The 288,358-nt window shown below is 39.3% G+C and overlaps 3 protein-coding genes and 5 pseudogenes across 3 annotated transcripts; 2 read left to right on the top strand and 6 right to left on the bottom strand.

Annotated features, from left to right (window-relative positions):
- Positions 1-15,347: 15,347 nt before the first annotated feature.
- Positions 15,348-16,154, bottom strand: LOC149192334 (uncharacterized; annotated as a pseudogene).
- Positions 16,155-21,753: 5,599 nt separating this feature from the next.
- On the bottom strand, positions 21,754-22,560 carry LOC149192333 (uncharacterized; annotated as a pseudogene).
- A 6,418-nt stretch (positions 22,561-28,978) lies between these two features.
- LOC149192332 (uncharacterized) lies at positions 28,979-29,899 on the bottom strand (annotated as a pseudogene).
- Positions 29,900-40,372: 10,473 nt separating this feature from the next.
- Positions 40,373-41,125, bottom strand: LOC149192331 (uncharacterized; annotated as a pseudogene).
- Positions 41,126-102,048: 60,923 nt separating this feature from the next.
- Positions 102,049-103,428, bottom strand: LOC149192330 (uncharacterized). Its single transcript, XM_089406905.1, has 2 exons — positions 103,185-103,428; positions 102,049-102,650 (listed from the first exon to the last, which is right to left on the bottom strand). Exons 1-2 carry the CDS (start codon positions 103,426-103,428, stop codon positions 102,049-102,051), a joined length of 846 nt encoding a protein of 281 aa, XP_089263031.1.
- A 13,216-nt stretch (positions 103,429-116,644) lies between these two features.
- On the top strand, positions 116,645-198,664 carry LOC149192328 (uncharacterized). The gene is made up of 2 exons (XM_089404551.1): positions 116,645-116,778; positions 194,993-198,664. Exon 2 carries the CDS (start codon positions 195,016-195,018, stop codon positions 198,091-198,093), a length of 3,078 nt encoding a protein of 1,025 aa, XP_089260677.1. The 5' UTR covers positions 116,645-116,778; positions 194,993-195,015; the 3' UTR covers positions 198,094-198,664.
- Positions 152,177-154,468, bottom strand: LOC149192329 (uncharacterized). Its single transcript, XM_089406904.1, has 5 exons — positions 154,117-154,468; positions 153,763-153,911; positions 153,444-153,543; positions 152,553-153,326; positions 152,177-152,211 (listed from the first exon to the last, which is right to left on the bottom strand). Exons 1-5 carry the CDS (start codon positions 154,466-154,468, stop codon positions 152,177-152,179), a joined length of 1,410 nt encoding a protein of 469 aa, XP_089263030.1.
- Positions 198,665-200,254: 1,590 nt separating the features above from the next.
- LOC149192327 (uncharacterized) lies at positions 200,255-201,193 on the top strand (annotated as a pseudogene).
- Positions 201,194-288,358: the final 87,165 nt, after the last annotated feature.

Below are 288,358 nucleotides of genomic sequence, written 5' to 3'. Positions count from 1 at the left end.
TCCTTCCAAAGCCCATCAAACACTACAAGAACTACTTGAAGGATTTTGTGGCGAACACTTTGCCCCAATGGTAATTACTTATAGAATAATTAGGGATGGATTTTATTGGCCAACCATATTCAAAAAATCTTATGCCCTTATTAGAAAGTGTGTTCCTTGCCAAAAAAAATCAAGGAATATGAAAAGAGATGTCATGCCATTAAATCATGTTTCACTAGAGAATCCATTTGCATAATGGGTTTTAAATGTAATTGGCCCCATAAACCTAAAATCAAGCAAATAGTTATCATATATAACAATAGCTACTAATTATTTCACAAATCAAAGAGATTGGCATAAAAAAATTGGTCAATTCTTTATGGGAAAATAGAATCACCCCTTCCCTGATGAGAGTGGACGCACATCTTGAAAATAAGATTGGGTGGGGAGGGAGGGCGCTTGCCACCCCACTAAGTCTCAATGTAATTAAGAGGGGGATGGTGTGGCCTCCCCCACCCCCTCCCCACCCCCATGCACGAAGTGTCCGATGGTTAATTTCCTCGAACTCGTGGCTTTGTGTTTTGGAGTGTTCTATTACAATTCCTTTGTAGCAAGGCGTATTTTTATGCCCTAAGAGTATAATTCCCCTAATGTTGGTGGTATTTTTGTACCCCCTTAAGATTTTGGCTATATTAGGAGGGATTTTGAGTAGGTAAAGAAATGGGAGGTGTGTTGGGAGTTTCTAGAATTGAAATGGCATGCTAGAATTCAAGTTATGCTTGTGTTGCACAGTGGTTGCAATTCCCTATTTTTATGGGCAGAAATAGGCAGTGGCTATCTTACTGGAGACGATGGTGATGGCTTAGTTGTTGGTTTGAATACTAGATTTGGTAATTATCTTGATCCTTTGGACACTTGGTGGAGCTATAAATAGAACTCAAGTTATGGCTCTCTGATTTGTTCAGCTTTGGTTAGTCCTCATTGTTATAATTGGGTAATATATTTCCCCTAACTTTGTGCATATATTTTCTCGGATTTTGTTTGCTACTAGCATGATCTGAGTTTTGCAATTTAATCTTTGTTGGGGATTGTGGTGGTTTTCCATCTGTTAAGACTAGGGGTCTTATTGCTTTGAGAGTTGGCCTCTTCCCCTGGTCCAATTGGACCTCAGAAAAGCGTCTGACTTGCTAGGAAAACTTTGTTCAGATTGTTTGGTTACTGCGTTCCCTGACATTTGTTTGGTCTGATTTGCTATATATTTTAGGAGCTAGTTGAAATTTGGTATGTGGAAAGCACAGGGGAAGTAGAATTTCCCATTTCTCATGTAATATTGCTTTCTTTTGAGGGGTTACTTCATGTTGGGTGTTTGTGGAGTTGATGGTTTATTGATTATTGGTATTTTGTTTCTTTATTGTTTGTTGGGGTCAGTATGTCGTGTTAGCACATGCATGGTCATCGTGGGGCCACTCGAAATCATTGAAATATGTTAGTGATAGTGCATTGAATATGAATATGTCTCCAAATAGGCATATATATTTTGTGACTAATGTAGAGAATTTATGTGTGTTTTAACCATCCATGTTAGAAAAGGAAGAAGGAGAACAATTGCTTTCTATAACTAAAGACTTAGCACCAACCTCATTGGAAGAGATATATGAAGATGTAGCATTCTAGAAGAATGCATGGTATACTTTAGGAGGGAAAACTTAATTATGGAAGATTTGATTGAAAGGATAAGCACTAAAGGGAGAAAAAATGACATGATAGAAAAAGTCACTGGATTGTTTCTTTATCTCCTATTAGTAGGCTATGGGGGGCAAAATCCTCTAATTGGAGATGTTTGATTTGAAAATATCATCAACCAAAGATATATCTTGGTTTGATAAAGAATAAATGCTCATAACAAGACTAACTATGGTAGGATACAAACACAACAAATCCATGCGATTTTACTAGCCAAGGAAATAAGTTGATAGGGTCACTTGGGAATGACCAAAGGAATGGATAACTTGGTAAAAGGAAGACTAATAAAATAGTAGGATTGCATTTGACTAACATAGGAAATTGACCAGTGCTATAATATTAAGGTTGTGTGTGTTGAAACAAACTCTTTGTAATATTTATTATGGTTGTGCATTTTGTATACATTCTTCAATGATTATAAAATTGGTATTAAAGAATCATTTTATTCACAATTATAGATTTTCATGCGGACTTGTTCTCAAGCAAAGTGGGTATAAATTTAATTATAAATCTAAATTAAGAAGTTTTTGGAAGGGTTTTTCAACCTTGATGGAAAAATTACAAATGTGAACAACTAAATGATTCACTACTCACTCAAATGTTGTGGACTTTGTATCATCACAACACTACAAATATGTATTCATTAGAGAAGCCATAGGAATACGTGGGGAATACTTCCATTATGACCTTTATAAGACTTCCAATAATCATCTACTTTTGAGCTCAATATCTTCTTTCCAAGTGGAGTCCACAGTAAAAAATATGCCTAACCTAATGATGGTTAGATGGATACTTTGCAACTTGACAATTGGTTGAGACATTTCAATTTGAGGTGCAAAAATATACATATGAAGACATGATTACTTTTACAATGCTAAGAACACAAGGATATGATTCACTTTGGCGGGAGAACATATGTGAATGTAGAGAAAGATTTGATGCCAGGTAGGCCTTAATGTGGTACAAGTTTAAAATTTCCAACCATGACAAGTTTTATTATGTTAACTATCAGAAGGAGAAACAATAGCAACAAAAATACCTATGGTAGAAGTTGAACTAAATGATATGTTATTTTTTCAAGAATTCAACCATTATATTATTTAAACTAGAGTGATGCATGAAGAAATAAAGTTACTCATTTAATTCACTAATAGGGTGTTTTTCCCTATTCACGAGAAGCATGAGATGTCTAACTTCTACATTTTGGATGCGGCTTGCTACAAAGAAAAACTAATAACAAAAGGAATTTGGAGGAAGTCAAATAACATGAGCACTACTACTAAGGACGAAGTGCATAAGAAATCATTTAATATGACGATATAATGGAATATTGAATATAATTTGACAAAGAAAGGACAACCCATCATATTGAAAATAAATTACCTCCTATAATCAATATAAGTTTAGAGGGCACTCAAAAGGGGATTGGTGGAAGCTTCATCTAGAAAAGATCTTGAAGTTCTAACATTTAGATCAAGAGAGAATGAGTTTCCAGAATTTTACATAGTGAATTGATTTTTCATTCTATATTATCAATACATAATCGTTCCTATAATGATGTAAGGGTGCATACATTCTTGTATGGTGAACTCACAACTAATGAATACTCTGCCTTTGAGTACCCCTACTATGGTCTACATAAGATGATTTTTCAGTATCTAAACGAGTCTTAGGGTTTCATTTGATCAGTTTTGGGTCATAGGTGGGCTTCATTTATCTACCACACATTTTTTAACCTTGACTACAAAAATTAATTGAGCAAAATTTGTGCCTAAATGTGTAACAGATTTACAGAGAGATAAGCCATCTTCTAGTCAAAGGAAATTCCATCATTACTATAGGTTGAATTAGAGTCATGTGTTTGAAATAAAATCTAAACAAAGATAAATCCATACAGGGGAATCTGATAATGTACACCCTTGTTGTAATAAATTTTCTAGATACATCCCATCCATGTTGACTTGAAGATCGACATTTCGAACCTGCAACTAAGGTTCATAATCGGGATAAAATTGTGTGAGGAAAATTGATCTGATATGTACACCCTAAAAAAATCCCCAAAAATTAAACGAAATTTGACTTGCATACAAAGTTAACTTGAAGAGAGGTCCTTGAGATGATTAAAAGCAACATTTGGCTCCGGAGGTTTGGAATCCATATTCAAGTCTAGAAGGAGAGACATAAGGTTTAATAGAATTGACCGAGGGTAAGGAATATAAAGAGCACCTAAAACTAGCATGTTGAAGTTCCTTAATTTGGTTTTGAGGTTGCATATTTCATCTTATTCTCTTTTAATTTGGAGACACATGTCTATTAGAATTTTCATCGTGGATGTCAATTGTGTTGCTAACTACTCAAAGTGAATTCGGAGCTGACATATTCAATACTGCAAATCCACAACCTTTGTGGATAGTTCTAGGGATTCCTTTTTCCAACAAGAAGCCATTCCAAATTACCCTTTGAAAGATAAACTGAAAATCATTCATTACACTAAAAATAGCACGTAGAATGGAAAACACTCAAAATCCATAAAGGGGGGATGCCCCATGTGACAAATCCTTGGAATCAAAGCCATAAAAATTCCCCATAACTTCACATTAACAATGGGATACAAAGGCATATCCTCCGCACAAGTTATGTAGGACAATCCATAAATTTTCGTGATTGAATTAGCTAATAATACCTTGTGACAACTAGGATGACGATGCGACACCCAGAGCCACCAAGTGACACATATGAAAAATACCATTTATCTCCATAATCTTATCAGAGCATATATGGAGGAGCCATATGTTCTACTTCAAATCTTCAATTTTGGTGTGTAGCATTAGAGACTCCATCCATTGGTAAGAAGCCATTATAGATAACACTACATTAGTTAAACTAATGTCCAAAACCAGCTCTAATGAAAACTTACAAAGACTGTAACTCTTGAGAGCTATAAGAGGGGAACGCTTCTTGCACGCTATCCCTATAAACATATCCATATGTGTTTCCCTTAATTTCGCATTAACATTGGCATACACATCCATAACCTCCAGACTAGGTGCATATGACAAACATTGCCTTATTAATGGGCCTTTTCATACCTCATGGTATCTAGGATGATTATGCAACACCCAAGTCCGCTAGGTTATGCATAGATGATATCCCATATGTCTCTATGAGTTGCTACAGGATCAGTTGAAAATATGACTTAGAGTTTATCCACATGGTTCTAACGGGCCTCCCCATAGTTTGGGAAGCAAGAGAATATTCTAATTAAATATTGGCTCTTAAGAAATGTAATGAATGCACGTACATGAGAGAATCCAACTTTGTTTGAATTCTTTGAAATATTGCTTAGAGTTTTGGATCCAATGGGGAGGAGCTTAGTTGTAAGTGCCTTATGGTGTTTTTTGAATCCCTGATTATAATTAATTTACACGGGTGTGTGGATTTAGCTAAGTTGATTCCTTGGAGAAAAGCATAAGTCTTTGGATGGTTATTGGTGTCTCTACCTAAAATCCAAGAGAATGAGATTTTGATTATTCTTCTTATGTGAATGAGCACCCCCCTAACACCTGCCACCCCTAAGTTTTGTTTAGAAGCCATCAAAACATAAAACTTGTGCCTCTTGTGAATTAATCCATTTGTTGAAATTATTTTTAGGAAAATAAAAGTTGACATATTTCCTTGTGAGAAGAGGGTCTAACTTGGAGGGGATGTAAGTTGAACCAAGGACACCATCGTTCTTCATTTGGATCTAGAACCTTTAGAATGTACAACTTAAGCTAGTGATAGCGTAGATATTTATCTAACAATTATTTGGCTCTTTCAACTACTAGAACGGGCTATGGTTTTATATCCCAAAAGATTGCTCTATTACGAGCCAACCATACCTTCTAGAAAACAAACTCAGGAACTGTTATCCAGATCCTTTTAAATAAAGGTTTACCTTTGAAATTGAGCAAAGAATCAAAGAACTGGGGAAGAACATTTGACCACTGAAAGTAAGCACCCGATATTTGAAGAACATAAACCCGCACTCTTTTAGTAAACTTTCAATCAATAAAATTATGAATGATAGATTCATTACTTAAGGAACATAAGTCACAACTAAAAGGACCTTGGATGCCTTGTTTAGCAAAGTTCTCCACTGTAAGCAACTTCTTATGACCTAGGATCGAACAAAATATGTTGACTTTAGGGAGTCCATTCAAATTCCAAACTTCATTCCATGCACTAGATTTGGGAGGGATCCCATCCATAAATAACTAAGCCTTATATCCATGCTTAAATGGGTACCATATAAACACCTAACCCCAAGATTCCTCATCATTCAAGTGACCATAAGTTTAGCTATAAATTCCCAATATCAAGAGGAATTAAAGAGCCCTAAGAGAGGATGGAACATGACCTAAATTACACCCCAACTAATCCCCAAGGGCATGCCACAAGAAATTTCAAACAAGGAGTATATAAATCTATTTTTACCCCATCACAAAGGGGAGAAGAGCTTGCCTTTACACGAGTGAAGGCATCCCCATGATGTTGTCGTCACATGTGTTGATTTACGTTTCATTTCCTATAATCTAGGTCTGGTGGGTTTTAATGAGGGGAAGGGTTGTAGTAAAAAGGTTCAAAATTTGAGAACACCACCCACTCCCCCTCCCCCTCCCCCAAGATAAAACAAGATGATCCAAGAACTCTTCCTTTCACCTACTATATTTTTTGTGTATAACCTATTTCCACCAATAATATTTCTATGTGGGGAGCCTCTGGAGAAGCTTGCCCCCAAATTAATTGAAGAGGATTAATTCACCCTCACGCCCCCATGGCTCTTATGGGTCCTTACCATTTCCCAATTCGCTAGGTGAAACCTTTTGGAGTTGGACTTGTTGCCCTACCATAAACAATTCTGAAATTCCTAGGAAATGGCCTATCTAACACTAGATAGAGCTAACAAGGTGGAGAATTAGAAGAGTCGTAGAAGTGAAAGCACTGCATTGAGAAGCACTAGGTGACCTATCAGATTTAACCATTAAGAAACCCATTAAGTAAATTTTTTTACTAAACTTTCATGATAATGGGATGCCATGACAGGACGAGGGAATGGTTGAGGTGGATAGGGATGTCCAAATACCTAAAAGAGGACTAGCCATCCTAAAGCAAAATATGGAAAACTTGAAAGAGGGTAGTAGAGTATTATGATTGACATTCCACCCATAGAGAGAACTTTTCTCATCATTGATTAGACCGCCATAAGCTTTAATGTATTACTTAATCACAAATTTGAATCAAAATGCAATAATAAAATAAACTCCCTCCAAATGGAAAGTATCATATACAAATTGAACATGATTTATACTTTTAACCCCTCTCGCTAAGATGATCCATTTTGCTTTCATAATCAATCTTTCTACTAACAAAATCTGCCATAAGAATATAGAAAACATGAGACAATGAGCATAATTGGTGAAGACCTCTTGATGCTCTGAAAAAAACTTGTAGATCTGCCACTACCAAGAGGAAAAATCAAGGGTTTGCTAATACATGTAGAGATTCAACTTTAAAACCCCAAGATGAAACCAAAGTGATGAAGAACAATAGAGAGGAAGTTATGGTGAACATGATAAAAGGTGTTGGCCATGTCTAATATCAATATCATACCTGTTTCCCCTCTAAATTTACTGGAAAAGAATAATATTTTCCACCATTTGCCTTTTCATGATAAATCCTCCATATTTTTAAAAAATTAGCTTGGAGAGAAGAGGTTTAAGGTGATTGGCTATAATCTTAGTTATTATTTTATAGGACACATTACATAAACAATTTGGATGAAATTTAACAAATGTGGAAGGTTTTATGTCTTTCAAAACCAAGGAAATAAATGTATAATTGGTTCCTCCTACCATGCATGATGGGTGATAGCTGTATTTTAAAATATTGATTAAGTCAAATTTGGTAATGTGCCAACATTTTCTGTAAAAATAAGCAGTAAGGCCATCAGATTCTAGAGCCTTGTTAGGTCCAAAGGATAGGCTCACTACCCATATTTCTTCCTCCATTATTTGTTGCATGAGATTGTCATTCTGTATGATGGAAATCATGAAATGGATGTGATCTAACAAGGCATCTACATCCTTGGAATTTCCAATCTCTTGCTTTGAAGAGAGGGTGGAGAAGTGAAGGTGAGTTTCCTTGTTGATCTTGTCATAAGAATTGAGTGTTTCTCCATTAATAATAGCAATGGATTTAACATTGTTACACCACAAACACATTTGGGTTTGTTTGTGGAAATAATGGGTGTTTCTATCACCTACCCTCAAGCAAAGACTCCTAGACTTGAGATGCCATATTTCCTCTTCAACTCTCAATGTATCTTGTAGATGAAGGAGTACCTATTTTTCTTCCATTAATAATTCAATTGAAATGGGTTCTTGTTTGAGATAGGTTTATATTTCCCTCAATTGCAAGTTGAGGGCATTCATTTCTATGTCTTGGGCTTAGAAATTCCCTTTAGCCTCAGTCTTGAGAGTAGTTTTTCTTATTTTTATCCCCCGATCCTAAATGTGGATCAATTAACCTTCTATCCACTAGCACCAAGCATGTGAAACTATACTAAAAAACATAAGGTCATTGATCCAAAGAGGATTAATACAGAAAGGGAGAGGGTCATAATTCTCTTAGGGAACCAAGGAAAGGGAAATGGGGTAATGATTTGATCCCCTCCAAGCAAGGGTGAAAGAGGAATTTCTTTTATAAAGGAAATATAAACTAGAAATAGGTTAAGGTGCACAACAATATGCCTTGGACCCAATCTGCATTTTGACCATGTGAACTTGCCTTTGAGTAGCTTTAGGTCTATTAGATCCATGGACGAAGAAAAATCTTCGAGACTTTCATGCAAAGGATCTCTAACTAGGTTCCCTCCTTTCTTTTCCCAAGAATGAATGGTAGTATTGAAATCTCTTGTGAAGGTAAAATTAGAGCCCCAGTGTGATTCCTTGAGATTGCAGATAGAGTTCTAGTAGGCTACATTTTTCTGATATGTTATTGACATATACACATTGATTGTATTGCAATATTTATGAAAAGGGATGTGCATAAGACTAATGGTTAATTAATGTAAAGTGAAGTGTACTTGAACAAGCTTGATTAAGGAGGAGGACCAAAGAGTGTAGAGCCCCCCGATGCCCCCAAGAATTTACTCATTATGTAGAGAAACCTCACCAAATGGACTTGCATTTTCAAAGGCCCTCTATTTCTTCTGTTTTGTCTCCTAGATTAGGAGAATTTAGGGCTTTTCTTCTTTTTTCAAATGTCCAACTGTTATGGTTTTTCTTCACTTCCTAAACCCTTGCAATTCCAAGACAAAATGTTCATTATTTATTGGTGCTTTTGAGGATTAATCCCTAAATAAGAATATGACTACTTCAGTTTCTTGTAGTTCTAATATCCCTACTATACATTCCTTCTATTGTTGGCCAGGTCCCAAGATCTTTATCTTTATTTTCTTTATTTTCTCATTTATCACAGTTTGGTTTCAGACCCATTTTCTTGCTCGACCTACTAACTATAAATTCTTAATCCATTTCATCATTATATATTTTGTATGATGAACTTGGGCTAGGAAAGGGAAGGCTCAATGAATAAAGAGGCTTGGTGGGTGAATGCACATCATTGTCCTCTTGTCGTGATCCTCCTAGAGCCTGTAATTGAACTAGAGCATGTTCCAAAGGGGGCATATCTTTTGATTTGTATCCTTCCTCTATTTGAATTTCAGAATTCAGGATATATTTTGTGTTATCCAAATGATCTAGTATTTCGTACCTATTTCCTTGTGGTTTCTTCTCATTTCCCTTGTTGCTAGAGTGTGAATGTGATCTCAAAATGTGCCTATAGGTAAAGGGATATAAAGGAGTTGAAGACAATATATGATCAGTATAACAAGGGGCTTCTAGCATAGGGTTGTATTTTTTCATTTTAGGTTAATGCCATTTCCCCCACTAAGCTACCCTTCCTTATGTAGTTTTGACTTTTGGGAAATATCTGGCATAGTGGCCATACTCATGACACATTTTGGACTTAAATGGGATTTGATAATAGTCCATAGGATGTATGAAAGAGAAACTACCCAATGATATTTGTATGGCTTTAGATAGACCCTTCTCAAGATCCACTTCTGCAAAAGTCTAGGCACAAGCAAGCATTCCATCTCGTGGTTCAACGTGGTCAATGTACTTTCCTAGAGTATTTCCTATGTTTTTATTGTTTTCTTGTTCCAATAGTGGAGGGAAGGTGGTGGAGTTTAACCCATACTGGATTTGGCAACAAAATGACATTCTTAAGGTTGAAGTTTGTATTCCATTGATTTAAGTATAAACCTTGAGCTTCCAGGAAGTAAGTACTGCTTTTGAAGATCATATTGTGGTCTTCCTTTTCTTCAAACAAAATGGCATAGAATCCACTACCATGAAACAAAAGTGATAAGTTCCATTTTATCAAATGCCATCAATTTTTTTTCACCCATGAAGTAAGTGTCTGCACAAAAGGCCCAACGCTAATGAACTGGTATATTAAGCCACAATTTGCAAGCCTGGGGGCCATATCCCTCGATTTTGTTGCATGAAAAAGCACCTTTGGAATCCCATCAAGGTGTTTGTCAAAGCAGAAGTGTTGGGACTTCACATATTTGAAATGGAAGAGACTAGAGCATTGAATGTATCAATGTCTAAAGGAGGGGAGGGAGATATAACTCCTCCTATGGTCGAAGCCATGAATAAAAGCATGCAGAGGGGAATATAAATTATGGTTAATGTAGAGCTCCCTCATTGGCACCACGAGAGAAGGAATCCCTCAAGAACTTATTTTATGCCAATCCCCTTGATCTATCCCACCTTATTACCCAATAGTTGTGTTATCACCAAAATAAGAGTTTACATTATTCCTAGTCATGGTCTTAGATAAGTGTCAAGTCACCCTATGTTTTAATGGGTAGGTGATAGGTTAGGAGTCTCAAAGGTCTCATTTTTCATATCCAAATAAAGTCTAACAACCTTATTCCATGTTTCATGAGTCTTACATTCTTTTTAGAAACTCATAGCTTAAACCATTTTGAAAATTTTTGGAATTAGCCCCAAAACCACATTTTTGTAGCACAGACAGTGTAAAATGTATGTTTTGCGCTACGAAAACGTTGCGCTTTTCGTAGCACTTTTCCCTGCGTGCTACGAAAGCGCAGATTCGTAGAACAGTCTTGTCAACACATCAATCCGTTAAAATTCTGTTAAATTTTCATTATTAGGTGTCAGCTAACAGTCAGTTCTTAAGCATGCCGCCATCCAAAACTCATCATTTTGAATTTAGGGCTCATCATGATAGGTAATTTCAAATTCGAAAGGGTTGGTTAGTCTCTCACTGTAGTTTGCATGTAAACCCTCAAACAGAATCGTTTTTCAAACAGTAAGATTTTGGTAATTTCTTACCAAGGTTTCTTTCATCCATAAGCAAGTGAGGCCGGTTTGTTATAGGAATTCAGAAGCAAAGATGACAGAAGAGAAGAAAAGTCACAGGTCTGGTCATTCTTTAAGAACAGAGTCTGAAAGCACCGAGGTCTTAGTCAGAGATAAATCAGTTGTAGAAGCCTTCAACAAAGTAGGATGTTGGAAGTTTTGTAAAAAATTGCAGGGAGGACATACTCAGGTGACAAAGGAGTTTGCATTACATTTCACTGGCTCAAGCACAAAGGTTGGAATCCTAAACTTGCAAATTTCTCCAGAGATCAGAGCTTTGGTGACAAAGATTCCTAGGGGCCAAGATGTATGGTTCAAAAACTTCAGATTTGACATGGAACCATGTAAAATGTTTCTAAAGCCAGAGTTTGCAGAAACAGACTTAACCAAGGCAGTTCCCAGGAATTACATCAAGGACAGCTATGCAAACTTGCTCTTCAACATTCAACGTTATTTCACCCGTGAAGGCAGATATCAAAAGGTTTATTCATATCATTTTAAACTTCAGTTGCATTTTTACTAGTATGATTTCTTTAGATTTGCCTTACTCCCTGTATCGAAGTGTAGCTAAGATGGCAGATAAAGTGCAGTTGAAATCTCAAGGATATGAAACTTCCCTTTTTCATCATGGTCTAATTAAACTGATAGTTTTACATGAACTCAAAAGGATCAAGAAAGAATGGTCTTCATTTCTGTTTTTATGTGATTTTGGAGTGTAAAATCAAGATTCAGGCATTAGCCCTAAGGTTAAAGAAACTCCATCAGCAGAAACCAGCAAGTCTGTAATGTCCAGGGCAAAAAGATTTGTTAAGTTGAAACCTAGGAAGCAGGTGAAAGAGAAAGTAAGCAAAACACTAGTAGTTATTCTTGAAACTCCTAAATCTACAAAGGAAAAGATAGTTGAGGTTAAAGGAATGACACAAGAACAGTCAACTACCAAACCAGTTCAAAGGAGATTGACTAGAAGTCAAATTGCTAAGGAGAAGGGTAAATCAGTGATCTCGGGAGAAATTCCAAGCTTGAAGGGTAATTTAAATGATATTTTAAAAGCCATTGATATTGCAGAATCCCCTTTGGTGCAGGCAGATGTCATAGAGTTTGATAAAGGAAAGTTGAAGAAGATGAAATCCTCTAAGAAACTGGAATTTGAGGATGATGTTATAGCATTTGTGTTCAAGCCCAGAAAGCCCTTAACCAGGCAATCCAAAAAGATGCAAGAGTCCAATATTGAGTTAGGGAAAACAGAAGAAGCCTTCGTTGTTCAGGAAGAGTTGATAGACTTTTCATCACCAAGACCTAAAGGTGACAAAAACAGATTTTTTTCCACTCAAACAGAAAAATCCAGTTACAAAGAAATGGAAGAAAGATTAAGAGAAACTAATAATGAAATTGTTAGACTAAGGGTGAGAGCAAGAAGGCATGCTGCTGAGAAGACAGATTTCAAAAGGATAAAGGCTCTCTGGGAAGTTGAAAAAGTTTCTAAACCAGAAATAGTCAACAGTGAAAATCAGTGCTTTACCTGGACTGTTCCGGCAATCAAAGAAGCCAGATTTGTAAGGAGGATTAATACTCAACTGAGAGCTACTAACAGGAGATTGAAGAGGCAGATTGAAGACCTAGAAATAAAGTTAACAAAATCTGGAAAAAAGGCTACAGCAATAATGAAACAGGGTGATGAAAAGGGGCACTGAAGGATATATCTTAAAACAGTTTTGGCATAAAAAAGAAGAACATCTTATAAGGGTAAGTTTTTTTTACTTTTGGTGATCATATCAGTCTTTATGAAATTTTGAAAATTCCCAAATTGCATATTTTTTAAGGCTGTGTTGAAAAAAGAGCACAACAGTTTCGTAGCACACTACGAAACTACTGAAGGTGACCATTTAGCACCTTAAAGATGTATTTCGAAGTTAAGGTCTGATAAATTCCAAGTTTGATGATTGTTGGTAGACATATGAGGATCATTGATGAAGTTTCAGATGGCAGTGATGCAGAATGGTTCAAAGAAGTATTCCATAAGTGATATAAAAGTTGTGCTACGAAAACAAGTTATTTTCGTAGCACAGTCATGTTTCATTCTCTTTTTCATCTATTTGAGATTCCCTTTCTTACACAGGTGGAAAAATGAAGTTTAAATGGATTACTAAGACATGCCACTTATATGAAACTGCTAGAAGATAAGCATAAAGGATTTAGGGTTTTAAAGGGAGAAACTATGTCTCCTTGTTTTTAGGACAGTTAGGTCATGACTCAGCAGGGTTTGCAAAAATACTGGAGACATCATAAAGCTCGAAGACATGGACTAGTAGCTGATTAAAGAATGTATTTAAGTCATAGATAAGGTTGTTGAAAGCATGTTCTAGGAGTTTCACTCCTATTTGTATTAGGACTCTTAAAGACAGTTAGTTGTCAAGTTGTAATTAAGTAGTTTGTTTTATGAACAGACAGGTGTCAATGTTAGGAATTCGAATTCCCCTAAAGATGGATAATAGTATCCAAGGTTGTAAAAACTCTATATAAAGCATGAGAATCGAATTCCTCGGGGTTGGTAATTTCATTAGCAAAAGAAAGTTGTGTTATTTTAAGAAACTGTGGTTTTTTCAAACTTAATACAGAGATCAGTTTGACTACTCAAGATTCACAAGGAGTTTATGTGTTTTATGTTCTTATGGCCTTTTTCAATTACTTATTTGCAGTGGTATGAGCTTGTGATACTTAGAATTCATTGGAAAATTCTCTAACTTCCTTCACATGCTTGTAAACTATGTTGATTCACTATGTTACTATTTTATTTATAAACCTAAACTCTAAGTGCCTTGACTTCCATGTTTTGTTGAAGACTATATTGACTCCATAGCCCAATAGATGTTTGTTAATCTTTGATTCAACATGTTAGAGCCTAAATCTGCCTTAGGCTGAAGGAAGGCAAAATTCAGGGTAACCACAAACCATGCTCAGTCTGGTAGCTAGCCCTACCAAAACAGGAGAGGGCTCTCTCCGGGTCACACTCAGTGAGGAATAAACAATATAGTCTGAGATGACTTAAACTGAATACTGATTTTATGCTAGTAAATAGATATGGAAAAAGGGGATTTTTGAATGACTGAATTTTCTGGGCTGTGTGGGACCAAAGGACCGCATGAGCTGGGAAATTAAATCAAAGACACAAGATATTTCGTGAGGCAAGATAGGCGGGAGGTTTAGCAATCAGATTTAAATAAAATGGAGTGGAAAGACTATTGAGAAAAACTAAAAAGGGCATACGCATGAATCCTTTTCAAACAGAAGAAAATACAAAAAATATGAATGCTTTACAAGGCAGAGCATAAACTGAATTCTACCTATTCTACTTAAGAGCATTCAGCCAGAAATGATTATGAATGGATGGTAAACATAACAGAATACATATGAAACATAGAAAGAAAAACACATTTGCTAAACTCACACCACAGGGATCTCATGAATCAGAGTTGCATCATTCTGTCAATCTCCAAGCCAAAACTGTACAATGAAAGTGTTGGGTTTTTCTCCACGCTATTCCCATAAACTCCAACCCTTTACAAATGATTTTAAATACCATAAATAGACTCAATATGTGGGAAAATGGATCGACACAAATGGGGAGTTGTTTAATCATTAACTAATAGAAGTTGGAAAGCCAACCACCTATTCTGAAAAGAGTAGTGTTACATCTTGTTTTTCTCTGGTGACTAACTAAAAGGCAAAAAATGTAACGTGGATCCCATGAAATCATGACTGAAGACAAAAGTAGGCGATCTGTTCCTATCTCTCTGCTGAAGATATTCCTCGTTTTAAATTTAGGCGTTTCGGTCTTTGACTACTGGCTTTCCTTTTTTGATGTTTGAATAAAACTAATTTTTAATAAAACTGGCTTTTAAATAAGATTTCACCTTTAATGATGGGAAAAATGAACAATCCCAGCTGCAATTTGCTAAGCTCAACACGTGTTTTCAGTTTGAAGAAATTACTTGTGTCACCATTTTTTGATTACCAGCACATTTTTTCTCAATCATCAGATTAGTCACTGATACAAATAATGAAGGGGCCTCCTGCTCAACTACTCCCTCTTGGTGTTTTCTCACAGCTTCAAAAGAATATGTGTACCACTCAGAACTTACAATCCGTGCAGACATAATGGCAAGTGCAATCTTGATGCTCTGAAAGTGGTAGGGATGGGCTTTCTTCTCCATTTTCAGAACAGAGGAATATGATTTCCCAAGTCCGTTCAGTGCAATAGCCTCGTTCAAGAGGTCCATAAAAGTCATGCATTGCGTTCAAACATTTCTTGTAACCATCCCTGTCAGATAATCCTGTATTCGTCAGGGATTCAATGCCCCGTCGAAATATGAAATGTGCATGGATTTTATAAATAATAACGCCCATTCTTCTCCTCCCTGCCCACTCTGTTTTAGAGCTAGCCACGGTCTCGCAGAGAACTCTGAGGAGGGGGCTCAAAACTTGTGCAGTGATCACCGTAAAGCTGATCAGAAGACTACTGAACGATTTTGGAAATTGTGTCTTCAATCTGAGTTCTTTCATTGCCAGGCTTCCATAATCTAAAGCATTGAAATAAAACTCAAGGCATCTGTTCATCCCGGATTTTGCAGCACATAATGCAAAACCTAGTCCTTGTTTCTATTTCCCTGCAATTTCTTCTTGATGATATTTCCATTCGGTTTTCCCCCACAACCAATTTAAGGCACCCAAGTTTTTATAACATGAAACTTTGTCATCCTCAGTGCCACCGACACCGAGGGATTTTTCTTAGAATTCATGAGCTCTCTATAGCTTGTGGCGTGCCAAAGAATGCCCAAGGTTTCCTTTTGATATCTCATATACGGTACAAAAAATCAGGGGCGTTTTTCCCAACAGTCGCGGGAAAATTAACGCCTTTGAATTTTCTTGTAATGGCATTGCGAAAAGATGATCCTATAACAAGTTTACTTATGCCATTACTTGAGATTTACTGGATAATTGCAGATGCCACATCATTTTCTTCTACAACCGCAAGCACCGGTTCCACCTGTTTTGCATTGCACAACCGCCGGTAATGTAAGAGCATTATATTCGTTTGTGTGTCCACTTGTTCCCTGTAAGCAGCAACTGCATCCTCATTTACCTGTGAAATTGGTAAATGGCTTCCCACCATGGTGTGCCTGATTTACGACTGTTAGCAATTCTATCATCAACCATCACATCAATCCCATCAGGCTGATGATGATCATCAATTGGAAGACTGACAATTCATGAGTAGTTGTGTTCTGAAAAAATATCGGGCTAATATATAACAGCTAAGCTTTCCTGGCTACACATCAGAATACCTGCAGAACTACATTCTTTGACAGTCCTATCCGTCCTACACATTTCTTTCTCCCATGGAATCACAGCCATCGTCCATTTATACCCATGCTTAGCATTTATTTCATCATTCTCAGGTAAGCAAAGCCTTTTGGGAATCTCAAGAACAATGCATCTCTGAGGGGCATTCCCAGACAAGTAACTCAAAATGAAAACTTGCCTTCCACCAACTTCCAGCATAGCCCTATCGCCCTTTTGTTGTAAATTCATTAGCTTAAGACCATACAGCTAGAGCAAACTCTTTGTTTGTAAGTCGTCTCCTCTCTTTGATGGTAATTCTTTAAGCTCAGACAGATGATGTGTCAAATTACTTTTGAAGCGAGCTTCTTTTGTTTTCCTCAATGCTGCACCTGACATGAAATGCATCCGCTGCTTTGCATCTTTAGTCTTTACAAGAAGTATATGACCATTATGTAAAGAAGTTGTTTCAGTTCCATTTGCCTCAGGATCAGCGTTGCAACACTGGTTTTCGAGATGGGTACCATTTTCTTCCAATTTGAAATCATGTGGATCCTCGGCAAGCGGTCCGGCAGGAGGAGCATGATAGAAAGCGGTGACATCGTCAAGCAACTGCTGGGAAGGGGAAGGCTTTCGCGAAATGAGACTGATGGCGGAGACAAGAGCCTTAATCGTTTGAATCTATTCGCCGGAAAATTCCCCTCTTCCTCCTCCTTCTTGTTATTTTTATTGTCGCCATTTTCGTGGTTAATATAGTACGAGGAGGAGTCCATCATGTTGTGATGATGTTGTGCCAACTGCGCCCTGCCCTCTCCTTCTCCTTCATTGGAGCAAAAGGAATGGCTTTGTTTGATTTTTGGTGACAGTAGAGATGTTAATTTGGCCTGTCGGCTATGTGCGCCATGCGCACACCCAGTGCACCGCGCGGGCTGAATGCGCTGCACCCGACCAAATTTGCACTGTGGTATGCGGCTCTATGCGTTGCGTCGCGCCTATACGCCGCGCCTGCTCCCAATGCACTGCGCATAATTTTTTCAAGACACGGTCCAGTCTTAGCACACTATTTCGGCTCCTCACCACTGAACTTCGACCTTCAATGAATCTCTTGGATGCAAATGGCTATTCAAACAATGAACATATCTTATATAATGGTGAATTTAATGTTTGTTTCTCACAAACCCATTATGCAATGTTTGGCATCGGGACTTTTTCATATTAATACAACTCTATCTTTTATTCATTATCTGATTTTCTCAGCTTCAATGATGGCTTCTTGGTTGATTTTCTGCAGAGATGATGGTGTTAGACTTCGGCGAAAGATAACCAGAGGCTGCATTCGAAGTACTCCATGATGGAAGACCTTAAAATACAAATTTATTACAAAAACAAATTTGACGATTTCTTCTCCAAAACAGAGTTTTGGAGAAGAATCATCTTCGAGCATTACTGATGATGAAACTCTTGAAATAAGAAACTTATTGAACCTTCATCTGGCCTGCAAGTATTATTGAAGCACTTTGAGAACAACAATTTGCAAACCCTAGACCTAATGACCAAGTTGACTCTTTGCTTATCAAGCGATAAAAACAAGACTGTAAATGATTTCAAGAATGTCTTAATGAACTTTAATAAACAGAGCTGAGCCAGTAGGACATGGCATAAGGGGTAAATGAGTGACCAGTTCCTTCCGTCAGTAAATGGCATGCCCCTAGCGGAATGCAATTGAGTGAATCGAGCGAGACGCCTAAAAATGAAATGCAAAAAGACTGTTGATCTCTGACGGAGGACTGACAAGACCGACTCTAACATTGGCTCCAATGGGGATGGTAGCTCCTTGGAGGTGCCAAGAATGGCAGATCTCTGGGAGAGATAGACAGTGCCTTCCATTGGGCTATGGAGTCCATTATTTCGACAGACCAACATAACTCATTTTATTGACTGGAAATTAGACTAACTTAATTATGAAACCAACATGACTGAAAAACTGACTCAATGCAAAAGGAAATGACTCATGACTGACTTAACTAAAACAGGAACTCACAAAAATTATTCAATGGCAGCAGTCCATCAAGATTCGAGGGTTTCAAATTATGATGACAGCCACCTGCATACTAATGTAATATGTACAATCATGTATAGTGTGTCTTCCAATGTAACCAATCAAGTAGATGCCTCCTTAATTGATTCTCTTGATCAGATCTCCTGGTCAACAACAGATACTGGTAGATGGGCATCCAAAAAAATAATTGACCATGATCTTCTTCATCACTGGATACTGCAATAATCACCTCCACTACTGACTGCAACAGATTTTCCATTGGATCCTGAAAAACATGAAGTCTTTCCTCCTGCTGAAAGATTAAGGTGTCTTTCTCCTTTGATTCTGATCTTCCTTCATAATGTACTTCAATAAGAGTATGTTCCTGGTCCTCAAAAAATTCTGAACAAGTAGATGAGCAGATTTCCTCTTCAAAGAACATTTCAAAACATGAGACATATGAGGAAGAGTGCGAAAGGGAATCCTGAATGGTCTGGTCTGACGAAGTCTGAACATAGTTTTGATCATCTTCATATGATATGACAGCCAGATTCTCATTACATTCATCACATTCATCAATCATGAGAAAGGCAACTTCAGATGATTCTTGAAACCTAACACTAACATTTCTATCATCTACCATAAATTCGTCCAGAGGAACCTTTTCACTTACTTGAGCAAAGATCTCATCTTGCTGTTCATGGGCTGACTGGATTACCTCTTCATGAAGACTATGTTCTGATGACATGAGAACATATGGATCCAAAACTCTGTTTTCATCATTCCAGATGTTTTCAGCAGCAGAATTCTCTTTCATGGGACTTAGTACAAGGTTTTCTTGGTCATCACAATCTGAATCTCTATCTGAAATAGTTTTCTTGACATTATCACATTCTGGAATTAGAACTGGACTTCCTTGCATGTTGTCTTCTTCTATGGACAGATCTGAAACGACATGTTTTCTTTCACCATTTTCAACCTGCTGATCTATAAAGCTGCTTATAGGACTGTCATCCTTTTCAAAAGAGGAAGAAGTTCTACCATCACCTTCTTTACCATGTGCACACTGCAGATCTGCGTTAACTTGAGCTGGAACATGACCGTTCAAGAGTTGATCTATATCGTCTTCAGATAATACTTTTTGTTTTCTCTTGCTCAAACAGTGATTGTCTTCATTAATTTCAAGTGAAGGAGTGTACAACTTTTCCTCATACTGCTGATCAATTTCATGTAATTCCTGTCGACTGTCAAGATGCGAAACTCCTTCATCTTCCACAGTACTGAAATCTTGATCCTGCTGCAAATTTTCCTGATCATCTTTATGTTGCTGAAATGCGTTTTCATACAGGGCTTCCATGATCTCTTCATCCATGAAATTATCATCCTCATAATATTTTTCAAGGCTTTCAATAAAACCATAAGCATGATTGCAATAGTTCTGAACTAAATTTAATGATGGATAAGAGTCTTTATACCTCTCAAAGAACATGGCATGAAAATCCCTTAAACAGTAAATACAAGCAGGCGGAAAACTTTCATATCAAGATTGGGCTTCACCTTCCAGAGTGGCCAGGAATATCTTCATCAAGCAATCTTCAGGAAAATCAACCTTCGACTTGCGAATGTGCATGTGAAATCGAACTAAATGAAACCTGGGATGTGATTTCGGCTCATGGGAGTGTATCTTCTTGCAAACCGTTCCATCTTGAAAATCTCAAAGCTACTGATCTCTCTGCAGTGGAGTCACCATGAAGCACCGGTTGCTCGATTCTTCAGTGAATGGAGTCACCAGGTGAATGATCTCAGCCTTCTTATGTCTGATCGTTGTCCACCATCAACCATTAGATTTGAACTTGATACATGTACTGCGGCAAGACAATCTACAAGCAAACCATTTTCTTCCCCAGTAGAGTCGCCACTATGTTAGAGCCTAAATCTGCCTTAGGTTGAAGGAAGGCAAAATTCAGGGTAACCACAAACCACGCTCAGTCTGGTAGCTAGCCCTACCAGAACAGGAGAGGGCTCTCTACGGGTCACGCTCAGTGAGGAATAAACAATATGGTCTGAGATGACTTAAACTGAATACTGATTTTAGGCTAGTAAATAGATATGGAAAAAGGCGATTTTTGAATGACTAAATTTTCTGGGCTGTGTGGGACCAAAGGACCGCATGAGCTGGGAAATTAAATCAAAGACACAGGATATTTCGTGAGGCAAGATAGGCGGGAGGTTTAGCAATCAGATTTAAATAAAATGGAGTGGAAAGACTGTTGAGAAAAGCTAAAAAGGGCATACGCATGAATCCTTTTCAGACAGAAGAAAATACACAAAATATGAATGCTTTACAAGGCAGAGCATAAACTGAATTCTACCTATTCTACTTAAGAGCATTCAACCAAAAATGATTATGAATGGATGGTAAACATAACAGAATACATATGAAACATAGAAAGAAAAACACATTTGCTAAACTCACACCACAGGGATCTCATGAATCAGAGCTGCATCATTCTATTAATCTCCAAGCCAAAACTGTACAATGAAAGTGTTGGGTTTTTCTCCACGCTATTCCCAGAAACTCCAACCCTTTACAAATGATTTTCAATACCATAAATAGACTCAATCTGTGGGAAAACAGATCGACACAAATGGGGAGATGTTTAATCATTAACTAATAGAAGCTGGAAAGCCAACCACCTATTCTGAAAAGAGCAGTGTTACATCTTGTTTTTCTCTGGTGACCAATTAAAAGGCAAAAAATGTAACGTGGATCCCATGAAATCATGACTAAAGACAAAAGTAGGCGATCTGTTCCTATCTCTCTGCTGAAGATATTCCTCATTTTAAATTTAGGCGTTTCGGTCTTTGATTGTTGGCTTTCCTTTTTTGTTGTTTGAATAAAACTAATTTTTAATAAAATTGGCTTTTAAATAAGATTCATCCTTTAATGACGGGAAAAATGAACAATCCTAGCTGCAATTTGCTAAGCTCAACACGTGTTTTCAGTTTGAAGAAATTACTTGTGTCACCATTGTTTGATTACCAGCGCATTTTTTCTCAATCATCTAATTAGTCACTGATACAAATAATGAAGGGGCCTCCTGCTCAAATACTCCCTCTTGGTGTTTTCTCGCAGCTTCAAAAGAATATATGTACCACTCAGAACTTACAATCCGTGCAGACATAATGGCAAGTGCAATCTTGATGCTCTGAAAGTGGTAGGGATGGGCTTTCTTCTTCATTTTCAGAACAGAGGAATATGATTTCCCAAGTCCGTTCAGTGCAATAGCCTCGTTCAAGAGGTCCATAACAGTCACGCATTGCGTTCAAACATTTCTTGTAACCATCCCTGTCAGATAATTCTATATTCGCCAGGGATTCAACGCCCCATCGAAATATGAACTGTGCATGGATTTTATAAAGCATAGCACCCATTCTTCTCCTCCCTGACCACTCTGTTTTAGAGCTTGCCACTGTCTCGCAGAGAACTCTGAGGAGGGGACTGAAAACATGTGCAGTGATCACCGTAAAGATGATTAGAAGACTACATAATGATTTTGGAAACTGTGTCTTCAATATGATTTCTTTCATTTCCAGGCTTCCATAATCTAAAGCATTGAAATAAAACTCTAGGCATCTGGTCATCCCGAATTTTGCAGCACATAATGCAGAACCTGGTCCTTGTTTTTGTTTCCCTGCAATTTCTTCTTGATGATATATCCATTCGGTTTTCCCCCACAACCAATTTAAGGCACCCAAGTTTTTATAACATGAAGCTTTGTCATCCTCAGTGCCATCGACACCGAGGGCTTTTTCTTAGAATTTGTGAGCTTTCTGTAGCTTGTGGCATGCCACAGAACACCCAAGGTTGCCTTTTGATATCTCATATACGATACAAAAAATCAGGGGCATTTTTCCCAAAAGTTGCGGGCAAATTAACGCCTTCGAATTTTTTTGTAATGGCATTGCGAAAAGATGATCCTATAACAAGTTTACTTATGCCATTACTTGAGATTTGTTGGATAATTGCAGATGCCACATAATTTTCTTCTACAACCGCAAGCACCGGTTCCACCTGTTTTGCATTGCACAACCGCCAGTAATGTAAGAGCATTATATTCGTTTGTGTGTCCACTTCTTCCCTGTAAGAAGCAACTGCATCCTCATTTACCTGTGAAACTGGTAAATCGCTTCCCACCATGGTGTGCCTGATTTACAACTGTTAGCAATTCTATCATCAACCAACACATCAATCCCATCAGGCTGATGATGATCATCAATTGGAAGACTAACAATTTGTGAGTAGTTGTGTTCTGAAAATATATCGGGCTAATATATAACAGCTAAGCTTTCCTGGCTGCACATCAGAATACCTGCAGAACTGCATTCTTTGACAGTCCTATCCGTCCTACACATTTCTTTCTCCCATGGAATCACAGCCACCGTCCATTTATACCCATGCTTAGCGTTTATTTCATCATTCTTAGGTAAGCAAAGCCTTTTGGGAATCTCAAGAACAATGCATCTCTGAGGGGCATTCCCAGACAAGTAACTCAAAATGAAAACTTGCCTTTCGCCAACTTCCAGCATAGCCCTGTCGCCCTTTTGTTGTAAATCTGTCAGCTTAAGACCATACAGCTAGAGCAAACTCTTTGTTTGTAAGTCGTCTCCTCTCTTTGATGGTAATTCTTTAATCTTAGACAAATGATGTGTCAAATTACTTTTGAAGCGAGCTTCTTTTGTTTTCCTCAATGTTGCACCTGACATAAAATGCATCTGCTGCTTTGCATCTTTAGTCTTTACAAGAAATATATGACCATTATGTAAAGAAGTTGTTTTAGTTCCATTTGCCTCAGGATCAGCGTTGCAACTCTGGTTTCCGAGATGGGTACCATTTTCTTCCAATTTGAAATCATGTGGATCCTCGGCAAGCGGTCCGGCAGGAGGAGCATGATAGAAAGCGGTGACATTGTCAAGCAACTGCTGGGAAGGGGAAGGCTTTCGCGAAATGAGACTGATGGCGAAGACAAGAGCCTTAATCGTTTGAATCTATTCGCCGGAAAATTCCCCTCTTCCTCCTCCTTGTTGTTATTTTTATTGTCGCCATTGTCGTGGTTAATATAGTACGAGGAGGAGTCCATCATGTTGTGATGATGTTGTGCCAACTGCGCCCTGCCCTCTCCTTCTCCTTCGTTAGAGCAAAAGGAATGGCTTTGTTTGATTTTCAGTGACAGCAGAGATGTTAATTTGGCCTATCGGCAATGTGCGTCGCACGCACACCTAGTGCGCCGCGCGGGCTGAATGCCTCGCGCCCGACCAATTTTGCACTGTGGTATGCGGCTCTATGCGCCGCGCCTGCTCCCAATGTGCCACGCATAATTTTTTCAAGACACGGTCCAGTCTTAGCACACTATTTCGGTTCCTCGCCACTGAAATTCGACCTTCAATGAATCTCTTGGATGCAAATGGCTATTCAAACAATGAACATATCTTATATAATGGTGAATTTAATGTTTGTTTCTCACAAACCCATTATGCAATGTTTGGCATCGGGACTTTTTCATATTAATACAACTCTATCTTTTATTCATTATCTGATTTTCTGAGCTTCAATGATGGCTTCTTGGTTGATTTTCTACGGAGATGATGGCGTTAGACTTCGGCGAAAGATAACGAGAGGCTTCATTCGAAGTACTCCATGATGGAAGACCTTAAAATACAAATTTATTACAAAAACAAATTTGACAATTTCTTCTAAAAACAGAGTTTTGGAGAAGAATCATCTTCGAGCATTACTGATGATGAAACTCTTGAAATAAGAAACTTATTGAACCTTCCTCTGGCCTGCAAGTATTATTGAAGCACTTTGAGAACAATAATTTGCAAACCCTAGACCTAATGACCAAGTTGACTCTTTGCTTATCAAGCGATAAAAACAAGATTGTAAATGATTTCAAGACTGTCTTAATGAACTTTAATAAACAGAGTTGAGCCAGTAGGACATGGCATAAGGGGTAAATGAGTGACCAGGTCCTTCCGTCAGTAAATGGCATGCCCCTAGCGGAATGCAATTGAGTGAATCGAGCGAGACGCCTAAAAATGAAATGCAAAAAGAGTGTTGATCTCTGACAGAGGACTGACAAGACCGAATCTAACATTGGATCCAATGGGGATGGTAGCTCCTTGGAGGTGCCAAGAATGGCAGATCTCTGGGAGAGCTAGACAGTGCCTTCGTCCATTGGGCTATGGAGTCCATTATTTCGACAAACCAACATAACTCATTTTATTGACTGGAAATTAGACTAACTTAATTCTGAAACCAACATGACTGAAAAAACTAACTCAATGCAAAAGGAAATGACTCATGGCTGACTTAACTAAAACAAGAACTCAAAAAACTTATTCAATGGCAGCAGTCCATCAAGATTCGAGGGTTTCAAATTATGATGGCAGCCACCTGCATACTAATGTAATATGTAAAATCATGTATAGTGTGTCTTCCAATGTAACCAGTCAAGTAGATGCCTCCTTGATTGATTCTCCTGATCATATCTCCTCGTCAACAACAGATACTGGTAGCTAGGCATCCAAAAACATAATTGACCATGATCTTTTCATCACTGAATACTGCAATAATCACCTTCACTGCTGACTACAACAGATTTGCCATTGGATCCTGAAAAACATGAAGTCTTTCCTCCTGCTGAAAGATCAAGTTGTCTTTCTCCTTTGATTCTGATCTTCCTTCATAATGTACTTCAATAAGAGTATGTTCCTGATCCTCAAAAAATTCTGAACAAGTAGATGAGCAGATTTCCTCTTCAAAGAACATTTCAAAAATGAGACATATGAGGAAGAGTGCGTAAGGGAATCCTGAATGGTCTGGTCTGACGAAGTCTGAATATAGTTTTGATCATCTTCATATGATATGACAGCCAGATTCTCATTACATTCATCACATTCATCAATCATGAGAAAAGCAACTTCAGATGATTCTTGAAACCCAACACTAACATTTCTATCATCTACCATAAATTCATCCAGAGGAACCTTTTCACTTACTTGAGCAAAGATCTCATCTTGCTATTCATGGGTTGACTGGATTACCTCTTCATGAAGACTGTGTTCTGATGACATGAGAACATATGGATCCAAAACTCTGTTTTCGTCATTCCAGATGTTTGCAGCAGTAGAATTCTCTATCATGGGACTTAGTACAAGGTTTTCTTGGTCATCACAATCTGAATCTGTATCTGAAATAGTTGTCTTGACATTATCACATTCTGGAATTAGAATTGGACTTCCTTGCATGTTGTCTTCTTCTATGGACAAATCTGAAACGACGCGTTTTCTTTCACCATTTTCAAACTGGTGATCTATAAAGTTGCTTACAGGACTATCATCCTTTTCAAAAGAGGAGGAAGTTCTACCGTCACCTTCTTGACCATGTGCACACTGCAGATCTGCGTTAACTTGAGCTGGAACATGACCATTCAAGAGTTGATCTAGCTCGTCTTCAGATAATACTTTTTGTTTTCTCTTGCTCAAACAGTGATTGTCTTCATTAATTTCAAGTGAAGGAGTGATCCAGACTTAAACAGGAACACAATAAAATACAGAGATAATCATAAAGACAGATATGCAGCGGAAATAATACTTCATTTCGTTACTGTAAAATACTGAAATATGCTACAAACAGAAATGGAAATAAACCAGCTAGGGCGATGGTAGCTTATCTCTGAGAAGAGATGTGGCGGCTACATGCCTCTGAACTATTGTGAACTGTGTTACAATGAGGCTCGAAGGCCTATTTATTGTTGAGAAACAATGGAAAACCCTTCACATTCCAAAACCTAACCCTAGAAGATGAAACGCCAAATTGTGGGCCCCGTTTTTTGGGTAAGTTGTACATCAATTTCCCGGGGTCGCGAATTGGTCGTATTATCTCCATTTGACGCGCATGATAGCCCGTTGGAAAGATTTCTCCAAGGACTACGACAGAAAAGACGATTTTTAGGCAAAAAAATCATTGTCGATAGATTTCCAAAAAAACGTCGTTTAGGGCCTCAAAACGGCTCCGGAAGTTTAGGACACGAAAAACTGCTAAAAATAGTAAACTGCGCTATAATTAAGGAAACTGAAAAACTGAAAGGGACAGTTGTGGGGGTCCAGATGGGATAGGTGGGTGGCCACCAACATCCACCTGGATCAAGGAGTGTACAACTTTTCCTCATACTGCTGATCCATTTCATGTAATTCCTGTCAACTGTCAAGATGCAAAACTCCTTCATCTTCCACCGTACTGAAATCTTGATCCTGTTGCAAATTTTCCTGATCATCTTTATGCTGCTGAAATGGGTTTTCATACAGGGCTTCCATGATCTCTTCATCCATGAAATTATCATCCTCATAATATTTTTCAAGGCTTTCAATAAAACCATAAGCATGATTGCAACAGTTCTGAACTAAATTTAATGATGGATAAGAGTCTTTATACCTCTCAAAGAACATGGCATGAAAATCCCTTAAACAGTAAATACAAGCAGGCGGAAAAATTTCATACCAAGATTGGGCTTCACCTTCCAGAGTGGCCAGGAATATCTTCATCAAGCAATCTTCAGGAAAATCAACCTTCAACTTGTGAATGTGCATGTGAAATCGAACTAGATGTAGAGCAGTGTCCTTCCTACCATCGTCTTTAAACGTAGGCAAATTCTTTGACCAATCTATCTTCGGAATTTTATTCGGAAAACCTGGGATGTGATTTCGGCTCATGGGAGCGTATCTTCTTGCAAACCGTTCCATCTTGAAAATCTCAAAGCTACTGATCTCTCTACAGTGGAGTCACCATGAAGCACCGATTGCTGGATTCTTCAGTGAATGGAGTCGCCAGGTGAATGATTTCAGCCTTCTTATGTCTGATCGTTGTCCACCATCAACCATCAGATTTGAACTTGATACATGTACTGGGGCAAGACAATCTACAAGCAAACCATTTTCTTCCCCAGTAGAGTTGCCACTATGTTAGAGCCTAAATCTACCTTAGGCTGAAGGAAGGAAAAATTCAGGGTAACCACAAACCACGCTCAATCTGGTAGCTAGCCCTACTGGAACAGGAGAGGGCTCTCTCCGGGTCACCCTCAGTGAGGAATAAACAATATGGTCTGAGATGACTTAAACTGAATACTGATTTTAGGCTAGTAAATAGATATGGAAAAAGGCGATTTTTGAATGACTAAATTTTCTGGGCTGTGTGGGACCAAAGGACCGCATGAGCTGGGAAATTAGATCAAAGACACAGGATATTTCGTGAGGCAAGATAGGCGGGAGGTTTAGCAATTAGATTTAAATAAAATGGAGTGGAAAGACTGTTGAGAAAAGTTAAAAAGGGCATACGCATGAATCCTTTTCAGACAGGAGAAAATACACAAAATATGAATGCTTTACAAGGCAGATCATAAACTGAATTCTACCTATTCTACTAAAGAGAATTCAACCAGAAATGATTATGAGTGGATGGTAAACATAATAGAATACATACGAAACATAGAAATAAAAACGCATTTGCTAAACTCACACCACAGGGATCTCATGAATCAGAGCTGCATCATTCTATTAATCTCCCAGCCAAAACTATACAATGAAAGTGTTGGGTTTTTCTCCACGCTATTCCCAGAAACTCCAACCCTTTACAAATGATTTTCAGTACCATAAATAGACTCAATATGTGGGAAAACAGATCGACACAAATGGGGAGATGTTTAATCATTAACTAATAGATGTTGGAAAGCCAACCACCTATTCTGAAAGGAGCAGCGTTACATCTTGTTTTTCTCTAGTGACCAATTAAAAGGAAAAAAATGTAACGTGGAAATCATGACTGAAGACAAAAGTAGGCGATTCGTTCCTATCTCTCTGCTGAAGATATTCCTCGTTTTAACTTTAGGCATTTCGGTCTTTGACTGCTGGCTTTCCTTTTTTGCTGTTTGAACAAAACTAATTTTTAATAAAACTGGCTTTTAAATAATATTTCACCTTTGATGACGGGAAAAATGAACAATCCCAGCTGCAATTTGCTAAGCTCAACACGTGTTTTCAGTTTGAAGAAATTACTTGTGTCAACATTGTTTGATTACCAGCGCATTTTTTCTCAATCATCTAATTAGTCACTGATAAAAATAATGAAGGTGCCTCCTGCTCAACTACTCCCTCTTGGTGTTTTCTCACAGCTTCAAAAGAATATATGTACCACTCAGAACTTACAATCCGTGCAGACATAATGGCAAGTGCAATCTTGATGCTCTGAAAGTGGTAGGGATGGTCTTTCTTCTCCATTTTCAGAACAGAGGAATAAGATTTCCCAAGTCCGTTCAGTGCAATAGCCTCATTCAAGAGGTCCATAACAGTCACGCATTGCGTTCAAACATTTCTTGTAACCATCCCTGTCAGATAATTCTGTATTCGTCAGGGATTCAACGCCCCGTCGAAATATGAACTGTGCATGGATTTTATAAAGCATAGCGCCCATTCTTCTCCTCCCTGCCCACTCTGTTTTAGAGCTTTCCACGGTCTCGCAGAGAACTCTGAGGACGGGCTCAAAACTTGTGCAGTGATCACCGTAAAGCTGATCAGAAGACCACTGAACGATTTTGGAAATTGTGTCTTCAATCTGAGTTAACCACTGCTGTTCTTTCATTGCCAGGCTTCCATAATCTAAAGCATTGAAATAAAACTCTAGGCATCTGGTCATCCCGGATTTTGCAGCAGATAATGCAGAACCTGGTCCTTGTTTCTGTTTCCCTGCAATTTCTTCTTGATGATATATCCATTCGGTTTTTCCCCACAACCAATTTAAGGCACCCAAGTTTTTATAACATGAAGCTTTGTCATCCTCAGTGCCACCGACACCGAGGGCTTTTTCTAGAATTCGTGAGCTTTCTGTAGCTTGTGGCGTGCCACAGAAGGCCCTAGGTTTCCTTTTGATATCTCATATACAGTACAAAAAATCAGGGGCGTTTTTCCCAACAATTGCGGGCAAATTAACGCCTTTGAATTTTCTTGTAATGGAATTGCGAAAAGATGATCCTATAACAAGTTTACTTATTCCATTACTTGATATTTGTTGGATAATTGCAGATGCCACATCATTTTCTTCTACAACCGCAAGCACCGGTTCCACCTGTTTTGCATTGCACAACCGTCGGTAATGTAAGAGCATTATATTCGTTTGTGTGTCCACTTGTTCCCTGTAAGCAGCAACTGCATCCTCATTTACTTGTGAAATTGGTAAATGGCTTCCCACCATGGTGTGCCTGATTTACGACTGTTAGCAATTCTATCATCAACCAACACATCAATCCCATCAGGCTGATGATGATCATCAATTGGAAGACTAACAATTGGTGAGTAGTTGTGTTCTGAAAATATATCGGGCTAATATAAAACAGCTAAGCTTTCCTGGCTACACATCAGAATACCTGCAGAACTGCATTCTTTGACAGTCTTATCCATGCTACACATTTCTTTCTCCCATGGAATCACAGCCACCGTCCATTTATACCCATGCTTAGCATTTATTTCATCATTCTCAAGTAAGCAAAGCCTTTTGGGAATCTCAAGAACAATGCATCTCTGAGGGGCATTCCCAGACAAGTAACTCAAAATGAAAACTTGCCTTCCGCCAACTTCCAGCATAGCCCTATCGCCCTTTTGTTGTAAATCCGTTAGCTTAATACCATACAGCTAGAGCAAACTCTTTGTTTGTAAGTCGTCTCCTCTCTTTGATGGTAATTCTTTAAGCTCAGACAGATGATGTGTCAAATTACTTTTGAAGCGAGCTTCTTTTGTTTTCCTCAATGCTGCACCTGACATGAAATGCATCCGCTGCTTTGCATCTTTAGTCTTTACAAGAAGTATATGACCATTATGTAAAGAAGTTGTTTCAGTTCCATTTGCCTCAGGATCAGCGTTGCAACTCTGGTTTTCGAGATGGGTACCATTTTCTTCCAATTTGAAATCATGTGGATCCTCGGCAAGCGGTCCGGTAGGAGGAGCATGATAGAAAGCGGTGACATCGTCAAGCAACTACTGGGAAGGGGAAGGCTTTCGCGAAATGAGACTGATGGCAGAGACAAGAGCCTTAATCGTTTGAATCTATTCGCCGGAAAATTCCCCTCTTCCTCCTCCTTGTTGTTATTTTTATTGTCGCCATTTTCGTGGTTAATATAGTACGAGGAGGAGTCCATCATGTTGTGATGATGTTGTGCCAACTGCGCCCTGCCCTCTCCTTCTCCTTCATTGGAGCAAAAGGAATGGCTTTGTTTGATTTTCGGTGACAGTAGAGATGTTAATTTGGCCTGTCGGCTATGTGCACCACGCGCACACCCAGTGCACCGCGTGGGCTAAATGCGTCGCGCCCGACCAAATTTGCACTGTGGTATGTGGCTCTATGCGCCGCGTCGCGCCTATGCGTCGCGCCTGCTCCCAATGCACCGCGCATAATTTTTTCAAGACACGGTCCAGTCTTAGCACACTATTTCGGCTCCTCACCACTGAACTTCGAACTTCAATGAATCTCTTGGATGAAAATGGCTATTCAAACAATGAACATATCTTATATAATGGTGAATTTAACGTTTGTTTCTCACAAACCCATTATGCAATGTTTGGCATCGGGACTTTTTCATATTAATACAACTCTATCTTTTATTCATTATCTGATTTTCTGAGCTTCAATGATGGCTTCTTGGTTGATTTTCTGCAGAGATGATGGCGTTAGACTTCGGCGAAAGATAACCAGAGGCTGCATTCGAAGTACTCCATGATGGAAGACCTTAAAATACAAATTTATTACAAAAACAAATTTGACGATTTCTTCTCCAAAACAGAGTTTTGGAGAAGAATCATCTTCGAGCATTACTGATGATGAAACTCTTGAAATAAGAAACTTATTGAACCTTCATCTGGCCTGCAAGTATTATTGAAGCACTTTGAGAACAACAATTTGCAAACCCTAGACCTAATGACCAAGTTGACTCTTTGCTTATCAAGCAATAAAAACAAGACTGTAAATGATTTCAAGACTGTCTTAATGAACTTTAATAAACAGAGCTGAGCCAGTAGGACATGGCATAAGGGGTAAATGAGTGACCAGGCCCTTCCGTCAGTAAATGGCATGCCCCTAGCGAAATGCAATTGAGTGAATCGAGCGAGACGCCTAAAAATGAAATGCAAAAAGAGTGTTGATCTCTGACGGAGGACTGACAAGACCGACTCTAACATTGGCTCCAATGGGGATGGTAGCTCCTTGGAGGTGCCAAGAATGGCAGATCTCTGGGAGAGATAGACAGTGCCTTCGTCCATTGGGCTATGGAGTCCATTATTTTGACAGACCAACATAACTCATTTTATTGACTGGAAATTAGACTAACTTAATTATGAAACCAACGTGACCGAAAAACTGACTCAATGCAAAAGGAAATGACTCATGACTGACTTAACTAAAACAGGAACTCACAAAACTTATTCAATGGCAGCAGTCCATCAAGATTCGAGGGTTTCAAATTATGATGACAGCCACCTGCATACTAATGTAATATGTACAATCATGTATAGTGTGTCTTCCAATGTAACCAATCAAGTAGATGCCTCCTTGATTGATTCTCTTGATCATATCTCCTGGTCAACAACAGATACTAGTAGCTGGGCATCCAAAAAAATAATTGACCATGATCTTCTTCATCACTGAATACTGCAATAATCACCTCCACTGCTGACTGCAACAGATTTGCCATTGGATCCTGAAAAACATGAAGTCTTTCCTCCTGCTGAAAGATTAAGGTGTCTTTCTCCTTTGATTCTGATCTTCCTTCATAATGTACTTCAATAAGAGTATGTTCCTTGTCCTCAAAAAATTCTGAACAAGTAGATGAGCAGATTTCCTCTTCAAAGAACATTTCAAAACATGAGACATATGAGGAAGAGTGCGAAAGGGAATCCTGAATGGTCTGGTCTGACGAAGTCTGAATATAGTTTTGATCATCTTCATATGATATGACAGCCAGATTCTCATTACATTCATCACATTCATCAATCATGAGAAAGGCAACTTCAGATGATTCTTGAAACCCAACACTAACATTTCTATCATCTACCATAAATTCGTCCAGAGGAACCTTTTCACTTACTTGAGCAAAGATCTCATCTTGCTGTTCATGGGCTTACTGGATTACCTCTTCATGAAGACTATGTTCTGATGACATGAGAACATATGGATCCAAAACTCTGTTTTCATCATTCCAGATGTTTTCAGCAGCAGAATTCTCTTTCATGGGACTTAGTACAAGGTTTTCTTGGTCATCACAATCTGAATCTCTATCTGAAATAGTTGTCTTGACATTATCACATTCTGGAATTAGAACTGGACTTCCTTGCATGCTGTCTTCTTCTATGGACAGATCTGAGACGACATGTTTTCTTTCACCATTTTCAACCTGCTGATCTATAAAGCTGCTTATAGGACTGTCATCCTTTTCAAAAGAGGAGAAGTTCTACCGTCACCTTCTTGACCATGTGCACACTGCAGATCTGCGTTAACTTGTGCTGGAACATGACCGTTCAAGAGTTGATCTATATCGTCTTCAGATAATACTTTTTGTTTTCTCTTGCTCAAACAATGATTGTCTTCATTAATTTTAAGTGAAGGAGTGTACAACTTTTCCTCATATTGCTGATCAGTTTCATGTAATTCCTGTCGATTGTCAAGATGCAAAACTCCTTCATCTTCCACAGTACTGAAATCTTGATCCTGCTCCAAATTTTCCTGATCATCTTTATGTTGCTGAAATGCATTTTCATACAGGGCTTCCATGATCTCTTCATCCATGAAATTATCATCCTCATAATAGTTTTCAAGGCTTTCAATAAAACCATAAGCATGATTGCAATAGTTCTGAACTAAATTTAATGATGGATAAGAGTCTTTATACCTCTCAAAGAACAAGGCATGAAAATCCCTTAAACAGTAAATACAAGCAGGCGGCAAAATTTCATATCAAGATTGGGCTTCACCTTCCAGAGTGGCCAGGAATATCTTCATCAAGCAATCTTCAGGAAAATCAACCTTCAACTTGTGAATTGCATGTGAAATCGAACTAGATGTAGAGCAGCGTCCTTCCTAATATCGTCTTTAAACGTAGGCAAATTCTTTGACCAATCTACCTTCGGAATTTTATTCGAAAAACCTGGGATGTGATTTCGGCTCATGGGAGTGTATCTTCTTGCAAACTGTTCCATCTTGAAAATCTCAAAGCTACTGATCTCTCTACAGTGGAGTCACCATGAAGCACCAATTGCTGGATTCTTCAGTGAATGGAGTCACCAGGTGAATGATTTCAGCCTTCTTATGTCTGATCGTTGTCCACCATCAACCATTAGATTTGAACTTGATACATGTACTGGGGCAAGACAATCTACAAGCAAACCATTTTCTTCCCCAGTAGAGTCGCCACTATGTTAGAGCCTAAATCTGCCTTAGGTTGAAGGAAGGCAAAATTCTTGGTAACCACAAACCACGCTCAGTCTGGTAGCTAGCCCTACCAGAATAGGAGAGGGCTCTCTACGGGTCACGCTTAGTGAGGAATAAACAATATGGTCTGAGATGACTTAAACTGAATACTAATTTTAGGCTAGTAATAGATATGGAAAAAGGCGATTTTTGAATGACTAAATTTTCTGCGCTGTGTGGGACCAAAGGACCCACATGAGCTGGGAAATTAAATCAAAGACACAGGATATTTCGTGAGGCAAGATAGGCGAGAGGTTTAGCAATCAGATTTAAATAAAATGGAGTGGAAAGACTATTGAGAAAAGCTAAAAAGGGCATATGCATGAATCCTTTTCAGACAGAAGAAAATACACAAAATATGAATGCTTTACAAGGCAGAGCATAAACTGAATTCTACCTATTCTACTTAAGAGCATTCAACCAGAAATGATTATGAATGGATGGTAAACATAACAGAATACATATGAAACATAGAAAGAAAAACGCATTTTCTAAACTCACACCACAGGGATCTCATGAATCAGAGCTGCAACATTTTATTAATCTCCAAGCCAAAACTGTACAATGAAAGTGCTGGGTTTTTCTCCACGCTATTCTCAGAAACTCCAACCCTTTACAAATGATTTTCAATACCATAAATAGACTCAATCTGTGGGAAAACAGATCGACACAAATGGGGAGCTGTTTAATCATTAACTAATAGAAGCTGGAAAGCCAACCACCTATTCTGAAAAGAGCAGTGTTACATCTTGTTTTTCTCTGGTGACCAATTAAAAGGAAAAAATGTAACGTGGATCCCATGAAATCATGACTGAAGACAAAAGTAGGCGATCTGTTCCTATCTCTCTGCTGAAGATATTCCTCATTTTAAATTTAGGCGTTTCGGTCTTTGATTGCTGGCTTTCCTTTTTTGTTGTTTGAATAAAACTAATTTTTAATAAAACTGGCTTTTAAATAAGATTTCACCTTTAATAATGGGAAAAATGAACAATCCCAGCTGCAATTTGCTAAGCTCAACACGTGTTTTCAGTTTGAAGAAATTACTTGTGTCACCATTGTTTGATTACCAGCGCATTTTTTCTCAATCATCTGATTAGTCACTGATACAAATAATGAAGGGGCCTCCTGCTCAAATACTCCCTCTTGGTGTTTTCTCGCAGCTTCAAAAGAATATATGTACCACTCAGAACTTACAATCCGTGCAGACATAATGGCAAGTGCAATCTTGATGCTCTGAAAGTGGTAGGGATGGGCTTTCTTCTTCATTTTCAGAACAGAGGAATATGATTTCCCAAGTCCGTTCAGTGTAATAGCCTCGTTCAAGAGGTCCATAACAGTCACGCATTGCGTTCAAACATTTCTTGTAACCATCCTTGTCAGATAATTCTGTATTCATCAGGGATTCAACGCCCCATCGAAATATGAACTGTGCATGGATTTTATAAAGCATAGCACCCATTCTTCTCCTCCCTGACCACTCTGTTTTAGAGCTTGCCACGGTCTCGCAGAGAACTCTGAGGAGGGGACTCAAAACATGTGCAGTGATCACCGTAAAGCTGATTAGAAGACTACATAATGATTTTGGAAATTGTGTCTTCAATCTGATTTCTTTGATTTCCAGGCTTCCATAATCTAAAGCATTGAAATAAAACTCTAGGCATCTGGTCATCCCGAATTTTGCAGCACATAATGCAGAACCTGGTCCTTGTTTCTGTTTCCCTGCAATTTCTTCTTGATGATATATCCATTCGGTTTTCCCCACAACCAATTTAAGGCACCCAAGTTTTTATAACATGAAGCTTTGTCATCCTCAGTGCCATCGACACCGAGGGCTTTTTCTTAGAATTCGTGAGCTTTCTGTAGCTTGTGGCATGCCACAGAACGCCCAAGGTTGCCTTTTGATCTCTCATATACGGTACAAAAAATCAGGGGCATTTTTCCCAACAGTTGCGGGCAAATTAACGCCTTCGAATTTTTTTGTAATGGCATTGCGAAAAGATGATTCTATAACAAGTTTACTTATGCCATTACTTGAGATTTGTTGGATAATTACATATGCCACATCATTTTCTTCTACAACCGCAAGCACCGGTTCCACCTGTTTTGCATTGCACAACCGCCGGTAATGTAAGAGCATTATATTCGTTTGTGTGTCCACTTCTTCCCTGTAAGAAGCAACTGCATCCTCATTTACCTGTGAAATTGGTAAATCACTTCCCACCATGGTGTGCCTGATTTACAACTGTTAGCAATTCTATCATCAACCAACACATCAATCCCATCAGGCTGATGATGATCATCAATTGGAAGACTAACAATTTGTGAGTAGTTGTGTTCTGAAAATATATCTGGCTAATATATAACAGCTAAGCTTTCCTGGCTGCACATCAGAATACCTGCAGAACTGCATTCTTTGACAGTCCTATCCGTCCTACACATTTCTTTCTCCCATGGAATCACAGCCACCGTCCATTTATACCCATGCTTAGCGTTTATTTCATCATTCTTAGGTAAGCAAAGCCTTTGGCAATCTCAAGAACAATGCATCTCTGAGGGGCATTCCCAAACAAGTAACTCAAAATGAAAACTTGCCTTTCGCCAACTTCCAGCATAGCCCTATCACCCTTTTGTTGTAAATCCGTCAGCTTAAGACCATACAGCTGGAGCAAACTCTTTGTTTGTAAGTCGTCTCCTCTCTTTGATGGTAATTCTTTAAGCTCAGACAAATGACGTGTCAAATTACTTTTGAAGCGAGCTTCTTTTGTTTTCCTCAATGCTGCACCTGACATAAAATGCATCTGCTGCTTTGCATCTTTAGTCTTTACAAGAAATATATGACCATTATTTCGACAGACCAACATAACTCATTTTATTGACTGGAAATTAGACTAACTTAATTATGAAACCAACATGACTGAAAAAACTGACTCAATGCAAAAGGAAATGACTCATGAATGACTTAACTAAAACAAGAACTCACAAAACTTATTCAATGGCAGCAGTCCATCAAGATTCAAGGGTTTCAAATTATGATGACAGCCACCTGCATACTAATGTAATATGTACAATCTTGTATAGTGTGTCTTCCAATGTAACCAATCAAGTAGATGCCTCCTTGATTGATTCTCTTGATCAGAACTCCTGGTCAACAACAGATACTGGTATTTGGGCATCCAAAAACATAATTGACCATGATCTTCTTCATCACTAAATACTGCAATAATCACCTTCGCTGCTGACTGCAACAGATTTGCCATTGGATCCTGAAAAACATGAAGTCTTTCCTCCTGCTGAAAGAGCAAGGTGTCTTTCTCCTTTGATTCTGATCTTCCTTCATAATGTACTTCAATAACAGTATGTTCCTGGTCCTCAAAAAATTCTGAACAAGTAAATGAGCAGATTTCCTCTTCAAAGAACATTTCAAAACATGAGACATATGAGGAAGAGTGCGAAAGGGAATCCTGAATGGTCTGGTCTAACGAAGTCTGAATATAGTTTTGATCATCTTCATATGATATGACAGCCAGATTCTCATTACATTCATCACATTCATCAATCATGAGAAAAGCAACTTCAGATGATTCTTGAAACCCAACACTAACATTTCTATCATCTACCATAAATTTATCCAGAGGAACCTTTTCATTTACTTGAGCAAAGATCTCATCTTGTTGTTCATGAGTTGACTGGATTACCTCTTCATGAAGACTGTGTTCTGATGACATGAGAACATATGGATCCAAAACTCTGTTTTCATCATTCCAGATGTTTTCAGCAGCAGAATTCTCTTTCATGGGACTTAGTACAAGGTTTTCTTGGTCATCACAATCTGAATTTCTATCTGAAATAGTTGTCTTGACATTATCACATTCTGGAATTAGAATTGGACTTCCTTGCATGCTGTCTTCTTCTATGGACAGATCTGAAACGACACGTTTTCTTTCACCATTTTCAACCTGCTGATCTATAAAGCTGCTTACAGGACTGTCATCCTTTTCAAAAGAGGAAGAAGTTCTACAGTCACCTTCTTGACCATGTGCACACCGCAGATCTGCGTTAACTTGAGCTGGAACATGACCGTTCAAGAGTTGATCTATATCGTCTTCAGATAATACTTTTTGTTTTCTCTTGCTCAAACAGTGATTGTCTTCATTAATTTCAAGTGAAGGAGTGTACAACTTTTCCTCATACTACTGATCCATTTCATGTAATCGTGTCGATTGTCAAGATGCAAAACTCCTTCATCTTCCACCGTATTGAAATCTTGATGCTGCTGCAAATTTTCCTGATCATATTTATGCTGCTGAAATGGGTTTTCATACAGGGCTTCCATGATCTCTTCATCCATGAAATTATCATCCTCATAATAGTTTTCAAGGCTTTCAATAAAACCATAAGCATGATTGCAACAGCTCTGAACTAAATTTAATGATGGATAGGAGTCTTTATACCTCTCAAAGAACATGGCATGAAAATCCCTTAAATAGTAAATACAAGCAGGCGGCAAACTTTCATACCAAGATTGGGCTTCACCTTCCAGAGTAGCCAGGAATATCCTCATCAAGAAATATTCAGGAAAATCAACCTTCAACTTGCGAATGTGCATGTGAAATCGAACTAGATGTAGAGCAGTGTCCTTCCTACCATCGTCTTTAAAAGTAGGCAAATTCTTTGAACAATCTACCTTCGGAATTTTATTCGGAAAACCTGGGATGCGATTTCGGCTCATGGGAGCATATCTTCTTGCAAACCATTCCATCTTGAAAATCTCAAAGCTACTGATCTCTCTGCAGTGGAGTCACCATGAAGCACCAATTGCTGGATTCTTCAGTGAATGGAGTCGCCAGGTGAATGATTTCAGCCTTCTTATGTCTGATCGTTGTCCACCATCAACCATCAGATCTGAACTTAATACATGTATTGGGGCAAGACAATCTACAAGAAAAACATTTTCTTCCCCAGTAGAGTCGCCAATATGTTAGAGCCTAAATCTGTCTTAGGCTGAAGGAAGGCAAAATTCAGGGTAACCACAAACCACGCTCAGTCTGGTAGCTAGCCCTACCAGAATAGGAGAGGGCTCTCTCTGGGTCACACTCAGTGCGGAATAAACAATATGTTTTCAGATGACTTAAACTGAATATTGATTTTAGGCTAGTAAATAGATATGGAAAAAGGCAATTTTTGAATGACTGAATTTTCTGGGCTGTGTGGGACCAAAGGACCGCATGAGTTGGGAAATTAAATCAAAGACACAGGATATTTCGTGAGGCAAGATAGGCGGGAGGTTTAGCAATCAGATTTAAATAAAATGGAGTGGAAAGACTGTTGAGAAAAGCTAAAAAGGGCATACGCATGAATCCTTTTCAGACAGAAGAAAATACACAAAATATGAATGCTTTACAAGGCAGAGCATAAACTGAATTCTACCTATTCTACTTAAGAGCATTAAACCAGAAATGATTATGAATGGATGGTAAACATAACAGAATACATATGAAACATAGAAAGAAAAACACATTTGCTAAACTCACACTACAGGGATCTCATGAATCAAAGATGCATCATTCTATTAATCTCCAAGCCAAAACTGTACAATGAAAGTGCTGGGTTTTTCTCCACGCTATTCCCAGAAACTCCAACCCTTTACAAATGATTTTCAATACCATAAATAGACTCAATCTGTGGGAAAACAGATGTACACAAATGGGGAGTTGTTTAATCATTAACTAATAGAAGCTGGAAATCCAACCACCTATTCTGAAAAGAGCAGCGTTACATCTTGTTTTCTCTGGTGACCAATTAAAAGGCAAAAAATGTAACGTGGATCCCATGAAATCATGACTAAAGACAAAAGTGGGTGATCCGCTCCTATCTCTCTGCTGAAGATATTCCACGTTTTAAATTTAGGCGTTTCGGTCTTTGACTGCTGGCTTTCCTTTTATGTTGTTTGAATAAAACTAATTTTTAATAAAACTGGATTTTAAATAAGATTTCACCTTTAATGACGGGAAAAATGAACAATCCCAGCTGCAATTTGCTAAGCTCAACACGTGTTTTCAGTTTGAAGAAATTACTTGTGTCACCATTGTTTGATTACCAGCGCATTTTTTCTCAATCATCTGATTAGTCACTGATACAAATAATGAAGGGGCCTCCTGCTCAACTACTCCCTCTTGGTGTTTTCTCACAGCTTCAAAAGAATATATGTACCACTCAGAACTTACAATCCGTGCAGACATAATGACAAGTGCAATCTTGATGCTCTGAAAGTGGTAGGGATGGGCTTTCTTCTCCATTTTCAGAACAGAGGAATATGATTTCCCAAGTCCGTTCAGTGCAATAGCCTCGTTCAAGAGGTCCATAATAGTCACGCATTGCATTCAAACATTTCTTGTAACCATCCCTGTCACATAATTCTGTATTCGTCAGGGATTCAATGCCCCGTCGAAATATGAACTGTGTATGGATTTTATAAAGCATAGCACCCATTCTTTTCCTCCCTGCCCACTCTGTTTTAGAGCTTGCCACGGTCTCGCGGAGAACTCTGAGGAGGGGGCTCAAAACTTGTGCAGTGATCACCGTAAAGATGATCAGGAGACTACTGAACGATTTTGGAAATTGTGTCTTCAATCTGAGTTCTTTCATTGCCAGGCTTCCATAATCTAAAGCATTTAAATAAAACTCTAGGCATCTCGTCATCCCGAATTTTGCAGCACATAATGCAGAACCTGGTCCTTGTTTCTGTTTCCCTGCAATTTCTTCTTGATGATATATCCATTCGGTTTTCCCCCACAACCAATTTAAGGCACCCAAGTTTTTATAACATGAAGCTTTGTCATCCTCAGTGCCACCAACACCGAGGGCTTTTTCTTAGAATTCGTGAGCTTTCTGTAGCTTGTGGCATGCCACAAAAGGCCCAAGGTTTCATTTTGATATCTCATATACGGTACAAAAAATCAGGGGCATTTTTCCCAACAGTTGCGGGAAAATTAACGCCTTTGAATTTTCTTGTAATGGCATTGCGAAAAGATGATCCTATAACAAGTTTACTTATGCCATTACTTGAGATTTACTGGATAATTGCAGATGCCACATCATTTTCTTCTACAACCGCAAGCACCGGTTCCACCTGTTTTGCATTGCACAACCGCCGGTAATGTAAGAGCATTATATTTGTTTGTATGTCCACTTCTTCCCTGTAAGCAGCCTGCATCCTCATTTACCTGTGAAATTGGTAAATGGCTTCCCACCATGGTGTGTCTGATTTACGACTGCTAGCAATTCTATCATCAACCAGCACATCAATCCCATCAAGCTGATGATGATCATCAATTGGAAGACTGACAATTGGTGAGTAGCTGTGTTCTGAAAATATATCAGGCTAATATATAATAGCTAAGCTTTCCTGGCTGCACATCAGAATACCTACAGAACTGCATTCTTTGACAGTCCTACCCATCCTACACATTTCTTTCTCCCATGGAATCACAGCCACCATCCATTTATACCCATGCTTAGCATTTTTTTCATCATTCTTAGGTAAGCAAATCCTTTTGGGAATCTCAAGAACAATGCATCTCTGAGGGGCATTCCCAGACAAGTAACTCAAAATGAAAACTTGCCTTCCGCCAACTTCCAGCATAGCCCTGTCGCCCTTTTGTTGTAAATCAGTCAGCTTAAGACCATACAGCTAGAGCAAACTCTTTGTTTGTAAGTCGTCTCCTCTCTTTGATGGTAATTCTTTAAGCTCACACAGATGATGTGTCAAATTACTTTTGAAGCGAGCTTCTTTTGTTTTCCTCAATGCTGCAGCTGACATGAAATGCATCTGCTACTTTTCATCTTTAGTCTTTACAAGAAATATATGACCATTATGTAAAGAAGTTGTTTCAGTTCCATTTGCCTCAAGATCAGCGTTGCAACTCTGGTTTCCGAGATGGGTACCATTTTCTTCCAATTTGAAATCATGTGGATCCTCGGCAAGTGGTTCGGCAGGAGCATCATGATAGAAAGCGGTGACATCGTCAAGCAACTGCTAGGAAGGGGAAGGCTTTCGCGAAATGAGACTAATGGCGGAGACAAGAGCCTTAATCGTTTGAATCTGTTCGCCAAAAAATTCCCCTCTTCCTCCTCCTTGTTGTTATTTTTATTGTCGCCATTGTCGTGGTTAATATAGTACGAGGAGGAGTCCATCATGTTGTGATGATGTTGTGCCAACTGCGCCCTACCCTCTCCTTCTCCTTCATTGGAGCAAAAGGAATGGCTTTGTTTGATTTTCGACGACAGTAGAGATGTTAATTTGGCCTGTCGGCTATGTGCGCGGCACGGGCTGAATGCGCCACGCCTGATCAAATTTGCACTGTGGTATGCGGCTCTATGCGCCGCGTCGCGCCTATGCGCCGCACCTGCTCCCAATGCGTCGTGCATAATTTTTTCAAGACACGGTCCAGTCTTAGCACACTATTTCGGCTCCTCACCACTGAACTTCGACCTTCAATGAATCTCTTGGATGCAAATTGCTATTCAAACAATGAACATATCTTATATAATGGTGAATTTAATGTTTGTTTCTCACAAACCCATTATGCAATGTTTGGCATCGAGACTTTTTCATATTAATACAACTCTGTCTTTTATTCATTCTCTGATTTTCTGAGCTTGAATGATGGCTTCTTGGTTGATTTTCTGCAGAGATGATGGCGTTAGACTTCGGCAAAAGATAACCAGAGGCTGCATTCGAAGTACTCCATGATGGAAGACCTTAAAATACAAATTTATTACAAAAACAAATTTGACGATTTCTTCTCCAAAACAGAGTTTTGGAGAAGAATCATCTTCGAGCATTACTGATGATGAAACTCTTGAAATAAGAGACCTATTGAACCTTCCTCTGGCCTGCAAGTATTATTGAAGCACTTTGAGAATAACAATTTGCAAACCCTAGACCTAATGACCAAGTTGACTCTTTGCTTATCAAGCGATAAAAACAAGACTGTAAATGATTTCAAGACTGTCTTAATGAACTTTAATAAACAGAGCTGAGCCAGTAGGACATGGGATAAGGGGTAAATGAGTGACCAGGTCCTTCCGTCAGTAAATGGCATGCCCCTAGCGGAATGAAATTGAGTGAATCGAGCGAGACGCCTAAAAATGAAATGCAAAAAGAGTGTTGATCTCTGACGGAGGACTGACAAGACTGACTCTAACACAACCAGTCAACCAGTTATACATTTTTCCATGTTAGTTCCTAGAGTTAGCCATCTAATCATTAATCAAAAATCTTAAACCTATTGAGAGAGCCCTCTCAGGTTGAGGAGGCTAAGCCTCAACCAAAATATTGGTTTGAAAGAGTTACTCGGAGTCTACTTGATCAGTAGCCTATCAGGGTCAAATTTTGTGATAACAAGTTGATTACTTTTTGTCTCATGTTCGCTCCACATGGGTCCTCCTCTTGCTAACTTGATCATTGTTGGTAAAAAAAAATTCTATTAATCTAGATGATTAGATACCCACTTTGGAACCATGGGCACCCTGAATATTTAGTTTGTGTGCTTATATTTATTGGTCAAACTATGCCTCTTTTAAACACCCTATTGGCATTTTCATATAGGGAAACATATTTAGTAAATGGCCTCAAAACGAGAACTATAACCCAAAAAAGCTTGTATTGTTGTGTACAAAGCACCCAAATCACCCCCCAAATAAAAAAGTAGCGCTACTGCTATATATCCATATATGTATATAATTACATCCATATATGCCAAAGGCACTTTTTCTTGGCTTCAAAAACCCCCAAAAAATAGTTGTCCAAATAGTCCAACTACATCACTATGATACCAAAAATGAAAATACAACCTGATAACCTGAAAAATAACATTATACATTGCTATAAAAAAAACTTTTAACTCCCAAAAAAGGACAATATAAGTCGCACATAATTGTTGATAAAATATGAGATTTTAACTAGGCCCAAGAGTCATGAAGAGATTTTGTTATTTTTCCTTGTTTGTTGTAACCTTTCATATGCCAGGGTCTAAGTCCAAGCCAACTTTTGAGAGATGATTTGATTCTTGATTTTTCATTCTATATACATGATCAAAACTAATATGAGTAGAGGATGAGATAATCTATTTAAAGTTTTGGAAGAGAGATGAGAGGGAGTAACTTTATCAACTTGATAATCATTTCATCCAATTTATGACAATCAATGAGTCTCCATAGATATAAAGATGAGTTAACCCTTATTTATGTGTAATAAGAAGTAGTAATTTTAGAGCTAATAATTCTGCAAAATTATTTGTCATTGAACTAATGCCAATAGAAAGTTTGATAGTGTGGAGTTGAGAGAGGAAAAGGTTTCCGCCAACACCACCTTGGGGGGGGGGGGGTGTTCCTTATGTTGCTCCATCAAAGAAAATATAGAGGGATGTTGGTTTGGGTAATTGATAGAGGAATAATAGGTAGTGACTGAGTGTTTTGATCTCATTGAAAGGAGTAAAAAATGTCCAAGCTCTAAATAATGATTTTGAGGGAAGAAGAACCTGAATTTTAGAAAATGATATCAGTCATATCCAACAAGACCCCCCACGCAAGTATGTTGTTTTTTGTGATGTGTAGAAAAGTATTTTTTTAAGACTTCTTCATTAGTAAGTCCTACCTGAACATTTGAGTGATCTTCCATATTACGAATTTTGTCCCACACAACCTATATGAAAGGACATTATAGTAAGAGATGTGCAATAGTCTCAACATCTTGTGAACACAAAGCACATTTATTGGGACCATGAAAGGAATGCTTCTAGAGGTTATTCCAAGTAGGGCCTTTTTGTGTAGAAGAGACCACATAAAGAGTTTTTCTTTTGGAAGGACATTTCAATTTCCATAGTTTCCTCCCCCAACAAGGGTCAAAAGGATGTGAATTTTCCTCAACAAGATAGACATAACCACATTTTGAAGAGTATCCCCCAGAGGAGTTAGGGGCTCTAATAAGTTGATCTCACTAGTCTATGAGGGAAACAAACGAAGTTTTTAGGGCACATATATTATTTTCCCAACCATAATGTGATCCCCTTTCAACTAAAAGTTTATAAAAGAAAATTAATGTTGTTGACCTTGTATGTAATCCATGTTGGAGATTTGGTTGACAAAGATGAATTATTCCCTATTTAGCTTTTGAGATAATTGATCAAGTAGAATGTCATTATATTGGTTTTATATTCAAGTATCCTTCTCAATAAGGTCCTTTGAACGATCTCTAACCTTCCATCATAAACCTTGACCAATGAGAAGGAAAGCGTAAATAATGGCCATTGGAAAAGTTTTGTTACTAGTAACACCCCTTTTATTTTTTGAATTAAAATTACAACTTAATTGAAATTGTGGTCTTCATCACTATATCATTGCAAATAATATTTATTAGTTATTATTATTTTTAAAATTTACAATAAAAAATAGATTGAGAAAACAAACAAAATTTGTCTAGAAAAAACTACCTTTTTAGGAAAAAAACATTGTTTTTGGGGAAAAATGCACAAAGTAATAAAACAATAAAAAGAAAAAGAAAAAATAAATAGAAAAATAGGGATAGGGTGCAACGCACGAAATTGTCCCTTCCCCCTTTTCCACCCTTGCACCCAACCAATTCCCCTTCCCCGACCTTGTGAAATGTATTGCTCCTTAGATTAAGAGGTTCTTTGCTACTTGTGGTGGTCCATGAATTGGGTGGGTAGGGAGGGAGGTCTAGCGATGGTGAGTTGGGTGAGTGTGGTGGGTGCGAGAGGGGGAGGAGCAATCTTGGGAATTGGCCCCCACCTCATTTGAATTTTTTTTAATATGTTTTCATTTTCTTTTTAGTTTGTAATGTTTTATTTTATTTTATATGCTATTAATTATTGTAAATATTTTATTTTAATTAAATTTTTGAATTATTTAAAATCAATTTTGCTTTTAATTTTTTATTTTCTAAAATTTCTTATTCAATATTAAAGAGTAAAAGGTGTTTTTTTTCCCAAAATGAGGTTTTTGTTTTTCTTCTTTTAGATTAAAAAAAATATAGTAAAATGTGTTGTTGTTATTGTTTTTTATTTTATTTATTTATTTTTAAGTTTTTTCTAAATAAATTTGTTTCCGATTTTTTAATTCACAATCAAATTTGGAATTTTGTATTTGTAACAATACTAATGATTAAGGTTGTGGTTTCACTTAAGTTGTATTTTTAGCTTGTAGCATACAGAGGGGACATAATATGAAGTACCTAGGGGGTAATGGATGTAATGTAGCCATAAAAATGGAAGAATTCTACTATGTAATTAAAATGAAATAATATAACAAGAAGGGGTGGTTGGCATAAGACCGTTAGGAATACTCATGAGATAGTATAATAAACATATATATCATTGTATTGGATATGTGATGGATTGTATTATCATTTAGAAAGTGTGGCTTACGCAATAATTCATTCCACAATGAGTATTTGATGGTCTTACCATACCTCAAGGGTTGTGCTCTCTATATTCTCATGTTGTTCATGGTGAATTTTTTTATCCTATTGGTGTTCAAGGGTTTGTCTTGGAAGTTTTCTGGTTTATTCTCTCTTTTATATACTAAGGTTTATACAAGTGGTGTTAGAGCTATTTTTTTTCCTGTCATATCTATATATATATATATATATATATATATAGCTTGAATTTCCCAAAAAGGACTAAATCCCAAGATATTCTTGATACTAACAAGCTGATACAAAAAACAAACAATAAAAAAATTACTACAACAAGCATGACCACATAGAAACTCCTTGAAGATTCAAGATTTCAAGCGAGGGAATTCATCTAATATTTCCATGATTTTCCCTAAGTTAACTAATCGTTCACCATCTTCATGGGTAAGTGTCATATTGCTCTTGCAGCCTCATTTTTTCAGGCTTCTTTGTCTTACCTAGAGCCCATCTTGAAATCCTTCATTTGAACCCCAAGACTAGACTGTGAAGAACTCGAACCCCATTGGTTTCTCTCCTTGCTTTGAAGATAAGCATTATATAAAATCCTAACTTTATAATTTGGCATGTCCTTCACATATTTTCCATGACATTCTTCTGCAAGGGAAATCATTTATGGGTCATCCAAATACATATCTTCTAGTAGCACTTCTACTTTAGATTCTTCTAAAGGGGAACTAATCATTTGTCGAAGTATTAATTTTGTTGGTGCTCTTCAAAATACTTTTACATGGGCTCTATAGGATTTGATAAATGTTTATGGGATCTCCTTTTGCTAATTACATGCTTGATTGAAAATGGTCTTGCTTTGGAGACTCTATTGGATAAGAGAGACACCCGAACCTATTTCCAAATATGGGGATCTGGTCATGATTTGAGGTACCCTGAGGACTCAAATCTCTTCTTCTTTGGGGGCCTTTTCCCAAATCATATTACCCTTTTTGAGAAGGGTGTGATTTATACAATTCCTTGGTATTCATTGGACAATACCTAATAAGATTCCCATATTCCTGGCAATGCCATCATCTAAAAGGGACATGTTCATAATCTAGAGACTGCTTCCAAACACTATCTTGATCGTAAATATCTATTGAGGTTGGAAAAGGTTGGAAGATATTCATGTAAACATAAATTCAAGAATATGATGTGTACCTCCCTCTCTTAGTAGCCCCTAATACTTCGACAAGTTTTCCAGTGGCATTGCCAACACCTTCAAGAGTTTACTCCCTCCAAGATTCCTTGGGAAGAGAAAAGAGAAGGACCCTCTAGGTTATATTGCTCCTTCCAAAATCACAATAATAGCCCTACATTAGTGAAAAAACATGGCCCTCCTTCAAAAACTCTCCATTTGTCTTCCAAAGTGGAGAAAATGACTATGAAAAATCTATTTCCACTAACTCCAATTATATTTGACCTTAGAGGTTACATTTGTTTCAAATCCACCCAATCAGAGATTTTTCATAGGGCCATAATCCAATACATTTGCATATTAGATCATGATCCTGGATATATTGGGTGTATTCTTTAATCTTGCTAGATTTAACCTCATATTTTGGATCTTACACCAATTTTGGCAAGCAACACCATGGATTTCAAGTTTTCCATGATGCATCTAGTGGAGGGTTTGCTACGAAACCAAAAATCCCATGTTGATAAGTGTAGCAAGAAAATCTCAAATTGACTTTGCCTTGGTCAAACTAGAGATAATTTGAATTTCCACATCATCAAAAAACTTGGAGGTACTTAACTGAGGTGACATGGAACTTGTCACTCAGTTAACTCGGTTAATTCTAGTTGGAGAGCTTGAGTTTAGTTAAGCATGAGTGATTGCTAATTTGTAGCAACATAATTCAGTTATATTAATTTGTATTCAGTTAAACTAGTACCAACTGTTGGAGGAACTAGTGGAAGGTCAGCTGAGTAGTGTGACTTCAGTCTAACTCGATGATCATCCATTCAACTGATCAATCAACCAAAATTAGTTAATGCATGCAGAGAATTTGAGTTACCCAATTGAGGTGGAGATTCCAAGGCAATGTAACATCAGTTGTAGACTATTCTTGAGTGTACAGGTGTTCAATACAATCACATATCAATCCTTGTGGATTGTGCAGTCAATTGGAGGTAAATTCCTAAATAATAAGGGCCTAATTCCTTGGGATTTGTGTAAGGAAATATGAGGTTGTATGAGGCATAAAGAGGCTAAGTGTTGGCTAGAGGTATTCAGTCATGCAGAGATATAGGTTATTCACTTGCAGATTGAGCTCATACCGAGCTAGCAATTGTAATACATCTCTATCGATCTGATTAATGCAATACATGATGAAGGGGTTTTGACCAGTTGGTTTCCCCTAGATAAATTTGTGTATCTGTGTACGTGATTGATGCATGTTTGTGAATGTTATTCTAAATTATGAATTGAATTTCGACCAGTAGAGTAGGATTGTGTCTCAAGATTTAGATTACAATTATTGAGCAGTTGGAATTTTATAACCATAATTCTACATGGTATCAGAGTAGGATTCACAATATAACAAGAAATTTGAAGTTGTTTCTCAGAACGTTCGAAGTTTCAGCTTTAGTGTAGCAGGATCTCTTAAGAGTTGGGAGAATGACATCTATTGGATTGAGATTAGAGTATGCTTTGGAAGGCATCTCGAATTTTATTGCATGGAAGAATCACATGGAGGTAGTGTTTGATGACAATATATTGTCGGATTATGTCAATACATACATTCCCAAACCAGGATCAGCCGATGCCCAAAATCTAGCCCAATGGAAGAAAGATGTAGCCAAGGCGAGGAGAATAATCTTGGAGGAAGTACAAGACCACATTGTCTCAAATATTCACGGAAAATAAACTCCTTTCGCAGTGTGGAAGGCACTAACAAAGTTATTCAAGAATAGCAATGAGCATAGGAAACTAGCCCTCAAAGATAAACTTTGGAAAATTAAGATGCAAAAGAATGATTCTATTTCACAGTTTCTCACCATATTTACACAAGTTTAGGATGAGCTTGAAGGGGTTGGTGTGATTGTTGTAGAGGATCATCTAGTGAGCCTAGCTCTTCTAGGCCTTCCAAAGTCCTGGCATAGCTACCCAAACTCGATGAATGGAAGGGAAAATTTACCAAATTGGTAAAGGTTGTGGTCAGATTAAGTACAAGAAGGGATCAGGTGAAATACCATAGGTGGAACTTCATCCAAAGAAGAGGAAGAATAATTTTCTCCAGTGGGAAAAGGAATGAAGGCCAAGGGAAAGAAGTCCTAGGGTGAGGCTGAATACATCCAAGAGGGTAAGAAGAAAGACTTGTCCAAAATAAAATGCTTCAATTATAAAAAAATTCGGGAACTATGCTACAAAGTGTCCACACAAAAATTATAGCAAGAAGGAGTCTGCAATAGGAGTAGCAGGTGAAGCATTGGCTTCAAAGTTTGAGCTAGAGTTCACCCTTATCGCATGCATGATCAACACAATGATGGGGAGTGTGTGGTACTTGGACTCAGGTGCCTCGTTCCACATGACAGGGTGTAGAGAGTTTTGTAATGACGTGGAGGAGAAAGATCTTCATATGCATATTGAATTTGGGGACGACAAAAGGTACAGTGCTACCAAGATTGTACAGTAATCTTTAAGAGGGAGTCAAGATCCCCTCTTCGCCTAAAATATGTTATGTTTATGTTAGGTCTGAAGAAGAACCTCATCTCTGTAGCAGTTTTGGAAGACCGTGGCTATGATGTACTCTTCAGTGAAGGTAAAGCCTTTCTAAGGCACATAACTATTAGGTAGGTGAAGCAGATCGGGGTTTGTGTCAAGAACCTGTATAAACTTGAGGTGGGAGAATGTGTAGCCTTGAGGAGCAAGGCAAGGATCAGAGATGTGATGGTTGATAAGGATCATGATTTAGCTCTCAAGATGGAGCCTCAACCAGTTGGAAGTTGGCCTAACCATGATGATGATGAGGATCAACCAAAGACCTCTAGTAGAGGACGAGTTCGAGCCAAGTGGGTAGAGGGAGTGCATGTAGTCATACCTCCAAGAGTGAGGTGGGGGAATGTAGATCCTTAGTCCTATAGTTGCAGAAATTTGGGTAAGTTCCATTGAGGTGTACTCCTCATGGATCATTACCTTGCTACAGGGGCCCACAATATTCTGTACGAGAAGGATCAGTGTCAGTTGATGCAGTCAAATGCTGAGGAGCACAGAGGAGGGTTGATAGCAATGTAGGAGGCACAATGTGGAATCAACACCAGTGAGGTGTTCCCAATAGATAGTTGCAGAGACACAGTTGATTCAATGTTTTTTTGTTTTGTATTTTTAATTCTTCTCAGTTGCAGTTGTTGTTGTTGCAACAACAACAATGAGAGGTAGTGCTACAATACAATTCCATAGGAATAGGATCAGGGTGGTTGAGAATCCATTTCTTGCTAAGAGGGAGTGTTGAGAAGTGTAGCAAACAAATCTCAGTTTGACTTTTCCTTGGTCAAACTAGAGATAATTCGAATTTCCACATCTGCATAAAACTTGGAGGTAGTTAATTGAGATGACATAGCACTTATAACTCAATTAACTTAGTTAATTCAAGTTGGAGATCTTGAGTTCAGTAAGCATGATTGGTTACTAATTTGTAGCAATATAATTAAGTTATATTAATTTGTGTTCAGTTAAACTAGTTCCAAATGTTGGAGGAACTAGTGGAAGGTTAGTTGAGTAGTGTGACTTTATAAGTCTAAATCAGTGATCATCCAGTCAACTAATCAATAATCCCAAATTAACTAATTCATGCAAATAATTCGATTTCCTAGTTGAGGTGGAGATTCCAAGGCAGTGTAACATCAGTTGTATACTATTCTTGAGTGTACAAGTGTTGCATGTAATCAGGGATCAATCTTGTGGATTGCACAGTCAATTGGAGATAAATTCCTAAACAATATGGGCCTAATTCCTTATGATTTGCACAAGGAAATAGGAGGTTGGTTGAGGCATAAAGTGGCTAAGTGTTGGCCAGAGGTCTTCAGTCATGCAGAGAGAGAGGTTATTCACTCGTAGGTTGAGCTTAGACCAAGCTAGAAATTTTAATACATCTCTATTGATATGATTAATGTAATACATGATGAAGGGGTTTTGACGAGTTCATAACCTATATAAATATGTGTATATGTGTATGTGATTGATGCATGTTTGCGAATGTTGTTCTAAATGTGAATTGAATTCCGAAAAGTGTAGAGTAGGATTGTGTCTCATGATTTAGATTAAAATTATTTAGTAGTTTTAATTCTATAACCATAATTCTACATCCCAATTTTCCCATCTATTTTATGAAAGGATGTCGAAGATGAGGAGATTGAAGGGGAATACTTGTAGTTCTAGAATCATTATGAACTCTTGAAACAATCTAGCTAAAGGAGGGGAAAAATACCCCTCTTGTGGAGCTGAGCATAAAAGGCTATGTAGAATAAACCCTAGAATTTGCATAGCATAACAGAGAAAAAAACACTGATACATTGAAATATTTTTAGTGGTGTCAGAGCTCTTTCTTGGGCATGAAGTGGGAATTTTTTCAGGTACAAAGTGGAAGATTTTTCTTTGGTTGATTTTTTAGGCAAAATAGGTCAATTTTTGAAACTCTCTTTGCAAACTATGGAGAAACTAGTCTTATATCTTAATTCCCCATGAAAAATAAATTGTTTCAAAAGAAAGAATCATATGAAATACAACTTGGGAAGTGGAGATACCATTTAGTAAATAGATATATATATATATATATATATATATACATACATATATATGTATGTGTATACATATATACATACATACATATATATATATATATCTATATATATATATATATATATATATATATATATATATATATATATATATATATATATATATGTATGTATGTATATATGTATACACACACACACACACACACACATATATATATATATATATATATGATAGATTAGATATCTTTCAATAGATTGCATAAATTCTAGTTAAGTTGGTGCGATTGGATCTAGAGAAGTTGTGGCAATTCCTAATTGGGGACATAAAGGCCAATTTGAGAAGTACAGTAGAAGTTGTTATGATTTTAACTTGTTGGCCTCAAACCCTAACTACATAAAGTATTTCCATTGAAAAATAAGTTTTTTTCTTTAAAATCCTAGTTTTGCTTTAGGGTTATAACAAGGAAGATGTTTTTAAGAAGAAAATGTGATAGCACAATGGTTAGAAAACTCATAAAGTATTGTTAGCTCTACTACACGCTTGGACATTTTGAGGGTCAAATGCAGGCCCGGCCGTGCTACTGTTGTTCAAAGAAAACCTGTATCAGTCATCCTTCTCACTCCGCTTACACCCTCATAACTCTCGCCTTCTCTGGTCTTCCTCCAAATCTCTACTTAAGCCCTTGTTTCCTCAAGCCCAAGCGCTAAAACCTAAGCCCCATGCAACTGTGATCACATGACCGAGCGCTTTCACAAACCCTTTTTCACGTCACATCCGACAAAAACATGTGCATTTAAACCCCACCGTACGATCTTCTACCGTGCGATCCAACAGTTCTCGCTTTCCCCGCACCCGCAAGCTGCCCGCGTGTTAACTCGCAATCACAGCGGTTTTCCTCCCGTCACATCCGCCACGCATCGCCCGATGAATCGTACCACGAGCCCGCGTACATTTACCGCTCCCCTCCCAAAAGCGATGCGATACATACCGCTTACCACCCATTTGCCCGTCCCCACGCATTATCTCCCGTGTAGCTTATTCCCCCAATGGCCGTCGGATTTGTCTGTTGGAGATCTGATGGCTCACGTTTGTTCACTCCCATTTCCTCCTGATATCTCCCGTTGAGACATATTCGTCGTTCATCTGCACGATCCATCGGCTGATATTTGTTCACTTCATACTCACGCCTCCGCCATACCGTCTACATCCATAGCCTGTCTCATGCACCCGAAGGAAGAAGGTGGCCAGTGTCCAACACTCGGCGTAATAAATCCTCAACAACCGCATTTAGCATGAAGAATGGCCGAGAAGGAAAGGACCAGCCTCAAGCATATCAGCGCATTTATCAGTTATGGAAATTCAACCATATTACACTCCACCTGCTCGAGAAGTACAGCAGAGCATCCGGGAAGATCAATTTTGTACACTGAAGCAACAGACTGCACCAGAGACTCCATCAGAGAGTTAAGGTGGTTTGTGGTCAATTATGACCCCTCCACACATAGAACAGCAGCATATCTTTGTAATCAAACTCTATATATGCCCAAAACACAGATGTAATCAGGGTTGATGGTTGTTGTTTATATGTAAGGTTCAACTTCTGGAGACTGTAACTACTTTGATACTTGCAGCGTCTGGTCTTCATTTTCAGCTAATACAAGCTTCTTTTGCTGTTAATTGCTCACTTTCCATTTCTACTTTGTTCTAGGCTATCCCTGTTATGCATTTTTTCATGTGCTCTTGATATTTAGCATTAGAGGGGTTGTCATCCCACCTCTGTGTTGAAGTCTAGTATGTATCATTGAATATGTTATGCAGGTTTCTATTTACTTAGTGCCAGAGAGCTGTCATCCTGTATGTGCATTAGGAAATAGATTTGCAGACCTCTTTACTGGTTGCAGCCGGCCATCACATGGTCTTCTGCATCTACTGGTGTGGTCAGTATTCTCCATGTACACCTAATCCTCAAACTATGAGTAATTGGTGGTCTAAAGTCTTGTAGGTTGGGGGTGTTCACCCATGTTTGGAGTTAAGCATAGTAGAAGTGGTTATCTGGCTTGGACAAGCATCATTCCTTCCATTCATCCATTTCCAACATTTTGTTGAGTTTGTAATGTTCCTGAGCATCTCCGAGATACAACCTATGAGAGTTTCTTGGGGTGATAACATTAATTGGCGCCGTTACCGGGGAGAGGAGATTGAAGCTCAGCTTCCCTGCGAGAATGACACAGTTCAAGATTTTGATGATAGACAAAGTCTGTGCACATTTCTAGTTGTAATCATCTATCTGGCGACTCCATTGGAGGAAGACCAACCTTTGGCGGCTCCACATTTCAGTCCTGGCTCAGTTCGTGAGACACACTCGAAGAAATCCTCAGAAATCACCAGCTGTTCCAGTGCCTGACCCTAAGAATATTGTTAACCCGAAGAAAACATCACAGAAAGGAGCATCAGGATTAGGTAAGCCCAAGAAATTTTATTTGTCTCTGCATGAGAAGTTTTTAGTTGAAGATACATAGTTTGAGGATCTAGAGCCTAGTATTGCTAATGAAAAATCACCTACAGAGATTCATAAAGCTCCTTGTCCATTTAGTTCCCCTTTGGACCCCAGTCCAAAGAAAGTCTCCCATATAGTCCATCATATTCCCTTGTCCCTGTCATCCATTTCATTGTTCCCCACTATTCAATATACCAGTATCCTACCACCTACACCAGTCATGGCAGGCCAGCAAGCACCTACAAAGATAGAAAGAATCGTTGCTGCTAGGTATGGACCCTTGGTCTTGCCTATTCCTTTAAATCCCATGCCTGCGGGAGAATATCATAATACATGCCTAAGTTCACTGGTACAGAGGGAGTAATAGTTGAAGAACACCTTGAGTCTTTTTATAGTTATGCTGATAACTTAGACATCAGTGAAAATGACGTGTGGATGAGAGTTTTTGTCCAGAGCCTTGATGGAGAGGCTAGAAAGTGGTTCAGAGAATTGCCCCCTGGATCTATTGCTGATATTGAAGCCTTAGATGAAGCATTCTTGAAGCACTGGGGAGATAAAAAAGACTTGTTGTATTACCATACTGAGTTTGGTAACCTGAAGAGGGAGAAGGGGGAATCACTGCCTGATTTTAATAAAAGGTTCAATCGTATGTATAATAAGATACCAGCTGAAGTAAAGCCTACCCCCACCTCTGCCAAACTTACCTATGCCAGTGCCTTTAACTTTGATTTATGTTTGTTGTTGAGAGAAATAAGATGTGCTACTCTGGCTAACATGCAGGATGCAGCACTAGAAGTAGAGTCTAATGTTATGGCTACAGAAAAGCTCACGAGTCATGCTGATAGAAGAATGCAGAGAAGTGAGGCTTCTTCTTCCTCTGCTTCATCTTCAGAGCCTAAATTAGACAAAATTACTAGAATGATAGAGTCATTGGCTGCTGAGATAGCTAAGCTGAAGGTTGAACAGAACTCAGGAAAGACAAAGCTCCCAAATACATTTGCTCCAAGAAATCCGAAACCACTCAGAAGAGAAAATGAATAGTTAAAAATAATTCAGAGGGGTAAAGAAGCTAACGAAGATCAGAAGGTTAAAGCTCCTTTTCAAAATGTGGTCATGGAGGAGGAGCAGATTGAAGATGAGGATGAAACTCATTGTATGGAAGATAAAGGAAGTGCTGCCTTTTTGACATTGGCTGCATACGAAGAATCTTTGCTGCAGGAACAAGACAGTCAAAGGTGGGACAGAGAGGCAGTGCTACAAGTTGAGGAGCAGCAAACATATAATCTGAGGTCAAATGAAAAAAATGTCAAGGAGAATTCTGCCCAAAGAGTTGTTGTCCAAACAGAGTCACAGAATATTAGACAGAGAAGACCAGCAGTTGATCCAGTCATCCTCAAAGCACCAGTTCAAGAGGTAAGAGGTTCTAACAAGATACCTTCCTCTTTTAGCTTTGAGTCAGAAGTTCAGAAGTTAAAAATATCTGTGCTGGTAAATAGTGAAGTGTTTAGAAAGCCTATCCTTGATGCTCTTGAGCTGAAAACCACACAAACCTCCACTGACTCTGTCAATTTGCAAGGTGATAGGCCTGCAGTTGTGCTCAGCCCAATGACCAAACATGCTGATGATAATTCTCCATCATTTTATTCTCCTTGACCATCCATGACAAAATCCTCCACAATTGCCTGCTAGACACAGGAGCCAGCCACAATCTGATGCCTAAAGTTGTCATGGAAGAGTTAGGCCTTGATATCACTAGACCATATCATGATTTATTCTCATTTGATTCAAGAAAGGTGAAATGTCTGGGGTTGATTAAAGATTTAGCCATTACCCTCACTCAGCTGCCCATGAAGACTATGATGATGGATATTGTGGTAGAAGATGCCCCTCCCAAGTTTGGTATGCTGTTGTCTAGAGGGTGGATTAAGAAACTAGGTGGAACATTGCATAATGATTTGTCTTATGCCACTGTCCCAGTTTTCGGAGGAGAAAGCAGGAGATTGTACAGAGAATCACAGCTGCATACATCATCAGTGATGAGAAGAATCCTTCTAATCATCCCATTTATGCTGTGGACACCGATTTTGGAGCATGTATTCTCCAAATGGAAGAATCTCAGAAGGCCTCAATGCAGATCAGGAAACCAATAGTTCAGGCCGAAGAAGAGCAAGGAAGTCAAGTTTGAGAGATGTTTTTTGATGGAGCATGTTCCAAGGAGACTTCAGGAGCAGGGGTGGTGCTGATATCTCCAGAACAAAAAAGCACCCATCTGTCTTTCAATCTGGCTTTCCAAGTCACCAACAATATAGCAGAATATGAAGGCCTGCTATTGGGCCTTAATGCAGCTAAATACAGAGGAATCAGAAGCATAAAGGTGTTCGGAGATGTTGATTTGATCATTCAGCAAGTAAACAGAACATTTCAAGCAAAGCACCCAAGGCTAAAAGCATACAGAGATGAGGTATGGAGACTCAAAGATTCCTTTGATAATTTTTGTATTTCATATATCCCTAGAGCCAAAAATCAGCTTTCTGATTCCCTTGCCGTGTCTGCTAACATGTTTATCCCTCCCATGCCTCCCAGACTAGTTTATGAAGTACAAACCATCCTTGCCTGATAATGTTCAGCATTGGAAAGTTTTTGAAGATGATGATGAAATAAATAGGTTTTTGCAAGTCATTGATGAATTTTCCAAAATGCAAATTAACCAAGAAAATGAAGCCTTGGAAGAAAGCCCCAAATCCCAGCTTAGAAGCAAAATTGGTAACGATAGCATTGTCCAATTGCCCAGCAATCACATACCTAAGGGCCTAGTTCCATTAGAAAAGTTGTTTGACCAAAATGATGTGCCTTACAAGGTTGCCCAAAAAGAATACCATTCTACAGTCTGTAAGCATAATATAGGGAGTCCCGGTCAACCAAGATACATAAATCTATCCACTCACCTTTCTACTGACCAGAGTGTTGAATACTGCAATTTAATGAAGCAATTTGCTGATGTCTTTGCCTGGGAATATAGTGACCTGAAAACATATGACAAAAATATCATCCAGCATAAAATCCCCTTAGAGAAAGACACCATCCCTTTTAAGCAGAAGCTGAGACCAATAAATCCTTTGCTCCTTCCTCTGATTGAAAAGGAAATCAAAAAGCTGTTGGCTGCCAAAATCATAGTCCCTCTCAGATATTCAAAATGGGTAGCCAATTTGGTCGTGGTGAGGAAGAAAAGTGGAGAAATTAGACTGTATGTTGATTTCAGAAACTTAAACAAGTGCTCAAAGAAAGAAATTATCCCCTGCCCAAGATGGAGCATTTGCTACAAAAGGTCTCAGGAGCCAAAGTGATGTCTTTCCTGGATGGATTTTTAGGGTATAATCAAGTGGTTGTACATCCAGATGATCAAGAAAAGACTGCATTCACCACTCCTTGGGGTACTTTTATGTATTCCAAGATTCCTTTTGGATTAATGAATGCTGGAGCCACCTTTCAGAGAGCTATGGATATAGCATTTGTGGGAGAGAAGGATAAATTTGTCCTTATCTACCTTGATGACATAACAGTATACTCCAGTAGCCATCAATACCATTTACAACGTTTAAGGAAAGTGTTCCTAAAGTGCAGGAGGTTTGGGATTTCAGTCAATCCTAAAAAGTCACAGTTTGCTTTAGAAGAAGGTAAGCTGTTGGGACATATTGTTTCTGTTGCAGGTGTCTGAATTGACCCAGAAAGGGTAAAAGCAATACAGACCTTGTCTGTCCCAAGATCAAAGAAGGACATCCAGTCTTTTCTGGGCAAGATTAATTTTGTGAGGAGGTTTATACCAAATTTTGCAGAACTGGTGAAGCATATTACCTCCATGTTGAAGAAGGGGTCAGAAATCAAATGGACTAATGCAGCTAGAAAATCCTTTGATTCCATTAAAAAAGCTATTATGGAGGCTCCCACTTTAATCAGTCCAGATTACAGCAAGGAGTTCCATATATTTTCTTTTGCCTCTAATGACACTCTTGCAACAGTTTTATTGCAAGCAGATGAAGAAGGCTCAGAGCATCCAGTGGCATTCTTCAGCAAAACCTTAAGGGATGCTGAGCTGAGGTATGATATTATTGAGAAACAAGCATATGCTCTTATCAAGTCTTTGAAAGCTTTCAAAGTTTATATTCTACATTCCAAGATAATTGCATATGTACCCTCTGCCGCAATAAAAGATGTCTTAACACAGCCTGATGCTGATGGAAGAAGGGCTAAATGGATTGCAAAGTTGATTGAATTTAATATAGAATTGAAGCCCACTAAGCTTGTCAGAGGTCAGGGCCTCGCCAGATTATTAGTTGAAGAAAATTGCAGAACATTAGACATAAACCTCATGTGCTCAAATTCAGAAAATGGTCAAGCAGAAGAAGAGGAAGCAGCTGAACCAGAGAGAAAGTAGTCGGTGGTAGAAAATCTAGCTTCTTGTGATTGGTACTCTGCAATAGTCTGATTCTTGCTAGAGCTAGAAGTTCCTCCAGGCTTAAGCACAAGCCAAGATAGAACTGTTAAGCTCAGGGCAGCTGAATATTGCATTTATGAAAATCTACTCTACTGGAGGGACCCTTCCGGAATTCTTCTGAGGTGTCTGGACAAAGAACAATCAATGGAGGTTATGCAGCAGTTTCATTCCAGCATGTGTGGAGGACATCACTATTGGAAAACCACTGCCCATAAGATTTTCAAAGCCGGGTACTACTGGCCCACCTTATTTTCTGATGTGTTTTCATTTGTTAAATCCTGTGACAGGTGCCAGAGATTTGAAGGAAAGCAACAATTGAAGTCCCTCCCCTTGAAACCAATACATGTTAATGGACCTTTTCAGTAGTGGGGCTTGGATTTCATCGGAGAAATCAATCCACATTCTAGTGGCCAGCACAGGTGGATATTAGTAGCCACAGATTATTTCACCAAGTGGATTGAAGCAATCCCTACCAGAAAGGTTGATCACCATGTGGTCATGAAGTTTTTGACAGAGAATATCTTCACCAGATTTGGTTGTCCACATAAAATAATCACAGATAATGCAGCAGCCTTCAGAGCAAAGGAGTTGGTGGACATGTGTGATTCAATGGGCATTAAGATGGTTCATTCCACCTCATATTATCCTCAAGGCAATGGTTTAGCAGAATCTTCCAACAAAAGCCTGATAAGGATAATTAAAAAGTTGTTGGAGGACAACAAAAAGAATTGGGATTCTAAGCTCAAATATGCATTGTGGGCTAATAGAGTGACCACCAAGAGATCCACAGGGAATTCTCCTTTCAAGCTAGTATATGGCACTAAGGTTGTGTTCCCAATTCAGTTAACTCTCCCTGTGGCAAAATTCCTGCAAGAAGAACAAAATGAGGAAGAAGATATGGCAAAGAGGATCATTGATTTAGCAGATGTACATCAAATCAAAGAACAACTGGTTGAAAAGTCTGTAGCACATCAGAAGAAGATCAAGGATGCTTTTGACAGAAGGACAAAAATAGATAATTTTCAGGTTGGAGACATGGTCCTTAAATGGGATGCATTGAAAGAAAAGAAAGGCAACCACGGGAAGTTTGATCCTTTCTGGACAAGGCCTTTTATCATTTCTCAGATTCAAGGGAACAATACCTTCATACTGCAAAGTATGGGAGGAGAAGCAGTTTCTGATGGCCCAGTTAATGGGCGTTTTCTGAAAATTTATGTTATTTAAGGCCTTTTGGCCTTAAAGTTGTAAATATTTTATTTTATCAGTTTTAGTGTAGGATCAGTCAGACTCCATGCCCAATGGAACACTAGGAATTTTGCTAATTTGTTTTCATCAGAAAGGCATTGATCTGCAGGTTCTTGAGACCTCACAGGGAGGATCTCATCCCCAGAAGGAGCCAGTGTTAGCTCTGCTACACGCTTGGACATTTTGAGGGTCAAATGCAGGTCCAGTCGTGCTACTGCTATTCAAAGAAAACATGTATCAGTCATCCTTCTCACTCCGCTCACACCCTCATAACTCCCACCTTCTCTGTTCTTCCTCCAAAGCTCTACTTAAGCCCTTGTTTCCTCAGGCCCAAGCGCTAAAACCTAAGCCCCATGCAACTGTGATCACATGACCGAGCTCTTTCACAAGCCCTTTTTCACGTCACATCAGATGAAAACATGTGCATTTAAACCCCGCCGTCCGATATTCTACCGTGCGATCCAACAGTTCTCGCTTTCCCTGCACCCGCAAGCTGCCCGCGTGTTAACTCGCGATCACAGCGGTTTTCCTCCCGTCACATCCGCCACACATCGCCCGATGACTTGTATCACGAGCCCGTGTACGTTTACCACTCCCCTCCCAAAAGCAGTGCGATACATACCGCTTACCACCCATTTGCCCGTCCTCCCGCGTTATCTCCCATGTAGCTTATTCCCCCGATGGTCGTCGGATCTGTCCGTTGGAGATCTGACGGCTCACGTTTGTTTACTCCCATTTCCTCCTGATATCTACCGCCGAGTCATATCTGTCGTTCATCTGCGCGATCCAACGGCTGATATTTGTTCCCGTCATACTCACGCCTCTGTCATACCGTCCGCGTCCATAGCCTGTCTCGTGCATCCGAAGGAAGAAGGTGGCCAGTGTCCAGCACTCGGCGTAATAAATCCTCAACAACCACATTTAACATGAAGAATGGCCGAGAAGGAAAGGACCAGCCTCGAGCAGATCAGCGCATTTATCAGTTATGGAATTTCATCCATATTACACTCCACCTGCTCGAGAAGTACAGCAGAGCATCCGAGAAGATCAATTTTGTGCACTGAAGCAACAGACTGCACCAAAGACTCCATCAGAGAGTTAAGGTGGTTGGTGGTCAATTATGACCCCTCCACGCATAGAACAACAACATATCTTTGTAATCAAACTCTATATATGCCCAGAACACAGATGTAATCAAGGTTGATGGTTGTTGTTTTGATGTAAGGTTCAACTTCTGGAGACTGTAACTACTTTGATACTTGCAACGTCTGGTCTTCATTTTCAGCTAATACAAGCTTCTTTTGCTGTTAATTGCTCACTTTCCATTTCTACTCTGTTCTAGGCTATGCCTATTATGCATTTGTTCATGTGCTCTTGATATTTAGCATTAGAGGGGTTGTCATCCCACCTATGTGTTGAAATCTAGTATGTATCATTGAATGTGTTATGCAGGTTTCTATTTACTTAGTGCCAGAGGGTTGTCATCCTGTCTGTGCATTAGGAAATAGATTTGCAGACCTCTTTACTAGTTGCAGCTGGCCATCACATGGTCTTATGCATCTGCTGGTGTGGTCAGTATTCTCCATGTACACCTAATCCTCAAACTGTGAGTAATTGGTGGTCTAAAGCCTTGTAGTCTGGGGGTGTTCACCCATGTCTGGAGTTAAGCATAGTAGAAGTGGTTATCTGGCTTGGACAAGCATCATTCCTTCCATTCATCCATTTCCAACATTTTGTTGAGTTTGTAATGTTCCCGAGCATCTCCGAGATACAACCTAGGAGAGTTTCTTGGGGTAATAACAAGTACAAAAAGTTAGTATCAATAGAGAAGTGGAAAGTTTTTCTACACTGTTGTTGGGTGTGGAGCCTGATTATATTCTGTATTCAAATGTCTCAGCCGGATGTATACCCCAGGAAGACTGTACACCCCTCCATGCGGGGGGGTGCGGGGGGGACTTGTCCGGGGGCCAATGGTCCCCCAACAAGGGTTCGAGGGCAGCGCCCTCGAAGCTAAAAATAGATGCAAAATTGCCTTGTAAAAGTCTAGTAATTTCTAGTCAATCTGAGCCATTCATTAGGCGGATGATCTGACGATAGAAGTTATGTTTAATTTAGGGTTTTTTGCCCTAGAAGGCAACCCCTCACTATATATGAGGGAATTGTATTGCGTCTATGCATATCTATATTCTGTGTGAGGAAGAGAGAGGAGATTGGGAGCGAAGAGGGTGTTACAGCAAATCTGTTGTAGGTTGTATCTCTTCAGTTTGTTGGATAATATAATAAAGAAGGACTGGCTGTTTCTCCATGGATGTAGCCCAAACTGGGTGAACCACTAATATCTGTGTCTCTCTTGTTTTATGTGTTTTCTGTGTTTATATTTCTACAATATTTTATGTGTTCCATTGCTCTGTAATATATAATTTTCTAACAACTGGTATCAGAGCCGAAGATCTATTTGGCTGATAAACTCACAGGAGAGAAGGGTTCCTAGTTCGAGTAGGAGCAATGGAGGAAGATGGTAGCTTTAGGGTCAAAAAATTCAACGGCCAAAACTACCAGCTGAGGAAGATGCAGATGGAAGATTATCTATATCAGAGAGATCTGTACCTACCATTAAGCAAAAAGACAAAGAAGCCGACGAGTATGACAGACACAGAATGGGATATTCTCGGCAGAAAGGCACTTGGAACAATGCGGTTGTGCCTAGCGGCGTCGGTAGCGTTCAATTTTTCAAAGGAAACGACAACACAGGGTTTAATGTCAGCATTAGCCAAACTATATGAAAAACCCTCGACATCAAATAAGGTATTTCTTATGAAGCATTTATTTAATATGAAGATGTCAGAGGGTGGATCTGTTGTTGATCATTTAAATGATTTTAATACAGTTACAAGTCAGTTAAGTTCTATAGGGGTAAACTTTGATGATGAAGTTAGGGCTCTATTATTTCTGTGCTCATTTCCAGAAAGTTGGAATGGTTTATTTATGGCCATTAGTAACTCTGTCTCTGGATCTAGTACTTTAAAGTTTGATGATGTTTTCGATGCAATCCTTAGTGAGGAAATGTGACGGAAAAGCTCTGGGGAGACATCAGGTAATGCTTTGACTGCAGAGACTAGGGGAAGAGAAATGGAAAGAGGAAAGAGCCCAGGATATCGCAGTAAGTCAAGAAAAGGCAGATCCAAGTCCAGAGCGGGGATAGTGTGCTGGAAATGCGAGAAGAAAGGACACCTAAAGAAAGACTGCAAGTCTCAGAAGGGAAAAGAAGGAGACGCGCAACAAGAAACTAATCATGAAGCAAATGTGACAGGTGATGTGTTGCAAGATGCTTTGATTCTTTCATTAGAAAATATTATTGATGCCTGGGTGGTAGATTCAGGGGCCTCATTCCAAGCCACACCTGATAGGAAACATTTTCATGATTATGTTCAAGGAGATTTTGGACAGGTTCAATTAGGTAATGATAAACCCTGTAAAATTGTTGGAATGGGTACAGTTTTCATAAAACAACAGAATGGAAATCAATGGCTATTGAAGGAGGTAAGGCATGTTCCAGATCTGAAGAAAAATCTGATTTCAACAGGGCAGTTGGGAGGTGAAGGTTGCGTAAGTACTTTCACAGATAAAACCTGGAAGGTCACTAAAGGATCCTTGGTAATAGTGAAAGGATGAAAGGTTGGTACATTGTATTTATGCAATGGTATTTCTAATTCTGTTAATGCTTTAACCTCTACAACAGAAGATACGGCATTGTGGCATCATAGGCTCGAGCACATGAGTGAGAAGGGGATGCAGATTCTTCACTCAAAAAATTTGTTGCCAGGTTTGAAGCATGTTGATTTAAAATTCTGTGAGAATTGTGTTTATGGAAAACATAAGAGAGTCAGATTCCTTAGAGTTGGGAAAGAAAAGAAGAGTGAAAAATTATAGCTTGTGCATACTGATGTATGGGGACCTGCTCAGGTATCATCTCTTGGTGGCTCTCATTATTATGTTACTTTTATTGATGATGCAACCAGAAAAACCTGGATTTATTGTATTCGAAATAAATCTGATGTATTTGATACTTTCAAGAAATGGAAACCTTTGGTTGAAAATGAGACAGGGAAAAGGTTGAAGTGTCTCAGATCAGATAATGGAGGTGAATATTGCAGCAAAGAGTTTGATAGGTACTATTCAGAGAATGGAATTCGCAGAGAGAAGACAGTTCCAGGAACACCACAAGAAAATGGTGTGTCAGAAAGGATGAACATGACAATCACAAAGTGTGCAAGGTGCATGAGATTGCATGCAGGATTTCCTTTACAATTTTGGGCAGATGCTGTAGATACTGTTGTTTATCTAATAAACAGAGGGCCTTCAAGTTCCTTGGATGGTGGTATTCCAGAGGAGGCATGGACAGGTAAAAAGGTAAACTACTCATTTTTAAAGACTTTTGGTTGTGAAGCCTTTGTCCACATTAATAAAGAAAATAGAACAAAGCTTGAGGCAAAATCAAAGAAATGTACCTTTATTGGATATGGTGTTAATGATTTTGGTTATCGCTTATATGATTATGAAAATCACAAAATCATTAGGAGTAGAGATGTAATATTCAATGAAAAGGTCTTGTATAAGAATCAGTTGCAGGAAAAGAAACAAGAAAAAGAAAACAGAGAATACACAATGCTTGATGATATCATAGGAAAAGTGATGGTGCCTGAAAATCATAATGATCAACAACTAGAACAACAACCACAACAGCAACAAGCACCTCAAACACCGGAAAGTGGTGTTAGAAGATCTACCAGGATAAGTAGACCCCCTGAACGATACTCTCCTTCATTATATTATGTATTGTTCACTGATTCTGGTGAACCAGAATGCTATGAAGAAGCAGTGCAGGTAGAAACCAGGAAGAAGTGGGAGCAATCCATGAAAGAAGAGATGGACTCCTTAGCACATAACCAGACTGGGACTTAGTCAGGTTGCCTGCAGGTAAAACAGCATTGCAAAATAAATGGGTTTACAGGTTGAAGGAAGAAGATGGAGGAAAACAGAGGTATAAAGCTAGACTTGCGGTGAAGGGGTTTGCACAGAAGAAAGGTATTGATTTTGATGAAATATTTTCTCCTGTTGTTAAAATGACTTCAATCAGAACTATTTTAAGTCTAGTAGCAATTGAAGATTTTCATCTTGAGCAGTTAGATGTAAAGACAGCCTTTCTCCATGGGGATTTGGAGGAAGAGATATATATGCAGCAACCACAAGGATATGCGGTAAAAGGGAAGGAGAAACTAGTCTGCAGGTTGAAGAAGAGCTTGTATGGCTTAAAACAGGCTCCAAGGTAGTGGTATCTAAAATTTGACAGGTTTATGTCTGAACAAGGTTATACTAGATGTCACTATGATCATTGTATTTATCTTAAAAGGCAATATGATGGTAGCTATATTATATTGTTATTGTATGCAGATGACATGCTTGTTGCAGGTTCTAACATGCAGGAAATAAATGTGCTCAAAAGGAAATTGGCAAACACATTTGCAATGAAGGATTTAGGTGCTGCAAAACAAATCCTTGGTATGAGAATAACTAGAGACAGGAAGGATCGCAAATTAACATTATCTCAAAGTGAGTACATAGAAAAGTTGTTAAAAAGGTTTAATATACATAATGCAAAACCAGTTAGCATACCTTTGGCTAGTCATTTCAAATTAAGTAAGGAGGCATGTCCCAAGACTCAGGAAGAAATGGCTCATATGTCTAAAGTTCCATATGCATCAGCAGTTGGAAGCTTAATGTATGCAATGGTCTGCACAAAGCCTGATATTGCACATGCAGGGGGAGTTGTAAGCAGGTACATGAACAATCCAGGAAAAGAACATTGGATGGCAGTGAAGTGGATTCTCAGGTATTTGAGAGGTACCACAAATCAAGCATTATGCTTTGGTAGTTCAAACATTGCTCTACAGGGATATGTTGATGCAGATATGGCCGGTGACAGAGATAACAGGAGCAACACTACAAGATATGTATTTACTATAGGTGGAACAACTGTCAGTTGGGTTCCAAAAATCCAAAGTATTGTTGCACTTTCAACAACAAAAGCAGAGTATGTTGCTGCTCAGTTTCAATTGGTCTTCAAGTATGATGAAGAAGGTGAGAAACAACCAGGTCCAAAGTGGAGTCATTTTCTAGCAAATGAAGCAGCTGTGGAGTTGCTATAATCAGTCTCCAAGTGGGAGATTGTTGGGTGTGGAGCCTGATTATCTTTTGTATTCAAATGTCTCAGCCGGATGTATACCCTAGGAAGACTGTACACCCTTCCACGTGGGGGGGTGCGGGGGGGACCTGTCTGGGGGCCAGCGGTCCCCTGGCGGGGGTTCGGGGGTAGCGCCCCTGAAGCTAAAAATAGATGTAAAATTGCCTTGTAAAAGTCTAGTAATTTCTAGTCAATCTGGGCCGTTCATTAGGCGGATGATCTGACGGTAGAAGTTATGTTTAATTTAGGGTTTTTTTCCCTAGAAGACAACCCCTCACTATATATCAGAGAATTGTATTGCGTCTATGCATATCTGTATTCTGAGTGAGGAAGAGAGCGGAGATTGCGAGCGAAGAGGGTGTTACAGCGGATCTGCTATAGGTTATATCTCTTCAGTTTGCTGGATAATATAATAAAGAAGGATTGGCTGTTTCTCCTTGGATGTAGCCCAAACTGGGTGAACCACGTATATTTGTGTCTCTCTTGTTTTATGTGGTTTCTGTGTTTATATTTCTGCAATATTTTATGTGTTCCATTGCTCTGTAATATATAATTTTCTAACAACCGTGGACTCAAATAAAATGTTTTCATACAGTGGCGATCATTTTACTTTGACAAGATGGTAACACTTTTTGGTGAAGCATATGGAAAATTACTTTTAGACAAATGGTTTAATCTCAAAAGAAAGATAAATAAAGCACCAACCATTTGTTTTCATGCACAAACTTCATATTACAAGTTCATGGAGGTATTCAAGGAAAGAAAGTCATTATTTCTATTCACTCTAGTTGCAAACATAATTCATCGATGTCAATATGGCTAAAAGATTGCAATTTTTGAAAGAATGAAAAATATCAGAAGCACATGGGTTGAGGGTGAAATGTTAATATTTTTTAAGATTTGAAGATTATTATGGATAAATATGTGTTGCAGTCAGATTTTCATGCTTTAGATATGGATTTTGTTTCCCTTCTTTGCTTATTTTCAATGCTTAATTAGAAGAACAATGGTTAGATTGAATGATAACGAGATAAAATTATCCATCTGTTCATCCAATTGTACCTAATATATTAAATGTTATTTCTCTTCTTCTTGGGAACGTATTGCCTCTCAACCTAATACACAAATGGACGATATTCTCTTCCATCTCCTCAACCTTTACCCAAAATACTTTTTGAAGTACTTGTGACCTTAGGGTTTAAACTATCCACCATGGAAGCTCCATTTGTTAATGTCTATGTCAATGTGTTTCAATACCTATTGGGTCATATCAACTCTATCATTGAATTAAAGGTGTCAATACTCAATTCTCATAATACCTTGATTTTTCTAGAGGTACACGTGCTCAAACTCAATTTCACCCTTGATATCAAATGCAAGCTTAGGATCAAATTTAAGGACAGCCTATAATTGACATGTAATACTCATTATGGCTTCACTCTCAAACATAATGTCATTGCCATGAAGGTACCTCTTTCTAAATCAATGGACTTAACTCAGAGTCTCATGTTCCATAACCAAACTTATCATATCCAATTGTGTCCCAATACATAATAACTCAAGGGATTATATCCAAACCTATTTCAACCTAGATGTTTGCAACTCAAACTAATGAATATGGGGCTTCTACTATTGAAGTCCCTCAAGTTATGCATATTGACCAAGGTTTAATTGAATCTTGAACCCAAACTTCTACCACTCTTTTTTTTAACAAAAAATAGGCGGTCCTCTTGTTATTCATAAGGTGAATCAAAGAGAACTAATGCATATGTTGATAGATCGAAATAGCTTTTAATTTATTCATAGGCAATCTAACTGAATTATATTAGTTCCAAATAAAAGAATTGGGCCTACTGTAGTTGTAAAAAATAATTACAACCTTCAGACTCTAAAAATTTTACACCAAAAAGTAATGTTCACTGAGACACTATTCCACTTACATATCAATACAACAACTTGTAAAAAGTTAAACTCCTATAGAAAACAGTTCTTTTTTAAAACCAAATAGTTTAGAAATCCAATAAGAAGCCTCTATCTATGACACATTGTCCTTTACTTCTTCAAACTTGATTAAACCTTCTTGCTTATTTAATGTTAGCTTGGACAACCTATCAACTTCTAAACTATGTTGGCAAAAATACATCTCAAAGAGATGGCCTAAAACTTTACTTTTAGCTCTTGAACTATGTCTTGCAAAAAATATAGTGAAATCACTTGGAGCTTAGCATGTCCATTTACCCAATCAATAATTACCTTGGAATCATTGAGGACGTGTAATAAAGAAAATACTTTTTTTAGAGAAAAATACATTAAACCCCATAAAACAACTAGTTTATCTCTAGTGTTTGTACGAGAGCCTCCTCTCATTGAAAGTAAGTATCTATGATTGTTACCCACAACTATCTACATGCTTGCTCCACATGAATCCAACCGAGTTGCATCATCAAAAAACCAACAAGAACTTGGTATGCAAGTTTAGGAGAGAGAGTATCCAAATACATTGTGCTTATATTCTCTATGAAATTCCTTCAAGTAACCAACAATTTTCAAGCTAAAAGCTGATGCAAATATGTGTGAGTTTTCAAACTAAGAAAAATGCCTTTGTCTCCAGATGCTCCATATCACAAAAATAGGAAGAACTCTGAAATATTTAACTGACAATTACCACTATAGCAAACTCCCTTAAAAGGTGGAAGCATCCTAGATAGAGGATTGTTTTAAGATATGGAATATATCCTTCCACACAAGTTTGGAGAACTCATAGGAAACAAATAAGTGGTCAATAGACTTAACTTGTTTACTACAAAGGACATAAAAGCTAGGACCACAACCTCCCCTCTTGATGTAGTTGTCCCAAGTCAATATCTTGTTTTCAAGGACTAGCCAACCAAAGCACTTGAGCTTTAAGGGGGTAAGCCATTTCCAAATACACTTATGCCACCATTTTTCCTGAACAGTCATAGAGGAATAAGAAATTTCTTCATATGCTTCTTTAGCTATTACCTTACCAGTGGATACATTCCAACTCCATACTATTTCACCTTTTCTTTCTTTAAAATAAATACCATGATGTGGCAACCCATTTATATATCTTTTATATTCCTCTACAAAGATTCCTTGAAGTCCCAAATCACTACTTTGTAACCAACCACTAATTGTTCTGTCCGTTGTAAGTTTTTTTTATTTGAGATAAAAATCTAAAACCAACTTCGTTGAAAAAAAGAACAAGATCGAGGGGTAGCCTATAGAATTCCTCTCCTCCAGTAATAGGATCTAAATCCAGAAGGATTATTTTTCCATCTCCAACCTTCCACGCTAACCATTCTCCAATCAAAGGAAAAGAATTCGCTAAAGCTCTCTAGTTGTTTGAAGGACATGAATTAAGTCTACAAGGTTTCCTTATCCAATCAATAAGGGATAACTTCTTAAAGTATTTGGATATCATGAAATGACTCCAAAGACCAACCCCATTTATCACTCTTCACAAAATATTCATACATAGAGCTTTCCCAAACCAAAAGATATTTTTAAAGCCTTAGCCTCCTAGCATTTTTCGAAGTGATAGACTTTCCCAACTGGCTAAATGGACTCCTTCCTTAGCTTTCTTACTAGACCATAAGAAGATGAGAATTATTTACATAATTTAGTTTAATATGTACTTGGGAATCTTGAACAAAGAAAGCCAATAAATAAGTATATTTTCCAAGATAGGTTTAATGAGTGTCATCATGCCACCAAGAGATGGCCATCTAAAACATCATTTTTCCACTTTCTTTTCCACCTTTTTAAAAGCCAAACCAATCTTCCTTCAAAAAATTATTTAGCTTCATAAAGTAACCCAAATACTAAAAGCCCAAATCAATAGGGCCATGTTGGAAAGGTAGCAAGGATATTGTTTGTTCTTCTACTAATTGAGTTAAGAAGCAGGATTTTTGACCAATGAACTCCATTCCATATGTCTCGTAGAAAAATTGAAGAATTTATTTAAAGTCTGACCATTCTTTGACAAATGTTCTCCCAAATAGCAACACATCATCCAAAAAAAAACAGATGAAATATAAAAATCCTTGCAGCCACCCTTACCCTTTTGATCTTGTCATCCCTCCAAGCCTTCCTAATCAATCTGCTCAAGTCTTTCACAACTAACGAAAACAAATAAGGTTATAGAGGACACCCTTGTTTTAAACCCCTATAGCTTCTAAAAAACTTGAAGGAGATCCATTGACAAGAACAACAAAATTAACTGAAGATATACACCCCATTATCTAGTCAGTTACCTCAAGGCCCAGGCCAATTTGTAAAAGTACAAGTCTCAAGAATCCCTAATCCACCCTTGTCATAGGATTCAACTAGGTCCACTTTAAGAATTAAAGCTTCCATATTATTAACTTTGACTGAATGTAGACATTCTTGTGCAACTCCCACAAAATCCAAAATTTAATGATTTGCCACGAAACCAAATTGTTCATTCGTCATGCTCTTAACTAGCTTACATTTGATTTGATTAGCAATCACTTTGGCAATGATTTTGTAGATCAGGTTACACAAAATAAGTGGTATAAAATATTGAAAGATGGTGGAATGAAATATTTGGGTATTAGTGCAACAAGTTGCACTGATAGCACCAGACACTTTCCCAAGAACTCTAGCCTCCTCCAAAACAACCAACAACTTTGGACCCAAGATATCACAAAACCTCATAAATAATTCTACAATCCATCCATCTGAACCTAGATTCTTAGATCTAGCAATTTTCTTAAAGATGTCCACAATTTCTATCAAGGGGCAAGCCTTCCAATAATCCGGGAGTCTTTTGTTGAGAAGAAATGAGGATAGTTTTGTATAACCTTCAATTGTGCCCCAATATTGTTTGAACCAGACACCTTAAAAAGGCCAAAGAAGTGGTCCACCATAACCTTCTCCAAATCCTTTTGGGAAGAGATAACACCACTCAGACCATATTTTATCTCTCAAATAGAATTAATATTCCATCTACATGTTGAAAACTTATGGGAAAATGAGGTATCATTATCTCCCTAAGCAATCCAGATAGGCCGACTTTTTATCCTCCAAGTTTCTTCTTCTAGTTTTAAGATTTTTTCTTTCCTTTCCTCCAAACATTTTACCTCAACTTTCTCTTCTTTTGATAAAACCCCTGATAAACAATCATAAATTTTCTATTGATCAACTCTTTAATAGGTACCAAGTCATATTTCAGGGTCAACTTTTTGTTTTTCTCCCACATAATCACTCCTCCTTTAATCTTTTTTAGCTTAACTACCAATTTGTCCATGTATGATATTCCCTCTAATTGACTCAAATTTGGTCATGTTTCTCTAATCAATACTAAGAAGTCTTCTTCTTCTAGCCAAGAGTGGTTAAGCTTAAACATGAACTTTTGCTTAGTTCCATCTATATTTATTTAGAGGCATATATGCATATGATTAGAGATACCCACATTTACCACCCAAGATTTGCATCTACTCACAGACATATCAAGACCTTCAACAACCAGAAACCTATCGTCTTTTTACCATTCCCACCACTCTAGTCCTACCATTCCTCCATGTAGGAACTAAGGGGAAGGGTACTACATCAATTAGTCCAACCTCTTGGAAAATATGTGAGAAATAACCTACTAAAGGGCCCAACCTAGGGCATGTCCCCCAAACCTCACAGACAAACAAAGTAAGATTTATATCCCCTCCTAAATCAAATACTTCTCCTTTAAGAGCCTCGACTCAGGAAAATCCTACCAGAATTGTTGTCTTATAGTATATGACCCATAATAGTTAAGAGTGATATTGAGTGTCTGGTTTAAGAAATGTTAGAGGCGAGCATCGTTTAACCTAGCTAGAGTGCTTTCTCATCACCAATGGTGATATTTATAACAAAAAATGGTTCGTGGCATATTTGTCCAGACTACAGACATCTCAATAAAATGACAATCCAAGATAAGTTTCCTCTTTTTGTCATTGATGAATCGCATGGCACGATTTTATTTATTAAGTTGGATCTTTGTTCTAGATATCATCAAATCAGAATGACGTAAGAAGACATTTCCAAAACAACCTTTAGAACACATGAAGGTAATTATGATTTTTTGGTTATGCCATTAGGACTTGCAAATGTACCTTCAACATTTCAAAGCTTGGAGAATTCTATTTTCAAGACCTTCCTTAGAAAAGTTGTGCTAGTATTTTTTATGACATACTAATTTATAACATATCTTAGGAATAGAATGTACAACATGTTGACATGGTCTTGACAGCATTAGAAGAGAAACAACTATATGCAAAACCTTCTAAATGTGCCTTTGGGGTTCAAGAAGTGGAATATTTGGATCATATTGCAGTATGCAATGGTGTCAAAGTGGATCCTAACGAACCCAAAGCTATGAGGGAATAGCCAATTCCAAATACCTTGAAAAAATCAAATGATTCTTAGGATTGACAATATATTACCGTAAATTTCTTAGGAATTATGGTCAAATAATAACACTTCTAACAAAATTATTAAAGAAGGAATCATTTTCTTGGACTAAATAAGAAACCAAAGTGTTTGAAGAACTTAAAGAGGCTATGTGTACAACTCTCACATTAGTGATACCTTACCTCACAAAAATATTCATTGTGGAGTGTGATGCCTCAGGCCATGGCATTGGTACAGTTTTGATGCAAGAAGGAAGGCCCATTTCCATTGAAAGTAGTGAACTTAAAGTAAATGATTTACTTAGACCCATCTATGAAAAAGAAATGTTGACCATACTACATGAAATTAAGAAATGACATCCATACCTAATAGGAAGGAACTTAAAAGTAAAAGTAGATAATGATAGTCTCAAGTACTTCTTGAAGCAAAGACTATCTTTAGAAGAGCAACAAAAATGGGTCACAAAGATATCGGATTATGACTTTGAAATTATCTATAAAAAGGGAAAACAAAATATTGTGGAAGATGCACTCTCAAGAAAAGAGCAACACACAAATGGTTTACTATGTGCTATTTCCATTCCACAATCTTACTTGGTGGAAGAAGCAAGGATAGAATGGTAGAAAGATGAAAAGATATGCAAGATCATTCAATAGCTATAAGAGGACCCTGATGTAGTAGAAATTTACATGGAAAAATGATTTATTATGGTATCAACATCTCTTATGTAAGGATTCTCAACTCAAACAAAAGGTCCTATTGGAATTACACACTTCTCCTACATGAGGACATTTAGGGTTCTTGAAGACATACAATAGGATCAAGATTTTTTTTTTTTTGGGGGGGGGGGGGGGGGGTATTAAAACAAACATGCACAAATATATTGTGAAATACGTGGCATGCCAACAAAATAAAAGAGGGATATGAAGAATATAGGGATCCTTTAGCCATTACATGTACCAAACCAGCGTTGGGAAGAAGTTTCAATGAATTTTATTGCAGGTTTACCCAAATCCAAAGGAAAGAGATTCATTATGGTAGTGGTATATCGAATGATAATATGCCCACTTTTTCTCTCTTTCTCATCCCTTTAAAGCAAGTGTTGTGGCAGAAGCATTCATGGAAATAATTCAAAAGATACATGGAATACTAAAGATTAGTGTAAGTGATAGAGATCAAATTTTCAATAGAAATTTTTTGGACTAGATTATTTTCTTGTTTGGGTGCTCAATTGGCTCACAACACATCTTACCATCCTCAATCTAATGGAAAAATTGATCTTGCGAATAAATATTTAGAAGGATAGCTATGTTGCTTTGCATATGATAAAGCAACACAATGGGTCAAATGGTTTCCCTTGGTAGAATGGTGGGACAACACATCCTTCCATACTTCATAAAAAATGTCACCATTTATGGCACTTTATGGATATCATCCTCCATAATCACATCACCCTTGAAAGGGAATATAAAGGCTCAAGTAGTAGAGGACCACATCCAACACAAACAAGAGGTTCTCAAAATATTGAATGACAACTTGGTTATGACCCAAAATAGGATGAAGCAATAATCAAATCAACATCACAGTGAAAGGGAATTTGGAGTGGGTGGTTAGGAATTTGTGAGACTACAACCATATAAACATATGTCCCTCAAGAAACAAAAGAAGGAGAATAAATCAACTCTCAGGTATTATGGCCCCTATAAGGTGTTGTGGAGGATTGGAAGTATGGCCTATAAATTGGAGTTGCCTCCATCTTTGCACGCACATTCAGGCTTTCATGTTTCATGCTTAAAGAAGGTAATGGGTGATAAGATCTTGATCCAAGCTCTTCTACTAGATATTAATGGTAGAAGGGAAAATAATAGTATAACCAAAAACAATTTTAGAAACAAGGACTAAGCAGTTGATAAATCGAGCAATTACTAAGTACCTCATCAAATGGAAGAACCTATCAATTGAAGAAGTGACATGGGAGGATGGGTTTTTCATTCAAAACACCCACATATAGTTAAGTGTTGATGACAGCACTTCTTTGAAGGGGAGGTGAACGTTAAGCCCTATATAAGCCCCATGTTAACCCTAAAACCCATTATTAAGTCCTAGATATTGAGTGATCACATTTCTATTGTTATATTGTTATGTAAGCTAGAACCCCTTAAGGTCCAATTTTATTATAATTGTATCCTCTGTCCCTATATTTATACTAAAGAGACCTAGTCTTGGGATCATCAAATATTGTCTTATTCATTATATTTATTGTAAAAGGAGGTTCCCCCCTCAAAGTGGATTGTAATTATTGGGTTCTTATCATTTTAAGGCATAGGTATCATAACAAAGTCCCAAAGTAACTATCTAACATACAACTCCTCACTTCTACAACTCTGAGTTATCAAACTTTTAACTTTTGTGAGATTAGGAACTTCTCCTACAATTCCTCAAACCACACATGTGAACATTCCTTTGCAATGTCCATTTCATTAACCTCATCCCACTCCAAACTAGATCCTCAATGAAATCACATCTAATAAAACAACCCCAACTAGAAAAAAAACAAATGGGTCGTTAAAGTAAAAGAAACCTTGAAAAGATGTAAATTAAATTTCAGCCATTATACTCACGATGTATTGCTCATTCAATATATTAAACCATTACAAAGAAGTGTGAAGACAATCAAAATAAGAAACCTACAAAATATAAGAAAATAATCCACACATAATTTATGGCAATATTTTTTTTCTATATATACTAGTGCAACCATATAAATTAAATGGCTAGTAAACACACATAGTCATCAAAACACAAACCTCATGATGCATCTCGCATTGGCAATATTTAAAAAAAAACCATAAAAATGAACTAATTATAATTGTATTTATTATTATTATTATTATTATTAAAAAAAAAACTAATATATGAGTTAAACATATATACATTTAACAAACTAGAGGCAACTGAATGGAAAACATATGTTGGTTTGTTGGTTTTAGCCATGATTAAGTTGAAAGATGATTCTAAGGATACTCTAATATGGTCCAAAAGCTAGATGTTGGGAGTCTTCATGACAAAGTTGGGTTATCAATCAGTAATTGAGGCCACATATAACATTCAGGAAGAATGACCCGGATGCGGGTGTATAAGGTGGAATGCAGCTCGACGGCGGCGAGGAAGGACAGCGCGTGGCTCTTCATTTACGCCAACCAGCCTCGCATGAGCATTGTTTTAATGATGCAGGACCTCAAAGTAAATGCCGCATTAACGCAGCTTCCCTCGATCCTTCAGCCCATCAGTTTATTTGTAATGGCGCTCGGTTGGCTCTCCATTCTAGCTCCTCCCCTGTGCTTAAGCGGTTCCAGCGAGACTCATGCTCCTGGCACTCGTAACAGGGTATTAATCTGTCATGCTTGGGTTCCCTACGCCGCCCTTCATCATAGCTTCCATCCTCCTGTGATTCAATCCAGCTCCATCTCCGGTTATTCCCTCTCTGTCTCCTCTGCCACTGTCTGTTCCGCCCCTCCTGCGCTTCTTATCATGCCCAGAGTTCGCCCCAAGATGAGCAGTAGGAGAGGCAGCTCTCGTGGCCAAGTCTCCCGCCAGCCATCCTCCACGACTTCAGATCCCTTGTCTGATGCTTCAGATTTTAGCTTTAACAGATACCCTGTCACCAGAAGTGGTCGTGGCAGAGGAAGAGGGCAAACTATCCCCGAAGCTTGCTCTTCCCACTCCCATTCCCATACGGCTCGCTTCCGCTTCCCCTGCTCCCTAGGCAACTCCTCCTTTATAGCGTCAGTCACAGTTGAGTTATGTGAAGACATTGCTAGTTCGGGAGCTGTTGGTTTGGGGGATGTTGTTCCTGACTCTCCCTTGGAGCCGAAGACAGCAGACAAGATAGCTTCCATGCAGACTGAAGATTCTCAGCGAAAAGATCCAGGCGACGCAGCAATTCCGAAGTCCACCACTCTTGCAGAACCCACGCTCCAGTAAGGGGTGGTTCATCAGGTAAAGAAGATCTTCCCTCAGATTCAGATGGTTCTGACCATTTTGGCTGCCGCATCATGGAGGAATCGCCTCCAACCTCGCCTGATGTTTGAACAGGTCTGCTCTTTATGTTTTGCTCTGCAGTGGCCAGAAAACGTTTTACATTCTCAAAATCCAAAATCATTTCTGGCCTCACAATCCTCAGTATCAGATCTTTTGTCAACATTGTCTTGTCGGTTTCCCCTGCGTGGGAGGTATTCAACGATTTTTTTGGTTACTATCATAAACACTGTCTTAAGGTCTCTGTCCTCTTGGATTTTGTTCTGGGTTAAAATGTTTCTGGGTCATCCTCCAGTCATGGAGAGGCCGCATGGTTTTGAGTTTTTGATTGGGACCAAACACTCTGTCCCAGCTTTCGGTTTCAGTCTACAGACACATCATGTTTCAAAGCAGGTCACCATGAAGGTTTTCTGGACTGGTTTTCAAGGGATTTTTGTAAGCATGCCCTCTCTGAGGCTAGAACTCTAGAGGCTTCAGCCTCCATGTAATTATATTTTGTATCAATATAGAAGTAGCTAAATTTAAAAAAAAAAAAAAAACAAACAAACAAACAAACAAACAAACAAAAACAAAAACAAAAAAAACAAAAACAAAAAAACAAAAACAAAAACAAAAAAAACAAAAACAAAACAAAACAAAACAAAAAAAACCAAGGTCCCCTAAAACATAATCTAGCACTCTAGTTAACTATTTTGAATAAACTCCTCACATGGGAAGTTGGAATCAAACATGAATATATTTGACCAAGTCAGTGTGTGCTATGTAAATAGGCTAAATATACTATCTCCCACATTTTCATTGGCTATGCCTTGTCCTAACAAGTCTGGTCCTTGGGTATTCAACCTTTCAGTGTTGGAATGTGTACAAGAATGGGCAAGTGACAAGTCAATTAAGACATTCCCATCTTTCCTTGCTTGCTTGGTTCACTCCATTTGGTGGGCACGAAACTATGTTATCTTTCATGAAAATATTGTTCCAAACGAAGTGGTTACTAGGGTTATTGAATCATCAGTTAAGCACTTTAAGATAAATCTGAAGGGAAAAAAACAAAGGATCCCTAGTATGCCTCCACTGCCATTTGATGTGCCTCGTTTTTTCTATGGAGCCAATCATGACCAACGAACCATATGTGGAGATGGAGTTGCGCTTTATGCAAATCATCATCATTTCTATCATATTCGATTCACTCTAGGAAGAGGAACAAATTCAAGGGCAGAATTTGTTGCTCTATGGGCCCATTTTATATAACATTAAGAAATTACAAGTATTTGGAGACTCAAAACTAGTTATTAACTGGATAAATGAGAATCAAAGGTGGCAACCCCACACCTTGAAGTTATCATTGATGAAACCAAGAATGAATATGCAAAATTGGAATGGTTTGAAGTGAAACACATTTTTATGAAGCTGAATAACCTAACAAATCGATTATCAAAAGAGGCATTGAGACTTTAGATTGGCATACTCCACATTACAGAGTTTTTAAATGATCAAGCCTGAGGATGTAGTCATCCACTTTTATGATATGAGTTGATTTTAAAGAAATCTTTCTGTAATAATCACATAACATTTCTCATGTGATTAATACCAAAAGATTTCTTAATATTCAAGATATGGATCACAAAAGCATAAATTCAAATATGAGTTGATTTTGTTTAATGTGCGGAGAGGCGCTCTCCAACCCAGTATGCAAGAGATGTTGTAATGTATTGTCTTGTAAACATTTTAACTAGGTTAAAATAATATAAAATAAAAATAACACTATATTAAAATAAAAATTCTACGTTATTATTTTTTTAATCAATTTTTCTTGAGTAGTTAAGGTAAACTTGAAATAAAAATAAAAATAACCCTATGTTAAAATAAAAATTATACGTTATTATTAATTTTATTAATTTTTGTTCGGTAGTTAAGGTAAACTTGACTGGTCAAGTTATTGGTGGTTTTTGAGCTCTAGGTTTATGCCAAACTTATGGTATTTCCCATCGTTTAAAGGGGGGATTAAACCATCCTATATTCATCTTAACTCCATATCTACAAAGCGCAAGAGGGATCAAATGACCAGAGGAAGAGGTAGACCATGGTAAAGGCTTAAATAGAGAGCAATGTAGAGACCATAAATTCAAGTAACTACTATATTTAAACAATGATATTTAAATTATGATATTAATTTATTAATATATTAAAAACAAATATTATTAAGTAACGGCTAGTTTTTGAAAAATAATATTTAAACTAATTTATTAAAATCAAATATTATTAAAAAATTCTATTACAAGGGAAAAAAAAACAAAAACAAAACAAAACAAACAAACAAAAACTAACTAGAATAAAAAAAAAAAAATCAAAGTCAAACTCCAAACAAGGAGGGAAGTCAAAAATTATAAAAAGGAATCAAGACCCTAATCGAGACAAGATCATTTAATAAATAAAATTAATTAATGGAAAATAAATAAAATAAAACAAAAATATACACAAGTCAAAAAGATATATATATATATATATATATATATATATATTCTCAAAAAAGTAATCAATAAATAAAACATGGTCGACAATAAAATATCAGGCTGAGGCCAATTAAACAAATAACAAAAATACTACAAGGAGTTAAGAATGAATAGGATGATAAATACTTAAGAAAACATGAAGGATCAAGAATATAAACTCTAATGACTAATAAATCAACAAAAAATACTATGAAAATGACACCAATACCTACATAGATAAATAAACAAACAAAATAAATTCCAAAAAGAAACCTAAAAAACTAGGAGGACAGGACAGGGACCTAACTTCTACTAATAATCTAACCATCGTCTCTATTCAATTTATTGGGATTTTTTCAATTTCTAGGGCCTCCCTCAATTTACGATGATGGAAATGACTAACCCTAGCAACGACTCGGGCCTCCTCAATGCAGATGTGATGCTTAGATTTATCTGCATGCTCTGCCAAAGCAGAGGAGCAGGTCCTTCCATGCTTGATGTCAGTGACATGCTCACGAATCCTTTGATTAGTTGAGCGACTAAGAATAATTGTGTCAAGAGGAGTATGTTGTTCTATCTAGGTATGTTATGTGGACATTTTATGTGATCAAATAACATAAAATAATACAACTAATAATTATATTTATTAATAAAAATAAAAATAACCCTACCTTAAACATTTTCGAGTTGTCTTTAGTGAGACTTTTTGGAAGTTTTTTTGGTGGGTTTTTCTAGTCTAATTTCTCTAAAATCTGGGAGGAATTTATTGAAATCACAAGTTTGATGGGTAATCCTTGCACCGGAAAGTCCAAAAGGTCTTACTAAAGACAACTCCAAACCTTTTTACTTGGTAAAAAATAAAATAAAGAAAATTAAAAATAACTCTAAGTTAAAATAAAAATAACTTTATCCCTGATCGGGGTGCAAAATAGTTGGAGTTTCACCTCGGGATTGAGGTAATGATTAATGAGTTCAGATTTGGGGTGTGTGGGGCAACCCTCCCTAAGCCCACACACACTGCCTGTAATCAAAGACTGGCAGGGTAGTATCCTCGCGGCAGTTCAGGACTTGAGTGGTGGCAAGGTAATGTTCTAGGTGGTGAGCGTGGTTATATGCATGCCAACGACAGTAAGGTACCTCATTTGGTATTCCAGGAACGAGAGTAGTATAGCTTACCCGTCTGAGGTGCTGGTAAAGAGGGTGCAAGCGACTGCAAAGGGTAATTGCAGCAAGGATCTCATGACAGGCATCTGGTATGTTTCTCAGGCTTACCTTATCTGTGAAGTGAGGGCTTCGATTCCGAACTTGTATTGTGAATGGATGCTGCATTGGATTGTTGTGATGTTAGATAATAATGAATTCTCTGAGTTTGTTATGTCAATTTCAATTTTCTATGGAACGCTGCTTGCTAGAATGGGAATGTATCAAAAATTCTGGGTAGTCATGAAATCGTTAAATGTGAAACTTTCTTGGGGAGTCTGTTCTCTTTGGATTTCATTGTCAAGCTTAGCCCGGGGAAGCTTAATGGCGGAGGGCATTGATTATGGCCTCTCTGGAAAAGTAGAGGTCTTAGATTATAATGGGTTGGATGTGGTCTTAATGGTGGTACTCGATGATATTCACGGTCTCTGTTTTGGGAAAAAGCAAAGGAATGCATGGTGGGCAAAGGAAGGAAATAAGCGGAGGTTGGTAACTTCACTAGCATTATTTCGTTGGGAAACTACATTTAATGGTTTGTTTGTCTGCATGCAATCTCCAAGTTTTCCTAAACTGCCTCTCCCTCTGACTCCTGCACAGTGGGTCTTACCTTCAGTGTGGGGACGAGCAGTCTCGCAATTTGTGGGTGGTCCTACAAATGACAATGCCAACATGGTGAAGGTTGCGTCAAGGAGTGGAGTGACTGGGCGTGGAGGCCGCGGTAAGAGGATACCAAGAGGAAAAGGGAAGGAACCATGACCATCGACGAGCAAGCCAATGTAGCCATGAGGCAGGAAATCTGATGCAAAAAATTTGCAAAACACTCTACATGCTTACAGTGTCAGGGCCTTGACACAGATAAAGAAAATGATCATGACTTGGGAGAATGAATTGAATTCCAAGGCCGAGACAGGGGTCCAGGCCGAGGAATGGACGGACATGATTCCTGACCCTGGTCATACCAGAGGTCGACTTACCCTTTTCAAGCAGTTAGTGCACCTCTATTGGCTCATGAAATGCCTCATGGCGAGAGAAATCACAACCATGCTTAATACAACTGGAACTCTGAAGCCAGAACCGAGCCTTGCTGACATCCAGAAGGAAATTCACGCAGTGTAGATACATCTATACCATCATAATGTCCACCTAGGGCATTTGGAGAAACAGTTGCAGAGTTTGGCTCAAATTGAGATGTCAGGGTCAAGTGCTAAAGACCCCGCTCCAATAGAGTCGTCTGATGACTAACTGTTGGAATGATTTCATTTGATAATTTTGGTTTTGTTGTTAAACATGTCGGATAACATTTACATTTACAGTCTTTTGTTTAAGTGGTCTACAGACTATAAGGCCTATAAAGCCTGGCTGGACAAATTAAAACTTTTTATGTTTTGGATGGCATACAATGCAGTCCAGTGACCAACAGACCTGGTTTCCTTCGGGCAGGTTGAGGCCACCAAGCATATCTCATGGATGTAACTTGTCTATTTTATGAATGAATGAATGGAAAGGTACTGCCAAGCTTACAAAAAAAAAAACTTTAAACTAAAACAATCGAGTTGTCTTTAGTGAGACTTTTTGGAATCTTTTCTGGTGGGTTTTTCCGGTCTAATTTCTCTAAAATCCAGCAGGAATTTATTGAAATCACAAGTTTGAGGGTAACCCCTGCACAATCAAAGTGTCCTAGGGGTTTTTCAGGGTGCTGAATCCATATATATAGTAAAAAAAACCAGTTTAAATAACACAAATTATGATTTCGCCTCGATTTTTTCCGTCAAATTCCGGCACTCGAAAGTCCAAAAAGTTGGACTAAATACAACTCCCTAAAACAATAAGGTAAACTTGACTTGGTCAAGTTATTCGTGGTTTTTGAGCTCTAGCTTTATGAGAACCCATGGTATTCATGTGGAATATAGTCTATTTAAAGGAGGAAATTAAACCAACATAGATCCATCTACAAAGTGTCGAGAGGGATCAAACCTCTTGAGATTTAAACCTTTTTTAAGAGTGAAAAGAGTTTTGATCCCTCTCATCACTTGGTAGATCTGGAGTTATGAAAATAGAACTCTCCAACCCAATATGTAAGAGATGTTGTCCTGTCTTGTTATGTTATGTAAACATTTTGAATAAGTCAAAATATAATAAAATAAAAATAACCCTACATTAAAATACAAATTCTACGCTATTATTTTTTTTAATCATTTTTTGTTGGGTAGTTATGGTAAACTTGACTTGGTCAAGTTACCATTGGTTTTTGAGCTCCAAGTTTATGGGAACCCATGCTATTGCCCATGGTATTCATCTCGAATATAACCTATTTAAAGGGGGGGAATTAAATCAACCTAGATCCATCTTAAATCTGGATCTACCAAGCGCCGAGAGGGATCAAATCTCTTGAGATACAAATATCTTAAGATTCAAAAATATTTTGTCCATCTCAGCGCTTGATAGATCTTGAGTTAAGATGGATTTAGTTTAGGTAATCTTATGATTATTTTAATTTTAGCATGCGGAATTTATAATGAAGTGTTTTGATGCTTATTCATAATTGATTTGTTTTGATGCTTATTATGGATTGATGCCTATCCACATTTACCAACCATTTAATTTATATGGTTGTGTTAATTAAATAAAAATTTTGAAAACCATATTCCAAAATAAACATGTCTATCAACATATTTATTGGATGTATTTAATAATTAATTTACTAAAAACATACATATCGGGGCAAAGAGAGTGGGAGGCGTGATATATTTCCCTGAAAAATATGAAGGGACCTGCTATGCATGGGGACTAGGCACAACAACAAACAATAGGGCTGAATTTCTAATGTTGTGGAAAGGCTTAGATCTCGCCAAGAACCAAGGTATGCAAAAGCTCAAAATTCTTGGGGACTCTATGATAGTAATTAGAATGCTATCTAAGTCTATTACATCAATTAATTCTACACTGCCCCCTGTAGTGAGAAGAATAATCCTTCTTTTGATTTTTTTTAAGAATTCTCCTTTTATCATGTCCTGAGATATCTTAATGCAGTAGGCGATGGTTTTGCCAATCGAGGAGTGGAATTAAGCATAAGTGTATAGAATTAAATGATATCAACAAATTCCATATCCTCATGCCATAATATATGATCATGCATCAAAGCTTATTAAAGGTAAGCGGTAGCCTAGAACAACACCTTCAGGAATTTAATTCTTGCATGCATAGTGGGATGGAACTAAGAATTAATGCAAGTACACTTGGATTCCTCAAGAAAATATGTGGTAAGCCTTGATGTTCCACCCTCTTTCCCAAGCACGTCTTGTCCAGATCGTCAGATAGTTGGAACGAATCGAGCCACAATGATGCGAGTTCCCACATGTCGGTATTAATGTTGAAGGGACAATAATTATTCTTTCCACAGATTTCTATTAATGTTAGGCAGGGAATGTTGGTTTGGATCCTTGCGAGGACAGGTCTGAGATTGTCATGGAGATTAGAGGAGATCCATGTTTAATGGTGTTAGTGGAGAGTGATGGAGGGAGTCCAGTTGGCAGGGGTCATATATGGCAATCCATCCCTGTATTTGGTCAACCATTCTTAGTTTCCCTCAATGTTTCTCATCTTCTGGTTTGTTGTTAAGCCGTGTAGTGATGGCAGCAGTGTAGGTTTTAACTCTGTATAAAAATTACCTGTAAAAAAATTCTTTCAAGCATAAAAATATACAATGGTGAGAACATAAAACAAATATACACAAATATTTTCCTCTAGATCCCAAAACTGGGAATACCAGATTGATTTTTGAATATATTCCTTTCAATGTTACAATATATATATATATATATATATATGTCGAAGCATTCATAAAGCCCAATCCATTAACCCTCAATTAGAACATAATCGTTGTTCCCTCGACAAGATCTACAAAATACCATGGGAAGAAAACCATCATGCCCAAAACCATGCGCAAAGCATGGGTAGGTCATCCCACCATACTTAGGTCCACATAATTTTTTTTCCCCTGTGTAGGGGGGCTATCGCCCCCTGCAACCCCCCATGTTGCGCCCCGCGCAACATAACAACCCCTAAGATTAGTCATGGAAAGAATATAACACATACCCAAGAGACAGAAAGAGTTCAATTCCTAGAGGATGAAGCGACAAGGTGGAAGAGGGTGACATAGTTTATCTTCAAACTGTTAATGGGTCACCTTGATCACCTATCTCGTAGGCTAGATCTGATGTAGAGTGATAGGGAGGAAAAGACGACTCTGATGGAAGCTAAGTTTGAGAGCTTGTAGGCGAGTGTTGAAAGGAAGTGCATTGGCCTTGAGGCCGATTTAATATCCTGCAGTGCAAAACTTGTTAGTGATGGTCTATTTGTTGAGGTCAACAATCTTTTGGTAGGAAAATCGGTCCTCGGCACTAAGGAGTCACAAAATCCGTTTGGAGAGGGCGCAACAGTCGGAGGAACGGGCAAAAGAAAGTTTGTCTTCAGGGTGAACAAGGACGAAGCTGAATCTTTTATGTACTACAAGTTTATTTTGTTATTGAATTTTGTGGGTAATATGGAAGATATTAGTGCATAATCTTAGTCCAAAGAGTTTGTAGAGGCAGCAAGACCCTTCTCTGGATCTATTGGAACATGGAAGCTGCAGAGATGACAAAGTTATGTTTTGTATTATCTGATGTAAATGGTTCTCGCCATTTAATCCAAACTTTATGAAATAAAAATAATCGTTATGTTAAAATTTTTTGTTTTTAAAAACACACACATTACAAAAAACAATGTAAACTTTGAAACCAAAATTGTACTGAGTACTCTTTTTTTTGAAGTAGCAAAAAACATCCGATTTGGAAAAGTGTTGATTCAGAATACACCTTTTTTTAAACATATTTTTGACACTTTAAATTTTCTTATATATCAAGTATGAACATTTTTTTTAATGTTAGTGATTTTTATGCAGATTTTGAAAAGCGTTGATGCAACATCAACCCCTTTTTTTAGAGGGCTTATTTTTTACACTTTAAATTTTCTAATGTATTAAGTGTGACTAATTTTTTTAAATGTTGGTGATTTTCATGTGGATTTTGAAAAGCATCAACAATTTTTTTTAAAGACATATTTTTTACACTTTAAATTTTCCTATGTCCTAAGTACACACATTTTTTTAAAATGTTGACTATTTAACCATTTTTCAAGTTGTGTAATTCTTCTTCTTGTTGTTCATGTTTGTTTTTTAAAGGCTTTCCAAACATGTGTTTTGTTTTTCTTTGCAATGTGTTTTTATGATGATTTATTTATTTATTTATTTTTGCAAAAAAAAATTAAAAATAATAACACTAATATTGATATATAAAATGTTTACGGAAGAAATCACATTGAAGATTTTGGTCGATGTGTTTTGAACCAACCAGTGTGGTTCATCTTCAAGACAAGATGAAGAAACAAATCTAGGTAGTAGGTTAAATAGGAAGACAAACCATCCTAACGGCTATAAGAAAACGACTATATTTGACTAGGGGAAGAAAAGGGAAATATTTTATATTGTTTAATTTTTTTATTACTTGATAGTATTTATTTATTTATTTATCTAAACGACTATATTTGACTAGGGGAGGGAAATATTTTATATTGTTTAAATAATTTTTTATTACTTAATAATATTTATTTATTATTATTATTATTAACTATGGATTTGACTTGGAAAAAGGAATAAATAACAAGGATTATAACAAATTTTTAATTTGGGTTAAAGTAGGAATGGAATAACTCATTATAGATTAATAATAATAATAATAATAATAATAATAAATAATAATAATACTAACAAAAATTAATAAATAAAATAAATAAATGAGGGTATTCCTCTCTACCTAATGAAAATAAAAGGGGATTAGTAAATAAAACAAACAAGAAACGAGACAAAAAGCCCAGACAATGATGGAGAAAAACTAAGAAGAGAGGGCGGGAATCCAACAGCTACTAATTTTCCAGTCGTCATCCCTATTAATATTATTGGAAGACCTCTCAATTTCAATGGCTTCCCTAAACTTACGGTGATGAAAATGAGAAATCTTTGCGATAACCCTAGCCTCGTCAATGCATATATGATGCTTGGTCTTCTCTGCATGTTCCGCCAAAGCTAAAGATCTCGTCCTCCCGTGCTTGATATCAGTAGCGTGTTCCTTAATCCTCTGGTTAATAGATCGACCTGTTTCGCCAATGTATGAGGTTCCACAAGAACATGGGATGATATAAACACCTTTCATATCCATAGGGTTCACATGCTATTTAACAGATTTTAGGGAACTTCTATTGGTGCCGAGGGGTCTAAAGGTTGAGGGAACATTATGCTTCTTCAGGACTCTCGCAATATTGTATGTCGTTCCTTGGATGAAGGGGAGGTGAACTCTTGAACTATGATCAATGGTGTCTTTCTTAACCTTAGGACCCTTACTCGCTTTGAGGAAAGCTTTAACACCCTACTGCCTACTATAACCATTCTAGACAAAAACATTAAGGAGATAGGACTTTTCTTTAGAAAGGTAGTCTTCATCAGAAATTATTAGAGCATGAGTGGCTAACGTGCCGAGAACACCTATCTTCTAAGCAAGGGAATGGTGGGAATTTGCATGAAGATACTACTCAATATGAGTCTTTTTTCGATACACCTGATGGGAGAAAGATCCACCAGCTTTCCTTGAAATGAGGACATCAAGGAAAGGAAGGCAATCTTCAGCTTCTCACTCCATGGTAATCTTTATGGAGTTAGACTAATTATTCAGATGTTGGAAAAAGATATCTAACTTATTAGGCCCGTGCTGCCATATGGAGCAGGTGTCATCAACAAATCTTTTCCAAAGCTTGGGTTTAAATATAATTGAGGATAAAGCCTTGGATTCAAAATCTTCCATGAACAAGTTAGCAACAATAGGGGACACGGGACAACCCATGGCCACCCCACAGGTTTGTTCATAGAACTCATTTTCAAAACAAAAAAAAAAGTAGAAGTGAGGCAGATCTCAACTAATTTAGCAATGTTTGGATCAGTAAGGTGAAAGATGACATCAAAGGCTTCCTTAATGGGGATGTTAGTGTACAAGGAAACAACATCAAAACTGACAAGATTGTCACCCGGATCAAATTTCATATCCTTTAACCCGTTAAAAAATGATGAGTCTTTGACAAAGGATTTCGTCCGCCCCACCAAGGGCTTAAGCTTCGTGGCCAAATATTTAGCTAAAAGATAGGTTGGTCCACCTATGGTGTTGATAATGGGTCTAAGGGGGACTCCCTCTTTGTGGATTTTAGGAAGCCCATAGATCCCAAGAGTGATAGGGTTACTCTCAATAAGCTTATGGCTAAAGGAGCCAACAGTGCTACTGGATTTAATAGCAAGAGCGACCATCCTAGATATCTTTTTCAAGGGATTCTTGTCAAGCTTTCTGTAGCTTTCGCTGTTGATCAGGTGATCCAACATCTTCTTCCGATAATATTCCTTATCAAGGATTACAATAGCCCCCACCTTTGTTAGCTTTTAAAACGACTATGTCTTGGTTCCTATTCAAGGATTTGAGGGCTTTGAACTCATCCTTGTTGATGTTATTCTTAGGGGGCTTTGCTTTCCTAAGAATAACAACGCAGTCTTGCCGAATAATATCTTTAATATTATCCGATAAGACTTTTATCCCAAATTCGACGTCACACATAATATCTACCACCGAAATTTTCTTGGGAGCAAGGGAAAAATTTAATCCCCTCTCCAAAAGTTTAAAGACTAGAGGAGGAAAAGAAAAACACGATGAATTAACTACCTTATTATTAGGATGATTAATAATATTAGTAATATTGGGTTCAACATCATTATTATTATTATTATTATTGTTTTTGTCATCTTTATTATTATTTATATAACTAAGACCTCTCTTATAATAATAATAATAATGGCGTATGTAATAATAATAATAATAACTTCTTTAGCTTTATGGATAATAGTAAGGAAGGTAATATAAATAATGATAATAATAATATTAGATCTAGTTATATAAATAATAGTAAAGAAATTATTAAATCTAGCTATAATAACAATAATAAGAGAGGTCTTAGTTATATAAATAATAATAAAGATGACGAAAACAATAACAATAATAATAATAATAATAATGTTGATCCCAATGTTAATAATATTATTAATCATCCTAATAATAAGGTAGTTAATTTATCGAGTTTTTCTTTTCCTCCTCCGGTCTTTAAACTTTTGGAGAGGGGATTAAATTTTTCCCTTGCTCCTAAGAAAATTCCGGTGGCAGATATTATGTGCGACGTCGAATTTGGGACAAAAGGCTTACCGGATAATATTAAATATATTATTCGACAAGATTGTGTTGTTATTCTTAGGAAAGCAAAGCCCACTAAGAATAACATCAACAAGGATGAGTTCGAAGCCCTCAAATCCTTAAATAGGAACCAAGACATCGTCGTTTTAAAAGCTGACAAAGGTGGGGTTGTTGTAATCCTTGATAAGGAAGATTATTAGAAGAAGATGTTGGATCACCTGATCAACAGCGGAAGCTACAGAAAGCTTGACAAGAATCCCTTGAAAAAGATATCTAGGACAATCGCTCTTGCTATTAAATCTAGTAGCATTGTTGGTTCCTTTAGCCATAAGCTTATTGAGAGTAACCCTATCACTCCCAGGATCTATAGGCTTCCTAAAATCCACAAAGAGGGAGTCCCCCTTAGACCCATTGTCAACACCATAGGTGGGCCAACCTATCTTTTAGCTAAATATTTAGCCATGAAGCTTAAGCCCCTGGTGGGGCAAACAAAGTCCTTTGTCAAAGACTCCTCATCATTTGTTAACGAGTTAAAGGATATGAAATTTGATCCGGGTGATAGTCTTGTCAGTTTTGATGTTGTTTCCTTGTACACTAACATCCCCATTAAGGAAGCCCTTGATGTCATCTTTCACCTTACTGATCCCAACACTGCTAAATTAGTTGAGATCTGCCTCACTTCTACTTTTTTCTATTTTGAAGGTGAGTTCTATGAACAAACCTGTGGGGTGGCCATGGGTTCCCCCCTGTCCCCTATTGTTGCTAACCTGTTCATGGAAGATTTTGAATCCAAGGCTTTATCCTCAGTTGTATTTAAACCTAAGCTTTGGAAAAGATTTGTTGATGACACCTGCGCCATATGGCAGCATGAGCCTGATAAGTTAGATCTATTTTTCCAACATCTTAATAATCAGTCTAACTCCATAAAGTTTACCATGGAGCGAGAAGTTGAGGGTTGCCTACCTTTCCTTGATGTCCTCATTTCAAGGAAAGCTGATGGATCTTTCTGCCATAAGGTGTATCGAAAAAAGACTCATACTGAGCAGTATCTTCATGCCAATTCCCATCATTTTCCTGCTTAGGAGATAAGTGTTCTCAGCACATTAGCCACTCGTGCTCTAAGAATTTCTGATGAAGGCTACCTTTCTAAAGAAAAGTCCCATCTCCTTAATGTTTTTGTCCAGAATGGTTATAGTAGGTAGCAGGGTGTTAAAGCTTTCCTCAAAACGAGTAAGGGTCCTAAGGTTAAGAAAGACACCATTGATTGTAGTTCAGGAGTTCACTTCCCCTTCATCAAAGGGACGATAGACAAGATTGCGAGAATAATGAAGAAGCATAATGTTCCCTCAACCTTTAGGTCCCTCAGCACCATTAGAAGTTCCCTAAAATCTGTTAAAGACCATGTGAACCCTATGGATATGAAAGGTGTTTATATCATCCAATGTTCTTGTGGAACCTTATACATTGGCGAAACAACTTGATCTATTAACCAGAGGATTAAGGAACATGTTGCTGATATCAAGCATAGGAGGACCAAATCTTCAACTTTGGCGGAACGTGCAGAGAAGATCAAGCATCATATATGCATTAAGGAGGCTAGGGTTTTCACAAAGATTTCTCATTTTCATCACCATAAATTTAGGGAAGCCATTGAAATTGAGAGGTCTTCTAGTAATATTAATAGGGATGACGGCTGGAAATTTAGTAGCTATTGGATTCCCGCCCTCTCTTCTTAGTTTTTCTCCATCATTATCTGGGCTTTTTGTCCAGTTTCTTGTTTGTTTTATTTACTAATCCCCTTTTTTTCATTAGGTAGAGAGGAATACCCTCATTTATTTATTAATTTTTATTAATATTATTATTTATCTATTTATTATTATTATTATTATTATTTTAAAATCTATAATGAATTATTTTATTCCTACTTTACCCCCAAATTAAAAATTTGTTATAATCCTTGTTATTTATTCCTTTTTCCAAGTCGGATCCATAGTTATAAAAAATAAAAATATAAAATAAAAAAAATAAATAAATATTATTAAGTAATCAAAAATATTTAAACAATATAAAATGTTTCCCTCCCCTAGTCAAATATAGCCGTTTAGATAAATAAATAAATAAATATTATTAAGTAATAAAAAATATTATTTAAACAATATAAAATATTTCCCTTTTCCTCTCCTAGTCAAATATAACCGTTTTCTTCTAGCCGTTAGGACGGCTTGTGATTTCTTCAAAGAATATTTTATATATCAAGACATGGATCACAAAAGCTTGAATTCGAATAACACTCATATTTTGATGTTAAGATTTTATATATATATTTATATATGATTAACTAATACTTTAATACACATATTTATTTTTCACTAAAAACAATAATTTTAAATACTCGACAAAAAATATACATTTTACATATAGATATAATTTATTTTCACTAAAAAATAACATGTTAAATAAAAAAATTGAATAAAAAATGACCAAGTTTATGAAATAATTATGAATTTTATATGGAAAGAAGTTGATATTTGAATTTTTTTTTTTTTTTTTTTGCCAAAAAAAATAATTCACATAAAATTTTAAGTAAAAATAATATAAAAAATTGTTAAAAAAACATACCATTTAAAAAAACAAAAACAAAAACAAAATCCTCGAAAATAAAAATTAAAAACAAAACAAATAGAGTTAAAATTATATATATATATATATTAAAAAATTAAGTTGTAATTTTTAAAAAATAAAAATAAAAAGATAAACTACACTTGTCCTGACGATGAACCACACTTGTTGGTTCGAAATGCGTTGACAAATGTATTATCGTGTGATTTACGCCAAAAAAACTTTTTCTCATAAACAAGATAAAAAACATTTAAAAAATAATTAAATAAAAATTTAAAAGAAAAACACACATTTAAAAAAATTAAAACTAAAATTAAGAAAATAATAATATTAAAATTAAATTAAAAATGATACAAATATTTAAAAGAATTAAAAAAAAAATTATTAAAAAAAAAGGTTCATGAAAAAAATACATTTAAAAAAAAAAAAAAATCATTCCCCGCCTAGGGTTGTGGGGTGGCAAGGCTGGCCGAGGATTGGAGCTGCACGCAGCTCCCATTCTCACCCAGCCCAATTGCCCCATGGCCCTAGGTGGGGGTGGGAGATGCATGCAATTCTCACCCCCATCGTCCCATGACTTTTTGTGGGGGAGTCATCAAACTCCCCCACCCAGGTCGTGGAGCGACGAAGTTGCTGCCACCCCCACGCAACCCCCCCGTCCCACGACCATTGGCAGGGGGAGTCTGATTCCCGAATCAAACTCCCATCGCCCCAAGTCGTGGGCGAAGGGAGTTTGATTCCTAAATCAAACTCCCCACACCCAGGGTTGTGGGGCGAGGGGGGGTAGTTGGCTGGGTAGTCTGATTCTCAAAATCACACCCCTGTCGCCCCATGACCCACGGATTCCGGGAATCAGATTTCCCTGTCCAGGCTAGTGGGGCCATGATTTTTTTTGTTTTTTAAATTTTAAATGTTCTTTTAAAATATTTTGAAAAAAAAATTGATCTTTTTTATTATTATTATTTTTTTAATGTCCTGATGATGAACCACACTTGGTTCGAAACGCGTTGGCCTAAAAATTCTCTTAGGTGATTTCTACTGAAAGACTTTGCTTAACTTATTATTTTTTTAATAATTTTTTTTGTTTTGTTTTACAGTTTTTTTTTTAATGTGGGCTCCCCATCTAGCTCCATGACCACATGGGTCTTAGTGGGGAAATCTAATTATCATATTGGAATCGGATTTCCTCGCCGAGGGTCCGTGGGGCCATGTTTAATTTTTTATTTTGATTTTTTTAATTTGTTTTTAAAAATGTTTTTGATTTTTTTAAATGTTTCCTTTTTAATTTTTATTTATTTTATTTTTTTTAATGTTTAATTTTTATTATTTTTATTTTAATGTTTTTGTTCCATTTTTTTTTTTTTTAAAGAAATGTTCTAATGTTTTTATCATTTTTTATGTTTTTAATTTTCAATGTTATTTTTGCTAATTCAATTGTATTTTGTTTTTATTTTTATTTTTCAAGAACTTTTTTCTTTCCATTTGTATGTTTTTTTTTCACATTTTCTTTGTTAAAAGTGTTGAAAATTTACCTCGGAAAATAGAGACGTTATTCCAGCATCAACATTTTTTGTTTTCGCGATGTATTTTGTACAAAAAAAAATTGATTTTACTGTCATTTTTAAAAAATGTTGAAAATTTACAGGACAAAAAAACAAAACAAAAACATCAACATTTTTTTGTTTTGAGGGTGTTTTTTGCACAAAAAGAATTGGTTTTTATTGGCTTTTACTATCATTTTTAAAAAATGTTGAAAATTACCCCGAAAAAAAAAAACGATATTCTAGCATCAACATTTTTCGTTTTCAGGTTGTTTTTCATGCTTTGGGTTTTTTGGCTAGAGTTCTCTTTTTGAGTTTACAGTTCCTGTTTCAAAGTTTACATTGTTAAAAATAGATTTTCAACATAAATAAGAATAACGACTTTTTAAGATGTAAACTTCTTTTTACACGTGACAACTACCACTATAACCCCTAGGTGAACCACACCAAACTATGCCACCTTGAACAGGTAAGCACAGAGGATTTGAACTTGGAATCTTGTAATACATAACATTTCTTTTTTTCCCCTGGGAAAAAGTCGTAATTTCTATTAAGATTAAGAAATTACATTTTGTATATGCCGAAGCATTCATATATAGGCAGCGTTGCCTAACATGATCAGTCTGTAGTACTGTATAAACAAAAAAATAAAAACAGGTTGTCTCCTCGCAGGGAGCAGTCCAAAAACTGTACACTGTCAGTGTTCAATAAAAGAGTCCATTGCTCTACGCAGAGAGCCATATATAGCTGTTATATCAAAGAAAAAGTGTTGTATTGTACTAAACATAGTGTAAAATCTACAGCTATAGTCAACAAAAAAACAAAATGTAGATCTGTAAATGGGCTTTATAGCCCATTATCCATCTGATCATCAAAGGGTCGATGATAATGCTGATAGAATGACCCTTCGATTTCCTCCTGTATCAGCCAATTGTCTCCTTGCCTGTGCGCTGCCTCTTTGGAGAGTTGATCTGCGATGGTGTTCTGTTCCCTGTAGATGTGACGACAAGCAAATGATTCAAAGGAAGCAATCAGACGCTTTGCCTCATCTAATATGTGTCTTAATGAAAAAGTATGACAATGAGATGTATCAGACAGCCAATTGCAAACTATTTTGGAGTCTCCAAACAGCTGGAGATGTCTACATTGTTTTTGTATGGCAAAGTGTATGAGATGCTTGGCAGTGCATAGTTCAGCGTAGTTATTAGTTCCTCTGCCTAAGAAAATTTGAATTTTGTAGCTGTGTGTGTCGTTGATATATAATACAGCTCCTCCCCCACAACCCTCATCTTGTGCAGACCCATCAAAAAAAGCCCATGGTTTGGACTTGTCAATGTCCAATGGTTTTAGGATACGTACAAGTCCTGATTTATCATCATCAGGTATCATGTTATAATCCGCAATGGTATGAAGAAGGATAGTAGGCCAATGGGGAGCTCTAAGATTGAAGATAGCCTGATTCCGGGCAATCCAGATTGCCCAGCATGCAAGAAGAGGGATATTGATGGCCTTTCCCGAGTGATCATGAATCCAATTCTCCCACGCTTCCATTAAGCAGTGTCCGTGCCAATTTTTCAGTTGCGGGAGATGGGATGTGATTCCTTGCCAAAGTTGTAAAGCGGTGCAGCAGTTCAAAAATAAGTGAGTAGTGCTTTCTTCCTCCTGGTGACAGAGATGGCAGCGGAAGGGACTGTGAAAGGAACGCTTCATAAGATTGGTGCCCGTAGGTACTTTATCAAATAGGACATTCCACATAAGCAGTCGAGTTCGCGGGGGAGATTTGAGTTTCCATAATGCCTTCCATGCGGGATGGATAATTTGGGGCTTATGAGACTCCATGAGCTTTATATAGCCGAGCTTCGGGGTGTATACTCCATGTTTTGCATAAGCCCAAATGATCTCGTCAGGTCCTTCAGTAAGCCTGATATGTGCTTGAGTGAGCGCATCCGTGTACTCAGCCCATTCATTGTGCCACTGTACCGGGATATCTAGAGCTTGTGCACTGTTCCAGGCTTGTTGAAGAAAGGAGGAGTTAGCTTGATCGCCAATATGCATTATGTAGATGATTCCTCTGTTATTAAGATGTTCAATGAGACCTTCAGGGAGTCTGTGAGTGTTCCCACATCCAACCCATGGGTCCCATCCTATTCGGACCGCATTACCAGCCTTGATGCGCCATGTTAATCCTTCTCTTAATAAGGGCAGAGTACCAATAACAGCTTTCCATATGATGGATATGTTGTGTAATGTTCCCTGTTGACTGCATATCCAATCCAACACATTTATGGGTCTGATATACTTTGCATATGCTACCTTGGTCCATAGTCCATCCGTAGTGAGGAGTTTCCATCCAAGCTTGGCCGCCAGAGCCTTGGAGAAAAGGTCGAGCCTTTTAATACCCCAGCCCCCCCATCGCTTTGGTTTAGCAATGGTGTCCCATTTCACCCAGGCAAAAATTTTGCCTGGTTGATGGCCTTTCCAAAGAAATCTACTGCATATATGCTGTAACCTGTTGAGTATGCCTTTGGGGATCCATGTGAGAGCCATCCAATAGACTGGTGTGGCTTCAATCACTGCTTTAATAAGTATCAATCTGCCAGCTCGAGAGAGGTATCGGTGGTACCATACCTGAAGTCTCTTTTCCACCTTGGCTATAAGCCATAACCAATCAGCAATTCTGTATCCATTAGGTTTCAGTCTGAAACCAAGATATTTGATACCTTCTGACAAGGTCAAGTTGTTAAATGGGAAACGCTGATTTGCATAAGTTATTTCATTGATAGAACAACCAAAAGTAGTGATGGTGGATTTGTTGTTGTTGATCTTCATACCAGTAGCTTGCTGAAAGAGTAGAAATGAGTTGTGGAGTATTGAGGAGTCTCCAATACTGCCATTCAAGAATATTAGTATGTCATCAACAAATAATAGGTGAGTAAGGAACAGGTTATCTGCAAGTTTAATACCAGCTAATTGTTGTCTATCCCGTGCAGATAAGATAACTCTACTCAAGCCTTCCATAATGAGCAAGAACAACAGAGGGGAGAGTGGACATCCCTGTCTGAGTCCCCTCTCTGAAGTGAAAAAAGAGGTAGCTTCGCCATTTAGTAAGACACTGTAAGATACATTAGTGATACAGCTCATGGTCCATTTGATAAAGACATGAGGGAATCCCAGGTGAGTGAGCAGCAGCCGTAAATAAAGCCAGTTTGTTCTGTCAAAGGCCTTGGACAGATCCACCTTAAGGATCATTCCTTTTTGTTTCTTAATCTGCATGGTGTGCATGAGCTCTTGGGCAGTTGCAATGGCCTCGTGGATCTGTCTGTGGTGCAGGAATGCGAATTGTTCGGCAGATATGTGTTGCGATAGAATGGGCTTAAGTCGATTAGCAATTGTCTTTGCAATAATCTTGTAGAGGCAGTTGCAGAGTGATATTGGACGGAAGTCATCAAAGGATTTAGGGGCATTCGATTTAGGGATGAGAGCTATGAAAGTGGATTTAATGGCTGATGATATTCGACCTCTTCTTCTGCTGTCTTCAACAATATTCAGGAGGTCATTACCCAAGAGATCAAAGAATGCTAGATAAAATTCAATGGTCCATCCATCAGGACCAGGGCTCTTATCTTTTTTGAACCATTTCAGAGTAGCCTCCAGTTCTGCCATTGTCACTTCCTTCTGTAGTTCCTCAGCGTCTTCTTGCTCAATGTATCTGGGGAAGAGTTCAGCCACTCTCATGATTTCCAAGATGTTGGCTTCGACAGGGGCCTTGTATATACCTTTAAAATGTTCTGTAGCCAGTCTGGCCAGATTCCGCTGTGAAGAGACAGTGACCCCTTGTTCATTCTTTAATTCCCAGATAGTGTTTATTGCTTTGCGGCCATTTGCGAACTTGTGGTAAAATTTTGTATTTGCATCTCCTTCGGATAGCCATATAGCTCTGCTCCTAAGACGCCAGCTTTCTTCCCTTTCCTTCAGGATTTGAGTGCGCTTTGCAATAAGGGAGGTATAATTCTCCTTACATTCAGGGGATAGGTAAGTCCCATTAGATGAGTCTTCAAATTCAACAATGACCCTTTCAGCCTCCTTTAATGTCAGGTTATCCTGGATGCGTTTTCGGTGAGCCCAGTTCTTGGTGATCTGTTTGAGTTCTGTGAGCTTCCTTACAAAGCCCTCTGAGATGTCCTCTCCTTCTCTAATGGCATTGGATTGCCAATAATTATGCACCAATTGAATGTAAGAGGGATCTTGCAACCAAGAGGCGTTAAATTTGTAGGGGCTCTTGATTTTATGGGTTAGGTCATCGACCTCCAAGAAGATTGGCCTATGATCTGAAATGCCTCCTGATCCCACCCATTGCCGAACTCTGGGGAGTTCGCTTACCAGGGGTTCCTTGATAAGGAATCTGTCCAGTCTTCTTGCTAGGCTTTGGTCTCCACATCTGTTGTTAGTCCATGTATATTGGAGTTTAGCAGACGGTATGTCTACCCAGTGATGGTCCTCTAGTAGGCTGGATATAGTGTCAGTGAGGGTGTCGACCTGGGCTGAGTGCCCCCATGATTCACTATATCCGAGCGAGAAATTGAAGTCTCCTCCAAGTATAATATTGTCTGCTTGGAAGAGTTCTGATTCGAGTAAAGTCCTCCAATAATTGGCCCGGTCTGAACATGGGCCATATACATTTATGATCCGGATGTCTCTTACTGCTGAATGAGCACTGATGTCGAGACCTATAAACCCTCTACCCCCAAAGGTGTTCTTTATCTCCGCCACTCTGTTATTTACCCCAATGGCCAATCCCCCAGATCGACCGGACGCATCCAATGCCTGGAAGGTCCAGGAAGGGAACCAGGCTGAGAGGGTATGTATGAGGGTTTCGGCCTGACAGAGGGTCTCTTGTAGAAATATGAAGTCCATCTGAGATGATAAGAGCAATCTCCTAAGTGCTAGTTTTTTGGCTGAACTAGCAAAGCCCCGGCAATTGAAAGAGAGAAATTTCATGAGGGAAAGGGGGATGGGCCATTCCTCGCTCTAAGGGCCCTGAGAATAGTCTGTTGTCGCCCGAGGGCGATTTCTTCATCAGCTGTGTGCCTTGCTTTAGAAATACGAGAGGGTCTACCACGGGAATTTTTGAGTGACATGGACATACGGGTTAGGTCTAGTCCAACAGCATCCGGTCCCCTGTCCTTCAGACGGGGGCGGAGGGAGTAACGGGGGGGGGGATGGTGATGAATTTAATGATAAGGTGGCCAGCGTCGATGTGATTATAGAGGGAGGAGCCACCGGAGATGGGAGAGGAAGGGAGCATGTAAGTGAAGTGTGCATGCGATTATTCAGTGAAGGGGGTGCCATGGTAACAGAGGATAAAGTAGAATGAATAGATGCAGAGGCGGTGTGATGTGATGATATGCCCAATGTCATGCAAGTAGAAGGAGTAGACGGAGAGTGGATAGAGAACTTACCCGATTGCTCCAGGTCCTCTTGATCAGTAGGTGGCTGCACCGGTGCTGACGAGGATGGAGGCGGATCGGAGGGCTCCCCAGCAGTGTCAGTAGGCTCAGTGCTCCGAGGTTCCTCCGCGGGCTGAGGGTGATCCTGTTCACCGGAGGCATTTGTTGGATGCGCCTCAGAGGGGTTGTCCTGTGGCTGTGGTGCTGCTTCCTCCGAGCCATTCGGTACTGATTTCTTGAGGAGTGGGCAATCTCTGTATAAGTGGCCTACTTGGTGACATCTGCGGCATCTATAAGGGACGCCTTCATAGTCAATGATTTGCTTGCGCTCCGTATCCCTCCACTGTATGGTAATATATTCCAGCAATCCGCCTCTCGTGTCCAAATTGATGAGAATCCTGGCATAGGCCATCATACCCGTCTGCTGATAAGATTTGTCATAGCCCATGTATCCTCCAATGGCATTACCAATCCTTTTGAAAATGTCTTCTGACCAGTACTGGAGTGGAAGCCCTGGGAGTCGGATCCATACTGGTCCAATGCCGATTTGCTCCGTCTCAGGGTCAAATAACGGAGTCCATCTCTTCAGTAACACCGGGGCATGGTCAAAATGCCAATATGATGATAGAACCCAGTTGGTATGGTCGGCACGCGCGAAGCGGAGTGCGAACCAGCCCCGCACGAAGGTCTGCACAAATGGGATATCCACCAAATGGTGGCCCCAAACTTCCGCTGCCCATTGCTTCAAGCGTGCTGCCGAGTAATTGCGGCCCCTGATGCGACCGACCAAAACACGATCCGCAAAATCCATGGCCTCCCCCCAGCGGATGTCTTCTTCCAATCTGAGAAATACGTCCTCCTCTCTTGATTTGAAGCACTTATATTTCCTCTTGGGTCCCCGAGGAGGGTTTCTATGGGGACGTTCAGATATGGGGGTATATGCTTGCTGCGGTGCCGGGATATTGGGGGTAACCGAGGGACCGAGAAAGCCTGAGGACGATGGGAGTCCAGTGAGCGGAGGTACGTCGGTAAAGCTGCCAGATGAGTGACCGATGGAGACAGGGATGCCGATAGCTGGTCCGGAGATGGAAGGGTTTTGATAATGGAGGGTTTGGGTGCCCGTGACCGGAGGATGTGAACCAGGGTTAGGGTTGATACAACTTGACACAAACCCTAGGGTAGCCGGAGAGTGCGGGGGTGTGGAAAGAGCAGGCCAAGTCGGCGGGTCGTCCGGGAGGACAACCGATAATACATAACATTTCATTTTCACGACCATTAACAATTGAGCTACTATTGAGGGCTATTATAAATATAAAACATTATATATATATATATATATATATATATATATATACACAATTCTATATTCAGATTTTTTTTTATTTTTAATTAATTTTATTAAGATTTTATATGTTTATTAATTATATGTTATAGGGGAGGTAGGAGCGGGAGGGGTCCTCTATAGCCTCGAGGAATATTTGGAGACCAAATATGCATGGGGATTGGGAGTGACCACTCATAACAAGGTATATCTATTTGCCTTATGGAAAGGTCTGGATCTCGCTATCGCTCTAGGAATAAAGAGAATAAACATACTAGGGGACTCAATGTTGGTCATAAAAATGTTCTCAAATGGACATTCTATGGACAAGAACTCGCCCGTCGTTAAAAGAATAAACCGCCAATTAGCAACTTTAGGCAACATTTCATTTTTTATGTTCTCCAATGATTGAATTCAGCTGCCGATGAAATGGAAAATTGAGGTGTTATATTGGGAGTCGGGAGATATGAGTTGGACGGGAGAACCAACAACTACCTCCCTATCCCCTGAATTAATGCAGGATTGAATGATAATAACTCAAGGCAGGAGTCCCGATGCTGGTGGGACAACTTAGAGGCGAGGTTATAGACAGATGAACAAGTGGAGAATGGGCAGGATACATGGTGATTGTCCAGACCTCTAGGACAACACAATGTATGGCTTCAAGAGGATTCCAAAGTGGAGTTGGGAGGGTGTGAGGATCCCGTCATTTCAGAGAATTTGTAGGATCACGAACAACATGAGAGAATTAATGACAAGGAGGAATTTTGTTGCAAATTGCTTGAGGACATGGTTCGCCACATCTATAGGACAAAATGTGTATTTAATGGTACTTCAGATCAAAGACCTCCATGGGTTAATCACACGAGCAACGAAGTTTGGGGTACAGGAGAGCGGGTATTATATAAGTCACCATCACCCTCAAATGTGTTGTCCACAGTTAAAGGCTCGTGTGTAGTGGCGATTATAGTGAGAGTTGGCTAAGCGTTAAAATGAGTACGTCGGGAGGCCCTGGTGGGAACCCTTATAAGGAGGAGTTGGCGCGTTAGAAGCAGGACGTTGAATTCCTATTCAAGCTAACCATGGGGAGGCTAGACCTCATCACTCATCGAGCATAATTCTTGAAAAAAGGCCAGGCTGCTAATGCCGAGAGAATCAATGCAAAATTTGAGGCTTTAGAGGCGACCTTAGAGCGAAAAATTGTAAAGATGGAGACATAACTCCTCACGGCCAATATAGAGTTGTTTAGTGACAACATATGTGTTGAGGTCAAAGAGATAATTGCAGGACTCCCGAAGGAGGTTGTAGCAAAACTTTAGAGCGACAAAGGAGTTGGCGATTCTGGTGCAGGACCGAGCAACTGAGGCAATTCTGTCCGCGAGGATGAGGGGATGCTCAACCTTGGATAATTTTTTGGTATGCTTTGTAGATGTATTTTAGGACTATACTTTCAGATCTATGGTCAATTTCAATATTTTTTAATAGTATATAAGGCTACTAGGAGAAAGAAAATTTCTTCAAGGCTCTATTGGGACATGGAAGCATATGCTAAGTTTGAAGCAAGTTCTGTTAACCTGATGTAAAACGGTTTTGACCATGAAATCCATTTTTTTTAAGCTTGGTAGGACTACGTCTTCATCATGTCCAACTTCTCACCCCGATTGGGGGGTGAAATCCAATTTTTTTTTTTTTTAACTGAAACGGTTGTGTTTTATTGAAAATTCCAGGTTGGGCAAAGCCTAATCAACCAAATTACAATTCATGGGTTTACATGAGCACCTCTCCCAGTTAAGGGATGATTGCCATTTCCAAAGCTCCTGCGTTTATGCTGATCATTCCACTTTGCTGAGTGCAGCCTGTGTTTGCCAATCTGTCCGCCTCCTTGTTTAAATCTCTGAGGATATGAAATGTTTGCACCGAGGAGAAGTCCTTCAGAATTCTGTTCACTCTTGAGAGTTGTTTATTTAACAGAGGATCCTTTAACCATTCCTTGCTTCTTAATGCCTTTATCAGCAATTCTGAGTCCCCAAAAATGATGATTTCTCTTTGGTTTTCTTTTCTGGCTAATTGGCAGGCTTTTAAGAGACCAAGAATTTCTGCCTGGTTGTTGGTTTTCGTTCCTAGTCCCCAACTGAAATCTTCTTTTTCTCCACTCGGATAGTAAATTACCCCTCCTGCTCCTGATGTGCCTGGATTGCCTTTTGAAGCGCCGTCAAAGAAGATAGTGCACTTGCCCTGGGATTTCCACCACTGCTGAAATCTATCCTCGGGTTCTCGGATCTGCCATCTTTCCTTGTGGGTTGGCCGAGTGATTGTTGATGGTCTGGTAATGAATGAGAAACCGTCCAGCCAGGCCTTTTCCTCTGTTCGAAGGGAATTGTCATCTTTGACTGAAGAATAGTTCAGGGTTTCAAGAAGGAGTTTCTTTGCCTATTCTGCCACTTTTTCTGCTGATATTTCATTTTGGTTGAAGATAATTTCGTTCTGGGCAAGCCAGAGCTTCCATCATACGTATTTTGGAGTAGCAATCCATATCTTGTACCATAGAGATTTGCCAGCAATATTATGTGGGTAACTAGCTTTCCAAGTGGTGAACATTTCTACTATCGTACAGTGAGCTGAGGGTCTCACATTTAATCCAGTCAGAAAAATATTCCAGGCCTTCTTGGCATACTCACAATTAATAAACAAGTGATCTGTAGTTTCCAGAGCATTTTTGCATAGAACACATCGGTGGGGACCTGCTATGTTTCTCTTGCATAGGTTTTCTCCGGTCAAGATTTTGTTATGGAACAGAGTCCAAAAGAAAAATTTGATCTTAGGAATGCTAAAACTGTCCCATACCTGCTTCCATACTTCTTTCGGATGAGGCGAGTTCTTTTTGCTTTGCATTTGTAGATATCCTTGCCTTGTTGTGTACACACCCGTCTTCCCCCATCCCCAGGTGTCTTCTTCATCTCTATGAACTGGAGCGAAGTCTATAATCGCCTTTTTAAGGGCGTGTAGCTGTGTGGTGAGTTGCGCTGGTGCCTTGGGGAAATTCCAGCGTTGCCACTCTCCTCTGTTATCCCATCCAGCGATGTCTTCAATCTTGCGGATTCCTTTTGACTGTAGCCATAATCTTATCTCTGCAATTTCACTGTTTTCTTTGAGGGGAGGGTGTCCCATGACTCTGTCTTTCCATAACAGAGTGTTCTTGTCGTTCCCAGGAATTTTGTACAGGTGAGTTTTGAAGAATTCGATACCTTTGCTGCATAACTTCCAGGCTTGCGTTCCTTTAGGGGCTTTCTTCGGAATGAAGGTTTTGATTGACTGTTGTTTGAAATATTTGTGTTTTAATATTAGGTTGACAAGGTGACTAGGCTCATTGAGCAGCTGCCACAGTAATTTGCATCCCAACACTACATTTGCAAGAAGAGGGTCTCGTATTTGGAGTCCTCCTTCCTCCATAGGTCCTTTCGTTGTTTCCCATTTTATCAGATGAAATCTATTGTCATTTCCTCGCCCTCCATTCCACAGGAAATTTCACATATAACTGGAGATCTGATCTGAGATTTGCTTTGGAGCTAGCATTAAGGAGGCCTGGAACGTTGGTAGTGCCGAGAGCACAGCTCTAATGAGTGTGAGTTTACCTCCTGTGGTGAGCCAATAACCCCCCCATCCTGCGATCTTTTTCTTAAATTTGGAAATCACCTCTTCCCACAGTTGATTCCTGTTGGATCCCTTTGTTATTGGAAGACCCAAGTATTTGAATTTGTCCCAATCTGTGTATCCATTGAAGCCCAGGTCACTGGCAATTCTGTTGATGGTCTGCTGATCTGTGTTCCACCCATAGACAACACTTTTCCTTTCGTTGATTAACGCTCCAGAGATGCTACAGAACTTTTTGAGAATGATCTTGAAGGAGTTCGCAATTCGTGGTGATGCGCCCCCAAGCAACAGTGAGTCATCAGCAAACAACGCGTGGTTCATTGGGTCGATTTCCTTCACAATCCTGATTCCAGGGAGGTTACCATTTTGTTTTTCCAAAGTTAATTTTCTGCTCAGAGAGTCCGCCATCAGTATGTAAAGAAATGGTGACAAAGGGCAGCCCTGCCTCAGTCCCCTGGTGGCTAAGAAGAAATCTGCTGGTCTGCCGTTTACCATTGGGGCTATCCAGATCTTTTCTAGACATGCTTTGATTAGATTTATAAACTCTTGATTGAAACCGAAGGCTGTAAGGACCCTGTACAAAAAGGAGCGATTAACTCTATCAAAAGCATTACACATGTCCAGTTTTATAAGCATACCTTGTTCTTTGCGTGAATGGCTCGAGTGCAAAGCTTCTTGGACTTGGATAACATTATCCAGAATGTGTCTTCCTTTCACAAATCCCCCCTGAGCTGGAGAAATGAGCTTTTGCAAGAGAGGCTTGATTCTGCTCGCCAGAAGTTTGGACACTATCTTGTAGGACGCATTGCATAGAGATATCGGCCTGTACCTGTCAAAAGATCTTGGATTTGTCTCCTTAGGAATTAAGGCAAGAAAGGTTGAGTTGATTCCGCCCCCAATCCTTGCCTTTCTCATAAATCCACGTATCATTCTGAGGAGGTCTGGTTTGACTAATGCCCAGCAGATTCTATAGAAATGGATTGTAAAACCATCGGGTCCTGGCGCTTTGTCAGGCTCCATAGACCACACAATATTGGATACTTCTTCTTCCGTTACTGAGCTCATGAGGTTTTCATTATCCTCCGTACTAATTAGCTTTGGAATGTTAGCGAGGAACTCTAGTGTGTCTTCCTCACTCCCCTCTTTTTCTGCTGTAAGTAGAGTTTGGAAGTGATTTACATCAGCTTCCTTGATTTGGGCGAATCCTTTGCAAACCAGTCCATTATATAAGATGATTTCTGCTATATGGTTTCGGCTGAGTCGAGCCCTAACTGTTTATGGAAGTATGAGGTATTTCTGTCCCCAGCTTTAAGCCACAGGCTGCGAGACTTTAGACGCCAGTGCTCTTCCTCGTTTCTAAAAGAACAATATGTTTTCCTTTGTGTAGTTTTTTCTTGGTCTAGGTCCAAGGAATGGATGTTTTCTCTTCCAAATCAAATTGAATTTCTTCCAGCTGTGTGACAACCTCTTTCCTCTGACTGATGGGAGTTTTCATAGGTTTCTTTATCCACTCTTTAAGAGCCTTCTTTGTATTTTTTATTTTTTGCTCCCAAACATAGCTTGGGGAACTGAGACTTCTGTGCTCCAAGCTGCTTGGACTGTTTCCATGAATCCTTCTATTTCCACCCAAAGAGGACTGAAGCGAAAGGGGAGGGGTCCTAGATCCTCTTCATCTTTCAGGCAGAGGAGGGCAGGTTTGTGATTCAAGTTGAGCTTTGGGAGGATCTTAATGATGACTATTCTTTTTCCCATCATTATTGAGCTACTGATGAGGAATCTATCCAACTTGCTACAATATGATTTTCTCCTGTTCTGTTGTTGGTCCATGTGTATTTTCCTTTAACTAGCTTGAAATCTACTAAATCCCTCTGTAATATTATGTTCTCCACTATGGTAAGAAAAGGGTCTCTTGAATAAGTCCCTTCTCTCTTCTCTTTAGGATCAAGAATTATATTCAGGTTGCCTCCTATAATTATGTTCCTGGGATTGTTGTGATCTAAAAACTCTGATAGTGTCTTCCAGCACTCTCTCTTTTCCTCGTAGTGAACAGGAACATACATATTAAACAAGGCTATGCTGAGATTGCTTGCTATATGCCATAGTTCTGTATATATCCAATGTTGGGTCTTGAATGATCTTTCTACAAAGAAAGAGTTTTTTGCCCAGAATGTTCCTATTCCTCCAGTCGTGCCTCTTGCACTCACAACCTTTTAAGAGTCGAATTTCCATTTGGTGTTACAGGTACTTAGAAGGATCTCCCCTTCTACTTTTGTTTCTTGGAGCATGAGGATGTTTGTGGGTTCCATTTTCAAAAGATCTTTTACGGTTTCTGCTTTTGTGGGATTCCCCAAACCCCTGCAGTTCCAAGAGATCAGCTGCATCATTTACCACTTATAGGGGTAGGCCCTCCTCCTTTGGGGGCCCTAGGCCTGGTATTCCTCCCAAGTGTCATTTCTATGGTGGCTTGACTGCCGAGGGTTTTTTGTCTTTCTGACTCCTCTTCTCTGTTTTCCTTGTTTGTTCTCCGTCCAGCCTTTTTTGTTGGCCTTTCAAATGTTTCATCATCTGATGAGCCCATGTTCTCTGTGGTTTTCTTCTTTTGTTTGATAATATCTGCATAGGAAGGGGAGGAAATATTGCTTGGGTTAGGGATTAAGTTATTACCTGGATCTATGGTGTCGTTATTCTCCAGCTGAGGTGGATCTTCTTTCTCTGCCTCTGGAGGATCTAAAGGCGGCGTGAGGATTTCAAAGGGGTTTTTGTCCCCCTCATTGCTGTTTGTGTCTCTGCTTCCGGTATTTTGATTGCTTGTACTTCCATTACCTACTTCATTCTCTGTCTCTTTGGCCTTATTTTTGTTGCTCTGTCTGCTGCTTGTTGGTTTCTTTGCCTGTTTCCATTGTTCTCCCTTTTCCTTCTCTGTTGTCTCCTCGTTTCTCTTTTTGCAGTATCTTGCGAAATGCCCGTACTCATGACAGTGTCGGCACTTGAAAGGCAGCTGTTCGTAGTCGAGTTCTTGGATATGTGTCCAGTCTGCCACCGATAGCTGTATTGCTTCGGGTAATCCTATTTCCAGGTCAACCTCTATGCAGATCTGAGCGCAGGAGAATTGATCCTTCCTTGGGGCCTGATCTATGTATCTCCCTAGTGCATTGCCGATGGATTGCAGTGAGTTTTGACTCCAGCAATGAAGGGGAAGATGCGGGAGGCACACCCAGACAGAACAACCATGGGCACATCTTGTGCTGGGTCGAAATCTGGAGACCATTTGTTCAAGTAGAGGCCTTGAGGGCCCATGAAGTATGGCCCATTTCTGAAGATCAGGCTTTTGTCCTCTGCATTTGCAAACAAGAAGATGAAGAACCCTTTGCCTACGAAGTGACTCTTTATTTCTTCGTTAACCAGTGGTAACCAATTTCTTTTAACCCATTCTTCGACTGCTCTCGGGGATGGCCACAGTCCGGTAAACTGGCCAATGAGGCCTCTTTCTGCGAGATTCAATGCTGATCTACAGGTTTCCTCCACTGGCAAGGTCACCTTGGGGATACTGTCCAGTTTTTTAACAAACTTTTGCTGCGGACCCGAGGGTTGGCGTTTCCCTGCAGCAGCTACCAGAGTTTTGAAAGCTTCGAGCTCTAGAGGTAAGGGTGGAGGGGCCGCAGGGCCACCTCCAGGCTCCATGGAGGAGATCGCGTGAGGGAGAGTTGCTTCAGACGGCGCGGCTAGGGTTGCAGCAGCGCAGCAAGCTCTTAAAAGGTGAGCGGGCTTGGCCCAGGAAACGAGTAACACCCGCGACTAGTCAACGCCCTCGCTCAGGTTTGAGCACAAGACCTGACCGTCTTTACGAGTCCGACTTTACCAACTAGCTGCCTCCGCCGACCTTAGGGGGTGAAATCCAAATTTTGAATACAAAGCATCCGTTCTATTTAAAAACAAATTATATGTTATGAAATACCATGGGTACTAATATAAATCATTATTATTTAAATTTATTTTAATATGATATGTATATTATGATTTAAAAAAAATAAATATGGTTTCTTATTTTTTATTACCTTTTTAATTGAATAAACATTATATTTATTATTATTATTATTTGATATAGTATTTCATTTCACAATATTACAATTATTTATGTGTGGATACTACAACCTCTCCTCCCTTCTTAATTATTAAAAAAATGCCTATAGATAATAAACACATACACACCTACATTGTTTTAAATATATATACGTAAGGGTGCCCCAAACATTTCAATACATATGGTACTTTCGAAAACCCATAGTTGTGTCAATAGTTTGCCAAGGCTAACCGTCTTGTTACACCAAAGGTGTTCCTATGATGGGTTTTGCTGCGCGGATTCAGCCAATCAAAGAGGCTCATTTTTGTCCTCCTTCCTTCAACAATATTTTAACACATGGCAAAAGCATCGATTAAATTTTGATTTTTTGACACTCCACTGCCTTAGTCTCGACTTCATCGCCTGAGTCTCGAAGAATTACTACTATTGAAATTAGTATTTCTAATTTTGCGTTAAGAGATAAACATAAAGACTTGGCAATTGTAAAAAATTATCCCAAAGTTTCGCAGCAGAAGTGGGCTCTAAAATTGGATAACAACCAAGAATAATTGTTAATTGGCTCAAAAATCAGTTAATTGTTCCAACATTTAAACCATGAATGATACAACTTTGGTTGATGAACAATGTTTTGAACATGCTCTAAAATCGGATAACAACAAAGAATAATTGTTAATTGGCTCGAAAAACAATTAATTGTTCCAGCTTTTTGTTGAAAATGCAACAAGATGATGGAGCTTAGTGGAAAGGAGTCGCCTTCACTAAGTGGGCCCGCAGGCTATTTTTGGCGCAAAGTCTATTTTTAGACATATGGATCATGGTCTATGAGTTGCAGGATGCTATTTGTGGATGATTGGTCATGTTGGTAAAAATAGATGGACTTCTATTTTTAGACATATGGGCGGAGTCTATTTTTAGACTGCCAAGCTAAAAATAGAACAGTGGAATATTATTAGCTCTTAATAATATTTGGACTATAAACATTATCTTATCCTCTTGGAGCTCTTCAGTTCGAGCTATGGATGTGGTTGTCAGAAGGAAATACGCTTCTCTTATGGGTCAGTTGAGCTATTGCATGATGGACTTCAGTTAGAACTCAAGTGATTGAGTTTGGTGGAGTTGATTGAGGAGTTGATGGAGTTGTGTTCAGTTTGACTTGGTTGAACTAGTTGTATTTAGTCTAACTGCAAATACACTAGTGATGAGTGATGTGAATTAATTGTTAATTAATTCACTAATTATTAACTCATAAAGCAACTAAAGAATACATCAGTTAACTCAGTCCATGGACAGTTCAATGGAGACAGGTGTTAGAGGTTGAGACTGCTATCAGTTGTGACTATAGTTGTGCATGAGATTTGCACATGCATTGATGGAGATTGCCAATGAGGATTGCACAGTACAAGCCAAGGAAAATGAGCTTGGATCATTCACTATTCTTACTTTGGATTGCGCAGTAGAGGCAGGCAGACAGCGGAGGAGATTTGAACCTGTGACTTGATTCAGATCTGAGCTAGTTTGTGTGTAGCAGGTGGAGATAGTACTGAGTACTTGTGAGGAGTATTGTACTATGTATTGTTACATGTTCTCTATCATTATAATATACAGATAGTTGGGGGTTTTCAGTTGTATGCTTTCCCCGATTACATACTGTGTTGATATGTGTTATTGATGTGTTTCAATGTGCGCATGCAAATGTTTTGATTCTGCAAATTGATGATTAACATAGAGGAGGTTATGTATTATGCATGCATTCCGCAATAGTGTATAATCAGGATAATCTCTATGAATAAGTGTCATATTATTCAAAATTTCTACATGGTATCAGAGCAGAGTTGATCATCAGATCTATTATTCAGAAAGTGGTTACATTTTATTTCTTCAGGCAGTGTCTGTAGTCGGTCCAGGTAGCCTCTGGATTCATCCTTCCTTTGGAAGGTGAGATATCCGATAAAAGCCCATACAGTCAATCTATGTACGAGAAATACTTTGTTCTCACGAATTTTTAGATCAGAAGCGGTTCAGTTTTGAGCTGGTGGAATTCGAATTTGCAGCAGTGTTTTCTTGGTGTCAAAGTTGAAATGTCTTTCAACGGATTGCGATTGGAGTATGCTCTTGAAGGCAGCTTGCATTATATTGCATGGAAAGACAGGATGGAGGCGGTGTTAGATGACAATGGGCTGAAGGAGTTCATAGAGGCTGAGGTCCCAAAGCCTACTGATGCTGCTCACGTTGAGGTTTGGCAAAAGAAGACAACAAAGTGTCGAAGGATTCTGTTGGAGGGCGTGAAGGATCACATTGTGTCTAGCCTACATGGAAAGGCTTCTCCATACTTGATGTGGAAAGCGTTGACAGATTTATTCCAAAGCAAGAGCGACCAGAGGAAGTTGGCACTCAAGGATAAACTCAGAAACATTAAGTGTGAGAAAGGAGACAATATGCCCAAGTATCTCACAAAGTTCACTGAATGCCGGGATGAGCTGGGAAGTGTGGGGGTGACTGTCGATGATGAGGACTTGGTGAGCTTGGCTATCCTTGGTCTTCCGAAGATTTTTCATTCCTATCAGGACTCTGTCAATGGTCGGGAGAAATTGCTAGTATGGGAGAGACTTTGGTTAGATCTTGTGCAAGAGGAGATCAGGCGGAATACCAAGGACAAATCTTCATCAAAGGCACCTGATGAAGAAAATTGCGCTTTGGCTGCCAAAGCAAAGAAGGGGAAGAACAAGAAAGCTTCTCATTCCTGTGCGAAAGGCAAGAAGCAAGACATGTCCAAGGTGAAGTGCTTTCACAGTCAGCAGCACAGACATTATGCCACAAATTGTCTGCAGAAGAAGAAAAATAAGCAAGCTGTTGGATTTGCAGCAAGAGAGGCCTTAGCCTCGTAGTTTGAGATGGATTTTTCGTTGATCACATGCTTGGTATCAAGTGCGATGGGATCGGTATGGTTCTTGGACAGTGGTGCGTCTTTTCACATGACAGGAGATCGAGATTTGTTTTCTGATCTGGAGGAGAAAGATCTTGGAGTGCACATCGAGATGGGTGATGATGGTAGATACAATGCGACCGGTATAGGTACCATTTCCTATGAGAGGGAGTCTGGTAAACCCTTCGTAGTGAAGGAAGTGATGCATGTTCCAGGATTGAAGAAGAACCTTATCTCTGTGGCGATGTTAAAAGACAAGGGATATGATGTTGTTTTCAGCGAGGGAAAGGCTTTCCTGCGCAGTAAGACAACTGGAGAAACGCGGAAGATAGGGGTTCGAGTCAGGAACCTTTATCAGTTGCATGTAGATGGCTGCGCAGCAATGGCATGCAAGGCAGAAGGATTGGTGAGCCGTGATGATGGCGAGCTGTGGCACAGGAGATTGGGCCACCTTCACCATGGAGCCTTGAAGATACTGCAGCAGATTACTACTGGGCTTCCTAAAGGCACTCTTGCGCAGTCAGATCAGTGTAAGGGGTGTACTTTGGGAAAATTTATGAAAGCCACCTTTCACGAGAAGGATAGTCGCGCCACGACGATCCTTGAGAGAATTCACACAGACGTGTGTGGACCTTTCTCAGTAGCTTCGATAGCAAAGCACAGGTACTATGTGATCTTTGTTGATGATTTCTCTAAGTGCTGGATCTTCTTCATGCACAAGAAGGGCAAGACATACTCAAAGTTCTGTGAGTTCAAAGCACTGGTCGAGAAGGAGTCAGGGAAGAAGGTGAAGGCTCTTAGGAGCGACAATGGTGGTGAATTCATCTCTGGAGAGTTCAAGGACTTCTGCAGCACAGAAGGGATTCGAAGAGAGCTCATAGCTCCCCATAACCCACAGCAGAATGGGGTTGCTGAGCGGAAAAACAGAACGATCGTGGGCGTTGCACGGGCGATGTTGCATGATCAGGGCCTACCCCTTCACTTGTGGGCGGAAGCATGCAATACTGTAGTATATGTGCAGAACCGTTGTCCTCACAGGGTACTTGGCATGAGTACACCCGAGGAGGCTTATTCTGGTAAGAGGCGTGATATTTCTCATTTGAGGATTTTTGGTTCTAACGTTTACATGCATGTGACGAAGGATGCCAAGAAGAAGCTGGAGCCGACTGCAGAGGTTGGGATATTTGTGGGGTATACTGATATGCCCCACAACTATCGTGTGTATTTTCCAGACAGTCGCAAGACTGTTGTGCGACGGGATATCAAATTTCAGGAGGAGAAAGCCATGAAGTGTTCGCTTGAGAGGGAGCCACACTTGCATGCAGATGAGGAGCTATTAGTTCCTAAGGATGAGCTTCAGGACGTGGATCAGCCACAAGATGAAGTTCATGGAGTGGAAGAGACCACTCATGCAGCGCCAAATATTAGAGGGAAAAAGTGCACTACAGAAGCTAAGCGACCGGCTCAAGATGCAGAGAAGGTTGTAGGACCACCTACAGGACAACGCAGACAGAGACAGTCACCTGATCGGTACACTGGATACATCGCTCTTGTGAGAAAATGTGTCGTGACTGAGCCATCCTCTTTCGAGGAAGCTGTGGAGGATCCCGCATGGGTAGATGCCATGGTGGAAGAGTATGATTCTCATTGTCAGAAATAGTGCATGGGAGATTGTCCCAAGACCGGAAGGGAAATCGGTGGTGGGTTCGAGATGGATCTATAAAGTGAAGCAGGCAGCTGACGGGAGTGTGGAGAAGTACAAGGCAAGCTTTGTTGCCCGAGGCTTTTCACAGATAGAGGGGATCGATTATGAGGAGACCTTTGCATCTGTCGTGAGGTATTCTTCCATACGAACGATTCTTGCTCTCTCAGCGCATATGGGGTGGCACATTCATCAGATGGATGTGAAGATTGTGTTCCTCAATGGAGTCATTGAGGAGGAGGTGTACATAGAGCAGCTCGAAGGTTTCGAGATCTTCAGCAGCGAGTCGCATGTGTGCAGGCTCAAGAGAGAGATGTATGGGTTGAAACAAGCACCACGTGATTGGTACACACGGATAGACAGTTATTTCACTGGACTTGGATTCTCCAAGAGTGAGGCGGATCCTAACCTATACCAGATTGTGGTGGAGGGTAGGTTGCTTATCATTGTACTTTATGTAGATGATTTGATTTCGACAGGAGATGAGTTGTTGATACTTTCATGCAAGGATGATCTTGCTAGGGAGTTTGAGATGAAGGACTTGGGCCTCCTTCATTATTTCCTGGGATTGGAAATTTGGCAGCGCAGTGATGGACTATTTGTTTCTCAGGTAAGTATGCTCGGGAGATACTGGAGAAGTTCAACATGCATGGCTGCAAGCCTGTTGATACTCCTCTTCCTAGAGGTTGGAGGAAGGAGGATGCTACTTCAGCGGAGGCAGTGGATGCCACTGTTTATCGACAGTTGGTGGGGTCGCTTATGTATTTGGTCAATACATGACCCGATATATGCTATGTTGTTAACCAGCTTTCACAAGCTATGGTTAAGCCAACCAAGCTCTTCTGGAAGGCAGGCAAGCATGTATTGCGTTATCTCAGAGGCACATCGGGGTATGGATTGTGGTACAGACAAGAGGATGAGGTGAAGCTATGTGGATTCACGGATGCAGATTGGGCAGGGAGCCCAACGGACAGAAAGAGCACATCTGGAGGGATTTTCAGTATCGGGTCGACAACAGTTTCTTGGTACAGCAGGAAGCAGAAATCCGTGGCACTCAGTTCAGCAGAGGCCGAGTATATGGCAGCAAGTTTGGCTGCATGCGAGGCTATATGGATGAGGAAGATCCTGGTCGGGTTGTTCGGGTCACACTTGGAGCCTACAGTGATTTATTGTGATAACCAGAGTTGCATTAAACTCTCGGCTAATCCAGTATTTCATGATAGATCCAAGCACATTGACATCAGGTACCATCATATCAGAGATCGTGTGCAGCGGAGAATCATGTTACTTTCATACATTCCAACGGAGGATCAGGATGTTGATATCTTGACGAAGGCGCTCACCAGGAGCAAATTCGAATACCACCGAGGCAGGATAGGGGTTGCATATAATCCATATCTTGTTGAGATGGAGTGTTGAAAATGCAACAAGATGATAGAGCTTAGTGGAAAGGAGTCGCCTTCACTAAGTGGGCCCGCAGGCTATTTTTGGCGCAAAGTCTATTTTTAGACTATGTCTATTTTTAAACATATGGATCATGGTCTATGAGTTGCATGATGCTATTTGTGGATGATTGGTCATGTTGGTAAAAATAGATGGACTTCTATTTTTAGACATATGGGCGGAGTCTATTTTTAGATTGCCAGGCTAAAAATAGAACAGTCGAATATTATTAGCTCTTAATAATATTTGGACTATAAACATTATCTTATCCTCTTGGAGCACTTTAGTTCGAGCTACAGATGTGGCACATGCAGCTATCAGAAGGAAATACGCTTTTCTTATAGTTCAGTTGAGCTATTCCATGATGGACTTCAGTTAGAACTCAAGTGATTGAGTTTGGTGGAGTTGATTGAGGAGTTGATGGAGTTGTGTTCAGTTTGACTTGGTTGAACTAGTTGTATTTAGTCTAACTGCAAATACACTAGTGATGAGTGATGTGAATTAATTCACTAATTATTAACTCATAAAGCAACTAAAGAATACATCAGTTAACTCAGTGCATGGACAGTTCAGTGGAGACAAGTGTTAGAGGTTGAGACTGCTATCAATTGTGACTATAGTTGTGCATGAGATTTGCACATGCATTGATGGAGATTGCCAATGAGGATTGCGCAGTACAAGCCAAGGAAAACGAGCTTGGATCATTCACTATTCTTACTTTGGATTGCGCAGTAGAGGCAGGCAGACAGCGGAGGAGATTTGAACCTGTGACTTGATTCAGATCTGAGCTAGTTTGTGTGTAACAGGTGGAGATAGTACTAAGTACTTGTGAGGAGTATTGTACTATGTATTGTTACATGTTCTCTATCATTATAATATACAGATAGTTGGGGGTTTTCAGCTGTATGCTTTCCCCGGTTACATACTGTGTTGATATGTGTTATTGATGTGTTTCAATGTGCACATGCGAATGTTTTGATTCTGCAAATTGATGATCAATGTAGAGGAGGTTATGTATTATGCATGCATTCCGCAATAGTGTATAATCAAGATAATCTCTATGAATAAGTGTCATATTATTCAAAATTTCTACACATTTAAACCATGAATAATACAAATTTTGTTGATGAACAATGTTTTGAACCTTTCCATTATGCGCGACTGTCATTTGTAAAATGTTATATGCATAATTTTGACCTGGTTATATAGCTTCAAAAAACATATGAATATTTATGGGCTCTCACTTGATAATAATGCACATAGATATAATAATACCCTTATGAGCATAATTTTGACCTAGTTATATAACTTCAAAAAACATATGAATATTTTATGGCCTATCACTTAATAATACTTGTAGATATAATGATGTCCCAACCCTTTAATTGTGCCACCATATGCATAATTTTAATAAGCATAATGTCAATACAAAAATTCATAAAATATATAAATGTTGCACGATATAAATATAAACATTGTATTTGGCTTGATAAAGCTACATGCATTGATAGCTTCTTACGATGCCAGCGTAATAATTTAGTATTTCTAATTTTGCGTAGAGAGATAAATATAAAGCTTGAAATACTTCGCCATGTTCATTAGTCACGACGTTGTCTCTTTGATTTCAGTGGTCCACCTCAACTGCTTTTAATCATTAAAAATTTCAAACACTTTTCAAGCAAGCATATTATGTAACAAAATATTAAGAAGAAGGTAATTATGGAGATAATTTTTTGTTTCACACATTTTAAACCAAAAAACATTTAACGAAAGCGTATTTTCTTTCCCAACATTTACTAACAAATATTAATCATATAAAATTTATATATCACATTAGTTTTTACTAAAAAGAAGATCACGATTTAAGGTTTATATATATATATAATTTGGATTTGGATTTGCATAAGGCTAAGTGGCGTGTAAGATGGAATAGTTGTGATTATGGAATAAGTTTTCAGATTCAATGTTATGAACTCTAATGGGCTCATAGTTTATGATGTGAGTATCAAAACCATTTGTAAGTTAGAATAAAATCAATCATTTAAATAATTATTAATAATGTTTGCATTGGAGATTTTGACAAATTTTAAGCACATCCATTTAGTAGTAGTGGGCTTTGGAGATATGATTTTCCAAATGTTCCATTCCTTCCGTGTACTTTTGCACCTTTAGGAGCAATTGCTAGTATGCTCTTTCCATGTACTTTGTACCTTTAAAAGCAATTGTTAGTATACATAGGGTTCTTTCCCTATCATGTAGGATGCCAATATGAGCAGTGTTCGTTTTTAGCCTCTTATCATAATGTGGTAGACTCTCTGATATTGAGTTGTTTGAATGAGATTTTTTGGAAGCTTTTCCGTGGGTTTTTTTTTTTCCATTTGATTTATCTAAAATCTGGCATGAATTTATTGAAATCACAAACTTGATAGGTAACCCTTGCATAATCAAAGTAAAACTTGTTGGGTGATGAATCCATATACATTGTTAAAAAATCAGTTTAAATAACCCAAATCAAAATTTCACTTTAAACTTTTTTCAAAACATTTCAAACACCAAAAAATCACAAAAAAACAACTCTATCCATATTGTATTCGTTCATTTTCCCTTTTTCGCTATCGTTGGCCAAATAATACATTTAAGTCTGAAGCCCACAGAACGGCGAGAGCATGAGAACATCCAATTAGCATAAGACGTAATCTCTCATCGTGAGATACACAGGTACACATTTGTCAACCCATCTGACCTATTTGGCCCTGAATTTGTTGGATTTGCTTATGATATTGATACGAGGGCAAGATTGCTGGAAACTTCTGTTAATTTCATCAGAAATTGTTTCTCTTATGAATAATGGTCTATATTAGTATTCGATAAAAAAAACAATGATGGCCATGTGATCGATTTTCATTCAGGTAAATAAACACATTATAGGTTCTGTTGCTAATGAGAATAGGACACGCTCTTACTTATTTTGAGCTTTTATTGGGGCATTTTTGCGCTCACGAATGCATTCTTATGTGGTATTTTCGTTATAGGGTGTTGATGATTTCGTCTGATTACTTTACTGGCGTAAAACGTACATGCCTTATGTTTTATAGCTGCGTCGATGTGCTCTCGTTGCTCATGTAATTACAGTAGCTGTATGTATTGTTTTTGCCCTTTTCGTAAAGCGTTTTAAACCCTCACATACTCTTCGTAGGCGATCACGCTTGTCCTTTTCACTTGTGATTTTATTCATAGTAGTCACCGTGACCCCAGGCACTCCCTAAATCACCCTCCTCGATTGATTTAACGAAATCACCAGAAAGAATGCAGTGCCAGGTGTGCAGTAAAACCCCACCAGTACACTTTGGCATGCCTGCGAGAGAAGGCAGGCCTAACCCATACAGGCGTACTTAATAAGTGTATTCAACAGAGAGGGTTTGAGATAGTCATTGGCATTTAGTTTAAGTTTTACTGAGCTCCTTGTATTTGAATCTGACTACAATGGATAATTTGAATTGGATCATTATATTGTTTGTCATTTATCTTGATGCATTTGGAGTGGAAAAAGTGGAGGAATCAATTCACGGGACCATTTTTATTGGTGGGATCAAGTTTAGCAAAATGGGGTCCGAAACCTTCCGAGAGCGTTTTGAGGCATCAAACAACATTTTTTTGGGGGTAAAACTTTGTTGCTTAAGTGTAACACCTTTTTATGTTATTCTACACACAAAAAGCTTTCCAACGACGCAAGAATTGCGTCAATCGGAGTACGTATGTAAAAGTTATGTCACTCAGAAGTTGACCTTGTTTTCACACTTATAGTTCGGGAGGATGCCGCGTCAACCCCCATCATTCATGGAAAAGGGGCTAGCCACGTGTTTGTGATGTAAAATACTCTAGAAGAGTCTATTTTGTAACTCTAGTTAAGAGTTGATGTAGTGAAACTTAACCACTAGTAGGCTATCGGGCTGTGTTATAACCGGGCCACTAGGAGGAAGAGACATTCCATTCTTTCGAAAGCATTTTGTTCCATAGTTGAGCAAAGATAGCCAGGAGAGATAGGAGGTAGAGCACTGTAGCAGCCCACAGGTCACTGACATTACTTCTTTGTATCTGCAGCCATATTTCTAGACAGAGAAAGAGAGTGAAGCGGCCTCACCTTCCAGCTGGGTTTTCTCCTAAAAGGGTTTCCCAGAGAGCATATATTGTGTCTTATGTGTGCGTGAACTTGTTTTATTCGTTCTCTACTTTTTTTGCATAATTTATATTCTCATGCATGCACTAATTACAATAAAATCTATAGATCTAGAAATTAAATAAAATTGTAATAGTGTAGAATCTCAGATTTTTTAATATAATATTTTCAGATCTGTTGTGACGAACTGTCCAATGGAATATCCATGATAGTTTATGGATCAATGGAAGTACAATGGAAATAAGCTGTTGTACTATGCCTCTGTGTATGTTTTTCCTAACATGCCAAGATCATGTGCACTGACAGATATAGTCATCTGGTCTTGTTGTGAACCAAAATTTGGGTTCTTTTTTGTTCATAGTTCAGGTTTGATGGAAATTCATATTCCAGCCGAAGAACATAAGGACAAATTTGTTCTATATATACAAATAAAAATAATCATCCATTTGGTATATTTCTGTCCTGTGGTAAGAAGTTTTCTCTTGGTGAATTAGTGCTAGATGTCTTGAAAACTACTATGTTAAATTAAGATGTGGGTATGGATGTAAATTGTTGCACAACTTTCTCCTCAATTCTTTACAACTTCTCTTTCATGGATTTGTTTGTGGTACACACTTTCTCTGTAATTTGTCATGTTTTTGTACAAATGACAATAGCTATTGTTTTGTTACACTTCTTTTGCTCAGGGTTGACAGTTGAAGTTTTGTGATGGACATTAGAGATGTCATTTTGTTATGTAAAAAACTAGTTAATTTTAGGTTATTATTTAATTTTAGGTTTAGTTAGACAAAAGGGCACGATCATAAGATCATGCCTTTTCCCAAAGGGTGTCCATGGCGGTATATAAGCCAGGAACCCCATTGTAATCAATCATCATCTGTAAATTCATCTAGTAATAAAATATTTCTATATATATTTCTATCTATCTAGAAGTTTTCTGCTTCATCTGGTATCAAAGCCAACACGAGACTGGTGACACCCACAAATTCCGCTAGCCATCAGGCCCTACGAGTTTTCATAAAATAACAGTGCGTGTGGGCTATTCGTGCTCTGCCTGGAGTGTGGTTGTTATAGGCTTTGCGGCTAAACAACAGCAAAGCGCAGGTTTTTTTACAGGGCGTACAGCTAACCGCGTACGGACAATTTCACACCAGCTAACCACACCGCAACATCGGGAGGTGATACGATCGGTGATAAATCGAACCATCAGCGGAGGACTTCTGCCGTTGTGACCATCTCCGTTGACCTGTGGTGGGCTCTGCAGTGATATCCGCACAAGGGTGGATGGTCGTGCGGTCAACAATAACCTGTCTATAATTGACGTCACTGTTCATACATTCGAACGTGACTTTTCATACCTAACCGTTTATTAACGTGAATAACGTGACATATAACGTGAAAAATACATAACATTTATATAACGTTAATTTATATATATATATATATATATATATATAAAATTATATTTTATGTTATATATAATACATAATTTAATTTAGTTATAAGTTTTATATATATATAAAAAAGTTAATTTAATTAATTAAAATTATTTTAATTAATTAAAAAGTTATATATATATATAATTTAATTAATTAAAAGTTATATATATATGTTAATTTAATTAATTAAATTTATTTTAATTAATTAAAATTTATATGTATAAAATTTATTTTAGCTAATAAAAAAAAAAAGAGGAAAAATATTTTCGCTGGCAAATAAATACACGCCCCCGCAAACCCGCTCAATGTCGACAATGACAATGGCGGATTTCCAAAAAAAATTGTTGGATGCAGAGCATAAGATAAATAGCAACCACGATGAGGTCAATAAAAGATTAAATGAATTCCAGATCAAGCTTGGGGAGCAAGCTGATGAAATAAAAAATCTTCACGATACGACAAATCGAATAGAAATAAAGATGGAAAATTACCATGTTCAGACAGAAGCAGGCATCAGAGAGGTCTTAACAATGCTGAAAATTCTGTGTAAAAGGTCGAATTGTACACCCGAACAACTACTAAAAGAAGGTGAAGAGAATCAAGAACACATCTCGTCAGATTCAACAAAGTCAACAGACTCTCATGAAAAAGTTGAATCCCCAAAAAAATCAGCGACACCCCACCAAGAAGCGAGTAACACAGCCCTTACAAACAAGCAACTCTGGGATAACTTTGCCAATCAACACCCTTTTTTCGCTCAACCATTAGCAACATACCAGCGAAGGGCCAAAGTTGAGATGCCTAAATTTGATGGAAACGAAAAAACAATGTTGCATGGATAAATAAAGCAGAAGAATACTTTGAGATATATGACATCACTGACGATGACGAAAAGCTCAGACATGCATCCATGAAAATGGAAGGAGAAGCATATAACTGGTATATGTGGTGGAAAAAGACAACACACGTCATTAGCTGGAGGAAATTTAAAGATGCATTCTTCAAAAGATTCCAAGGTGTAAAGGAAGAAGAGTTCTTTTCAAAACTCATCAAGTTACGACAAAAAGGAAGTGTGGACGAATACACTCAAGAATGGGAGACCTTAGTAACACGAGTACCTGGGTTATCAGAATCTCGTCTAATTCAGTCATACATCTCGGGATTCAAAACCCATTTACAAGCAGAACTTGAGATGCATGACATTACATCTATAGAAGTAGCAAGACGAAAAGCAAAAACAACCGAAAAGAAATCCGAACCAATATTTTGGTCAAAAGCAGAAAAAACTTATGCAAGACGAAGGATACCCCAGTATGTGGACTCCAATAATACAAGATATGTTCCACCACATCGTCGTGAAGATGAAAAGTCTAATGTGGAAATACAAAGGATAAAAGAGGGAAAATGTAAATGCTGTGGTGAGAAATGGGACCCCAAACATAGATGTGCTAAAGGAAAAGAACTAAAGAACCTATATAATTGTGAAGCAACCAATGAGTTAAACAATGAAGATTATGACATAGAAGACACAGAAGACGCCCTAGAATTCTCACCAGAATTAGATGACGGAAGTATTCCGCAAGTGTCATTATCAGCTATGACAGGTATATCACAACCTCAGACCTTAAAGTTAAAAGGACACATAAAGAAGAACAACGTAGTGGTTCTCATCGACTCGGGTAGCACACACAATTTTTTAGATGCAACCGTGGCAAAGAGACTCAATATCTTTTCATTTCCCTTGCCAAACATGAAAGTGATGGTAGCTAATGGTAAGAAGATTGAAAAGGTAGGGAAATGCCATAAGGTCAATTTGCAGATTCAAGACTTTAATTTAGAGTCTCCGTTCTTCACGGTACCATTAGGAGGAGTAGATGTAGTCTTAGGTATCCAATGGCTACGAACCTTAGGTACTTATGCCGCCAACCATCAAGTACAATTTATAAAATTCAAATGGGGAGGTCAGAAGTACAAACTACATGGATTCCAAGCACCAGAAAATCATGTTGTATCATCATCTCAGATGATGACGCTGAGTCGAAGAAGAGCACCTGCTTATGTAGTACAATGTCACCAATTAGAAATGTTATCTGCAAATATGACCAGAGAAGAGTCACCAGAGATACAAGATCTAATTAGGAAACATGAAGAAGTATTTCAGGACCTACCTATGAAGATGCCACCTAATAGGGAAATTGTGCATAGAATAGAAGTCAAGGCAAGGTCAGATCCCGTCAACATCAAGCCATATCGATATCCACATCTCCAAAAAGCGGAAATTGAGAGATTAATCCAAGATTTTTTAAAGTGTGTGACTTTGATCATCTTGGAGTATTTGATCAAGTGGAAGAACTTACCTGAATAAAACGCTTCTTTGGAGAATGAAGCATTTTGTCAACAACATCTGTCGTTACATGTGCTTTGAGGACAAAGCATTCTTTCGAGAGGAAGGCAATGTTATGTAAAAAACTAGTTAATTTTAGGTTATTATTTAATTTTAGGTTTAGTTAGACGAAAGGGCACGATCATAAGATCATGCCCTTTCCCAAAGGGTGTCCATGGCGGTATATAAGCCAGGAACCCCATTGTAATCAATCATTATCTATAAATTCATCTATTAATAAAATATTTCTATATATATTTCTATCTATCCAGAAGTTTTCTGCTTCACATTTTCTTTTTCTGTTGCTATGAAAATAGATGAACTGTTCTGCTTGCAATTATTACTCTGCTGTTTATCTGCTTTTCTTATAGATTCCTATAAGCTTATGTCAATAGCATAGGCACATTTTTCATTTGAATTTTTGTTTTCCTCACCACGTTTTTTGATTATAGCTAGTAAGTTTTTTTGTATTTTCCAAGAAAACTGCATTTTTATTAGAGATAAATAAAAATACTCTACTTAGGTCTAGGTGCAGTCCAAAAAGGATCATCTAGTTCATTGAGAAATCATTAAATGAAAACTGCTGTAAGACTACTGTATGGCCATCTTGTTTTTCTTCCAAGGAACCATAATGCTCATGTAGTTGAAGTTCTTCCTTTGAGAGCTGATCTGCATTCTTGTTGTGCTCTCTATAAATATGAGTGTAGATGACCCAAAGAAATTGATTAGTTATTAATCTTAATGGATGTGCTAGTGGAAGAAGAGAATTACTTTGAACTTGAAGGCTTCCTTTCATCTAGTTTATTGATCATAGAAGATTCAGCGATGACCTGAAGCTTATCAATCCTTCTGTCCAGAGCAGATTTCAGTAAGTAGTATATAAGGCCTTGAATTCCCCCCGGGTTATTTATTTATCTTCCTATATTACCTTTGACCTGAAATCTACGTGTCTCCGAAATATATAGAATGAAGTCAATCTCACTGATAGAATTTGGGCCTTGACAAGCTGGATCGAAATATCTCTAAGCTAAAGATTTGTCCACCTGTACCTCCAATAGAATTCCGTGTGGTTTAACCTTTGGAATAACCTTATAATATGCAAATAAAGCATTAACTTGGTCTACCACTTGAAAAGTAGGCATCATATTCTCTTCAAACAAAATAGAGTTTCCAGTTGCAAATATTCCCCACAAAACCAAAATGTAATGGCCCTAAAGCACTTTAGATCTTGCTAAGTAAACAAAACATTAGGATATGTATCTAAGGTTTCACATTTTAGAGGGTTTTTTAATACGCAAAAGCTCCACAACCTCAACCCCGGCTTTTTGAGAAAAATTACAATATAAGAACAAATGTGAAGTGTTTCCTCACTACGTCTGCAAAGTAAACATATATTTGGACTTGTTCTATTTCTTTTTTGGAGGGCTTCTCATGTTAAAACTTTATGTTCAAAACGAGCTACATAAACAACATACACTTGGTAGGGTATTTAACTTTCCAAACCTTTTACCACCACCATATGTCATCACCTGGTCTCGGTCTTGAAGGAATTGAGTATCGAAGACTAGGGGTATAATTTCCCTTGATACATTCAAAGCCCACAATAATTCATCCCAAAATTTTTTCAATCTTATATGCGCCTTCTTGAGTTCTGCTAAAAAGTGATCCCATTTTTTGAGTCAAATGTCCTCCTAGACCTAGATTGTTAAAGAGCGCAACTGGGGGCTAATTACCCCACTTGGAAGCCCCTCCTTTGATGGCTCATGACACATTTTGGAGCACCCTTGATGGCATATCCCTTCACCTTCGAAATCAGAATTTTTGCTCACTTACAAATGGCTCTTTTTCAAGTCGGCCTCATCTTCAAGTCGATCTCATCTCCACAAGTCGACTCCCTTGTTCAAGAGACATGACCCTTGGCCCTCACGTTGATCACTATAAATACACCATAAGGCCTCCTCATTTTGGCATCTCATCATCACATCAAAACATCTCTCCTTTGATTGGTTCACACACTTCTGAGGCAGCTTTATCTCTCACACATGCAAAGGGTTTACTGGACTGTTTATCTTTTGCGTTGACCTTCTGTTTCAGCCAACGTTGACCGAGGAGTATTGGGACTATTTTGATTGTGTTTTGACTTAGGGAAGTTCTGTTTGGGCAAGCCACATTCATTGGCACACATATCAAAGATTTCTGTGCAGGTAGACCAGTGTTGACTGCAGGCTGACTGCAAACTTAGACCACAAACAATTGACTGAAGTTTGACTGGTTTTCTTCAATGTTTTGGGTTGACTTTGACTTTCTCAAGAGGCCAAGTTTCTTGCTTGTTTGACCAAATTCTTTGGGAGCTATTTGACTTCTATTTGACTGCTATTGACTTGACTGGTTAGGGCATGTTGACTGCTGCTATCTACTTTGGAAATTGCAGACTTGGAACAGGATTATTGTTGATTAGTTTTGGCTACTGAAGTTTATTATTGGAATCTAAAGTGGAATTGTTATTGGGCTAATAAGACATTGACGTAATTGTTGCAAGCATAAAACATACCACAAATTAACATGGTATTATCGCTAAGGTGAAGACAAGCCCAAGGAAAAAGTAAGCAATCACTGTTGGAATACTTACTACTATTGGACAAGGATTGTTGGGATAAGTCTCCATCGATGCTACCTCTTATTTCAAGACTGAGGATAAGCTCAATAACAAATTAGATTATCATGCCTGGAAGATGACTCTTGATTTGACCTTGGAGGAACATGAAGTGTTGGATTATGGGGAAGGGAAAGTAGTGGAGCCTCCTTCAAATGCACATGTTGCTACTAGAACGAAGTATAGACAAGGTGAGGTCAAAGTTAAGAAAATCTTAGTTGACTCCATTCAAAAGCACTTAATTTCTTATATTTCTGATCTCGAAACTTCCAAGGAAATGTATGATAAGTTGATAGGGATGTTCAAAGTCAACAATGCAAATCAAATCCTCTTTCTTAAGAATAAGTTGATAGCAAGATGGATAGAGGGGAGTCTATACAAGCTTATTTCATGAGGATAATTCAAGTAAAGAATGATTTGCTATCCATTGGAGAAGTGACTGCTGACAGGGAACTCACCCTTATTGCACTTTGAGGACTTTCAAGGTCGTGGGAAACATTTTTCACCACCATTCTCAGCAATGACAAGATACCTGGTTTTGATGAGCTGTTGGCAAGATGCACTTAAGAGGAAATAGGGATGATGGAGAGAGATAACTCAGCCAATGGAAGTGAACCTATTACTTTCTTTGCACATGCTAAAAGGAGGAATGTTGCTGGTCCATCTAATTCAAGAAGGTAGGGTCAAGTATCTAAGAAGGGTTTCAAAGGAAAAGGCAAAGGAAGATGCTTCAATTGCAACAAGTTTGGTCACTATGCTAGAGAGTGTCCTAACAAGAAGAATCCCCCAAGGGAAAACAACAACAATCAAAGAAAGAACATGTTTAACAACAAAGGAAAAAGGAATGCTCCTGCTGCTCAAGAAGGAAATAATCGACCTCCCAAGAGGACAAGAAATGCCAGGTATGATGAAAATAATGTTGTTGAAAAACCAGATGAGTATTATCTCATTTCTACTTTATCTACTGCCTCTCCTCCGGCATTGGTTAATTGATAGTGAAGCCTTAAATCATTTCACTGGATATAAGGAGGTTCTCTCAAATTTAGTTGAAAGGAAGACTAATTTAAATATTATTCTTGGACATAATACCACCTACCCAATAAAAGGGATAGGAACTGTTTCTCTTCACTTTGAACTATGGTCAAACCATATGTCTTTAAGATGTTTTTTATGTGTCTGATTTGAAGAAGAATTTGGTGTCTATTTCTATGATGGAAAACAAAGGCTTCAAGATAGCTTTCATTGATGGAAAGGTACATGCATGGAATAAGAACTTTAAAGATTCTTTTACTCTTGGGTTTGGGGTTGATGGTCTTTATCAACTTGGTGGAATTCCTTTGGGAGATTTGGCAAATGACACCGTTATTCAATGCGAGCTATGGCACCGAAGATTTGCTCACTTGCATTACAAAGCCTCACTTGGTGTAAGGAAGATTGTCATTGGGATGCTCGAGTTTCGGAGTTTGTCAAGGATGTGCAACTGGGAAACATACAAAGGGACCATTCCCTTCTAGTGAGAGCAAGACAACTGATATTCTTCAATTGATCCATTTCGACATGGCTGGTCCTTTCCCTGTGACTTCATTGGGAGGATACTTATACTATGTGATATTTATGGATGACTTCTCCTGCAAGACTTGGATTCATTTTTTGAAGAAGAAGGATGAAATATTTAGATGGTTACGTTCTTTTAAAGCTTTGGTGGAGAATCATATAGGAAAGAAGATCAAGACATTGAGAACTAATAATGGAACCAAGTATGAATCTAATGAATTCAATGACTTTTGCAGAGAGGCAGGTATTAAGAGGGAGACCACCATTCCATATAATCCACAACAAAATGGAGTTGCGGAGAGAAAGAATCAAACTATTATAGAAGCCACCTGTGCCATGATTTATGATCAAGATCTACTGAAGTTTTTACGGGGAGAAGCTGGGAACACTGCTGTGTCCGTTTAAAATAGGAGTCTTCATCAAAATTTGAATTTCAAGACACCCGAAGAAGTCTTCACTGGTAAAAAACCTGATGTTTCCCATTTTAGAATCTTTGGTTGCTCTGTATATTTTCATGTACCAAAGGCGAAGAGGAACAAGTTGGAAGCTTCTTGGAAGAAAGGTGTATTTGTTGGATATAGTGAAGATTCATAGGCATATCGAATTTATGTACTTGGCCAAATTGATGCGAAAGTGAGTAGAGATGTTACTTTTAATGAAGACTCTGCCTTGGAAAAAGCCAGGGATCTCCCTATCACAAGGAAGGATGATGATGCTGCTAAAAGTCAAGAAGAACCTCTGATGGATGAACCCATGCCCGATGTTGAGGGTGCAATGGATCCACTTGATCGACCTCCTTGTGATCTCTCTACCTCAAGGAAAAGACCATTATGGCTCCGAGATACACTTCAAGATGCTGAAAAACATGTTTTCCCGAGAGGAACATTTCGGGAAAGTAAGAAGCCCACCAGGTATCAAGGATACTTGGTTGTGATGAGTACTATCATTCAAACCAAACCTTGCACTTTCGAAGAAGCTGTGAAGCATCAAGTATGGAAAGATGCTATGGCTGAGGAATATGAGTGCACTTTCGAAGAAGCTGTGAAGCATCAAGTATGGAAAGATGCTATGGCTGAGGAATATGAGTCAATCATGAAGAACAATGTCTGGGAAGTGGTGCCTAGACCCAAGGACAAGTCCTTGGCCACTTCGAAATGGATCTACAAGATTAAACACAGAGCCAATGGAAGTGCTGAAAAATACAAGGCAAGGTTCATGGCTCTTGGCTTTTCTCAAAAGGAAGGAGTTGACTATGATGAGATATTTGGACTGGTTGCTCGATATACCACTATATGATCCATAGTTGCTCTTGCTGCAAATCAAGAATGGAGTCTGCATGAAATGGATGTCAAGACCGTATTTTTACATGGCTAACTTAAGGAGGAAGTCTACTTGGAACAACCTTAAGGGTTTGAACAATAGGATAGAAGGACACATGTATGTAGGTTGAAGAAAGCACTCTATGGGTTAAAGCAAGCCCTTAGGGCTTGGTATGAGAGGATTGATAGCTATCTTACGACGCTGGGATTTACAAGGAGCTATTCTGATTCGAACTTATACTTAAATGTTGAAATGGATGTGCCTCTTATTGTGGTCTTGTATGTTGATGATCTATTTTTGATTGGTGCAAACTCTTTCATTTATCAATGTAAGAGGGAGTTGAATTCCAAATTTGAGATGAAGGACCCAGGAATGATGCATTCCTTCTTAGCCTTGGAAGTTTGGAAAAAGCCAAGTGAGATTTTCCTTTCTCAAGGAAAATATATTGTGAAGTGGTTAGAAAGATGTGGCATGGTGGAATGCAAGTCAGTGACTACTCTGATGGAACTAAATTTCAAGAACCTATGTGGAAGTGTTTCTGGTCCGGATTTGGCAAATCCTATTGAATATAGACAACTTGTGGGAGCTTTGATGTGCTTGGTGAACACACGACCAAACATATGCTTTGCTATTAATACATTGAGTTAATTTATGGTTGAGACTCATCATATACATTGGGTTTCTGCCAAGAATCTTCTAAGATATCTTCATGGTATTATTAGCTATGGGCTAAGATACACTGCCATGGATCTAAGACTACATGGATATGCTGATGCCGACGGGGCTGGTAGTGTGGTGGATAGAAAAAGCACGTTTAGATGTTGTTTCTCTTTTGGGTTCGCTTCAATTTCATATAGGAGTCGGAAACAAAAGTCTGTTGCACTAAGCATCGTTGAGGCTAAATATATTGTAGCTAGTATGGCTTGTTGTGAAGCCATTTGGTTGAGGAAACTCTTCAATGAGCTATTTGAGCATGTGCTGGATACCATTGTCATTAATTGCGACAATCCAAGTGAGATTCGCCTTTCAGAGAATCCTGTGTTTCACGACCAATCGAAACATATTGATATTAGGTACCACATTATCCGAGATATCGTACAACGGGGAGCATTAAGGCTCCAAGTAGCGTCCAACACATTAGGACGAATGAACAGGTTGCTGACATCCTCATAAAGCCTTTGGGAAATGCCAAGTTCTTAGCGTTAATAGAGAGAAATGGAGTCGTGGAAAGATCCTCCAATGAGTGTCTCGATTGAGTTGGACATTGAGCTCTGGGAGCTCCTGGGGGCTTGGGGTACCACTGGAGCTATATGAGAACAGGGTGAGTAGTTCACCTTCCCCCGTGGAGTACAAAGACCAACATGTTTGAGCACAAGGTGAGTGGTTCACCTTCCCTTATGGGATTTGCTATATGAACAGGGTGAGTGGTTCACCTTCCCCTGTGGATGTTAGAAAATCAGAAAGACAAAAATATTTGCTTATTCTTGATAATTACTTGTGATGTTTCTTGTTATTATGATTCTTTTATATCTTCTTTCTTTTAGTTCATCAAGCAATTACCAAAGCAATAACACATAAAACAATAGACACCAGATGTAGGCACTATGCTAGCGCAAAACCCCCCTCGAGGGGAAAACCCAGTCAAGAATTCTTCCTTTCAATAGTATTCTTTGAGACTCTTCACCCTAGACAAAGACCAGACCTTCCCTCCACACCAAGTCAACCTCCTAGATCTTTGATCCCTTTCTAACAACTTCGAATAGGCAACAACTTCTGGCAATAGACAACTTCCGGCAATAGTGAAACTTGTGAGACTTTGATCTCCCAATCTATGGCATGAAACAGGGAGAGAGAGGCACCAAAATTTCATTTTTCTTCTTCTCCTTAGACTCCACCCAACTCGCACTTCCTTTGGCTTCCCAGCTTCAGACTTCACACTTCCTAGCTTCCTTAGAGATACCGAACTTGCTTGAGATGAAGTGATCCAAATGAATTCGGCTTGCTTCTATTTACAGGCTTCAAGGGAGGTCGAATTGATGTCCTTAGGCCGACTCGATCTCTTCTAGGGCGACTTGATGTGGAGGATACATAAATTACATTTGACTCAATACTTAACCTTTTTACATGATTCAAAAGCCCAAGAAGGGTCTCTTTAAAAGTACAATGACTCTATTAACTCAGAATAAATCCTAGAAGTCCTCAATGGGGACTTTGACCTAAAACATGGTGACCCAAGCATGAAACCCATGCTTTAATAAGTCACAATAATAAAAAAAAAATTCTTTTCTTTATTCTTTTGACAAGTACATTACAAGGTGACACAAATACATTAAATGAAGACCGAACCTAGTTACATTTTCCAACAATGGATACCCCAACATACATCCTACCCTTGTAGTCTGTGACTCTTGGGAAGTACCTCTCATTTGGCTAATGAGTTGGGAAAAGTGGTTAGGGTTAATTAGTACTATTGACGAATGCGTCAGGTACTACTGTATTCCCTATGACTAGGATGCTTGATGTTCAACAACTTGATCACTAAGGATCAAGCCTGGTAGGCGTTCTACCCCTGGACATGAGGATTTGCCTCTGTCATTCTTGGTGATGGTGGCAGGGTCTTGTGACCCACCCTCTTTCGATCCTTTCATATTGGTCTATGATACCAATCTTCAACAGAGATGAGACAAGTTGCAGAGATGGTACATGATGGACATGATGGCATAGCAGTGGATGGATGTTGACATGTGGAATTCCTCCCTAGTTGAGAGGGAGTGTTAAAGAGTGCAACTAGGGGCTAATTCCTTCGCTTGGAAGCCCCTCCTTTGATCGCTCATGACACATTTGGAACACCCTTGATGGCATCTTCCTTCACCTTCAAAATCATAATTTTTGCTCACCTACAAATGGCTCTTTTTCAAGTCAGCCTCATCTCCACAAGTTGGCTCCCTTGTTCAAGAGACATTACCCTTGGCCCCCACGCTGATCACTATAAATACACAATAAGACTTCCTCATTTTGGTATCTCATCATCACATCAAAATATCTCTCCTTTGATTGGTTCATACACTTTTGAGGTAGCTTCATGTTTCACATGTGCAAAGGGTTTACTGGATTGTTTATCTTCTGCGTTGACCTTATGTTTCATCCAACTTTGACCAACGTTGACCGAGGAGTTTTGGGACTGTTTTGACTGCATTTTGACTTGGGGAAGTTCTGTTTGGGCAGGTCGCATTCATTGGCACACATATCGAATATTTTTGCACAAGTTGACCAACGTTGACCCCATACAGTTGATCGAAGTTTTTTGGGTTGAATTTGACTTGTTCAAGAGGCCTAGTTTCTTGCTAGTTTGACTAAATTCTTTGGAGGCTATTTGATTGCTATTTGACCGCTATTGATTTGACTGGTTAGGGCACGTTGACTACTGCGATCTACTTCAGAAATTGCAGACTTGGAATAGGACTATTGTTGATCAGTTTTAGGCTTCTTGCTTATCATCATTGTACTAAAAAGATCTTCTCTCTTTGCTGAACATTTGATAGTGATTAATAAGAAGGATTGGTTGGGTTTTCCCTCTTGTGGGGTTTTGCACTGGCATTAGACTAAATCTCTGTGTTCATTGTCTTGGCTTGTCTTCTTGTGCATTTTTGATGATGTTTTATCTACAATTATTGTCATAAGTAAATGCTAAGTGATTGCTACTGAAGTTTATTATTGGAATTTGAAGTGGAGTTGTTATTGGGCTAATAAGGCCTTGAAGTAATTGTTGCAAACATAGAACATACCATAAAATTAACATAGATCGACTCTCTTTCTCTATCCTTGAGACCACAGGGATGTGCCATCTTGGCTGTCAATGAAATGAAGTGTACATTTTTCAATTACTTGTAGGTGATGTATGAATTCATTAGGAAGGAATATATCTACACTCTTACTTGTGATCCATCTCTTGCTCTCCATGTCAAATAAGAGCATATGACTTAGTGTCATTCCCTTCCTCTAGTTGGATACATTTAGTATCCTCTTCCTTTCCATTCTATATAGTCGAAGAGAGTTTATGGAGAAGTGTATTTTTGTGTAAGAATCCTTTTTCATATGCTCTCCATTGTGTTGAGATTCCATAATGATATATTTGCCAGAGATTTACTAAGTAAATGTATGTTTTTCAATATCTACCCCCCTATGGCTTTTGGCATTGCAATCCTCTAGCACTTAACTAGATGATTCCCTTTGTAATCACTACTCCCTTGCCGTAGAGAATTAAAACAAAATTTTCTAATTTTTTCAACAGTACCTTTGGGTATATGGGTTAGGGTGTGGATATATATTGGAACAACTTATAGTACTAACTTTATCAGAACCAAGCTACCTCCCCTTGAGAGCCAATTGTTGGACCAAAAAGAGGTGTTTTTTTTAATTTTTAACAACATCTAGTTACTAGTACCATTCTATCTTTCCATAGCAATTACTCTTTAGAGAAACTCAGATATTTAACCCCTTTTGACGTGTCCAAGTGTTGATAAGGAAACAATCATCCAATATCCACTTTATGAACACCTTCCTAACCACTATATAAATTGGAAACTTATTCTCATTTACTTCTATACTTGTAGCCATATTGTAAAGCTGTAAAATGTTCTTGAAACATTGGCCCTTCCTTTCTGATCCAAAACAAAACAATAGAATATATATGAAAAATAAATGTGTGAGTGTTCCAGATCTTCCTATTCTCACACCTTTGATTCTCCTCATTCTCCTAGCTTCACTGATGGCTCTACTTAATGCCTTTGCTACAAAAAGAAATATGTAGGGTGAGAATTGGAATCCCTGCCTTGTTGGAAAATGCAACTAGGCTTGGTCTTCATAATATTCTATGTATTATTGATTTTATGTATTTGATGTAAAAGAGAGAAAATTTATTATTATTATATAGCATGGGTTTCATGCTCTAGGACAATTTATTTGTAGGTCAAGCACCCATTGTGTGCTCCTAGGGTTTTGTCATAGAGTCTAGGAGTAAAAAGAGTCATTGTTATATGTAATAGAGCTTATTGGACATTTTGTATCAAGTCAAAAGAATTTATTTGAGTCAATATTATGTCAAAAGTCCCTCCAAGATCAAGTTGGCCTGCAAAAGAACAAGCCGGCCTACAGAGAAGAAGTCAGCCTCATTAAGGGCAATTCACACTCCTAGAAAGGCTATATATAAGATGCATTTGACCTCATTTGAAGGATATCCAAGAAGTTCGGTCACAAGAAGAAGACCAAGAAAGAGGAGCAAAAGACATGTCAAAGACTAGAAGACAACACAATCAAAGTTTTTGGGTCAATCTCTCTCACACATGCGAAGAGGAAGCTTGGGTTTCTGCAACATCAAGGTCGAAATTTCAGATCTCCAAGGAAGGGAAGACACTTCATCTATTTGTCAAGGAAAGAAGGATCAAGCCAAGCGAAGGAGAAAAGAGACCTAAAATAACCTATCCATCTCACATGTGTGAAGTTGCAGTTGCTGTAGAGTGGCCGAAAAGTGGCAAATTTGTAGTGAGGGCCGAAATTGTTGCTGGGGGTCGAAGTCGCTGAAGTTGTTGGAAGGACAAAATTTGTTGCTCATCTACAAGGAAGGTTGACTTGGTCTTAGAGGGGTCTCAGTCTTGGGTCTAGGGGTCTTGGAATTCATTATTTGAAGATTCTATAAGAAGATAATTACTTGTGGGTTTTCCTCTCTAGGAGAGGTTTTGGCCCTGGCTAGCAACCTATATCTTGTGTCCACTTGTTCTATTGATCTTCATGTTTTAGTAGTTGTTTAATGATAAGAACACTAATAATCTAAAGAAGAATAAGCTAATTATAAATACTACAAGCTGAAGTAAAGAACATCACAAGTAGTTATCAAAGTAAAGAGAAATCACCCTAATCTAGCTTCCCTAGATTTCTCAACATGGTTTTAGAGCTAAGGTGACAAGGAAAGGCAACTTGAAGATCACTCAATTGAAAAAGGATACATAAGGGCTGAGCATAAGAAGGAAGAGCAACAAAAGGAGATCTAGTCATTACATCAAAAAGACCTCATCATCTCACATGTGTGAAGTTGCAGTTGCTGTAGAGTGGCCGAAAATTGGCAAACCTGCAATGAGTGCCAAAATTGTTGTTGCGGCTCGAAGTTGCTGGAAGGACAAAATTTGTTACTCATCTACAAGGAAGGTTGACTTGGTCTTAGAGGGGTCACAGTCTTGGGTCTAGGGGTCTTGGAATTCATTATTTGAAGATTCTATAAGAAGATAATTACTTGTGGGTTTTCCTCTCTAGGAGAGGTTTTGGCCCTGGCTAGCAACCTATATCTTGTGTCCACTTTTTCTATTGATCTTCATGTTTTAGTAGTTGTTTAATGATGAGAACACTAATAATCTAAAGAAGAATAAGCTAATTATAAATACTACAAGTTGAAGTAGAGAACATCACAAGAAGTTATCAAAGTAAAGAGAAATCACCCTAATCTAGCTTCCCTAGATTTCTCAACATGGTTTCAGAGCTAAGGTGACAAAGAAAGGCAGCTTGAAGACCACTCAATTGAAAAAGGATACATAAGGGCTGAGCATAGGAAGGAAGAGCAACAAAAGGAGATCTAGTCATTACATCACAAAGACCTCATCATCATATTGAAGGAAGAACTCTTGGAAGAAGAAAAGAGATCTCAAAGGCCCTACCTCTATCTCAAAGAAATGACTCTACGCATTTGAATCATCTTGGGAAGCCTTCCTCACTTTACATCATCATCCAAAGGAAGCAAGAAGAGCACTTCATCATCAAAGGAGAAATAAGGGCTTAAAGAACCCTCATTGAATCTATCAAGGATTCTCTCATTCCCTTTCTAGCAAAATTGAAGACATCAAAAGAGATCTATGACAAGTTGGTAGAGTTGTACTCTGTAAGTACAACTGGGGAATAATATCTTTAAGAAATGAATTATACAAAATGAAAGTATCAAAGGAAGAAGGGATAACTTCATATCTTATGAAGGTATTTCAAATTATAGATCAGCTACAAGAGCTAGGAGAAACAATGTCAGATCCAGAGATGACCACTTGTGTACTCAATGCACTACTAGATGAATGGGGCAACTTTGTATCAAGCATCTATGGAAAGAAGGAAGGTACACCATTCAGTGATCTATGGGCATTATGTAAGATTGAAGAATCCAGTTTAAAAACAAATAATGATGTTGGATCAAATGAGCAAACACAAGCATTTGCAACTATGACAAGGAAGAAAGGAAAGTTTGGAAAATTTGAGCCTCGAAAGAAAATTTAAAAGAAATTTGACATGTCTAAGATTCAGTGTTATGAATGCAATGAATATGGGCACTTCAAGAGGAATCGTCCTAAACTCAAGAAGGGCAACCGAAAAAGGAAAGAAAGAAGTGAAGCCCATGTGACCGAAGAAGTAGAAGAAACAAAAGAGAAGAAAACAAAGGAAGAAGTGACATTCCTCTACTATTAGCGGTGATTAAGATGACATCATTATTAGAAGCATAGAAGAATAGTAGAAGTAGCAGTTTGTACAGTTGAAGTAAGTTATCTAGCAAGATTGAAAGAAAGAAGCTCATCACACATCATCATTAGAATGAAGCATTTGCAGAATAAGGATCATGAAGATCCTCCACCTGAATCTTTGTTAAAGGATCACCTCTACTTGGAAGAAGCAAGTGTCACAATATGGTCAACATTCCATCTAATGTGGGATCCATAGTTTGGAAGAATGAAGGTAAGATGACATAAATATGCAGCATGATAATTTAGTTGAAGGACTTATCCATCTTCAAGCAAGGGAAAGGAAGCTGCTAAAGAAAGTCTAGATGACCACATAAAGGAAAAAGGTATGCATGTCTTTGGTAAGTTTTTAGATAGAGTCATGTCATCACTTAGTTGTAGATGGAATGGTTGGAATACTCTATCTCATGAGCATGGTTGAAGAAGTAGGAACTCTTCCCTATGAATGGCACATAAAGGCATAAATCAATATGCCTTGAACACTTCTACATTATAAATATGATTGAATCAACATTATATGACCTCATATGAGGTGGTGGGCAACAATTGTCTCGATGCAAGAAGAGCTGTATATGTAGAAGATCTCGAGGAAGCAGTATATGAAGAAGGTGAAATAAGAGTTCATGAAGATGTGTCTGCAACTACTTAATCAACATCTGATATTAAAAGGATTGGTTATGACATCTCCATGAAAAAGTTATGAAGACCTCCTGTGGAATATAAGGAGGTGGGCCATAAGGTTTATAATAATAAAGAACTATGTATAAAGATGCTGAAGAAAGGAGTACGTGAAAATTTTGTGAAGACCCTAATGAGTATAATGAAGAAGGATAACCTCAATAATGAAAGCCTTGGAGATGGATTTGTAAAGAAAAGATGTTGCTGTTCATGTTGCAGAAGCAGATGTCATGACGAAGGGCCATCATGAAGAGGTAATTCTATTTATGATGTTCATTTTTTAAAAGCATCTGGTTGGATTGAAACATGGCTACCAGTAGAAGGTTGTAGAAATTCACCTACAACTAGTACACATAAATTTGGATGGATGATCCTAAGAACATGACTTGGAAGAGGTAGCAATATGAAGGATAGCTAGATGATGACAAAGATGGTCACTTTCTGAAGGATGACATATCTAGCATTAATTGGTTCAACGCTATGTTTTGTTGAAGGGTTGAAGGGAAGTGATGTAGAAGATGGCCAAAGCCGTACAAAGAAGCTATGGAAGAAGATGGCTCCACAATGTAGAAGTTGAAGTTTGTTCATGACCTAATGATGCAGAAAGAGGAGCCCTACAAACACTTGATAGTTCCATGATCTACATGGAAGAATAGATAGCTGTTGATTGAAACAAGTCCCTAGTTAAGAGGGAGCTTGGGCATATTCCTTTCGTGTAAAGGAATGAGAAGATCCTCCCTAGTTGAGAGGGAGAGATAGACACATCATTCTTGTCTTCATATCATGAAGAAATATTGGATGATTGGGTAAGCATCTGAAATTGATACCGATACTCTTTGAGGATGAGGTAAGGCACCCAATAGGCAAGAGTAGTCGAATAGGAGATTCCATGAGGATGTGTAAATCCAAGATGGGAATGGTCCTAAAAGGACATACCTCGTGAACATTCGGATGGGGTATGTGCCTTGAGAGACAATGATGAAGCTGTCTATAAATCATTGTCTCCCCAACATTGTTCTCTAATCTAGTGGAGAGATAGAGATGCTAGTCAAGGCCTTGCTATATGAAAATGCTGGTTGATATAATGAGATGCACCGATATAAGCTAAAAAGATAGCTTATGAGATGACTTACCAATCTGACTCTTCTTATGAGAATTCTTCAGTATGAGAATGTCCTTGTACCTTTGTTATTATGAATACCTCCCTAGTTAAGAGGTAGCGTTGGAAAATGTAACTAGGTTCGGTCTTCATAATATTTTATGTACTATTGATTTTATGTATTTGATGTAAAAGAGAGAAAATTTATTATTATTATTATTATATAACATGAGTTTCATGCTCAAGGACAATTTATTTGTAGGTCAAGAACCCATTGCATGCTCCTAGGGTTTTGTTATAGATTCTAGGAGTTAGAAGAGTCTATTGGGCGTTTTATATCAAGTCAAAAGAATTTATTTGAGTCAATATTGCGTCAAAAGTCCCTCCAAGACCAAGTCGGCTTGCAAGAGAAGAAGTTGGCCTACAGAGAATAAGTCAGCCTAATTAAGGTGAATTCACACTCCTAGAAAGCTTATATATTAGATGCATTCGACCTCATTTAAAGAATATCCAAGAAGTTTGATCACAAGATGAAGAGCAAGAAAGGGGAGCAAAGGACAAGTCAAAGACTAGAAGATAACAAAATCAAAGTTTTTGGGTAAATCTGTCTCACACGTACGAAGGGGAAGCTAGGGTTTCTGCAACATCAAGGACGAAATTTCAGATCTCCAAGGAAGGCCGAAATTTGTGATCAAAAGGAAAGACACTTCATCTATTTGTCAAGGAAAGAAGAATCAAGTCAAGCGAAGGAGAAAAGAGACCTAAAATAGCCTATCCATCTCACACGTGCGAAGTTGCAGTTGTTGCAAAGGGGTCGAAATTGTTGCTGGGGTCGATGTTGCAGAAAGTTGCTGGGGTCGAAGTTGCTGGAAGGACAAAATTTGTTGCTCATCTACAAGGAAGGTTGACTTGGTCTTGGAGGGGTCTTAATCTTGGGTCTAAAGGTCTTGGAATTCATCATTTGAAGATTCTATAAGAAGAGAAGAATTACTTGTGGGTTTTCCTCTCTAGGAGAGGTTTTGGCCCTGGCTAGCAACCTATATCTTGTGTCCACTTGTTCTGTTGATCTTCATGTTTTGGTAGTTGTTTTATGATAAGAACACTATAATAATCTAAAGAAGGAGAAGCTAATTATAAATACTACAAGCTAAAGTAAAGAACATCACATGTAGTTATCAAAGTAAAGAGAAATCACCCTAATCTATCTGCCCTAGATTTCTCAATGTGCTTAAGTCCCCATGAAGGCTTAAAGAAATTTGATGCTGATCCATTAATCAATACTACAAGGGAGGCAATAATCGCACATCCCACAATCCACCTTACCAAAGGCAGTGAAAACCCTATGTGAATTAAGAGCAAGTGGAGGTCCAACCATGAGATGGTATCACACTCTTTAGAAAGATCTAACACGATCATTGTTGTTGGAATACATGAGGTTTTGATAGTGTGCAATCCCTCTTGTGCTGATTCTATAGCCTCATATATCTCGCTCCCTTCTAGGAACCATAATTGTTCAGGTGAGAATACTTTGAGAGGAGAGTCTTCGGTCCAAGATTACTTATGAGAAAACAATCTTCAGTCAAAGATTACTTATGAGAAAACAATCTTTAGTCCAGGATTACTTATGAGAGAATAGCCTTTAATCTAACTTCAGTGGCCTTGAAGATAATTTTGTAAATGTAATTGCAGAGGGAGATAGGCCTAAAGACATCAAAATTCTTAGGACAATCTACTTTTTGGGATGAGAGCAATAAAATTGGAATTACAAGTTCTCTTCTAAAAGTTATAACTTCTTTAACCACTTTGAGTAGGTTCCCACTCAACAAGTCAAAAACTCAATATATAATTCCACTGTTCAATTGTTTAGGTCCGAACTTCTATCTTTCTTAAAAGATTAAGAACAAAAAGAAGTTCCTTCCTTGTGATTGCAGTACATCCTTTCATATTTCTTTTCTCCAACCAATCTAGGAAAATAAGATGCCACATTGAGAATTTCTTCTAAGTTTTCTCTATCTGGTTCTTTAAACACCTCAAAATGTTGTAGTCCTAAATTAGCATATGGAAAGTTGCCAACCTTCCTCCCTTGTTGGTTAGTTCCCATATTATATTAACACTCTTATATCATTGGCAAATAATAAAAAAAATGGTATTTTCATTCCCCAATTCAAACTAGGTAGCCCTACTTTTGAGCCTCCATGCCCTTTCCTTATTCGCAAGTAACTTTGCCTTTTTCAACTCCAAATCCTTCAAAATGACCTTATCCTCATCACTATGTTGACGTCCTAGATTAGTATGAAAAAGTGATTCCAGGTTCTTCTCCATTTCTTTTCATCAAGCATCCCTTATCTCTGTCTTTATCCCACCTAGTCTACCACCTTCTCCTTGACCCCTTTCAAAGCTATTACAAATTGTTCACAAGTAGTGTGCCCTCCTGTGAAGGATCATACCTTGACGAATTTACCTTCACCAAATCTTGAAACTCCTCCTCAATTGCCCATCTCGGATTAAACTTGAAAGGATCTCCTAGCTTTTGATCATTTTATCCATTTCCAAAACAACTAGGAAGTGCTTTGAGCATCTATTGGATCTTACCCATGACCGATACATTTCCACCTTTTGTAGAAAGTCCCTATTGATAAAAAAACTTATCAATCCTCTTAGAAACACAATCTATCCTCCATATATTATTTCAAGCTTAATAGGCTCAATGTCCAAAACACTTGCCAGATTAAACAAGTCATAGAAAATCTAGCTAATCTATCCACTCTAGTATTGGACCCCCATATCTCCCTTCTATTCAATGTAAGATATAAGTTCCCCCTAGTAATGAGTTATCAACTTTAAAACACTCAAACACAAACAAATTTTCCCTAGTAAAGTTGTTTACACTCAAGCCCCATATGCATTTAGTAATGTCACTCAAGCACAAGTTTTTACTTTATGGCTCTGTGCAAAGCCTTGAGTGAATAGAGAAATGATTAGTACGTGATACACTATGATTCCAACTAGTGATCAAACCCTTGAAAACCCTTTCTGTTGGAAAATGTAACTAGGTTCGGTCTTTGTAATATTCTATGTACTATTGATTTCATGTATTTGATGTAAAAGAGAGAAAATTATTTGTCATTTTGTAAAGCATGGGGTTTCATGCTCAAAGTCAATTTGTTTTAGGTCAAAGCACCCATTGTGTGCTTCTAGGGTTTTGTCAGAGTCTAGGAGTCAAACGAGTCATTGTTATATGTAGTAAACCCTATTGGGCATTTTGTATCAAGTCAAAAGAATTTATTTAGAGTCAAAATGTGTCATAGTACCCCTCCAAGATCAAGTCGGCTTGCAGAGAAGAAGTCGACCTCATTAAGGGCAATTCATACTCCAAGGAAGCCTATATATAAGAAAAATTCGACTTCATTTGAAGGACATCCATCAAGTTTGATTAAGCAAGTTCGTTGGAGCAAGAAGGAAGACTAGAAGTCAAGCAAAGGAGGAAGATCTAAGGAAGAAGAAATTGAAGTCTAAACCCCAATTTTTGTGTCCTTTCTCTCACATGTGCGAAAAATAAGCTAGGGTTTCTGGAACAATTAGGACGAAATTTCAGATCTCCCAAAGAAGGTCAAAATCTATGATCTAAAGGCAAGGCATATCATCCACTTGACTAAGAAAGAAGAAGCAAACCAAGCAAAGAAGAAAGAAGCCTTAAAATAGCCTCTCTATCCCACACATGCAAAGTTGCAGCTACTGCAGGAGGGGCTGAAAATTGCAGACCTGCAGTGAAGGCCGAAATTGTTGCAGGGGGTCGAAGTTGCTAGAAGGTTGTCCTATCTTTATGTGGTAACACTTCTTTAACAGATGCCTCAACTTTTCCTATGTTGAGCTACCAACTTTGTCTTCACGTAAAGCTGTGCCAATCTTCATATATCATTCCTTTCTTGAACCAGGTCATCACATTTCTTGGAGATGATCCAAACTACTGTCCACTGATCGTAATTGTCATACATTAATCAAGGTTGATTGCCATATGTCCAATATCATTGTCATCATATCACTGTTTTAATGTCATATCAAGGTCATATCTAGATCAAGATCACTGCCCAAGTCTTATAGTTATATCACTGTCATATTGCTTTACATATCATTATTAAATTTGATCACTGTTCTGGGTGATTGTCACATTGAGTTACTCTCATACACTGTAACATCAAGCTTTAGTTGTACTGCTAAATCACCATATCTCCAGGTCTTGTCAACATTGTTTTTCACACGGAACGTGGTGCCACTGATTTGTGGTCGCCCTTAAAAGAATTTATATAAACTCCTATAGCGAGCCCCTAAAAACTGAGCCACTGTAATGTCATTCTCTTCCAAAGAGATCCATAATCATATTAAGTTGACTTTTATTAGATCCAGATTATAATTTCCAAGTCATATTTTCTTCACGGTTTAATTTTTATAGTCCATACTGTTTCACTGTATTTTATATGGTAAGATTACGTTTGAGCCATTGTAGCATTGTGGTCACAGTTTTCATCAATTGTGCGAGTCACACTGTAATGTCAATTTCGATACTACTGTGCAGTAATACAATGCCACACAGACTGATGCCATAGATGATGTTACATGATGCCATTTTGTAGTGGATCAGAGCATGTGATATACGTAGCATGCTAGATAAGCAATTGGAACTTGTGAGACACTCTAGATTAACTTTTATCAAATCAACGATGCGATGTGATTTCAAAGAACATGTCAATTCACAAAAATATGAATTCGAGCCATGGGACTATATATGCCCACTGTAATGAATTGTGACTGCTGTAACAAAATGCGAGTCATGCCTTATAATACAGTGCCCAGAGTACGAGCCATGTGAGCACCACTGTAAAGTGAACTAATGCGAACCATGATATTACTGATAGATACGTCAACTTTTGAGATCAATTTCATTGAGCCATCATAGGACCATGAGCTAATAGAGAGTGCGATTTTTCCACAAATACGAGTCATGGTAATGTAATGTCATATACAAGCGCAAGATCCACAACAATTCATATTCTGAGCTTCGAGCTTCACTGTAATTTGAGCTACACTGTAATTCAAGCTTCCAGCTTCACTGTATTTTGGGCTTTATTGTAATTCGAGCTTCAGTTGACTTAGAAAAAGCAAGTGCAATCTTTGAATCAGATGCTGGCCTCATAAACGACGCATGCCATAAAACATTATAATATAAAGTGAGTATGTGATGCCGAGCCATGACACTCTAATGCGAACCATTGCATATACGAGTTTCTGAGGTTATAATTGACCTTCACATCCAACCATACGATTTATGCCATAGAGAAATATGGATCATAATCGAACCACAGAGGTAGACCTTTGCATTATTATTGAGAATCTATGCGAATCATAATCGAACAACAAAATTTATGCCCAAAATTTTGTTTAATCCACAAAAGCTATAGCAATTTGTCAACAATAGCCACAAAGATGCACCAGACTTTGATTTAAATGCCAACATTGTGATCTTCATGCCTCCTTATACAATCCTCATGCTTTGATACCATGTTGAGAAATCGGGAAGTTTGTAAAATGATTTAGAATTCTCTTTTCATAGTGATTGCTTGTGAATTTAATTGGCTTCTTATTAATCTTTATTCTGATCCTTTCATTAAACAATTACGATAACATGAACATTAAGATCACAAAAACAAAAGATTACAAGATATAGGCTCCAAGCCAGGGCAAAACCCCTCCAAGGGGAAAGCCCAGAAAAATTCTCTTCTTATAGAGATCAAAATTGCGATATCCAAGACCCATGACCACAAAAACTTTGACCTCTAGATGCCAAGTCAAACCCTCCTTCCCAATAGATCCATCAATAAGAAACCAGCAACAAGAGATGTACCAAGTTAGAACTTACACAAATTCTAGTTCAAGAAGAAACTCTTTCTTTCATACTTCGACCCTCTTTTTCATCTCTATCCTTTCTATGATGTTTCAGACCAAAATTATTCAAGTGAGTGTGTCCAAATGAGCTCCATCTTCCTTTGTATTTATACTGTCTAGAGGGGTGCGAATAAACATGTCCTTTGGGGCAAGGCCGACATGACAAGTAGGTCAACTTGACATCTAGAGGGGTTTATGACCCAAAATACATACTTAAAATTCTTTTTCCGTTTTCTTTACAATAGATCCAAATAAGACTTTGACTCTTTGACTCAAAAACCTAGAAGCATGAGCCATGCTTTTTACATAAAATACATAATGGTACAAATTATTATGGCCGAAACTAGTTATATTTTCTAACAACATTCTCCCCATGTCAAGTACTTTGATAAGAATTAGCGAGATTTTCCCTGTGTCAAGTACATTGACCCGAATTAGGGAGAATGGTCAGGCAGAGGACTGACATTCTTCCTGTGTCATGTATGACTCGAAATTAGGAAGAATGGTCCTAGAGCATTAAGATCGTTTAGCATCATGCCTTGAATTACTTTGATAGAGTGTGGCCTTTGGCGATTGACCATGTGTTGAGATGTTGACCTGAAAAATGGTGGACCTAGAGTACTTGTATACCATGTGTAAAATAGACCCGAATTATGGTGACTAGTTGATGCTAAATGATGCACCATGTGTCTGAAGTACTGACCCAAATTATGGTGAGGTTATACCATAGGTCTGAAGTACTGACCCAATTATGGTGTGGATGTACCATGTGTCTGAAGTACCAACTCAAATTATGGTGAGTATATACCATAGGTTTGAGGTACTGACCTGAATGATTGTACCGTGCTGATGCTATTGACTTACCATGTGTCAAAGTTGTGTGACCTGATTATGGTAATTGGTTGATGCTACTGGTTTACCACATGTCACATTTGTTGACCCAATTATGGTAATGATTTGTTATAACCTTTTCTTAGAGAAATTTGTCAACATGAGAACATCTGGATAGTCATTATGAATACCTCCTTAGCAAAAGGAAGTGTTGAATTTTGTAGCTATGGCTGGTCTTCATAATTATTATTTTTGTCATTGATATATTTGTAAAGCATGTTCTTCATGCTACTGTCAAAAAAGAAAAATATATGACATGTTCTTCATGTTGGTTTTTAAAAGAAGAAAATTTGAATTTTTGGCTCCAAAGAAGCCATGTCGGGCCTCCTTCTAGTCAAGTCAGCCCCAATATAGACGTACCCATTTAGATAGCTAGTCTACTACATATATGAGGCATTCGACCTTTCCTCCAAGGACATAATTCCCATCAGTTCTGTTCGAGCAATTCAGATCTCCTGAGGCAACAAAAGAAGACGAGTCTGAGACAGATAGAAAGGACTTCTCTGAGGTAATGAAGTAACTAATCTGAGGATCGAATTTTAGAGGGTTATAGGACCAACTTTTAGAGGATTGCAGGACTGAATTTCAAAGGGTTGTAAGATCGAATTTTAGAGGCATGTTGCAGGAATGAATTTATTGAGGAATGTACAAGACCAAATTTCTGAATGGGTAGACTTATGACTTGACTAGGAGGCAATGGACCAGGTTTGACCTAGCTTATTTTATTGGTTAGATTGACCTTGTAATGACTAGGATGTCTAGGCATATCTATTATTGAAAAGAAGAATTTCTCTATTGAAAAGGTTGCTAGGTTTTCCCAGGGTAAAACTATTGTGTTCTTTGTTTGGCTGTCTCTTTATGATCCTAATGTCTATAGTTGAAGATCTTCTGTGTAATTGCTTTATGATGGAATTGAGTGAATGAAAGATTAAATTAAAGAAATCATACAAAGTAAATATCAGATAAGAAGATCTCAAAAATATCAACACTTGGAGGTTGACCTATTGTGATTGACCACCATAATTCAAGAAGATGCCATTTTAGCCCCTTCAAACTTAACCCCTAGTTAGCTATCGATGTATGTTATAATTGGGCCACTAGGAGGAAAAGGAGGTTCCTTTCTAGTCAAATGTATCTTGTTCCACAATAGAGCATAACAATTTGGGAGTGGGAGTGAGAGCATAACAAAGGGGGTTTAGCGTCTTTAGCAGTTTATTAGGCCAAAGGTCTCAGATAGCTCCACAAAGAGTGCCTTGTACTTGCATTATTTCTATTCTAGACAAAAGAGAGTAGTGCAACCTCACCTCCTAGCTGGGTTTTCTCTTGTAAGGGTTTTCTAGAACATATCTTGTGTTCATTGTGGTTAGTGTCTTATTGTGTTTTTTTGTTGTCTATTTTCCACATTTTATCTATTATATGCATAATTAGAAAAAAGTAATTAATAAATTTGGAATCGAAGGAAGCTAACCCTCATAATATAGAATTTTGTCTATTTTAATGAGATCTATTGTGACTGATTGCACAGTGGAATATCCATGACTGTTCATGAATCATCTTCAATAAAGCTTGATACCCCCCCATAATTGTAGGAAAACTCAACCAAAATAATCCTTCCACTTGGACGACTTATCCATCATGTACATTCTTAATCTGTCTTCAATCGCTTGGTTGACTCTCTTTGTTTTCCCACAAGTCTATGGATGATATGCTATGCTAAATCAAAGGAAATTAACCCTTATAGTATAGATTCCAGTCTATTTTAATGAGATTTGTTGTGACTAATTGTCCAGTGGAATATCCACGACAGTTTATGGATCATCCCCAATAATTGTAAGCAAACTCAACCAAATGTAAATAATCCTTCGACTTGGATGGCTTATCCATCACATACATTCTTAACTTGTCTTCAGTCACTTTGTTGACTCTCTTTGTTTGCCCATATGTCTTATGGATGATATGCTATGCTAAAATTTAGGTTTGTACCATTGTTTAAATAAACCTCTCTAAAAGTTTGAATTGAACTTTGGATATCTATCTAAATCAATTACTTTAGGTACTTCATGCAACCTAGTAATTTTTTGCATGTAAATTTCTTCAATAATAGCTGGCTTATGACTTAATTTCACTGAAATAAAATGGGGACCCTTTGTCAACTTATCCACTACTACCATTATTGAATCATGTTGCCTCGTGGTCTTGGGCTTGGATTGACAATCGTTATAGCAAATATGTTCGATGTCTGTGCTCAACCTTCGTTCTTTGACATTCCATGCACTTGGCAATGTAATCAGTCACATCCTTTTTCATTCAGGCCCAACAATATGGGCTTCTTTTTGTTGCAATGGTTTTTATGGGTATCCAAGATGCTTTGCATATGGAACTTTATGCATTTCTTTTAATACAATTCCTTAATTTTGGGGAATTAGGAACGTAAACTTTCTTTTTATGCATAAGTATTCCATCTTTCCCGAGCTTATACTCATTAAACTTCTATTGTACATCTTCTTGTCATAAGCTTTCTTTTACCTTTAGGTAATGTCAGTCTAGTCCATAGTTTTAAAACTCCGACTCCGACTCCGACTCCGACTCCGTCAAGGGTCGACTCCGACTCCGACTCCGACTCGGTATCGACTCGGCCGGCTCAATTTCAATGACTCGGTCGTTGTAAAAAATACATTAAATATTTATTTTTTATAAAAACACATAATTTTAAAGATTTTCATTCATGTTTCCAAATACACAACATTAGAATATAGATAGAAGACAACATATGATCAAAGGAGGCTCATGAATATATCCATTATATCAAAATGGCACCCAGTGCATTGTCCAATACATACACGATGATGATACAGAGATCAAAAAAAAAACACATAACCAAGGAGGCTATAAATGGCCTCTACAACAGAAGTCTGTGACCAGTACTACCGGCTAGTGAGTACTGCTAGAGTTGCCAACATCATCTGGCTCAGTATTACTTGGGAGCAGGAGCGAAAGTGGGGATCGAGAGCGAAAATGGGAGCGGGAGCGACATTTTCAGAAGCTCCTGGTTTGGGAGCGAATCTTAGTGGAGTTCGACAACCAATGTCACTAACATCAAGGTACATAGAGGGATTGGTGCTCTTGATTAAATACGAGTTCCATACCCTAATACATGACAAAATTCAATGGAAACATTGCAATCCTCCAATCCTGAAATCCTGAAAAACTGATAAGTCTGCTGGATTTTGAATGAAATCTAAAATTCTACTTTCTCCATATGAAATCCAATGAGGCCGAAACCACTCTCAAACATCCTGAGTCATTTCATGGTAATGTTAAAAATTTAAGTAAAAGGATGAAAATGAAGATTAAGGAGAATGTCACTTTTACTTTAAGAATTTAACATTACCATGAAATTTGAATAGCATATCAATAGTACAGAGCATTTGAGTGTGTTAAATAGGGTTTGGGAGGGGTAAATGGACCCCAAATAACATTTAACTAATTCATAAAACACATTGGAGTCCAAACCAATCAGCAAACACCTTAAAAAATCATTAAAAAATTGTTAAATCGCTGTTTTACTGGGGTTACGGGCCGCTGTTTGTGACTCGGCCGAGTCAGTATGGAAACGGCCGAGTTGGCCGAGTCAGCCATGACTCGGCCGAGTCATTCAATGACTCGGCCGAGTCATGGCTGACTCGGCCAAACGAGCCGTTTCTTCTACCGAGTCACTCCTGTGGGCAACAAAACGGATCAACTCGGCCGTTTCGGTTTCGAAACGGCCGAATTTTAAAACTAGACTCTAGTCTGTAACAACAACATTAAAATTCCGCCCTTTAAATCTTAGCTATGCATACTAATGGCTATAGCATGCATGGTATGTAATGAACAACTTTATTCTCTTTTCCTTTGATATGCTTGATATCAAAGTCATTATCACTTAAAAATTCTAGCCAATTTGTTTTCTCGGGGCTTAAAGTTGGTTGTTCAAACAAATATTTTAGACCACTATGGTTGTTTTTCAATTCAAATTTTCTCCTCTTTTAAGTAATGCCTCTACATTTTTAATGCATGTACTATGGCAGCAAGCTCAAAGTCATGTGTGGCATAATTCCTTTCATGTTCTTTAAATTCCGTGGATTCATAACTAATAACATGCCCATTCTGAGTAAAGACTCCAACAAGTTATTTGTATGCATTTGTGCATACCAGAAAGTTTTCATTTGGATCTGTGATTTTCAGAACAGATGCATTGCTAAGTATTAGTAACTGTTAATTGTTGAAAATTTTCTTGATATTTTGTTCACCATTCAAAATTAGTTCCCTTATTTTGTAATGAAGTGATGGGATGAACAATCTTGGAGAATATCACTATAGACCTCCTATAGTATCCAGCTAATTGTTAGTTTTTGGTAGCATCGGATGTGCTCTAGCCATGCAAATGTGTGGAGAGGCTAAGGCACATGAGTTCTAAAGAACCCAAAAACCGTTTGGTGAAATTCCACCCGGATTGTATTTTATTAAAATAATTGATATTTTTAATGGGGTTCCTAATTCTAAACTTAGGAAAATTAAAATATTGATGGGTATTAATCAAAATATGGGTGAGAATGATCTAGAAGGCAAATCAAGTCAAGTTTTAATCTTAGCCGTTGATTAGGGACTTAATCTCGGCCGTTGAAGTCTCAACAGGAAAAGTATAAGGAGGCTTGGAGTTCATTTAGAAACACACAAAGAGATTGAGGAAATTGATTTTCTGAGGTGAGAAGTTCTCAGGAGGGAAATCGATTGGGGAGATCTTGCAGCAGAGGGGCAGTGAGAATTCGGGAGAAGGACTTTCCGGAGAATACAAGGCAGAGAAAGGACAAAAGATGCCCAGAGGAGGGTTGACGTTGACCTACGCAGTGCTGACGCAGAGACAACGCAGTCAGTTAGGGGAAGTCGACTTTCTGCAGAGGGAATTCGAAGTTGAGGTTCCGGAAACCAGGGTGTGAGATTGGAGGCAAAAAAGTCTATTTCTCAGCCAGCAGAAGATCTAGAGCAGAGAGGCAGCGTAATACCCCGGAGGGGTGACGCAAAAGTTGCCCAAGGTGACGCAGTTTGACACATAGGCCATCAGAAGGTGACACCGAGCCTCCCACAACGGAGGACCAGTCACTGATTCTCCAGTGACAGGGTGAGATCATTTCACCTATCTTTTGTCTAGTATTTTCTCTGTAAATGATTGCTACTTGAACAGCCTAGATTTGTTTTCAGAATTTTCTCCTGCATAATAATAAACCCTCAAAGCTGCTGCACCGGTTTTCCCGCATTGGGTTTTTCCGGGGACTATTTTGTCCAAAAATAACTGTGTCCTATGTATCTTGTTCTTTGCTCAGTGTTCTGTTTCATGTAATCAAATTTAAGTAGTGTAGGCTGCAGAAGTAATTTGCTTCAGTATTCAGAAGAATAACTCGATGAATGTAATTAAAATCAAGTAGGTGAAGTAGATTCAGATTTGCTGCAGTAGGGGTTCTTGAGGATTAAGAATTTTCACATGGTATTAGAGCGTTGATTTTGAAATAGGAAGAGTAGATCCAATGCTGAGCAGAGAGGCCAATAGCTGCTTTTGGCAGCAATTCGAATCCCCTTGAAGGGATTGCGCAGTCCTTGCCAGGAAGCAAAGATTCCGAGGAAATCTCTCTCTGAAAGAGTCGATAGAGAGGTACGATTTCCAGCTCGTGAGTTTGCAGACGCAGAGGGAGTGACATAGAGCCTCAGCGCAGTGCTTGAAGGGCACAGTTTCTGCTGGGGCAGAAATCTGTCGGAAAAGAGCGAAGACACATAGAAGGGGGATTTTCTCGTTAGAGAACTTTTTGCCAAAAAGTTCGAATTCTCACTTGCTGGGCAGTAGTGTTGAGCAGTGACTAGAGGAGTTAGTTCGACAGTTGGACATTGTTGCTAGAGCACTTTCCTTGCTAAGAGGGAGTGTTAGTTTTTGGTAGCATCGGATGTGCTCTAGCCATGAAAATTTGTGGAGAGGCTAAGGTACATGAGTTCTAAAGAACCCAGAAACCATTTGGTGAAATTCTACCCGGATTGTATTTTATTAAAATAATTAATATTTTTAATGGGGTTCCTAAGTCTAACTTAGGAAAATTAAAATATTAATGGGTATTAATCAAAATATGGTTGAGAATGATCTAGAAGGCAGATCAAGTCAAGTTTTAATCTTAGCCGTTGACTAGAGACTTAATCTCGGTCGTTGAAGTCTCAGCAAGAAAAGTATAAGGATGCTTGGGGTTCATTTAGAAACACACAGAGATATTGAGGAAATCGATTTTCTGAGATGAGAAGTTCTCAGAGGAAAATCGATTGGGGAGATCTTGCAGCAGAGGGGCAGTGAGAATCCGGGAGAAGGACTTTCCGGAGAATACAAGGCAGAGAAAGGACAAAAGACGTCCAAAGGAGGGTTGACGCTGGCCTACGCAGTGCTGACACAGAGGCAACACAGTCAGTGAAGTGAAGTCGACTTTCTGCAGAGGGAATTCAAAGTTCAGGTGCCGGAAGCTAGGGCGTGAGACTGGAGGCAGGAATGTCGATTTCTCAGCCATTAGAAGGTCTAGAGCAGAGAGGCAGCGTAATACCCAGGAGGGGTGACACAGAAGTTGCCCAGGGTGATGCATTTTGATGCAGAGGCCATCAGAATGTGACAGAGCCTCCTAGAGTTGAGGATCAGTCATTGATTCTCCAGTGACAGGGTGAGATCATTTCACCAGTCTTTTGTCCAGTATTTTCTTTGTAAAGGATTGCTAGTTGAGCATCCTAGATTTGTATTCAGAATTTTCTCCTGCATAATAATAAACCCTCAGAGCTGCTGCACCGGTTTTCCCACATTGGGTTTTTCGGGGTACTATTTTGTCCAAAATAAACTGTGTCCTATGTATCTTGTTCTTTGCTTAGTTTTCTGTTTCATGTAATCAAATTTTAGTGTAGGCTGCAGAAGTAATTTGCTTCAGTATTCAGAAGAATAATTTGATGAATGTAATTAAAATCATGTAGGTGAAGTAGATTTAGATTTGCTACAGTAGGGGTTCCTTGAGGATTAGGATTTTTCACACTAATCCCATAAAAGATCTTACTTTTGAAGCATTTTTTGGTGCCGACCATTCTCTAATGGCGTCAATCTTCTCTGCTATGCCTTCCTATGGAATGATGTGCCCCAAATAGTGAATTTGCTATTGGGAAAAAGAGCACTTGCTTTATTTAGTTGTCTAAAGTCAATACACAACCTCGATGTTCCATCCTTTTTTCACAAAAACTGTTGGTGCTCCCCAAGGTGAGATATTTGGGTGCATGTACCCCGAATTCAACATTTCTTATAGTTGCATTTGTAATTCTTTTAACTCTGGTATGGTCATTTTGTAAGGAGTCTTTGATAATGGGGCAATTTTGGGCATTAAATCAATAGAGAATCTTTCTTTGGTGGCAAACCTGATATTTTTTCAAAAACATTCTCAATCTTCTACAACATTAAAAAATTCTCAAGGCTTGGCCCTTTAGTCTTGTTTGGCTCTTATACATGCGCTGTGTACAATTTATGTCCTTTCTCGAAACATCTCTTCAACTGCATTTCCCTTATGGAAATGGATCTTGGAATTCCTTGTATATATCTTTGCTTTCCTTCTTCATCAAGACAAGTGAAAATCTTGTTATGGCAATTTAAGATAGCATAATGCTTGTTCAACCTATCCATTCCAATAATGATATCATATCATCCCATTGCTATGGTATTTAGATCGACATTTCTATTCACTCCATTTAGATCTATTGGATAGCCTCTCACAATCTCATTGATCCTTCTTTTGGTCCGAATGGCTAGCTAAATCAAACATGATCTTTCATGTTGGCTTTTCATCAATTGAAATTTATCCACTATTTTAAGATCAATTAAAATATCAACAACCTAACTTATAATATTACCTTCCAACTCAATCATATGGGATTGATGTTTCGCCTATCGATTTTTTAGCAATGTTTCACCAAGGTTCTGGGACGAGGAGGCGAGGGAGCGGCCTATGCAAAAGCTCCCCACCAATTTTTAGGAAACGTGGGGGGACGTTAGGGTCTTAAAAACTTATAAATATAAAATATAATTTATAAATCGATGAATCATATAACTGAAACAAATTTAAAATGAAAACTTAAAAGCTGCAAAGTATGATCATTGATATGAATATCATTATCATATAAATTTAAAATTATAATTTATAATCATACATCATACATTATGATTAATTTATTAAACCATATTGATGTTCCACTTCCTACCATGAACATTGAATACTGAATATTGACATAAAATTATAAAAGTCAAGTCTGATACATCAAGAGTCAAAATTTTATAGAGTCAGAATAACATAAAAACATCAACATATCAAAAGATAAACGAGCATAGTTTTGCTCAAACCTCAAGGTAATGCCCCGCTAGTCTTGCATCCAGTTGCTGCATGAATAAATCAGGATCAACCATATCACCATCTGAATCTGAATCACTAGCATTCTCAAACATGCTAGGTGGCACACCAACCAACCCCATCTATCTCTCATCAAGTCTCTCCTCCATATCTACATGTGCATCATCCTCTGGATCAACATCCCATCGTGTTGCTGGTCCCTTCAAATACTCATGTGTCTTCCTATTCTCAAGATGTAGGGCACTATGCACAACAACTAACTTCTCCGCTCTTTTAGAGGTAAGCTTGTTCCTCTTGATAAAGTGGATGAAGCTATATGTGGACCAATTCCTCTCCGCTGCAGAGGAACTAGCAATCTGAGACAACAAACACATAGCTAGATGTTTGAGCTCTGGAGCACCATCCCCATGCATCCTCCACCAACCAATCTGGTCATCTTGGGCTAGATCTATGCGATCTGCCCGAGCACCATGTGTGTTGAAGGGGCCACTAAGAGATGCAAACTGAACAAATTGTCTTCGAAATCTTTCCCCTTCCTCATTGTACATCTTTGCAATTGCATCTAGGAAGCCATTCTTCACCTCAAGATCATCAATAGGAGTCACCCTCCCAGGTCTTTCAACATACCATTTTGGGTTTAATGCATATGCTGCCATGTGCAAAGGTGTGTTCATGCGATCCCACCTATGCTGAGTGATGGGTTGAATCTGGGATGTATAGAACTCTAATGAGGGCTCCCTCTGTTGAATGGCTGCCTTCACACAACCCAACATGCTATCAAAGGTCTCATAGATTTCTCCAAGACTAGGAGCATTTGAATCAGTGTAACGAATGACCTTCACAATCGGGCCCAAGAATGATACCAAATAAGAACAATCTGCCCACCAATCATTGTCCAACCCCTGAAGCTTGACCTTCCTCGTGTCTGTCTTTGATTCTGACCACGTTCCCCACTCTGAACTCACAACCAAGGATTGTAGAGGTGCTTGTACCTCTAACATCCTCTCCAATAAGAGAAAATAGCTAGCATATCTAATATCAGTGGGCTTGAGGAATTCCTTCCTCGTGTGAGCCCTGTACATGGCTAAGGAGGTGTGGTGGTTGCAGATAAACATCTGCATATCTCTTGCAGCTGTCACCAAGTCTGATATCCATTGAATCTTGCCAATGTCCTTCAGTGCATTATTGAGTGCATGCACACAACAAGGAGTCCAAAAAATATGTTAATACGTGCTTTGAATCAATAACCTAATTGATCTACAAATTGCTGTTGCATCTGTCACAACCTGCACCACACTATCAGACCCAACATCCTCTATAGTTTCTCGAAGAAGCTCAAATTGGAAAGATGCATCCTTGCGCTTTCCAAAATAGTGAACAGCTTTAAGAAAGAATGGACCTTCTGAAGATGTCACTATGATGTTGATTAGTGGGCGTTTTCGGATGTCAGTCCATCCATCCATAACAATAGAGCAACCAAACCTCAACCATGTTTGTCTCATTCTCTCTTTTTGCACATTAATTTTGGACACTTAGCTATCTAAAATTGTTGTTCATAGCTTATGTTCTCTGGGTGGTACATATGAAGGCCCTATTCTTGCAATTGCTTGGACCATTTCCTTATAATAAAGAGAACGAACAACATGGAAGGGAATTCCATTGGCAAAAAGAAATTTGCTAATTGCATCATCTGTGTCATCTCGATCTAGAATGTTGTACATCCCAGACACTGTAGCACCCATTGCACAAGAACGAGATGCACTAGTAGAAACCTGTCCTTTTTGATAAAGCACTGGATGGAGGAATATTTGTGGATGGATCAACATGTCTGCTAGAAAACAATCCTTTTCTAGTGGCTGCCCTTTCTAGCCTCCAAAGTTTCTCTCTTTGAGCTGAATTCAGTTTATTTGAGGGACACATATTGACTCCTTTACCTGTAATAGCCAAATTGTGTTGCTTCACCCTGGTATAGTTGCCAACAAAGTGATGCCCACAAATATTGCAGACCCAATCACGTGAGCCACCACCAACTTTTGGATTTTTTTTCGGTAGTTTGGTTACATAGATTAGAAGTGGTTTTAGAGGATTAAATGTCCCCTTTGCAAATTTTTCCAGATCTCTTGGTGGGCCTCCAGAATCTACACCATGCAAAGGCCTATTCTGATTTCCAGTTCCTGCCCTCCTGTGACTGCTTTCAATTTCTATTTCTTCTTGGGCATCATGTGACTCACTACCACTGTAGCTGTTGTCACTGTCGGTGTCCTCACTGTTCCTAGAATAACTCATGGTTGTAAGTTCAATGTAACTTGTAGGCTGCAACAAGGGTTCCAGTTTACTGTTTAAATTTAAATTTTATTTTTAATAAAAAAATTATCGCATATGCATATTGATACACAATGAAAATAAATTAAAATACAAATTTTTAATTTACTATTGACTGTGTAAATTTACAAAAAACAGTAAACTTAAAAGGTTGTCCAATGTCACTGTATTTTTTTTTTTTTGTAAAACAGTAAATGTTAAATTTTTTATTTTTCTAACTTTTTTTTTTTTAATTTTCGAATTTCAGACTTTCAGTATTGTTGACCGTGTAAAACACTAAAATGATTTTAGCATTTTACATAGTCAACAACACTATGAAATTCGAAAATCAAAAAATAAAATGAAAATAATAAATTTTTAACATTTTTTATTTTTTTTTATTTTATTTATTTATTTATTTATTTTATTTTATTTTATTTTATTTTTTATTTTTTTTCTGAATATGGCTACTTCTATATTAATACAAAAATATTTTACACAGAGGCCTTGACCTCGTGGAGCTAGCCCAAAATTGCGGCATGATTACAAGCAAAGCATATCTGTATGCCAAAATCCAGTAGAGTATTGCCCTCAAGAACTGTAGAGAGCCTGGTCATGAGTAAGGCAAAAATACAGAAAACCCCATAGTTGTACTCGGAATTGAGAATTAAACCGGTGCTATACGACAACCAAAACAGTGAAACTAGACTTGGTAGCTGTGACCAGCTACACGACAACCCATAACTGAAAACAGAGGTAACTATGACTGTGACTGAAATTGGAAACTGAAGGCTGGCAGAATGCCCCTTTCGTATGAAAAACTGGCAGCATGAGCTAATGCATTTGTCAACATATCTAGGACAATGATGAGTGAACCTTCTCGAGCTGGCTGAAATCCAAGAAAACCAGAAAGAACCAACCTGATTAAGCATCAGGAGAGGGATCAGGCGGCTCCTCGGTGATGCGGCATCCATACTTGTAATCATCGTCGTCATCAGAGGAGCTCGCCTGATTCTTCATGCTTTGAGAAGCTTTGCCTTTACCAGAGCCTGAAGCTTTGCTCTGATCGAGGTTTGTCTGGATGGGGCCTGGTTTGTCTTCCGCCGGCCTGTCCGAAGTCGCTCTGAGGGAACCAGCCCCTTGACCTGAATTGAGCTCGCTAAGCTCAATGGTGACCGTGGCCATAAAGGAAGAAGTGCCATGACTGCAGGGGAAACGTAACCGAGCGGCATTAGTCATGGATTGGAAGGAGCTCGGAGCTATTATCTGTAATCCTCTGCCCCTACCCCGTCCACTCCGAGTAGCAGGGTACCTGTCTGAGCGAAGGTCCGGGCAGGAGGTTGAAGAGTCTGTCGTGGAGGAGGCAGCCTGGCGCCCAATTTGCCCGCGAGAGCTGCCCCTTCTGCAACTCATCCGCTGTCGCAGTTTCGGCATAGCTGGAGGGGCAGGATGATCCTGGCTTCTTGGAAGACGAAGGAAGCAGTGAAGGAAAAAAACTAACTTGGCTTCAGTGCTCAAGGCAGCAAGCTGGTGGCAAGCAAAAGAGCAGGGGAAATAGAGGATGGCTTGAGGGCAAAGCCCGAAGCTCCTCCAGCGAACCAGAGCCTGGTTTACTCCTGAGAGAGGCCGAGAACAAACCGCTGCAACTACAATGGAGGAGGAGCCAGAGCAGGGGGGATAAACGCGTTTATGGCAAGTTAATAGCGCCATGATCAAGAAATTAACCTGCGTAAATGGATGTACTGGCGTCATTAAAGTCTCATTAAGCTGGACCAGAGGAGGAGTTATGACCAGAGCCGTGAGAGGATGTGTGGCGGTGAAAATCAACCACGCGCCCATCCAAACCGCTAACCACGTACCTATGTTTCCATCAGACACCCGGATTCGGGAAATAAATTTTTAACATTTACTGTTTCAGTGTTTTACAAAAAAAATAAAAATAAAAATAAATTAAAAATAGAGTGACAGACTCAGTTGACAACCTACAGCCTGAGTTAACAGGGAATATTTTTTTTTTAAATTTACAAATAAAATAAAAAAAATACAGTGAGGTTGTTAGGCGCACTCACTGTGGTGATTCTGGTGGCTGGTCAGGCGACAGACTCCCACTCTAGAGATCCGAGTTGCGACGGCGGCGATGGGCGGATTCTGGAATGAAGTTATGAACAACGGCACAGTGCGGGCTTCGAACTCCAGCAGTGATGGCGGCACGGTGTGGGCTTTGAACTCCAGCAGAGATGGCGGCACGGTGTGGGCGCAATGGAACAACGAACTTCACATATCAGTGTATCACTGAACTGAACGAAACTTCGAAGTGCGACTGGTCACTGAACTGAACGGCTCATTTGATGGTAGACAACTATGATGGCTCAATGGTTTGACGTCCAGCAGCAATAAAACATTGAAATATAAACCTAAACCGGACGACGAAACCCAAATCATATTAATATAACTAATATTTTAATTTTATGATTTATGATTTAAAAAAAAATCAATTTTTTGGAGTTGAAACGACCCCAGTTGTCCCCGTACAACCCCGATTTGTGGATTCGTCCCCCTTTTTTTAAGAAACGACCTCTTTGGAGACTCCTCCATACCCTGTTTTTTGGGAGCATGGGGAAACGACCCCCTGTCGTCCCCAAGTCCCCGAAGTGCGGGGGAGCTCGGAAACTCGACCCCTAGGCAGGGGGATGCGACCCCGTGGAACATTGTTTTTTAGCACTGCATATGTCCTTGTAATATTTGTGCCAATTTCTTGCACTATATTAGCCTCTTGAATGTTGTGTAGATTCCTCATTTGTCTTTTCTATAAGAGCAATCTTTGTACTGGTGCTTTCCTTTGCATCCCCAACATTTGATTGGTGGCCTTCCCCTTTTCCCAAGGAGTTTGATTTTGGATTCATTCTAAGTTTTTTGCTTTTGCTGATATTTATTAGGATTGTTTCTATTGAAAGGAGGTTTTAATCCTTTCTTTTTTTGTTTAGATTTCCTTCATATCCTTCCAAGACTTCTGAAAAGTTTCTCTACCTTTGTCTTGCTCATACAAGTACTTGGATTTTCTAATAGTCTCTACCAAAGTTTCAGGGTTATCTATATGTCATAGCAATGCTTTGAAACAAATTGTTGCTGGAAATATTTCTTGAACTACTTCCAAGAAATCATTTTCTCATCAATGTGCTTAAGTTGCTTCAATTGGTCCCACTACATAGAGGCTTTTCCTTGCAAATGGTATAATATGGCAATCCTGGCTTCTAGGTTAGACAAATATCTATGTAATTGGAAATTTTTTTTTGATCCAAAGCAACCAAGTTTTAACACCATCTCCCCTTTTGTTTTTCACCATCAAAGGTTGGTGGCTTAAGCTTCCTAAGCTCACCTGGCAAGGTGCCAAGTTCATATCTTCTTTGATGCCTAAAATGGGACACTTTTGGATTGCTCCTTGTCTCAACAAATGCACAAAAGATCTTGGTTGAATGAGTGGGTGAGTAGTGTGATCTTTGAGCTCCAGTAGCACTTCTAGAGTGCCTAGATCCTCTGTAGTTGCCCCTCCTTGCATGAGGTCTGCCATCCTCATGTTTTGAACATGATCCATTCTTTATTTGACTTTGCAGTTGATTTTGACTTTGCAAAAATTGTGTATTTGATTTTGCTCCTCTCGTGCTCTTATTATTCTTCCATTATAAGTGTTGTAGCTCTACAAATCGATCCTTAGGCTCCTCATAGTTTCTACCAACTCTATTGGTTCCACCTTGCTTCTAAGTCAATTAGATCTTGGTTCATCATCACCTAAATTGACGTTTATGCCTTTAGCTTCTCTTTCATGGTTCTAGGCTCTTTGTGAATCCTCCATGTCTTTGATTTGCAACCTTGAGCTCAACTTCTTCTTATACACCCTAATTCTACAAAATGTGCAAACAATCATTGCATGCTATAAATTTTTGTCAATTAGAGCTATAGGTTCCTTTTCTTCTCAATTTATGAAGATTCATGTAACACTTTTACAAGTTCTAAGCAATGCTTAATCTCTAATGGATTAGATTTCCAATGACCATACTTACAGATTAGCTTTCCAATGACTATACGTATGCTTCACTCTGATCTTTGCGCTGAAAGTTATGGTTTTGTAAAATTATCATTTTTATCCAACTTGTGCATTTTTCTCACTGGCACAATCTGGTTCAAGGGCCATCTTTTGCCATTTGCAGAAGAAAATATTTTAGAAGCTAAGAAAGCTTTTGTATTATGCATTGGTAATATTCACGATTGTGAGTACACAACAATTTTTAGATTGAAAATCTGATGCTCCAGTTAAATTTTAAATCAATATTGAATTGTCAATTTTTTTTTTCTTTCACTTTTCTCTAATCTACCAAACTAAGCAAAATCAAAATCTTTATGTCGCCAGGAAACGTGGGTTCAGGGAAGGGTGCGTCACTCTTTGAAATAGAGTACATGGGTTTGTCGGGGTTATATATATATATATATATATATATATATATATATATATATATATATAGATATATGTTTTATAAATTATAATATATATGAATTTTGAAATCTTCCAACTTACAACAAGAAAAATAAATCATTTAAAGACTTAAACATGAATATTCACTTTGAAATTTGATATCAACTGGAAATTGCAATTTTGAATTTACATATTGATGTGAATCATGATAATAGATATTAGAATCATAAGTATATGTCCATTGTCATACTACATTCAAAATTTGCCCTAAGGCATTTCCATGATGGCAGCTAGATGTTAGATGATGTGTAGAAAAATAACATGTTGCAAAACAATAGCAGTAAGGTTCTTTCAAAGTAAATAAGCAGTTGTCCTTTATTTACATTGACATAACAAAGAATTACCAAAAACATAACATTGACCATTCTTCTAGAAAGTTAGGTGTAGAATGTTGCATCTGAAGTGTACATTCTCAGATTGATGTATTGGCAAGGTTCTTGGTGGTGATCCCTGGGACTTACCCAACAGATGGAAAAGAATGCTAAACTACAACAACAGAAATTAAACCCATTCAACTCCCAGTGAACTAGGATATGGCATTGCACGCTGCTTGGCATAAAAGAGAGTCCACAGATCAACAAGGTAGACAATAATCAACATAAACACACATATTCTTAGTATTAGAGTAATCAACATAACTATTAAAATTTGCTTTTGTTTTATGAATTTTTTTTCCTTGCCGCGCGCCACTCAAGAATCCCTCCCGCACCCATTTTCGGGGTTCATGCACCCAATTTCGAGGTTCGATGAACTTGTTTATGCAAAAGAACCCAGCCCGAAGCTACTAAGTACCGGGTTCTTATGGGAAGTATCAGGTTTATTTGGGTTCATTTGGGAAGTACCCGCTCCGGCACCCGGTTCATAGGGACGAGAACCCAGGATGGGTCCGTGAATCCATGCTACATAGGAAATCTCTATTAAGGCAAAGTAGTCTAGATTTATGGGGTTTGCGAACCCATGCTACATAGGAAAATCTCTATTAAGGCAAAGTAGTCTAGATTGATGAGTAGGTAAAATGTTGAGTAAATGAATATTTTTAGTTTTGTGATGTAGCATCCCTTTTCCTCCTTTGAAAATCCTAGAAATCCCCCCAAAAGTTGCATGGAATAGTGGATTTTGACATGTTTTTGCATCCCCCTTTCAAACTCCTTGGAATCTAGCCAAAAGCTCCATTGGGTATTCTCATGTTTGCTTTCGTGACGCATTGTAAAATCCTTATTAGCAACAAGGGCTCTGTTAAAGAGTGCCAACCTATTCTTCAAAAATCACTAGTTCAATGGCATTTCTGTAGCTCTCTCCACTGTGGATATACCCATAGAATTTTATTTGTTTTTAGTTAATATGCCTATGTTATGGCCAAAATAAAAATTTGGCTCCAGACAATTCTTCTCCTTTTTTTAATAAAACATAGGGTATCATCTGTTGATGTGGCAATCCCATTGATGTGGTTGCTATTATGGCACCTTGGGACTCTCAGGTTATGCCATGCCCCTCTTTTCGCCTCTCAGGTTATGCCATGTCCCTATTTTCGCCACCCTAACCTTGCCTCATCATCCCTCTTACCCTCCTATCTTCCTTTTCTTTCCTTACCTTTGTGCTTCAATATTATATTTATTACATTTGGGGCCCCATTAGTACCGAGCTACCACATGGCACCATTTCATTAGCCCATACTATTAGCGGGGTGTCCTATCCTGCACCTTTTCCCTTGCATTGCCCCACTGGTATCGAGCTACCAGATGGCACCATCTCATTAGCTCGTATTATTAGTGGGGTGTCCTATCCTGCACGTTTTTCCTTGGCATGCATATTTCTCATCCTTGATCTAGATCTATGACAAGAATCCTTTATGGGCCGCTTAGATGTGCCGAGGTTAAATAATTCAAACTTAGCATGTGCTTAGTTGGACGATAAAGATGGAGTAGAGATCAATGATCATGATTCATCATGAGACTTTGAGGAGTAAGGGAATAATAAGTCACTAAGGCCTCGTAAATCGAAAATTGCCCTTCCTCCACATGGTGTCTTCTCATTGGTTATAGGTTCAATGGCAACATTTGCACTACCACTTCCCAAGGTCCTTTACATTACCTTGTGGTCATGGCATCGATGTCAATGTGTCCCACCTCTTGTGCACTTGCCATTGTGGACGGTCCACATCATCACCATGTAAATAATGATGTCACCCTCATTGTTATTGATGTCAATGTACGAAAACTTCAAAATTTTTCTAAAGTTTCAAAATTGACTTTGCCTACTAAGGTACTCTCTGTGTTGGCCTGTGCTACTGCAGGCCCACACAACTTGAGAGCTACAACCGGTGCTCTAATATCAATCTGTAACGTACCCAATGCAATGGGTACCCTCAAGAATTTAAGTTCTCGGTATGAATTCGAAACTTTTGATACCAATATTATTAAAATAAACACGAAGCATGATGCAAGTGGATGCAACAATCAAGAACCATATTAATAGTTATAGGCTCACACATAATCCTATGAAAATGAACTCATCATCAACTCAAGCAAGATACAACATTAAAATGTGATTAACATAGATGAAATCATAGTACACAGAATATAGAACTTATCTTTGAAAGACAATTACACTAACTCACTGTAGACGTTGAACATTTCAACTAACCATAGACCTCATTGCTCCACCTCTCTCAGTAGTGGGCCACCCTTGAGCTGAGGCTATGAGTCCACAAGGACAAGAGGCTACACTGACTCTAAGTCTTACACATCAATCAACTATTAAATTCTTACACTTTTCTCAACCACAACGATCCCAATTTATTAGCTCTCTTTCTCCCATAGCCTGCACAACCCAAAATTAAGGAACCCCTTTCTCTGCAATTCAACCCCTTAGGCTGTTCCACTTCTTTCCCAGGCTCTGGTACAACGTTGTTCCACTTTTTTCCAAGGCGCTAGTGCTACTAGCTAGGAAATATCAATTATAGAAACTCAAGGGAATCTCAACTGTGGATATTTCTCCTTAGCTACCATCATTCTCATGCTCGTAGGCATCATTTTCCCACCATTGTTATAACCAACAATCTCATACAATCAATACGCTTAGATTCTTTCTGTCATATTCCTACTAGGAAATACAATGATAAACAAGGCCAAAATTGTACATGCAACACATGAAACCCAACATGCAATAAGTAATCCGCAAATTTAACCAAAAACTACGCAAATCTGAGCCGTTTATTATATATGCGAGAGGAAGGTACAAATCTGAATGGAACATGTGCACTCGGCCTTGCTAAAGCAAGCTTGACAACCCCAGGTGAGACATTATGTTTCCCAACTGCTAGGAAGCACTTTCCCTCTATTTCTGCGTTGGCCTTAGAAAACTGCAACCTCTGGCTAGAAATAAGTTGTTGTTTGCCCCCTATAGAGTGCTCAGAATATTCTGAAAAATTAGTCTTGGCCTCACCTCAAGAAACCAACAAAGACCCAGAAAGGGTTGAGCCTAATTCCAATCTCTCAAATTCACCCCAATTATAGTGTGCTCCTCAACTAGCTGGGTAATTCAAACCCCTAGGAAATTCTGTTGCATATGTCCTCCAAAATGTTGAGTAATTTCCCCCAAAATTATCCTTATGCCTCCAAGCCAACTCAACTGCCAAAATCCCAGAATGAGCCCTCACAACGAGTGGGCCTCACCAATGACTGCGCATGCCTAGTCTAGTCACTTTTGCACTAGCCCAGATGAGAGAAATTCGTCTTGCAATGTAGCCCCTCCAACCACTGGAAAATCCCCTGCAAAATTGCTGTTAGATGCCAAGGGAAAGTACTCTTGATTTCCCAGAAATGATGTTGCTCTATAGCTCACTCTCCTCATAAATGTGTGGTCCCTTTTCTATGGCCAACCTGCTCCAAAATGCGACGAATTAACCCGTAGAAATACCTTCAGAACAACTCCTCAATGCAACAATGGCTCTCCTTGGGTGGCACTCAAAGTCCACCAAAGAAAGAGTTGAATTTTCCCCTCGGAAAGTTCGTGTGCTGAACAACACTTGCAAACTTCGCTCAACAACTCAAGCGTGCTAGGTAAGTTTGTTTGTCAAATATGCAAAAAAAACGCCAACATGATGTATGCTTCCCCTATTTATCCTTGAGCTTCCTTTTCTCCATGTGAGACCCATGCTTCGACCCCCTCTTGACTTTCTCCTTGCAAAAGTGTGAATTGTCTAAGGGGTGCATATTTCCTTTTTGGGTTGGCCCCCCCCATCCACTAAGAGTTCAATTTGCTTCTTTTCACCTATGTTGGAGACTTTCTTAGCCAAAAATTGCAAGCAGGGTCCTCCGACCCAGTTTTCCTAAGTTGAAAACCAAAAATATCAAAATTGAGCAAAATTGTATTTTCACTTAGCAATATTTGCCAAGTGGGAATATCACAGTCCTCCCCGCCAAAATGTTGCTTGCCTTAAAGCAATTGCAGAGATGGGTGCTGAAGTGTCTGCTCACCCTCCCAAGTGGCATCCTCATTGGGTAGGTTTTTCCACCTTATTAGAAATTCCCTGATAACTCTACTCCTCAATCTCCTCTCCCTGGTCTCCTGAATATCCTTAGGCTCAAGAACTAGATGCCCATCATCATCCAATGGAGCTAGCTCGCTGACTGCTGTCACATGTTGTCCCAATACCTTCTTGAGGCATGAGACATGGAAAACATTGTGCACCTTGCTTCCAAGTGGAAGCTCCAACACGTATGCCACCTCACCAATCCTCCTGGTCACCTTGTAGGGCCCTTAAAAACGTGGTTGTAACTACTCGACCCCCTTTTGCTTTAGCGTGGACTGCATGTATGGCTAGAGACGCAAGAAAACCAAGTTTCCCACCTCAAAATGTCTCTCGACACTGTGGCTGTCCCATACATTTTCTGCTGATTTTGGGTTGTTTGCAAATTATCTTTGAGAGCCCTAAGAATGTTTTGGCTCTCATGTATCCAATCTTTGGCCTTAGGGGCCCGGCTATCTCCAAAAACAAGGTCAACAAAAGATAAATCATCTTATGCATACAAGGCTTGGAAAGGTGACATACCAATAGACATATGATAGGTAGTATTGGAATTTGGAGCAATACTCCCCCATGTGCAACCATCTCATGCAAGCTCGCTGCGGCCCTGTCACGTAGTTCTGCAAGTATCCCTCCAACCACTTGTTAACTATTTCGGTCTGCCCCTCTATCTGAGAGTGGTAGCTGGTACTGGGAGTGAGCTTTGTGCCCACGAGCTGAAAGAGCTCTTACCAAAATGCCTGTTGAAATATGTTACTAGGTTCGGTCTTCATAATGACATGTAATTATGATTTTATGTATTTAGTGAAAAGAGAAAAATAAATTTATTATTATGAGTCTTAAGGCATGGGTTTCATGCACAATAGAATTTATTTTATAGGTCAAGCACCCATTGAGTGCTTCTAGGTTTGTCATAAAGTCATTGAGTCATTGTCATTTATTGAAGACCCATTTGGGTTTGTTACATATTGTAAAAGAAAATTTATCGAGTCAAAAGACCCTCCAATGCCTCGTCATGACACAAAGATCAAGTCAGTCTGCATGAAGAGACAAGTCGGCTTAAAAGAGCAATTCAACCCATTGAGAAGCCTATATAAAGAAGACTTCGACCTCATTTGGAAGACACACTTCACTCACACAAGTTCGATCACAAGGAAGAGAAGAAGTGTGAAAAAGAAGAGGATGAAGGAAGAAGAAGAAGTGGAGTTTTTGGGATTAGTTTTGGGCTATTTCTATCCACACGTGCGAAGGAATTAGGGTTCATGCTGCTGTAGTAAAGCTGAGTTGCAGAAGTGAAGTTAGGTCATCAAGAAGAGCTATTTTGGAAGTCGAATTCTCTAGGAGAGAGAATCTACCCATTGTCGCACAGAATGTCTAGGCACCACGACAACGACTCAAACCATGGGTTGTCACCCTGATCCCCAATTTCTCTGTTTAAGTTGTCTTCCTACAACAGGCTAAGGGGGGTAGACCCTATGGAAAAACGAAATGAAGAAGAACTAGATGGGAACCAACCAGTTCGGGAGACACAATGAAGCGATCAAGTAATTGATTAAGATTTAGCAAGACTTATAGGATTTGATTAGATTTTCGACGTTTGATACCAGTGCCTTATGGAGTGAACGATCTTGCTAGGGAAATTAAGACTAAGTAATCGATTAGAAACTGCTGCTTAGATGAATGACTATCTTATATGAAATGCAGATCCTAAAACTAATGTGAGATGCAAGAATCTTGGTTAATTTTAGTTAAATGCCTATTTAAATGTGAATCCTTCAATCATATCTATGTTGAGCCTGATTTCATAGTAATTGGCAGAGAGAAGATAAGGTGAAGCACACTAAAGTGTGATTAACGATACCTCTCCTGAAAATCTAACATACCCGGTGCCTCTGGCACTGCAGAGAGCTGTGGCTCTGACGACTGCAAGGTCACCGTTTTAAGTACTATTAAAAGCAGGCTTCTCAAGCAAAGATGGATGGATATCTATGTCTCTATTGACCAAGCTTATGCTTGGAAGTAAATTTTATTATGCAAAGCTAACTTATATGCGAATGCACCAGATGATGAGATGAAGTTAGACTCGAGGATTAGAAAACACTTGTGTCGCAAAAACCCTCAATCACCAAAAAATACTTGCTTTACTTGATGAAGACATAAAAAATAAACTCCTGAAGATATTACAATTAAACCACAAGCTTATTTCAAATCTTTCTGATAAAATTATAGCTCAAAGAGAACAAAAACTTCTTTGCAATTTAATATTAATGTCAACAGATGCTCACAAATACTCAGCTTAGGAAACAAAGATGTGCAATCTATGACAGAGTATTTTAACAATTACTTGAAAATATTCGCTATATATCTAACATGTAAGAAGCATTAAATAATTCAAGCAATGACTATCAATTTCAATAGATGCAAGATATTCTAGCAGTTAAATTCCTAGAGATCCAAATACTTTAAACAACCATGAAATTTAAATGCTAATCAATTCCAATTCTAGAATTAAAATGATTTATGCTTAGTGACCCAAATCTAGGAAAATTTATCACATTCCTATAGTTAACCTTTAGATATAAAAAAAATTAAGCGCGTTTAACTATAGAGAAATAAAAAATGTTAATATCACAAAAGTTTTCTTTAGATTTTACCCCTAGCACAAAAAGACACCAAGAAGGAAATTCAAATTGACAACTTAATTATTCCTTAGGAGAATTTTTTGATGTGTTAAGTTTTATGAAGCAAGACTTAATGCGATAAATGATCAATGTGACCAAAATAAATAAAAAAAGATTTAATAATTTTTAAATTTTTTTTAATGGGCCAGAGGCCACATAAAAAATCAAAAAAATCTTTTAATGTGAAAATGTAATTTGATTTAAATTTTTAGTCATGTAGAATGAAATTCTTTTTTTAGGTTTTTTAAATGTTTAGGATTTTTTTTTAGATTGTGGTAGATTTTTATGATTTTAAAAGTTTTTTTTAGATGTAAATAAAAAAAATCAAAATCGCAAAAAGAAATTGAAAAAATGTTAAACAAAATAAAATAAAATCAAAATTGAAAATAAATAAATAAATAAAAAAAAATCGAATAAAAAAAAATGTGAAGAAGAATCACAAAGCGATATAACCATATGCACAACAAATTAACACCCAAACATTAAACTGGCGGAAAAGGCATAGAGCCATCATGTGGTCTCTCATGCTCATGTAATTCACATTATTCAAAAAATTTAATAATATAATTAAATACATGAGTAAGTGGTCTTAAGATAGTGCATCTATCTTAGACTCAATTGGTTGAGACAATTTCTCAACTTACACACTAATTTAGGAGAGCTAGTTGGAGAGAATCTCTCATCCAAACTAGACTCCTTAGTTTGAAGAATTCTCATGATTTTATCTATTTAATTTAATAATTGGATTTATTATTGATTTTTAAGAGAGTGAGTCTAAAATTCCCCCCCTCAATGATAAATCCAAAATGAACAAGGAACCATCTTCCAAGTTCTCAAGTTGATCCTCAAAAAACATTTGCTTGAAAAACCGCCAAAGCTGGATGTTGAAGAAACTACAATACGAAGAGACCATGAGTCAGCTGCATGACTGATTCATCTCTGAATGTCGCTTGACAACTCCATCATGTGCCAAGATACAAAAGGATCCAACTGTCCTTTGCTTGAAAACAACATCCAGTGTCCACTGACACAATTTGATGAACGCTCACTGGCGTATTTGCTGATGATGATCGCCCACTGGTTGCTTCGCTGATGTTGTCGAGACTTTCAGTCTGACAACCACTTGTCAATTTCATTGACATTTTACCCCCTTTGTCAGCTGAAAGGAGAGGCAATATTCTCCAAAATATATCTGAACTCCCCCCTGTAGGTGGAGGAGTATTTCATTGGTGTACTCCCCTGTTCAACTGCACGAGAGTACCATCTTCATTTGACTATTGGCTGCAATATGTGTGAGTGAATCCGATTGTAAAACTTGTACAATCTTCTGGTTGTGGATGACCATTCCCAGGGATCAATCCATGAATAATTTATCTTCAATCTGGCTGACTGTCGTTGGTTGCAGCGTTTCTCTGATGTATGATTTGACTTGCCACAATGGTGACAAAGATGGAGATCAAAACACTGATCTTTCAGATGACTGGTTCTTTGACAATGAAAACTTTTCGGTTTGTCTACAACTTGAGTTTGTGTGCATTGACGTCGGTCTGCAAGTTGATGAGAACTTGCTTAGGTGATTTGTTCAAGTAATTCGACACTGACGAATTGAATGGGCTTTGAATAATCAGGGATATGTAAGTTGTCGTTATCTTTGACATATCCTAAGCCGCGTCGATTTCGATTACTTTGAATTTCTTCCCATGGCTTGATGATGGGTTTGGAAGAAAGTTGAACTGGAACAACTTCAACACTTGAAGCTGGTTGGATGAATGAAGTCGAATGATCAGCTGTCTCTGGATTGGTCAAAGACTTGGAAGCAACACGCTTCTCTTGCAACTCATTTCTTTGCAGTTGCGATTCCAGTTGAAGGAACTCAATCGTTTCATGTGCATGTTGAATATGCACTTGAATGTCAGCAAGAGTTGTTTTGCTGATGTTCACCATGTCGCCAGCTGATGATAAAATCAAATTGGTAAGAATATTTAACAACTGAATGTTTGTCGCCATGTGAACTTCGTGGAACTCACGCTCACTTGCTTTTAATACTTGCTAGATTTGTAGAACTCGCTTGCTTGATGTTTGAATGATTGTTCCACGTTCGCTTGAACTTGTTTTAACAATTGATTGTTTGAACTCACACTTGCTTGCTTTCACGCTCGCTTGATGACGATCGCTTTGCTTGAATGCTTCACTGATACTTTGTGAATGCTTCAATCAACTTCACATTGGCTCATTTGTTGTAGATGTCGTACTTTGAACTTTTGCACTTGATTTTGACATGCTCGCTTGCTTTGTTGTTTAAATCACACACTCACTTGCTTTGATTGGATGAATGACACGCTCGCTTGCTTTGATTGTTTGAATGATGATTGCTTTCTAGATGGCTTGCTTGAACTTGCTTGATTGATTATTGACACTTGTGATTTCTTGAATGTACTCACTGAATGTGATGATTTGAAAAAAAAAGGAAAGGGTGTCGAACACTGTCGAAAATGCACCCAAGAGACAAATGACAAGTTCAATCTTGATGACTCAGTTGAAGACTTACTTGACTTAATGTATTCACCTTAACAAGTCAAATTAGGGTGTCGGTTACAACCGAGAATGCACCCTTACAATTCAACTGAATTTGACTTTGATTACAATTCAACTTACAAATTATGATTTGCAAGTTACAGTTTTGTATTGAGCTTATTAAAAAATGGTGCAAGTGCAATTGCCAAAAAATTGTTGTTGAATTGCTGCAAAAAATTTGTTGATGTAGATGACAGCTTGATTGGATGTTGATGCAGAAATGTCTTGACTTGAAATGCTTGATTTTGTAGCGTCCTTAACTTGATTCCTTTTATTATGTTAGTGTCAGTGTTTCCAGCCTTCCTACAGTGATCAAATATGCTCTTACAAAGTGGTCTCAGAGTGTCAAGGTCAAATTTTGTCATTTCAGTGAGTCTTCAAGCCAAAATTTGGTCACTAGGCATTAGGTCTAGGGTTTGCCCAAATGTCAGTCTATGTCATCATTCAGCTGAGTGTATCATCATTCAGAGGGTTGTCATCATCATGTCAGTGTCTAATGAGTCATTTCACACCTTGTCCATGCTTCAGTTGCCACCCAGGCAAGGTCATTTCCCTCTCCTAGGGTTTTGAAGGCAATTTCTCTTGGATGGTCAAATCACCGGCAAAACTTGTTTCCTGATGTTCATACACCTTCCCCTATCCTTAAAGTACCTTATCAAACACTTCCCATCCCTTAGATCCGCCAAATTCCTCATTTTTGCACAAAACCTAGTTTCTAGCTACAACCTGGCAATTTTCTAGGTTTGGCCTGTGTTTTGTCCTTTTCGACCCCTTCCCCTCACTCAATCTCTGAAATTCCACTTTCCCCTGCTTCCTAACATCCCTCCCTACTTCCGAAAATTTCCCCAAGAATTTAGAAGCCCCCTATCCCCTTCATTTCGCTCCATTTCGACAAAATCCCTTGTTTCACACATCGGGACAAGTTTCACTCAAAAGTTGTTTCTGAGCAATCAAAGATGAATTTTGGAAAACTGAGAGAGGTTTTTGTCCATAACATGCCAAAGAAGAAAAACCTCCTTCACTTTTTACACAGGTGTCATGGTTTGAGAGAAATGTCAAAAATACCGGCGAGAACGAAGGTGCTCCAAGGACGGTTGGCCAAAGCACAAAAACGAAGGAAAACGCCCGATCCACTCCAAACTTTGGCCAAAGCCTCTTTGACTGAGCATGGTACTTGATTGGGGACTCCCAGCCCAAATTTCAAGAAATTTGGAGAAAATTTTGTCATTTGTGAATTTTTTGTGCAATTTACAGGTTTTGGCCATTGGAGTGGTCTCACCCCGCGCGCGACCACTCGGGAGGACTGCTCAGAATCACAAAAAGTTGACATTTTTGGAAAGGGCATGCAAAAACTAGAATTACCTATACTTGGGGTCAACTTGATTTTGAGATTTGGGCCTCCAAAAGCTCAAAATACATCAAAATTTTGACTTTCTGCCCACTTTTTGAGTTGCAGAAAGTGACATTGGGAGAATTGACTTTTGAGGGGTCAAATCAACTCCAAATCCAGAAATTCCACTTGGGATGGAAAGTAGACACACAGAGCTTTCCAATGAGCCATCTTGCACTTGATTTGGACAACTGGAACCCACTCAAAAAGTGCTACAAAGGGGCGCGACCACTCGAGCAGGGGGCGCGACCACTCGAGCTAAAATTGCCAGTTTTGTCTTTTCAGGCCTGCAAACTCTGTTTTTTACCTTGGTTGATCATTTGTACTTGTAAATGATGGATTGTTGGGTAATTTTCATGGCACATGGATACATTTACTCTCCTTTAACACTTCTAGAAGTTTCCTTGATGTAAATAGTGAATATTAAATGCATGGATGGGTTACCTAAGTTTTAGAGGCAAGTTGTTTTGACTGCCTATTATCTAGTGCTCAGTTTAGAATTAGTTCAAACTACTCCTAGGAAGCTGAGCTTGACCCCTAGAGGTGGGGAAAGGAGTTAGATGATCTATATTATGCCTTCTCTTGCTCATTTTCATGGTTGGACTCTTGAGGGAGAAGCTCTATTGTATATTTTACTTGTATCTCTGCAATTTGAGGAAAAGGAAGGCCAGGGTTTTGCAGACATCATTGTGGATTCTTGTGGATTATTGTGTTGATGGTGTGTTTCCTACTTGTCATTGTAAGTGTGTTTATGTGTTCCATCTCTTATTCTATTGCTGCTAATTAAACAAAAGAAGTGATAAAGTTTGAATTCATGCATGCCATGCTCAGCTTTCAATTTTGTTTAATATTTATGTTTTCCACTGTCTAAAGAGGATTCAAAGTCATTGTTTGCCCTCTTTAGCTCCCTCTCTTTCTTCCTTGATCATCCATCTCAGCTTAAGGCATCAGCACAAACTCCTTCCTTGCCCCAAAGACCCCCCTGCAAAAACTGAGCTCAATCCCCGCACCCTGAATCGCACTCCCTCCAATTGCCACCAAAAACACCAAAAACTTTAAATCAACCCCCCTTATCAGTTTACTAGCCTAATATCAGTGTTCCTAATTGGGTCAGCTCATCCTATTGAAAGATCTACTGAGTTTGACCAGAGAGAGCCTTCTCATACCCCGTAGGGCTAGCTACGAGGTGAAATGGTTTGATGTTGCCTTGAAGGTTTACCTTCCTCAGCCTAGGGTGAAATCTCAAGCGCTAACATAGTGGCAACCATACTGGGGAGAACATCTAATCGTTTGCTCATTGTCGTGTTATTTCATAAGTCTTAGACGGAGCCTGAAGTTACGCCAGAAGCCTTCGAAAACGCTCTTGTTTTACATCAGCGTTAGTAGATAAACGCTGCTTCAGTCAATCTCCGTGAGCTTGTGAACGTAGCGCTTCATTGACACTTTACCCCAGTACATGTATCAAGTTCAGATCTGATTGTTGATGGTGAACAATGATCAGACACTTGACAGGCTGAAATCATTCACTTGGCGACTCTAAGTCAGTTTCAAGATCAGATCCAAAGACTCCACTGGAGGATGATCCCGACCAGCAAAAACATGAAAGGACAGCATGGACATATCAGGTATTCAAGTTGGAATTTCATCCAAGACATTTTGTTCTTTGTTCTAAATTATTTCTTCTCTTTTCCCAAGAATGTCAAGAAGGCTTTGCAAAGTATATTATGCTTGAGAAAAGATCCTCGGCCTGCCGTTGATTCTTTCCCTTTGAAGATTGTGAATACCAAAGATTTGCATGCCTTTGAGCTTGATCAAGATCCTTTTTCCGAATTTTGTGATGGCTATCTTCAAGTTGATGAACCTCAAGTGACCAAAACTAATTCTATACCTGCTGTACATACCCTTATACCTTGTAAAATTCCAGATCGGTATAAACCTCTTGTTTTACCTTCTGTTCTTCATGCTTTCCCCAAAAACTATGATCTATACTTGCCGATGTTTGATGGTGAATGTAAGAATGTCAACGCTGAGCAACATGTCTAGAATTTTGAGAATTTTCTAGATCTTTTTGAAGTTGATGAAGAAGATGTTAGTATAAGGCTTTTTGCTCTTTCTTTGCAAGCCAAAGTGAAGAGTTGGTTCAAAGCCCTGCCTGATGCGAGCATCTCAGATTTCCAGCAGTTCGTCAAAGCTTTTCTCGATAGGTGGATGATTGGGCAGAACCTTTTCTTGATTGTAGAAGAGTATAACCATCTGAAAAGATTGCCAGGGGAGACAGTACAACAGTTTTCAGCGAGATTTAACCAAGTTTATTATTCGCTGCCAGTTGATATAAGGCCTACTCCTAGATCTGCTCTCTTGCACTACCCGGGTGCCTTTGATCCGGAGATGGAGTTTCAGCTGAGAGAAAAAGATATTGCAACACTTCACGAGATGCAAAACAGTGCAGTAAGTGTAGAGGCACATCTGCTGATCCGAAGGGCAAGGATGAAGGAAGAAGAGATGAAAACCATAGATCCGGAAAAATCGACATCTCTAGAGGTAAAGCTTGATATTTTGGTAAGTGCAGTGGAAAAGATGATGGACAAGATCAACTCAAGGAATGATTATGATGCTCATGGCGCGCTGATTGAAGAAGAACAAGTTGCTGCTCCAAAACATTTTGTTTCTTATCCTAGTTGTCGTAGATCTAATAATGATTGCTTTGTAGATCACCTTGGAGAAGAAAGAACTGTTGATATGACCTGCATGCTTGATGATATGTTTTATACCGATGATTTGCCTCGGTTTGATCAATATGACGATGATTATGTTCTCCAAACAGAAGCTAATCTTGTAGATAAACCAACAGCTAGTTTGTGGGAGGAAGAGGTTCATTTTCAGCAGCTTGAATACAATGTTCAGCCATCACATATCAGCTATGACATTGACGAGGAAAGTGCAGCACAGTTTGAAGTAAGTGGCGGATCTTTGCCTTTTTGTTTTGATTCATGTCAGTTCATTAGAGACAACTTCCATGAAATTAGAAATCAGCTGTCAACAAGTCTTGATTTGGACCATCTTGAGAGCAATGAAAATTTTGTTCAAGACTTCTCATATTCAGATTTGCAGCCCCCAAATGCCATTGGTTTTCAAGTTGCAGATGAAAGCATGGAAGCTGACATATTTGATCAAATGATACAAGAAGGTTCCCTACCTTTTTGTTTTGAATCATTTCAGTTTATAAGGCAGAATTCTCATAAAATCTCTAAAGAACAGGATGAGCAGCATGTAGGAAATCATGTAATCACAATGGAACCAATAGAAATGGGATTGCAGCAGTCTTTTCAAGTTTTTCATGATCCCATAGCTGATGTTTTGGATGAGTTTTGCAGTCAAAATCTTCCTCCATTGACTACATGTGAGCTTGAAAAATGTGCTGATATGAATTTGATCTGGCAGCCAGTTTCTTCGTCATTTTCAGCAGGGGTCTCGTCACAAGGCTCAGATCAAAGTTTGCATGCATGGTATGAGGAAAAGAGAAGTACTCCATTGTATGAGCTAAGTTCCAATGTGCTTGAATTTCAAGATCCTTATGCAGTGTTTTTGGAGGCGGATAGAGAGTTCATATCATTCAACGGATCTATTTCTAAGTTGCCATCAGAGTTGCCTTTCAGTAGTTCTCTCTTGTTGTTCATAGGCGAACACTTGTGGAGGATTCAAACAGCAGATGAGATACTTACTTGGTTGCATTGGTTGTTTCATTTCTCTTGATCAGGTGATGAATGAAACTGTTAGAGTAGGTTGTGATGAATAAGCTCCACTTTGAGCATCATTTTCAGTTGGTCGATTGTGTTTAAGTATTGAGTCAGTTCTTAGTTAAGTCATGAGTCTTTTATGAGTCAATTTTTAATCTTGTTGTTAAGTTAGTTTGTGTCAGTTTTCAGTCATGCATTTCAGCTTGAGTTTTTGACTCCATTGCCCAATAATTGTAAGGCACTGGTCTGCTCTCCCAGAGGTCTGAGGTTCTTGGCACCTCCAAGGAGCTACCATCCCCATTGGAGCCAATGTTAGTGTCAGTCTTTCCAGCCTTCCTACAGTGATCAAATATGCTCTTACAAAGTGGTCTCAGAGTGTCAAGGTCAAATTTTGTCATTTCAGTGAGTCTTCAAGCCAAAATTTGGTCACTAGGCATTAGGTCTAGGGTTTGCCCAAATGTCAGTCTATGTCATCATTCAGCTGAGTGTATCATCATTCAGAGGGTTGTCATCATCATGTCAGTGTCTAATGAGTCATTTCACACCTTGTCCATGCTTCAGTTGCCACCCAGGCAAGGTCATTTCCCTCTCCTTGGGTTTTGAAGGCAATTTCTCTTGGATGGTCAAATCACCGGCAAAACTTGTTTCCTGATGTTCATACACCTTCCCCTATCCTTAAAGTACCTTATCAAACACTTCCCATCCCTTAGATCCGCCAAATTCCTCATTTTTGCACAAACCCTAGTTTCTAGCTACAACCTGGCAATTTTCTAGGTTTGGCCTGTGTTTTGTCCTTTTCGACCCCTTCCCCTCACTCAATCTCTGAAATTCCACTTTCCCCTGCTTCCTAACATCTCTCCCTACTTCTGAAAATTTCCCCAAGAATTTAGAAGCCCCCTATCCCCTTCATTTCGCTCCATTTCGACAAAATCCCTTGTTTCACACATCGGGACAAGTTTCACTCAAAAGTTGTTTCTGAGCAATCAAAGATGAATTTTGGAAAACTGAGAGAGGTTTTTGTCCATAACATGCCAAAGAAGAAAAACCTCCTTCACTTTTTACACAGGTGTCATGGTTTGAGAGAAATGTCAAAAATACCGGCGAGAACGAAGGTGCTCCAAGGACGGTTGGCCAAAGCACAAAAACGAAGGAAAACGCCCGATCCACTCCAAACTTTGGCCAAAGCCTCTTTGACTGAGCACGGTACTTGATTGGGGACTCCCAGCCCAAATTTCAAGAAATTTGGAGAAAATTTTGTCATTTGTGAATTTTTTGTGCAATTTACAGGTTTTGGCCATTGGAGTGGTCTCACCCCGCGCGCGACCACTCGGGAGGACTGCTCAGAATCACAAAAAGTTGACATTTTTGGAAAGGGCATGCAAAAACTAGAATTACCTATACTTGGGGTCAACTTGATTTTGAGATTTGGGCCTCCAAAAGCTCAAAATACATCAAAATTTTGACTTTCTGCCCACTTTTTGAGTTGCAGAAAGTGACCTTGGGAGAATTGACTTTTGAGGGGTCAAATCAACTCCAAATCCAGAAATTCCACTTGGGATGGAAAGTAGACACATAGAGCTTTCCAATGAGCCATCTTGCACTTGATTTGGACAACTGGAACCCACTCAAAAAGTGCTACAAAGGGGCGCGACCACTCGAGCAGGGGGCGCGACCACTCGAGCTAAAATTGCCAGTTTTGTCTTTTCAGGCCTGCAAACTCTGTTTTTTACCTTGGTTGATCATTTGTACTTGTAAATGATGGATTGTTGGGTAATTTTCATGGCACATGGATACATTTACTCTCCTTTAACACTTCTAGAAGTTTCCTTGATGTAAATAGTGAATATTAAATGCATGGATGGGTTACCTAAGTTTTAGAGGCAAGTTGTTTTGACTGCCTATTATCTAGTGCTCAGTTTAGAATTAGTTCAAACTGCTCCTAGGAAGCTGAGCTCGACCCCTAGAGGTGGGGAAAGGAGTTAAATGATCTATATTATGCCTTCTCTTGCTCATTTTCATGGTTGGACTCTTGAGGGAGAAGCTCTATTGTATATTTTACTTGTATCTCTGCAATTTGAGGAAAAGGAAGGCCAGGGTTTTGCAGACATCATTGTGGATTCTTGTGGATTATTGTGTTGATGGTGTGTTTCCTACTTGTCATTGTAAGTGTGTTTATGTGTTCCATCTCTTATTCTATTGCTGCTAATTAAACAAAAGAAGTGATAAAGTTTGAATTCATGCATGCCATGCTCAGCTTTCAATTTTGTTTAATATTTATGTTTTCCACTGTCTAAAGAGGATTCAAAGTCATTGTTTGCCCTCTTTAGCTCCCTCTCTTTCTTCTTTGATCATCCATCTCAGCTTAAGGCATCAGCACAAACTCCTTCCTTGCCCCAAAGACCCACCTGCAAAAACTGAGCTCAATCCCCGCACCCTGAATCGCACTCCCTCCAATTGCCACCAAAAACACCAAAAACTTTAAATCAACCCCCCTTATCAGTTTACTAGCCTAATATCAGTGTTCCTAATTGGGTCAGCTCATCCTATTGAAAGATCTACTGAGTTTGACTGGAGAGAGCCTTCTCATACCCCGTAGGGCTAGCTACGAGGTGAAATGGTTTGATGTTGCCTTGAAGGTTTACCTTCCTCAGCCTAGGGTGAAATCTCAAGCGCTAACAGATTACATGATGGGAAATGTGCTTGCTGGGAAGATCATCTTATCAAGTTGATGATGTGACACTTTGTGCTTGTGTACTTAAGCTTGCTTATATGCATGTAGTTGTTTTAAGCATAATACAAAGAGATAATTTGAACACAAGTCATGCACATGCATTCATTACACACGGTGTACCTAAGATCCCCTTATTCAATTTCGGGCGGATCTAGGACACAAGCACCACAAAAATTATGTCTTTATTAAATATTGAAGTACATCAATCTTCACCTTCACAACATCGTGAATGAAATTTCTCAAACAATGAGAACTCCTTGAAACAATTTGTCTTCAAAAATGACTCACCCGCTTTCTTCAACAAAATATGAAAATGACCTCCTTAACAAATACACCTTATCACTCCATTACAAGGAAATAATCCCTTACTTTATAAAAAAATCTCACTTGTCACTCCACACTTAAAAAAATGCACACTTATTGCTCCAAAATTACAAAAATAAATTTACCTTATCTCTCCATTACAAAAACTTCATTATCACACATAATCACACTTGATCACAGATCTAATCGAGCAATGGCGACCCAACATTCAGCTTGCTCTTGCTTGGGCAAATCGGTCAACATGCTTCTACTTGCATTCTTCTCATTGGGGACAATAGCTATTATAAAATAACATATTGTATTCCGAAACCATGTGCCAAATTAACCACTATTAGAAATCTTTAAAAAAAAATTAAACTTTATGAAGTCATTTGACAAAGTGAACGGATCTCCTTTTAAAAAAGGTCAAAGCACACTTTAAAAAATTCATTTGGAGAAGTTACCACAGCAACAAAAATGCTATTTTCTGCATGAATAAAAAAAGAGCTTGAATCTGCAATACGCAAGGTGTCAAGTGATGCTACATAAACTGCGCTCTGGCCACCACTATTGCCACGCTCTTATTTGTTTGGCTCATTACGGTGGAAGCTTCAAAACAGAGAACTAAAAGCTCGATCAGTTTGTACAACCTTGGAGATACTGATGGCTTCCGGGGCAGATTGGAGCCTCCAGAACGAGCAGGGGTGGAACGCCTTGCAGGAGGCAGTGTGCGTGCACGAGGATGCCATCGCAATGACAATAACCAGGTATTATCAACCCCTCGCCTGGGCCAAATGCTGCCGACGCGTCCCCCGCATCATAGCCACTGCTGGGTGAATGAGAGATTTCTACTGGATCACTTATCGTCCTTACTCACAAAGAAAAAGAAATCAACAATGCGCTCGAGGGTGCTGGGACTCCGCCATCCGATGCCGAGGTCGCAAACACTATAGATTGTTCTTCGTTAACTTTCCACGTAGATGGTCCAATGCTCCAAAAATCATACAAGTTAAAAAAAATGCTTCGGGTTGCATACACTAGCACTCGATCTTCAACACAACTCTCAGATCACATGACCATAGCTCTGACACAACAACATCTTGCACAGCACAACCTCCGGCACTAACACTGTTCCTTTTAATATGGCGTCTCTTGTCATCCCACTTAGCGATCAATCAACATAGCCAGGAATTCCATGATGGCTTCAAGCCAACCGTTCTCTATACTCCAATATGATTTATTTCACACGGATGGTCCCTCCAATGATCTGTGCATATCTCAATGAACAATCGATCTAGACTCCAGGCTTACATAGATCACCTAACACAGTCAATAGCTCACAATACAACTCCAACTTTCGGGTCCACGCGTAGGGCACTCTCTTCTCCACAGGCTTTCAACAACTTAACATAATCTTCCTGCCTCATGCTTTCACGCAGAAAAAATTCAAAATATAACACAAAGAAATCTCAACATCTATGATTTCTACGCAGGAATCAACCTAGCTCCGATACCACATGAAAAAGAATCACAAAGCCATATAACTATATGCACATCAAATTAACACACAAACATTAAACTGGCGGAAAAGGCAGAGAGCCATCATGTGGTCTCTCATACTCATGTAATTCACATTATTCAAAAAAATTAATAATACATTTAAATACATGAGTAAGTGGTCTTAAGATAGTGCGTCTATCTTAGACTCACTTGGTTGAGACAATTTCTCAACTTACACACTAATTTAAGAGATCGAGTTGGAGAGAACCTCTCATCCAAACTAGACTCCTTAGTTTGAGGAATTCTCATGATTTTATTTATTTAATTTAATAATTGGATTTATTATTGGTTTTTAAGAGAGTGAGGCTAACAAAATGAATATAACTAAAGCATAGGATAAAAATCAAATATTAAACTAACCTAAATCTAGACTAATTCATAACGAAAAATACAAACGAAAATCAAATACGCTAACAAATCAATCTAACCCCAAACTAACTCGTATACATAAAAACAATTGAATGTTTTTGTTTATCGTTGTGCAGGTTAAAAAAAAAAAAAACTTGACGGCGGCGGAGGAATGGAGATGGACAAAACACAAAGGAAGATATTGGAGCAGCGAGGAGTAGAAGCTCGACGAGAGAGCACGCGCGAGGCTGAGGAGCGAAGGATGCTTAACGGACAGTGGAATCGATGTGTGATTGCAGGTTGGAGCTGTGATGAAGACGTAGAGAGCAAGATATGACAACGAGAAAGGAGAAGGGTTCTGCAAGGAATGAGTGTGGATGGACAAAAAAACGCGTGAAGGATGGAGTGATGAGAAAGCTGCTGGCAGGGCTCTGCAGGTAGAGCAGAGGTGTAGGGACGCGGATAGGCGGATTGTGATGGTATCGACGACTGGCAGACAAGGTTTGAGGATGGAGCGGAATGAGGCAGCAACAAAGGGAGGACAGATTGAGATGTAGCTGCAGGTCGAAGAGCGCTGACTATGATGGGTGCAGATTTGATGAAAGATAGAAGCAGCGTAGGAAAAGGAGGAGAGAGCAGAACCAAGGGTTTGGAGATGAGGAAGCAGCAAATGAAGGTTGAGCAATGGGCAGTGGATAAGGGGTCATGTTTTTGTAGGTTGCTGATGGAGATGACAACAAGGGTTTTAAGCAGATTTGCCCAAAAATTTCGAATTTTTTCTGCAACAAAGAAAATAAAAACCCCAGGCAACAGCTAGGTAGCCAAAAAACTAAAGAAAAATTCACAGATTGGAATGTTATACTTTTGCTTAAAATTTATCAATGAAACCCTTATAGAAAATTTTCTAGATTAAAAAAGTTTTAAATTTAAAACCCTGGACTGCAAAATCTTTTGAATATCCTGCAAAATGACGTTGATGAACCCCAGAGATCCAGATCTTATCCTCCAGGGCCTAGATCTGGACTCTATACAGATTTTTTTTCCAGATCTGTAGCTGCAAGACAACAAGAAACACCCAAACGATATATACAATGATAAAACTAAAACTCAGAAAAACCCAAGTCAGAAAACCAAAAATAATTACAGATCTATGCACAGGAATGGAAGATCTATCAGATCTGAGGAGTGTGAGTCAAACTCCGCTCCTAGATCTGATAGTTTAAGACTCTCAACAACTAGATCTATCAATTTCGCACATAAAAATTTAAATATTTTTTTTTGAATTTTAAAGGAGGTGCTTAGCTCAAAACACTTCATGCATCACCAACAAAAATCTTATGATAAGCCCGGGATCAAATTAAAATGAGCTCTTCAGAAAACACGGATCGGGAGTTGGTTGGTCCAACTGAAAACTTCCCCAAATGCCCGATGATCTAAAAATCAAGACTTTCTTGCAAAACTCAATTCAGCCATCAACATAGAGTGAGAAAATGATAATAAAATTTAGATAAATAGAGATACTTGCTATTACATTTAAATTTAAATTATCACTTAAACCCCAGCGACTGAGCAAGATACCTATACTCAAATCACTTTTCAAAAGCTATTATCAATGGCTAAAAAAATTACACATGAAAAACGACACATCTTACAATACTTCCATGAAGAGTAACACCGGCGAAAATTAACCCCAAAGTCTTTATTTATTATCAGCATAAAAATTTACACGAGAGCTTTTCGCTTAGCACATGACTCAAAGGTCAGATGAATTGACTGACAAATGACCTCTTATTTAAAGATAAATCCTCCAACGGCTAGTTCGAGTGATTCTCGTCAAAGCAATCTCGACTGTTGATGAGGATTAAAATTTCTTTTAATCTCATTTGTCGAAATTTTAAATTCTTGAGGAAATTCAAATTTTTCAATTAAATGCATTTTAATTAACTCAAAAATAAAAATTTTGAGTTAATTTCCTCAAAAATTTGACTTTGACTTAAACCCCAGGGACCAAAGGCTTAAAATTTAGCAAAATAATTAATTTACCTTAGTCCCGGGACCTTTTAAAATTTGAATTTTCAAGGATCGACAAATTTTGCCTTTGGAGAATTTAAATTTACTTAGGACCTAGAATTAATTAAATTTCTGGCTTAGGATTTTAATTAATTTTGGGCCAGAAAATTTAATTAATTAACCTATGAGGGGATAACTTATTTTTCCAACCCTCAAGACACTTTACATCATAATTTTCATATCTTTCACATCATAAGGGGGAAAACCCATCTGAAATAGACCCTCATAGACTACCCATTTCTGCGACACAAATACAATCCAATAGACCAAGCAATTTGTAATAAAATAACCTAACCAAATAGTTAGGATTAAATCACTTTTACATAGACTCGATCTATAACACTAGGACTCGCCTAAGATTCCAATTGCAAGATACATTCCGACTCTGGGGTAAGACTGAAGGAAAACTCTACCGACCATCCAAGAATGGATCGGTGAGACAAAAAACCTCCCAGAATGTAGGTCGTCACCAAAAAATTAGGTTTACCCAGGCAATTACATACATGACATAGATCTGCTGAGATTCTTTACATCATATATATGCAGAATGGGTTTACATTATAACATGATAATCAGGCTGATGATGATATCTGGACGGCACGAACATATCGATCAGGCGCTATCCTTTTTGCAAAAAAAAGGGGGTGTACTGCTATGGGTCGTTGACACGTAGTGGTTAACACTACCTAAGCGAAGAAGAAAGGAGCATAAATACACCATTATTTCTCTCACGTGCTAGGGTTAGGGTTTTTGCAGAAGAAGCTGCTTGGCAGGTCGAAGTTGCAGAAGAAGTTGAAGTTGCAAAATAAGCTGTTGGGTAGGTTGAAGTTGCAGAAAAAGCGACTGGAGGTTAGATTTGCAGAAGTTGCTGGAAGCAAGGTTTGACTTGGTCTTGGAGGGTCTTGGAATTTGTCTATTGAAGGTCTATAAGAAGAGAGAATTATGGTGGGTTTTCCTCTCAAGTTGGAGAGGTTTTGGCCCTAGTTGATTGCCTACATTTTGTGTCCTATTGTCTCATTGTTCTTTATGATTTGGTAGCTATTTGATGAAGAAAAACACTAATAATAAACGAGTGCAAGAAGAAGCTAATTAAGTAAAAATACACCACAAATAGTTATCAAGAAAGAGAAATCATCCTATGTTGCTGCCCCTAGATTTCTCAACATGGTATCAGAGCTAAGGTGACAAGACAAGGAAGGGCAGCTTAAAGAAGGACACGCAAGGGCCGAAGCACTAGAAGATCATCAAGAGAATTAATCATCAAGGATTCAAGGTGATCTCTCTCTCTTTGGGTCAAGGATCATTTTTGAAGGAAGACATCTTCATCAAGAAGAAATCTTCTATTACCAATATCATCATCAAAATCAAGAAGGCAGCAGGTTGAAGATATTGTCATCAAGGAGTATCTTCACAAGTAAGTATCTTTATGTCCACATCTGAATCTATCAAAATGTTTTTTTGTAAGGAAAGCAACAAGTTGGTTGGGTCATCAAACTTTCTTGCATGGAAGAAGAGGAAAAATTTGATCCTCATAGAAAATGAAGTTGTGGAACATGTTAAGGGCTCAATCACTAAACCTCCAAAGGAAGAAGCTCAAGCTCTTGCAAAATACATGAAAGGGGAAGTAAGGGCTCAAAGGATTCTCATAGAATTCATCAAAGATCCCCTCATTCCCTATGTATCAAAGTTGGAAACATCAGAAGGAATCTATGAAAAACTTGTAGAATTGTTCTCTGTAAGTACTACAAGAGAAGTGATCTCATTAAGACGAGAACTCTACAAGATGAATATCTAAAAAGGAGGAGGAATAGCCTCATACTTCATGAGGGTGTCAGAAATAAGAGACCAATTACAAGAATTGGGAGAAATAACGTTTGATAAAGAAATGGCCACCATAGTGCTCAATGCACTACCAGAGGAATGGGGCAACTTTACATCAAGCATCTATGGAAAGAAGGAAGCTACCGCATTCAGTGAACTTTGGTCACTATGTAAGATTGAAAAAACCAGGTTGAAGGCAAAAGGCGATGTAGGATCAAACGAGCAAGTTCAAGCATTTGTTGCCATGGATAAAAGAAAAGGAAAGATTGGGAAGTTTGGTCCTTAGAAAATGAAGAAGAATATAACAAAGATCCAATGCTATGGCCGTCAAGAATATGGGCACTACAAGAGAGAATGTCCAAAGCTCAAGAAGCACAACAACAAAAGAGGAAGGGAAGAAGCCCATATCACTGAAGAAGTGGAAGAAGCTGAAAAGAAGAAACCAAAGAAGGAAGAAGTAAGAGATCTCTACTATGATTGAGATAATCTTCTTCACCAAGTTCTTTTCGAGTTTTTGTAAAGTAGAGTTATCATGGTAGGAAACATTAGAAGCATGATATGATGCATCATTTTAGGGGATGGCATCATAGTAGCATACGATTGAAAGGAAGAGCTCATGATATCATTATGGGAGGCTTGAAAGATAACTGAAGTATAAGTCTATGGCAATCATCATTAGAAGGAAGTAGCTCTTGGTAACCTCATTAGAAGCATAAGTAGTACTTATGGGTAGAAGAAAGTCATCTAGTGAAGAGCTCATCATACATCATTAGGAAGAAGCATTTGCAGGATGGGGATAATCAAGATCCTCTGTTGGAATTTTCATTCAAAGGTTCACCTCTTAGAAGAAGTAAGTGCCTTGCTAAGAATTCCACCTTGTATGGGATTCATTGTTTGAAAGAATGATGGTATAATTACAAAGGAATGCAACATGTCAAGATAGTTGAAGTATTCTCAATCAAGGACAAGAAGTTGCTGAAGGCAGCCTTGATGACCAAAAGAAGAAAATAGGTATGAATGCATATATATAATAAAAATTAGGTCATGTCATCATATAGTTGCTAACAACATGGGTAAGTCCTATACCCCATTTGCATGATCAAAGTAAAGAGATCTCTTTTGTTGAAAGGATGCATGAAGGCATGGTTCACATATTGACTAGATGAAAACATAATATGTCCTCATATGGAATATGAGGTGGTTAACAAAGATGAAGGAACTATGGATAGAAGTTCTTGGGGAGCAATATGTAAAGAAAGAAATAATATATCATGAGAAACACAACTATAGGAAGTCAACATCTGACAACTAGAAGAATTGATCATGATATCTCCATGGAAAAGAAGACCATGATAAGGCTTGTAAAGAAAAAGGAGACCCTTGACATATGAAGTTTTGGAGATTTATCTTCGAATGTGCAATATGTTGCAGGCAAGAAAGATGTCATGATGAAAGGCCATCACAAAAAGTAACTTTGATTTAATATTTTTACGACATCTGGATGGGTTAATATAGGGCTATCGAAAGAGAGTTGTAGATGTCATCTACAACTAGCACTCATGTAGTTGGGTGGAAGATCCTTAAGGAAACATGACGTGGAAGAGGTAGTTGTATGAAGGAAAGCCAGATGTGGACTAGAAGATCACTTTCAAGACAAGGAAGGATGACATGACTAACTTGAGGAAAGTGATGAATGGCCGATGCCCTACAAGATGAAGGCTCCACAATAATGAAGATGAAATTCATGACATTGAAAGGAGGAGCTCAATAGGCAATCAAATGTCCCATGATCTCCACTAAAGAAGAAAGCTGTAGTTGGAAACAAGTCCCTGGTTAAGAGGGAGCTTGGACAAGAGGGAACTTGGGGTACATTCCTTTCATAGGAATGGGTACATTCCTTTATTGGAATGGGTATGTCCTCCCTAGTTGAGAGGGAGAGATAGATACATCATTCTTGTCTTCACTTTGAGAAGAAAGAATGGAGGATTGAGTAACCATCTGACATCTGATACTCTTTGAGGATGTGGTAGGGCATCCAAGATAAGAGTAGTTGTAGAGGACCGATATTCTTTTAGGACTGGGAATCCATGATAAGAATAGTCCTAGAAGTCCTGGAAGGACATACCTTGAGAAAACCCAGGGGGGTATGCTCCTTGAGAGACAATGATGAAGGTGTCTATAAATCATTGGTCTCACCAGCGTTGTGCTTTGATCTTGTGGAGAGATAGAGCTGTTAGTCAAGGACTTTCTATGTGACAATGTTGGATGATATGATGATAAATAGATGGGTTACCAATCCGACTCTTATGAAAATTCTTCAAATTGAAAATATCCAAGTATCGTACATGTATTATGAATACCTCCCTAGTTAAGAGAGAGTGTTGAAATATGTAACTAGGTTCGGTCTTCATAATGACATATGTAATTATGATTTTACGTATTTAATGAAAAGAGAAAAATAATTTATTATTGTGAGTCTTGAGGCATGAGTTTCATGCTTAAGAGAATTTATTTTATAGGTCAAGCACCCACTGAGTGCTTCTAGGTTTGTCATAAAGTCATTGAGTCATTGTCATGTATTGAAGACCCATTTGGGTATGTTACATATTGTAAAAGAAAATTTATTGAGTCAAAAGACCCTCCAAGACCTCGTCATGACACAAAGATCAAGTCGGCCTACATGAAGAGACAAGTCAACCTAAAGGAGCAATTCGACTCATCGAGAAGCCTATATAAAGAAAACTTCGACCTCATTTGAAAGATACACTTCACTCACACAAGTTCGATCACAAGGAAGAGAAAAAGCGCGAAAAATAAGAGGACGAAGGAAGAAGAAGAAGTTGAGTTTTTGGGATTAGTTTTGGGCTACTTCTCTCCACACATGTGAAGGAGTTAGGGTTCATGCTGTTGCAGTAATGTCGAGTTGCAAAAGTGAAGTTAGGTCATCAAGAAGAGTTATTTTGGAAGCCGAATTCTCTAGGGGAGAGAATCTAACCAAGCGAAGAAGAAAGGAGTAGAAATACATCATTATTTCTCTCACGTGTTAGGGTTAGTATTTTTGTAGAAGAAGCTGCTGGGCAGGTCAAAGTTGCAGAAGAAGCTGTTGGGTAGGTCGAAGTTGTAAAAAAAGATGTTGGAGGTCAGATTTGCAGAAGTTGCTAGAAGCAAGGTTTGACTTGGTCTTGGAGGGCCTTGGTCAAGGGTCAAAGGTCTTGGAATTTGTCAATTGAAGGACTATAAGAAGAGAACGAATTCTGGTGGGTTTTCCTCTCAAGTTGGAGAGGTTTTGGCCCTCGCTGATCGCCTACATCTTGTGTCCTATTGTATCATTGTTTTTTATGGTTTGGTAGCTATTTGATGAAGAAAAACACTAATAATAAACAAGTGCAAGAAGAAGCTAATTAAGTAAAAATACACCACAAATAGTTATCAAGAAAGAGAAATCATCCTATGTTACTGCCCCTAGATTTCTCAACAATGCCCACATGAAGCAACTGTCCCTATCACTGACTATGGTCTTATGGAGACCATGCAATTGAAAAATCTCCCCGAAGAATTGCTCTGCATCCTGCGAAGCAGTGTACCTGGCGGGGATAAAAAAGAAGTGGGCGTACTTCGTAAATCGGTCCACCACCACATATATACAGTCATGACCCTGCACCATAGGGAGCCCTATAATGAAGTCCATCGATATGCTCTCCCACTTCCCCTCAGGAATGGGAAGCGGCTGCAGTAACCCAACAAGATGGATCAACTACTGCTTGTTCCTCTAGTAGGCCTCACACTCCTGCACATGCCTCAACACATCCCCTTTGAGGTCCCTGCAAGTGAAGCGCTCCCTCACTATCCTGTAATTCTTCAGGAAACCCTGATGTTCTGATAGTGGTGAATCATGTGCTGCATGGAGAATTCTTTCTCATCTCTGACCCAGGTATATATGCCCCTTGTAGTAAATGACATTGTCCATCACTCGGTAGCGCTCATCCCATGAGTACAATACTTGGAGTACTCCACCAAAAGCTATGCCTTCCAATCATGGAAGATGCTCATGAGTGAAGGTGTCGCAGGCCTCGTAGATAGGGCATCTGCCACTACGTTCTGCTTGCCCTTGACATACTCTATGTCAAAATCGTAGGTCTGAATCCTACTGACCCACTTCTGCTGCCTCTCATTGAGGCCCTTCTGCTCCAAAAATTGGTGAAGACTGTCATGATTAGTCTTCACTTTGAACATGTTGCCCACCAAGTACTATCGGAATTTGGCCAATGCATGCATAATGGCCAACATCTCCTGTCATAGATAGAGTACAGTCTCTTGTGACTAAGGAGCTTCCGACTCTCGCAAGATATCAGGTGGCCTTCCTGTGACAATACCGCGCTAATGCCCTCACCTGATGCATCACACTCCAAGGTGAATGACTGTGAAATCGGGCAAAGCTAACACCAGACAACTGCTTATCACCTTTTTGAGGTGCTCAAATGCTGTCTGTGCCCTGTTTGCCCATGCGAATGCCCCCTTCTTAGTCAAATCTGAGGGGTGTTGCTAGCTATGAGAAGCCCTTTACGAACTTCCTGTAATATGTGCAAATGCCCACAAATCCCCTCAGCTCAGTCACATTCCGGGGGATTGGCCAGTGCCGGATGGCTCTAGTCTTCTCCTCATGCACCCACACTCCATCCTCTCCAATAATGTGCCCCAAGTAGAGCATCTCAGTCAACCCAAACTCACACTTGGACAACTTTGCATAAAACTGTTGCCCCTCCAAAATACGAAGCACCTCCTCTACATGTTGTAGGTGCTCCTCCCACGTCCTGTTGTAAATTAGTATGTTGTCAAAGAACACTAGCACAAACTTGCACAACTGCTTGCGGAACACATGGTTCATGCAAGACTGGAAAGTAGCAGGTGCATTGGTCAGCCCAAAGGGCATAACCAAAAACTCAAAGTGGCCATAGTGACACCTGAAAGTTGTCTTAGGGATATCCTGATCCCTCACCCGAATCTGATGGTACCTCGAACGTAAGTCTATCTTAGAGAAGTACTTGGCTCCTCTAAGCTCATCCATAAGCTCATCTATGCGGGGGATGGGGTATTGGTTCTTCAGAGTCTTCTTATTAAGATCTCTGTAGTCAATGCACATCCGCAACGTACCATCCTTCTTCACCATAACAATTGATTAAGCGAAGGAACTATAGCTGGTTCTAATGTGCCCCAATGCCAGTAACTCCTGAACAAATTGCTCAATCTCATCTCGGTAGGACTTGGGATGTCTGTATGGGGTCATGATGACTGCTTGTACCCCTGTCTCTAGTTCAATGGTGTGCTCAAACCCCCTGTCAAGTAGCCTCCTTGGTGGGATGTCCCCAAACACTGTCGGATATTTGTTTAGGATGGCCTGAATGTTTGGATGTGGTGGTCGGGGCTGAACCTCTGCCTCTGAAATCCTTAGCTCCACTGCCCACTCAATGTCTCCATGCCTCAGGTCTGCCAACATCCTGTATGCTGAAATTGTTTGTGGTGGATACGGGTGCATGCCTTTCAACACAACTAACTTCCCATCTGGTCCCGTGAACTCCATCTCCAATCTCTGCTAATCTGTGGTAACTTGTCTAAGAGAATAGAGCCATTGGACAACCATCACCACATTGGTGTTCGAAACATCAACCACGAAGAAGTGGTCAGTGACTGAATAGTTCCCCATGATCACTGTCAAAGAGGGAACGTACCGTGTGCACTACATGGTCCTGTCTCCTAGCACAAGCACTGAGAAGCCCTCGAAATCCTTCGTGGGAATGCTCCTCCTTTGTACCAACTATGCATCAATAAAGTTGTGGGTAGCCCCATTGTCTGTCAATACTAAGACACGTTTCCCATGCGCGGTGCCTTTGATCTGCAAGGTCAAATATCTAGGAACCCCACATAATGAAGCAAGCAGTCCTCCAGAAGGTGTGAAAGGTGCTCCCACAGGTGGTGGTGGTGTTGGTCCTCCTCCTCCATGTGGCCCACTATTATCTCCAACTGCCTTTTGCTCTACATCATCCTCATGGTCACTGTCAGAGAAGACCTCAATATAATGGGCCTTGCCCGTGGTGCATCTGTGGCTTGGGGCCCAAGGCTCCTGGTAGGTGAAGCATAGCTTCCTCTGTCGGAGGTCCCTCCTAGTCTCCTCATCCAGCCTCCCACGTGCCAGTGCCTCACACTGTGGTGGAGGTCTAGTGTCCCTGCCTCTCTGTTGAAACATGAGTGTGGTGGGTACCTGCGCTCTAGTCCTGGGAAGCGCATTCTGCAAATCCTGGGCTCTGCCTATTGCGTCCTGTAAAGTGGTGGGCCTGTTAGATCTCACCAAGCCCATTAGTGGCTCTGCCAACCCCTCCATAAACATGAAAACTCTTTTGGCCTCCTATAAATCTTGCACCATCACTGACAACCTCAAAAAATCGTAGATATATGTCTTGGCATTATCGGTTTGCTTGAGCCGTGTCAGCTCCCCGAAGTGCTCCTCAGGGTCTCTCCTCTCAAAACGCTCCAACACCCTCTGTGTGAACTCCTCATAGGTAGTAACACCTGCATGCCCTAGAGTAGCCAATCCATGGAACCACCAATCATGAGCCTCTCCCTCCAAGTGCAAAGTGGCAATCTTAATTGCCTCCACCTTTGTCATCTGATTAAGATGGAAATAGACATCCAACTTCTCAACCCACACCCTGGCTAAGCTCTTAGAAGAGCCATCAAAAGTTGGGAGGAATAACCTTCCCACTGTGTGCTGCAAATCAGTGCCATGCGTATAAGCTCCCCCATTCGACCCCTTATTCTTGTTGTTGTTCTCGAGCTGACAAAAATCTTTCAAGGTGATGGATTCTCTAAAATCAAGCCCATATGACTGGAACTCTGCGAAGTAATCTCCCATGGGCATATCCTCCTACAATGTAGCCCCTCCAACCACTGGAAAATCCCCTGCAAAATTATTGCTAGATCCCAAGGGAATGTATCCCTAATTTCCTGGAAATGATGCTACTTTGTAGCTCACTTTCCTTAGAAATGTGCAGTCCCTTTTCTATGCCCAACGTGCTCCAGAATGCCACGAATTAACCTGTAGAAATACCTTTGGAACAACTGCTCAATGCGACAATGGTTCTCCTTGGGTGGCACTCGGAGTCCACTGAATAAAGATTTGAGTTTTCCCCTCGTAAAGCTCGTGTGTTTGGCTCAACAACTCAAGCATGCTAGGTAAGTTTGTTTGTCAAAGATGCAAAAAAAACCGCCAAAATGATGCATGCTTCCCCTATTTATCCTTGAGCTTCCTTTTCTCCATATGGGACCCATGCTTTGACCCCCTCTTGACTTTCTCCCTCCAAAAGTGCGAATTGTCTAAGGGGTGTGTATTTTCCCTTTTGGGGTGGCCCCCACCATCCAGTAGGAGTTCAATTTGCTTCTTTTCCCCTATGTTGGAGCCTTTCTTAGCCAAAAATTGCAAGTGGGGTCCTCCAACCCACATTTCCTAAGTTGAAAACCAAAAATGTCAAAATTGAGCAAAATTGTATTTTCACACTTTCTTAGCCAACTTTTCTTTTTCCATGCCAAAACAAGAATTAGGATGAATAAGGAGCAAAAATGATCAAGAATGACCTAACAACCAAAAAATTTGGTTAACATATGCACGCTCTCAAAGCACCATGTGGCTCCACAAAGAAGCAAATCCTATCTTGTGGAATATGGCCTAACCCCTTAGCATCCTATCTTGTGGAATCATATCCCCCTTTTACTTCCTCCATTACCTTCCCCTTCATCCCCCTTTTGTTCTCACTGACCTTTCCTTTACCTCCACCACCTCCACCTCATTTTCCCTTACCTCCACCATCCCCATATTACTGCCCTCTTTTTTTCACTCCTCCCAACACTCCCTTCCCTCTACATTTTACCCTTCTCCTTTCACTCCTATCTGCACCTCAACTCTGTCTCCCCTTCTTTCCTTTGCCATCCCTAACCCATCCCCTACCTCTCCTCTCCACCACTTGTTCCACCCTTCACCTTCACCTTCCCTTCCTCTCCTCTCCTGCCACTTCCCATCCACACCACCTTGTTGATTTTTAATGTACCTTGGACAAGTGGTTTCCGATGGGTTAGTCTCTACCTAGGGAAAAGTGTCCAAAATATTTTTTTTCCTAGGTGTGACTTTATAAAGTGAAAGTGATTTTATAAGTGGTAAAGTCAATGTTAAATTATAAAGTGAAAAGTGACTTTAGACATAAAGTACAATGTGGGTACTTTATTTAATGGGTGAGTTAAAAAATAAAAAGTGAGAATTAAATGCACATTTATTCTCATCCCTTGATGTAAGTGAATTGGAGCCATTAGATCTTAGGGTTGCCCAAAAGTCATTTAGGGAAACAAAAGGGGGAAAAGAAAAGAGAGACTGCATTCATTCTTCATGAGCAGATTGGATAAAGGAGGTTGAGAGTTGAAAAGAAGTTATGAAGGAGAAATTTGTTGCAGCAAGTTGAAGGAGTGATTTCTGGGCAAAGCTGGGCATGGAAATCAAGGCATAGAAAACATCAGAAGGTACAGTACGAACAACATTGAATGTTGTGAGTTGCACTCCGTTCGAGAAAAGTTTTCTGAAAAAATCTGTACAGGCCGTACAATGGTACGAAAATCCGTATAGTCCGTACGGAGTCTGTACAGTACAGTATGTACAGTGGTATCCGTACAGTACATATTTTCAGCTTCATGTGGGCATTGTTTTCAAGGAGTTTTGGTCTGAAGAGATAAGTTGTATTTTGTTGTTTTGTTTTGTTTGCATTCCTGAACTTGAAAGATAAATAAATTTGAAGAGCTCTCTAACAGGTTTTCCTTGGAGAAGATTGAAGAGGTTTTGCTTGGGTCTAAGTTGACCAAAAATCTGTGTGTATTTTTATGTGTGTTGCTGGTCTGGTTATGTCCATATTTATTTTCAGCATGTGTTGACAGTCCCATGTGTTTTAATCTGAAAATTTCATTTCCAGAATTCTATATGTTAAATGTATGTTTATGGGAAAGGGCATTTAACCAATTGGGAGTGATAAGGTGAAATTAAAACTGGGTTGGGATTGCAGGAAACTTTTTTTTCAGTCATCAAACTTCAACATACCTCGCTTCCCCATCACCTTCCTCCCCTCCTCTCATCTGACTCCTCTCACTTGTACTCTTAACTCTCCTTTCCGTTCACATTTTACCCTTCCTCCTCTCTCCACCCCCTCTTCTCTCTCCTGCTCCTCTCTTCCCCACCTCCCCCTTGTTCCTCCTCTCATCCTTTCCCTTACCTCCTCTCCTTTCCCCCTCTCCTCTCCATCATTCACCTCCCCCTCCCTCTTTGCCTCCTCATCACCCCCCTCCCCTCTGCTTCCTCTTCGTCTGCCTTCATCTCCTCCCCTGCCTACCCTTCCTAGAAAGTTGAGTTCCTATATCAAAGAGAAGTCATTACTTTCAGATCTGTGTACAAGGTAAATTGCCTTCACTGTATACTTATAAATTTTGTGAGCAAAATATTGATAGGAAAGCTGTGATTTAGTTCAACCAGTGTACATATCTGTGAACTATTGGAAACTTAGCAAGATCTCCGAGGGACTGGAGAAAATGACATTTAAAGTTGTTGATGAAGGCCATCCACTTTGCAGGGTGCAAAAAGATTATTCCAATTTCATCCTGGAACTGCACCACTCACTAACAAAACTGTTCTGATGTTCCTGCAGTTACTGTACATGTAGAAAGTTGCTTTTGACAGTGTTGAAATAGAATTTCTGGAACTACAACATTGAGAGTTTTGTTTTCTTTTCACACTTTGATGTCCATTGCCATTTTGTTCCTTCTTATTTTCTCTCCTTTTAGGTGAGTGTCCATCCTGCTTATGAGTAATATACTGAGCTTGTTTAGTATCCTGAAATGGTCAGTTCTTAAAAAACATAGTAGTTACAATAGTGATCTCACCAACTTCTTTTTGAGAGTCCAAACTTAAGCTGAATTAGCTTCTGGTAATGGATACTTGATAAAGGTGTTTTGACTCCCGATGTGGGCCTAACATTTGGTTCTGGGTTAATTTTAACTTTTCTGATTCCTAATTATTGATTTTCTCTCTTCATGTTTGTGTTTTCTATAGCATGATGCTGTATGTTTTCATTATTTTTTCTACTTCCTAAATAGGAATGATTGGATATTATTTTTAGGTGTGTATAAGTTTTCTATTTAGATTTTATGTTTGGGTCTGCAGGATGTTTTATTAAATTTTCACAAACAGTGCCCTTGTTTTATCAACAATTGCTGAATGAAAACTCAATCGGGATTCTTTTGTTCTACAATTGATCTATTATATTTTTGCATTCTAGATTTGTAGAGGCAATGCACCTTCAAGCTGAAACTTTTTTCTCTGATTTTGAGTAGTCCCAACATGCATCCACGCTTTTGTCTTAACATGGATCAATTAAGAAGCAGTAGCTGATACGAGCACATAATGCATTTCAGATATATGAATTTGGAATCTTGGATTTATTCAGTGATCACAAAAGTTGATAACCAAAAGGAAGATTTGCAATTCTTTCATCAGAGGTCAGATAAATAGGCATAAAACACTCTGCTACTCACCAGGGCCTCAAAATCCTTTCTTTGTTCACACATCCAAAATATTTTATAGACAAATCTAAATTCAGTGTAACCTGATTTGCTGGAAGGAGCAGATACCAGGCTAACATATCAAAATTTTAGCAGAATTTGTGTAGATTTTTACGATTATAGCCCATACAATTTAAGTCTTTTATCAAGTTGTCAAGAATTGTCAAAAATATTAGGTGTCTATAATTTGTGTAAAACTTTTAATTGACCGATCAAAGCTAAATTGAGCTAATTCACTGAAAATATATTTCAGGGTGTCATAAGATAAGCATTTTATTGATTGATCCAATTATTCTGCTTGCAGTTATTCTTCTTTTCCGAGAGAAATTCCTGGAAACTTATGTCCATAACATAGGCACATTATGCATGTAAACTTTTTGTTAGTAATACCCCTTTTTTGATCAAAGTTAATGCGTGTCTGTACAGCTGCATGAGAGACGTATCAGTGCCTAATGCTGTTTTTTTTTGCCAAAGAAAAAGAAATCAGAATATACAGACTTAGCCTAAATTGTACATCCAAAAAGAGGTAGCCATAAGCCTCCACACACCGTCCTGATCGACATGGTTACAGGCTTCCACCATCATTAAGCAAAAAAGAACAAACAGGATAACACTTTACAGCTCAATAAGATCAATCTTCTGTTACAAACAACTTTAAGAGATTCTGTAAACATCAGAAAAATGATAATCTTTTGACAGCTTATCAGCCTTGGAATTTAATTCTCTATAGATGTGGCTAAAAGAGTGTTCTGAAAACAGACTTCTTGCCTCTGTGACCCTGCTCGTAATAGGAGATGAAGCTATATTTTGGATTCTACAGTTCCTGTTGGCCTAATCTATGATTATTTTGGAATCTTCCATGACTTGGAGTTTTCCAAACCTCTGTCTACTGAATGTTTTAAAAGCACCAATTGACTATAAAATTCAGCTCTATCATTGGAAGCATGGCCAACGCATAATTTCCAGTGGAATAATTATGAGAATTGAGAAAAAGGAGAGCCCCTGCAACACAGATACCCGGGGTTTCTTGTCTATCCTCATCAAAGTAACCCCAAGCAAACTCCTGATTTATGTAAACTTCTCTGATCACCCTTTGGGCTTTTATTGAGGGAGGCTTCCAGCTTCCTTGAAAATCAATGCTTATCTTGTGGGCTGCTTGATAAAATGGGATGATTTTTTCTTTTAAAATCGTTTTATTTATGGTTAGCGAACAACCCCAAAGTGCAAAACAGGGTGGAGTTTTAATATTGCTTAATCCTGTTCTACATATGAGGATGTTTGTAATTGTTTTGCATTGATCATTTCATCCCATCTCTGTTGACTCCTTTTGATTACCACTGCACTATTGTTGGGTTTTTGAAAGTTCGGATTTATATAACAGGTAAAATTTCTTTTTCACCACTATATTTTTTAGTGACTTTGAGCCCAACTCCAATGTTTTTTCACTAAACTAGAAAATGTCTGTGCACACCCAATCTTTTATCAGACGTAACTGTGGCTTGCATCTAATACTTTCTTTCTTTTATTATATTTTCTGCTTGCTCATTTTGGATAAAATTTGATTTCCTCATTCATTGGATGTCTTTGACTGAAATAGGCAGCACCACAGTTCCAAAAGCTATGACTGAAATTGACCAAAATGGAGGAATAAGTCCCTCTCATTCAGATGATGGTTCAGAAAAGCAGCAACAGAGCAGTTATTCTGATGAGAGTGAAGACATTGACAGTCTACAGGACAAATGCCCATCCTTCAATCAAGCTTCACCTCATGTATTGGAAACACCGTCAAGTAAAGCAAAGGCAGAAAATGTTCCAGAAAATGTCATCAATGGAAAAGGAGTTTTAGAGAGTGCAGGCACTTTATTGTCCTCTGATGAAGCAGCAAACCGGCAAAATTATGGACAGGCAACTCAGACGCATGAAACTGGTGGAAGCTCTGGTAAAAAGAGGCGCAGCAGATGGGATTCTACGCTCGAAGAGGGAGTAGTAACAAATGAAGGTGGATGTAGTGGTAAGAAGAAGAAATCAAGATGGGCTACGGAAGAACCTAAAATTTCAGTGCTAGGGCAAACAAAACTCCCCGATGTTATGGAGTTAAGTGGTAAGAAGAAGAGATCAAGATGGGATACAGAGGAACCAAAAATGTCATTTCTAGGGCAAAGCAAATTTCCAGATTTTATGGAGTTAAGTCTTGTAGATGCTGAAGTGCGGGAACTAAATTCGAAGCTCTTTATGATCAACCAGAGACTTCGGACTGGAAATGTTATTGTTCCATCAAGTGATGGGAAAAGATCTCCGTCACCAGAGCCTATATATAATGAATTGGGGATGAGAATGAATACAAGGGAGATTAGAACCAGAGAAAAGCTCATACAGGAAAGAGATGTGACTATTGCAAGGTTGAATGCAAAAAACCCTGCTTTATGGCCACCTGCAGATTTTAAGAAAAATGTCATTTTTAAGCCACACAAAAAAATTTACGTACCTGTTAAGGAATACCCTGGGTACAAATTCGTTGGGCTTATCTTAGGGCCCTGTGGTAATAACAAGAAAAGAATGGAGCAAGAAACTGGGGCTAAGATATTCCTAAGAGGGAAAGGATCCAACAAGGAAGGATCAGGGAGGAAAGATCGAAAGCCTGACCCATCAGATGATGAAGACTTGCATGTTATGGTAGAGGCAGATGATGTGAATGCTCTGGAGAAGGCTTGTACTATGGTTGAAAAATTGCTTGTGCCTGTAGAAGAAGAAAGCAATGAACTCAAACGGGCTCAACTAAAGGAATTGGGAGAAATGAAAGGCACCATCAAACTTTGTTTATTTTGTGGGCAGGGAGGTCATCTGCAGGCTTTTTGTCCAGTGAGGAAGAAAAGTCTAATGAAAAGTCTAGAGAAGGTATCATCGCAGGGCACAAAAGTGGATATTATTAATGACCATGATTTATGCTTTGAACTTGGAACTGGGAAATTGGCAGCATCTATGGAAAAGAGTGGGTCTGGGTATCCAAGACAGTCCATTCAACCACTGGGTTCCACAGGCAATTATATATCATCTTTAGCTCAAGCTGGAGGACTGGAACACCCACAAAATGGAAATGTTCGAATAGGACCTGAGGTAATGAGGGTATCAACGGAAAAGAGGGGGTCAGAGGTTCCAATTCAGTCCTCTCAACCACTAGGTTTTACAGACAGTTATATGGCATGGTTAGCTGGAGGCTTGGAACACCCAGAAAGTGTAAATCCTGGAATAGTACCTGGGAAAATGTCTGTGGAAAAGAGTGAAGTGTCTGTGGAAAAGAGTGTGTCTGGGCTTCCAAGGCAGTCCACTCAACCACTGGGGCTTACAGACAATTACATGATATGGTTACCTGGAGGCTTGGAACGCCCAGAAAATGTAAATACTGGAGTAGGAGCTGGGATAAGGAAGGTATCTATTGAAAAGAGTGGGTCTGGGCTTCCAAGGCAGTCCACTCAATCACTGGGTCTTACAGACAATTATATGTCATGGTTATCTGGAGGCTTGCAACACCCAGAAAGTGGGAAAGATGGAATAGGACCTGAGATAAATAAGGTTTCTTTGGAAAAGAGTGGGTCTGGGATTCCAAGACAGTCCACTCAACCACTGGGTCTCAGAGACAATTATCTGTCATGGTTAGCTGGAGGTTTGGAACACATAGAAAATGGAAGTGCTGGAATAGCACCTGATATAAGCAAGGGTCATGAATTTGGGACCTCTTCTGTACAAGGTTCTCGTTTGCATGGATACAGCCCCAGCTTTTCACATGTGGGTTTGGAATCTAGTTTTGACAGTCTTTCCTTTTCCCATATGGGTTTGGGACCTCGTTTTGAACATAATTATGGTAAAGAAATTGATCACTCAAATGTATATGTGGGATATCTGCCTCCTACCATGGAAGAGGAACAATTGATTAAGCTATTCTCTCCTTTTGGTAGAATAGTTGAAGCCAAAGTTATTAGGGACGATGTGAAAGGTTCAAGCAAAGGTTATGGTTTTTTAAAATTTTATAACATCCAATGTGCTGCCCAAGCTATTGCACATATGAATGGCTACAGGTTGGAAGACAAGACTTTAGCTGTAAGGGTGGCAGGATGGCCTCCTGGCTCTGGGATGGGACCTGCAGAAGATCTTTACACTTCTGATAAGCAACAACCACCGAGATTGCCTGTCCATTCTGGTGATTATGCACAGATATCATGGAATCCTTCAACTAGGTCTGTATCATCATCTCCTTATAATCTTTATTCTAATAAAAATGGTTCTGGCATGCCATACCATAGTGGCAATCCTTTGCAAGGAGGTACTTTCAACAGTCTGCCAGCTACTTCATATCGTACATATGATCTCCGTTTGGCAGAATCATCTAGTGGCATGCACGGGCCGCCTAGATCTCAACCAGTGCTAGACAATGTCCATGTTTTCTCGATGTCAAAATTAAATGTCCATTCAGCAGATGCCATGAGACATTTTTCTCCAAACCAATCCAGGATTTCTACATATCAGCACCATGCACCTCCATCTGTTCCATCAGGCAGTGCATATTCCGAGTCACCATCACAAGCTTCATTAATGATAGGTTTGGGTACTACTCCATGGCCTTCTAGCCTTTTTCCTTCTGGATATGAGAAGAAAGCTGTGGAATTGGAATACGAAAGGTTTTTATCTGAAATGGGGCCGTGACATGAGAACATTTCAGGGATATATAATATTTCATTCTAAGACTAAAAGTTGAGCATCTATATCGAACAGAAGTAATTAATCTCTGATTGATTTTTTACAAGGTAAATTACCTTCACTGTCTACTTCTGAATTTTTGCGAGCAAAATATTGATAAGAAAGCTGTGATTTAGTTCAACCAGGATACACACTTTGTACTAGTGGAAATTTAGAAACATCTTTGAGGTACTAGAGAAAATGACATCGAAGGTTATTGATGAAGGCCACCTACTTGGCAGTGTTTTGAAAGATTCCTCCAGTTACATTCAATACATCTTGGAACTACACTACTTACCAACAATGTTGTTCCGATGTTTCTGCAGTTATAATACGTGCACAGAGTTGCTTTGGATCTTGCTTTATTTGTGTTTCTGGAATTACAACATTGAGTGTCTTGGCACTTAGCTGTCCATTGCCTTTTCATTCCCTTTCTATTCTTTCTCTTCTTGAAGGTGAATATCTGTGCTACTTATGAGTCATGACTAATATGTTGATCCTGTTTTGTAGCCTGAGATAATTGGGCAATTTCTTGAAATGGATAATGGTTACAATGGGAATCTCATCACCTTTTTGAGAGTCCAAACATGTCTCGTGTGTGATGTGTCCTATTTCTGGGGTTGATGAGTCATGTGTTGGATGCTCGTACCCATGTGTCCTTCATGACCTGTGTCCACTTGTCATGTGACTTAGTGTTCATCCGGGTCTCAAAATGCCTTGTTTTAACATTTTTTTTCAACAAAGATAATTTTATCTTATTGTTTACTGTGGAGTTAGAAGAACATGCTGTTTTGAGCTGAACCTAATGCATAAATCATGTAGGTTGGTCAATTAATGACTGATAAATTATATACATTATTAGTCACGCAAATGCTGTGCTTTTCTCAAACTGTTATCTACATGGGTTATTTAGAGTTATGTTCTTATTTCTCTGGGGTTGTGCAACTCATCATTGTTGGAACTGTGCTTCTCACCTATATTAGGCATAGTTCTTTTCTGGCTGTTTTAGATTTCTTGGTTCATACCAAGTGGTATTATAACAAGTAGATTCCTGGATTGTCACTTTTAGGAATGGTGATCACACATCCATAGCTTTTTCTAGACAAATCCACATTCAATGAAACCTGATTTGGTAGGAGGAAGAGATATTAGGCTAACATATCAAAGATTTAGCGGATTTGGTGTAGATTTTTAGGATCACATCCCATACAATTAATGTTTTTCATTCAGCCATAAGGCATTGCCAAAAGTATTAGGTTTCTATTTTGAGTAAAACATTTTATTGATTGATTGAAACTAAGTTTGACGGTTGAACTAATTCATTGGAAAAATGTTTCAGAATGATTGATCCAATTGTTTTGCTTGCAATTATTCTTCTTCTGCTGTTTATCTGCTTTTCCAAGAGAAATTCCTGAAAACTTATGTTAATAACTTAGGCACATTATGCATGCAAATTTTTGTTAGTCACACCCATTTTTTTTATCTAGTTAGTAGTGTTTGTACAACTGTATGAGAGACTTATGAGCGCCTGATCTTGTTCTGTTTCCTTTTTCCAAATAAAAAAATAAATCAGAATATACATAGAATTGACCAAACGGCTACAGCCAAAAAGTGGTAGGCGTAAGCCTCCCTTCACAAAATTCTTGTTTGACATAGTCACAGTCTTCTGCCATAATTAAGCATAATAGAACAAACAGGGTAGCCCTTACAGCTCAATAAATACAATATTTTGTTACAAACAGCCTTCAGAGATTCTGTAAATATCAGAAAAATGAGGACCTGTGTCCTTAGTCCTGCTCTGAATATCCGAAATAATTAAAAGATGACTTTGTCAGTTGTGAGATCTGCACATTGTCTTTAAATTCCTGATCAATGAGGGTGATTTCCTGCAATGAAAGGGCATCTTTTGACAGCTTATCAGTCTTGGAATTTAATCCTCTGTAGATGTGGCATATATGATATGGAACTAATAGTGATCTCATGTATGGATATACACCACATGGATATAAGGAAGGTTGGTGGATTTGAGACCTCCATACAAGGTTCCATATATGTGGCATATATTCTCTTCCGTATGGATAAGGAAGGTTGGTGGATTTGAGACCTTCCATACAAGGTTCTCATCCGTATGGATACAACCCCTACTCTTCACATGTGGGTCTGGATTCTAGTTTTGACAGTCCTTGCTTCTCCCAGATGGGTTTGGGATCACATTTTGAACATAATCATGGTAAACAAATTGATTACCCAAATGTATATGTGGGATATCTACCTCCTACCTTGGAAGAGGAACAACTGATTAAGCTGTTCTTTTCTTTTGGTAGAATAGTTGAAGCCAAAGTCATTAGTGGACCATGTGAACGGTTCAAGCAGAGGTTATGGTTTTGTAAAATTTTATAACATCCATTGCGCTGCTCAAGCTACTGCACATATAAATGGCTGCAGGTTGGAAGGCAAGACTTCAGCTGTAAGGGTAATACGATGGCCTCCTTCTGGGTCTGGAGTGGGACCTGCAGAAGGTTTGTACCCTTTTGATAAGCAATAACCACTGAGATTGCTTGTCCATTCTGGTGATTATGCACAGTCATCTTGGAGTCCTCCAACTAAGCCTGTATGATCATCTCCTTATAGTCCTTATTCTGATAACAATGGTTCTGGTATGCCACTCCATAGTGTCAGTCCTTTGCAAGGAGGTACTTTCAACAGTCTGCCAGCTATATTGCACCTATGGTCTATATCAGATGCCACTGCCTTCTGCAGAATCATGTAGTTGTGCAAGGGGCACATAGCTCTCAGCGAGTGCTAGGCAATGTGCATGATTCCTCGTTGTCAAAATTGTGATGCTATGAGCTATATTTGTTCAAACCAAGACAAGATTACTACATATCAGCACTATGCACAACCATCATTTCCATTGGGCAGTGCATATTTTGAGTCTCCATCACGAGGTTCATTAATGAGAGATTTGGGTACTCCTCTATGGTCTTCTAGCCTTTTTTTTTCTGGATATGAAAGGGAAGCTGTGGAATTGGAATATGAACGATCTATATCTGAAATGACGCTGTGACATGAGAACATTTCCTTCACTGTCTACGTCTGAATTTTTGTGAACAACATATTGATAAGAAAGCTGTGATTCAGTTCAACCAGGATAACACTTGTTTACTATTTGAAGTCTAGCACATGACTGAGGTACTAGAGGAAAGGACATCTAAGGTTGCTGATGAAGGCCACCTACTGTGCAGTTTGCTGAAAGATGCCTTCGATTAAATTTAATACATCATGGAACTGCACTATTTTACTACCAAAATTGTTCTGATGCGATGCTCTCCAGCCCAGTATGGTAGAGATGTTGTAATGTAATGCCCTGTTTAACATTTTGACTCGGTCAAATTATATAGAAATTAAAATAAAAACAAAAACATAAAAAAAATTAAATAAAAAACATAAAATTAGTAATTATAATTAATAATTAAATCAACGTAGATCCATCTTAACTCTGGATCGAGAGGGATCAAATCTCTTGAGATGCAAACCTATTTTAGAGTGAAAAGAGATTTGATCCCTCTCGGCGCTTGGTAGATCTGGAATTAAGATGGATTTAGGCTGCTGCGACTACAGTAGCTGCAGAGTGTCAGATGGCGTTGAATTTGTGATTCTGGAACGACAACATTGAGTCTTGTTTTCTTTTGGGCACTTCTCTGTCCATTTCCATTTCAGTCCCTTTTTATTATTTCTATTCTTGAAAGTGAGTATCCATGCTACGAGTAGCATGTTCATCCTATTTTTTAACCTGACATGGCTGGGCAGTTTATTGAAAAGCGTAGTGGTTACAATGAGGATCTCATCACCTTTATGAGACTCCAAACTTGAGTTGCATTGGTTTATGGTAATGCATATAACTATTTGTCTTGACAATAGTATCCGTAGCATCTATACATTGGTTGCCTAAGTTTCCTAATTATTGATTGCCTTTTTATTATTGTCTTCTACAATTGCACGATACTGGCTTTCTCATGATTTATACTACATATCAAGGAATTATTGGATATTTTGTTGTAGGTGTATAAATTTTCCTTTCAATTTTATAATTTCTACACCTGCAGCTGGTATTAAGCATTGAACTTTCAGGAATAGTGCGTTGCTTTCAGTCCCTAATTGATACAAAGACCCAGTGCCAGGTGACCGAGTGTAAGTGGTTTAACCTGCAGTGAAGAGAGCAGATTCTATGCCTAGGAGATTGTCTTTATTTAGGGGTCCTTGCTATCATAGTCATTGCTGCAGGTCAAAGCCGTATTCTCTGCTTGCCTCATAGCCATGGATCAGTTAGTCGGGGAGGGTGACTCACTACTAACTGTAGGAAAGGACTTTGGGTTGTTACTCCAGACTCCAGCTTGCCCTGCTTTCCCGCCCTTGGCCTTCAGACGGGATGCTGTAGTTGCTGCTTCTCTTAGCTGAATGCCTTGCTTTGCCCTACAACTAATGGAGACAACAACTAATAAGATTGACGACAGGGGAACACCTTGGCTTTACGACTTTCGTGTTATAACTATTCCTTTCCTTCTTTACTGACTATACTAATGTAACCGTGCCTACTCCGTATGGCGAATTAAGGTGAGTGAAACGTAGGATTTCCCTTTACAGAAATTGCGGTCGTATGTGGGCAGGAGTTAGATGGCTGTCGTGTATGACTTTCTGGTTATAAATACCTTGCCCGATGCATACAATTGACTTGGTACCTCTCCCTTATGGTCGGGCAATAAATTCCTCTCCCTTACTATTTACTATAGTCCACTGCTTGTGCCTCCTCTCCTTAGCAGTCGAGTATGCTAACGCATCCTTGCTCTACTTTGATTAGGTCAAGCAAGCAATAAATTCCTTTGCAAGATCTATTTCTTACTTAGATTCTGCTGAAGTGGATGTCGTTTTTATTGGTGCTTCTTCAAGGTAAACAACAAAATCCGGATTTGGAACCTAAAGAAGGTATGCTAGGTCACTTGTGTATGGCATCGAAGCTCATACTAGGTAATGAACTCCCTCTTTCATTGATGCCTCTCCTACCTTTGCCTACTATATGTTGTTAGCATGTGAGGGACCTCCTCTGGTATATGTGTAGCTATTGTTAGTCTTTCCATGGGTAGCTGCTATCTTCTCTTGAATATATGATCGTTTGATGTCCTATGTTGGGGTGTTTTAGATGTTATATTCTTTTACGCATCATATATCTGTGTTTGCATCTCTTCATATTTGGTGATGCGATGCAATATGTTACACCTGTCTGCCTTTGCCTTTGCATTACTTCTAAGAACATGTGCTTATGTGGGAATTGGTATTCTTGGAACACGCACAAATGTTGGTGGAACAAAGCTTATTGGTACAATATCATATGGTACACCATATCAATTCTAGGAACGAGCTTGTATGTATGTTGGAATGTACCTTCTAGCAACCATTACTTACAGATATCGAAACATAACTCCTTTGAACAATAGGCTATGCTTTACATCATTGGTTGGAGCACATACTAATGACAAAACTAGAAGGGATGTTGCTTTTGATTCCGCGTAAACTGATTCAAGTTCGACTACTTCCACTCGGTCCACTGGCATGGTATACTCTACCAAGGATCAGTTCAGTAGGGTTTTCTGGATCAAAGTAATCAACTGCAACTAGCTAGAATGTGACCTATGCCTCCACCTATGATTTTGATGTTCACTTTGCTGCGTTTCCTTATGCTGGTGGTGCTTTTGGCTCTCAAATTGGTAGGGGCGCTACAAATTTAACTGAAAATAGCCAATGAAATGCTACATCGATATCATTGATCTACCCATTCCCGGTTCATCTAATGCTGCCCACAACAAATGCTCAAACCAAGCTGCATGCTCATGTCCTAAGTCACATGGAAAAAGCCATCCAGCAGCCCAACCTACCGAACCTACCCATCTCGTATCCACAACCAATGTCTACGCAAATGTCCCAATTCTTGAGAGCCCAACCATAAACCTTACCCATGAACAATGTCAATTTTTCCTATAAACACACCACTTAGTCACAATGCCAAACCACAAATCTTGTGATCTGCCGATGCCATTTCAATCACCCATTAATCACCCATGTCTAATCCCCCAAAATCCAAAAGAAATGCCTTGTCCTCGAAAGCCCAACCAACCGAGTTGAGTGTCATGCTATCAACCTCATCTATCAACTTATGCCTATTAACACACACACCCCAACCCCGACACACAACTCCTACTACCGAAATCCATCTTTCGCAGTTAGATACATTATACGATCCCACCAAATCACTGTATAAAATCCCATGCTATCGACCACCAAGATGATTGATATCTTTGACGTAATTTCATCAAGGCATAATATGTGCTATGCTTATTAATGGGATTCTTACACACGGCTCCAGTCAACACATTTAGATTCCTCCTATGTGTTTAGGCCGGTTATAAGTATTCAACCTGTAAAACTGAATGCTCCACCCTAAGATCGAATTAAGTAACTAAACCAAGTGAGTTACGTCCTTGCGTGCCCTGCGTTCCACTATATACAATCAAACCTACGCCCATTCCACTCATCCCACAATCAAACCTACATACACACACCTATGTGTGCACATTCCACTCTACACAATTAAACCTATGTGCTTCTTTGATATCATTAGCCCTAAAATATTTAGGACATTAGTCTTGATACATTAACGTGTTTGTTGCGCATTATACTCCTTTTGACCTCCTAACATAATACCACGATTTTTGACCTCCTAAGCGCTAACCCAAAAAGAGTCCAGGGTGCTCGCTTTATACATAGGTTCAAAATATGTGCTTGCCTGAGATGGATCCCACTTGATCCCTTTCCAATGATGTGACTGATTAGCTCATATAACCCAGCTCCTCGTTCCACCTACCTTGATGTGTTCCCATTATGGAGCATTTTTACAAAGCTTGTAGTCCGCTCTAGACCATAGCAACTTATTATATAACGATCCTATTTATAAATTAGTCAACCCTACTCCTTATGCGATTACATGATCGATTCGCCCTATCCTCTCTCCTTTCTACATGCATTATTTACTATCCCTATGTATTCTCACTTCTGCAAGCCTTATTCCTTTCCATAGCAGTGAAAGGGAAGCACAAACAAACTTAGCGAAGGTCCGAAGATTTTACATCCATCGACACCAAAATGGCCCCACCAAATACACATCCCAAAACGTAGATTCGAAAGCACCTAGCATGATTTAGTTTCTAGCCTCCACCACCCATTATTCTGGTCTCTCTGCACCAACCACCTTGCCATATATACGTAAATTCTCGTATTATCACTATCATTGTGATGCCAATCTCTACCCATCAACATGTTACCCCAAACAACCAAATGCCGAAACACCAATCTTGATCTGTCAATGCCATGCTAAACCGTGCCTAAATGCCGATACAACTACACGCCAAAGCTCAACAAAGCCCAACAAGCAAACAACCCCAACCTCATGCCCATGCCCAAGCCACATGCTTATGCTGTCCAATGCCAATGCCTATGCTTTTTTTTCTTTCACTTTTGCCACCTCTATCTTTGTTGCTTGCTATGCTTTTGCCTCTGCCCATGGAATCGGGTCAACTCAATTATTTGTATTTTTTTCTATATGCGCTGGGAGGATACGAATAACAGTATCCTATGGGCCCTACAGGGAATACAAATAGCACTAGGGAAGCTGTAAACCTCGATTGATGATTGTTATTTGTTTCGATGAGCTAGGCATTAGGGACGTGAGGTTGGTGTATAGTGCCAGATAAGTTGGTATGTAAGTATGTTCATAAAGCCCGACAAATGCACATTTGTCTTATTATATGATGCACCCATTGAAGTTAGGGATACCTATTCGTTGAAGTATCTCCTTAAGTTGTCTTCCCTCCTCTGCTGAACCATAACGTAATAAAAGTACGTCATCCACAAATAAGAGATGTGTAAGTGGTTCATTACCTCCAATTCTAAATTCTAATCCTAAGGTTAGTAACGTCGCTCGACCATAAGGGAGAGGAGGTCCAACTACTAATAAGCTAAGGAATGAGGGACAACTAGAGGCATGAGAATATCTGATACATACTGCCAATCTTGTCTAACTGATCCAATTCTAAATTCTAATCCTAAGGTTAGTAATGTCGCTCGACCATAAGGGAGAGGAGGTCCAACTACTAATAAGCTAAGGAATGAGGGACAACTAGAGGCATGAGAATATCTAATACATACTGCTAATCTTGTCTAACCGATCCAATTCTAAATTCTAATCCTAAGGTTAGTAACGTCGCTCGACCATAAGGGAGAGGAGGTCTAGCTACTAATAAGCTAAGGAATGAGGGACAACTAGAGGCATGAGAATATCTGATACATACTGCCAATCTTGTCTAACCGATCCATAAAGTGTACCCAACAAGCAATTTATCAACATCATACACAAATATACCCCACTATAGCAACATGTCAACCCAATACCCATATGAGTGCAAAGAGAAGGAAGTATAAGGTATTCCCTCTCTTTAAGTCTTTAGAGGAGGAATGAAAATCACTCAACCAACGAGAGAGGAATATTCTCTCCCGGTGTTGCATCTTATTCACTTTACCGAACTGCTACCTTCCTATTACTTTACAACTTGGAACTATTGCTCAATCAACTAATCTATCCCATAGTAACACAATGGAATCAAAGTATAAAGATATCTATAGCTATTAACAATAGAAGAAAAGGAATATTAGATTAGATAAGGAACAATAAGAAGGCAAAGCAAAGGATAGTTGAAGTTAAGTATTAGTTGAGTCTAAGATGCAAGGAATAGATTATTAATGATCTAAGAGTGTATTGTTGGTTTGTGGAAGAAACATACGAGTAAGGGTACTTTTAGCTATCTAACTTATAAGAAAACTTGATTTGTAGGTGCAATGAAGTTTGGTATTGCGGCTAAGTTTATAGTTTCTGTTTTTTTTTGAGTAGTTTTATGATAGTAATAGCTTGTTCTGCCACTTGAGAGAGTAAGAGTTAGAGTTAGCTATGTTTAGTTAAGAGTTTTGTGGGCTTAGTTATAGGAGCTATGTGTAGTTATAAGATCTAAGTTTAGTAGAAGTATAGGAAAAAATATTATAAGTCTAAGCATCATAAGTTTAATATGCTTGTTATGAAACAATAGACTTCTAGTTCAGTATAAGAAGAGTATAAGTGATTCATTTATAGATAAGGATACGATACCACAAGTATAAGTTGCCGGAGTTTCAAAGAATGAATATCCATATGTCCCAAGGATCTTGAAGTGACTTGATCATCTAAATTCAAAACATATCATTTTAACTTACAATCTATATTCTGTAACTTTTGTGCTTGTAACCCTAACTGAAGTTGCAAACGAGTATATTTGCACTGGAAGATTGAAAGGCGTTGCTTGTCGGTCACTGACCATCAAGAGGTGGTGGGTTCTTGCTTGTCGGTGTGCTCTTCCAAACCTCGTGTCCCTCGTTGTTCTCCTGTTGGTCGTCGTTGTTTTTCTCCAGTGTTGTCGGAAGCCTTGAATGGGGTGCTCTTTCCAATAGGATCGTTCTCGACTTTGTTCTGTCTGCCCTAGTTCTGTAAGATGTGGGGATCGTCTTTTCTTGTCTTCTTATGTACTTGTTCTCTCTTTGGCAAGGTCAGTGTTCGATCATCATCGGAGAAGAAGGAAGCGGTAGTAGAGTCGGTGATAGTCGTCAAAGTGTTGTAGAGGGGATACTTCAACGACAAGCTGGAGCTCACGCCCTTAGTGGAGCATGAATCCACAAATGGGAAGTTATTCACAGATTTCTACAAGCACGAATATATGCATGGAGTGTAGCTCATTACAGGGGGGATGAGGATGGAGGTGCTCGATGAGTTCCAACCCCTACAAGTCTCATAACTGATGAACTTGTTGGAAGTCTTGACCTTTGGTTCGTTGCCACCAGTGTAGAAATGCATCAAGTTTCCAATTAGCAGAGTACTCCAAGGGAAGCTATGGCTAGGCCAACCTTATCCCTTTACCTTAGAACATGTTCGGGACATTACGGATATGTCCATGGATGTAGATGAGGTGCAGACAACATTCCAACAAAACACATGAACGAGGAATTAAGCAATATGGCTTATTGATGCGTGCGGTCTTCCTTATCGATCAACGTGAGAGAATCGACCCTTATTTATGCATGCGACATGCCTTATCGATCTAAGCTTCTTGGGAGATAGAAAGTACAGTCTAGCTAGACCAAATACGAGAGCTATAGTCTATCCAGGCCAGATGGTATAGCTCTAGCCATGCTAGGCCAGATACGAGACCCTAGCCAGAGAGTCCTTATAAGCTTCCTGGTTGATATAAGCTTACCTATTGATCTGAGCTTCCCGATTGATATAAGCTTACCTATTGATCTAAGCTTCTTGGATAGACAAGTACCTCATGGTCAATTGGTCAAGTTTGGTAAATACATTAGTGGACAAAAATGTTAGTTTTCTAGGTAGTTTGATAAGGCTACATGGTTGCAAAGGTTAGTGGCAATCAAAAACCTTCAAGCTGGAAGAACAAGCTACCGACATGTAGGTGGAGCTTGGTGATGATGATAAGTACCGAGTGATTGGGTTGGGGTCTATCTCATTCCATATCCCAGCCAGAGAAGTTGTGAATCTACATGAGGTTTTATTTTTTCCTCAGATTCATTGATGATCGACGAAATCGCGTATATGGGAATCGAGGCTACATATTTAAGACGTGTAAGGAGTGGATGCGTAAGCATGACTCGACCAACGAGAGAGGAAAGTACCCATGAAGGATGAATCTTTGAACATCTCTATGCCTACACTTTTCAACGATGCATTGGAACCATCCACGAATGGAATGTTTGTTCTAGACTGAGAGTTAGGATCAGGAACACAATAGGACAATTAGTTGATGATTACCATTTTCCCTGGAATTTGATCACTTAAAAGACTGAAGACATTGTCACATTCACTTCATACATCTAGCTCCATCCCAACAAAAGATTATAGTTGATAGGAGCGTCAACTACATCGGCTTCTATTACGAGCGTCTTTCCCACCTAACTCAACTAAAAGAGCAAGAAGAATTCCATTTAGTTTTAAAGAACAACCATCAAACCTTTTAGAAATGTAGCTGAGGGGAACCTAAGGATCTCCAAACTGATTACAACATGACAAAAGTAGAGGCCCCTTCTCCAACGACACATCTAAATATGTTCATGCCACGATAAGATATCTAGATCTAACAAGTGATATGATGGGGGTGCCTAGGCACAACTTGGTCAAGATCAAACATAATCAATCTGGAAAAAGGAGAAATCCCACCGTTCTAATTTCACAATGCCTTACACTATAGGGGGTGGCTCTGAAGGACCTTTAGAACAAACATGGTGCAAGGTGCTTGAGCTAGATCTTCAACAATGCTATAGTTTTGAACAACTCAAACGTTAGGGTTATGCGTGGACCTTTGCAATATGCACTTTGGGGGGCGAGGCATCGTTTTGATCGATGGCTTCTCTATGTGGAGAGGGCCATTCAAGTGTGATGAGGAAGCTTCCTTCGTAGATGGCATAATTTAAGAAGTTTTATAATTATGAGCTTTAGTTTGCACATTAATGTCCAAACTACACATGTATATGTTCATGTTCGAGGAGTTGTCCCCTTGTGGAGGGGGTGCCCTGATTACCCCCTTGTGGAGGTTGTTGATAAATCTAGGGGCAACAACATTGGTTGATTTTTCTTGCTATCATAACAGTTTGTGGTGTATTTTTACTTTTCTTAATTAGCTTCTTCCTTTAGTTGATATATTAGTATTCTTCTTCATCAAACAACTACCAAACCATAAAGAACAATAAGACAAATGACACGAGATATAGGCGATCATCTAGGGTCAAAACCTCTCCAATTTTGAGAGGAAAACCCACCATAATTCTTCTCTTCTTATAGACCTTCAATTGACGAATTCCAATACCTATGACTTTTGACCAAGACCCTGGAATTTTCCCAAGGTTTGAAGGAAACCCTAGGAAAGCTTTGTTCTTACAAGAGAAGGTTAGGGTTTGGGAACCCTTGAAGTGGCCTTGGATATGGCTTGAGTTATATAGCATTGAAACCTTGTGTGAAGCAAAATCTTCTTGATTAGTGAGAAGCCATTGAGTTCTTCAAGTGCGTATGACAAATTTAGAGAAATCCTAGTTTGACTTGTCTCCTACCCAATGGGAGATGATGTGTTGTAGTGATTATCTTGTAACTGGGCTTGAAAGGATTGAAAATACAAGTGATGCTTAAGAGGATGCATTTCTTCTGAAGACAACATTGACATATGTTCGATGAACAATGGTGCCTCCTGGCTAAGAGGAAGAAAGGATCAAGGGGGAGTTGAGAGCCTCCTACAATCTATATTAAAGATAAGTACTTTCAAGACTTATGTCATTTCTTTGTGTCACTATTCTTGTGAATTTATTCTTTTCAATTATTGGTGATTCTTCCTACATGAGTATTTTATTTGTTTCACTAACTTCTTGGATGAGGATGTGATCCATCTTGAGGATCATCAAGATGCAGAGTAGTGCAAGAAGGGTTAGCTCCAAGAGGGAGCTAGTGCAAGAAAATGAAGGAGCCACTCTTACATCTAGAAAAGAAAGACAATCCTGCCTCATCACCAGGTACACTTTCATTATGATTATTTACTTTGTCATTATTGCTCTTGCTCTTGTTTTGGGGTCACAGGTATATCTGATGAATGTGAGGACTAAGTCCTCTATATCGAGATTGAGGAAGATGTGGAACCATCCCATGATTAGAGTGGCACTTGAAAATGGACAAGAGCTCAAGACCTCGAAGGAAGGGTTGCAGTCTCCTTGGTTGATAACTATGATTGAAGAAGCTTCCTATTCAAAGGGAGTAGATTGAGTGCAATAGTCTGATATGATGCTGAGAGCAATATGTCCTTCATGCAAGGACCATTCTTGATGACTAAGATGTAGCAGTGTTTGATGCTTCCATGATATGGTTCAAACTATGATAAGAAGTATGCTCTTAGAGAAAGAAGGTTATGATGAGATCCTAGTTCCTGTTTCCAAATGCATTATTATCAGATATACATGAAGTAAGCTTCCTCTATGGAGGAAGGAGCATATTTGCATTTATCTCAGGACTTAAACAGACATGAATAGTAGACTCATGAATCTCAACGTTGCACGAAGCGGGGACGCAGAAGCATCATTTCCCAAAAATCTAGGGAGCGTCTACTATATATATAATTCTTTATTATTATATTTTTTTGTATTTGTATTAAAAAAACATCCAAAATACCAAATTAGTTGTAGAAGTATGGAAGCATGCATAATTGTACATAAATCAAGATAGATATGGCATCCATTGTACATTAATGATTAATTATTCGAGCATCAACCATTTAGGTGCATCAACCATCTAGAATCTAAATTATTCTCCTCTTGTCTAGCCTTTGCCTCTACTTAGATTTTCTAGGGATATTAGTCAACATTGTCCAATTTTGATCAAACTACCTAATCCAAGCCTTAAAATATGATAGAAAAAGCTTAACATGCTTGATCGATGATTTTGACTTGATTGAAAGGTAATTTTTTGCTAAGGGCATGACAAAGGAGTTCAACAATTAACACCACCAACACTAGGTTACATATAGGGCTTGGTGCTCTTGATTAAATTGCTAATCACATACCCTCATACATGATTTAATCGAATGAAATGCTACAATCCCATTGATCCTAAATTCCTGAAAACTGTTAAGTCTGCTGAATTTTGAATAGGATATGAAATTCTATTTTCTCCATATGAAGTCCAATGAGGCTGGAACCACTCTCAAACATCCCGAGTCATTTCATGGTAATGTTAAAAATTTAAGTAAAAGGATGAAAATGAAAAATAAAAGAGAATGTCACTTTTACTTTAAGAATTTAACATTACCATGAGGGAGCATCTAGGAAGCATCTAAGGAGCATCAAGGGAGCACCTTGGGAGTGTCCGAGAAAGTCAAAGAAAAAATAAAAAAATATTTAGAACCCTATGAAACCCCGTGGAACCACTCGTCTCCCTTTGGATCCACTTGGGATTTGTGCCTAATCCGCCGAGGATTCGTCGTCGGATCCGCAGTTCGGAAATCCGGAACCACAGATCGGCTGGTATGGTTCCGAATTTTCAGGAACCTTCTTCACCAGCCCGATCCTCGGATTGGGCTGGCACGGTTCCGGATTTCCAGGAACCCTCTTTGCCTGCCCAATCCGTGGATTGGATGATGGATCCCCCACGGATCCGTACGGGACGCAGTTCTTGGTTTGGATCCTTGGGGGGGGGGCGTTTCATGCAACACTTACATATTGAAGAAAGCTCCATATAGACTCTAGCAAGTTCCCTAGACTTATCATGCTTGGAATGGTAGACATCTGATGCAGACACTTGTGAAAATTCAGAAACCCCAAATCCTACTGCAACAACTGATATGTTTCTTCTATTTGTTAAATTAATCAAACAAATTACTTGCAGTTTCCTATGGAAAATATCGAAACATATACATTGAAACCTTCACAAATACAATACCGCGGAAGAAAAATAATGCTGGAAGAATAGATACACACACACACACAAATACATCGTTATTTTTAGACCAGTGCCCCCAGAAAAACCCAACTTGGGAAAACCGATGAAACAACTGAGAGTTTTATTATTATGCAGTAGTAAGTCTGAGTACAAATCTATGGAAGGTCAAATCTAGATTTCCATACAGAGAAAATCACTGACAGAAGTCTAGTGAGAAAAATCTCACTTCCACTGGTGATCTGACGTTGACCTTAGCTCAAGATGAGTTGCTCCTTGCTGCCTCCTCGTCACACTACGTAGATTTGCGTCAGCCTCGCTTGGACCAACGTCTCTTTCACTCTACTGATCAGCCGCTGCTTTGGAAACTCGATCTTCTGGCCTCCGAGCTCCCACTCCGGCTCCTGCCACTGAATTTCGACTTCTCCTCAGCAAAACACAGATCTCCCTCTGAAGCTCTATGCTGCCTCTCTGCACTGTGTCAGCCTTTGTGGAGTACGTTGTCTCTCTGCTATGCACTCACCGGACTGGAAAAAATTCCTTCCGACCTCACTATCCCTGCCCCTCTCTCATTGCTTCGAAACCACTGAATCACCTCCGGCAACACACAATTGCTACTCTGGAGTTCAATTTCCTAGCAATATTGAATTCTTGGTGGCTCCAAGTGTGTTCTCCAACCCCCATCAAATTTCTTCTTATAATCTCTCATTGAGGCTTCAACGACCAAGATTAAAACATAATCGATGGCTAAGATTAACTAGAAATCCATCCATGTCTTCTTCTAGAAGATTCTCACCATGACATAATTAATATCCTTTACTTAACCATATTTCCTAAGTTTAAACTTAGGATCCATTAAAAAAAGTTAATTATTTTAATTAAGTCGTCTTTAGGTGGAATTTCCAGAAATGATTTCTGGGTTTTGGAGAATACATGTATTCTAGCCTCCACCAAATTTCGTGGCTAGAACACAACCAATGCTACAAAAGTCAACACTCCCTCTTAGCGAGGAATGTGTTCTAGTGCTGCAACCCACTGAAGCAACACCTTGTCTCTGCACCACCTCCTGTCACGCTACTGTTGTCTGGTTGCTGTTGCCCATCAACTATTGCGTAATTGTGATAAAACACTGCATCCGTGCTGCTATTGGCCTTGTTGAACTACTGCTGACACTGCATCTGCACTGCAACTCCCTCCCCATCTACTGCTGCTGCAACTGCAACAACTGCAATGGAAAAGCATCCAAAATATTGAACCAACTATGGTCAGTATGATGCATCTGTCACCCAAGTCCTAATTGCTGCTAGAATTTGCATTGTCACTGAAGCCTTTGCGCTGCTGCTAGACTTTGTGTTGTCACTGAAGCCTCTGCGCTGCTGCTGACTCTGTTCTATGCCAACTCCATTGCTGCCAACTCTGCACTGCGTTGCCCAATATCTGACTTGCTACTAGCTACTGCATCTGTCACTCTGGCACCTGACTACACCAACTGCCACTGATCCATCCTACTATTGCATGTTATGGGCTCTCGTAGCAAGGTATTGATTCATGAGGTGGACCTCCTCAAGAATCCTGCCCATCCTGTAGCTCTCTAGGGCTACAAAACCAAATCACCCCACCTCACTCCTGGAGGTATCTCGGTGATCATGGCAAACTCTTCCTCCAATCTGGAGGACAACCTGTCAATCTCCGTGGATGCAACCTGCTGATCCTGCTTCTCCTCTTTGTCCTTCTTTCTGGGAGGACATTGAGTGCTATAGTGGCCAAGCTCTCCACACCTGAAACACTTGACCTTGGAAACATCTTTCTTCCTCCTGCACTGCTCCTGCTGCCCCTTTGATGCAAGGGCCATGTCCTCCTCTTCCTTTACTTGCTTCGTTCCATTGCTGCTGCTGTTGCCAGTGATGGTGGTCTTCACCAAATCTTGCCTCATTTCCTCCGGCTGCAGATCAACCCACATATGATCCCAATTGGTAGTTTTTCTTTGCCCAGGATACTCTGGACGAAAACTTGCCACTCTTCGGAAATGTTGTTGAGGGCAAACTGCACCAACTCTGTAGGTTGAGGCGCTGACCCTACTGCAGACAACTGATCTCGGATATCCTGAAGTCTAGTAAGGAAGACGTCTATACGCTCCACTTTCTGCATCCTCGTGCATCTTAGCTTCTCTTCAAGATACATATTTTGTTGCTTGGAAGATCCCTCGTATAGTGTAGCAAGTGCCTCCCACATCTGCTGGGTAGTATCTTTGCCAGCTATGTGAGATACCACATGATCTCAAACCCCATTGAGAATTAGCCTCTTTTCTTTTGCCATCTCTTTCTTGTACTTCTTAAGCGGATTTGCATCCGTGGGTACAACTACCACACTATCGATATATAAGTCTTGAGATCATGTTCATCTAGAATGCATGAAATTCTAGCCGTCCAGATCGCATAGTTGGAGGCTCCCTCCAACCGATCTTGATCTCTCAACCTAGTTGATGTCATCTTTCTAAAAATGTCGAATTCCTCCTCTTCTCCTCTGCACAACTGCTGCCCAGCTATTCACACTCCCTTCTGGAGTGAGAAACTCTGCACACAACTATTGCTACTTGCAGGAAAATTCGAACTTCTGGGCTAGAAGTCCCTTGAGGAAAGAATTCCCTTGGTGTGTGCTCTTCCTCCTCCTCACGCTATTTGCACTAGCAAATTGCTGCAAAATCTGCATCCCAATTGAAGATCTGCTTCGTAAGAAAAATACTCTCCCTCTACCTCTAGTAAGCTATGATCTGGAAGATCTAATTTCTCTATCGGCTCTCTCATAGAAATAGATTTTTCCTTAAAAAACTCGACCCTCCTCACCTAAGGGATTGCGCTGCCTCTGAGGGTTTCGAACTGTTGCCTACGGAGAAATTCGAACCTCCTTCTCCGACTTCTATCTATGCTCTGATACCATGTGAAAATTCAGAAACCCCAAATCCTAATGCAGCAACTGATAATGTTTCTTCTATTTGTTAAATTAATTAAACAAATTTCTTGCAGTTTCCTATGTCAAATATCGAAACATATACACTGCAACCTTCACAAATACAATATTGCGGAAGAAAAATAATGCTGGAAGAATAGACACACACACACAAATACACCGTTATTTTTGGACCAATGTCCCCGGAAAAACCCAACTTGGGAAAACTGGTGCAACAGTTGAGGGTTTTATTATTATGCAGTAGTAAATTTGAGTACAAATTTATGGAAGGTCAAATCTAGCTTTCCATACAGAGAAAATGACTGATAGAAGTCTAGTGAGAAAAATTTCACTTCCATTGGTGATCCGACACTGACCTTAGCTCAAGATGAGCTGCTCCTTGCTGCCTTTGCGTCACACTACGCAGATCTGCGTTAGCCTTGCTTGGACCAACGTCTCTCTCACTCTGCTAATCAATTGCTGCTATGGAAACTCGATCTTCTGGCCTCCAGGCTCCCACTCCAACTCCTGCCACTGAATCTCGAATTCTCCTCATCAAAATACGAATCTCCCTCTGAAGCTCTACGCTGCCTCTCTGCACTGCGTCAACCTCTCTGTGGAGTACGCTATCTCTCTACTATGCACTCACCGGACTGGAAAAACTTCCTTTCGACCTTACTATCCCTGCCCCTCTCTCACTGCTTTGAAACTACTGAATCACCTCCGACAACACACAACTGCTACTCTGGAGTTCGATTTCCCAGCAATATCGAATTCCTGGTGGCTCCAAGTGTGTTCTCCAACCCCCATTGAATTTCTTCTTATAATCTCTCGTTGAGGCTTCAATGGCCAAGATTAAAACATAATCGATGGCTAAGATTAACTAGAAATCGATCCATGTCTTCTTCTAGAAGATTCTCACCATGACTTAATTAATACCCTTTAATTAACCAAATTTCCTAAGTTTAGACTTAGGAACCATTAAAAAAAAGTTAATTATTTTAATTAAGTCGTCTCTAGGTGGAATTTCCAGAAACGATTTCTGGGTTTTGGAGAATACATGTATTCTAGCCTCTCCACCAAATTTCGTGGCTAGAACACAACTGATGCTACAAAAGTCAGCAACACCGACCTCTCTTCATAATTGAAGGTATGTCTTTGATATTTGGTTTTATATGTTGACAATTTATTTCTAACAGGATCAAGATCATTTCAACATTCAGTGCTAGAGGGAGTTGACTTTTGAAACCAAGATGATCCTCTTCTTGAGATTAGAAGTGTAACATAGAAATGATGAGGACTTTCTTGTCAAGGGAAATATGGTGTCAAAGACTTGGCATGATGATTTATACTATAAGCAGTTGAGAGAGTTGTCCTCTTCAAATACAACTTTGGTGCATTCTTGATTTGTAGTATGTTCTTTGAGCCATATAGAGCCTAGATATCTATATTGGAATATTGCAAAGATGGTATTGGGATACCTAGACAATGTAGTCATTCATGAACTGAGTCACACTGTCGAATATTTGAGACTTTGTGGATACACTGATGCTGAGAATGTTGTTGACTGGAAGAGCACATTTGGGTGCTGCCTTAGGTCTGCCCTTGTTTCTTGGCATAGAAATTTGTTGCTTTGAGAGACAGTGTGCATTGCTTCTAGCATGGCTAGCTATGAGACAACATGGTTGAGAACAATGTTGTAGAAGACATGAAAAGATGCATATTTTTACATAAATCAAGATAGATATGGCATCCATTGTACATGAATGATTAATTATTCCACCATCAACCATCTACAATCTAGATTCCTCTTCTCTTGTCTAGCCTTTGCCTCTCCTTCAATTCTATAGGGATTTTAGTCAACATTGCCTAATTTTGATCAAACAGCGTAATCCAAACCTTATAATATGGTAGAGAAAGCTTAACATGCTTGATCCATGATTTTGACTTGAGTGAAGGGTACATAATTGCCAAGGTCATGACAAAGGAGTTCAACAATCAATAACACCAACACTGTGGTACATATAGGGCTTGTTGCTCTTGATTAAATGCCAATCACATGCCCTCATACATGATATAATCCAATGAAAGGCCACAATCCCATTGATCCTGAAAATTGTTAAGTCTGCTGAATTTTGAATGGATATGAAATTCTATTTTCTCCATATGAAGTCTGATGAGGTTGGAACCACTCCCAAACATCCTGAGTCATTTCATGGTAATGTTAAAAATTTAAGTAAAAGGATGGAAATGAAAGATAAAGGAGAATGTCACTTTTACTTTAAGAATTTAACATTACCATTAGGGAGCATCAAGGGGTACCTTGGGAGTATTTGGAAAATGTAGTTCCTCACAGAACAATTCAAAATTTCCAAAAACAAAAAAAACCCCACGAAATCGTCCACCTTCTCTCGGATACGCTCGCAATCCACGTTGGATACACGCCCGAACCTCCACAGATCCGCACCCGATCCTTTCCGGATCCACGGATCGGGAAATAGGAACTGCGGATCGGGCAGTAGGAGTCGCGGATCGGGCCCCCACAAATTCAAATTTGCGGGAATTGCTAAAAAAAGGAGGAACCGCGGATCCAGTTTTCCAATCTATGGTTCTGCCGAAGGATCGGTGGCGGATCCGTACGGGACGCGGATATGCCTTTGGATCCTTGGGGGGGGGACAGTTCCTGCAAAACTGGTTGAGAAAGCTCTTTGGATAACTATTTGAGCATATGTTGGGCACGACTATGATATACTGTGACATATTATGGGTTTCGACATGCAGAGAATCCTGTGTTCAGGTTCAAGGACATTAAGATCAAATATCAGTATATCCAAGATATGGTAGAGAAAGGAGCAATGAGACTCCATCACATTTTGATTAATGAGCAGGCAGGCATTTGGATCCTTGTGTTGCAACATGTAAGCTTGTGGTTGACCTGATATTCTCTAGGTGTCATGCACTATGGCTAGGACGAGCAACTGTAAGCCTAGTGAAGGCACTAATGAGAGGAAGTGGTCACAGTTGATTGAGAAAACTGAGCTATGCTCTTCCCCCTTGTTTGAGTTCACAGGGAGAGGAATTGAGCCAAAGAGCTCCTAGGGTTGAGGGAACTCTAGACAATAGGATAGTCTGTGATCCTTGCCTTCTATGGTAAGTAGTATCTTGCCTATTGTCACTGTAGGGCGTGTGTCATTCTTGTCATTTATGACAAGTGGGTATATCCCCCTACCATCAAGTCTAGGACTTGACAGAGTATACCCCAGTATGCATCCTGTTGTCCACAAATTTGCACACCCAAGAAATGTGGGAAAATTCCCAACCCCACAAGGTGTGTTCTTGGTGACAACACCCAGAGAAGGGGTTGTGACCTAATCCCAACTCTCTCCGTCTAGGTTCTCTCCTAGCTAAGCCAAGGTGGGTAGACCCTAAGGAAGATTTCTAATGAAGGCTTTGTTGGAATTTCTAAGTCTAACTGTTAGAAATCCTTCATGTACTTTTTGATTTATTTTTACCTACTTGTTCTGTTTAATTAACAAGTTATTTACCAAGTAAATACTTAAAATAAATACAAGTACATGCTCAACATATTACAGATCATCAACTTAAGGAAAAACAAGCACACAAGTGATACCGTTGTTTTTGGACTAATGTCCCCGAAAAAATCCAATGCAGGAAAACCGGTGCAGCTATCTGATGGTTTTATTATTAAGCAGTTTCATAATACAATCTGGGTGCCAAACCGGGTCACCCAACAAAGGATGATCTCGGCATTAGTACCTCTCAGTCGGAGACAGATATTCCGGCTAAAACCCCGGATGAACAATCCCACAACTCTCAGCTCCAATCTGCCCCATGAAATCTCCAGCGTCTGCCTCTAGGGACTGTGTCAGCCTCTCTGGCCCAGCGTCACCCCAACTCGCCCTGCGTCAGCCTTTGGAGGCACTGCGTCAGCCTCTAGAGCCTCTCACGCTGGCTCTCTCTGGCACTGTGCAACTCTTGATTGCCTCTGCGTGGGCCCTGACTGGCTTTGCGTGGCCTCTAGCTGGCTCTGCGTCCCTGTTCCGGTTTCTGCGTTGATGCTCCTGGTATCTTCTCTGCCTCTCTGCTTCTGTATTCACTGCCCCTCAGCTGCAAATCTGATCACTCCTTCGATTTCCTCAGCAAGCCCTGCCCCAGAAAATCGAGTTCTTAATCAACTCGGTGTGTTCTCCAAGTGACCCTCAAGCCTCCTCTTATACTTTTTTTTGTTGACAATTCAACGGCTGAGATTAAGTCCCTAATCAACGACTAAGATTAACTCTGGCTTGATCCATGACTTTTGGACCCTTCTAACACAGTTTTATATTAATTCACATTAATATTTTATTTTCCCTAAGTTTAGACTTAGAGACTCCATTAAAAATATTAATTATTTTAATATCTCCCAAACTGTTTAAAATATGCCCAAACCATTTCTGGGTATTGGAGATCTCATGTGCTTTAGCCTCTCCACCAATTTTCGTGGCTAGAGCACATCCGATGCTACCCCAAATCAACACTCCGTCGTAGCGAGGATTGTGTTTTAGTAATACTCTTCACTGAGCATCACCCTGATCATCCAACATTGGTCCTAGTGCTGATGCTAGGCCTGCTGCCCAACATCCTCTTTGCTACTGCATCATGTACTGCTACCCATGGCCCTGCCACTGCCATTGCTGCATCCGTACAATAACCCCTCTCATCATGCTGCATTGTGCTGCCCATAGCACTGCCACTGCTAACTATTGCACTGCAACTCAGTTATTGAGAAGTAACTGATCTCCCAACTCTGACATCTATGTCAGGCTAGAGACACCCTTGATGCTGAAACTCCCTCTGTCGCTGACAAGTGCCCTTTCTCTGCCCTCTGCGCTATTGCAACAACTCATGCACCTCGCACTGTTGCCTCACGCTATCCTGGGACTCCTGCACTATAGCTCCCTCTGTCGCTCCATCCGCATCCGTCTCTGCTGACATCTGCCAGTACTGCTACTCCTCTTCAGGTCTCCTGTAGAAAGGTATAATCCAAGAGGCTGGGTACCTCAAGGATCCTGCCCCTCATCGCTTGTAGTCCATGTGACTACAGCTCGATGTCTCCCCACTTCCTCTCAAGTGGCGTGTGAGCACTCATGGCATAGTCATCATCTGTCTCCACTTCCTTCTTTGCTCTTGCTGGCGCAGCCTTGGTCTCAGAAGCCTCTCCCTTGCTCTTCTTCCTCGAACACTGGCTCGCATAGTGACCCAGTTCCCCACAGTGGAAGCATTCGACCTTGGAGAGGTCCTTCTTTCGTTTCTCCTACTTTCCCTTAGATGCTAGGGCAACATCCTCCTCTTCCTCCTTCTTAATTATGACCCCCTTGCTGCTGCTTCCCGCCTTGGTCAGCCTTCTGATCTCTTCTTGGCGAAGAGCTGTCCACAGTTCCTCCCAATCTGGTAGGGTCGACCTGCCCAGTATGCTCTGGACAAACACCTCCTAGTCTTCTTAGACTGCGTTCAGGGCTGTCCTCACCATCAATTCTTGATCCGACGTGGCTCTTATGGAAGCCAGCTGATCCCGGATCTCCTTCAATTGACCGAGGAAGGTGTCGATCTGTTCTCCCTTTTGCATCTGGTATGACTGCAGCTGATTTTCTAGTAGCATCTTCCTCTGCACGGAAGTACGCTGATACAATTTCTTCAGGGCCTCCCACATCGCATTTGCTGTTTCCTTTTCGGCAATATGTTGTACTACATGGTACTTGACCTCGTCGAGGATGATGCTCTTGGCCCTCACCATTGCCTCCTCGTACTTGTCATTCTCAACCAGGTCAACTGGATCATTATCGTCTTCAAGGCGAAGTGCTTGAGACGATTCCTGTCTAGAACGGACAAGATTTTGGCCTTCCATACTACGAAGTTTGAGGCTCCGTCCAGTCTATCTTGGTCTCTTACCCCGTTCACTGCCATTTTGCTGCTCCTCTACTTCCCTTCTAGAAGTTCTCAGTGTGACTCCCTCTGAGCCTCGATTTCCCTCCTGGAAACCCCTCTGCCAATGTCGAGATGCCCCCACTATGATTGTTAGTGCAACTGCACCATTGATCAAGATTTCTTGGCTAGAAATCCTCGGCAGTAACTCCCTGCTCCTTGGTCTTGCCCTGTTGGGTAGTGTTCTGACAACAGTACCCCACCAGCTTCACTCTGCAACTTACCCACAACCTCCTATGCCTCAGCACACTGAAGGTTAGAGATTCTAGGCTCTGCACAATCCGCACCTCCTGGCCACGGGCGCCAATACTTCCGGACTGAGAAAGATGACCGGGCACTGCGTAGGTCAGGTCTGCTCCCTTCTGCCACTGCGCTGATCCTCCTCCCGGCTCAAACTTGATGACACAGGCACTGCGTCACCCCTCCCTTGCTGCTTCTCCGCTAGGAACAACTTCTGTCACTCGGGACAGCTGTTTCTGTTGCTGCTGCTCTGCTTGGCTGATGCCCTTAGTTCTCCTGTGATCTGCAACCATGCTCTGATACCATGTTGGAATTTCTAAGTCTAACTGTTAGAAATCCTTCATGTACTTTCTGATTTATTTCTGCCTACTTGTTCTATTTAATTAACAAGTTATTTACCATGTAAATACTGAAAATAAATACAAGTACATGCTCAACACATTACAGATCATCAATTGAAGGAAAAACAAGCACACAAGTGACACCGTTGTTTTTGGACTAATGTCCTCGGAAAAACCCAATGCGGGAAAACCGGTGCAGCTATCTGAGGGTTTTATTATTAAGCAGTTTCAGAATACAATCTGGGTGCCAAATCGGCTCACCCAACAGAGAATGATCTCGGCAGTAGTACCTCTCAGTCGGAGACAGATATTCCGGCTAAAACCCCAGATGAACAATCCCATAGCTCTCAGTGCCAATCTGCTCCACGAAATCTCTAGCGTTTGCCTCTAGGGATTGTGTCAGCCTCTCTGGCCCAGCGTCATCCCAACGTCACCCCAACTCGCCCTGCAGGCTGCGTCAGCCTCTAGAGCCTCTGCGTCACCCACGCTGGCTCTCCCTAGCACTACGCAGCGCTTGGTTGCCTCTGCGTGGGCCCTGACTGGCTCTGCGTGGCCTCTTGCTGGCGTTGCGTCCCTCTCTCCCGGCTTCTGCGCTGATGCTCCTAGTACCCTCTCTGCCTCTCTGCTTCTGTATTCACTACCCCTCAGCTGCAACTCTGATCACTCCTTCAATTTCCTCAGCAAGCCCTGCCCCAGAAAATCGAATTCTTAATCAACTCGGTGTGTTCTACAAGTGACCCTCAAGCCTCCTCTTATAATTTCTCATTGACAATTCAACGACCGAGATTAAGTCCCTAATCAACGGCTAAGAATAACTCTGGCTTGATCCTTGACTTTTGGACCCTTCTAACATAGTTTTATATTAATTCACATTAATATTTTATTTTCCCTCAGTTTAGACTTAGGGACTCCATTAAAAATATTAATTATTTTAATATCTCCCAAACTGTTTAGAATCTGCCCAAACCATTTCTGGATATTGGAGATTTGATGTGCTTTAGCCTCTCCACCAATTTTCGTCGCTAGAGCACATCCGATGCTACCCCAAATCAACAGGCTTGTTAAATCTAACAAGTTCTAGGGCAGACTTAAAACATAGCTTGAAACAAAATTTGATTAACAAGTTGAAATAATTATGATGATATATAACATCAAATATGTGGATAGATCAAATAAATTCAAGAAGATATCCTGCAAGGCAATTTGTAAGTAGACCAGTGCCAATAATATACTTGCAAGAAATATATGCTCAAAATGACATTTACAATACTTGCAATGAATATAATTTTCAAGTTACAAGAAGTTGCAAGGATAGGAAAACTGCAATAAGTAGATCAAGGCAAAAGATTATAATATTATATACAACTTGGAGAGATGAACAACAAAATGGAAATAGAGTTTGCAAGAGAATAGAACTTGTAGTTAAAAGAGAGACTGCTCAAATATGATATAATAACATCAACAGACAATTAACGTGAGCATGAGATAAACAAGTACAAGAATATAAAGTATAATGCTTTCAAGTAAATGAAATGCTCACAATCCAACTTGTATGATAACCAATCACATGCAAGATGAAACAAAGTTTTAGGTGAGTATGTGGAGTAAATGTGGTCTTGGTTAATTTTATTAATGTCTATTCTAAGGTGTTACTTGCCCTCAATTCCTTCAACTTGGTAAAGAATTGAGGTGGTTGCAAGAAGGCTAGAGTGAGGAAGCTAATGCTTCATTAACAATACCCACCTAGTTCTTCAAGACAACCGGCATACCTTTGTTCCTACAAGGGACTTGGCCACACAAGAGAACTGCAAGGTCATGCGTTTTACCTTTCCTCCAAACTCAAATCTAGGGAGATCGAATGACAGTTGAGGAGGCTTTCCTAGAAGTCTATCAACCAAGGTTATGCTTGGAGGTAAATTTTAGAGAAACAAGAACTTACCAAATGTGAGATATGAAGCTAATACAAGTGCTTTCATGACAAAATACTTATGATTTGATGTTATCAATTATAGCTCAATTATAATGTCACGCTTGCTTAGATTGTTAGAGCTTAAATGCAAACTAATTAAACAAAGAAGTTAATAATGAAATAAGCGATATACCAGCAATAAAACAAATTATACCAACAATAAATGGATCAGATCTAAGCTACTAAATCAGTGATGAAAATCAATATACTTCAATGTGCTATTTGGCTTGATGAAATATGTGAGTTAGAGATTATATCTAACAATTAGATGAGCAATCATGAGATGAAATACACAAATAATTAATCTAGCAAAGAAAATGGGAAAGGTTAGTCTCTAACTATTTGAAAATCCTCCTTCCAAATGAGGCGATCGGGATACCAAGGGGAAAACCCCAAGCTCCCTCAAGAAGAAAAAATATTTTGTTATTATTTGAAGAGAAACCTTCTTGTAGAGAAGAGATGGAATTAGATTTTGAGGAGGGTTTACAATAAGGGTTTCAAAGAGAGAATACCCTTCCTCAAAAAATTCAAGAAAATGAGAAAAATATATTTACAATGATTAGTAGAATTTACAGTGAGAGAGTTCCTTAAGATGGAACTCGCTTTTCCTCCAATGGATCTAATTTTAACTTCAATAGATCTAGCTTTGATGGCTCAACTTCCAAATTTTCAAGAGTAAAATCCAGATTTGCGCAAAGGAGAGGGATATGAGGCTTCTTCCATAGATCCGGGTGTAAGGAGGTCTCAAAAAATATAGATCTGTTAATCCTTCAAGCCTTCACCTGTAGATCTCCACAAAATGCCGTCAAAACCCCACAGATCTGCGCAAGCATGGAGAGGAAGATCAAATCTGATACAAGAAAAAAATTTGATCCACAAAATAGAAACTATACAGTTAAAAATACAAATGCTAGCTACAAGAGGATGAGGAAACCTCCACTTTTGTGCAAGCAATAAGGGATTAACTCTCTAATTAAGCACTAAAAGCTCGATCTCACAATAAGAGTGCATAAAATAAGTAGATTTGGAATTAAAAAATGAGATATCTTAGATATCTGGGTAGAGACTCCCTTCTCAATCTTTAGACCAGATCTTTGAGGAAATAACTCAATGTGGGTCCTTGCTCCTTTTTCTTCCTTGAGAGTGAGTTTGTTTAGCCAAGAACTTACCCCACACTCAAGGTTTGTTTCAGAAAAATAGATCTTCTACACACTTGATGAAAAATTTTGTTAGATCCACAAGGAGATGGATGACACAATGAAAAAGAAGACTAGGCATTCAACCAAAAACCCACTAGCGCTTATAGATCTAGAGTGGTCCTTTAAACTCAAATATCAATGTAGGATAGCTTACAAATAATAGATCCAAACCCTGGAAAATGGAAATAACAATTCAATTTGTGCACAAGTAGAGCATTAAGCACACATGAAACAATTATACTTGAAAAGAAGAAGGATAACACTGCATAGAATCCTTGAGAGTTAGTTTATTTAGCCAAGAACTTACCCCACGCTCAAGATCTATTTCAGAAAAATAGATCTTCTACACACTCGATGAAAAAATTGTTAGATCCACAAGGAGATAGATTACACAATGAAAAAGAAGACTAGGTATTCAACCAAAAACCCACTAGCGCTTTTAGATCTAGAGTGGTCCGTTAAGCTCAAATATCAATGTGAGACAACTTACAAATAATAGATCCAAACCCTGGCAAATGGAAATAACAATTCAATTTTAGCACAAGCAGAGCATTAAACACAAATGAAAGAATTATACCTGAAAAGAAGAAGGATAACACCGCATAGAATAAAACCCCAAAGTCTTTTTATTATATCATGAGAAAATAGATTACAAAGTTCTGGCAAAGCCACTAGCCGAATAGCTCTAAGCGTTACAATGTGTTTCAAATGAGGAGCCTATGGCTCAATTTATAGAAAAATATGGAGGAGATCCCAATGATAGATCATCTCCAAGTGGCAAGCAATGATCGCAAGGAAAAACGTCTAGATCTCATTAATAAATTCGATCCCTTCTTAAAACCCTTGTGCAATCCTTGAGGAAGATAGTCGTTTGCACTTGAATAATGGTGGAGTAGTGGTATGGGACCATTCAAAATGTTTTCCCTTGGTCAATTTTGCTTATGTCCCATTCCAATATCGTAGCTTGAACCATTTCAATCCCTTATCTCAAACCTCTCCTTCAAAAAGTGCGTTTTCCTGGAAATTTGTTGTGCCTTGGACCATCAAAATTTTTCTTGGTGGTTAACTTGCTAGATTTGTGGGGTCTCATCACCTTTTCTTGAATTGACTTTGATTCTTCGGAATTTCCACTTCGTCTTTGAATATTTTTCACTTGGAGAGAATTTTTATTTTTCTCCCAATTATTATTTTCTGGGTAATTATTTGCCAATTTTTTGCCCAAAATTAGAAAAATGGGTTTTGAGGGGTGGATAATCACTTTTTGACCCTCAAAGTGTGTCTAGATATAAAGTTGACTATATAAAGTTGTCTATCCCCCTCCATTTGAAGCAAGAGAAAAATCGCTCTTTCTGTGGCTACAATTCAGGGCACTCTGAGGTTTGTTTTAATTATATAGTGGTCGGTCCTGTGGTTCATAACTCGCACCGATCTCAAAGGTTCGATATATTTATTCTATGGTTTGTATGTTCAATTCTATGGCTCGTTTCTATTGTATTGGCTCACACAATGAGTGGCTCAATTTTGGCTCAACTGTGTTCTCTCACAGTATGGCTCACGTCTTTGTTGATTCGTATTCAACTTATTCTTTGTGGCTTCGTATTTGGTTTAACCTCTGCGGCATAATTTCCATGGCATCGTATTTGCCATCGCGACTCAGTGATGTCGTTTTTGGCTCGATCTCTACAACATTAAATTCGCAGTGGCATTGCTATTGTTTTAGATTTGTAGTGGCATTGCTCCAAGGCTCGATACCATCACAATGGCATTAACATTGAATCCCAGTCACGATGACATTCCATAATATGGCTCGTATGGCAGACAATCCATGGATCATATAAGATCCATACTATGGCTCGTATGGCAAACAATCTATGGATCATATAAGCTCCATATTATGGCTTGCATGGCAGAAAAACTACGGTAGATAATGTATGGACCGTATAAGCCTCAGTTCGCATGGCATACAAATTATGGATTGTAGAGCGCCATACTATGGCTTGTACGACAGGCAAACTATGGGAGAGAAACTATGATTTGTATAGATCCATACATTGGCTCACATAACAAACACACAGTGGCATCGAATGTTACTTTTGATGTATGGTATCGCTTCTATCTATGGCATCTCTGTGGGGAAAGACTTCTATACTCACGGTATGACATTGCTTCTATATGTCTGTGTAATAAAAGGTCGTGATACATATGACATATGACTCTTGTGATACGATGAAAGTGACCCTATTATCTTAATACATGATTATGACAATAATCTAGTTGTGTAACAGTGTCCTTGATTTGACAATGATACTATGATGATTATGATCTATAAGGCAGTGACCATGATATATGATCGCAGTGATCCTACGTAGCAGTATCTTTGATATGAAAATGACTTTGATGATAGTAACTATGATTCAGGATGGCAGTGTCTTTGATTGGCAGCGACCCTATTTGATATGATAGTGACCTTGTTGGATCAACAGTGACATAGACATGACATTATCCTTGATGGCAATGATTACAAGTATGATAGTAGCTCTCTTGGACTAGTCTCGTTCAGCTCATAAATGAAGTTGTGAACTGACTTGGGTTTGCCCTAGGAGGTCTGATGTGATTATCCCATTCTCATTGTACTTTGTATCTTAGTTGAACAATTGATGAATATATAATAGAAGAAGAATCTGGTTGGGTCTTCCTCCTTGTGGGATTTTTCCCTGGTCTCTGACCTAAATCATGGCGTCTCTTTTGTGCATGCTTCTCTTCTGTTGTTCTTTACTGTTTTGTTGCATTATTGTTGTTATTATTCTCTTTACATAATTGCTAATGATGACATGATTTAATGGGTGAATGCTATGTGTAAATGATGAAAAGTTTTAAAAATGCAATTATCTTTAGTAGAGAACAATCTAGCCCTAAAAATTAACAGGTTTCTCTTCATCAAAAGTTCATGAGTTTGATTATTGAATTCTCCATTCTTTGGTTACAAGAGAGGATCCAATGGTGCAAGGTGGATCCCTCTTCCTCATCCATGATTCTTTTCCATGATGCTTGCTCTTCTAGTTTTCTCGGCCCCCACCCCTATCCTTCATTGAGTCAATTTTGCGTAGGAGGTTGTGATATTATGATGTCCAATCTAACAAGAAATCGTATGAACAAAAGATGTTACTTTGATCTAATGATATGCTGGTTACATTGGCTATTTGACTACACTTAGCTCGTGCATAATGTGTTAACATGCATGGTAGTGTAGGATGCATGTAGGATGCATTGCATATTTTGTTTGCATAACTACTATCATCATATTATGTTCTCATGCTAGAGTAGGTTGCAATGTAGATTAGCCTTGTGTCTTCGAATAGATTTACTTTTGTGTATGGATTTGTTATTTGATAAAAAACATTGGCGATAAAAGTACACCTAGTGCACATGCTTCCAATAGTTGTATTGTGATGTGTGGAATACAGGTCTACATCCTTGGAGATTGTTGGAGTTCTCATGACCTCCCTGTTCGAGTACATGGATCATGCACTTTGCAGTGAGCTCATGTCCCAGTTGGAGTGAGATGTTACCCACCAAAAGTGGGGACCCCTAAGAGAGCTTTTCTCCTACACATCTTCTTCCAGCCAACAACTAGTAGCCCTTAAAAGCCACCTTGTAGCTAATGTGATGTGCCACTTTATCTATGCTCCCTGCATCAGTTGTATGTTTTCTCGCCCATTTATCAAGAGCATATGTTAGAAGGTGGGCAATCCGATCCAAAAGGTATGCTTTTCATTGTGCAATTGGGTGCTTATGCTTGTTTTTCATTTGGGCATATTTTGGGCATGGATTCTTGGGTGACTTGGGAGAAGGAAGGGCTTTGATCGTGGTTTTGTTGCCTCACCTTAAATGGGGGCCTAATCTTCAATCCTAGTCTTGTGGGCTCTCCCCTATTGGCCTATGGCTTTAGGAAGGGCACTACTTGGGAAACCCTGATTTTCAAATCGTGGTCCCATTTTCCCATTTCACATTTTTCACTCCCTTCCACACATTACGAGCCTTATTTTAAATTTTGCTTCATTGGGTCCACATGATTGTTGGGTCCATAAGGCACTGACACAACCCCCTCCCCTTGTCCACATATCTAGGTCGGGCCCGGAAATGTTGCCCCAGAGGTTGATGTAGTTAAAGAAAGTTAAAAGCATATCATGGCCACAAGCAAGAAACAAAAGAAAAAGAAAATCATAAAATGCAAAAGATGGTCGAGACATTTAATATAGCACGTGGGCAAAAGCCAAACATGAGCTCTATCCCTTATCATTATGGCCTTCACCCTGGTTCCTAGGGCCCATAAGTGCCTTTCACATCATAAAGGAACCAATGCACGTCCCAACCCTTGGGGTGAACTGCCCCACCTTAAAGGGGTAGTAACTGTTATACATCATTCACAACATGCTCTCATTGTTAACATTGGCAACTAGGGCCAAACTCCATGTGGGTCATCTTATAAATGGAAGCTGATATTTTTCTTGGATCCCTCTCATCGAGAGGTGTAGGATTGATCTAAAGATCATCCAATTCCGATAAGTATTCATGGAAATATGAATTTATTTGTGTTATGGGACAATTTGTCAAGGTCAGCCAACAAACAAATAAACCCCACTTGTGCTCAACATTTTAGTATAAATAGAGGTGGCCTTCAAGTCATTTCAACACACTTTGGATCTCTTCCTCTCTACTTGTCTTTGGGTTTTAGTAGGAGGAGAGATCCTAAGGGATAACGCTGCCCTAATCCAGAGGGCAAAAGCCGGAACTGCCAGGAAAAGCCGGAACTATCGGGAGAAGCCGGAACTGCCAGAACTGCCGGGAAGAGCCGGAACTGTCAAAACTGCCGGGAAAAGCCGGAACTGCTAGAACTGCCGGGAATAGACGGAATTGCCGGAATTGTCGGGAAAAGCTGGAATTGTTGGAACTGCCAGGAAAAGCTGGAATAGCCAGAATTTCCGGGAACTACTGAAACTGCCGGGAATAGCCGCAATTTCCGGAATTGCTGGAATTGCCGGGAATAGCCAGAATTGCCAGAACTGTCGAAACTGCCGGAAATAGCTGGAACTGCCGGGAACAGTCGGAACTGCCGGAACTGTCGGAAAAGCTAATGTAGAGGGAAAAAACTGGAATTGTCGGAATAGCTGGGAAAGCTGATGCAGAGGGCAGAAATCGGAATTGCCAGAACTGTCGGGAAAAGCCGGAACTGCCGGGAAAAGCCGGAACTACTGGAACTGCCAGAACTGCTGGGAACAGCTGAAATTGCCGAAACTGCGAAAATAGCCTGAGCATCTATCTTCGAAGGAGAGTAGCATGCAAGGGACAACTAACTAACATTGGGACAATTGTATGGTACTTAGCAGCAAATACACCAAGCATGCAATGTTACAGCTAGCATGCAAGGGACAGCTAGCATGCAACAACAAGCATGCAAAGGATAACAAGCATGCTAGGGACAACAAGCAAGCTAGGGACAACAAGCAAGCAAGCCAGCACATAGGTCAGTGTGGCAACATGGTGCAGCAATGGCACATAATGCAGTACAGTGATGGGTACAGTCATGATTAATGAAGCATGATGAGATGCAACATAGTGATAATGGGTGCAACATGATGACGAAATGCAGTACAACGATAGGTGAAGGAGTCACCTTGGAGAATCAGTTGAAGCAACATGTCTTCCACTGATCTCATGTATCATCTTCTTAGAGATGATCTATGCTCCTATCTAGATAAGTCAAAGTGTTGACTTCTGTTGTAAATGTACTATCTCTCTCTCTCTCTGCTGAACTATTGAAGAACATATAAGAAGAATTGATCAAGGGTTTCCCCACATTGGGGTTTGTCCCTGGCTAGTGCCACATCTTGTGTCCTCTTGTCTTGGTTTGTCTTCTGCGATTTATGTTTATGTTCTATTTGCAGTTTACTTTAATGCTGTTGTGATTGCTAATCTGGAAAAGATATGGAGCTCACTGTGAAAATTGAAATAAATTGCTCTAAGCATAGAACATACCTAAAATTAACATGGTATCGGAGTTGAGGTGAAGACAATGCCCAAGCAAGAGTGAAAGAGCAATCACCAAAGATAGTTGGGAAAGGACAAAAGGATCAGTGGATTCCTCATCCCTCTTCAAATTCATCGAGGGTGAAGTCGAAGCAGAGAATATTATCAGAATGGCGCAGCGGGAGTTTCTGTTGGCTTACCTAAAGATCACTTCATTGGGAAGTCCGAATCTAAGGGTGGAAGGAAAGGCAGATGCCTTGGTTGCAATAAGTTTGGCCATTATGCGAAGGAGTGTTCGAATGGCAGAGACACATCTCTTGATGAAGATAACAATCATTCCAGGGACATCTTCAATGATCAAAGGAATGACAGGTAATGCAGGTCATCAAAGAAATAGCCAACTCTTCAAAGAAAGCAAAGGAACCCCAAGTATGAAGAATCAAATGTTGTTTTTGATAAGATAAAGAAGCGTTATCTTGTATTGGCCCTCTCCTTCAGATTCTTTGGAAATCTGGCTTATTGATTGTAGTGCTTCAAGGCACTTCATCGGATAGAAGGGTGCACTCTCTAATTTGGTAGAGATGGAAACAATCGTGGGATTATACTTGGAGCCGATGCCACCTATCCCAGAAAGGGTGTAGGGAATGTTACCCCTCAATTGAATGAGGGTAACTCGATTCATTTACAGAATCTCTTTTATGTACTTGATCGCAAGAAGAACCTGGTGTCCATTTTAGCAATGGAAGTCAAAGGTTACGAGGTGGCACTCATCGATGAAAAGGTACGTGTTTGAAAATAGAATTTTCAAAGATGTTTTTTGAGTTCAGGGTGTATCAAGTTGCAGGAAGTCCACTGGGGACCATGTCCATTGACACATAGCACCGAAGGTCTGTGAGTCAGATGGTGACAGGGATGCCTGAATTCAAAAAGAGAATAAAAGTACATGTCTGAGATGTACCAAAGGAAAATATTACAAGGGGACCATTCCCCTCATGTAGCAGGTCCATAGGTTTGGAACAACCCGAGGGGTTTGAGATTGATGATGAGGAATTTCAAGTATGTAGGTGGAAGAAAGCCCTCTATGGCTTGAAGCAAAACTTGCCAGGCATAGTATGAGAGGATTGATAGCTGTCAGATGAAGCTGAGATTCACTAAGAGTGAAGCCAATCCAAACCATTGTTTGAAGGTTGTGGATGATAGACCTCTCATACCAGCGCCTTATGAGGACGACCTATTTTTGACAGGTGCAGACCCTCTCATTTGCAGAAGTAAGAGGGAGTTGGATTTCGGATGTGGAATGATAAACTGCAAGACTATGACTACCTCGAGGATCTTAACTTTCAGAAGTTATATGGTAGTGATGTCGGACCAGATCTGGGAAATGCCTCTGAGTTTCATAAACTCATTCATGTTGATGTTCTTGGTGAACTTCCGTCCAGATATATGTTTTGTAGTTAGCATGGTGAGCTCATATTTGGTTGAGCCTCACTGGATTGGTGCCAAGAATCTTCTGAGATATTTTCGGGGCACAATCTCTCATGGATTGAGATACACTGCCGGAAATATGACACTGCATGATTATTCGAATGTTGACTGGGCACGCAGTGTGGAGGATCACTAGAGCACTTCTCAGTGCTGGTTCTTTTGGGATTCTGCTTCGATATCATGGATGATCAGAAGCAGAAGTCGGTTGCTATAAGCACCGCTGAGACCGAATACATAGCTACGAGTATGATCTCGTGTGAAGCTGCATGGTTGCAGAAGCTCTTAAGTGAGCTGTTTGTACACATGATGAATACCACTGTGATTCTCTGTGACAACCAGAGAGGGGATTTGATTATTGAGGAATCCCATATTCGATGATTGCTTCAGCAGATAGACATTAAACACTGCCTTATCTGGAATATGGTAAGTCGATGAGCGAGGAGGCTCCATCGCATTGAGACTGATGTACAAGTCGTAGACATTTTGTCAAAGCACTGGGGAAAAGTCAAATTTGTGACTTTCCCGAACGACTTGGAGTCGTTGAGAGACCTTCTTATAAGGGTCTTGCATTTTGCATGCATTGAGCTCTGGGGGGCTTGTGGTACTTATTGGAGCAACATATGACCACAAGGCGACTCACCCTCCCCTGGTGGTGGCAGGTGCGCTATGTACACGATGATAGGTTCAACCTTCCCCTGTGATACCCCGTGGCAACTGTGGAACAGGATGATTAGTTCTCATGTGGGCCGGGATGATTAGTTCTCTCGTGGAAACTGTAGAATAGGATGATTAGTTCTCCTGTGGGCCGGGATGATTAGTTCTCTTGTGGGTCGGGATGATTAGTTCTCCCGTGGCAACTGTGGAACAGGATGATTAGTTTTCCTGTGGGTCGGGATGATTAGTTTTCCCGTGGCAACTGTGGAACAGGATGATTAGTTCTCCTGTGGGCTGGGATGATTAGTTCTCTCGTGGCAACTGTGGAATAGGATGATTAGTTCTCCTGTGGGCCAGGATGATTAGTTTTCCCATGGCAACTGTGGAACAAGATGATTAGTTCACCTGTGGGTCGGGATGATTAGTTCTCCCATGGCAACTATGGAACAAGATGATTAGTTCTCCTATGGGTCGGGATGATTAGTTCTCCCGTGGCGACTGTGGGGCAGGATGATTTGTTCTTCTATGGATAGGATGATTAGTTCTCCTATCGAGGCATCCTACCCATGCAGTCTGGGACTCATGGGAAGTACCTCTCATTTGATCAATGAGCAGGGAAATGGGGTTAGGGACCACAATAGTACTATCGATGGACGCATCGTTGTATCTACCGTAATCCTTATGCTAGGATGACCTCCATTGATCTGGGATCAATGAAACTGATCTGGGATCAGTATGAGTGGTTTGAGACACTCTCTTGGTATATTGATCTGGGATCAATAAAACTGACTTCGGTTCAGTAAGAGTGATGTGACACACTCTCTTTAGATGAAACTGACTTCGGGTCAGTAGAGAATGGTATGAGACATTCTCGATCAATTCTTCTTCTTCATGGTTTAATAGAGTAGAGCAGTACAAGGCACTGATTGCAGAGATAGTACAGTCGGACATATGGATCAGTGGATGGAGTTCTCCCTAGTTGAGAGGGAGTGTTAAAATTGGCAACTAGGGCCAAACTCCATGTGGGCCATCTTATTAATGGAAGTTGATATTTTTCTTGGATCCCTCCCATTGATTCCGATAAGTATTCATGGAGATATGAATTTATTTGTGTTATGGGACAATTTGTCAAGGTCGGCCAGCGACCAAATAAACCCCACTTGTGCTCAACGCTTTAGTATAAATAGAGGTGGCCTTCAAGTCATTTCAACACACTTGGGATCTCTTCCTCTCTACTTGTCTTTGGGTTTTAGTAGGAGGAGAGATCCTAAGGGATAACACTGCCCTAATCTAGAGGGCAGAAGCTGGAACTGCCGGGAAAAGCCGGAATTGCTGGGAAAAGCTGGAACTGCTAGGAATAGTTGGGAAAAACCGGAACTGCCGGGAAAAGCCAGAGCTATCGGAACTGCTAGGAAAAACCAGAATTTCCGGGAACTGTCGGGAATAGTTGGAATTTCCGAAACTGTCGGGAATGGCCGGAATTGCCGGCACTGTTGGAAATAGCCGGAATTGCCGAGAACAACTGGAACTGCTGGAACAGTCAGGAAAGCTGATGTAGAGGGCAGAAGCCGGAACTGTCGGGAATAGCCGGAATTGTCGGAATTGCCGGAACAGTTGAAATTGCCGAAACTGCCGAAATAGCCTGAGCATCTGTCTCCGAAGGAGAGCAGCATGCAAGGGACAACTAACTAACATTGGGACAGTTGTATGGTACTTAGCAGAAAATACACCAAGCATGCAATGTTACAACTAGCATGCAAGGGACAGCTAGCATGCAACAACAAGCATGCAAAGGACAACAAGCATGCTAGGGACAACAAGCAAGCTAGGGACAACAAGCAAGCAAGATGCAGCCAACACATAGGTCAGTATGGCAACATGGTGCAACAATGGCACATAATGCAGTACAGTGATGGGTACAGTCATGGTTTATGAAGCATGATGAGATGCAGCATAGTGATGATGGGTGCAACATGATGACGAAATGTAGCACAACGATAGGTGAAGGAGTCACCTTGGAGAATCAGTTGAAGCAGCATGTCTTCAACTGATCTCATGTATCATCTTCTTAGAGATGATCTATGCTCTTATCTAGATAAGTCAAAGTGTTGACATCTGTTGTAAACATACTATCTCTCTCTCTCTCTACTAAACTATTGAAGAACACATAAGAAGAATTGATCAAGGGTTTCCCCACATTGGGGTTTGTCTCTGGCTAGTGCCACATCTTGTGTCATCATCTTGGCTTATCTTCTGCGATTTATGTTTATGTTCTATCTGCAGTTTACTTTAATGCTGATGTGATTGCTAATTTGGAAAAGATATGGAGGTAACTGTGAAAATTGAAATAAATTGCTCTAAGCATAGAACATACCTAAAATTAACACTCATTTATGGGAACCTCGAGCAGTAATACAAAGAAAAATTAAGAAAAGGCAAAAGGAAAATAAATAACGGTGGAAAAACAAAGGCTGAGGTAACTCATGCATCCATGATTGCTCACTTTGTACACCAAATATGTGGACTTCCTCATTATTACTATCCTTGTACCCATGGCATTTGGCCCTAAGACCCCTTATATCCCCACTTTGTACCATCATTACTCGTCTGCCACCTATTGATTGAAGGATGGGAACACCTAATAGGGTCTTGTATTAGCCACTCCTACCTAGGGAGGTAACACTATTACGTGATCAAAGCCCCAAATTTGGAAGAAAAGTCTTGTATGAAGTCTCGATTTGCCCTTGACTAACAAGCTTGGTTCACTTAGATGCACTAATGAATTATTGTACCTGATGGTGAGGATGTAGCACTGGACATTATGTGTGATTGGTAGGTGGTTTCATCATGGACGAGGCAACTTAACTGGAGCCTACGTCCACTAGAGGAGCATATGAAACTCTCTAGGTGAAGCATTGAGAGCCATGGGACTCCTGCTACTTGTAAACCATCATTCCATTCCATGGGAACCTACAACACCCTAGAAGTTTGGGTTTTCCCCACATTATTCATGAGATGATGCACTTGGACTAGTGTGCCCTAGCTGGATTAGTAGTGATCACATGGTCTGGAAGCTGTTTGGATGCCCAAATGAGGTTTGTCTCACCCTTTGAGACATGGGAGGGCTAGCACCATTCTCCAAGCTCTCAATAATGGAACAAATCCATGCTATTCTCTCACCAGGAGACTCATGAGACCCATTTTGTGCCCCAAACACAAAACTGGGGCCCACATGATGATTTGCATGGATATCTAGGGGCCAACCCCTAGAGGATGATTTTTGGAGCCCTCTTGACTCATTTGGGCACCAAGAAAGCTCAACGCATGCCTCCAAGAGGTCCACGTAGTGATGATGTCAACATTTTCGCCCTCTTGTTGGTTAATCTTTATGATTTTACGTTGGCGATGTGGTTGGCTTGTAACCACATGTAGTTTTTGCCCATCATTTGACAACTAAGGGGATTTAGGCTAAAATTAGACCTCATAAGACATGTATAAATAAGAGAGACCTCATTTGAGTCTCTCATCATTATCACACTTGGAATTTGACCTCTTAGAGTATTTTCGCACTTGTTTCTTCTTGGCTATTGGAGATCTATTGGATGCATTTCGATATTTGGAAGCTATTTTTTATTGTCTTTGGAGCTACTTCTTTGGATAATGGATGGATATACTACATGTTGTCTTGTAAGTGCTTATTGTTGAATATTCTCTATCTTAAAATTGTCTAATGTATGGAATTGTTGCTTCTAAGTTATGCTATTTTGTGCCCTAATTGTTGAAAATCAATTTTAAAAGGCTATTTAGTTGAGTATTGCATATGCTATTCATTGTACAACATGTAATGAATGTTCCCAGTGGAGGAAATCTTTAATCACTTCATCAAACTCCCTTTTGTTTTGAAGTGGGTAAATGCTAAAAGTTGATACCTAGGGCATCAATTTTTAACCTCCTTAGAAATGATCTAGCTTATCTATTTCATCCTTGACTCCATATGCCTAATGGACAAGGCACTAGTCGAAGTCATCGGTGATCAATCCTAAATTTTCTTCCCTAAAATCAGTCCTTTTAAGGATAGGGTGAAAATCTAGGGCTTGCAGTGAACTTTTAGGGCAGAGGCTTTTTGGTGATTTGAGAGCCTAAACATCAAGCTTAGGTTCTAGGCTACTTATTTTCCAAGTTTGGTGGGCATCCACTCAAATTTCATCCATAAAATCACTTGTCCTAGGTGCTGCTCTAAGAGGGAAACCCTAGTCTCTTTTCGCCTCAACTTGAGGTCTCTCTTGAGGGTTTCATGAGCCTTGGCTTAGTTGAATATCATTGTAAGAAATCCTTTCCCTTGGGCCTCTACCCCATTGTTAGAACTTTATATAGCGTTTGCCTTGTAGGGTTTCCCTCTCCAAGGCCTGCTATTTTGTGGTAACAAGCAACATTTGGCTCCAACTGGGACATGAGTTCACCGTAGAGCGCATGATCGATGTACTCAAGTTGGGAGGTCATGAGAACTCCAACAATCTCCTGGGGCACAGACACTTGTATCATGCACATCACAAAACAATTATTAGAAGCATGTGCACTGGGTGTACTTGTATTGCCCATGCTTTTCATCAACTAATAAATCCATACAAGAAAGTAAATCTATTCTAAGATGCAAGTCTAATCCAAATGCAATCTAATCTAGCATGAGAACATAATATGATGATAGTAGCTATGCAAACATATTATGCAATGCATCCTACACTACTATGCATGTTATTTTGTGTAGAGGCTAACTATAGTCATACAACCAATGCAACCAACATATTAGAAGCTCAATATCATTCCTCCTATCCTTATGATCAATCATGAGATAAAACCAAAAACAAGCATAACAATCATGTGTAAGATCACATGGGTGGGAGGTGGGAAAATATAGATGACCTAGAATTATGCATTGGTGTCATAGATAAAAGGGGGGAAATGAAATAAACCTGCACCATTGACTCATCCGTTCCACCCTAAATATTGAGAACTCAATAATCAAGCTTAATAATTTCACCATAAAATCCTTTTTCGATATGGGAACTTTGTGGATGCCCCTAGGTTCACATTGAAAAGGGTAGGGGAAAAGGGATGAAGGATCATGACAACTAGATTGTTCAATGCAAGGGCCATATTGAAAAGGGCTCACCACCACAGTTCATCATTCTCAAGGTTTCTCCAATGTGATATGATAGCAGAAAGGTCCAAGGGTGGCTCAACTACATCATCCCAATCATCATCGTACTTTGGGAAGAACCACAATCCCCTGTCTTCACGTATGGAGGTTAATTCCATTCAAACTTGGGTGGTGAGCTTCATTGCATACCTCCTTCTCACAATCATCATCATCAATAGTACACTGAGGGCTATGCCGGTCAAACATGAAGAAAAACCCTCTATCATTGATATCAAGGGGTTGAGGTTCCTTCTCAATCCTTGCTATGTGAGGGCCATCCACTGATTGCCCAGGATAGTCATAAAACCATTCTTCAACAATGGCCACAAGTAAGAAACAAAAGAAAAGAAAATTATAAAATGAAAAAGATGTTGGGGGCATTAAATAATAACACGTGGGCAAAATCCAAGCATGAGTTCTACCCCTTATCATTATGGACATCACCCTGGTCCCTTGGGCCCATGATTGCCGCATCACCTCATTAAAGGAACCCATGCACGTCCCAACCCCTAGTGGGCGATGAACTTCCCCACCTTTAAGGGGATAATAACTCATATACATCATTCACAACATGTTCTCATTTCTTAGAGCTTCGAGTAGTGATACAAAGAAAAATAAAGAAAAAGGAAAAGGAAAAGGAAAATAAAGAACGGCGAAAAAACAAAGGTTGGGGTAACTAATGTAACCATGATTGCTCCCTCCTCACAATTGTATATCCAATATGTGGACTTCCTCATTATTGCTATCCTTGTACCCATGTCAATTGGCCCTGATACCCCTTCATCCCCATCCATTCATCATTATTCACATGCCACCTATTGACTGAAGGATGTACAAGGGCCATGTCTTTCCCCTCAAGGGGTGGGAATACCTAATATGATTGTTTATTAGCCACTCCTACCTAGGGAGGTAACACTATTACGTGAACAAAGCCCCAAATTTGGAAGAGAAGCCTCATATGAAGTGTCAATTTTCCCTTGACTAACAAACTTGATTCACTTAGATGCACTAACGATTAATTGTACCTAATGGTGAAGATGTAGCATTGGACATTATATGTGATAGATAAGTGATTTTCATCATCAGCTAGGCAACTTAACTGGGGCCTAAGTCCACTAGAGGAGCATATGACACCTTATAAGTGAAGCGTTGAAAGCCATGGAACTCTTGTCACTTACAGAGCATCATTCCATTCCATGGGCGCCTACAACACCCCAACAATTTGCACTTTGCCCCACATTATTCATGAGATGATGCACTTGGACCAGTATGCCCACCGCCGACTAGCAATGCGCTTATGGTTTGGCAACTGATCTGAGGCTCAGATGAGTGTCTCACCCCTTAAGACATGGGAGGGGTAGCAAAATACTCTGAGCTCTCAACATTAGCACAAAATCAGGATATTTGATCACTAGGAGACATGAGACCCACTCTATGCCCCAAACACAAATTTGGAGTCCACATGATGATTTACATGGATATTTAGGGATCAACTCCTAGAGGATGATTTTTGGAGCCCTCTCGACTTAGTTTGGCACCAAGGGAGCTCAACGCATGCCTCCAAGAGGCCCACATAGTGATGATGTAAGAATTTCAACCTTCTTTGTTGAAATTTTAATGCTCTATGCTATTACAATCACTTAAATCCAAAACTTCTTTATGATGCAAAATAAGTTTGCAAAATAAGTTAAGTAATTATAGATATAACATAAACCATATGCACAATTGAAGATAGCCAAGAGCTCAATGAGACACAGAGAAGTTAGGTCAATGACCAGGGAAAAACGCAACCAGATTCTTCTTCTATTAAAAATGAATTGTTCAACAGAGATACAAAGTACAATGAGAGAATGAAGAAGTTCACCCAAATTTGAAAAAGATCTCTGATAACAGTAGCTGATGCAAACATTGAATCACTTTGGTTCTCCAAGATCTGCTCTTGCTCTTCAAGACTCTTTCTCTCTCTCAATCTTCCTCTAGACTCTCCAACTCTCTCTTTCTCAAGTCCAAATTCTCCTCTCACAAGCACAAGTGTGTCAAGTGAGGATGAGAGGCACAAATATATAGAAAGAGCAAGGAGGTCGAATTCACGAGGGAGTAACTCCTATGCCTTGAGGAGGAGTTACACATGCCAAAATAGGAGTGTAACTTATGTCATACAAGACAGGAGTGTAGCTTATGCATTATAGAGGTGTAAGAGGAATATTTTTATGACGAGTCATTAAATTGTGTAAGAGAGTGTAAGAGGTGCGTAAGAGCATTAAAGAGAGAGAGGAATGAATCCATTAAGAGAGAGAGAGAGAATAACATATGCATTAATTGAGGGGAGTTACATATGACATGATTGAGTCTCATGATTGAGAGACTTGAATTTCTTTTTAATAATAATATAATAATATCATAAAGAGGATAATAGTAATAATAATAATAATATTGATGATTAAGTTAAAAATTAAACAATTGAGATTGATTAAGGACAAGTTAAGTGAATTTCCATCGTATATATATGATTACGAATTGATGGAAAGTGATTTACTATTTTTGGAAAGTCATGGTTGCAAAGATAGACATGAATTTCTATTTTTAGAAAGTCACTTTAGAAAGGTCGGAAATGAAATTTTATTCAAGGAAATTCATCCCATAGCTGTCAATTTTCAACACTCCCTCTCAGCTAGGGAGGAATTTCTTTATGATACAAGGATCTCTGCTATCTCTACTTTTGAACGATGATGTTACAATCTAATGAAGAAAAATCATCATAAGGGAGATACATCCATCACCCTATACACACTTGGGGGGATCCACTTGTCAACACATGACAAGGATCTTGCACATGCAAGGCTCATAACTGCTTGGGGAGATCCACTTGTCAACACATGACAAACATCTCGCACATCCAAGGCTTATCGCCCATGACCACCCTCTCTAGGAAGGGTCACATCTGTCAGTCCAAGCTGCTCTTTGAAAACCAAAAACTTTCCTTTCAGCAAAGGTTTGGTAAGAATGTCAGCGATCTAGTCATCAGTCAATGTTTGATGAAGTGTCACTGCTCCTCTTTGCACCATATCCCGAATATAGTAATATTTGTTCTCAATGTGTTTGGACCTGTCACGGAACACAGGATTTTCAGCAAGTCGAATCCCACTCTTATTGTCATAGAAAGATTACTGTAGTATCCAATACTTGCTCAAACAACTCTCCAAAGAGCTTCCTTAGCCATACTGCCTCACAGCTAGCCATGCTAGCAACAATGTATTTTGCTTTAGTCATGCTAAGGGCAACATAATTTTTCTTTCTACTCATCCAAGATATCATCACAAATCCTAAGTTGAAGCAACATCCTGATGTGATTTTTCTGTCAGTAGAGTTACCAGCCCAATCAGCATCAGAGTATCCATGTAGCCTTACATCTTCGGAGTATATCTCAATCCAAGATTGATGGTCCCATGCAGGTACCTCAACACATGCTTTGCAGAAACCCAGTGTGAATTTGCAGGGTTAATCATGTATTGACTGTAAAGCATATATCTGGTCTAGTGTTCAATAAGAACATCAGTGCCCCAATTAGTTGACAGTGCTCAGAAGGATTAGCCAAATCAGGTCCTACATATTTACCACAAAGCTTCTTAAAGTTCATTTCCATTGGAGTATTCGTGGACTTACACTCATTCATGCCAAACCTTTCTAGTAGTTTGACAACATATTTTCCTTGAGAAAGGAAATCTCACCAGATTTTTGCCATACCTTTAGGCCCAAAAAGTAGTGCATCAAACCAAGATCTTTCATTTCAAATTCAGAAGCTAACTCCCTCTTACACTGGAGAATAAGAGGTTCACTACCGGTCAGAAATAAATCATCAACATACAATACCAAAATCAAAGGCATACCTTGGACTGTTTTAAAGTAAAGATTTGGATCTGCATTGCTTCTGGTAAAACCAAGCTTCATCAAGAAGTTATCTATGCGAGCATACAAGCACTTGGAATTTGCTTCAAACCATAGAGGGCTTTCTTCAGCCTGTTGTCACACAAAATGTCTAAGCACCGCGACAACGATTCAGATTGGGGGCTGTCACACTGATCCCCAATCACTACATTTGAGTTGTCTCCCAATAGTAGACTAAGGGGGGTAGACCCTATGGAAATGGAAAAATGAAAGCTTAGTTAGGAACCAACCAACCAGGGAGACATAGCTAAGCAACCAATACTTGTTTTATATTGCGCAAGATTTTAAAGATTCAAAATGATTTGAAGAAAGTGATACCAGTGCCTTGTGGAGTCAACTATCTTGCGAAGAAAATAAGGTTCAAGTAAAGGATGGGAAACTGCTGCTGAAAAGACTCGACTGTCTCATATGCAAATGCAAAATTAAAACTATGTGAAATGCAAGAACTTGGTTAATTTTAGTTAAATGAAAGCCTAAAATTATTTATGAAATATGTCTTAAATGTTACTTAACTTCAGGCTCAGAAAGGTGGTGATCTAAATGTGAAAGTAAGTACTTATACCAACACTGCAAAATGTAAAATCTGCACAAATAATTACTGAAATGCACAATGGACCGAAATGTAAAACGCTGGAATAAAACACCTTTATATTCAAAAATTCATTTATATGAAATACCCAGCCAAGATCATTAGATGCATAAGTAAAACTAGATTAGTCCTACTTGCATAAGCATATAAAAAAACAAATGAACTTCAAAAATTAAACTAAATGCTTTTAAACTCAAATCACATTAATGAAATATCAGTTTAGTAATCTGCTCTTACATCAAATGTTAAAACTAGCAATATATTCTAAAACAACAGTCCTGTAACTATGCAATATTCAGAAATTTCTATGTATAACAGCGGAAAATTTTAAATGACAAACTGATAACTACAATTCAAAAAGTTTATGATTTTAATTCTTTCTGATCTATTGATGTATTAGATCTAAAAAAATCATAAATAAACTATTGAACAGTAGTAAAACAATTTGCAGAAATTTGTTTGCAAAAGTTACTGAAACTAACTTCTATTTTTGTAATTAAACAACAGTAAAAATGTAAATTAAATCAAATCTGCTACTAAATTCAGAAAATTTCTGAGTTTAATTCTTTCTGATCTATTGATGTATTTGATCTGAAAACTCAGAAAATTACTAAGAAAAACAATGAAATAATATTCAGAAAATAGTATACAAAAGTTTCTGAAAGTAATTATATTTCTGAAATGTAATGCAGTGAAAGATGAAAATTAATTTGCTGCTAAATTTCAAATAACTAAAATTTTATGCCAATATTAATCTTGCTTTCAATTAAATCAATGAAAAAGATAAGGGTTTAGAGGATGTGCACTAGTTCATCCCTTAGGGGCTTGAAGACACCTGGAGATATGCTGCCTGAATCACTGAAAATCCTCAACTAAGAAATTTTTTTGTTAAACTTAGTTAAAAAAATTTTGGGAAAATTTTAGAAAAAATTAGTGAGAGAATTTTGGTGAAAGAGGGGAGGTCATAAGGCTGAAAGGGAGGCCAAGAAAGAGGCTGGAGATGGCCAGCGCAGGGCCTCAAGACCCTAAAAAAATAATTCCCACGATCTTCTTGAAATTTATCTTCAACCTACAAACAAAATGGAGATGCCCTCCGGGGCTTAGATCTCTCTCCGGAATTCACAAAAATCACCTGCAATTTTCATATTTTTTCTTGCACAAATAAAAGACAAAAAACCCCAAAGCTTGTATATACAAAAATATGAAATACCCAAAACCCCAATGAACTAAAAAATTTGATATTTACAAATCTACAATAATATTCTACAGATTTAACAGATCTGCAAATCAAAATCCTCTATTAGCCAGATTTAAACAAATTTTTGCACAATATTTAGAAATAAATTTGAAATTTTAAAGAGACACAAGCCCAAGAAAAACCCTGCAAGTAAAATATTCTATAAAATGACTTCAAAAATTAAAAAGATAGTGGGCTCTTTTAGATTCTGTAAATTGAGAGTCAGTTGGTCTAGCTAAGGACTTCCCCAAACGCCTAAATGATGAATGATAACTTTTGCACACTTAAATCTGCGTGTTAGATTAATAGAGATTTAAAAAATGATCATAAAAATATCAAGAAATAGAGATATTTGCTACTTCTATCAAATTAAAATGATATTCTAAAAAAACCCAGAAATTTGTGCAAGATACCTGTACACAGATTAATCCTCAAAAGCTATTAACCAGCAAATGCAAATAAAAGCAACAAAGTATTAAGAACAATATTACCACATAAATCTGAAAGAAGAACACCACGATCTGAAACCCCAAATTCTTTGCGTTTTATTAACTAGAAAAAAGTTACAAGAGCTTTCTTAGAGCATGTACACGATTCAAAAATCGGATGCAAATAATGGAGAGAGACCTCTCATTTATAAGAAAATTCTTCAACGGCTAGTTGGCTTGATCCCCGTCACAACAATCTCAACCGTTGATGAAAATCAAATGATCTTTTAACCATCACCATTGAAATAAAGTTACTTTTTGAGGAAATTCGAATTTCACTTTTAATTAACTCAAAAATGATTATTTTGAGTTAATTGCCACAAAAAGTTGACTTTGACTTAAGTACTATGGCCCAAGGGTTCAAAATATCTTGAAATTTTCAATATTCCCTTGGCCAGGGACGTCCAAAAATTAAAAACTTTAAAACCCACGAATTTTAAATGTTGGAGAATTTAATTTTTCCCGGGACCTATATTAATTAAATTTCTGGTTTTAGCATTTTAATTTATTTTAGCCAGAAATTTTAATTAATTGACTTATGAGGGGATTATTATTCCAACCCTCTAATATTTAACCATGGTGTTTAACTATGAGGGACCATGCCCTAAATATTTTTTATATGAAATATTACATTTCTAACCCATGAAGAGGAAACACCCGTTCGTTATAGGCCCTCAATAATTACCCATTTCTGCGACACAAAATATGATCTAGTACACTAAGTGACTTGTAATAAAATAATCTAACCAAATAGTTAGAATTATTCTCAAATCACTTTTATAGAGACTCGATAAATAACACTAGGACTCATTTAAAATCCCGATGGCAAAATCCACCCTAGCTTTAGGGTGAAGCTGGAGGGAAAAACTCTGCCAATCATCCGTGTTTAGAAACACACATCAATCAATGAGACCAAAAACCTCCTAGGATAGAAATCATCATCAGAAAAATAAATTTACCTAGGTTTTTACATACATTTGTCTTAGTAGGATCATTTACATTACAAAATGCGGAATGGGTTTACAAAACTCCAGTGTACATATAGTTGATAATGATGAATCTGTGGATCATCTGAGTGCACGGACACAATGGAAATCCATGCACGAAAAGATGTATAGCTATGGGGTAGTTGACATGGAGTGGTCAACACAGCCTAGACATATGATTTTTTGGATCATGTACTTCAAAGCCTTGTGGTTGCTCCACAAATACTTCTTCTTTAAGGAAACCATGCAAAAAAGAAGCTTCACATCCATTTGGTTAACAGACCATCCTTGGCTAGCAACTAGAGCTACAATAGATCAAATGACAGTGTAACGGGCAACAGATGCAAAAATTTCATCATAATTTATTCCCTCTTTCGGAGAGAAACCTCTAGTCACAAATCTAGCTTTATATTTTTCAATACTGCCATCAGCACCATGTTTAATTTTATACAACCATTTAGAATATACCACAGATTTACCTTGGAGTCTTGGAACTACTTCCCATACATCATTATGAATGATGGATTCATCTTCTTTAGCCATTGCATCTTTCCACACTTGGGCCTTTACAACTTCTTCAAAAGTGCACGGTTCAGCTTGAATAATGTTGCTCATGGCTACAACATATCCTTGGAACCGACAAGGTTTCTTGCTTTCTCTGAAAGTTCCTCTAGGGGCAGCATGTTTATCAGCAGCTTGAAGAGTCTCACGAAGCCATAAAGGTCTCCTTTTAGAAGGAGGATCCAAAGGATCCATGGGCTCCATGGGTTCATCATCAGGTTCAGTTGTAGCTTCAGGGTCTTCTTGTATTTCAAATACATCATCTTCACTATCAACATTAGCAGGAGGAAGAGGAGTGTCTCTTGCTTTTCCAAGAGCTGCATCTTCATTAAATGTTACATCCTTTCTAAATTCTATATTTCTTTGACCCGGTACGTATATTTTGTAAGCTTTAGAATTCTCACAATAACCAACAAATGTACATTTCTTACCTGAAGCTTCTAGCTTGTTCCTTTCCTCTTTTGGGACATGAAAGTAGACAGGACAGCCAAAGATCCTTAGGTGCCCAACTTTGGGCTTCTTGCCAGTGAAGACTTCTTCAGGAGTCTTGTTGTTTAGGGCATGGTGAGGAGATCTATTTTGAACATAGACAGTTGTGTTTGCAGCTTCTCCCCATAGAAACTTTGGCAATTTCTGATCATGCAACATAGCTTTCACTGCTTCCATGATAGTTCTATTCTCTCTCGGCCACACCATTTTGTTCTTGGTTATATGGTACAGTGGTCTCTTTTCTGATTCCAGCTTCTTTGCAGAAATCAATGAAATCACTGGAAGTGAACTCTCCTCCATTGTCAGATCTGAAAATTTTGATCTGCTTTCCAATTTGTTTTTCTACTAGAGCTTTGTAATCTTTGAACATGTTAAAAGCTTGACTTTTATTTTTCAGAAAATAAATCCATGTTTTGCGAGAAAAATCATCCACAAAGATAATATAATACAAGTAACCACCAAGAGAAGTTATAGGCATTGGTCCACATAAATCAGAATGTACAAGATGCAATACCTGATTGGTTCTACTTTTGCTTGAAGGGAATGGTCCCTTCACTTGCTTTTCGCCAATGTTCCACCAAGAATCCGGGACGGGGAGACGCGGGTGCGAGGAGACGCACAAGGGGGACGTGTGGGAGTACCCTCAAATTTTAGGGAAATTTAGGGGGGACAGGGGGACGTCGGGGCATATAATTTTTTTTCCTTTTTCATATATATATATTCCAAATTCATATTTAATAATGAAATCATAAATACAATGATACATACATAATTGAATTAAATAATGAAATACATTGATCCATACTCATCATCCTTACTAATACATGCATGATTCATCCATAGACCATGAGATTCAATAATGAAATACTATGATCCATATTCATTATTCACTATTCTAGATCTATATTGATTTAGAAATTAAATTCATCATTCTAGATTCTAAATTGATTTAAAATTAAAATTCATCATTCATCATTCTAGAATCTAATTAGTACTAAGCAAAATAGACTATAATAGATACTGAAATTTGAAGACTGGAATAGTAAATTGATATAACTAAAACTCAAAAATGGTGGAGTGATGAATCTAAAAGTCACTCTAAAGTATATAGAGGGGTTGGCGCTCTTGATTAAATAGTAATTCCTACCCTTGTACATGACAAAATGCAATGCAAACATTGCAATCCATCGAATCCTGAATTCCTGAAAAACTGTTAAGTCTGCTAAATTTTGAGTGAGATCTAAAATTCTACTCTCTCCATATAAAATCCAACGAGGTCGGAACCACTCTCAAACATCCTGAGTCATTTCATGGTAATGTAAAAAATTTAAGTAAAAGGATGAAAATGAAAGATAAAGAAGAATGCCACTTTTATTTTAAGAAATTAGCAATACCATGAATTGCATAGCATTAGTAGGGAAATATGGTCAAATACTAGGTTTTCCGTGTCATAAATCATTGTTTACAAGCAAATTTAAGGGGGGGCGCATAGCCCATTTTGAGGGGGGGCGCCTAGGCATCCCCCTTTTGGGGATTTGCGGCCCCACACTAGGGAAACGTCCCCCCTTGCGTCTCCCTGCATCTCCCCAAAAGGGGGACGTGGGGAAACGTTTCCCCAAACATCCCCTCGTCCCGGGTGCATGGGGTGCGTGCACCCAACCCTGGGGATGCGTCCCTGTGGAACACTGCTTTCCACTTGTGCATCCTTGGGAAATGCCATCATGATCAAATCTAATTTTTGGCATTCCGAAAACCATCTTTCTCACATGAGGTAATGCTTTGTAGTGCAAGTGAGTGAACCTTCAGTGCCAAAGTTCACTTTGATGATTGATGTCATGGATTAGTGCATGAATAGGTCTTCCATTGATTTTGTATAGACCTTCACATCTAGATCCTAGAGTGAGGGCATCTCTCATGTTGGATCTTGATGGCCAAGTGAGAACTTTACCATTTATGAAAGCAACTTTCATTCCTTTATCTTCTAAAGCTGATATGGACACAAGATTCTTCTTTAAACCAAGTACATATAAAACTTCTTGAAGAGTCAAAGTTTTACCTTGATCCAAATGGAAAGAAATGGAACCAAATCCCTTTATGGGATATGTAGAGTTATCTCTAAGAATGATCTTCAAATTTGTCTCCCTCTCAACCAGATTAGAGAGTGCTTCTTTGTAACCAGTAAAGTTCCTTAAAGCACCACTATCAACCAACCAGCGATCACAAGAATTTGCAGGAGATGAACTAGAAGGAGTAGAAACAAGAAAGTACTCTGATTGAGTCTTAGTTGCATTACTATCATACCTTTGGTTCCTTGAGGAACGATAGTTTCCTCCACGAGCAGAAGGAGCTTCTCTTCTTCTTCTGTAATCAGAATTGTTGGAGCGGTTACTGAAGTTCGATTTTGATGCTCTTTTGTTTTCTGAATAGTCACGAGCATAGTGGCCATGCTTGCGACAATTGTAGCACTGGACTTTTGATAAGTCTTTGGTCCATTGAGAGAAGTTGTTGGGAGCAGACAAAGGCAGTAGATTCTCCCTCCTCATGCTTGGGAATTCTCCCTCTGGAAATCATTTTGGCTTCTTCTTGACTGCACTTTCTCAGGAGCTCATCAAATGTAGGAAACTTGTCATTATTGTTGAAGTTTCTAAGTCTACTTAGTTAGAAACCCTCCATGCACTTTATCTGATATATTCCTACCTACTTGTTCGGTTACTTAACAAGTTATTTACAATGTAAATACTGAAAATAAACACTAGTGCATGCTCAACATATTACAGATCAACAACTGAAGGAAACAGAAACAATCACACAAATGACACCGTTATTTTTGGACCAATGTACCTGGAAAAACCCAATGTGGGAAAATCGGTGCAGCGATCTAAGGGTTTTCTTATTAAGCAATATTAGAGTACAATCTGGGTGCCAAAACCGGCCTACCCAACAGAGAATTTCCTTGGCAGTAATACCTCTCAGATTGAGACAAATTTCCCGGCTGAAACCCCAGATAATCCTTCCAGCAGCTCCTCAGCGCCAATCTTCCCCAGAAACCCCAGCTTCTGCCTTTCTAGTCTGCGTCGGCCCCTCTCTGCCCAGCACTAGCCCTGCGTCACCCTGAATGGGTCCGCGTCAATCTTCTGGCCCTCTGCGTCAGCAACGCTAGCCTCTTTGAGGCTCTGCGCAGCTCCCGGCTGCCTCTGCATGGCCCTGCGTGAGCTCTGGCTGCAACTGCGTCACTCTCCCCGGCTACTGCGTTGCTCTCTCGGCACTATCTCTGCCTCTTTGTCTCTCTGTACTCAATGCCCCTCAGCTGCAACTCTGATCACTGATTCTATCTCTTTTAGCAAACCCCGCTCTAGAGAATAGAATGACTGATCACTCTGGTGTATTCTCCAACTGACCCTCAAGCTTCCTCTTATACTTTTCTCGTTGACATATCAATGGCCGAGATTAAGTCCCTATTCAATGGCTAAGATTAGATCTGGCTTGATCCATGTCTTTTGGACCATTCTAACACAGTTTCATATTAATTCACATTAATATTTTAATTTCCCTAAGTTTAGACTTAGGGACTCCATTAAAATATTAATTATTTTGATATCTCCTGAACTATTTAGAATCTGCCCAAACCCTTTATGGGTATTGGAGATCTCATTTGCCCCAACCTCTCCACCAAATTTCGTGGCTAGAGCACATCCGATGCTACCCCAAATCAACACTCTCTCTTAGTGAGGACAGTGCTCTAACAATACTCCTCACTGAGTATTACTCTGGAGTCTGATCATCCAGCATCTATCATTGTTCTGATGCTAGGCCTGCTGCCCACCATCCTCTGCACTTTTGTATCCTGTACTAATGCCCATGGTTCTGCCATTGCCACTGCTGCATTTGTACGACAACTCCCTTTGCATCCGTGTTGCTGCTCATCCTTTCTCCCAGCATTGCATCCGCACTGCACCTCCTCTCTTCCTGTTGCATCGTACTGCCCACTGCTGCACTGCAACTCAGTTACTGAGAAGTAAGTAACTAATCTCCCAGCTCTGACCTCCCTGTTGGGCTAGAAACCCTCCTAATGTTGAAGCTCCCTCTGTCGCTGACAAGTGCTCCCTCTCTGACCTCTGCATTGTTGCAACAACTCCCTGCATCTCGCACCGTTGCACACCTCTTTGTGCCATCCTGCACTGGTGCAACACTCCTGTGCCTCTCGCATTGTTGCAGCCTGCTAGCCTCGCGTTGTCTCGGGACTCCTACACTGTAGCTCTCTCTGCCGCTTCATCCGCATCCATCTCTACCCACATCCATCTCTACCCACATCAGCCAGTCCTGGCAAAAGCTCACCATTTTCTTGGATCTGAAAGCTGCAACATTGTCTGTTATTATTTTGTCAGGACAACCAAATCTAGCCAGTATGTTGTTCTCCAAGAACTGAATGATTATTGAATCATTTGCTTGTCTACATGGGGCAGCTTCAATCCACTTAGTGAAATAGTCTGTTGCTGTTAAAATCCATCTGTGCTGTCCTGAAGATGAGGGATGAATTTCCCCAATGAAATCCAAGCCCCATTGTTGAAAAGGTCTCTCTGTTGCAATAGGTCTTAAGGGGAGTGGCAACAAATGTCTCTTTCCCTCAAACACTTGGCATTTGTGACATGAGGTTGTGAATTTCTTGACATCAGAGAACATGGTGGGCCAGTAATAACCAGCCCTCAGTATTTTGTCCACAGTGGACTTCCAGTACAAATGTCCACCACAGTCTCCTGCATGAAACTCTTGCATGATATTGTTAGTTTCATTTTCAATTAAACAGTGCAGCAATATACCTTCATGGTTTTTCCAAAGCAAATTGCCATCCATTACACAAAATCTTGATGTTTTCATTTTTAAGAACCTACACTTAGTTTTGGACAGTCCTGGGGGAGCACACAGGTTTTGTAAGACATAACAGATATCAGAGTACCAAGGAGATTGTTCAAAGGCTACATTGATCTTTGGAGTCGCCAGCTCTGTTTCACTGTCCAGCTGATTGATATCTAGGGCTTGGAAATTTGCTCCTGTCATTAACTTGGCTAGACCTTGCCCTTTTATTAGCTTTGTAGGCTTTATTTCAATGTCAAATTCTAGTATGTTAGCAATCCATTTTCCTCTTCTGCCCTCTAGGTTTTCTTGAGTGAGTATGTCTTTTACAATAGGACTTGGCACATATGCTATGACATGGGAATAAAGGATATAAATTCTAAAGTCCTTGATTGCTTTGACCAAAGCATAGGCTTGTTTCTCCATGATTTGATATTTTAGAGGTGCATCCCTAAGAGCTCTGCTAAAGAAAGCAATAGGCTTCTCATTACCTTGGTCATCTTTTTGTAATAAAACAGCAGCAATAGTATGCTGAGAGGCGAAAGAGAAAATAATAAACTCTCTGTCAAACTGAGGATTGGTCAAGACTGGGGTTTGGGTAAGGGCCAATTTTATACCTTCAAATGCTTGATTGGCTTCAACAGTCCACTTCACTTTTGAATCCTTTTTCAGCATGTTACTTAACAATCTGATTAGTTCTGCCAAGTTTGGGATAAACCTTCTTAAGAAATTGATTTTTCCCAAGAATCCTTGCAACTCTTTGACATTTCTTGGGTGGGGCATTTGTAGGATAGCCTGTATCCTATCTGGGTCAATTCTTATGCCATCCTTTGAGATGATGTGTCCTAACAGTTTACCTTCTTCCAAACCAAATAGAGACTTCTTGGGATTTAAGGAAATTCCATATTTCCTGCATGTTAGGAAAATCTGTCTTAAATGTTTGAGATGTTCTTGGTCATATTTTGAAAAAGGTGTGAGATCATCTAAGTAAATGACTAAGAAGTCATGAATCTCCTTAGCAAAAGCAATATCCATTGCTCTTTGAAATGTTGCCCCTGCATTTTTCAATCCAAAAGGCATCTTTACATATTTGAAAGTTCCCCATGGGGTTGTAAATGCAGTTTTATCTTGGTCATCAGGGTGCACCAGGATTTGATTGAAGCCTGAGAATCCATCCAGTAATGAGATCCTTGAGGCCCCTACCACTCTTTGGAGAATATGATCCATTTTGGGTAAGGGATAGTTGTCTTTGAGGGATACTTGGTTCAGATTCCTCAGGTCCACACACAGCCTAATTTCACCAGTCTTCTTCCTTGTAGGGACTAAGTTGGAGATCCATTCAGAGAATATGATTGGTGCTATGATGCCTGCCTTAAACATTTTCTGTACCTCTTGTTCCATTGCTGGGAGAAGCATAGGATTGATTCTCCTCAACTTTTGTTTAAAGGGCTTTTGATCAGGTTTGAGAGGGATTGTATGCTGGATAACAGAGGTATCATAGGACTTTAGGTCCTCATAACTCCATGCAAAGACATCCTGGAACTCTTTAAAAAGGTCAATGTATTTTGGCTTTTGATCAGGAGGTAAAGATGCAGACAATTTAATTATTTTGGGTTTGTCAATTGTACCTATGTTGCATTCTTCAATGGCTGCGTTTAAGGGCTGCATTTTTGGTTTTCTGGGAATATCATTTGAATCAAAGATGTCCTCTAGGGGAGTTAGGCCTGTTGGTAGAAAATTGTCTTTCAGCTCTATGATTTCAGTTTCAGCATTGGCCACCTCCTCACAATTGATTGATTGAATTTGCTGAATGTTGTCCTCGTTGAAAATAGTTGGATTTAGCATTTGTTTTGCTGTTCTAGGTGATATTGGGTGAGTAATCTTTTGAAACTGTATTTGTGATGGACTTGCTCTTTCAAGTATTTGTGATTGACTTGCTGTCTCAAGTATTTGTGATTGACTTGCTGTCTCAAGTATTTGTGATTGACTTGCTGTCTCCGTGTCAATATTTAATCCTGCAAATTCTTGCTGTAGAGTTAGAAAATGGTTTATTTGCTTGTCATCCTCAAATACTTGCCAATCATTAACATTGTTTGGAATGGAGGGTCTGTGTATTACCTCAGCTGTAAAACAGTGATGGGGCTTAAAAGGCAGCTTGCAGGTACTTGCAAAGGTGGCTAAACTGTGAGCATGCAGATTGTGCGTTCTAGGAATCTTAGTGATTTGGAATTCAGAGAAAAAGTTTAGTACCTCAGCAACAGCAGCCCTATAAGTCCTTAGTCTTTTGTCATTGGTGACAAAGTTTCCTTTCACTTGTTGAATAACTAAATCTGAATCACCCATGATTGAAACCCTGGCAGCTTGTAAGAATTTTACTAACTTGAGGCCTAGTAAAAGAGCTTCATATTCTGCCATGTTGTTAGTACATCTGAAATTCAATCTATAAGCTCTGCCCTCTGCATGACTATTTTCTTTATTGTGTATCCAAACTCCAGCTCCTGCCCCTAACTTGTTGACTGAGCCATCAAATTCAAGGAACCATAGAATATCTTGTTGGGAAGGAGACTTTATGATCTGCTCATGGGCTGGCAATGTGAGTAGCAGTTGTGGTTTTTTCTCTAGCTTGTCTTCTAGGACAGTCTCGTCGTTTGATTGGCTATTCTTGACAACCAGGGCAGCAGCAACATCTAGTGTTTGATTGACTGTTGTTTCATGGGTGATAATACTTTCATTTGAATCTTCCTCTTGTATGAATATCTTGGTTTCAACCTCACCTTTTGAGGGAGTGATGGTGTCATTGAAGAGAATGTATGAGTCTATGTCTGAATGGATAGCATATATGGGAAAGTTTTGAGGCTTTTCTTCACTGCTGACCATGTATTTCATTAGTGTTTCTCTGTACAGTCTTTTTGGTTGCCCAAAGACAGAGATGGTGGCATATGACATGTCTAATTGTAGGGAACCTTGGAGTTTAGCTCCCCATGATCTTGATAACAACATCCCATACTTAGGTGGGATATCAGCAACCACAACATCCATTAGGATTGTCTTGTTTGGGTATTGAACCAGGGACACACATAAGTCTTTTATGAGACCTAGACACTTGACTTGGCTGGAGTCAAAAGAAAACAGGTCTTTGTATGGTCTTGTTATGTCCAAATTCAATCTTTCCATGACTGCTTTTGGCATGAGGTTGTGAGAAGCACCTGAGTCAAACATTGCATTGTGTAGTATCTTGTCATGAATATGTAGACTGACATAAAAAGGTATTACCCCTGTGACTATTTTTTTTCCATCCACTTCTGGGCCAAACAATAATTCTGGAGTGTCATCCAACACATTGACATCATCTTTGCTGTTAGTGAGTTGAAGGGATTTCTTGATCTGTAGCTTATAGATGTCATGCTTGGCTAGTTCTAAGAGAGGAACAGCTATCTTTAATTTACCCATTTCAGTCTCTAGGTCAAAGGATTTTTCAGATTGGGTCTTGGGGTTATAGATAACTGTCCTTTCCTTGTTCATTAAATCTTCTTCTTGATTTTTATCTTGACTTTGGGACTTATCCTTTTTACTCATCTTTTGAGGAGAAATAGTTGGATAAGGATGAGAAGGGGGGGTGGCCATAGGCTGCTGTTTTGAGGAGGGTGGTTCAGTGATCTCCTCAACAATTACTTCTTCTGCAGGTGACTTTGTTTTGTCATTAGGTTCTGTGACTATAATTCTTTCAGGGTGCTGATTATCATTTATTTTTTCAGGCTGGTTTACATTCACAGTTCTGCTCCTCAGCTTGTATTGTTTATGGACCTCATAAACAGCAGTGTCATAGCCTTGCTTAAAGTTAAAGGATTCACCTGATTTAGTTTGGAACAGTTTGATTTCATCATCCTCATGATCTTCTTGTGTTAAGAAAACTTGACTCTCACCATCTAGACCCATCAAGTTAATCTCAGGATCTTCATTGGGTTCTGTTGATGTGGAAGTTTCTGCATAATTTTCTTGAAAAGGGGGTCTTATGTCTTGGTCAGCACTGGCCTTGCCAACATTCGGGTTTTGAGTTCTCCTAAAATTTGGATTCCTAGGAGGGTTGTTTTGCGGTGCTTCCCATGATGATTTTCTCTCAACCGATTCCACTCTATCACCCAATCTTTTCATTCCATTGAGTATTGCATCTAGCTTTTGATCAAAGGCAGTGGGTTCCTCTTTGAAAACAGTCCTTTTTTCCAACCTTGCCCTGTTTCTTTTGGCAATGAGGTTGGCTTCTACTGTAACTGCAACCCTTTGGGCCTCTGCTAGGGATTGAGGATCTCTTTCTTTCAACTGATAGGCCATGTCAGGGTCAAAACCATCAGGGAATTTGTACAAAGCTAGATCAGGAGGAGGTCTTAAATTTTGTGGAATCGCGTTATATACATTGTTAAATCTTGCACAATATTCCAAAACAGTCTCTTGGGGACCTCTTTTGATAGTGTCATATTCCCAAAGTATGTGCAGAGGATCTTTCTTCTTTTCCCATCTACTAGTAAATGCTTGATACAGTTCATCAGGAGTTGTAATGGAGTTTGCATTCAGGGATCTAAACCAAGTTCTTACATCCCCAGTTAGGCTTTGAACAAACATCCTCATTCTGACACTGTCATCATCTATTTCATAGGTCTCAAAATGGTCTTGCATCCTCTTAGCATGCTGGACAGCTGTCAAAGGGCCATTGGAGTCAAAATATGAAATTTTGGTTTGGTAGTCTTGGGGTAAAGCTGCAGCATTAGCTGGTATCTGCAGAGGTGCATACCTGTTAGCCATATTTACAGGATTTAGAGGATTAACAGGGGCAGCTGGGATAATAGGAACAGTGGGTACCACAGGGGTGACAAGTAGGGGTGAACCTAGAATGTTGGTCAAGGGGATATGAACAGTGGATGAGGATGTGAGAGGAGGAGTTTGAGATGTGGATGATGAACTAGGGGAATTAGGGGTAGACCGGAAAAGAACCTTGCATGGAGTAGGGATGAGGCTGGGATGATCTGACTCTGAAATCAAATCAGCAGGCTGCTCCTGCCTTTGCTGCCTCCTAATGTTTCTAGGGATGATATTTGGATTATCAACAATGATTGGTGGATTAGGGTCAGGATTTGCCCTAGTGTGCCGTGGATTTTTCTTAGGAGCCAACTTCTAACTGTTTTTTAGGATTTTTATAGGAAGTTTTTATATATGTAAAGACTGAATGATGATTCTGGAATGGCTATATATATTTCAAAACTAAGATGAAGATTCCCTAAAAAACTCTTCCCCTAAAACTGTTAATGTGATACAGAAACAGATTAAAGGCCTCTTGACTGATTTCAGGCTTGATAGTAGCTATGGAAGATATATAGTAATTGAAAATCTCAAGCAGATCCCCAGTGGAGTCGCCAATTATGTTAACACCCAGGTTGTTCCCTATGACTCCCAAGGGAATACGGCCGGGGTAACCACTAACCAATCTTTGGATCACAGTTTCTAGCCAAACTGTAATCAGAGAGGGCTCTCTCTTTATGATTTGTCTCTGTTATGATGGTGTTTTAGGCTAGATATTATGCTCAGGTTTTGGTTTATGTTTTGGTTGAAGGATTTCTTTCAGGTCTTAAGATGTAGTGTTTAGAGAGTAATACATCATTGGGCAATGGAGTCTGGAGTTGTGAAATGCTTGGAAACGCAGGATTGGTGGTGTTCTAACTGCAGGGCCTATTGTGTATTTCAGACAAACAAAATTAACTTGAATGGTGAAGCATGTCAGCCAACAGAAAGCAATTAAGAATTTTCTATTAAGCCGGTGAGGTGAAAGTGAAACACGTTGCACATGAGCAAACTTGAATTCCTGAGACAAAGGCCACTGTGAAGAATGTATTCTGAAAGTGCAGCAATTAAGAATTACACTTATCAAGATTACAGCTGAAGAAAAAACATTCATTAACAACACGGATTGAACCTAGGGTATCTCTTGAATAAATCCTGGAAGTTAGTCTTTTTCCTTGTTGCTAAATATTCAGAATTAGAAAACATATATGGATTTTAAAAAATCAAAAACATAACAGAGAGAGTTACAGAGACTTATTGTATGGTGTAATACACAGGAATCCAACAGTTTTCAACAGACACCAGAACGCATTTAACACTTCAGAAATCCGAGAAATTCCATCACTTTCTTTATTAAACTTCTGAAAGGATTACAACATAAGAACTTCTTCAGGAGAAATCAACCACAACCCTTTCAAACTCATGCGAAGGGGACTTTATAGGAATGCTTATACAAAATATCTCAGGCATTGAGTCATCTGAGAGAGAAATATCTTCGTTACTTTGTTCAGAAAGTAGAAAAGAAGTTATTGCAGCTTTGAATGCAACATAAATGCTCTTTAAGTCTGTCAGAGGATATTTTGACCTTTGGGGGTCACTAAGTCGGTTGCAACGCTTTGCTTTAATGCTGATAGATATGCCTTTATTTTTGTTGCGCTATATTTTCTCGGCCCTGCCACCTGTGACTGCGCTTGCTGCTGTGGTGACCGAACAGCTTTGCTGAGTTGGCTCAGCTCTAACCTTTAATGCATGCTGATTTTGTTGAACTGTGCTTTACATAACAATTTATATTTTATAAACAAAATTTGGTGAATGCCTCACTGTTTATAAAATTTTCTGTATCGCATTTGTCCACCAGTCCTGTGTAGGGAGTTGATGCCTGAGAATTGCATCCATTGTCTCCTCTGCTTCTGTATATTTATAAAAATTTGCGGCCACATCAAACAAGTGCGTGATTTCATTCATTATAAAAAATAGATTTTCTATCTTACTATAGAAAATCTGTCCTGTAATAGGCCCTGTATCATCTGAAGTGCTGGCCTTCTCATTGATCTGGGTTGAAGCAAAAACGTTCACTCTTTTGGCATACTGTTCATGAGTGAATAGTTTCCCTCCACTGTTCAGTAAGCTAGGGAGTCCTCTGCTTTGTAATATCTGAAATCTCTCCATGAACCTGTTTACCTCAGTTTGCATATCCTGGGTTCTTCTTTCCAATGTCTGCACCAGATTTCTCAGAGTAAGAACCCTCCTGATCATTTGGATAGTCTCAGTTCTGTTTGTAATTCCCATGATAGCTAACTGAGAACTTGTTTTATGGTTAAGTACGTTGATCATTCTGGTGGCCACTTCAGGCATATTGCTCAATAAAGCTCTTGATCTGTGAACCTCCTTCTGTGCTTTTGGGATGAGCTCTAATTGCTCATGGATTGTCTCAATATATTGCCATTGATTGGTAATTGATTGGCCAATATTGGACCATAGCATTGCTCTAATTTCAGCTACAATTTTGTCTAGTTTGAGCTCATTTTCCAGCTCTTTGATCTTGTCTTTAAGGGCTTTGATTTCCCTGCCCTTTTCTGCCACTTCTCTCTTTGATTTATCATGCCTGTCATTGACTTTAGCTAACTTTTCCCTGGTCTCATTTAACTCGGTCATTTGAGCTTCCAGGATCTGAATTTCATTCTTCAGCTTTTGCATATCCAGGCTTTGGGCCTGCTCTGTGGTCGTCGGTGTTGCTGAAGTAGATGTTGCTGTTTGTTCAGTCTGTTGAGGAGGAGGAGCAGTGATAGGAGCAGTTTCCTCAAGATTGATGATCTGAGGAGGAGGCTGAGAGGTCTGACCCTCTTCTCTTTGTTTCAATGCTGCTTGCAGGGCCGCTTGTGTAGCCTCAGATTCTCCCAATTTCTCTTGTGCTTGAACAAGCTGTTTATAAATGGAAATCAACAAGGCTGTGGTATCCTGCTCATGCCTTTGTTGGGCTACCTCATCTGTCTGAGGGTGAATGGTAGCTGGGAGTTTGATTTTCTTCCTCAAGGCAGCCATGTTAGCATCCCTCAACTTCAAGATTTCCTGTATTCCTTTAATATCTTTGGGGTCATGCCCAATTTCAATGATTATGTCTTCCAAGGACCTTATTCTGTTGTCCTTCGCCTGGGATGATGCCCTCTCCAATTCCAGCTGAGAGGCTGTAGCATTAAGGCTTCTCTCTAGTTTGTAATTTTCTAATGTTTTGTCTGCCAAGGCAACATACACCATCTCACCAGTCTGTTTGTGCAGTTCAATTTTATCCATTGGGTGTATGTCCTTGGCCAGGACCTCCAGGTTGGTCCTGAGGTAATCTGAGACAGATTGGGGATGCAGTGCTGTGGGAAAAAAATGGCTCATAGTCAATTTGCCTTCTTGCACATCAAATGCAGACATCAATCTTTGTTGGTTGGTGGGAGCCATTTTCAATAAATGGTTGTACAGCTGTATCTTGACAGGGTCACTCCTCCTTTTGATGTCTATAAATTGCTGCTTGATGCTCTTTTCTCCTTCTCTTTGCTGGCTGGAGGAGCTGACCTCTCCTCCCATAGTTCTGTCCTGCTCCTGCTGGAAGGAACTGGCTGAAGCTTCTCTGCTGGGTGGGCCCATGCCCAATGCTTGTCTTATTGCTGTGTCATCCTCGAAAAAGTCATTCAATCTTTGTCTTTTCTCTTCCTGGTTGATAGATGAAGTCAGAGGAGTTTCTCTATCCCTTTTTCTGCTTAAGTCCTCCTTCTGTGGAGTTTGGAGGACCGAGGCGTCAATGGTGACTTCTGGCCTAGGAGGCACTATGTTCTGAGCCTGTTGCTCAGTGGAAGTTGGAGTATCAATTACTCTTTCCTGCTGTAAGGGCTGCTGTCCGTCATGCTGCCCTTCTTCCTGCTGCAATTCTTGTTGCTGTTGTTGCTCTGCCTGCTGCTGCCTTTCTTTATCTGCCTGCTCTTGAGTCACTGGAGGTGGCTGCTCCTTGCCATGGAGGGATTGTTTTGTCTCCATTTCCTTTTCTTTGCCTTTGCCAGATGCACTTTCAGTGGCCTTAGTAGTTTGCTGTTTGGCAGTTGAGGAGGATGCAGCTGCTCCCACTTGTGTGCTTGGAAGTGTGAATACCTGTGAACAAAGTTCAAGGTCAGCCATCTTCTTTAGATTCCTTACTGCCCTCTGATTTAGCTCTTCTTGTGATACAGACTCTTCTAAGGTCCCTCTCCTCCATTTGTCTTGGTTAGCATATTTTTCAATGTGAGGGATACTATGATGATCATAGGCAGACAACTTATATTTGAGCTTCCTCATTGTTATAAAATGATTAGGGTCATAGGGTGTCCATGGGAAACTCGTTTGAAGGCCAAGGGACTCAAGCATTCTATCTGCTTCCTTCCATCCTTGCTCCCTCTCGTTATAGATAAAATGGCCAAGTTGGCTTTTCAGCTTCAACTGTGCTTTTTTGCCTTTTCCTGAAAAGTGAAGCACATCAACCCGGCCAAATTGCCTAAAGTACTCTAGGGCAAATAGCCTCATAGGCACATACTTAGGTAATATGAATGGAGGCAAATCACACCCATATATCCTGATGACGGTGTGGTGTTGGTAGAAGTACCAATCCCCAATGCTGTAAGATTTAGACAGCTGAAGAATTCTCTGCATGTCATCAGTGAGTCTTGGAGGAGGCGAGCTCATTAGCATTGTCATAGCTGGATGGATGAACTGATCAATAAATTCACAGTAAGTGTATGGAGAATCAGGTGTAGTGTGGAAGACAGAGGACCAATAGACCACTGATCTAGGATTGCCCTGGGCATCCACCCTTTTGATAGAAAAATGAAATTTTTCATGTTGATGGTATAAGATCAAATGATAGATGTAGGAGGTATATCTGAATACCCTTTCTCTCGCCAAATTCATTAATTGCTCATGAATCTTGTCTGATATGTAGGTGGCATAGTCATAGCAGATTGGTGACTTGCCAGGAGCAAACATAGACATCATTACCAGCACAGTTGTATCAATATGCTCAATTGAATTATATCCCAAGATGGGACTAATCATATCTGCAAGGTCTCTGCCCAGCCCATTGAGATATACATGACCAATTGGAGGGTACATCACAATGTCAGAGTTAATGTATAATTGATTAAGTTTGGTAATTTGAGCATCTGTCAGTTTAGCCCCTTGTTTTATCAGGTTCACTAGTGACAAAGGGACCAACTTCTTCTGAGTGTTGAAGCAAAGCATGTCTCTGATGGCTTGAGGGGTAACATAGAAAAGTACTGAACCAGATGGGTCAACAACAGCCCTTTGAGAAGCATCATAATTTTCAGCACAGAGGTGGATTAGTTCAGGGAACTGGTTGACCTGAGGGAGCTTAAAAATAGGGAGGAAAGAGTCCCATATGCCCAATATATCTGTCCCATTTTCATGCTTGGCTTTCAACTCATTCAACAGATGAATGTGGAATTTGCTGCTCATAAACATTTCTTCTGTAATTTGGTAATCCATATCTGCCAAGGCTTGCCATTCCAAGTTCCTTTGAGGGGCATTCAGAGGCTGAACATTTAGTACTACAGGTGTCTCCATTGCAAAAGAGGATTCTGAATTAAGTGCGAAGTGGTTTCAATTGAGCAGAGCTGTATAAAGAAGTGACTCTTCAACAGGGAGGTGAATTTGTAAGGAACAAGGAGTAGTTCTTGTAAATAGCAATTGAAATACTATTTGCAGTGAAAATAGGACAAATGTTTGGCCTCACTCCGTCTCTCTCAGTAGTTAAATTCAGTTTGAATGAGTCTGCCGCGATTGCGCGAACAGAGCTTGATTTTTCAATGAAAATGCAGGTAAACAAGGCTCGGCTAGTGTTGTTCGAGTTCACAACTGTAAAAGGGCCAGGTGCAAGGATTTCTGCCGGTGAATTCAAGAGTTTTTTCTGTTATAAGCTCTTTTGAGGGAAATAACAGACAAAGCAGGTACGTGAAGGATTTACAGTGGAAAATACCTGGTGAGGAGTAGGCAATGGTCGCGGATGACTGTGGAAATGGTGCGCCGCTGGTCTCCTGGTCAGGTTCTGCAGGTTGGTAGACTTTTGGTCGTAAAAATCGCATGCAGGAGCAACGGGCGTTTTTGTAAAAAAGTGAGAAAAACGCGACATTTGGCTATTATATTGGTTTTTGGACTTTTGGCGCGTTTTTCTGCTGACGTCAGCATGATGTCATAGGTGGGGTCAGGGCCGGCTGACGTCATAGGTGAGGTGGCGGGCTCTGATTGGTCCACGGGGATGGTGAAGTGGCAGGACAGATCGACAGACGGTCGGGCGCAACGGTTGACGTGACGGTATGGTGGCAGTGACGTGGTATGATGTGGAGGTGACGTAGTATAGGCGGTATAACCGAAACCGGAAACAGCCAGCGGTTTCATATCGCACCGCTCATGGTACGGGGGAGGTATCTGTCAGGCGTACTTCCGATGAGCTGCGGTGGGGACGCGTGGCTGCCGAGTGACGTAACCCTTTTATGGACATCGGAAGATATCCGTCGGATGTGAGACCCGCTCCGATATCAACGATGACCGTCGGAAGTGAGGGGCCCGATCCAATGGCTGTCGGGGGAGTGATGTGATCGGCATATATGGCGGGTAAACAGCGGACGTCGGAGCAGCCCCGATGTGATAAGAGCCGTTGGATGTTGAAGCTCCGATCGGACGGCTGTCGGATCAACAAAGTGATCGACGGATATGGCGGGGGCGGGGTTATTTTGATGTATACCGGGATATGTGCATCGGCGGAGAAACATTAGAATGTGGGTTTTTTGCGAATTATTTGTAAAAACACTCCCGATGCTTGGACTTTGGATAAATGAGAAAGGTGGGTTTTGATGCATTATTTGGCAATTTGGAGCGGGTAAGGGTAGAACAAGGTTTTTGCAAGGTTTATGTGCAAATGGGGTGTAATGAGTAAAAGTGGATTTGGAAAGGGGGAAGAGGGTTTGGCTTAGGTTTATCAAGATGACCAGGTGTCATTTGATCCCTAACATAGGACTTATTGGCTATAATGCCAAGGGGAAGGGATATTTATACAAAATTTGGGGTTTATACACCATGGTGTTAATAATATTAGGGGAAAGGTAATGTAAGGGATTTACATAGTAGAGTTAGGGTTAATATGGATGAGGGGAGTGAATGAAGGGAGAAAACACTAAGTTTATTTAAAATTTACTTAGTTTAGGGAGTAGATCAAAATGAAAAGAGTTTAGACAAGAAATGTGGCTTCTAAAAAGATTAAGAACCACCATGAAACCATAATTCTTCCATGAATCTCAAGTGATGAGGGAATGTTAGTAAATGATATGAAAAGGGAAAGGGAGGTTAGACAGGCTCCTTCGCTTGCTACAATCCTGATGAAGAATAATACCTTCTCATTTCTTTGACTCTGCCTTGGTAAACAAAGCTAACACAGCTGCAATGGTAAAAATAACCTTTCTGCAACCCCAACTACTTACCCAACTATTTGCCTAGCATTTTTTGTTCTTCTTGGAGGGTGCACTTGGACTTGCAGACCCTTACCTGCCTTTTCTTTTCTTTGGCTTTTTCTTTTGTTTTTTCTATCTACTTCTACCCTTATTTCTTCCAAGGTCCCAGATTAAGCTGTTGGGAGCCTTTTCTTCTCTACCTGAACTACTTGTCTGCCAAGATTAAACAGTTTGGATAGACTTCTTTCTCTAATCTACAACTGCAATTTAAAACATGACATGGTCCAGATTAGGCTGTTGGACCATCCATCAAAATTGGGATGCATTAATATATTTACACACCTTGTACTTCTTTGGAAATATGTGATCTTTGCATGATCAAAGCAGAGCATATTTGGAACTTCTATAGCCAATCATGAAATATGAAACCTATTGCTATAGGTAGCCAACACAACCCTGTCACTCCCAGAGTCAAGAATGTGGAGTTCGGCCCTGAGAGAACGTTAAAGATCAACTCCTCCCTATCTCCTTCCCAGGAAAAGGAGCTGTGTAGCCTATTGGCCAGTCACCTAGATGCTTTTGCTTGGAGCTATAAGGAGATGAAAGGAGTCCATCCCTCGGTCTGTACCCATCACATATACATCAAAGAGGGTTGTAAACCGGTTAGGCAACCTCAGAGGAGAATGAATCCAGCCCTTAAGGACATTGTCAAGGAAGAATTGCAAAAACTGTTGGATGCCGGATTCATTTACCCCATCTCAGATAGTGAATGGGTGTCCCCTCTGGTGTTGGTTCCCAAGAAGAATGGGAAGTGGAGAATCTGTGTGGACTACCGAGAACTGAACAAAGCTACCAAGAAAGACCATTTCCCTCTACCTTTCATAGATCAAGTGTTGGATGGACTGGCAGGAAAGAAGTTCTTCTCTTTCCTGGATGGGTTTAGTGGGTACAACCAAATCCAAATCAGCCTGGAAGACCAAGATAAGACCACCTTCACTTGTCCTTGGGGTACCTTTGCCTACCGAGTTCTTCCCTTTGGGCTATGCAATGCTCCTGCTACCTTCCAGAGAGCTGTCTTGAGCAGATTCTCGGAGCTGGTCCATGATGCAGTGGAAATCTATATGGACGACTTCACTCCTTATGGGGCCAACTTCCAGGAAGCATTGTCCAATCTGGGAAAAGTCCTAACCAAATGCATTGAGATGAACCTGTCCCTTAGTCCTGAAAAATGTGAATTCATGATGACTGAAGGGACCGTGCTAGGCCATACCATTTCTTGCCAAGGGTTACAGGTGGATCCTAACAAAATTGCTCTCATCAAGAAGGTTCCACCTCCTCAAAAGGTAAGGGATGTTCGGAGTTTCTTAGGATTAGCAGGGTATTATAGGAGATTCATTAAGGACTTCAGCAAGCTAGCCTCGCCATTGTTTGGCCTGTTGGCAAAAGATGTGGAGTTTAAATGGACTGACGATTGTCAGAGGGCTTTGAATGAATTGAAGGACAAGTTGGTGTCAGCCCCAATCTTGAGAGGTCCAAACTGGGCCCTACCTTTCCACATCCACACTGATGCCTCGAACAAAGCCATAGGTGCAGCTTTAGGACAAGTTGAACAAAAACTTCCATATGCCATTTACTTTGTTAGTAAAAACTTGTCCAAAGCTGAACTGAATTACACTGTAACTGAGAAAGAGTTTTTGGCTGTGGTCCATGCACTGAACAAGTTCTGACATTATATCACTGGCTATCAAACATTTGTACATACTGACCATGCTGCAATTAGATATTTAATGAATAAACCAGATGTGAATGCTCGTATTATTAGATGGTTACTTTTGTTGCAGTAATTTGATTTGACCATTGTTGACAAACCAGGTAAAGAAAATGTTGTTGCTGACTTTTTATCTAGATTGGATTTGTCTGCAGATGAGGATGGAACAGTGGATGACCAGATTCCCGATGAACATCTGTTTGCTATCTCAGCACTCTCTCCATGGTTTGCTGATATAGCAAACTACCTTGTTTCAGCACAGTTCCCTCCGCACCTATCTTCAAGAGAGAAGAGCAGAATCATCAGAAAAAGTGCCTCATTTACTTGGATCAGGGGCAATCTGTTCAAGCTTGGCCCTGATCAGATCTTAAGGCGTTGTGTAAGGGAGGAGGAAGTCTTTGATATCCTCCTCACCTGTCATGATGGGCCTTGTGGAGGACATTTTGCAGCAAAGAGAACTGCCTTCAAGATCCTGCAGGCAGGCTACTATTGGCCCACACTTCATCAAGATGTCAGAAGATATATCAGCCAATGTGACCAATGCCAAAGAATGGGGAAATTGACTCAAAGGGATGAGATGCCTCTCCAACCTCAAGTGACTCTTGAGCCATTTGAGAAGTGGGGTATGGACTTTGTGGGTCCAATCAACCCTCCTTCGAGGCAAAGGTCTTACATCATTGTGTGTACTGACTACCTGACAAAGTGGGCGGAGACTAAAGCAATCAAAGTAGCAACAGAAGAAAAGGTGGCCAAGTTCTTAAGAGAAAACATCTTCTACAAGTTTGGCTACCCAAGAGAGCTAGTCACCGATCAAGGGAGCCAGTTCACATCCAACCTAGTTGAAGATCTACTAGCTCATCACAAGATCAAGCATAGGACTTCCACCCCCTATCACCCTCAAGCAAATGGGCAGGTGGAAGTCACCAATAGAGCATTAGAAGGGATCTTGACTAAGGTGGTGAGCAGCAGCAGAAAGGACTGGGCAGATCACCTGGTTGAGGCCACATGGGCTTACAACACAACTTGGAAGACCACCACCGACTTCACACCTTATGAGCTGGTCTATGGGAAGAAAGCTTTGCTGTCCATTGAGTTCGAGTACAACACTTTGAGGATGGCAGCTCAGCTAGATCTAGATCTCAGCCATGCACAACAAGAAAGGTTATTGCAGCTGAATGGACTGGACGAGCACCGGATGCAGGCCCTCCTTCACTCGGAAGTGGTTCAACTTCAGAAAAAGGTGTGGCATGACCAACATCTCCATGACAAGCAATTTCAGCCGGGAGATTGGGCCTTGTTGTACGACTCCAGATACAAATATTTCAAGGGGAAGCTGAGAACCAGATGGCTAGGACCATATGCAGTGGAGAAATGTCATGACAATGGATCTGTTCTTATTCGGACCATTGATGAGGAAGCCATCCCCATGCTTGTCAATGGGCATCGATTGAAGATCTACAGGAAGCCTCTCTCAAGACAAGAGTTCATCAAAACTATGGAGAAATCAGTGTTGGTCATAGAGAAGGGTTCTGCCTCTCCTTTGGGCATACCCTGAAAGAACTAAAAAAAAAATAAAAAAATAATAATAATAATAATAAAGATCCTTGGGTGAAAACCTTTCTGAGGCGCCCAAGGCAGGTGGTAGGGGTGAAAACCTCATTGAGGCGCCCCTATTGTCTTTCAAAAAAAAAGGAAAAGAGATTTGAAAAAAGATCCTTGAGTGAAAACCTCTCTGAGGCGCTTAAGGCAGATGGCAAGGGTGAAAACCTCATTGAGGCGCCCCTGTTATCTTTCAAAAAAAAAAAAGAAAAAAGAAAAAAGAAAAAAAGAAAAAAAAACAATAAGAAAAAAAAACAAGGTCAGCAAATTCATAATGTAAAGTTGCATGCAGGTTGCAGGTGTACTATGGAGGAGAGGAAGCCTCTCAACTCAAAGCTAAGGATCCTTATCATGCTGTCAGGAGACCTCACCAGCACCTCCTCCAAGAATACTCATTTTCTCCAAGGTATGTGCAATTTTATCTCGGCTTGAGTCTTCTACAGGAAGACACAGATTTTCTACAGGAAGACGTAGATTTTCTACAAGAAGATGCAGATTTTCTACAGGAAGGTGCAGACTCTCTACAGGAAACGCAACCTTTCTACAGGAAGCTCTGTATTTCTACAGGAAACTTCCTGTAGAAGTTCAGGACGGCCTAGAATCCATTTTATGAGGAGATCTAACGACTAAGGATCGGTTTGGACGCATGCAAGCTATTGTTATCTCCCTTGCACATTGTTGTCACCTCGTCCTGCCATCCTTGTCGACATGCAACGAAGTTACCTGCACCAGCAAAGCAGATCGATGAGTTATCAAGAAAAAACAATTTTTAAATGAAAAAAACACTGAGATCTCATACCATATCCATCCCAGTCATCCAGAAGCCCTGGGAGCGTGATCGGGAGGCCAGATCCTTCGTCGTGCAGCATGAACCCAAGGAGGAAGAACTGTTACAAGACATCCCGCGGGAGTCCTGTAACAGTTAAGCCCGCTAGAGTGTATACTATTCACAGCGCTGGCCATATGCAATGGAAACGCGGACGCATGCAGCGAAGCATCAACTCCATCGTCGGCAGCCTATAAACGTGAACCTCCGGGCCTGTGCAAATTCACCAGCAGCAGATAGATCCATTCATCATCGTCTAAAACCCGAAAAATCGTGTTGCAGCCGCGCAGGTAAGTGTCTCGACCCTTTCTTCCATCAGATTGCATGAATTTTACTTTGAATTGCTTGCAAAGTGTGAAGTGAATGGGTTGAGCGGCTGTATGGCCAGTTGACTGGCCACGTCGACCGGTTAATGGTCCAGTCAGATGTTTGGGTGGCGGCCGTGACAAAAGGAATGGGCAGCACACACGTGAGAGCAATCCCCGTCGGGAAAAATGGATTTAGCAGAAGAAACGGCAGCGGATCTGCTGGAGGGATGATGCGGTAGTAAGTGAACTCGCAGACAAATGATGGAACGACGTCATCCAATGGTCCGGCGGGGACAACTCACCCCCGCGCCACGGATTCCGCCGATTCAAATCTAATCGGCTAGATTGCCCGCATGCATTTATTATCCACCATTTGAAACTCGAGTGAACATTCGAATCCCTCTGCAGTTCGAAATTCCGAGCCTTTGGCTATCAGAACGACTGTGAAGCAACACCGAGAGCGCAGACCAACTGCAGTCTTCCCCAGGAATCACGGCTGCTCCTACAGGAAAGCTGTTTCTACAGGAAGGCGGGTTCCTCACGTAAAAAGGTGGCAGATAAAAAGGTAACCCTGAACTCTCCATGCAATTGGTTTTTAAAGGTGGCAGAATCGTCGTCTACAGTCTGGTTGTAGGAAATGGTTGCAATTGTTGTTTGCTATGCATAGACCGTCGTTCTACAGGATGTCAGTGTAATTAAACTGTGTTAAGGTCCTCAGGGATAAGTTTTGTGGATTATTTGCACGACAGAAGCGTAATCCTACGCTCTGTCCCAATAAGCTAAACTTCTTCCGCATTCGCCACCTCTAGCAACAGTTTTTATCATGCCGGGTGGGTTTATTAGACGGGAACCCACTGATTCATCAAAGTTAAGAGAAAACCAGGAGGTGGTGGAGCTCTTCACACAGGTGCAATGGATATCTTTCTGTGACAAATTGCAGGGTTATGACAACGAAGTGGCAGAAGAATTTTTACAAGCTCTGAGGCCGAAATCTAAAACATTGGCCACCGTGAACTTCAGGGGCCTAAGCCTCAAGCTCACCCCGCAATATATCAATCGAATTACTGAACTTCCAATGGGTTTGCCATGGGATAAGGAAGAAAGGAAGTTGAGCCAGCAGGCAAAGAAAGAATTCTTTCCACCTGAGGAGGAATTCTCGGAGGACAAAAATGGGGTGCGTAGAACCAGTTTGCTGCCACCATGGAATGAAGTTAGCCTGCAAATCATGAAGTATATAACCTGTGAAGGCCGTTTTAGCATTGTGTACGGGTATCACTTTCGGTTGCTCACTGAATTAAGGCACCAGATTGATCTTCCTGTAGAAAATAAACTGAGCATCCCTTATTTCCTGCTACAGTCTCTAATTGAGTGTGCCACAAAGTTAAAAGAAGGCATACCAGATCAGGTAGGCTACCATGGATTGATCAAACTTCTTGTGGAGGATGCGCTTCATTCATATAAGGTTCCCCTCTCATGGGAAGTATTCAGAAATTTGACAAGAGATGGAGACATAAGGATGTTGACTGAAGAAAGTGGTTCCTCCAGCAGTGAGGAAAAAGAATCAGTGGCCGCGGGAAAGAAAGAAGCAAGCCAGAAGACCCCGACCACAGTGCAGAAGAAAAAGCAAGAGAAGAAACAAAAGAAAAAGGATGCTGAGGAAAAAGGTGACACACCCATCTTGTCAGCGAGAGAGAAAAGGTTGCAGAGCAGAACGGACAAAGCTGAGAAGGTCCACATTAGCACAAGTACCTCATCAGCACCCGCAACCAAACCAAAAAGCAAAACCCATGCAGCAAAGCAAGCCAAGGTGGTGACACTTGTGTCTACAGGAAAGCAGAAACATGCTTCTACAGGAAGCCCGAAAATTATTGAAAAAGGGTCTTCTACAGGAAGCCCGAAAATTACCAAAACAGGGTCTTCTACAAGAAGCCCGAAATTGACTAAAACAGGGTCTTCTACAGGAAGCCCTGAAAAAGTAAAACCCAAGGAGAAGAAAGCTAATATCCGTGAAAGGGAGGCAGCAGCTGTGCTGGCCGGCCTCAACACGCCACCTAAGCCAAAAGAGAAAAGGAAGAGGGAGACCCCTCTATACTTTAAAGCTCGAAGAAGTGTTAGGATAAAGACGGGCAAGCCACAGCCTCCGTCCAGCAGCCCGATTATTATTGAAGATGCCCCTACATCGCCCAAGGAAACGTCCCCCTCGAGGATATCAGTCACCTATGAGAGGGGGAGCCCAAAGAAAACTACGTGGCAAGAAAAGTTAGACCTGTTGACTGAAAAAGCTCGGCTACAGGAAGCTGAAAATGTTCTACAGGAAACTCTGGCCCGGCTACAGGAAACAGAGAAGAGGGAAGGAGAAGGACCCTCATCACCACCAAGGGAGGGTGAGGTAGAGCCACCTAAAGAGGCAGAAAAAGAACATATACCAGAACCCAGCCCTCAGCCTAGTCTGAGTTCATACTACACCTTTTTAGAGGCGGGCAAAATCATACCGCAGAAATTTATTGTACCCCTGTTTTTTGCATTAGAGGAAGAAAGAGTCCGTACACACACGTGGATGAAGATCGCCAAGTCAAAGGGTGTGGCGGACATAGGTCCCTTACAAGAGCAACTCAAGGAGGTCAGGAGTGAATTAGCCATGGCTAAACATGTGGCTAATTGCCAAAGAGTGTACCTACAGGAAGAAAACCAGAAGCTAAGATTGCAGCTACAGGAGCTGAGGGCAGGGGCAGGTACATCCTCCAAAGACACCACAGAAGAACAACAAGGCAAAAAGGAGCTGACCACTGGTCTTGAGGAGCCAATGACACTTCTACAGGAAGCAGAACAACAAGCACAAATTGAAGTGCAAGCTCTAAAAGAATAGCTGCAGCAAAAGGAAGCACAATTGGCCTGCATGGCCAGTTGGGCCATGGAGGCAATACAGTGCAGACAACCTGCAAAATCCTATGGTTTGTACTTGAAAGACCAATGGCTGCAGTTCCAAATAAATACCTTGGCACAAAGAGGTATTTCTCAGGTCCAAGACCCACAACAATTTTCTGAGTTGTGCAGTACTAGTTCGTCAGAAGATAAAGCCAAATTAGCAGAGTTCTACCTCCACAATTTGGCCTTGCCTAATGAAGTTTCCTAGGATCCCAATACTGCCTTGGGTGATATGCAATTGATGGTGTTCGCTTCATGGTTGAACCATGAGGATCAAAGAGCAGCTGAAGCAAAATCGGTCATGAACCGAGAATTGAACGAGCCATTGTTCATTCGAGCAGAACTAGAGGATCCAGTTGCACTCATCTCAGCACACCAACACTTGTCTACTGATCCCACAGCTTCCTTGAGATATATGGATCAACAGGCCCAAGCCATAGCTCATTTTGAAGACATGGAAATACTGTTAGGAGAAAATGCTGCCCAAGCATGCACACGCAGATGGAATACATTGGCACACAGTCTGAAAATCCGAGAGTACCATACCCCAACTCGGATGAGGGAAGCTTTGGTAAGGGTAGACCTTTACAAGAAATCCATGAAAAGCCTCCAGGCCAGCTGGATTGGCCTTAAACTCAGCCCACCACTGCTGCTAGGATTGACTGAAGGCAGCACAGAGGAGGATGACAGTGAACAATGGGAAGAGGTGAACAAGAAAGCTGGGTTTCATATCAACAAGGAGGACACTACCACAGAGGCTTGGGATGTAAGGGTAGCAGTAAAAGCAATGAAGGATGAAGAGTTGGACTAAGTTGCTCAAGGATGAGAAAATATTTTAGCCGGGGGGTGATGATGAGCCCCAATTTTTGGTAACAATTTGGGCTCATTTGGCCTACTTACCTTGCTCAACCCTTCATCTTTTATCACTTATGCATTCATTTCTTAGTATATTCGTGTTATTTGTAGGAAGAAGGGCAGGCATTATATCTATGTGGCTAATACATGATGATTTCAAGTTTTTTGGCATTAAAGGGAGCAAAGACCACGCAGAATGAGACAAGGAGACAACAAAGGTGGCATTGCAGGTTTATAGGGAGGTTGTCTACAACCTTAATGACCTCCCTCGTGATCTCCACCCTAACTCCGAGCTCCAACAGCTTTCCCCACCGAGCTTAAAGGCAACCAACGGATTCTACAGGAACAACAGTTTACTTTTAGTTGGACAGCCGAGCTCCACTAATTGAGGAAGCCAGCTTGATCCTCATCATGTATAAATATTAAGGCCGTGGCCTTTGAGAGGAGCTTTTTGAACTTTTGAACTACTGTTGCAATTTCTAAGCACGAGCTACAACTCGGTTTTTGCTTTTTGTAAGCCAGTTTTGGCATGATGTTAGACTCATGATTATTCAATAAAGGCAGGCAGCTTTGGATTCAATTATGAGTTTTTAAGGGAGCTATAGCTCTCAGGTTAGGGCCCAACCTGAGAGCAATAGACCTCCTTTTCCTTGTATTGTTACTTGTCTTTCCTTTTAGCACTTTATTCCTCTGTTTTGACATGCATTTGGAAATTACAGTATGCTGATTTGATTTCTTTTATGTGATTGAGTAGGATTAGTTTACGGTTCAAGTGCTTTTAGTTGCTTAGATTAGAGTAGGAGGATCAACATTCATTAGAGCTCCAAGAAAAGGTTGACAGTGCACTCACTGCCATCTCTGTTTAGAGATTGGGGGTGTAGACCATACCAACCACCAAAAAAACGCAGTCTTATACTTTCATTCAAGCTGCAACACAGTCATTTCAATGGTAGATCCATCCATGCATTCTAATCTTGAGCAGTACTTCTTCATTCCAACTCCATGCACGATTTTTCTCTGAAGTTTACATTGTTGTTCGTTGATTTAATAACACAGTTAGGATAGGTTGATGAATTCTCGGTTTTGTGCAGATTTGTTTCCTTTACACTGCGTTGCATCACTCTGTTATCTTCTTCTTCTTCTCAACCGCGCCTAAAGTCACCTACCCAACCTCTGTTCAGCTCGTTTGCCTTCCAACACTTCTACTGTTCACGTAGCTCCATCTTTTTGGATTTTCCATTGCTTCCACCCTTCCATTCACCAACCAAATGCAAGCACTCTTTCTCCATCTCATATCTCTGTCCCTGAGCCATCACCAACTCCTTTTTCATCCTACCTATCCACCCATACAACTCCTCGACTCCTCCATCACCCAAAACTCCAACCATAGCACATCCTGTAGAAGTTAGCAGACTTCCTGTAGAAATCCCGAGCTTCCTGTAGGATCCCCTGCAGACATCCTGTAGAAACCTGTAACCTAGGTTGCCAAGCATCTGAATGTTGTGGACTTCTGTGGAACGATGTTAGGGATCCCCTGGAACCTGTCCTAGCCCTCTTGACCTTTCCCAAGCTTTCTTTCCCTTCGAACTACCCCTGCACAGTCAAACCCTAATAAGAAACAAAATCATAATAACTCCAACCACTTAAGAAAAAATACAAAAACAATGTTCTTTTCAATAGAAGTAGCTTAAATTCATTCATCTCATATCACTAGAAGTAATGGCATCATTTCTAGAAGTTTGCACTCCCACCATTGCATCATAGAGATTAGACTACTCAGATTAGGGTTTACTAGGGTTTCCCTGTTTTGTTGGCTTTCAGTTCATTATTGCAAAGTAGGTTAATTTCCTTTGAGATAGCCTTCGTCCATCATTTAGAAAGCTTCTTCTGAGAACATATAGAAGTTGGCTTGAGCCCTAGCGGACTTGTGCCAGCTGACCAAGTGACAGCTGCGACAAGAGCTAGTACTTGTGCATACATCACCGTCGCTTCCAAGTTTGTTACGAACTACCGGGTTGATAAAATTAGAGATAGGAAGCTCCAGGAGTTGTAGCATTATTGCTACAATACTGGAGCCCACCAACGATGTCCTTCTGCTTCATTTAGCCGAGATCATGACTGCACTTATACCCCAAACAAGATGCAATCATGCCTTAGGTGTAGGTCTGTTTCTCCATATGAGATTTCTCTTTTCTTGATTGCGGATCTCTGAGATATGATCCTCCTTTGCTGCGGCTCCTTATCCCATAGATCTGCGTCTCCTTCATGCATGATTGCGGCTACCTTACCTGACTGCAGCTACCTCACTTGACTGTGGCTACCTCACTTGACTGCGGCTACTATGGCTCACCTTACTCCATCCACTGCGGCTCATCTTCCATGCTTGACTGCGGTTGTGACTACAACTGTTCCATATGACAACAGATTAGGGTAGCAGATTAGGGTATCATGTTGAATGTGTATGAATGTCTTGCGTGTAATCCATGTACAACGTATAATCAAGAACTGCGTTGAGTCAGCTAGGGCATCATCTCCTTCATGCTAGCCAACAAATGCTCTTTTTGTGTCTCTCCCTTCCGAAAACCCAAGATGTGGAGAGGAGATCACATCAAGAGGATGTCCAAATGACTTCAAGTCCTCTTATATTTATACTAAAACGTATATGATGAATAGACATATCCATTGGGCTTCTAAGCCTACTCAAGTTGCTGGCTGACTTGACAATTTGTCTTATAACATAAATAAATTCATAACTCCATGAATTCTTATTAGAATTGGATGATATTTAGATCAATCCTACACCTCTCGATGAGAGGGATCTAATAAAAATATCAGTTGCCATAAATAAGATGACCTACATGGAGTTTGGCCCCAATTTCCAATTTTAACACTTCCTCTCAACTAGGGAGAGCTCCATCCGCTGATCCATATTTCCGACTGTACTATCTCTGTCGTTAGTGCCCTGGACTGCTCTGCTCAGCTTTGCTGGCTCTGCTCAGGTCTGCTCAGCTCTGTTCAACTCTGTTGGCTCTACTCAACTCTATTAGGCTCTGATTAGCTCTGCTCTGCTCTACTCTTCTGATCCATGAAGAAGAAGAATTGATCGAGAATGTGTCATACCATCCTCCACTGGCCCGAAGTCAGTCTCAGAGTGTGTACCACTGGTCCCATACCTGTCCTCAATCGACCTGAAGTCAGTGTCATAGTGGGTACAACTCCTACAACTGGTCCCAGACCAGTCCTCTACTGACTCGAAGTCAGTCTAAGAGTATGTACTACTGGTCCCAGACCAGTTCTCTACTGACTCGAAGTCAGTGTCATAGTGGGTACAACTCCTACCACTGTTCCCAGACCAATATCATTGATCCTAGATCAATGAAGGTCATCTTATCATAGGGAGTATGGTAAATACAATGATGCGTCCATCGGTACTACTATGGTCCCTATCCTCATTTCCCTGCTCATTGATCAGATGAGAGGTACTTCCCATGAGTCCCAGACTCCATGGGTAGGATGCCTCGACTGGAGAACTAATTAATCTTGTCCGCAGGAGAGCGAATCATCCTGTCCCACAAGAGAGCGAATCGTCTTGTCCACAGGAGAGCGAATCATCCTGTCCACAGGAGAGCGAATCATCCTATCCCACAAGAGAGTGAATCATCTTGTCCACATGAGAGCGAATCATCCTGTCCAAAGGATAGCGAATCATGCTGTCCCACAAGAGAGCGAATCATCTTGTCCACAGAAGAGCGAATCATCCTGTCAACAGGAGAGCGAATCATCCTGTCCACAGGAGAACTAGTCATCCTGTTCCATAGTCGCCATGGAGATCACATCATCTAGACCCACAGAGCTCCCAGAGCTCAATGTATGCAACATGCAGGACCCTTTTACAAGGGTCTCTCAACAACTCCAAGTTGTTCGGGAAAATCACAGATTTGATCTTTACCCCGGGGCTTTGACAAAGTGTAGCGACCTGTACATCATCTCACAACGATGGAGCTTTCTTGCTCATCCATGATATTGAAGCAGAATCCAAAGAGAACCAGCACTAAGAAGTGCTCTAGTGATCCTCCACACTACCTACTAGCTTAGCATTCGAATAATCATGCATTTTCATATTTTCGGCAGTGTATTTCAATCCATGAGAGATTGTGCCTCGAAGATATCTCAGAGGATTCTTGACACCAATCCAGTGAGGCTCAACCAAATATGAGCTTGCCATGCTAACTGCAAAACATATGTCTGGACGAAATTTCTCCAATAACATCAACGCGAATGAGTTTATGAAGCTCAGTTGCATTTCCCAAATCTGGTTCGATATAACTTCTGAAAGTTAATATCCTCGAGGTAGTCACAGGCTTGCAGTTCATCATTCCACATCTGGAATCCAACTCCCTCTTACTTCTGCAAATGAGAGGGTCTACACCTGTCAGAAATAGGTCGTCCTCATAAGGTGCTGGTATGAGAGGCCTATCATCCACAACCTTCAGAAGGTTTGGATTGGTTTCACTCCTAGTGAATCTTAGCTTCATCAGATAGCTATTGATCCTCTCATACTATGCCCGGGGTGTTTTGCTTCAAGCCATAGAGGGTTTTCTTCCACTTCCATACGTGAGATTCCTAATTATTGATCTAAAACCCCTCGGGTTTGTTTCACACCTGTGGACCTGCTACATGAGGGGAATGGTCCCCTTGTAACATTTTCCTGCGGTACATCTCAGACATGTACTTTCATGCTCTTTTTGAATTCAGGCTTCCCTGTTACCATCTGACTCATAGACCTTCGGTGCTATGTGTCAATGGACATGGTCCCCAGTGGACTTCCTATAACTTGATACAACCCTGAACTCAAAAAGCATCTTGAAAATTATATTTTCAAACACGTACCTTTCCATCGACGAGTACCACCTTGAAACTTTCGACTTCCATTGCTGAAATGGACACCAGATTCTTCTTGCGATCAGATACATAAAAGAGATTCTGTAAATGAATCGAGTTACCCTCATTCAATTGAGAGGTAACATTCCCTACACCCTTTTTCGGAATAGGTGGCATTAGCTCCAAGTATAATCCCACGATTGTTTCCATCTCTACCAAATTAGAGAGTGCACCCTTCTATCCGATGAAGTGCCTTGAAGCACTACAATCAATAAGCCAGATTCTCAAAGAATCTGAAGGAGAGGGCTAATCCAAGATAACACTTCTTTATCATATCAGAAACAACATTTGTTTCTTCATACCTAGGGTTCCTTTCTTTCTATGAAGAGTCGGCCATTACCTGTCATTCCTTTGATCATTGAAGATGTCCCTAGAATGATTGTTATCAACATCAAGTGATGTGTCCCAACCATTCGAATACTCCTTTTCATAATGGCTGAACTAGTTATCTATATTTACTTCCACCCTGAGATCCAGTCTTCCAATGAAGTGATCTTAAGGTAGGCCATCAGAGACTTCCGCTGCACCATTTTGATAATATTCTCTGCTTTGAATTCTCCCTCAGTGAATTTGAAGAGGGATGAGGAACCCATTGATCCTTTGTTCTGTCCCAACTGTCTTCAGTGATTGCTCTTTCACTCTTGCTTGGACATTGTCTTCACCTCAGCTCTGATACCATGTTAATTTTAGGTATGTTCTATGCTAGAGAAATTTATTTAAATTATTCACAGTTAGCAATCACATCAACATTAAAGTAAACTGCAAATATAACATAAATATGATCGCAAAAGACAAGAGGACACAAGATGTGGTGCTAGCCAGGGACAAACCTCAATGTGGGGAAACCCTTGATCAATTCTCCTTTTATGTTCTTAAAAGTTCAGCAGAGAAAGAGAGAGATAGTACATATACAATAGAAGTCAGTATTTTGACTTTTGATATCGCATGAGATTAGTTGAAGACATATTGCTTCAACTAATTCTCTAAGGTGACTACTTCACCTATCATAGTGCTGCCATTCATCCATTTGCTGCACCTTATTGTTTAGCACCATGTTATACCTTCACAGTGCTGGACCTAGATGATTGAGCTGCTCTCATCTGCTCTCATCATCATGCTGCCCATTATGTTTCATCTTCCATCATCATGCAACCCTATTCATCATCATGATGCTCCTTATACATCAGCACGCAGTCCCATTGCCGATCATGCTGCCCTTTACATCATCATGATCATGCTGCCCTTTACATCATTATGTAGTCCCATTACATCATTATGCAGTCCCATTACTAATCGTGCTTATATACATATATATGATGATGATCTATAATTAATGTGATCCTTATCACTGAGTCAGGACCTCGACTATGATATTTGTTACTTCTCTTTGTAGCACATCAAGACTACATTATGCTATATTTGAATACTGTGACAGCTAGTAAGACTGTATGTCTCCCATCACAAGTATGTTGAGAATCTATCATCAACGAAATCTTATTTTATCTTCAGGTTATGACAAGACTGTACCATATATATATATGAGATTAAGTTAATGTTTGACATGGTCTTCATTAAGCCAAGAGATAGATCTATCTCTGTTGTTCAACGTGTCTAGGCTGCTACAGGAGAACAATCGAGATCTAATGCCAAGGTTGTTCCTTGTTATGCCGAGATTGGTCTATCACCTTCAATCACTGTAGCGTTCATGATATGATGTTCTTCTACTTCATTTAGTCGAGATCATGATTGCACTTATACCCCAAACAAGATGCAATCATACCTTAGGTGTAGGTCTGTTTCTCCATGTGAGATTTCTCCTTTCTTGATTGCGGATCTCTGAGATATGATCCTCCTTTGCTGTGGCTCCTTAGCCCACAGATCTGAGGCTCCTTCATGCATGATTGCAGCTACCTTACTTGACTACAACTACCTCACTTGACTGCAGCTACTGCGGCTCACCTTCCTCCATTCACTGCGGCTTACTGCGGCTCATATTCCATGCTTGACTGCGGTTGTGACTGCAGCTATTCCATATGACAACGGATTAGGGTAGCAAATTAGGGAATCACGTTGACTGTGCATGAATTTCTTGCATGTAATCCATGTACAACGTATAATCAAGAACCTGTATTGGATCAGCTAGGGCATCATCTACTTCATGCTAGCCAACGTATGCTCTTTTTGTGTCTCTCGTTCTCCAAAAACCCAAGATGTGGAGAGGAGATCACATTAAGAGGATGCCCAAATGACTTTAACTCCTCTTATATTTATACTAAAACGTAGATGATGAATAGACATGTTTATTGGGCTTCTGAGCCTACTCAATTTGTTGGCCGACTTGACAATTTGTCTTATAACATAAATAAATTCATAAGTCCATGAATACTTATCAGAATTGGATGATATTTAGATCAATCCTACACCTCTCGATGAGAGGGATCCAATAAAAATATCATCTTCCATAAATAAGATGACCTACATGGAGTTTGGCCCTAGTTGCCAATTTTATCATTATAGGACCCTAACAGTGGCTCTACATGGGGATGACATTTCCTGGTGAAATATAAAGAACTTTAAGATAAGTAGCCTTTGAATCTTTGACTGTAGTTGCCTTGTAACTGCTCCTCTGTAATCTGTTTTATTCATACTTATGATGGTACACCTTTCAAAGCTTAGGGCCTTCTCTTCGGGCTTCAACTTCAAAAGATTACCATCCAATCCAATCTAAAATTTTCAATGTTATATACAATGAGAAAAGTAAAATGAACTACTGTTAATCTGTGGATAAGTAATGCTTCAACATTCTACCATTGACTAGTCCTCCTGGTAGATATGTTCCATCTAACTATCTCAAGAAAAATGCATTATTACCTCTGTAACCATAAACGATATAAGGTCCTTGCCATAGGAAATCAAATTTACCATGTTCGCCCTTTTCTTCTCTCCTAGAATCCCATTTGAGTATTCTATCACCTATGTAAAAATCATCAGCTTTGGTCTTCTTGTCAAAAACCTTTTTGATTTTTTTCTTAGATCACTTGTGATTTGACAAAGACTTCTTCTCTGGTTTGCTGCAAGTGTATTGTCTGATTTATCCTCCTTTGGATATTATTTGGTTCTACTTGCAACTCTTGAATCATATTCATCACTGACACTCCTAAAGAGGATGGAAAAACAAAATCCATTCCATATACTAGCTAGTAAGGAGATGTACCAATGGATTTTTTGGTAGTTAGTTTGTCTGCCCATAAGGCATTAAATAACTTTTTGTTCCAGGTCTTCTTGTTATCTTCTAGCAGTTTCTTGATGATATTGACAAGGCTTTTGTTAGAGGATTCTGCAAGTCCATTACCTTGAGGGTAATAGGCAGTGGAATGGCCAAGGGTAATGTGATATCTGTTACAAAAGTCTACCATTTTCTTGGATTTGAAAGCAGTTGCATTATCAGTAATGAGCTTTAGGGGGCATCCAAATCTAGAAAGGATGTTGCTCTCAAGGAATGAAATGATGACAGAGTCTGTAACTTGTCTAGAAGGGATGGCTTCTATCCATTTAGTAAAGTAATCAATGGTTATCAAAATCCATTTATGTTGGGCTGAGGAGGATGGGTGAATTTCCCCAATGAAGTCTAAACCCCATTGCTGAAAAGGAATTTCTGTGGAGATGGGTTTGAGAGGTAATGGAAAGAGTTTCTTTTTTCCCTCAGATATTTGGCACTTGTGACAAGAGGTCACATGTTTCTTGACATTTGCAAAAAGGGTTGGCCAGTAAAAACCTGCCCTAAAAATCTTATCAGCAGTAGTTTTCCAATATAGGTGTTCTCCACAATCTCTTGCATGAAATTCTTGCATAACTTTATCAGCTTCATCTTTTAATAAACAATTCAATATAATGCCACCATCATCTTTCCAAAATAAAGCATTATCTATGATACAATATTTCATTTTCAAAAAATCTAGCTTTAGTTCTAGATAAACCAGGAGGAGCTTGTAAGTTTAGTAAAACAAATATGATATCTTCATACCAAGGTGAATCTATGAAAGCTTCACTGATCTGTGGAGTCGCCATCTCTTCCTGATCATCTAGGGCACCAATGAAATTTATATCTAAGGCCTGACAGTTTGATTCAGCCATGAGTTTAGCTAAACCTTGGCCTTTGATAAGTTTTGTAGGCTTTATTTCTATGTCATATTCCAAAATAGTGGCAATCCATTTGCCTCTCTTTCCTTCAGGCCCATTCTGTGTCAGAATGTCCTTCACTACTGAATTTGGAACATAAGCAATGATGTGTGAATACAAGATGTACACTTTGAAATATTTAATAGCTTTCACTAAAGCAAGTGCTTGTTTTTCCATTATGTTTTACTTTAGTGTAGCATCTCTCAAAGATTTGCTGAAAATGTAATAGGCTGCTCATAACCTTGATCATTCTTTTGCAACAAGACTGTTGCAATAGTATGTTCTGAAGCAAAAGAAAAAATTATAAAATCTTTTTTGAAATCAGGACTTATGAGGACTGGTGTTTTAGTAAGGGCTTCTTTGATTGCCTCAAAAGACTGTTTAGCCTCTACTGTCCACTTAAGTGCTGAATCTTTCTTTAACATGTTATTTAATTCTCTGATTAATTCTGCTAAGTTAGAAATGAATCTCCTAAGAAAATTTATTTTGCCTAAAAATTATTGTAATTCCTTTATGTTTCTAGGATGAGTGATGGTCAGGATTGCCTCTATTCTAGTTGGATCTATTCTAATTCCATATTTTGATATTATGTGTCCCAAGAGTTTACCTTCTTCTAGACCAAAGAGTGTCTTTTTGGTATTCAATGAAATGCCAAATTTTCTACATTTAATAAAAACACTTCTTAGGTGATCTAGATGTTCATTATCCAATTTGGAAAAAATTGTGATGTTATCTTGGTAAACCACTAGAAAGTCATGGATTTCTTTTGAAAAAGCTATGTCCATTTCTCTTTGGAATGTTGCTCCAACATTCATCAATCCAAAGGGAATTTTTAAATACATGAAAGTACCCCAGGTAGTCGTAAATGAAATCTTTGCTTGATCCTCTAGTTGAACTAAGATTTGGTTGTATCTAGAGAATCCATCAAGCAATGAAATTCGGGATGAGCCTACTACCCTCTGGAGAATGTGGTCCATTTTAGGGAGAGGATAGTTATCTTTTAATGATACTTTGTTCAAGTTCCTGAAATCAACACAAAGTCTAATCTCTCCTGTTTTCTTTCTAGTAGTGACTAAATTAGAGACCATATGAATATCTAATTGGTGCTATGATTTGTGCATCATAAATCCTTTTTACTTATTTTTCAATTAATGGCATAAGAACTGGATTAATTCTCATAAGCTTCTGTTTAAAGGGTTTCTGATCTTCTTTTATGGGTATCTTATGTTGAATAATGCTGGTATCATAAGACTTAAGGTCTTCATAACTCCAGGCAAAGACATCTTGAAACTCTTTGAACAAACTTATGTATTTTAGCTTTTCATCTAGAGGTAATGCTTTGGATATTTTGATAAGCTTGGGTTTTTCTTCTGTTCCTATGTTACATTCTTCTATGTCTGCTCTTAAAGGATCCATTTTTGGTTTCCTAACTACATCATTTGAATCAAATAAATCTTCTAATGGGACTAATCCCTTAGGCAAAAAGTTATTCTTGAGGTTTAAAATCTCAGAATGATCACTGATTATTTCTTCTACTTCTACTTTTTCTAAGTTATCTATCTCTTCTTTAGTGAATCTAGTGGGTTTATCTACATCTAAAGCATTTATATCTATTTCACTGTGTATGATGTTATCTACTGTACAGTCAATGTTACAGTTTTGAAACTCTCCTTCAATATTCATGAAATCATATATTTGAGAATCTTGTGAGAAAATCTGCCAATATTTCAAATTTTCAGGTATAACAAGTCTGTGCCTTACTTCTGCAGTGTACTTGTGGTTGGGCTGAAAAGGTAGTTTGCAAGTGCTAGCAAAAGTAGCCAAACTATGAGCTTGCATGTTCTGTTTCTTGGGAATAGCAACAAAATCAGTTTCAACAAGGTCCTTAATTAGATCTAGGACAGTCTCTCTGTATTGGCCAAGTCTGGGATTATTCACATAGTATTCTCCTTTGATTTGTTTTATAATCAATTCTGAATCTCCCATGATAGAAACTCTCTTGGCTCCAAGTTTTCTTGCAATTTGTAGCCCTAAGATTAAAGCTTTATACTCTACCATGTTGTTTGTGCATTTAGAATTTAATCTAAAGGCATGACCTTTAGAATGATTGTTTTCCATGTTGTGAATCCAAACTTCTACACCTGCTCCTAATCTATTCACAGAGCCATCAAAATCTAAATGCCATAGAGACTCATGAAATATGTTTTCATTATCAGGTGCTTTGTATTTTTCTTCTACAACTGTTATTTCATTTTTGTCATTCTCTGAATTGTATAAGATAAATGAGTCCATATCAGAATGCATGGAGTATATGAGGTAATTCTATGGTTTTTCTGCACTACTTACCATGTATTTCATCAATGTTTCTCTGTAAAGTTTCCTTTGTTGACCAAAAACATAGATGGTGGCATATGACATGTCTAATTGTAGAGATCCCTGCAATTTTTCTCCCCATGAGTGAGATAATAGCATTCCATACTTAGGTGGGATATCAACAACTACTATGTCCATTACAATACTCTTTGTTCCTTGTATGGTCTGGTGATATCTAAGTTCAATCTCTCCATGATTTCTTTAGGCATTAAGTTATGGGATGCTCCTAAGTCTAGCATAGCATTATGTAAGATTTTATCATGAACATTTAAGCTAATGTAGAATGGAGGGATACCCCCTTGTTGATGTTTTCCATTTACTTATGGACCAAATAATAACTCAGGTTGATCATTATTAAGGTTTACAACATGTTCTCCTTCACCAACTCTATCAAAGGAACTGATATTTTCAACTTGGCTATCTCAGTCTTAATGTTGAATGGAAACTGAGTTTTTCCTGATTGTATGAGATCTTCCTTAGCAAATGCGGTCTGTGTACCTTTATCTTCTTTTTCAGCATTTAGCAATTCAATTCGTGTTTCAACATATTTTTTTTTTAATTCTCTTATTTGGAATAGTTTGAGTGACAGTTTCAGTTTGAGTTTCTGTTGAAGTTATATCTATAATTTTTGGGGTGGAAGTCTCCTGAGTTCCTCTAGGGAGAATTTGTAGAACTTTGGTCACAGTAGCTTCTGTTATCTTTTTATTTTGGGTTTGGATTGATTTCTTAGTGGGAATTATAGTATTCTTTTTTCTTATAAGTCTATATTGTTTGTGAACTTCATAGATAGAAGACTCATAACCTTGTTTGTAGTCAAAGGACTCCCCAGATTCTAATTTCAATTGTTGTAACATGTACATTTCCTGTTCTTCATGAGTAAGAAAAACAACATCTTCATTTTTAATTCCTAATAGATTTATCTAGGTATCCTCCTCTTCTTCATGGTTTTGTGAACCCTCAACATAGTTTTCCTGGAAAGGAGGTCTAATCTGTTGATCTGGTATAGCATTTTTTCTAGTGTTAGGATTTTTCCTAAAGTTGGGGTTTCTTATTGGGGGTGGCTGTTGATTTTCCCACTGAGTTTTTCTTTCCATGTTTTCTAATCTATCCATTATCCTTTCTACACTTTTAGCTAAACTATCTATTTTACCATCTAAAGTGGAGGTTTCCTCTTTAATGACAACTCTTTTCTCATTTCTCATCCTAGATTTCTTAGCTAATAAATTGGATTCTACACTAACAACATTACTTTGCATCTATTCCAATGTTTTAGGGTTTCTTTCCCTTAATTGGTAAGACACATCAGTGTCAAACCAATCAGGAAATTTGATTAGTACTAAGTCTGGTGGATGTTTAATATTTGTAGGGATTGCATTATAGATTCTGTTGAACCTAACAATAATCCTGAACAAATTCATTAGGAGCTCTTCTAATGTTATCATATTCAGACAATATTTGTAAGGGGTTTTTCTTTCTTTCCCATCTATCAATAAACAATCTATGGAAAACGTATAAATTAATAATATGATTAACAGGTAAACCTTTGAACCATTTTTTAACATCCGCGGTCAGTGTTTGGGCAAATAGCCTCATTTGGACATCGAACTTATCAATTTCATGCAATTAAAAGTAATCAGTCATATTATTCACATGTTGTTGGGTAGTATACTGACCAACAACATCAAACAAAAAGATTTTACTTTGATAGTCTTGGGGCATGGCATGTAGCTGGGTTGGTAAAACCAAAGGTGCATATCTGTCTGCCATGGCTGAGATTTTGGTTTGACCGGGGGGCAAAGTAGATGAAGTTGAGATGGTTGTAGATGAACTTGAGATGTTTGGTTGGAGAGGAAACTGAGGTATAGGGGAATGAATTGTGGTGGATATTATAGGTGAGGTGGTAGTAAATGAAACTGTATTTACAATTTTTGAATACTCTGTAGAAAATTCAGAGGCAGCAGCAGTGAGGGAAGCTAATTCAACCGATTGTTGAAGATAGGCATCGTCTATATGGCTTATCAAGGTGGAGGTTAAAGCTTCTAGCTTATCAAAAGTATCCAAAACAAGTTGATCTAAATCAGGATGTATAGGCACCTTTTTTGACTCAATGAATTGAATAAAATTAGGGTCTACTACAATATCATGAACTGAATTTTTTGATTTGGTTCTAAACATAGAAAGCTCAAATGATAAATCAAACTGAATATCCTCCAAACTTGAAAAATCCTTAGGGAGTGAATTTGCTTTAATTAACTGACTGCTACTTCCTTGAGTTTCTACCTTTTTTGGTTTTCTTAAAATTCTGTCAAGGTTATCAACTATTATAGTAGGGTTTGGATCTGGATTTGCCCTGGTGTAGTGTGTTCTTTTGGGAGCCATAATTTTAATTTTTTAATTGTTTTATGAAACTTTTTAACAACTCTAAAATGACCTTAAGGGGAAAAAGATGATATTTAAGATTTCCTTAAAGTTTTATTAAACTGAGGACCGATCCCCAGTATGGTCGCTAATATGTTATCACTCTAAAATTTCTCTATAGTTGTTGTGAAAGAAATGATAGAGGTAACCACAAACCTACTTTGGAGATTAGGATCTAGCCTTCCTAATGCTCAGAGAGGGCTCTCTCTTTATGATTTAACTTTGTTTAGTTAATTGATTTTAGGCTAGTTATGATTGTACTTGGGTTTTGATTTAGATTTGGTGGTGGAATCACTGACTTAGATGGATAGAGGGATGTCTTTTACCATTGGGCTATGGGGTCAAGTGTCAAGACAACAAGATTGGATCAAGGTCTAAAGATAGTGTTTACAGGGCAAGGTAGCTGAGTAAATTCAGACCTTAAGGCTGGATGGTGAAGTGGTTTTCAATCTGATCCAGGGAGAAATTAAGGGTTCCTTAAACCGGATAATGAGTGAAATGGTAGGGGTCAATCTAAACTAGGGAGAAATAAAGGATTCCCTAATCTGGATATCAGAAGAAAACATTAAAATGATTAATTGTTCACGACAGTGTGTACTTAAACAAATTCTGGAATATAATTCCAGTTAATTCATTAATTTAGATAACATACAAGTTTGTGAAATACATAAGATAATAAAAATTTGACAAAAGAAAATACTTCACTGAAGTAGCTCAACACATGAATCATGTAATGAAATATCTTTATTACTCAATCCAGTCTGCTGACTTGAAAAAATTGGTACAATGAACCCTCAGGTTACAGATCAATACAACTATAGAAATGTCTAGCAATCCACACCCTATACTTCAAATTATGAAGTATTTATACAAAAAATAGTTTACAAAATATCCTAGTCTGTCTTGGGAATTAATCTAGGAAAAAAGAATATCTTCATGCAAGAAGATAGAGACAAATATTCAACTGATGTAAGTTGTCCCTGTTTATTTGGTTGTGATCTCTTTATGCTTTGATCTTTTGTTGTTTATTCTCCTTTGTTGTTGGTCTTCTACGCTGGCTGTTCTTTTTTACTTTGCCATTTTAACTGATACACTTTCACCTGATACTCTTTCATTTGGCTGATCTGTCACTTTTCTTTCACTGTGCTTTTTTCACTTTTACTGTGCATTTTACAGTAAGTCATTTAACTTTTCCCATGTGTCTACATCTGGTAATTTGATATTTACCATCTTTCTGTAAATTTCATCTGCTTCTATGTACGTAGCAAAGGCTAGCTCGTTCACAAAAAGGTGTTTTACCTCATGCTGGAGGTAAAATAGGTTCTCAAATGTCTGGTATAGAACCTTTCCTGTAGGCATACCCTTCATAGAGGAATTATTGGCTTGATCTCTTGCCACCTCTCTGATATTCTTGTTGTAATCTTCCTGTGGCATTAATCTGTGCAAGTTTATTCTCGTTCTCTAGACTTGTTATATTTTATTTAAGTTTATTTATCTTTGTGGTCTGAATAGACATGTCCTCCATTGCTTTTACCAATTTGCTAGCCTCATCACTTGGCTAAGCTATTGCTGTTGTGGAACCTATTGCTGATGTAGATGTTGTTGCAACTAAAAGTGCTGTAGGCAGTGGAGCTGTGGGGGGTAATGAAGCTACCAAGGTTGATGGTACTACTGTAGTGACTGTTGGAATGGCAGTGGCAGTGGCTACCTCAAGGCTGGCCTGTTTTAATTGTATCTAGATGTCCAACTCATTCTTCATTTCTTTCAATTGATTATTCAATTGAAGAATGAGGTCCATCATCTCCTCTTGCTGGGTTTGGCTTTCAAGGACCTCCTTGTTCTGTGGATGCTCTGAATGAGGCAGCTTCAGTTTCTTCTTTAAAGCAACAATATCCTCATTCTTCTTTTTTATTAATTTATTTGCAGCTTTGACATTGT

The sequence above is a fragment of the Pinus tabuliformis genome, chromosome 2_2, assembly GCF_031772625.1.
Source record: "Pinus tabuliformis cultivar Carrire ecotype Pingquan chromosome 2_2, CPIR1, whole genome shotgun sequence".
Classification (NCBI taxonomy): domain Eukaryota; kingdom Viridiplantae; phylum Streptophyta; class Pinopsida; order Pinales; family Pinaceae; genus Pinus; species Pinus tabuliformis.
Note: the sequence above shows the minus strand (reverse complement) of the source record. Positions and strands in the feature narration are given on the sequence as shown.

Bases quoted from the DNA above. Each gene is read 5' to 3' on its own strand.
- LOC149192330 (XM_089406905.1), bottom strand. From the start codon at position 103,428: ATGGGACACCCTCCCCTCAAAGAAAACAGTGAAATTGCAGAGATAAGA. The intron at 102,651-103,184 runs GTGTGTACACAA...ACTATTCTTCAG, and splicing joins CTGGGGATGGGGGAAGACGG to TCAAAGATGACAATTCCCTT.
- LOC149192329 (XM_089406904.1), bottom strand. From the start codon at position 154,468: ATGAGTTATTCTAGGAACAGTGAGGACACCGACAGTGACAACAGCTAC. The intron at 153,912-154,116 runs GTAAAGGAGTCA...TGGGTGCTACAG, and splicing joins ACACAATTTGGCTATTACAG to TGTCTGGGATGTACAACATT. The intron at 153,327-153,443 runs GTAGATCAATTA...AATGGATATCAG, and splicing joins GACAGATGCAACAGCAATTT to ACTTGGTGACAGCTGCAAGA.
- LOC149192328 (XM_089404551.1), top strand. From the start codon at position 195,016: ATGACTGAAATTGACCAAAATGGAGGAATAAGTCCCTCTCATTCAGAT.